At 37.4% G+C, this 288,358-nt stretch overlaps 1 protein-coding gene across 1 annotated transcript; it reads right to left on the reverse strand.

Annotated features, from left to right (window-relative positions):
- Nucleotides 1–7,802: 7,802 nt before the first annotated feature.
- Nucleotides 7,803–237,301, reverse strand: TRPS1 (transcriptional repressor GATA binding 1). The gene is made up of 6 exons (XM_080647260.1): nucleotides 236,871–237,301; nucleotides 193,402–194,330; nucleotides 178,521–179,653; nucleotides 166,815–167,418; nucleotides 13,642–13,764; nucleotides 7,803–10,633 (listed from the first exon to the last, which is right to left on the reverse strand). The coding sequence occupies exons 2-6, from the start codon at nucleotides 194,326–194,328 to the stop codon at nucleotides 9,572–9,574; spliced, it is 3,849 nt and encodes a 1,282-aa protein (XP_080503386.1). The 5' UTR covers nucleotides 194,329–194,330; nucleotides 236,871–237,301; the 3' UTR covers nucleotides 7,803–9,571.
- Nucleotides 237,302–288,358: the final 51,057 nt, after the last annotated feature.

Below are 288,358 nucleotides of genomic sequence, written 5' to 3' on the forward strand. Positions count from 1 at the left end.
CATTCCCTCCTTATGGGCTGTGGGCGCCATCATCTTTGTCGTGGAGTGATGGTCAATTTGCATATCCCATCTTTATTAGATAGGATATAGAGAGTGACCCCATTAAAGCATAAATCAAATATTTCCCCACTCCAGACAGAATAAGACAGAATCCTCAAAAGCACCTACAATGTCCTGAATGACCTGGTTTCCTCCCACCTCGATGCTTTAGTCTCTGAGTGAGTTTCTCAATACTCTTATCTTGGTTTACCATGTCCCAGCCACATTGGCCTCCTTGCTGTTTTTCAAACTTACCACTTACATTCTCTCACCTCAGGGCCTTTGTACCAGCTGTTCACTTAGCCAGTCCCTCCTTTAAAACTTGGCTCAAATGAACACTACTGTTCAGCCTATTGAATGACACCTATCCTCCCCTTAACTCTGCTTATTTTTCCCCCCAAAGCATTTTTCATCATCTAACAAGAAATGTTATTCATATATTTGTTTATTGCTTATGTATGTTTATTGTCTATCTCCCTTCTAAATAACAGGAGATTGTGTCTTTCTTTTTTTTTAAATATTTTTTATTGATTTCGGAGAGGAAGGGAGAGGGAGAAACAGAAACATCAATGATGAGAGAGAATCGTTGATTGGCTGCCGCCTGCAGGCCCCCGCTTGGGATCAAGCCCACAACCCAGGCATGTGCCCTTGACCGTAATCGAACCAGGGACCTTCAGTCTGCAGGTCGATGCTCTATCCACTAAGCCAACCCGACTAGGGTGGGTCTGCTTTCTTTCATTGAGATAGTCCTAGGGCCTGGTACTTGGTGAAAGCTCAATTAGTATTTGTGGAATAAATGCACCAAGATTGGGCTTGTACTGCGTGTCACCACTGAGAACAAAACAATGGCAAAAACAATTTCACTAGAGAAAAAAAAAAAAAATCAAGGCAACTGTAAAAAATAAAATTATAGAAACAAATCATCAAAATGATATCAAATTAAGCTTTGTCGGACACGTTTCTTGGGTAATAGTATATGCTATTTGCAAAGAAAATATGTAAGGAAATTGAAGCTTGGAAGAAAATACTATTGGTTGTACATTACACACACACACACACACACACACACAAAACTGACTAATGTGTACACATGATGAGGGCAGACATTGCTTTCATGTAAGTGGTAGTACATAGTCTAAGAAGAAGTCTGTGATGTATTAGTGGGTTTTCAGTTCCTAAATATTCCTGGAAAATTGCTTATAGTTTGGTGCTTATGCAGTTTTAAATTGGAAATTTACCTTCTATTTATGGAAATAATTAAAAAGTGTGGTTATATTTTCTAATAATTTCAGCTATCCCAGTCTCTACTGCTTATCTAAAGAAAAAAGTTAATAGTTATTCATTGTTGTTATTGAGCAGGAAGTTGAGAGAATAGGTTGTTACCTCATTTAATATATTCTATTTAAGTACTTTAATATTTATGAATGGTGACTTACAGATTACTGACACTCTGAATATCTTGAAGAGTATTATAAAGCTAGCAATACAATTTCATTATAAAAATTACTTATTTCTATTTAACATATTTTTTTTAGAAGAGAGGAAGGGAGAGGGAAAGAGAGAAACATCAAGGATAAGAGAATCATTGATCAGCTGCCTCCTGCATACCCCTCACTGGGGATCAAGCCCACAACCTGGGCATGTGCCCTGACAGGAATTGAACTGGGGACCTCTTGATTCATGGATCCACTGAGCCATACCGGCAGGGCTTAACATTTTTTGTTTGTTAAAATGATCAACTAACAGGGGTCCTCAAACTACGGCCCGCGGGCCATATGCGGCCCGCCAAGGACATTTATCTGGCCCGACAGGTGCCGATGCCTGTCCTGCTTAGCAACCGACTCGTCCCAGGCCCGGAGTGCGCATAGGAATTTGTTCATAGTTTTTTTTTTAAAAACTATAGTCTGGCCCTCCAACGGTCTGAGGGACAGTGAACTGGCCCCCTGTTTAAAAAGTTTGAGGACCCCTGAAAAAGCCCTCCCTTCCCATCCATTGTTATGCTTTTCTACTGCTGTTAGTTTCACTCTAACATATGACATGGAGTCGGATATAAGGACATCTTGGGCATGACTGAACATTAACTTTTGCAACTTTTAATAGTTTTTGAGATATTTTTTGTTCATACCAGTATGTTAAAAAAAGAAAAACTTACCCTAGCTGGTTTGGCTCAGTGGATAGAGCGCCGGCCTGTGGACCAAAGGGTCCCGGGTTCAATTCTGGTCAAAGGTACATGCCCAGGTTGTGGGATCATTCCCAGTAGGGGGAGTGCAGAATGATTCTCTCTCATCATTGATGTTTCGCTCTCTCTCTCCCCCTTTCTCTTTAAAATACAAAAAATATATATTAAGAAAAAAACTGTACTTGGGGTTACAAAGATGGAGAACAACAGTACAAAGTAATGAGCAGTATGCTATAAAAAAAAATAAAAAAAAAATCGGGCTTATTTCTCTGTGCAAATATTTTTCGTCTGAAGCAGATTTGGCTCCAAAAGAACCAGGCAGGTGCTGTGGCCACAGTGCTTTTGGACTTTCTGGCAGAGCTGGAGGCACACTGGGACCTGAGACAAAACCCAGAGGAACCACAGCTAACCTCAGCCTTTTGCCCAATTTCCTCCCTGCCAATTACCAGAGTTCACTATTGTTCAAGCTCCAGGGGTCACACTCTGCCAGTCTATGGGTGGAATTTACTCTTAACAAGTGTTTTGTTTGGCTTGCAGTATTTTTTTAAGGCAGACACTGACATTAAAAATTAGATTCCATATAAAATTCCCTTTGTCCAGTTTTTCTTGAAAACTGAAAATCTGGGAACACAAGTCAGCTTGGCAATAGCCTTGGAGCCAAGGAAAGGCTACCTTTACACAGCCCTCCAGCTCCCGAAGTCTCCACCCAGCTGGCTTCACCCACACAGGCCACATGCCTGCTCCTTTGTTCAACTGCGATTCTGAATCCTGCTCTACAAGCAGAGCTGGGAGGCTGAAAGGTGAGGGAGGGGTGACAGGGCAGACTCACCCTTCTCTCCCCTCCAACAATGGTCAATAGCCATTAGCCACAGATGTCTCCTTCAATGGGATTCTGAGAGTCCTGGGTGAGAACAAAGTTTATTCGACTTTATCTGAAGAGTGGTCCCTGCTACAAGAATTACATATTCTATATAATGGGGAAAAAATCACATTAAGTGATATTACCATACCCTTATCTCTAGAATGTTGCCTCCAGCTTTTAAACAAGCTTATTACCATTATGGAAGCCCTTCAAAGCCTCTACTCTGCTGTTTTCAAAACAAGGGAGAGGAGAAAGAGCTAGAAAAAAGAAATAACAAGATTTGTTAATTTAAGTTCACAAAAATGGGAAGTGGATATTGTGCAAGGAGGGTAGATACTAATTAATTTGAAATTTTAAAAACACATATTCTGAAGAAATGAATTATTTATATGTTATGTCCTGAACTTTTTGTTTTTCCTACTGCCTAAAAACACTTGGGTGAGTCTTCTCAGATCCTTTCCTACCTGGATTTCTTCTGCCTCTTCCCTCTTTCAAAATCACCTTTCAGGAAACCTCTGATTCATTTCATTTTAAGCAAACAAACAAGGCATGTAATATATTAATAAAAACTCCTTGAAATGACTTATTCAGGATCTTTACACTGTATTCATATGGGTATATTGAATTGAATCAAGGTTAAACTTCAATAGCTGGAGTTTTTACATATTGTAACGATCATTGCCCAATACTCAACACTCAATACTTGATACTCAATAAATGTTTTTGAAATAAGCACAAGTTTTATTGTTAATCTTCCTAAAAAAACCTAGTATGTATTTTTTTACACAAAATCTATCAATAAGAGATGATTGGTGATAGGAAAAAGCAAAGCAAAACAAAACAAGTTGAGAGAATCCAGGCTTTTTCAATCTTAGTCATATTTCTTAAGTGGTGATTTCATTTCACCATCTCAATTCATCAGGGCCTGTCTATATTTTACAGTGGTGTGTATTTCCTATTGCTACATAGATGAAAAGGAATCCACATAAACCATACCAACACCATTATGTATAACTGGTGGTAAAACTTTATTATTCAAGTTTAGATGTAACAGACATCTTTGCTGCCTGAAGATTGTTTGCATAAGAAATACACCAAGAACATGTTTGTGAGTAGAAATGAACATGCACTATGAAAACAAAATTAAATAAAACAACAAAAAAAAATTCCATGTGTTGTAAGAACAGAACTATTATAGCCAACATTCTAATATTCAAATCAGGACTACAAATTGAATTTATTCTTAGCAACATGAAATCATTCCATAAGAAAGACATTTTCTGCTGGTGAATATTGCTGTAAGTTAATTTTACATTGGCATTTTGAGATGTTTCCCATCCCATCCTCCCTCCCCCCCAACTTATCCATGTTGTCAAATTGTCCACCCGAAGGAATTTGGCATTTCTTATTGTGATATCTGCCTTGGTAGCCATTAAAAAAACTATTGTTTTATCAGCCTTGTAATAGTTTTGCCTCTTCATAGCCAACACTATAGGCTGTCTAGTTATGGTATTTACAGCTCATCTCTAACACAAATGACCCCAACCTTTCCTGGCCCTTGGGAACTGAGAGTTTAAATAAGCCCCTTGGCCATATAATAATACTTGGCATTCCCATGGTGCCTTCAACCAAGGATCTCAAAGTGCTTTACAAACAAGTACTACATTACCATTATTATTATTATTATTAATATTATTATTAATATATATATTTTTTCCATTTTACAGGTGAGGAACCTGAGGCACAAAAAGAAAAAGTGATTTGCTGCAGGTCATATAATGAAGAGAAAACCAGGGGTAAAATCAGAATACAGTTTTGGGACTTGAAGGACCGTTTTCTCTGGTGAGTAATATTTCCATGTAAAGTTACTCTTGCTCTTCTCTGGTGCAGGATGGAGTGAAGCTTACAGCTCTACCTTTCCTTTCAAGAGAACAACACATGAGCATACATTATCCAGTTTCTGTGTGTGGATCAATGTTGAATTTCACATTTTCTTCATCCCTGACTTGACACGCTTCTGCCCTAGTATCTTCTGGAGGTCCTAATTACTGCAAATAACCATGGAGACTTTCTAAACAATTGCACCGTTATCAGGAACACGTGAGTCCACTGTCTAGGAAACAGTAATTGGAAAACCAAAAGGAAGTGCTCTTCAAAGAAGCCATGCCTTCTGCCCTTGGCCAAGTCTTTCTTTGGGAAAAGAACACAGCCCTTCAAGGTCTTGATGCATGTCTTTCTATTCTCCTCTCAATGCACAGTTGCCTGCTGATAGAATTCCACCTACTTGTACCTACCTTTGGTTAGCATATTTAGTTTCATATTCGGTTTGAATTTCAGTTCCTCCGTTCTCTCCTGTGATCTAGGAGGGCAAGCATTTACCTACTTGTTCACCAAAGATGTCTTGCGTTTTCTGCCATGGCCCTCAACCTAAAGACAGGAAGCTGTGAGTTCAGGTAAACTTCAGGCAGAAGGCTGGCATGCAGCCCAGAAGCTGAAGACCAGCTTCTGGGCTCCATGCTTCCACCGATGGACGGCAGACATTCCCCCTCCAGAGCTGGGTTAATGTTCACTAACTAAACAGGCACAGGCAGTCCAGAGGTCTCAAGACACGTCACGTGGTAAAGTTTACAGCCACACAGCAAGAGGCTGATAATGATTTTAATAGCAGTATTGATACTCTTCAATTTATTAAGAAAAACCTCTATCCTCAGGCATTTAAAAATATATATACATTTACTATTTTTGGAGCTGTATTTGCATTGGATCATAATAGATTATGTGCACATGTGCAACCATAATGTGCTACCACAGGCTTCAACAAAGAGCTGTTAATGATAATCACTTTTTTCTTCTTCTCATTAATATTATCTTAGAAAAGAATCACCATGCTTGTTTTCTAAAATCTACCTTTACTAAAAGAGAACAGTTTAGAACAAAACATCACTATCTTCAAAGTTTATTTTTTTAAAAGAACATCTCAATATGTCATGTGGAAAGAAGGGCACACTCTTTCCCTTTTGAACTACAGAGTTAACGTGTGAACGTTTAGAGCTCCATCCTTTTCTCATCACTTAGAGTCATGTAGTGTCTCGCAATCCACAACCTTGTGAGGTGGGCTGGCTCTTTATGAGTTTTCAATCCCCAACAACAACATGATTATATGGGTGAAGGGTGAAGGGAGAAAGAACGAGAAAAGGGAGAATGAGAATGTATGAGCTGGCCCTGGCCTAAAGTCTAATATAGACAAGGGATTTTAAAAGACTTATGGTGTTTAAATGACATACAATTTTAGCTGGCATATAGTTTTCATAAGAGAGTTTGGGAAGCCTTTTCCAAGAGGGGAAAATTATTAAATCATCTTGAAAGTCCTCAAAAGAAATTAAATACCTAAATAGCTCATTTAAAAGTCACAACTTAAGACAAAATGACATCTTAAGACCAAATAAAGTAAAAATAACCAATCATTTTTGTAATCTATTTCGAAAGATGGACGGCTCTCATAAATCAAAAAATAAGGGGTATTTTAGTGTCATGATAGATTTTCATCTTTTTAGAAAAGCTCAATCTTCTCTCCATTAAAATATGTAACACAACAAAAACAAAAATGAAAAAATCAAGAATAAAGAAATAAGATCTAGCATGTCAATGCTATCCAAGAATATTCTACCGAAAGTGGATTGACCATAAATAGTCCAAGAAGAGCGATATGTATTTTCCAATGCTAAACATTTCTACCAACCTGTCTGAGGAAAAAGAAAATCACATGAAAATGAAAAGGCATACATGCCAAAAGTGAACAACCTATTTGTGTCTGACACTGAAGAAACTGCTGATGGAGTCGCTTTACCCCGACAGTCACACCTGTATAACTGCCCAGCTAAACCAAACTTCTGGTGTTTTGCCGATTTGAGCAGTCCACATATAATGTTGCTTGAGGTTTGCCAGAGTGCACTTGGATACCAGTCTTTTCATTAAGAAAACTAAATGCGGTGTTATTGTTTGGGAAATCTCTTTTTTAGGTCTTTGCTTGCCACCTCTCAAGTCTGCCTGTACATCTGAGATGCATTCATTAAATTCCTAAGGAAGATAAACTACATCATTTGGATGTCAGAGCTCCTCATTCCATCTCTTTATTTCAGTTTATGTGAATATTAGAGCTACGCAATAGGTGAGATCAGAATAGAGCCCTTTAAAAATGAAACTGAAGCAGAAGGCTTAGTCCTGATTTCTTTCTGTGTCTCTCTGTCTCTCTTTTTACATGAAAACGAAAATGCAAGAATGGAAATGACAACACAACATCAGAAAGACATGTTTAACTTCATTCACTACAACAGTCACGAACTGGTTGAACTCAACCTGCCACCCAACTCTAAAAACCGAAGACCTGGCATTGAGAAAAAGAAACAAAACCCAAAACAAAACAGAACAAAACAATACAAAGCAACTGCGAATTAATGTAAAAAACGGAGTGCAAATGCGACTACAAGAATGCAATAAAAACATCAGTGCTGCAGGTTCCAGCAGCACTCATCAAAATAATTTCTGAAATGTTTCATCTGAAACATAGACAAAGCAATAAAAAGAGGATATATGTTTATCATTTTAAGCATAACAATGTGAGTTAAGAGCTTAAAAATTAAAAAAAAAGTACTTGGAATGAATAGTGCTACCCTTTTTTTTTTCTAAATAGGCATAAAAATATTTTCATTTCCTTCTTGTTTTCCATACCATTATATCAAGAACTTTCATTTGTTTCATGTTACCGTTTACAATTTTAATGCGCACGCACATACACACACACACACACACAAAAAAGATATCTACCGCAATAGAAATAGTTGCTTCATTACCTTGTTTGCTACATTTGCAAATGTAAACAGCTAGGCAGAGCCAGAACTGACTCTAATGCATGATGGAATATCTTTGTTGCATACGTACACTGTAGAAAATAATTATTCAATATGTCAGGCACCATTATTGAAATGTAATACATTAATATTTACTAGAAAAATAAGTTTTTTTTCCTATTTGTTCTCCCAACTTCTTTAATGAAATAAGTTAATCTGACAGTGCATCCAGTAGCTTGTAATATCTTCTACATCTCTGTGGCAAAAAATAAACTACTGGTTGGGACAATATAATGCAAATTATTAAAGTCAGTCCTTGTACATACATCCTTGTAGCAAGCATTGAGGCTCGACTAACAGCACCTTTAACCAATTATTTAATGTTCAGTTATTTAGCCCTATTTCCCTGAGCAGTTATGCTGAGGAGCTTTCCCTTCATGGATAGTTTTACAAAGCCTTAAGTATTAAAAGAAATATGAAGACATACTTCTAAGAATCCTATTTAATGCTACTTAACTAAACCTGTATAAATCTAATGAAGGAATTGATTGGTACACACACCGTCAGTCTGTGGTAACGTAACCTTAGACGCTGCCTGACCACAAAGTTTGGAAATTATATTTAACCAAAAGAAAATAAATAAATACAGCAGGTTACCTTGTGGAGAAATACCATGTGTTCTAAACGAATTAAGCCCATGGTCTGAACTTTTGTATCCATCTAGTCTTTTGAAGTGAGGGGATCCCTTCAGTTATAATGTGCCAAGTGAGATTAGTGACCAAAAGGAGGCTTCAAAAACAAATCCACGCTGGTTCATCGCATACAAGAAAGAAATATCTGGCTACAATAAAATTACTACATAAGCACTGAGGACATTGATTTTAAAAATGCATATATATTTGGACAAAATGAACCTAAATGGCAAACAAAAGGACTACTTTCAAAAGGAGTATTCGAACATCTAAAGGACAAAAATATCAGAGAGGGTGTGCATGTGTATGTACAGGCAGGGCTGGCCAAAAGCATTGTGCCACCGGCTGTCACATTCTTGCTGATTTCTCACCAAGCCTCACCACAGCTCACATTTCTAGGTCTAATTCTGAAACATGGTCAATGAGAGGAGGCTGATCTAAGAGGGCGCCATTTTCCTTTCACAGCCCCAGAGATTAGACTTCTCCTCCTCTGCCTAGGATTTCATGATGCTTCTAAATTTAAGCAACATTTTATGGGTTTTTGAATACATGGGCTAATGGCCAGCCCAACACTGCTTTAGACTCATGGTATGTAAACCCTTTCAAATTCTAGACAACTTTGATCTCTTGCTTTACAAATCTAATAATTATAGTCTGGTGGTACTTCTTATGGATCATTGCCACAGTACACATTCACCAAGATGGTTTTGACCTACTAGGTTCTAGAACGTGACTATTTACCATCTTCCTTTTTTCTCACTGACCATTAGTCTCACTTTTTAATCTTGGTAACCTACTCATCAAAAGAAAGAATCGTAAGAGAAGGGAATTTCATATTGGATAAGGCAGGCTCTATGAAGTATTTTTTAATAGGTCTTCATAAGACATTACAAGCTATTGAATTCCCATCAAGAAAACCTATTTCTATTGAATTGTGCTAAGTGCTAAGGTTTTACTCTTTAGGTTTTCCATTTTTTTCTGCTTGTGCATTGTTCCTATGCAGGCCTCTCTGGATATGAGTTGTGAAGTCATATTTGTCCGTGCAAAGATGCTGGCATATGCTGCACTGGAAAGGTCCACTGTCACCATGGCAACTCATATGCAAAGCATACATCACGTCATCCAGAAAGACAATGCCGCAGTGCACACATTTTGTTGAAAGTTCATCTTGAGTACTTCTATCAACTTTCTCTGTTTTTACTACATTCAAGGGACCTTCATTTTTTACATTTGATGGTGCCTTCGTTTTCTCCTTGGAGGCACCGTTTGCAGTTGGCCCAGGTCTGGAATGCTTGATCGCCAAATCTAGAGGAATGTCATTGTCTGATCCAACAGTTGAAAAATGAGGAGGCAGATTGAAGGTGGGATAAGGCACATAGTTTTGGCAAGGATTTGGTAGGCCAGGCACATGACTCAAGTAGTGCGGATTCCCAGGAACGGAGAGCTTATATTTACTCCAGAACCGCAGCCAATCAGCTTCACTCTGGAAGTCATTATGTACAAAGGGGAGTCCAAAAAGGGGGTACTGGTACTTTTCGATAGGGCTGCCTGGTGGTGAGTAATTTGGGTGTTTTGCAGGTCTCATGTACTTTTCTATGGGGCTGCCTCTCTCAGAACTTCCTTTCCCTTCTGATACAGATGAACTATTTCCTGGGTCTCCAGTACTTTCCTGAGGACTTTTTATCTGAATGTGCAAAGGTTGCATCCTTTTGTGAATATCCAGAGATGGGCTGACCAGGACTGGCTGCTGAGCAGAATGGCTTTTAGTCAATGAACTCTGGGCTTCGTATTTACTCAGGCTTGGGAGTGGAATTTCTCTCTGGTGACTTTCCGTTAAATGATCTTCTGACCTCCTCTCCAAGGGGCTTCCGTTGACTTGCTCCTCACTGCCACCCCTCTGCTGTTTGTTGAGCTGCTCAGCCTGAAGTGCCTCTGGGTTAAGGCGCTTTCTTGTTCTTCTCCTAATAATCTGCTCACCGTTGTTTTGTTTAATGATGTTTAAAGGCCTGGGAGTCTGCAGAGAGCGAACACACAATACATAAAAGGAAAACATAAAAAACACACACACACATTAAAATGCATTAACAATTCCTCACAAATAGAAACCATGCTTAAGTTCAAAGCAAGGATAGGCTTTATGTTATAGATTTACTAAATCTCCTCCTTTTGCCCTAAGCAGGACCACAGGAAGAAACCAAAGTGCCTTTTTTTTTTTTTTTTAAGCCTAATTAAATCATGCCCATCTTTGCAGGGAGGAATGAAAACTTTCATCTACTTAAAAACAGCTTTCCAAACTCAATGGATTTTGGAATTGCATCATTGAGTGATAAAAGCATGTAGAAAGTTACTTGAAGAAATGTGATTTTTCTGAAATATTTCTCAACTTTTGAGTCATGCACTAAGATGTCAACATCATAACATGGGCATTAGGTTTTGATAAAAATTGTGGAAAAATTATGCATTGCCACAGTCTGAATTGTGTCCTCCCCCAGCTTCATGTGTTGACTCTCGAACCACTAAGGTGACTGTGTCTGGAAAGTGTATGGCCTTCAGGAGTTCAATACGGTTAAGTGAGGACACAGTGAGAAAGTGGCTTTCTGCAAGCCAGGAGAGGCGCTCTCACCACAACCCCCATGCAGCGCTTGGGTCTGACTCCCAACCTCCGGAACTATGGGAAAATATATTTGTTGCTTAAATCACCCCATCTGTGGTGTTTTGTTATGGCATCCAGAGCTGACTGATACATACATTCTTCTAAATAACTGCAAATGTGAATATAAAATATTAAATATCAGAACACACAAAAAATCAAACTGACAGAATCATGAGGAAGGGGACTGGGTAATCAGAGCCCTATCAGTGGGAGTTCTTTTCTTTTTTAACCTCTCACTTGTATTTCTGTTCCTTTAATAATATTTTATATTCAGTAGGGAAGATTGTACTTATTGACAGGTGAAGCATTTGTTTTATGTTGAAAATCTAAATTCATTTGTAGCCTTGGTTCAAATATCCAATCTCTCATTCTAACTCCACTACTCTGTACTTAAATCAAATGCTGAATTTTATGGAGCTTGAGTATTTTATTTGGCTTAAGCATTATATGATTGGTATTTAAGGACATGTTCAACAGGTATTTATATTTATGACTAAAATCCACAGATAAGACTATAATAACTTGTAGTAAGAGCTCTAACTTTGATTAATAAAAATCAAAAGAATAAATTTAATAAATTAATGCATATTTACAGAATAAAAATTGAGATGAACCTTTAATAGGCTAAAATCTGATTTTTCTAAAAGCTTACTAAAATCAGGAACTAATTTCCACATAAAATACAAATCTATACAATAAGTAATTTGTGAATTATTCCTAGAAAAGATGAATCTTAATGCAAGAGAATACCTTTTATACATTAAACAAAACATATATATAAATCCTTTACAGAATATTTCTAGTGTTGTGAAGGTATTTTGAAGGGAAGAAAGATAACATACTTGTTACTGACAATTCAATTACTGGTTTCAGAATGAATATGACACATCCCTTAGATAAGCCATGTTCATTTATTTTGTTCAGAATTTCATATTTGTGTTGTGAAAATATGCAGCATTTAATCTATGTTTTATAAAGAATCCTGAAATTTGCATTAATACCTTTTTTAAACTTTCATTAATGTGAGCATCACCTTTATGTATTTAAATTCATGATTTAAAAAAACTCAAAACTAAAAAATCCCATCTCTGGAGAGATGAATATTAAAATAACTGTAAAAAGAAGAATTTAGTTTATATCACAGTTGTTAAATTATCATAAGCTGGAAGGCAGTAGCTTAATTAATTCCTGGCCTATGATTGGCCAGAGTTCAATGAAAATCATTAATGTCAGTACTCATTAAATGGAAGCTTATTGCTGTGCTTAAATGGTGAAGGTTAAAAGAAAAGTAAGGTGGTGTGGGGGTGGTGGTGGGAAAAATCTTTCTCTTAGCTTAAGGTTTTTACTTACAGTTTACCACTAATTAATATTGTTGGCAGCATCCATGTTTTAAAGAGTGCTTCCAATGGTCCATTTATGAGGACGTGTTGTCTAAAACTGTATTCCCTGTTGCTGTAACCTATTCATTGGCTGTGCTAAGAGCCACGGTAAAATGCCAAACACAGAGAAATAGACTTCTGTTTATTAAATAGAGAATTCAGATTTTTAAAGGCAGCTCTTGTCAGCAGATAAACTTTCTAAACTAAACTAAAAAAATCCTTCAGGAAGTCAAATGCATATGCAGATGGGAGAATTTGTAAGTTTAAGTTTTATTATAGGATTCTAACTAAAATTTGACAAGAAATTACTGGAAGTACTCCAGTAAGCCACAGAAAGAAGCCAGTTAGAGATCTGAAAACACAAAGCACCATTTGCACTTTACTCTGATGTGTGCTCTTTGGGCCCGCAGATACCTCATCTAAATATGCATTAAGTGGACTGCAGAGATTCACCTGGCATTTTCGGGTTCTAGTTCAGAGCCGCTCTTCTCAATGTGCCCAACCCCCAGCCCCCAAAGCAGCCGAGACGACACTTGCAAATTCCAAAGGTAAGCTGGAAAAATTCTTTCCCTGCACTCTCTTTTATGCTGGCCATGGGAGCGTCCTCTTTAAAAAAGTAACTTGTCATGTATTTTTGAACTTTTAAGAAGGTTGTCTTTCTACCTAAATTAATTTCACCAAATTATGATAACCATTAGTTCAAGTATGTTAGGTGAAATTCCAAGAAATCAATCCTTTTCCTTTTTTTTATATCAAAAGAAGCATAAGGTATTACTAACATCTCAAACGTATCTCCCCATAACATCTAAGGCCATTTTACCATACATCACAAGTGCATTCCAAGAGACTATATTAAATTGCTGGGGGGCGGGGGGGAGGGGGCGTGGGGCGGAGGCGGAGGGAGGCACTGCCAGCCATAGAATGGTCCTCATCACACTACAGACCAGGCTGCTTTCTGAAGCTTTTCCTGACAGTCTACCAAGTCCTTACCGAGTGAAGCTTCTGGTAGAGGCCACACGCGTTGCATACATATCCGCCATTTGCATTCTTTCGCCAGAGAGAGGTCTTTGTGGTCAAGCAATTGGCACAAAAAACACCCGAGCCTCTACGCCTCTGAAACAGGAAAAAAAAACACACAAGGTCAGAGGTGAGTCACATGATCACTGGAGTTAGACCAAATCAACCCAGGAGTTTTGTCTTCAGACTAGCAACAATGACAGTATAAAACCACACTGCCCATAATGAGGTCAGGTTCAATTGTGTTTAATAGGCACCACTGATTTTCATTATAATTAACCCTACAATGATGGATGAGGTGTGTGCAACACCAAAGGCTTTTCACAGAAACAGCTTTAACTTTTTGAACCTTGGGTTTTGTGCCATTAATGATGGCTCCTAGAGGCTGAACCTGAAAATATACCTTTGAAAAAAGTGTCAAAACAAAGAGTCAAAAGACAGAACATGGCAAGATGTTTAATATGCTTTGGAAAAGGAGGAGCACGTGTCACCTGAGCTTTAAAATCCGGTCAAGCTTGGAATAAATGCACCATGTACACCATTTAAAAGTATACCCGGCCGGTGTCTTTCTCTGTGCCATTCATGAAACATGAGTTTAAGAGGATGTAAGACATTCATTTCAGGTCTTCAGTGTGTAATGGTAAAGCCTGAAGGAGAACACCCTCTATTTCCCAAAGCTGAGAGAACCGCTAGAAAGAAACTTCAGGCAGCTAGAAGTACAGGATTACTCATGAGAACCCTGACTGGGTACCTGTGTAAGCCAGACAACACAGTCCCATCAATGGCTATAGAATTCCTTTATTTGACCCAGACTTGGAAAGCACAAGCATTTCCGAACACAAACTGGTGTTAGTGGGCTGAAGTCTGTAATCACCAGATTCAAAAATAATCTAAGGGTACTTAAAAGTAGATAATTAGTATTGATTGTTCCATCCTTGCTATCAAGCAATGATTCCATTAAATGTCCCACTGAAACAAAAGTCGGGCTGTGTTTGTAGGCGCAAATACTAACAGGCAGGAAATGGAATTCTTTTGCTGCAAAAAAATGGACAGCCTGCCTTGCAGCTCGGCTCTCCTGTCTCCAGGAAGCAAAGCCTTTAATGATAAAATATGCACGGTAGATAAGGAGTGGAAAAAGTCTTGCTGCAACCCAATTTTCTTATAAATTTAAAATTAAGGGCAGTATAAGTCAAAATTTCAGGGATTCATAAAATTTAGGCAATTTATTTAACTTGAGTCCTTACTGTAGACGAGTGGTATCTCTGCCAAGAAAATACAATGGTTATAATTGTACTCTGATACATTTCAAATGGAAAGCTTTCTGCAGACATAATTTTGGCTTCAAGACTGGAACACTTTCTTGGCATTGAAAGGGCATTTGATTCATCGGGTGTTTCACAATGTATCACTAAAAAGACCTGGTGAGCAGCCAGTTCCCTATAGGGTAATTTTTCCATCCAGATGCAAGTGCTATCAGAGGCCCTCGTCAGCTAAACTAATTATGATCTTGCAATTGCTGATGCCTGCTCACTCTACCATTCGACATCCTCCATTAATCATCAATACAAGGAAAATGAATGAAACGTAAAGAAATGAGGGCCGGTAAGCTGCGCAGCTATAAAAATCTGAAATGAGAGCAATAATTTAACAAGATTGGGGAATGTTTTTAGTGAGCGCAAAGTCAGGCTAACAATTGCCCTTTTCAACCAAGAACACGATTTCATTAGTGTAGCAGGTTGGGCTACTTTGGGTGATGTCATAAAAGCTAGATTTTTCACCAAGATAATCTCTGCCTCCCCTTCCCCTTCCCAACCCCAAGTGGGGACCAGGAATGTATTGCAGATTTCTAAATCTCAGCAAGAGCCACAGCAAACACTAGGTGTCAGTCCGCTAGTCTCAGTAGCGACCTACTGTAAAAGTAGAGAATGCTGCTTCCTGAAAAAAAAAAAAAAAATCAATGAACTATTAGAGGTTGTATTTATTAAACACTCTGGGGCCCCCTTTATCCGAAGTAACTTGGGGAGCCTAGTTAGGTTATAATTGTGAAATTTCCCTGGGGCCAGGCTGTCTTTTTCCTAGATGTAAATACTAACATGTTTGGCAAATAAACACCAACTTGATTCACATAAAGGCGAAGTAAATGTCCATTTGGAAACTAACCCACATATGTGGCAGAGGCTCAAATTTGAATGTGTAACCAACCATTCACTCCAGCCTGCTTTTCTTTCCTTCTGCCCTGGGTGCTTGACACAGCTTGCCAAAGTGGGTGTAATCCTGGTTTCAGAGAGCGTTTCAATCCTTGCCCAATTTTGTGCTTAATTCTCTTGCAAAGAAAATGCCCTTCATTAGTTAGAGAGAAAATCCTGAAATTATAGCTCTGGTTTCCACAGGCATAGGTTGCTTTAAGCAGCACTTATGCTCCAATAAAGGCTGGTATGTTTTAGGTAAACCGTATATCTTAATGTAAATACTCCAGGGGAACTCTGGATTCATTTTCTCAGTGTCAGTGTGGCCGCGAGGTTGATCATCAGGTTTAGGAGTCAGACTACTTGTATTCAAGACATGCTTCTGCATTTTGCTGGGTGCAACTCTGGGCAAGTTACTTAATCTCTCAATGCTTAAATTCCCCCGCCCACCCCCAACCCCCCTTTAAAGTATGAACTGCTGAGAATATTAACGTGGGCTAATGGATGCAATTAAAACAGTGCCAGGGATGTAGTAAATGCTCAGTAAGTTAGCCATTCGTCAAGGGGATTCAACTGTATTTCTTTTGTGAGAAAAAAATATATTTTGTTAGTTTGGTTTTATCTCCTGAATCTACTTATTAAACATTTTATATATGCCTAATACATATAGTTGGATATTATCAAGTGTATTTCATTTGTATCAATCTTATCAAGTCTGAGAATGGAAAATTGAGTCAGAGTGAAATATCTAGGTGTTCACACCTAGAATTCGAGAGGAGCGTGCTTGTGTGGGGGTAGAGAGTGGGAGGTAGGTGAGAAATGTTTCACCCATTAAGTTACTGCCCATCGAAACAAATTTATCACTTTAGTAGGCACTGCAAGCAGCAGAGAAGCGGGGAGAAGTGAATAATGCCCTCAGCTGTGACCACAGGATCACAGAACTGTGCCACACCTCTCTAAACTGCAGCAGAGAAGAGAGTCCTGACTAGGTCGCACGGTGTATAGTGTAAGCTGGCTGCACACAGGAAGGCATTTCTTTCGAAGTTACCAACATCCTTAGCCCAGTCGAGGGCAGAGAAGCAGTCGGTTGGCAAAAAAAGGCGGAGCAGAAGTTTCCCTGCCCTGCTTCTTAAAACAAAGCCTGACCTTGTCACGGCACTAAGACCTTATTTCATTCATCGATTATCATGCATGACAGAGCTTTAAAATACTTCGTCATTCTCCTCTCCACTGTGTTTGTAAAGGACAAAAATCATGTCTCCTAACAGTCATCAAATACTCTAAATCGTTAGTACCTAGAACAGTGCTCTGTCTCATGCAGTTAAACACTAAGGAAGTTGAAGATAATCTCATCACTAGTAGATACTCCTACTTTGGAGGGGGGAGTTTAAAAAAGTAATATCCCTTTTGAATGGATCCCCTTCATATGGCTAAATTTATGTCCAGGAGGGCAGAGATGGCTAATGATGTAGGAAAAAAATATCATGAGGATCACTTTTCCAATCCTACATCCCACACTCATTTTTGAGAAACAGGTGAAGTGGGTACTTGCTAGGTCCTGAGGATACTAGGTCAGGTACAAAGAAGCTCCACCTTTCCTTTGCAAACATTCTAGCCACACATTGCTGATGGTTCTATATGTGCATGTTTAAATGCTACTACAAGTGCTTGTCCTTTTCCTACAAGCTGATCACTAATAATTTGTAAAGCTATGACCTTGTGGTGGAGGGAGGTGAATCACAGCATAGGGATAGAAACACTTCTGGGAGAGGACATGATAGGAGTAAGTAGCTGAGGCACAGCTGAGAGGCATGCTTAGCCCGGTTCTTACTCTCTTGAGTCAGAGGGACAGTGCACTTGTACAGATCCAAAGCAACACGAACTCACAGCGTCCTCTGCCTCTGGCCTTCTCTACTGTACCATGTGGGGTCCACGAGGGTGAAGGAAAGTAGGCTGAAAACCCAAATCTATATGAAAGTCCCCTCAACTGAAGATTTCTACAGAGAAAAATTCCAAAATCAACAATTCAAGAAACTTTTTTTTTTTTAATTTGAAGTTTTAATAGTGTGTCTACTAACTGTTAGGTCACATTTTTGTTGCCTCCATGTTATTTCTGTTGGCTGGTTAATTTCCCGTGTGGAAAGGAAGGACGGTGGTAGGAGCAGTTAATTGTAAGGGATTTGGAAGCCAGTCCAGTGTTTGGCCTAGCAAGTGCTTTTCAGTGATCATTACTGAGAATTCTTCAGATCACTTGTTTCCCTTCTACATTTCAAATGTATTAGGACCGCAATACTGATTTTACAACAGCAATAGGTGATGAATTTGGACAATCACCCATGCCAGGATTTGAAATAGAGAATGATGGGCACACCCATCTTTTATTATAAAAACACTTTAAATCCAACATAATTTATTTCCCTGCTGTGAGTGCACCAAGAAGTATAATGACTATAAATAACTATCTTAAAAAATCTAGTCTTCAGGTGCACAGCTAACCACTGTATGGTATCACTATTGTTAGGTTTTTTTCTCAAAGCTTCTGACTCAAGTTTTCTATTCAGGATCTCACATTACTCATTTATGTGTTACTCTGGGTTGAGCCTTGGCACATGTGCTGGTAAAGCCAGGCATGACTTCAGCAAAAAAAAAAAAAAAAAAAAAAAAAAAAAAAAATATATATATATATATATATATATATATATATATATATATATTAAAAATTAGGTTCAGCTGTTTTTATTGCTTATTTTGCTATTTGAAGATCAGTTAGAAACAAACATTTTAAGGTTTTCAAATTTCATTAAACAAAAAACTGATTTATTTGATTAATAAACAGTAAATTTGATTATTCATTCAAGTGGCTTAACATTTAGAGCCATGAATGTTCATCTCCAAAATATGAAACGTCTCCACTGGTGGAGGAATTTTGCAGAAATGATCCTTTAAAATAATTTTCTATGAGTAGGAACCATACTGAAACCATGTAATCACATAATAAGCCTTGATAGGCAGAATATTTACTCACATTTTTATGGTTTTATATCTTAGCCGTTTAAAATTTAATCAGTCTGAAATTTGACATGTATGCTGTTAATCTGGATGTACATCAAATATTTTAACTCTTTAGATAACTTCTGTGTTTATTTGATTGTATCAAGAATCCTTTGTGAACTTCATTTTACAGAAACACACATGGCCATGATAGAACCTTCAGGAATAATTTTGCAGTAATAAAATAGCAGCAGTAACTGTAACTCAGCTCAGTTCTGGGAATAGTTATTGGATGTCCACCATGTGCCTGGCACTGTGCTAGAAGCTAAGGTTACAGTGATGTACACAACAGACAAGGTCTGTTCTCAGAGTTTCCAGTAGAATCAGCTGAAAACACACTAAGTGTGAAGTTAACATGATATAAACGGAGATTGTTCGCTAAGATTGACAGTTTAATTCATGTAAATTATATGGAAACTTTTCTGAAGACACCAAAATATTTTCCATGAATAAATCTCATTTAAAGGTTGAATGTTTTATCTAATAATCGAAAGGCTCACTCTCTGTGCTCCTTTATAAATATGGGAAATAAGCGAATTATTTTGGAAACAAGTTGACTCTTGCTTAGTCCCATCAGTATTAATGTCCTGTCAATAATATTGCTTTGTTAACAATCAAAAGAGTTGATATAGTTAAACAATGTGTTCATTACTATCATGTATATAGTAACCATTCAATAACTGTTGAATACATGATGAATATTATTTTAGTCATTATCACTGTTATTCACCACTAAAAAACAGAGAAGGCTATATCCATCTCCCAGTTCTCCCAATATATAGTTAATCAGCTATTGATTACATAACAGTAGACCCTAAAGAATACATAGAAAGTAGCATTAAAAACACTTAAAAATAGATGGTGGCTTGAAATGAACACCTTTAAATTAAAAGAATTTTATCAGAAGCACAGACTGGCCAATATTTTAGCAAGATTCGGGGGAAGAACTCTGCCAGCAGGAAACAATAGTTTCCAATATCTTGGCTGGCTTTTGTTCTAAATAAAATTGTGAAGAATCCATTGAAATGGGCAAGTCTCTGCCTGCCTTAAAACAGCCCTCTTTGCCCTCAGATTTCTTGCCAGACAACTAAAGAGACTCTACAAGGTTCAGCCAAGCACCGATCTTATAATCACCTATCTCAGAGTTTGGAAACAAAACCTGTTTATCTTGATTATTAATTTCACTTCCTCAACACATCACCAATGATAATGGAGACCAGTGTAAACAAAACTGACATCCCTGGCTAGGAGCAATGGAACAACTTCTGTTTCAGGACATGAGGCAATGCACGCTCCAGTAATCATACCTTGTACCCAGGTACCAATGTGCCTAAGACTTATTCCACTGACGCATCAGCACACAAGCGTTGCCCAATATATCAGGAAATGCTAGCTGCAAAACACATTATTAGCTCCATTTCTTCTGAGATGTAATTGGTGACTCTTGGAGTGGGACACCAGAAAAATCAAGATTTCGCAGTTATCCTACACTTCAAATTATTCATATGGATTTTTCAAATCTGCAGAACTTAGAAATTTATCACAAAGATAAAGAACCCATTACAGGTCTAAGGGGTCACATATCCGTTCTTTTGATTTACCCCCATATATTTGGTAACAAGCAAACCAAACATACAATGTCATACAAAAATTCCATAACAGACAAGACTAGAAAAAAAGATCTTTGGAGTTCTAATCCAAGCTGTTTCTAAAATAATGTTCTGCCTTTACAGCGATACATATGTGGACAGCTAAAAATATGGCTCAAAATTTATGTCTGCACTGTCTTTTTTTTTCATTACACGTGAAAGTCATTATTGTCAAAAGAACTACTCAAGTCTCTTACTGAATCAGTTTCTGCCACCATGGATCCATTTTCACCTTCAGCTATAACAATGGTTGGAAAGTTGCTCTACAGGGACTTTCTTTTATGCCAGTGCCAAAATCTGACACTAAAAAGGAAAGAAAAAAGCCTTTTGGAAGCATAGTTAAATAATTTTAGTACCTCTTAAGTAAACTTCAGCATGGGAATACAATATTTGATTCTGTTCTAATAAATTTATTGCACATTTTATTTAAACAATGTATTTAGAAAACATTTATTATGGGAATTCTTCTCATTATAAGAAATAAACATCTTGGTAATAAAACAGAGAGACTTGTTCTAGAAAAAAACCTAAAGTCCAAAGGGCTTAGCTTCTAAACACTTCATTAAAAATAAATGTATTTGTCTTTTTAATTAAGGGTTGCTTTTGTAATAGATAATAATGATGATGGTTATTTTGAAAGAAACAGAAAATACCAAATAAGCAGTAATTCTTTTCATATCAGCTAACAGATAAAAACTGGTCCATGAAATGTAACCATCCTCAAGGTATTGACTAACATATACACCAATGATTTCTTTACATATACACCAATGGTTCCTAACATTCTTGGGAATCATAACATCTTTTGATAAAATTTATGACACTCTTCCAGAAAAAAAACTTTTTTCAAGTAATTTCAGGCTGTTCAAAAGAATGTCCTTCACAAATTGTATCCAAAGATTTTGCATGCTCTGAGTGCCCCTGGATCCCAAAGTTAAGAACCCCTTACATATATTATCCTACTTTAGATTCAAAGTGAATTACTAGATATTACTGGCCCACTTACGTTGATGAGGTAAAACACTGAGAATGACTCTTTGACTTACCTAGTATCAAAAAGATATCCTAGTCTCTAAGTCTAGGCAAAAACACAGGACTATATTCTAAACACCATTTATGAATCAATGGTCTGGTGTAATTTTCATGTTCGACTACTTTTTGTTTCTTTTTTAATAATTACCAACATACATCGAATATTTATCAAGTAGTTCTTATGTGTAGGAAAATATACTATAGGCTTAGTTTCATTACCTGACATCTTCAAAATGATCCTAAGAGACAGGTATTATCATTATCATTATTACCTCCACTTTACAGGTGAGAAACCTGAGGCCTAGAAACATTTTTCAATTGCTAACTAGTAGGGCTAAGATGCAAAACCCGGGCCTCTTTCTGGCAGAACCACAGTTCTTAACCACGTTTCAGGCTCTATTACTAAAGAGGCAATTGGGGAATTTTAACCAAAAATATTTCACCATTACATGGCTTTGAAGGACCCTTATCTCTTCAAGCCACCCTACAACAGCTGATCAAAATTATGCAAGTTTTGAGGTACCAGAAAGAAATGACTCATCCTTGATCAGATATGGCAATGATCTGTTATGAGGTTGACAGATACAGTCATAGCCAGAGGAACACAGCGTTTGGCTGATGGAGAGGTAGTGGTGGGGAAGGGAGTGGGTGCAGGACACATGTTTTGATCCATCCATCTCAAGAAAGAAAAAAATGTATGTGAAATAACCCTCTGCCGAAAAGCAGAAATTAGTGACGCCATTGACTTAGCCCCTACTAATGCCAGTTGCAGGGCAGCTGCGAGCTAGGGCCTCTGGCTTTTGCATTTGCCTTGGCCAGACATGGGGCAGGAAAAGGGGCGCTGGGGTTTTGACAGGTTCTATAAGCACATAGGTTCAGGTAACAATATACTAAGTTTACTTTACATATTTGTATGTTCCCTGACAGAGACCTCTTGCAGTGTGTGATATTAATATCATTCAAGGCAAAATATTGCCAATCTCAAAGATAAGGTATTTTACCCAAATCCTCAGATTGGGATATTGTGAATATCTTTTCCCTAAAACATTTCCCCGCATTATTATATATAAAAAATATATGTTACTCATCTACTTATGCTGTTGACTTGGACATTTTTCATGTGAGATATAATTTCCATTTCATTATGTAACAGCAAAGACCAAAATATTCTTCACTCTAAACACTTTTTACAAGTTGGGAGGATACAGTACAGATTGGATGAGAAAGCCCAGCATGTAGTCTGCTCAGCAGGAAGATGGCAATTGCAGCTTTTTTCCACTTAACAACAATAAAAAACATACGGAAATATAGAGTTAACTATACTGAAGTTCAAAACACTTAAGAATCATGTTAAGAGACTGAAAAGGTATCAGCAAGTGACCCTGATACCAAAGACACAGTTCACATTGAACACCTGTCAAGACTATATCGGGAACACTTCTCATAGCATATCACCTTCTATGACTATACGGGGGAGGGGGGGACACTGAGGGAAATGAACTTGAATTTCATTTAATTTTTGAATCTATAAAAAATTATTTTAAAATGTTACCTCATTTTTATTCAACTTTGTATTTCCTTTAAGACACATAAAATCGTAGGCATTTAAATATACCTTTCCAATAGTTAAAGTGCCCAGTAGTTAAGTCACTGTTTAAATGGAAGAACTGTCTTTAAATAAGAACTCAGTGTGTGCTGTAAGGTAAAAGCCAAACACGGGCAGATAATTTCATTATAGAGGTACTGTGAAGACAGGAAAATCTCAGCTGATCTTCAAAGTTTTAATAACGTTATTTCAAAAAGACAACTTGGACTTGTGAATTTCCTGAACAATAATGATGTCATTTTGTAATAACTGAAATCTTTTATGGGAACACGGCTTCTTCAATAGCTCTCACAGTCAATTACACAGGAAAGTACTGTACTCGGCTGTCCCCCTGTCGCCCAGCCCCCTTTCAAAGAGCTCACGTACACGACTTCCTTTTCCATTACCAACTTGTCTGCAGTACCATCTGTAAAAACGAACGCATACCTTGTGCGGCCAGTGTCTGCTTCTGCACATCCATTAGTGGGACTGGCTGCAGCTGCTCAAGAAGAAAGCAATGATTGTCTTTCCTTCTATATATATGCACATATTCCCCTCCAGTGCCACCATATCAGCAAGGCAATACATCGTCTGGGCAGGGAACTGCACTTAATAACCTTCCTCCAGCCCAGTGTTTTGTGTGATCTGGAGTTTGTTAATCACACGGTATCACATACCAGCACAAGAACTACCTCACCGCATCAAGCACTCCCGAGACGACCCCTCAGTCCTCCCCACCAAAAGGAACAGTTAAAATCATTTTGTTCCTTGATAATTTGTGCATTGAACAACAACAACAACAAAAATCAGGAAACCATCCCTGAGGCCTGGCAGCAAGCACATCCCGAGATACAAAACTCCTGGTGAGTGGAATTTTATTTCATGAGAAGGGCTTTGAAAACATAATGCAGCAACTAACGTTTCTCACATTTATTTCCCCCTTCCTCGTGGTTATGTTGTCTAGAGTCTAGACCAAGAGTACTAAACTGTTCACGTAAACTGTTCACAATTTCTGCAGAAGATGCAAATAGACTAAAACAAGAAGTTACCCCAAATTAATTGATTTGCCTAAAAGAAATAACATTTCTCCCTATTGTGAAGTAATATGAATTAAAAAAGCAAAACACCATCAATTACCAAGCTGTCAAAATAAAAACATTTTTTAAAAAGGTTCATAGAGAAGCAAATTTAAAATACACGAAAGAAAAAAAAAGATCTCTTAAAATGATTTCGTTATTTTCCTGTGCTATTCCACATTTACAAATTTACCCAAATACAGGGTGTCCCCAAAAATGTACCAACTGTATCAGCTGATAGCTCAATTTGAAAATGAAATGTATTTTAATAAACACTGCCTTTATAATTATTCCAAGTGTGTACTAGTATATACTTTTTTGGGGGAACACCCTGAATATCAAAACTATTCTTCACAAGAGGTACTTTCTTGTCAGTGTGCAAGCTTAGCTTTGGAACATTAGAATGCCAATTCTACCTTAGCTTTTCACTTATTATTGAATCATCCATTAGCTCTGCTTTCTCAACATTTAGGTATGGGGTGGGGGGGGGGGGCGTGCAGAGGGCTGGATTACAATTACTTACATATGCAAGTCACTCCCAGAGAATCAGAGGCTTCTGAAGGAAGGGCCGATTTTTAAAAAAATCTTTGTATCATCAGTACATTGCATATAGTAGGCATTTAATTAATGACAAGTTAACTAACTGACTGCTATCATAAGAGAGGATTCTGCTAATTTCAACAAAAAAGGCATTCTGTTAAAATGTGTGTGTGTGTGTACACATACATACATACTATGATTGAAGGATTATACTTTAAGTGCAGCTTTATTCATAAAAAATAAATGGCAGGCATTGTCACAGAGAAAAGGACTCAGATTGAAAACAGTTTCACTTTTGTGAAATGGAGAAGAAATTTAATTCTGTGCCATATTTAGACTCTATATTATATGACAGGAGAAAAAAGGAAAAAGCTTTGTTTGCTTGAGTTTCTGAGCAATTTGCAGAACTAGCAGAAGTGGCATATGTTGTGTACTTGTGAATGTATGTATATGTATACATACACAAATGAATCCATTGATATATTTCGGCACTAACAAAATGAATTCATTGAAATATTTCAACACTAATATGTTAGTGAGATTTCCCTAGTTGCTTTTATTTTCATTAAGGCAATACTATATTTTTATAAGTTGAGTGTGTGTGCTAAAATACCAACAATGTTGTTAGATTAAAGGGAAAAAAATTCCATGAGTTTCCTGGATCACTGAGTATAATCAACTACACGTACAAAAGACTGAAAAGAAACGAAGCAACAGAGAACCTAGAAGAGTATTCTATGTGGCAGCCTAATAATTATTGCTTTTAATGGGTGGGAAATAAGACATAGACATCTTGTGATTCATTTTCATTACTATGTTAGAATTCTTTCACTTTACATACACATCAATTAAATGTAAATGTAATTATGTACGGGCGACTTTTGAATGCCATGCTTGATGTGGATCAAGTATTTGATGCCGTTAAATGCTTAATTTCAGAAGATATTGAGTATCAATAGATATATTTTAGAAGATATTGAATAACTGAATAAGCATTTGACATATATATAATTCAACATCTACAGCTACATATTTATGCACATATACACACAACTTATGCAAAATACCCCATATTTATTTTTACAACATGAAAAGTATAGTGACCCTAAAACACTCACATATGTGATTGTCTTAAAGAAAGTACATCATATCATTTATGCATATAAAACTATAAATATAGCTCTCCTATCACCTCTCTCTTGACTTCTCTCTCCTTTCTTTTCTATGTTCCAAAATACCTTTGAGTATGTCATTACCTGAACCAGTTTGGCAGCAAATTATTCACATTCATAAGATTCATGAGTTTATGAAAGAAACGTAATTCTCATCCCCAAAGCAAAGTGAAAAAATTGGGGACTTAATCAGTGGCCATTAGATTTTTCCAACATAAAGGAATACTTTGCAGGTCAACTTCCCTTACACTTAATACTCATTCTAGGTGCAGGTACTTTTCTTCCATTCATATGGTGTGATCACATAGATTACATCGCTTATCATAAGCATGACAAAGGATATTTAATTAGTAGATTATACAAGACTTAGAAAGCTTTGCACAAGAATTAATTTTCAATGCTGGCTATAATTTATATCCATAAGCAATCATTTGTAACTTGACATCCTCTCTCTCTCTCTCTCTCTCTCTCTCCATATATATATTTTTATTATAAACTGGAGGACCTTGAAGCCATTTTCTTTTTTAAAAGGAGATGGGCATGTAAATGCACGCAAATGTACATTTGAAAATATGTGCGTATACATGCCCATCTCCTTTTAAAAAAGAAAATGGCTTCAAGGTCCTCCAGTTTATAAAAAAAAAAATCAAGGGTTAATAATCTTGTATTTTAACATGTCTGCTTTTAAGAAATAGAAAGTTACACATCTCCATGTTAAAGAGTTATATCTAACTAGAAGATAAAATATCTGATGAAAAGGTAGATGTAAAAAGTGTAATGACATAATAGATGGACCAAACTTAAGAAACCAGCAGGTTGCATTTCATGAAGAATAAATAATTTATGTATGATTAAAAACACATTTTCAGATATTACATGTCCTCAAAATTTGTGTACTCTGAAGGAAAAGGTAAGTGGCTTGATCTGGCTTGCCATCCTTCTTTTTCTAGCTATTTTCCAAGATTGTTTTTTTATTAACTGCGCGCGCGCACACACAAACACACACACACACACACACACACACATGCAGTTTTTCCCTTTGGCAAAATAAAAATGGAAATAGCCATCTTCCTTTAAATTCATCCCAAATGAAGGCAATAATTCAAAAATAAACAGAATGGACTGATTGGTACCAGACTAAAATTCAAAGAAATTCACATTTCCAAAAAAAAAAAAAATGTTAAAGTGTGCCCTAAACATAAAAGTCCTAACTTTAAAAAAAGAAGAAAATTGCCATTAGCAGAGATTTAGCTAATTAGTCCATCTAATTCGGGCCTTTTATGTTGTAGGTTTACAAATTTCAGAAAATGACCAAATTATTCCACTTACATCATTAAGTTGACCCCTTCCAGGATTTGACCCTCCTAATAGATTTATTTTATAAGATATGACATCTTGAACAGCTGTGCTATTCTTTCTTGAACTTGACTTTTTTTTTTAAAGCATGAAAATAGACTGATTTTACTAAGCATGGTTTTTCTTTGGTAACAGTGGGGGATGGGAGGGATCAGACATGAAAAAATAGTGTGAGTTCCTATCTGAGGGAGTCATTTTGATATGCAGAGAACACTAAAGTATTACAAACATTTGTGACCGGTTAAAGACATGATGTAGAAAGAATCTGGAAATATCACCATGCACTGAGTTCATTAATCTAAGGAGGTATTGTTATTGAAAATGGAGAAGCAATTCCTTTGAATGTTCTGATCAAATCCCCGCCACTGAGTGGACGCCACTGTATGCTCACTGCAGACTGCGGTGTGTTTAAAGTCTGGTTACTCAGGCTCCCTCCAGGTTTTCATTTTTTAAACCAAATATACATCAGGATTAAGTTAGACAATTTCAGGGAAATGTTCTTCTAAATTTCTTCCAGGGCAAAAGAAGATTTTTAGTCTATGCTAAAAATACCTCTAAATCTATTATATTTAATGTAGCAACTAAATAAGTATTAGATTTAACTGAACTACAGGTCTTACTCAGAATTATCTTCGTGATAAAAAGCAACACTAGATTTAGATGAAGTAGGAAGAGGGAATTGCAAATGTTTAACAGTCATGGCTTCTACCCCTACTCAATTCTGAATCAAGTTTAAGCTTGTAGAGATAGTTACACTAAGTGTTGTTTTTCTACGTTGGCGCTACATGGCATCTTGATTTAAAATTCAAGAAAGTACTTCAGACAAATAATAAATTGTAGCACAGTATTAAAGGCACACAAGGAAAGCTCTTCCTAATTTCAATTACACTGTTGATACATTAATTATCTGTTTATCTGATAGCTGCTTCTAATAGGTCGGCCATTGTCTAACACATCCCAAGTGCACTGTTCTTTTTTACAAGAGGTAAAGGCATTTGAGAGAAAAAAAAATCAGACAACTCTTTCCAGTGTCTCAGGGATAATTGTTACCTTTCTCCTTCTCAACTTTAAAAGAATACAGTGTCTATTTTGCTCAAGGCAGTTGTTTAAGGCTCCTGATGTCAGAATCTTTTCAACTTGCATAGATTTAAGATTATTTAAAAATGATTATTGTATAATTCTAAGCTTTCTATTGCTATTAATAATTAAGTATATATAATATCCATAAACAACCTGGTAATTAACCCAGGAGCTATGCATTCCCACTCACCTTTGTCTGTATACACACACAGATATATTTTACATAGATGATTCTAAATGGTTTATTTTAATATAAGAGAAAACTTTAGACAAATCTATGATGGGGAATATAATATTGGTATCCTGAGGTATAATAATACTATAAAATATTTGATCTTCTGTTATAATTCTAAAATTCATATTTCAAAACAAATTCTGAAAACAATATTCACTTACAAAAGAGGGACTTGTGGAAGTTGACCCATTCTTTTACTTTATTTCACTATGCAATATGCTATTATAATAAAACCCCTGATTATTAGCAGAGAGGTTTTGCTTTAATAGTCTATCAAAATCATTTACATTAAACTATTGGAACACAGATAATATCTTTATGTTTAGTTTTAAAAAATTGCCTTAATCACTTAATTAAGATCCATAGAATTTAAAGGTTTATTTTGAAAATATATTTTTCAGTTCATAGTTTACTAAATGATTGGACATGCATCTTTAAACTTATTCCAATTATTAGATGAATATATAATTTTTAACTTGGCACTATTGGTATAATTTTCCATTAGAAATCTATTAATATTCATTTTTTTGTTTGAGCCATGAACATTGGTTTCCTTTAGTGTCCTTCTAAGTTGATTTAGATTTTCCCTAGCAACCAATGCACACTGTGTTCTCCACCCTCCTTTCTTTGAATGTTTATTACCTGGTGAAATCTTCTTGGCTTAAAGACGTAGCAGACAGGAAAGGAAGAAAACTTACAACCTGAATGCCTGATATTTAATCAATAAAGGAAGGACTTTCTCCTTTGGCATTCGTGTTTGATAAACTTGGCCTCTTTTCCTCTGTTTGGATCTGAAATGAAAACTGCTTCCCACAAACTCAAAAAGCTCAAGACACCACAGCACACTGAAGAGCAAAACAAACACGCTCTTATTCACTTATTGAGTACAGATTATTCATCTATTATTTTCAATACAATTACTAATCACTTTCTACTGTACAAAGATGACAAGGTCCCTGAGTCTAAACACATACATCCACTTCCAAAGTTTCTCAGAGGTAGATATTCATAATAGTCATGATACTGGTTTTCTCAGTGACAGAAGATGTACATTTCTGGAGAGCCCATCTCATTTCTGGAAAAAAGGCATAACTTGTTCAGTCTGCAGCTGATGAATAAGGTGGCAGAACCACCTTGGTGGTACCCAAAGGTAATGTGAAAACATATAACCAACCAGGTTGGTATGGGCATTGACCAAGCAGAAGCAGAAACAGAGCTGGCTGCAGAGCAGGGGTCGAATTCAAGCGACCTTCCCCAAGGCCGCCAGGTGCTGCCCTTCACTGCGGATGGCGGGGTTCCAGGGAGTGCTCAGTGTGGACCCGGGCCACCAGGGTATCAACACCCCACAGGGAACTCAGGGCTCTGACGGGCTTGCTCCCAGTAGCGTCACTTTCAGTAAAAATCAGATGTAACTAGCAAATCACTGGTGTGATCTCATGGCTCAAAAACTGGTGATCATTATTCTAAAGATTTACAACAATGTTCTCTGCAAAGTCAGCAAAACCTGAGTAAATTGGCAGCTTCCTCAGGTGGTGGTTTTTGAAAGTCTACATTCACTTGGTATAAGTTCTGGTCTGTTTATTTATAAATGTCTTATTACTTTAAATTATCACCTCATGTAAGAAAAGTCCAGTGCCTTTGAAGTGTTTATAATTTTGAAGGGATGTAAGGTAAATATACATGAAGCAATTAAGAACAATGCAAGAAAGTAGACATGTCTCAATCCTGAGATTTTTATGATTCTTATACTTCTAAATGCTACAACAAACGAGAATCTCTCTCTCTCTCTCTCTCTCTCTCTCTCTCTCTCTCATGCACACACACACCCATGCAAATAGGTGGTAGGACTTGAATAAGCTCTTAGTCATTACTTATCATTATGTTTTGGATTCTTTGTTGCTTGTGGCAGAAAATACAGCCCAAACTAGATTAATATGAAGATAAATCTTCTGACTCATGCAACTGAAAAACCAGGAAAAACTCTGACTTTAGGCACAGTTTAATTAGAATTCAAATGATATCATGAGAGCACAGTTTCTCTCCCCGTTTTGGATATGTTTCCTCTGTGCTATCCACAGTCTTACTCACATAGACCTCCTCTTTGGATGGCAAAATGACTGTTGCAATCTAGAGCCATATGCTTGAGGGGAAATACACTTAGCCCGCTCTCCTAATAGCTCAACCCAAAGCCCTCACATAGGGCCTTGTTGGCCAAGCTTGGGTCATGTTCCTGTCCCATTATGCCCAGTGGAATAGCGGATGGAATGTGGGATTGGCTTATTAGGTCGATAGCAATTTCTCTAATGTGAATTACAAATTACCTGGTGATCTTGTCCAAATGCATATTTTTATCTAGGAAGTCTGATCTGGGACCTATTAATTCCGTATTTCGAATAAACTCCCAGTGTGAGGAACAAGGATCTCAGGCACACACTGGAGCCCTGAATCTGGGGCAAAATCAGCATCATCTGAATTAGATGAAATAAAAGTGAGGGAGGTGTGGATTCTCAAGAGAAAATTAAGGACTGTTATCAGAAGTAAGGTATTAAAACGAGATAAAAATAAAATCAACACATTTTTTCTCTAAGCACACAAACTTCTGCATGTGATCTATCCAGAAGAAAAGCCTTTCAGTAAGTAGAGCATCACATCTGAGCCGTCCATCTAGCATCTTCTTTGGTTGGAGTATCCTTGAAAGAGTTCATCATTATCTACACTTCTCATGTAACTGTTTTGACAAAATTGATCCGTGACATTTTCCTTTTTCTACAAAAGTCACACTATGAGGAAGTATAATAGTCACTATACCGCTGAAGAGTCTGTTTAGAAGAACTTGGCAAAACCTTACTGGCACAAAAAAAAAAAAAAAGGATACTTCCATGGCAGGTGCCATAGTCAACTCTTTCAGATGCAATCAATGCCTTTTCCTTAGTTCACAATGAATATACAGGATCTGTCTGGAAGGTTCACAATAAAAGCCCTGTGCCCAGCTCACATGAGAACGCTCCTGAAAGTTTATCTGTACTTGCAAGACCAACAGGGCTTTTCAGTTGTTATAATGACAACAAAGGTAGCATTAGATTTTTTTTTCTGAATGCATATATTTAACTATCCTGTGTCAAATATCAAAAAGTATTAATGGGACAATAACTGTACCCATTTGTACATATGTCAGAAAAGTAAATGTGACAAAAAGTATCATACTTATGTTCTAGAAAAGCTGAATAACTACATGAACAACAACAACAAAAAGAGATCTTTTATATGAGGAATCTAAATGGATTGGTAACATTTTAGCTCTATGTCTAGCCTGAGCTCATATTTAGGTTCTAAATATTATATTAGATACTATCAATTTCAACTTTTGGTCTCTTCCTATCCTTCAGGAGTTGGTATATACTCTTTTGTTTGAATGGGCATGTCTCTAGTTTGTCTGGGTTGTGATTCTGAGTCAGAGGACACGAGACTACTTTTTATATTCTAAGTCAAAGAAAAGCTATGGATTCCATTTCCCCCTATAAACTGAAAGCATCTTAATATTTAGCTAGTCAATTTTATGTACTTCATGAGGGTATTAAGGCAAAATTACTAAAATCTGGCATATTTTACCCACATCTAAATGAAAGCAAGCCAATATCATCCAAAAGAGGTACAAGAATCTAAAAAAAAAAAAAAAATGAAAGAGTTCAAGGATCACTTACTGCTAAAAGCATGCAAATCTAACACCAAGACATCTTACAGGCACAGGATTGCATAAGCATCAAGGCCAGGGTACACTAAATGTGACAACTGGATGATGTTTATCTGTTATTCATTTGCTCAGGCATTCATATTTAATACCATTCATTGAGTATCTGCCCTGTGCTCAGTGTCATGCTGGATGGTATAGACACATAGTCATAAAAGACATAACCAATGCTCACCAGAGATCAGGGAATCCATATAAACAAAGAACTGAGGAGTGCTCTAAGAAAACTACTTTCTAGGTTCTGCTTCAGCAAGAAAAAAAGCAAGTGGCTAATTATTTGAAGGGTCATGACTATCATGTAGGTAGACAGTCTTGCACTGTGCCAGTCACCAAATGGGTGTTCACTAAAATGAGTTTCCTCTCTCCCTCTTTATGCATTTATATTAAGGGACGGAGAGTGTAAATAACAACTGCTCTCCTTGGTCTCTTCCAGCTTTAGTATTTCCAGATTACTTCATTCTTTTTCTAGATGACCTAGACCTAGAGCAACCTCATTGACTCACCTTTCCTCTCTCCCTTCTTCCCTCCTCTCCTTCCTTATCATTTCTTTATTTTGCCCGTTTATAGTATCCAGACTACTCAAGTTCCAGGCATTATACACGGGTGGTTCCAAGAAAAACTGTTTTTGACAAAAAATAAACAACAAAACAACAACAACCACTCCAAGACCATCTCCTGCAATTATTAAAACACCATCCAAATACGTACACAATGACTGATCCAACCTAACAGGATTTGTCTTCATAAAATCGAAGGGATAAGGATGAGCTAATGTTGATTTCACTCACTTAACAGATATGTGTTGGTTAGTCAAATGCCCATCACTTTCTAGGCTTGTCGAATAGAGTGAAGACATGATCGGGTCATTAGTTTCTAATTGGCTTGTAAGTTATTTTCCATACCAACTTCTAGAACAGATTTGGTGAACTGGGTCATGTTCTAAAGGTATTAACAAACTTTGATTTTAAAGTAATTCACTGTAGCCCGGCCCGAGTGGCTCAGTTGTTGAGCACTGCGTTTCGATCCCTGGTCAGGGCACATGCCCGGGTTGTTGGCTTACACCCCCCACCCCCCGCCAGTGTGGGGCATGCAGGAGGCAACCGATCAATGATTCTCTCTCATCACCGATGGTTCTATCTCTCCCTCTCCCTCTCCCTTCCTCTCTGAAATAAAACTATATTAAAAATAAATCACTGTTAGAATTAAAATTTATTTTAATAACAAAAACGTTATATTTAAAGAGCATAGATTTTCCTCACTAGCCATAAGGGACATTTTGTACCCTGTTTACTTTATTATTAGCACTCTGTAGCTAACAAGCAAGTTTTAAACACCACTCGACAGCAGCTGTAAAACTAAACCTTCCAACCGCTGGTCTCTTCTGCTGAATGTCCAGAAATGCAATGTTATGACATGTAAGAACATCCACCCGAACTTCCTTTAAACTGAGAAAGCTCAAGACGGTAGAAAGGGAGGAATGCCGAGGAATGCCGGCCCCAACTGTATACAGTATCTCCCTCTGATTAGAGCCCGTGGCACACGCGCAGAGAGGCCAACAGCTGTTTTCCGTCTTTTCATCCCCTTCTCCCATTAATGTTAGTTCAATCGTGTTATGGGCTGCACTTTAGATCTAAAAAGAAACAGTTCGTTTTATTTGAATGTTTCAATGATTAATGACCCTCCAGCGTAGTTGTCTTCTCATAATTGCTGCAGAGTAAACTGCCCTTTATTTTCAAATCCCAGACCTCTGTGCGCCACGGAGAGCAAATGATAGCTCGGGCATTGACCACGATGTGGGAAGTCCATTTTTTAAAATGCACCCATTCCCTATGATACTATGAGGATGATGCCTTAAATGTTTATGTCAAATAAAAGGTAACAAATGTTGATTCTGGGGAAAATCAAGGTATTGCCCCACTGTTCATTGGTGCAGGGCTAATCTGTGCCTGAGAAGCAGGAGATAAAAGGAGAGAGAGGCTCAAGTCAAGAGGAAGGAATGTTCTTCAAAAGAAGGACATTCTTGCATTTCATCCCCGAGCAGAGCAGCACACAGCTGTCCACCATCGGGGAAGGAAGTAGTTATGTGCCCCTATCATGTAATCAAGAAAAGGTGCCTGAAAGTCGTAACAGGACCACGTGAGTCTCTCACTCCTCTGTTTCACACAGCTACATCCAGTGAGAGCCGGTCTACATTAAAACACGTAACTCCGAGGAATCCAGATGTTTACACTTTTATAACAGAAAAAGACATGATGCTTTCTAAGTCTTATATTAAGTTGGGATTGCTCTTCTAACTTTGTTCCTTTTTGGAAAATTAAAGAACAGATTCTAAGGCTTTGCTGCAGATCACCTTCGGCCTGACATACGAAGGTATGGGCAATAACAGAATGAAAATGGACGTTGTCAAACCACAGTGCCTGCGAGTTACCTAGAGGGTGCTGTCAGTTTGTTTTCTGGCTAAAATGTTTTCTGACTTTGTCTGGGCCAATTTTGGGCCACACTGAATGTTAAATAAACTATTATTTAATCAAACACAGGCATATTAGTCTCACTCCTGCTGACAACTTCAATTAGAATATTTTTGCTTTGTTAAAAAAAAAAACCCTCATGGTCTTTAAACTGTTAAGGCCTCTGCACAACATCTGGTAACAATTTTTGATATACCCAACCATCAAACTTCTATCTTCATGAAGTGGTTTATTCAAGATTTGTTTTAATTAGGCCGCCTCTCTAGCTTCACATGGCTTTCGAAAGGCAGCATCCCTCAGATGTTTAAGCTGTAAACTTACTGCGAAGTTCAGAGGCTGTAATTAGAGCGTCAACAAGGTGGACTATTGCTGTGAGTAGCTAGGTATCTAGGTTAACTCGGTAGCCTGTTAACAAGGACAGTAAAACTATTACTAATTTTAGCACATGGGTTTTTAATTTTATAAAAGCTCTCTAACACCTTCCCCTTCCTGCTGGTGTTCACATCAAAAGCAGTTTGGGTCCAACCTTTCCCGGGAAACCCACACCCCAAATGCCTATTTCTATACTTGGGCGGCCCAGTTCAGTTCTCAAGCCTTCCATTTAAAGATGTGCAAGTTTGAGAAACATTGTTGTGAAGACAAGATCATGTCGAGTAGATTTACTTGAATGGCAGATATTTTTAAAAAAAATCTACTTGGAGATTTGTTTGAATAAAGCCTTTTCCCCTCTGTTAACCAGAGCATTCTGTAAACTGCTGTGTTAGAAATTACACTTACCTTGGATGTTTGTTTTTAATATATTTGCCTTGAAGAAACCTTTGGGAGTATAAAAATCTCCACTCATTTATTTGCATCACAGGCACAGATTAAAGGCAAAAGTAATGTGGAAACTTAAACTATTTATTTTATGAGGTAACTATTTTAAAATCCGCTGGGAAAATAATGAAAAATGGCCTCATTATCCCTCTTCTTTGGCGAACCAGGCTTCATTCTACCCAAATAAGTCTCCCAAAAAAGTGTGTGTGTGTGTGTGTGTGTGTGTGTGTTATGTGTGTTTTGAGGATCATGGTAGCCCATGGCTTTTCTTCACAAGTTTTTGATGTTACTTCCTTTAAAGCACTAGCACAACTTTATGACTTTTTATTATTATTAAACTTCATGAATGCAGAAGTTACAAAGCCTAGGAATGGACCCACAGGATCCCTAATATTTGAACCTCTGTGGGTAACACTGAGTAAAAACAATGGCAATGAAGTTCATTATTCAGTCTGCCTGGTGCAAGGTCTGTGGCTATTTGGAAACACATGGAGGGTGGATGTCAAATGTCCTGTTTAGATTCACTGGTTCTATACAAAATCAAACCTGTGTGGGTGACAGTGGAGGCAGCAATAAACGATTTCGCCCACTGGTTTTCTGAAGTAAAAATAAATAAATAAATCTGACTTTCTATTTTTGCTTGTAAATTGTGAGAGAAAAGTTTACGTTTTTACCTGAAACTATAGTGAGATCTATATTTGAAAATTTTATAATTCTGTTCATGGCAAGAAATAGGGGGCTTCATTAATATATGTGTAATGTAGGTAAGAATCTCAAAGGTTTTATTTATGTATTATATATTTTTTATTGATTTCAGAGAGGAAGGGAGAGGAAGAGAGATATAGAAACAGCAATGATGAGAGGGAATCATTGATTGGCTGCCTCCTGCACGTTGGACCGAGCCTGCAACCCAGGCATGTGCCCTTGACTGGAATTGAACCTGGGACCCTTCGGTCCACAGGCCGACGCTCTATCCACTGAGCCAAACTTGCTAGGGCAGTGGTCGGCAAACCGTGGCTCGTGAGCCACATGCGTCTCTTTGGCCCCTTGAGTGTGGCTCTTCCACAAAATACCACAGCCTGGGCGCGTCTATGTTGAAGAAGTGGCGTTAGAAGAAGTTTAAGTTTAAAAAATTTGGCTCTCAAAAGAAATTTCAGTCGTTGTACTGTTGATATTTGGCTCTGTTGACTGATGAGTTTGCCCACCACTGGGCTAGGGCAAATCTCCAAGGTTTTTATTGAGAATCAGAATTATCTTCGCGGTGAACACAGGGCAGCAGGTGTGCGTTTTCTGTTTGTTTGTTTGCTTTGGAGGCGGGGGGAGGGGAGCGAGAGGTAAAGCACAGTGTAGGACAACAGGAAAACTTGAATTAGTTGTCAACATTTATAAATTGGTGATCACACATAAAACCCCGGCCTTTTTCTAGGTTTTAGGGGCACTTGTAAAATCCAGGATGGCCAGGTGCGTTTTCCTCGCATTGTAAGACAGCACAGGTGGTGGTGGCAGCCTCTTCCAGGTGTACTTGCCTCCCCACCCCAGGGCCTCTGAGCCGGGGCCTTTACACAATCTGCTTGGCTCCTACGAGGATGTCAATTGCCATGATAACTTTCAGGTCCTTTGATATTATTTATCCTAGTCCTTTTCTGAGTTGCTGGTCTCTGACACTAGCTCACTGGGTGACCTTGGGCAAGTTGCTTATGCTCACTTCGATACAATTGCTGAAGGAGTTAATTCAGTGCTCAGACAATGAAAGTACTCAACAAGTGTTGATTATAGTTCCAGTTTCAATCCTCAGTCCTTCCCTCATAACGAAAGTAGCGATCTCCTATCTCCTAATGGGCTGACACCAGCATTTGCATGAGTGTCTAACAGGCATCTCCATGCCTAATGTATCTACAGTGTCTTCGAGAGAGATCTAAAATACCGATCTCCCATCTCCCCGAACATTTAAAGTTCCTCATCAATTAGAGAACAGCTTGGGCTAGTGTTCTCCTTCCAACCCCATTTGGTCAGCTTATCATCCATCAACTCCCTCCACCACTACCCCTCTGCTCCACCCACATGGGGCCACATGCCATTCACTTGGCCTCTGTACATGTCAGCCTTTATTTTCCCATATGGACACTGTGCTTTCTTACCACCTTGTTCCATGTCCAACACAGTAACTGCAATGGAACAGGTGCTCAACACATTTTTGTTGAATGTATGAACGAATGAAGAATGAATTCAACTGCTTTAAATCCTTCCTACCCATCTTCTTAGGTCCAGATCAAACCAGCTGTTCTATTTGCTTTTCCAAGAACTCTCTAAAATTTGGTTTCTAACACTTCTTCTAAGGAAGCTCCATGTAACTTGCTTTATTTCTCCCGTGCTGTCAAAGCCTACCACATCAGCTAAATAAACATTTTATTCCTCTTTCTACTTTTCCTTTCTGCAACATTCCCCAAACCTCCCTTCAGTGAGTCTTATTGAACTACTTCCCTACTCTCATCACGCATCTGAAATCAGATTCCTTTTTAAGTTGGTCCAGAGGTGTTGGAACTAAATTGCACTAAAATTACTCCCTCACTTAAGGAAACAACCAAAAAAGCCTACAAGGAAATCATATAGCTTGTTTGTTACTGTATTAGACTGAATTCTAGAGGCAGGAAACTATGACTTTTAATTGGTCAGCAATAATTAGAAGAATTAGAAGAATTAGTCCAGTCAAGAATTAGAAGAATTCAATGGCTCAATTTATAAACTTAAGAAAACGAGGCCATGAATTTAACTTAATGATAGTTTTCTTTCAAAATATTGCTTGAACAAAAGGTGAAAAATCAATAACGAGAGGTGAAGTTACCCAAGAAAAATTACTAAGATAATAATACATTATTGCTACACTTCCATTACAAATATAAGAAATATATCTATGAATATTAATGCCTGATGGCTTTAATATAAAAAGCAGCCTTTTACTCTTAGATACATTTATAAAAAGATGAAAAGATATATGATGCATATGTTCAATCATGATTGTTTTCCCATTTAGTAAATACAATTATTTCCTACAGAATTATTTTTTCTTTCAAACATTCATTACTTTTAAATTCTGAGTTGGAATAAAAGTACTGTAAAATAATGATTTGGCCTGTACACATTTGGATTTTGTAATAGGTCGGGTGTAGGTATATGGGTTGCAGTTTGCTTTGATTTTGCAAAGTGTTTCTTTATAGAGTTCATACAAAATGTAAGGATGTGTGGAGTGAGAATGTTTAAAACACTCAGGCAAGTGTATGCAAGCTATTTGAGAGACATCATTTACATGAAAAGCAATGTGCCATTCATACATTACCAGTGTATGTGTATTACTCTTTGCTTCTCCCATAAGAAAAGGCTTTGTTTCCTACCAGACCAAAAAATGGCTGCTTTTCCCTAATCTCACACTTTTCACCTGTACCAGCTGCTTCCAATTACCTGCTTCCACCTGCAGGACCTGGTCCTGCTGTATTGAGATTGGTTCCTGTTTCACAAACAGGCAGGGAAGTGACCTGGGCCTGAGGCAGAAGGCTGCTTCAGTTAGGAGCAAGAGTCTTGCATCAATTTAGTTTTCCTGTTTTTCCTCCTCTGAATTTCTTGGTTCCTCACTCCTGGCGTGGTTTCTGATCACTCCTATTTTTCAGTTTCTAATGTGTGTGCTTCCTCCCAATTTCAGTCCCGGTCTGCATTCTCTATCCACGGCCATTCTAGAATCCCCAAATGCTAGAACTAATTTATAGGTGAACATGCATCTAGAAAGGTTACGGGGATTACAAAAGCTCATTCTGACAAAGACAGAATTACAGATGGGATCTTACAGGGTTGCCATTTTGTATAGTTCATTCTAATAGAATGCAGTTTCTGAGGTTACCAATTCAGGTCTCCTTTCAACTCTTACCGCTTAGCCTTGCTCTGGCATTCTGATATTTGGGACGGCAAATCTCTTGATCTAAAACAGTGCTTTTTAAAGTGTGGTCCACACATCACTGGCCTCACACTCATCACATTTAAGCAAGGAGTACTTGCTTTAAAATGTGGGGTTTCTTTTGTCCCACGTAAGACCCACTGAATCAGAACCACTAGTTGTGGGATCCACGAATCTGTACTTCTAACAAGATATCCTAGTGATTCTCAGACCAGTTCAAGCTTGAGTCTCTTGGTCTTTTAGCTCCACTTGGACTGTGACCTTCTGGTTATGCTACAAGTTCTTTACCAAACTACTTACTACACCTTTGCCCTATAGTTGCACCCAAGTATCTTAGTCCTGTGATTATCACAACATAAGACAACTTGGAGTTTCCCTTATTTGCTACTGAATTTGTGCTTTCATATGTAGAAAAATTGTTTATCAATTTAAACTGATTTTCTGCCTACATGTTGTTCTGGGTTTACTTGACCTTTTTCATTAATTCTACAAATAAAAAACAAAAACTGTGGATGCCTCCTTTATGACTTTAAGAAGCTCACAGGCTAATGAATTTTTGAATGAAAGACATAAATAAAATTATAATAAAATTGCTAAAAGTAATAAAAAATATGCTCATGTGTAATGTGAGCACAAACAATTACCAATAAAACCCAGTTTGGGTTCCTATTGGATTAAACCAACCCTTTTTAACTTTATTGTAATCTTAAATAATTCCATGTTTCTTTAGGCAGGGGTGGTGGTATTAAAATTACAATTATACTTTAGAGATAGTGTGGTGTTCTTGGAATGCCATATTTTATATTACCTCAGAAGAAATGTCACTAGCACTATTCAAAAATGATTCACCAGGTTTTTAAAAAAGTATTTTAACTGTTAACTTTTGTAATTAAATACTTAAGAACCAAAAACACTTATGTTCAATGTCACCTACTGTGAAATCACTGTGTAGAGATCTTAGTCCATTCGTTGACTTTCCTAATTGTTGTCAAAGTTAAAATGTATTAAACCTCTGAAAATATAAGCTAAAATGTCTGAACTTTCTAAATCACATAAAAGAGAATACATTTTATGCTTGCTTTGTAAGCCTCTGATGTCTTTTTCTTTCAAGTACACAAATTACTGACTAGCCATGATGATTAACATAAAAGAACCAAGCAAAATGCTATTCACTTACCAGAGAAGATATATAGGATCATCATAATAAAGCACAATTAATTTTCATTTATGTAAATGAAACAAAAACAATGCTAGTAAGAACCATCTTAGCCATGCTCCAAATCTGGATTTCAAGACTTGTCCCAATAGAAAGCAGGTTCACAGAATTTTCATTAGTATGTTTTATTCTTTCCTCCCAACCACATTGCTCATATTGCTTCAGACATTTTCATTATTCTTGTGATGTCTGAGAAATGACAAAATTAGAGAAGAGGAATCTGATAAAGATAAAGCATGGCACAAAAGCTATATGGATAATTGCCTTCACAAATCTAGCTCAGCTCTCATCTCTCCTAATTAGCCTCATTACCATACTTTAAGACAGACTAGCAGTCACTCCAGACCCTGTTCTTTTCTGTCAGAACGAGTGCTGACAGCCAAATGGACAACATATGGAGAAGTCCCCTCTTCCCGGCCCTTCTTCCATGGGCAAGGCCAGAGAAAGGTTCCTCAAATCCAGGCTCAAATAGGTGTCTCTCCATCGGGGGCAGAACAATGACCTTAAATACCTCTCCACACGCCCAACTCATCACAATTTGGAGAGTTTAGGTCCTGCACTTACTACATGAATGTTGGCCATTTTCTAAAAGAATGTAAATCGTATAAGCACATTCATTCGCTAGACAACTTCATTTTTTTGGGGACCTCTTCACCATTAAACAATTATAATGAAACTCTAACGCTTGGATACCCCATGTTAATTTGCCCCTAACATAACTGTGCTTGCTCCTAAAACTCCTTCTTAGAGACTAAATAAAAGAACTTTGTCAATCACAATTTGAAAGTACATTTTAAATAATGAAGTTTAAGATGTCAAGTAACCCTTGAAGATAACATAATGGTCAACATCAACTCATCTCCTGGCAAACAAACAAACAAAAACAATATGGAATACATTAAAAAAATAAAACATTTGATGACAGGTTGAGTTTTTTTTTCCATAAGCTTTACCATATACATTTTACTATGGTTATTTCTTATAAACTTACTTTTTATAAGATAAATTTTGATAAAATTTAAAAGGCATGTTCGTTCAACTTATAATATTGGAGAAGGCAATTATATTTGATTACATTAGTCATAATACTTAAGATATTATTAACTTCCCCCATTCTAAAGAAATGACATCAAAATGTTTCAATTAGTTCACACAGTTTAACTATTAGTACTTCTCTCTGTCCTTTCGAGGCCTATTCGTTTATACAACTCCATGTACTATTCTTTTTCCTGATCACTTTTCCAGGTCTCCAAAGGAAATCTGTGCTAGATTTCACTTTGCTTTTGCACTGCAAAACCTATGACGCAATCTCAATGGCAACAAAATGAGGAAAATGGATTTTCTGCATTTTGCAGTTTGGGGAAACCAACAGTCCATTCAGCAGGACTGAAAAATACCCTGAAGGCCAATATTTACTAAGCATGGCGCACACACTGGAGCCTTGTTAAAAATCCACAACAAATCGCTCATTGCAAACAAATCCAAAGGCTTCAGAGCTTCTGCCACTGTCTGAGTCATGTGGATTCTGACAGCAGAAAGCTGCTTTCTTACCCATCGGCAGCTAGCTAGTGGTCTCTTGGCCCCACACCAAGACTGCATGATTTCTAGTCTGTATTCTTAGCTACAGATTCCTTTGGTGACAAACTACCGGAGAGGAAGAGCATCATATTAAGGTGAGGTTTTCTCATCTGCCTACTTAATATTGGAAGGAGATTAGTGAACACCAACTAGCTGTTTAGTTTGACCATTCCAATAAAGGCATACATAATGAATGCCCGATTCCCATCAGATCGCTGGAAGAAAAATAATGGTCAAAACAGCATTCCCAAATAACAGGAAATACTTGGAGCTTCACACATAACACTTTAAAATGCATGTGGCATCAAAGATGCCAAAGCAATATGCGATTTAGAGTTACACGCACAAACACACACACACTCCTGGAGGCGGGGGAAAAAGTGAGGGAATTTCTTGTGTGAAAAAACAGAGACTAGAGCACTGTGATGAATTGGACACAGGCATGTAGTGAACAGAGCCACTAGGCTGTGTGCTAAGGAGAATTCTAAGAAGTGTGATTCCAACATTTCCTTTAAAAATCAGATTATAAATTTAGGGGATTAGTTCTAGAATCTATTTTGTGCACCCACCTATACAGTCTGAGAAACATCTGTTCTGATCAGGACGGGGAGTCTGAGACGGAATTCCAAACCCAGAGTGATCAGATGATCAGTATTCAGAACCCTTGTCCACAGGAGCTGCTCTGAAGGGCCAGGCCTCGCCGACCCTCTCAAATGTTTTGAACATGCTTTTCATTTTTCACGCTAGTTAACCTCCAAATGCCTGACATTCCATTTCCAAAAATTAGAAAATACAATGAAGCGCCACTGATTTAGCGAGGAGCCCTTCAACAAAATCACTAGCTAATGCTCTGCCTCTTTGGAACGTAACGTCTAACCAGGAACTTGAAGAAGCAGTCTGCACGCAGCTCTTTCCTACCTTCGGTTTTATAAAGTTTAGAATCTTGCAGCCCGGAGGTTCTCTGTCAGGAACTTCTTTCTTCCCTGGAATTATGAACTGTAACTCACGTGTCACCTGTGCATCCCCGAACACCCATCACACATGAAAACGCAGGGCAGTGAAAAGTGGCTGTGCACACCATGTGCCTCATTCGTGCCTCCTCCGCAATGAAAACAAATTAACAGCAGAGCCTTGGGACAGCTTTTTAGTGTTCACACCTTACAAAAATTTCATAGATCCAGAACACATCCTTTGGGGGAACGCAGCAAGTTATATATGTTCAAAACCATATGAGAGCCCACCAAAACAAGACAGCCGTCAGAATCCTCATGGCACATTCCAGACGCAGTTTTCCCTATGACCCCAAAAGTATATGAAAGGGTGGTGTGAGTCAACCATCGATGACTTATCCATCAGCACTCTCAGCATCTCGCAAATTCCTCCTGCTGCCAATTCTGTTCCACAGATTTGCTTTACGCTTTATTTACAAGGATTATATGATGCAATATAATTACCCAAGGGAGTTAAAAACGACATTGATGTGAACTGATATATTTATATGTGCAGTGCTCCAGGTGGGTGATGCTCTACAGGCAAACTTTGGTAGGCTGCTAATTCACCAAGTGACCCCAACTACCTCCGAATGGCTTAAAATCCAATTTCGGTTACGTGCGCATGTAAATGCATGCTCGTTCACTCCTCCTTTCTCATTCAGAATTCATTCTTTTTTTTCCACTGGTGCGTTCTATGTACCAGACATTGTGCTAGGTGCCCCATCTTGCAATCTAAATGATATTCTAAATGATGAAAGGGCTTAAAAGGAGGAAGAGTGGGCCAGCTCAGGCACTGATACCACACGTCAGACAAGAATGGAACTGGTGAACACATGAAAGACACAGACAGCAAAAAATGCAACCACTTTCGCCAATAAACACTAGATCGTTTAAGGGAAGTCCCTCCAGAGTTGCTGCTTCCTGATTGATGTAATCCTAACCACAGCCTGTGGTCCAAAAATTGCCAATCAATCATGTATCCATTACAGGAAAAATTGGGTTAACATGTCTTCATGCTGGTGCTTCAATGATTGTTCCTGTTCAAAGCTGGCGCGAGATACCCTGCGCAGAACACCAGCCTGCTGGTGTAGCGTTCGTTTGTTTTCACCTCACCATTTTGTTATGATGTATAGGCAACGAGCCTCATGTGGCCTTTCTAATCTGAAAATGAGCCAAGAGAAAGAACGTGCTCAGAAGTGTTGAAAGAAAGGCCCATTCTGTGCCCAGGGAACTGCATCTAATACAGGAAATGAACACAAGTTTGCTGTAAGCTGTCCAGCCTCTGAATCAGCTGTTCCCCGCTCAGCGTCCCTCTCCCTCCTCCCACTCCCAGCTCTAAAACCAAGAGCTAAAAAGCCAATATTAAAGTTTTGAAAAATGTGTTTTCTTCCTCTTCTCCCATGTTCTCTCAAAGCTGTGTAAATCTAACTTGAATGGTAAGCGGCTTTATTTTAACAAGTGTGAGTTATCAGAGTTCGCATATCAAATTAAACCCAATGAATTCTGGACTTGTTTTAAATTTCAAGCCAGAGGCCCTAACTCCCTGCATTTCACTTGGCGGCTGGCCAGACTTAGTAATAAAGTGCTAAGCAGAAGACAGGAAATACTAGAGAAGTCGAACAATGTTATGACAATGTTTATAACTTTTACAGTCAGGCCTGGCTGAACATCTGCACAACATCAGACTCTGGTCAGACCCGCAGAGAGGAAACCATTCCTTAGCTGGCAGCGTTTTGCTCCAGCCAGATGTTATCACTTTACTGGTATCTTTTCACCAAGCAAAAAAACATATATATTATATATTATATATTTACATTTCTGAGAAGGAAATGGGGGAGGGGGCTTCCTTTTTTATAGAAATGGTACCACACATTAATTTTACCCCATAATTGACTTATTCTGAGAGATCTAAGACAGTTTACAGACAATGGCATCTTTCCCTTTGATGTGATAACGTTCAAACTGCATTTTTTTTTTTTTTTTTTTTTTTTTGTAGAAAGGAAAAGGCCTTGTTTGATGCCGTGAACTAAAATACAAAGGAACTTCCCAGGACCACGGCCTTGGCATGCTCGGATGAGGCTCGGAGGCGTGTACAATTAGGCAGCCACCTGACAAGTACTTCTGTAAATGAAATGATATTAGTAGCATTTCCTTGAACACAGATGGAAGGTAAGAATTTATCCTTTTAGTTGAAACTGAGGGAATGAAGGCCTCTTATACCTAAATCATTTCAAGAGCTTGACATATAAAATGTCGTATCACCATTAATAACACTCCAGATATATCAGTGTGGAAATACATTTTTAATAAAACTAGGCTAACCTAAAAGGAAACAAAACCAAAAGAGTTCAGTGGGTGTTTGGAACATAGTATTAGCAACCATGTAACTTTCACGTCCTTCACCTACGATTCCTAACCCTAACGCTGGATGCGGTCACATCAGTTCAGTGTGAACTGGCAAAACTCAAAAACAAAATCAACCTAATAAAAAGTCCCTCCACCATTTCGGATCTGTTTCTCAGTGTTGCTAATAGAAACATCTGTATTTGTGTGTGTGTGAGTGAGTGTGTGCGTGTGTACATAGCTCAATGAACTTGTCCTATCCCTGCCTTCAGACAATTCATCATGTGACTTAGATGAAGTCGAAAGCTGGTTCAAAATGTGATACACATTGTTGGTTTGGCACCCTGGGAAAGCCACCTCAATGCTATCAACAATAACCAAGAGAGAGATTAAAATGAACATGGTTTTCAAAACACCTGCAAGAAGTCATGTACCTACTGCAGCGTCAATTACAAAAGACTGCCAATTTCTAAACAACCCGCACTATAAACAGACAATTGATTTGGATGAATTTGATTAGATAATACTCTCAATGGCTGTTTGCCCTGGGATTCATTTTCCTGTGATACATACACCTGGCCCTACCCAAGTCAAAACCTGTGCATGAGAGAATTCTTTATTTGCAAGGGAATTTATTCACTTGGCCATTCAACTTGCGTTAAACTGAACTAGGGTGTATAATCCAATCCGGTGGCTCCCAAACCCCTCTTGGTTAGTTTCACCTTGGTTACTTTCAAAAGTAAATAAATGCTGGGCTGTCATCCCCAGGTCAGGTCAGGACTTCTATGACTGTATCCTGGAATCTATCGGGTATTGGGGTCTCCTTACCTTTTAAACCCTCCACCCCCACGGTTCTGCAGTGTATGGGCACGCTGGGCTGAGATATGCCACACTGCATGTCTGTCAGGCTGATCAGTACCTGTCATGCTGCTATTCAATATTTTGGCTATCACCCATGGATACAACCATTCAAATTGGCTGGCCTAAGAAAATTCAAATGGTTTTCTAGTAATGTTTCAAATTACTCCACTTCTACTACTGTACTTCCCTGCTATAATTGTCTGTTAAGTTTTTCAAGTTTTTTTGGCTTTTATGCAAAGTAAGCTCCACTGTGCATAAGTTGTTTTGACATATTTAATTCCACAAGAGAATTATAACCACCAGTTCTTTCATCAGCATGCACACTACTGCAATGATAGAATGCTGTTACTTAATATTTTCCTCAGAGCCCAAGATACCAATGCTTGATTAATTTCAACCTGATGTAGTCAACAGTGATATTATTATCCACTGTACTTTGATGGGTTGAATTATTTGTAAATCATGTAACACTCCTCATTAGTTAACTCTATGGGTTAGAAGCTTGCTGAGTTAAATTTTGCCATTTTCATGATATTCACAGGATTAATTAAAATACAGAATATTTTCAAAGAAGAATTCTATAAAACATAATATCAGGACATTAAAAGTCTTTTCTTTCTAAAAACCGTTATAACGCATGTAATGAAATCATAATACAAACATTTCACCTGAAAGCTCTGCATACTTTAAAAAACAAATTCCCATTCCCTCAACTTTTCCTAAGAATCCATTACTAGATCGTTGGTAAAGATGTGAAGTCTCTGTAAACTTCAGGCTTCCAGCTAGTGTGTGGATTTTGTTTTTCTTTTTAAAAAAGCTTATAATCTTGATCAAATTAAACAACATCATTTGCTCCAAGTTCTTTGTGTTTTTAAAGGGCTTGAGAATTTGTTTCTAGCTTGAACGACAACAAAGGTCTGTTGGTATTTTCACATTACTTTTCTTGGACTTTAAAGCATATAATATTGTTCTCACTGCCTGGGTTCCACAAAAGCCTAATTTACTAGGCACGAGTAAGTGGCTGTAAAATCTTAGGTGGTAGCAACCAATGCCTGCATCCTGGCTTAATCTCACGAGATGGGCTCCTCTGCGAGACATTTTATTCAGGTGACCTGCAAGGTTACGATTTAGTAACAGGCCATTCATGTTTTTAACATTTAACAGATTTAGCATATACGAACCAATAATCGAAGCTTATGAGTGCATGCTCATTTCTAGCTTATATACATGCTTTCTGTGGTTATCAAGCTTTTGATATCAGCGAAACCATTTTTTTAAGCCTTGCATGGGTGTTCAATACCTATATTTAAGTATAAGAAGGTGCTGGGCGGAGCGGGGGGTGTTTGCTGGCATTCTCAGGGCTCCACCAGGCTCATGCCATTAAGACCATTTGGAGAATCCTGGCCGAACACCAAGGCTTTATTAACAAACTGAAATAGGTGATACGAAACTAGTTTTCCAGATTTTGAAACAGAGCTGAGAGAATAGAAAATACACATAGTAAGCTTCAAATCTGGGTATTTTTTTCTTTTTCCTCCAAAGCAAGAATTCTTTTTTCCTATGCCATTGGCTTCTTTTTGAAAAAGGAAAGTACTTTCAAGTTCACAATTTACAATATATGGATAATGTATTTTTCATAAGTAATTGCAATTTTTGGATTAAAATTAGGCAACCTGTGATGAACCCATCTATTTTATTCCAGATAACCTTGAATTATGGCTTAACTTCTCAGGATGCCCTTCCACTATAGAATTTTAGGCCCTTTCTTGATGATTCAGATTTGATATCACTTTGTGTTCCTAAATTCTTACTCTGATCTGAAAATTGATTGTATTCTAAATGTTTAATTAACCTACAAGGTATTGTTAACTTCTAAGATGCATTTCCTCCATAGTATTTTACAGGATTTATGTTAATGCTAGTTGGGGATTAAGAAACGGAAACAAAGTATTTTAGCAAGGAAGTGAATTTTACATCTAGTCCAAACTAATCACCTTGGCAAGGTCATTTTAAGGTTTATACGTTGGAAAATTATCTGGCATATTTCCCTTTACATTTAGGCACAAGCAAATCGTAGAGAAATAATCAGAAAATATATGGCTCCTCTACTTTATCTCCCAAGAAAAAGCAAAGGAACATGCATTGACACATTTCTTTCCTCTTTGTTTGATACAATAAAATCTTCCCCATCTTAGATCATTTGGGTTTTAATTTATTAAGAAATTTGCTAAGAGAATAACATACCAAAATCTTAATCAGAAAGTGCATGCGAATATATATTTTCAAGAAGTGTTCAATTCAAACCAGTGCAGTCAGCATCAAATAGTAATAAGCAAACTTACTTGTTCATTTAATAAGTGTTTACTGAGGGTCTATGAGCTGTCCTATAAGCTGGGAACAAAGTATGGAATAAATCAGACAAAAATTCTTGCTTTCGTTCTACTGGGGGAGAAAACAGAAAAGCATAAAACACCATTGTCCTGGTGAGCCACAAAGAGAGAAAGTCCAGTGTACACCCAAAACAATACTGATGCAAAAAAAGAGGAAGTGGTTCATTTAGACTGATTACATTACAGTAGTTTTACTTTAAAAGGCAAAGACTTTAGGTTAATAGAGATATCCTATCTAACAAAAGAGTAATATGCAAATTGACTGTGACTCCAAGACACAAGATGGCCGCCCCCATGTGGTCAAAAATGGCTGCCCCCATGTGGACACAAGATGGCCTGCAGGGGAGGGCAGTTGGGGGGGACCAGGCCTGCAGGAGAGGGCAGTTGGGGGGGGCAGGCCTGCAGGAGAGGGCAGTTGGGGGGGGCAGGCCTGCAGGAGAGGGCAGTTGGGGGGGGCAGGCCTGCAGGAGAGGGCAGTTGGGGGGGATCAGGCCTGCAGGAGAGGGCAGTTGGGGGGGGCAGGCCTGCAGGAGAGGGCAGTTGGGGGGGGGCAGGCCTGCAGGAGAGGGCAGTTGGGGACAATCGGGTCAGCTGGGGAGCAGTTAGGCGTTGATCAGGCTGGCAGGGGAGTGGTTAGGGGGTGATCAGGCTGGCAGGCAGAAGCAGTTAGGGGCAATCAGGCAGGCAGGGAGCGGTTGGGAGCCAGCAGTCCTGGATTGTGAAAGGGATGTCCAACTGCCCGTTTATTGGGCCTAAAGAGCACGGTCAGACATCCCTCGAGGGGTCCCAGATTGGAGAGGGTGCAGGCTGGGCTGAGGGCCCTCCCCAACCCTCGTGCACAAATTTTGTGCACCGGGCTTCTAGTTAAACTATAAAGGTAGCTTTCCTTTCAAATTTAAAAAGCAAAATCAAACAAAAACAACAATACCGCTAAAGCTGGCTCAGATTCAACATTTCTGAAGATGGAAATGGTTGAGTAGTGTTCTAGGTTGCCCAATAGGAGTTTAGTAATGGCCAAGGCTGGAAGACCGCACCCATAGGAGAAAGTGGGGGAAGAGTACAGAATGGCTCAGCTAGAGAGTTGGTATTAATTACTTCAATTAAGGGTTTGGGGGGGGGGGCTGGGTATAACGTAATCCTGTTTGTGGGTTAGGCATATACATTTGTAGGAAGTATAGACTATGAATTGGAGAAGTAAAAGTTGCAGTCCTTTAGGATGTCCATGAGGTCCTGATGACTAAGCAGCAACAACGAGACAACAGAAAGAAGGGGTGAAATTCAAGAAAAAAATTGGCACTACATGAGGTCACATGACTTTTCAGTTCCTTTCTAGCCCTGGTGTTCAAGGACTGGATGTGAGGAAATGGAAGGGAGGCAAAGATGAGGTTCCCCAGGGAAATGATTTGGTAGCTAACAGAATGGCTCACAGGAGGTTGTGCTCTTAGATTGTTTATAGTGCTCCAAAAATAGAAGCACTATTGAGTTGCTCAGAAAACCCTATTTTGTAAATGAAATAATATTTGGAATATTTGTATTTCCCTTTCCCTTAAACAAGTACATAGTCTAATTTAAAGGAGATGCCATCAAAATAGTATTCTTATCACTAACAATTTGAAGTGACCAGCTGAACCAAATGGGCAAAATCAAATCCAAGTGCCCAGCTGCTGTTTGTCATTGAGTGAATTTAGTGGGGCCTGCCTGTAAACAGATCGGGTTGGATACATCATATTGATGGATCCTTCATTCCCAATAGGCTATGTTTCTACTAAATAATGTTCTAATACTTCAATCAAAATTTTAACAATACACTTGTAGAAAATCAATCAGATACCACCAAGAAAACGAGTAGTTATTTACTGGCATTTACTGAGGCAGCTGGTATGATATCCAGCACCAGTGAAACAGATAAAAACTTCATTGTTAGAGGAGCTGTTTTGATATATCAAAGTATTGATTAATTATGATAGACATCTATAATTTTATGTTCAATTAAAATCATTTGTGGAGAACTAAAGACTATTTGCCATTAAAAAGTAAATAAATCCTTTCAAAACTATGTTTAAATACTATTTTAAAATACAGTAAAAGCTAAAACCATTAAATTAATGACTAAGGCCAGTTTTTTAAAAACAAAATTGTTAATGGAGGTTTGTACTTTTCCAATGTATATATTAACTTAAGTTAATTATTAAAAAATAAAACCAAATGTTGGTGTTACCCAAAGAGTAGGTAAAATTAATTTGTAATGTATAGTAAATAGACAAATAGTTACTAGGCTAAGATTCTAAAGATATTCTTAAATATGCCTTATTTTCATTTTACCTTACTTACATTTCTTTCTCCCTGGTAAAAAAAATAAAACTATAAAGCAATGTAAGGTAAAATACCAGCATATCTGACTTTTGAAAAGGGGAATAAACTTAAAACACTCTAGGAAGAGGAGTTAGATATATTCCATAAAAACCTAAAATGGAAGAACCTTAAAAGTTACTGTAAATGAAAGCAATTAATTAATTTGTTGATTTGGTCTTCCAAATGGATTTCAATTCATTATAATGCTGTTAGTCAAAATAATTACTTCCTCATTAATGGCATTGATTCACAGCTAAAAACATGAATTTTGTTCACAAGCTTTTGAAATTTAAAAATTTACCTTTTCTTTTCTAAAAAATTCATATTTGAGGACAGTTTGCAGTGTGTATTTCCCAAAATTCCAGTAGGTGATATTTCTAAGATAGCTGCCCATTTACCTAGGTTTTGAGCTACTCTTCAAATAGGATCTACACCCCCTGAATCACATCAGACTAAGAGAAGTGTGTAATTTTCTTACCCATTGTAATAGGCTTGTAGAATGAATGACAAAGTCAGATGAGAAAGCAAGTGAGATGATAAAGTTATGGTCCCCAAAGACTAGTAGACTACTGACTTAGTGATCTTTTAAGTGCAACTGTCGGCCTGAATTTCTGAAGTGTGAGCAGGTGTTCAGGTGTGCAGAGCTCTCATTGATTTTAATGGAGTTACAGTATGAAATCCCTATATACTCCTTTGTTTCCCATATGTAGAGAGTGATCAAATTCAGACCACTGAAGTTATCCACATGTCTCTGAAGCTAGGATTTTGTCAGCATATTTAGTTATACAAATGTATATCCACGTCTTTCTGCAGACTAGTTGAGTTAGTGAAAATTGTGCAAAAGGTGGTCAATCATGTATAGACTTTTTATACATGATAAATATGTAATATAGAGTTATATATGCAATACATATGTAATATCTATTTCAATAACACAATGGTCAGTTCTTGTCAAGGACAACATTAGCTACCTATTAATAACTGAATTTTAATAAATAAATAAAAAGTAACTGATTTTTAAAAATTATCAGAAAATATTGAGCAGGTCTCTTTCATTTACTGATATATCCTCAGTGCCCAAAACATGGTAGGTGTCCAATAAATATTTAATAAATGAATAAATTGCCACTAACTCATTTTAAATACAATCACTTGATCAGTTAAATTTATGACTGCAAATTTAAAAAAATAATTTACCTTTTCTGAAAAAGTACTATTTTAGTTTATCCAGCACATAAAATCAGACACACACAAACACACACACACACACCATACAGATTCAAAACAATTATTATCTCATTGAAAATGCAGTGAAAAGCCCATCATATTTGATTAAGGTTGATATTTGAATCTTAACTTCAAGTTTTCCTAGAGTTAAAACCAAAAATCAGGTATATTTTCGATATAACCCTAGGGTTTATAAAACTTTTACATTATAGGCACATACTTTTCTCTTATTTTCATATAATAAATGCATTAAAATTACATTTAATAGGGCAAGAATATTATTTTAGAGCAAAATTTTACTACTAGATTGCAGAGGCAACATGTTGGTGAGGGAATTGCAAAAGGAACCACTCATATGAGCTAGGAACTGCGGAGTTTCTTCCTTAGAGGTAAGCCAAGTGTTAACGCTCAAACCCCAAACCATGATACTCATTTTGCTCTTATTCAGAGAGAGATTTAAGAAGCACTTTGGATAACTAATCTCGCCACCTCCCTTCCGAACCCTTTGTAGGATGTATTCATTGAAACAACAACCGACCATTTATTGATCACCTCTTATACAAGGAAGTTTACAGTTGTTTGTATGGAAAATAATACAAGAATTAATAAGGAATAATACAAGAATAAACTCTGTGTTTTGCACACTCACAATTCTAAACCTACTTTTCCACATCCTGCATTCTAAGCCCTGGGCATACACATACAAGAGACAGTACCTGATTTAAATGAACATATCTTGTAGTTAAAGCCAAGTTATGTAACACACCATTAAAATATGGCCAGATAACTATAGCTATAGAAATATTTCCAGGCCCTACAATAGCATAGTGGTTAACAGTTTTGCCTAAGAGCTTCAAGGAAGATTTCACAGTCTCACAAACATCTCAGAGTGACAAGGTTGAACAATGAATTAGTCCTGAAAGATTTCTCTCTGCTTGCTATAAAATAAAATAACAATAAAAATCTGGAAATTATAGGTAGTAATAGATCATACAAATAATATTTATTAAGAACTCTTTATGTACCAAGTACTGTGCTTAATGCTTTATATGTATTGAGGATAAACAGATGACAGAGATAGATATATGATAGATAGACAGATTAGACCATCAATTAAATCTTTTGTTAAGGCAATTAATAGTTTGTATTATAATTATTTGTTTACCCAGATGCCTTGCCTCTAAAGACCATGAATCCCTTGCGGACACATTCATCTATGTGTCCCCAGCAACACTTAAGGTTCCTTCCCCAAGGTAGGCATTCCATAAAGGTTTCTTGAACTAATGAACACCTGAACCAACTATCTCTGCAGAATCTCTCAAGTCAATATTTCAATGCCTCAAATGTTTTCGATCTAGTTGGTTTATAAAGGACTTTTGAGTTAAAAATGTTAGGAGGTCTCCCCTCTCAGTTCCATGTTGAGTAACTAATTTTTGTAAACCTCAGTTATAGGGGTAAAAAATAAAATATTATTTTATTTTATGATTTCAGCCTGTGATTAAAAGCTGCCTGCACATCCTTTATTCTTGAAACCATCAGCTCTGGAGTCATAAAATATTTTTAATTACCTATAAGCCCATATCTACTTATGTTCCTTAAAATTTTTCTTTAATTAGGAATTATTTTGAGCATACAAAGAAAAAAATAAAATAATGAAAGCACTCGCCAGCAAATTCCAACCTTAAAGCAAACAAACAACTCAAGCACAAACTGACAACCAATGGAATGAAAGCCTCCTGTTTTCCTGTTTCCAACATCTTCCTTCTCTATTCTTTTTTAAAATTTATTTTAAATTTATTATTTAAAGTTTTACATATGTCTCCTTTTTCTCCGATTGACCCTCCCCCCCAGCCATTCTCACCTGGGCAAGCCCCCACCGCCCCAGTGTCTCTGTCCATTGGTTATGCTAATATGCATGCATACAAGTCCTTTGGTTGCTCTCTAACCCTCCCCCCACACCTCCCCTGCCATTTTTCTCTGGATCTATTTTTGTTCATCAAATTATGTTGATCATTTTATCCCACATATGAGTGAGATCATGTGATATTTATCTTTCTCTGACTGGCTTATTTCGCTTAGCATAATGCTCTCCAGTTCCATCCATGCTGTTGCAAATGGTAAAAGTTCCTTGTTTTTTATAGCAGCATAGTATTCCATTGTGTAGATGTACCACAGTTTTTTAATCCACTCATCTGCTGATGGGCACTTAGGCTGTTTCCAAATCTTAGCTATGGTGAATTGTGCTGCTATGAACAAAGGAGTGCATATATCCTTTCTGATTGGTGTTTCTGGTTTCTTGGGATATATTCCTAGAAGTGGGATTACTGGGTCAAATGGGAGTTCCATTTTTAACGTTTTGAGGAAACTCCATGCTGTTTTCCACAGTGGCTGCACCAGTCTGCATTCCCACCCGCAGTGCACGAGGGTTCCTTTTTCTCCACATCCTCGCCAGCACTTGTCGTTTGTTGATTTCCTTCTCTATTCTTTCCAAGAGGTAACTACTATCCTAAATTTATATTTCATTTTGAAAATATGTTTTTTATTGATTTCAGAAAGAGGAAGGGCAAGGGAGAGAGAGAGAGACAGAAACATCAATAATGAGAGAGAATCACCAATTGGCTGCCTCCTGCACTCTCCCTACTGGGCACACCCTGGCATGTGTCCTGACCAGGAATTGAACTATGGGTCGACTTGTCATTCATGGGTCGACTCTCAACCACTGAGCCACACTTGCCGGGCTACTATACTAAATTTACGTAGTGTATCTTTCCTGTATCCCAAGAGCAAAACCAAGAGCCAGAACTGAATGAAACTCATACTGAGGGTATGGTATTCTGAAGAAATATAACCTCACTCTCAAAGTCAACAATGCCCACAAATGACCCCCAAGGAACAAGACAGTTCCCTAACAAAGCCAGTGCCTACAGGGGATGGCCAAGAGATCTTTGCAGACAATCTAGGAGCTGCTGGTGCAGACGTCATTGTGAGCAGCAATGACCCCTTCATACGATGGCTTAATTTTATAGACCAAGTATTAATGGTGTAGGAAGAGGCAAAATAATGCAGTGGGCGCAAACTGGGGCTTGGCACTATTGCTGCTGTATTGTGACCTTGGGTAAACTACTTCACCTCCCCATACATCAGGCATCTCACCTATAAAGTAAATTGACAATGCTTTCTACCTCATAGAGCTGTTCAGATTAAGTGAATTAATGCACGAGTAGATAGTAAATGTTAATTTTTATTAAGTACTAAGTCCACAAACAAAATTTTTCAAAAGAAAGAGTTATTTTTATTATCTCCAGAAATCTATCGGAGGCATGCACCTTGGAAAAGAAAGCACACTTTTGGAATGTACTCATTACTACAACCCATATGTTGTAGAACTCACATGGTGTCGGCAGTGAAAACCAAAAGCCAGGCAATCCAGCTTCTCGTCTTTGTTCATTCACGCAACACCCTTCCTGGGCCAACATTGGGGATACAGCATGAGGAAGCCAGACAGGACACTGCCCAAAAGTCATACATTAAACTCACAACTGCATCAAAATTTGACTAAATGTAGGGTCCTCCATTTGCCAACACAAAATGGTTAACTTCTTTGAACCTCAACTTTCTCATCCATGAAATAAGAGAGGTAACACCTGTTCTCTTCTTCATGTTGCTGTGAGATTTCTAGAACCCAACTTGGTAAAAGCTAAACACTGTCTGAATAAAAGTGCTTAAGGTACTGACACTTGGTGCTGAGCTATGTTCACTTAGAACTGTTCCTGAGTCTATCCAGGCAGGGAATGACTCATGGGAGCCACATGACACAAAGCATAGGTAGAAATCTATGCAACAATCACAATTTCCCTCACGTGGACTGAACGTAAGCTCCTACCAACAATGGCTGGATATAAAATTAAATTTAGTAGAACCGAATTGAAAACCAAGTAAAAGAAGTGTTATTTTCTGAGAAATTTAACTACTTTATCTACAGAGGAAGAGTGAAATGAAAAGTAATGTTTTTTTTGCCACCCTCCTCATAAATTCTGACTAAATTCCTAGACACAACAATGACAGAATTCACGTAAATACTCCTAACCTTAGAAGTCATATTTGGGGACCTCATGGAGTGATGCAAGCGAGTCTGGCCAGCCGCTGACCACACTCAGTGCTTGAAATCAAATACCCATCGCTAGGCTGGCCAACCTGGAGGCTCTCACTAGACTAGAAGAACTAACTGTTTTTGCTAAAAGACCAGGCTATTTAAAGTCTTTCGTCAATTTAAGGCTATCAATTATTCAAAAACATTTAATTTTAAAGCAATTTTAAATTTTAACACACCTTAATAAAAAGAAATATTCCCCACCTCAAACATTAAATTTCAGTTTTCCTTATTTCAGAAACAGAGTTCCTTAGGTAGAAATGTAGTATTGATGATAGCTTACAAAGTACACGTTTTAGATTTTGTTCCAAAGCTAATATTTTAATAAAATATATAATAAAATATAACAATGAAATAAATTACATCCATCTTTCTATAAATTAGTTTATAGCTTGATTTTAAGTACCTCTCTCCCCAATTTGGCATCTTAAATATTGAAATTGCTTGCACATGTTCAATACTTTACCTCCTTACTTTTGTGTAGTTAGTGCCTGAGAGCTGTTTATTAGGAAAAGCAAAATAACTGAATAGATGTCCTGATATATTTTTTATACTTCAGAGTGAGTTAACTCATTAATTTTCAATTAACAAAATGGTAAAAGCCTAGTAATGGAGCATGGAATTTCCTACCTTTAAATAAACTCCTTGCTTTTTTGCACGATATCACCATTATTATATCATCCAAATGCTCCGTCCACCTTGGCAGTCAATTTAATTATAGTGATACTATTTCCTGGCTTTGGCTCTATGCAAAATGCTAGGATGTTGGGTCCAATGGCCTATAACCTGCTTGTCATTGGGTAGAGATTAGTAGGAAATTTCAAAAATTCTAATGATGGCTTTATATCAAAGCTGCAATATAATCGCACACAAACTATTAGGAACCCATTTGAACTCTGATAGAGCAGTTCATTATTTGTGCTTGTCTGACAAGAGCACAATATTTTCAGTAATATTTGATATGATATAAAAGGATAGGTTTGAGAAATTAGCATTACAAATGTCACATTTACTTCCAGCAGGAAATGTGCAACAGTATGTGACAATTCTGAATAAAATGTTGAAACATGTTTTCCTTTTGTTTTACTTTACTCATTTTTGTAATACAACACTGGTTACTGGAAAATGCCTTACAGCTTTATTCAAAACACATGTTCAAAGATTTGAATGAAAAAACTTTGACTCTCTCTGGAACATCTAACCGATATATCATTTGTGTGCTTTAAATTTTTCCTTACTGTCAAGAACACTTTTATGTCTTTAAGATTTATTTAAACTAGTTTATTATATAATGAAGCTTGTCAGATCATAAGAACAAAGTCAAACAAGATGTGCTATATCAAAGTATAACATTTAACATATAGATTTAAGTATACATATCAAGTACAATGCAATCAAGCAAAGTTTAATCTGAAGATGCAAATGTTTCAGATTATTAAAGCCACATCTGTCCTTTGAAGCACAATTTAGACTGTTTATCAAAAAGCTATGTGTAATTATTCTCTCCCACCCTAGACTTTGTAACAACAGATTTCTTTTCTTAAGAACTTTTCAATTTCACTTTAGAGTTGAGGTTTTAAAGACTAAACCACCAAAGAATATAAGATCACAAATGGAAAATTAAAATTTTTTACAATGTGTCCTATAATAATTGCACTGTTTGCTGGTAAATCGGGATAATATTTCAAAAGGCATTTTTCTCAGGGTTTAAGAAAAATGCTAAATGCTTTTGGGAATCAATTCAACATAGTACAAGCATCAAAAAATGTGTGCTTAAATACATTATTAAAATTTCAATATAAAGTTTTATAATACATTTGGCTTTCTCTGCCGTGGCCAAGAGAAACCATCAAAAGCAGTTTATTTAGTTAGTAAAGCGTGATTCTGAAGCACAAGAGCTTTGAATTTTATGTCCTTGAAGTTCTCAAATCTTAAATTTATACCAAAAATGTCTGTTGTATTTTCTTATATACATCTATTGACCTAATACATGTGTGCTTTATATATTATATATAAAATTTATATGTATAAATATATACAAATACATTTATATACATATATAAAATACTTATAAAATATGTACTTATATATACATAAGTATATATTTATACACATTTAAAAATATATATAAAAGAGGAAAGATACATAAACTATCCTCAGTAATATTATGAAGTTTGAACATCTGGGAATGAAATGAGTTGTTGCAACATTATTAGAGAGCAGACCTGATGTCTGTGCAAAGGTATGATCTTTTATTGCACACATAAGAACGGAATATGACATAGAAGCTTTGGACTCATTTATAAAATCTACTTAAACAGGACTCATTTTATTTTAAGTTATAAAGGCTCACATCTATTATAGTCATTATAAAAAAGCAATAATTTATAAAATAAATTGGAGTCTCGGATACCTATTACAGTGAAACTTGAAATTTAAGTATGTATCTTAAAAGTGAAAAAAAAACAATTGAGATGTTTACTGCAGTCAAAAGCGGAGATTCACTGGTGTGGCTCGAGGTTGTAAGGTTGCCTCTCTAAATGAAGGTCATTACCATCACACAGCACAAACGCTTGCTTATGCCTTCAAATTCAATCCCGAACTCTCAAACTGCTAGCACCACACATTTTCTATACATTATCCCCCTGACATTTTAGGTTTAATTTACAAATTACAACCTGGCTGCCATATAATCAACAGGGAACAGAGGGAAAGTGGTGGCTATAGGAACTTACGCTTGACTCCTCAAATTTTTAAAAATTGGATTTATTTATACCCCTATGACTCCAGAAGCAAAACAAAGAGCAACAGTAGGTGGTGGTGCTGCTTTTATTTGATTTTTAAAAGGAAAATGGTGTCAGTAGTTTGATTGAAAGGTTAAAGGGCAAACATAATTCTGTAATATTGCACACTGTCATAATATATTCGGAAAAGGGAACTGTTGACAAAGCCAATGCAGGCGAGTGCTTTATTTCCTTTCCCTAAATGTTTAGAGAGTTTCAGAATTTTCCTGAAACCTGAAAGTAAACTCTTCAAAGTTATGAAGGGTTCTTCTAATGAAACACAAACTAGTTTCAACATGAGAAACGATTAGTATTCCAAAGAGCTCATGTCCCAGGAAACAGTTGAAATCACAGAACCCTTTTAGACAGAGACCAGCTATGGATCTAGCATGGCTACAGACGAAGTGGTCAGGGCAAGGAGGAAGCACCATGACAGGCAGGCGGTGGGCCCTGGGCAGGGCTGAATTAACTGGCATTTGAGGAGCGACTGCTCTTTTCACGCCCCTCCCATTTCACCAATGCCCGGAGGCATTCCTGCCGCGGCACATCTTTGCAAATTCTAAAAATAAAGTCATAAAGTTTGACTCCTCAACTTTCACAATATTTTGACAGGTTTCTTCCAACTTTAATCCTTTTTGTAAGTGGTGCTATGATTTGCATTATGTTACATTGCTTCATTTCACCATAAAAAAAGTGGGTCTCTAGAGAACTGCTCTGAGATTATGCGCTCCTTTTATAGGCCTCCCCTTAGAATTGAATAAAAAATAATTCTCTCACTGTAATCTTATCCTGCAGTGGTAAAGCTCACCATATACCTGAATGGGACGCCAGTTTTGAATTTTCTTAAAGAAATTTTGAATGATATTCCCATAACAGGTTCTCATTTCTGCCCCAAATCATTTACATAAAGGAAATGACCAGAACTCATTTATTTCAAATTTGGAGGAGTTAGGGGAACAAAAATTCACATTTAATGTTTCTTGATTCCCTCATATAAAGTGGTACTATCTTCTCTTTCCCCTGTTTTTAAAAAAGCAGTTCTAGAGTGTGGCAGGCCAGTTGGCAAGTACAACCCTTATGGTGAAACGGGTCCAGTGACAAAAACTCCAGAAAAGCTGTCTTGCTAGGAAAGAAGTGATACAGAGGTGTGAATGGAGGAACCTCCAGGAAGGAAGAAATTGGCTTTTTAAAAAAATTTTCAAAATATTCAATATTCCTAATTGGTCTTTTATGCACAATTGAAGCCAGTTTGTTCTGACCTCATTTTATGATCTAACTGATATATGTGTATCTGAGAGGCAACATAGAGAGTAAGAGACATTTAAAAAAGAAAAGAAGGGATAAGTTAGGGAAGTACAGAGTTGAAAACGATGTTAACAGATAGGAAAGGAGGTAGAATGGAATGTGATAGCTGGCAAGCCTGAAGGTCACGCAGGGAAATGAGACAGACTTCAACAGGATCAGAAGCCAGCTGAAACATCAAATTTCTTATCACTACTTTTATCGCACTCTGTAAATAACGCCAGCCAGCGTTTAGCACATCCAAACCTTTCTGCTACCTAAGCAAGGGTGTCATCATTTCCCCCCAGGCTGATCAGAACTGAGGTTCTGCCTCTGATGGAGGAAACATCTCCATAACCTTCTGTGTAACCAAGATGTGATTCCAGCGTAGTCCCGCTATACGACATAAATAAGAATGAATAAGTCGTCCTCATCCGTGGCTGACAATGTCTAGAGCTTTCTTGCCTACAGAAAATTCCCCATGAAGTTTCAGCACGACTCCTTGTTTTCAAATTCACTGATGAGAAGTGACAAACGAGAGCGCTGTTTTTGTTTCTGAGTTTTAATTTCCAAAATACTAATGCCACAGTAATTTATGAAACTGTAACTCAAGATCCATCTATGTATTTTTTCAGTTCATGTTTTTAAATAGTCAACTTTCAATTATCTTCAAAGGATCCGATACCCTGCAGTTTATTTCTGACAAATCATCCGTTTTATTGTTTCTGACATTGTTACGGACTCCGCTTAATTAAACGTTTATTTACATAAACGGATATTTGCTTAATGTAATCCAGGATTTTAAGAGGGAGGAATGCTTTAGGAATAAAAGTAATTTCCCTTGCACAAATGAACAAGCAAATAGTCCTTCTGCATAAATGCTGACTCCCAGAATAAAGTGGAAGTAGCGATAAAATTGATTAAAAGGAGAGGGTGGAAAAAGTAGGCAGAGTCACCGGTCTTTCACGAGCCACAGATTAACTGTGTGGTTACTGTGTCTGAGTTATGAAGAATTTTCCTATTAGAGACACTCTCCAAAGAACAATAAAAGACCCCAGCCAAAGCTAAGTATAAATGATTTGGGGGAAAGTTTCAGACTTCTCAATAGCACAAAAACCCCTGAAGAATAGGATACAGTGGCCTCCTCGCTAGCCTTTCATTTTGAGAAGTGCTTGTATACTGATGCCACCCTCCCCAAACATACACAACACAGGGAGCAATTAGGACTTAAATGGCTCATGATACATGTTGAAAAGTGAATACAAATAGCCTATTAATGGTTTGCTTAAAAGTCATCAAATTTTAGTTCACACACACACACACACACACACACACACACACACACACACACTGAACCAAACAACACTCCCAATTGACAAGATAAAACAGTGTGACGTGGCCCGAGATGGTTATTCACAGTTGCATAACAGACTCCTTGATCTGCAATATGCTTGGCAAGCAAGTGCAAGAACAGATATTGTGCAAGTTACAATTTAACTAGAAAGTCATTAAGTGGTGCTAAGAAGACAGTGCCTGGTGTTGTCTTCAGTAAATTGGCCGACTTGAGAAAAAAAGTTTCTAGCTATGCCCATAATGTCCAAATGAGTATAAGCCACAATTATATTATCACCTCTCTTCCAAAGAACATCAATGGGTTACACTCGGGGTTTTAAAAAAATGAACCACCATACCACATCAATGCTACCCACTGGCTACAGTCCTAGTGCAGTTCCTTTGAAAGCTTCTGGAAATATACATTTCTCAATTTCACAAAAGAAATGGAAACCAGATTAGAATATTTCCATGTCCAGCCTTGTATATGCTTTGGTCTTTGATAGCTTAATTCTCTCTATGGTTAGGCGACAAGGATAGGATTTTAAAAGACAATGTTTCTCTACACTCTTTTCTTCCCTAGCCACAAAGAATACTAACTTCAAGAACTCTCTAAGGATTTCTCATTCATACGTTTTCCTTTTTCTTTTCCTAGCAGCATTATTAGGGTTTCTACTCACAGAGTGGAACGATCTATGGATCAGCAATCTCAAATCACACTTGATTTAAATTCAATGTCCTTTCCAATATTTGACTAAGATGTTGAAATGTGGAATCATGCCATGCAACAATTAAAATAATGCCATGCAAGATCTGATCACTATCCAAATTTGAAACTATGGAAGTCTGTTTACTTATTCTTATTTTGCATTTATTTAAACACTTTAATGCCTGCTTTTATATGTTAAGAATACAATTATACATGTTAGCATACAATTCCATAAAAGATTGTCTAACGATAGCCTTATCTATGAATGCTAGGTATATAACAGGGACAGAACAACAAGCACTTGTATGGTATTATAATCAGACATTAGTTTGGTTTTAAAAGAAGTAAGTGCCCTTGTTTTGGGTCAATGTAGCTTTATTAAAGGCCAGTCATTTAAAGTATTTTAACATTAGCCAGTGACATGGAAGAATCTTTCTATTAAATATAATGAGAGCATTACATATCATTTAAGGACTGTAAACAACTGTAAGCAAGTGACAATAGATAGCTGCCAAATTAAAGCTCATAGGTAACATATATCTTTGGCTCATATTTTCTATGTCAAAGATGTGAAAATGCATTACATTTTATTACTCTGCATTTTGGGAAAGTTTCTTTCATTCTGTATTTTAGATTTCACAGATATTATGCATTCTATCAGATAACTCTGTTATATAGCCAGTTCATAACTTTGCAGTTTATTTCTGGGCATAGAGTCTTTGGTTAAAAGTGGGCAGCAGTTGTCTCCATAACATAATTCTCTGCTCCTATGATTAATGCAAAAATCACATAAAGATGTGGCTGGCTTGTGCCATGGTCAGAAAGCACCAATGTATTTTTTTTGCAGAGCACAAAGCAACCTCATTGGGAGGCAGGTCAATCAAGTTTCAACCCGTATCTACTTCATCCTCAGTTCTGGAGGGCATGCACTATACATCATCTCCCTCCGAGTTCCTGAGGATCTTTCCTCAGATATTTAGAACAGAGAGGGGAAAAAGCAAAGCGTCCTTAATTAAAGCATTCAAGATAACGCCTGACCTTTCACTTGTGTTGACCAAATGGTTTATGCTTTTTTCAATCACTGCCATCTATCATTCTTAATTAGCATCTACCCTATAAAACTGCTCACTTCTGAAGTATATTAATTACTGTTTTATGACTTTGGCTCCTATTATCCTATCTGTACAGCAACAACTATAAAAAGCGTGGCATTTTCCAGCACAAAGGGGCAGTATATGTTATGTGTGATTCATGCAAGTTGCATTAATATTTTAGAGGAGTGGTCTGGAATAAGCTGTGCATTCTGACTTCATACCCTGAGGAGTTTCTTCAATGGTCAGCACTAGAAATAAGTCTTTCTGAGAGAGACAAGGAAGCAAAACTTTTTGCTATGGGAATTTCAAAATCGTTTACATCATGAGTGGTGAATCCAAGCAATAAAGGAACATGCCAGGTTTAGATGAAATATTCTGTTCTATAAATGTTGTAACCATGGTGGAAAAGGGAAGTTCCATTTCATGATATATGTGCACAAAGCATAAAACTGAGAGCTGTTACAGGGTTAGCTTCTAAATAAACAAATTTAAATTAATTTCATGATTTGGTCATGTGGAGTCATGTAAATAACAGTTTTCTGCAATATTTACTGAAAATTGTTCAGTATAGAGTGCCAAGGGTTTACTATTACAAGATCATATTAAAATTCTGGTAGCCTTGAGGAAATGAATATAACCTCCCTTCAAAAGAAAAAAAATCAGTTGGAAAACCTTAAATTACTAAATCTTCCCAGCAGTAATTCACCAACTGTCTGAAAGACAAAGATCTTTGGAGAGACTACAGTTTATTCCCATCACTGTAGAATCATATGACAGAAAGGACATCAGAGGATCTGTTTCTTGACTTGGTTCAGAACCCTAAGTAAATCCACTGAAGCATGACAAGACTCGGGGATGGATGGATGGATGGAAGAAAAAGATGAAGGGAGGGATTTCTAGAGAGGGAAGACCACAGCACTCCCCAAAGGCTCTTGCTAGTGCTTGATAACTATTACAGAACCGGCCTGGGTACTTCTCATATTGCACCTTCAATCCTTCTCTGGTTCCATGTTCAGGGAGAAGAGAGAACAGTTCCTTACTCTCTCCTCAGAGCTCTGAAAAGTATCTTTATTTAAAAGTGGTTCATGAACGAGCAGAAATGAGTAATAATCTAATGCACAATGGTACTGCAAACTAATCAGCATCTAAATTTCACTTATCAAAATATTAAGAGATTTAAAGTACTCTCTAAAGTAGTTTACTGATGGAAAGTCAGTGCAAATTTTCAATTCCAAGTAAAGGATATGTAAAGAAGTAAAAAATAAAAATGAGGGAAGGAGAGTGTAATAAAAGTTGTGCACGTGGATTTAGTCCTGCACTTAAAAGACCAGTGATAAAGATTCTGTTTGCCCACAGGCTATAAAGGTAGCAGGCCATCGTGGTGCAGGCTTTTCTGATCACTAAGAAGAAAGAAAGAAAGAAAGAAAGAAAAGAGGTAACGACTTCACATTTTCAAAAGGAAATTAAAATTAAGTGTAGAACGAACTTGCTTTCTTCCTGAACTAGACTATGGAAAGGTAAAGACAGTAACATTTTACTGAAGAATTTTTTAACCTCTAAGTGCATAAAGTAGAGGATTAAGTGAAAAATCAGGTTCATAAAGAATGCATAAATGGAATTTAAAAGAGTGCCATAACAAAAGCATTATTTTATGAGCTTTTCTTGTCATAAAACACAAACTTAGCTATATACTGGTTATAAAGTTAGCATGCATATGAATAACTTCTAGAGATGATGGCAATAAATATTATTTAATTTTTTTGGTTTCTGTTCATTATAAAGAAAATGAGTGTGTGTGTGCACGCACACACACATACACACACACACTCTCACACTCTTCCTTACTTCCTTCACATTCTCCTTCCTTGTGAAACCTGAATCACGTTCCCTTTGCAATAAGTTGGTACCAATTTGAAATTCTTCTTGGAAACCATCATAACTTTATAAGCACCTTTAATATACTGCACACAAAACAAGCTCTGATAAGGTTCGGAACATGGTAATATAGTGAAAATGTATTTTTTAAAAGCAAATATTATTCCAAGATTCTGTTGTCCCCAGTTTAAATTTTTAGCAATAGTCGTACGTTTTATCAGTGTTATCTCAAAAATTATCATTTAATATGAGGAGTATACCTTATAAACACTAGTGATACTCCATTTAATGCTTTGGGCTGTCAACCACTATTCAAAGAGTAGTCACCATTCTCATTCTTATGTGGAAGGGGTTCCACATATACCCCGTTTTTACATTTACCATCTATGATGTGCTCTAGCTCACAGTTCAATAAAGTTGAAACATGGAGAGTTAAAAAAAAAAAATCCAAAAGAATGAAATAAAACGACACAAAATTGTACATCTTTAATTATAAAGTATGCTTTACTACAAAATGATGTTCAGAAAAAATATTTTTGTTTAAGCCCAAGAAATATGCATAAACTGTTGAACCTGATTTATAAGCAACGACAAAACAATTGATGCAATACTGAACTCAAATCGGGACTAGTAATTAGCACAATAAAATTTCAGAAAAAGGATTATTTCCCTAGGAAGCATGGCAGGCTCCCACTACTGAAGTTTGGCCAACTAATCAACCTTCTATTCAACGTATGGCCTGTGGTTCCTCTTTTGCTTCAAAGCATCTATTTTTGAAGAAAATCATATTGTAACAAACAAGTAATTCTAATGACAAGTGCAAGGAAGAACAAGGCAGAAGTTTCTGCCTAACCAGCAAGCAGCCGTTCTGGGTTTATACGGACTTTGCAATTCCAGGGCTTCAATATTTGCACAAAATTATGGATTTTTTATAAATGTCTGAGCGTAAAAAGGACCAACACGACCAAGCAAAAGAGAACCATGAAAATATAGGGAGCCGCAGCTCATACAATGTGCCCTTGATTTCCATCCAAAATCTTAACAAGGAAAAAAGAACATCACTTTCTCTTTGAAAACTGCCCTCAATATAAGGTTCAAAACCGCCTGTCATAGTTATATGCTTACTTTGTCCTAGCTAATATTGCAAATACAATAGTTCCTTCACATGCCAGCATTTTTCAAAAGCAGAGCAATAATTATACCGTTATCAAAAATCGTATCTTAAAGTAACCTGACATTTTATCGTTTCTGTTATAGAAACCCAGTAATAAACAGATTCGTTAGAACAGTTTCCTCAGCATCCATATCCTATCATAAACTTAAAAAGTGAAAAAAACAATTGAATGGATCATGAGAGAAATATGACAAAGAAATAGCAGGGTGCTATTTATCCCTCCCAGATATGGAATTAGAAAAAAAAAAGTAATTAATGTGTAAGAAAGCATAACACTTAGAAGATTAACACATTTATTACAAACAACTGTTATAGAAAGTGACAAGAGCACTAAGAAATGTATTTTCTGAGCATAAAATAGAGAGTGCACCAGTGGCCACCAATATCTCATTGTAATGTTCAGATGGCCTATGCACCATTAACTGGACCAGTGGGGTTCCCCTACATCTTGAGGGGTCCACAAGTGTCTAGAACTGCTCCTGTATCCTTGGCTTCTAAGGGAAGGTTCTGGAAGCTTTTCTTAACTATTATCTCAGGACTTCTTCACCACTGATTAGAAACCCTAACAGAAGACGGATTGGGATCTCTGTTCATGGAGATGCCTTTGCAACCTCCAATATTATTCAATGTTGTAGAGACAGTCATCTTCTCCGGCTTAGACCCCCGATTTTGGAACCAAGTCACACGTATTTGAGTGTGAAATAACCACTGTCATCTCCTAAAGTTCAAAGTTATATAGTAGTAAGTTCCACTTGAACTTGGCCTCTTGTTTTCATCCCTGTATTGTATACTCAAAAGGCAGTAAGATTTTACTGTACAGTCTTTTTTCAATCCACATTTTTTCCTCATCTAAAATCCTCTCATGCCAATAAACAAAGAACCATCGCCAGTGTCTTTTTTTCATGTGTGCATAGTTATCTCTGTCATGGTATAAATGGTGTGTTTAGCAAAGTCCATGCTAGCCCATGTTTCCAACCTTCCTCCCTCCCTCCCTTTCTTTCTCCTCTCCTTCCTCTAATTCATACAATATGCAATGAGCACCCATGTGTTATTTCTTTTGACTAAATTACTAGAACAGAACCTGCTAGAATCCTAGTACAGTATGCTGATTTAAAATTCTGCTATGTATTATCAAATGGACCTCCAAAAATATAGCAATGTATATAATCAAAGTACTCATTAGCACACGCCCATGCAATACTATTTCGTTTTCATTCTAATGTATATTCCTTTTATCAATAATGAGGTTAAAACTCACTTAATATGCTCATTAGTCACCTGTATTTCTTCCTTTTTAGAATTTTATGGACTCAGTTTTAGTGCCATATGTCCATTTTTCAGGAAAAATGTTTTAAACACATTGTAAACTAAAACATAAAGACTAGAACTATTACTAGGCCTTTAACATTGTTTGCTCTCTATATCCTTGTAGATTTTCAACATGAGCACAAAGGATGTGACACAAAAGTCTACTTTCAAAATGTCACTCAGCTAACTTTCAGGAAACAGTGTTTTAACATATACCATGTTCAAGGCACCAGCGTTTGGGGGAGAAAATAATAAATCAGGCACAAGTTCCTGCCTTGAGTTTATATTTTCAAGTGACCTAGGAAGGCATTTTTTTAAAAAAATTAAGGCACTTTACATAGTTAACAGATTTACTATTTAAAATAATAAAAACTCATCAATTCAACAAATACTATTTGAGCACTTACGCTGTTGATCTTGCCCTTATGTAACTTGCAGTCTAGTGTAGAAGGCACACAGGGCAGATATAACTATAATTCAGGTGAGAAAATACTAAGTTCATTAAAGATTTCTTTGCATTAGAAAGGGGCCATAGAGGAAAAATCATGTTTGGCCTGGAGCTGACTTCTACAAGCAATATGCAGTGGTCTGCATAGGAAAAAAAAAGAAAAGAAAAGAAAATCAAGAAAGAAAAAGCCAAAAACTCCTTTTCCTGTTGAAGTGTTTATGATCTATTTAAAAGAATGGAGGTGCTCACTGTAAAACCAAAACCTAATACTCTGTCAATTTCTTAAAGAATTTGATCTTTGGTAAAATTTCATACCCAAGTATACCCTCTCTTACATGCATTTCTCTATATTTTGACATCACAAATTTATTCAATGACTTCACAAATCACTGACAACTAGGATATTCATATAAATATACAACAGAATAAATGGGTAGCAAAGAAAAGCTCTTATATTAACAAGCAATAAACTTGTCATGGATTTTGCTTTTAAAAAATAATTGAAACCAGAAAATGAACAACAGAAGCATGACATACGTTCCAAATAATATTTCTCAGAAGATTCACCCCAGAACATTTGATCACAGCATCAGCAAGCCCTTCGTGTTGCATAAAGAAAGGACTAGGTAACGCGTCAGTGCCCAGAGTGGTGGTTTTCACTCATCAGTGAAGGAGAGGTTAGAAACATGTGAGAGGTAGGAGCAGGGTTCATAAGAATCTAGTTTTATTCATGTCTATACATGCAGGTTGCATAGCATTTGCTTCAATTTGCTTCATATATATGATGCAGTTTAAGAGTGTGTAGGAGTTTTCTTTTGTTCATACTGAAGATGACCTTGGAAGTCAGATAGACCATCATAGGCACAAATCCCAACTCCATTTATTAGCCTGTGATCTTGAAAATTCACCGAGCTGCTCTGCTTCATCTATAGCTTTTAAGAGGAAGATTAAATGAAATACTATACAAAACACTTAGCAAAGTGCCTAGCATAAAGGAAGCGCTCAATAAGTGGTAGCTATTATTAAGAAGTTGAAACATTAAATAAAGAGCTCAATATTAAAAAGGCTATCAGAGTGTCTTATGTTCTTTTATAGAATTTATTTTTAAAAAGGTCAGATTATAGATTAGGCTTGAGAATGGCTAATTTCAACATAGAGGACCGATATTTCAGGCATAGGAACTTGATCTCTTCTTAGGGATGTTGAGTTTTTATCTGGAAAGAGATTGATTTTTACCCTCTTCCTTTTGTTTCATTTTCTTCCTTTATTCTACCTAATGCCATCATAGCCCAGAAATCTATCTGGAACAGGGCACCAAATTGACAAACTCAATGTGTAAACTCACATCAGAAGATGAATGTATGGAAAGGATGCATATATTATTCTTAGAAAAAAAATTTATATACATATATATCAATTAATTCCTTTCACTAACAAGTTTTTAAAATAGAAGGCCTCTTTGAAAAAATTCCTTTGTATAAGTGATAATGCTTGAGTGTGATGAACCGCTTCTGAAGTGTCAATCTAGCATAATTAGTTAACAGGACTTGCCGTTGTGCAATTTTTTCCAGCTAATGATTTCATTCCATATGAACACTGAATGAAAGTGCATGTCAGCCATTAAAAGAGGTTGACAGAATTATTAACATTGGTTAGAAAAGAGATTTACTACAGAATATTTAAAAATATTTTAGAATATTAAATGCTATGCGCACCTTTTTTAAAATTATTTTTTATTTTTTTCCCATTTTTTAATTAAGGTATATATGCACCTTTTTATTATCACCAAGAGAAAGTATTAGCTAAAATTCATCATTTGCAATATGTTATCTGCTTTTTCTTTCCTGTTAATATGCTGTTGGTATTTTTCTAAGTGACCATCCCTTTTTCCAAGTAACAGTAAACAGCTCACGGTATTGTTTACCAATCCCCCATTTTACCCCAAACGGTCCTTTGATCTTAACCAACCTCACCATTCTCTCACAGTTCCAACACTGAGTAATTACATTACTTATTTGCCCTTAAAAATCAGAGGATTTAGGATGTGCTGGAAGTAAAGTGATAATGTTTCATAATTCAAACACTAGAGAGCCTCATCTAGCTGTACCAGAGCATCAAAGAATTAGGGCATAAAAGCTATTATGAGAACTCTATTCATTTCAAAATCTGAGCAACTCTTCACTGTTTAAAGAAGCTCCTGCCGGCTCATCACAAATAAAGGGGATGACTATTTGCGGAACAGAAACTGACTATGTTTAGAACTGCTTTCAGGAACTCAGTGGAAACCTGGATACGTATATCTGCGGAGAAAAATCTTTTTTTTTTTCCCTTCTGAGTTTTTTCTAAAAATCTCAGAATAGGTCAAATATCAAACTTTTGGCTTAAGGCTTCGACTAAGAAAAAATACAGCCAAGAACCACATCAGAAAAGGTGCCGCAAAAGGCCCTGTGGTGAACACAGAGATGGAAGACAGTCCTTGGGAAACTCCAGTGGGATTAGGAAGAAAACATAATGATACAAATAAACAGAATACTGTACAGCGGGAATAGTATAGTGCTTGTCATGTGTGTCACAAAATGCTAAGGAAGAACAAAGGAGGTAAAGAGTCCTCGAGAGAAAGACTGAGTATAAATAAGGGGCTCAGTCTGGACCCCAAACTGATGTATTTCACTGGGCCATTCCCTATGTCAGCTTTGCTGTATAACAGCTTTAAAAGAAAGCTATTAAACGGGAATAAAAAAAACAATCATTTCAAATGAGGGTAAATAATGGTATGCATGTTTAGACAGTTACAGTCCTAGCTAGCCACATTTAGGTTATGCTTAAGATGAAATGTAGCCCCCATAGGCAAATCGATTCCAATGAATCATAATTGATCTTGCAGGTCAATTCTGACTTCGCAAAATCTTATGGTAATAAATAATGAATTAACTTTGCACTTTAAAAAGCAGTTTTCCTTGCTTCAATTACTATGACTATCTAAAATACTGAATGCAAAAAAACAACAACACAACAAAAAAAACAACCAACAACTATGCATTAGGTCATGAGTAATGGCTACATCTTCTCTTGCAAACATCATGTTAACAGGATAGCATACCCCCCTTGGAACTTTCAAGTCAAAACAGAATAAACATGGGCCTTTAAGTATTTTTTTAAACCCCAAGAGAGTTGGGACACACAATTTAATAGGAGGAGGAAGTCCCTAAGGCAAGGTAACTCCTTTGAATCCTTTTTGGCTCCTTTCATCAAAGATCAAATCTTGAGACACTATGAAAACAGCTTCAGTTGACCATCAACATGGTTCCAGCAGCAAGGGAAACAAAAATATCACTTCAATAGCCACAATCCATATCCCGTGGGCATTTCAGATAAAAGAACCCCACCTTAACGGCAACTGAAATGAATGAAAAGCCATGGCAAAACCCAGAAAGAAGATTAATGTAATTATTTCCATGTGATCAATGTAACTTGTTACACAACTTACTGTTTTTTTTTTTTTTGTAATAAGCAGTTGTAATATGGCATTTTTTAAAATATATATATTTTATTGATTTTTTACAGAGAGGAAGGGAGAGGGATAGAGAGTTAGAAACATCGATGAGAGAGAAACATCGATTAGCTACCTCCTGCACACCCCACACTGGGGATGTACCTGCAACCAAGGTACATGCCCTTGACTGGAATCGAACCTGGTACCCTTCAGTCCACAATCCAATGCTCTATCCACTGAGCCAAACCGGCCAGGGCTATGACATTTTTATATGTACACTGTTTAAGGTTCTTGCACTTTATATGCATACTAGAGGCCCGCTGCATGAAATTTGTCCAAGAGTAGGCCTTCCTTCCCCTGGCTGCTGGCACCGGCTTCCCTCTGGCACCCGGGACCCGGGCTTCCCTCTGGCTGCTGGCAGGCACCCAGGACCCAGGCTTCCCTCTCAGCCCCAGCTTCATCTAGAAGGTCGTCCGGAAGGATGTCCAATCTAATTAGCATATTACACTTTTATTATTATAGACTAGAAGCCCAATGCATGAAGATTTGTGCTAGAATGGGCCTTCCTTTCCCTGGCTGCTGGCACCGCCTTTCCACTCTGGCCCTGCCTTCCCACGCTGCCCAGAGGCCCTGAGAGACCGGGGTGGGGTGGAATGCCTGCATCGTCACCATGGTGACGACGCAGGCATCCACCCCGGTCGCTCAGCGCCTGTGTATGCAAATTAACCTCCATCTTTGGTGGGTTAATTTGCATACTCACTCTGATTGGATGGTGGCGTAGCGGAGGTACTGTCAATTTACATGTTTGTCTATTATTAGTTAAGATACGTTGTATTTTGTTTGAGTTGGTCCTGCCCTCTTAGGGGCAGAGGCCATGTCTTATTCATCCTTATAGTTTTAAAACCTGACACAGACCCTAGCACAGAATAAATACCCAGTAACTGTTTGCTAGTAATGAAGAGACTACTATCAACAGAGACATGGATATGATGATGACTGTAAAAAAGAGGAAGTAGGAAAGAGTAGGTATTGGTGATCAGAATGTCCTAGACATTATGTTAGGTCATTAACGCCTTTTTATTTAATTCTAAGTATCCCATAATCCTATATAATAAAAGGCTAATATGCAAATAGACCGAATGGTGGAACAACTGAACAACCAGTCGCTATGATGTGTGCTGACCACCAGGGGATGTATGTGGAACATGGTGGGCATTGGGGGGATGGTGGAGCAGACCACGGTGGGGCACGCTGGTCGCTGCCATCGGGGTTAGCCTCTGGTGGTTACTGAAAATTCTTTGCTCCCGCTTGCTGAAGTCCTGCCTGGCACTTGCACCTGCTACCAGCGCCAGCCCCATTCACAGCCGCTGCCAGCGCTGGAACAGCTGCTCACACCCACTACTGGTGCCTGAAACCAGCCCCGCCAGCGGGTGCCTGGCGCTGGTCCTGATTGCTCGGCGTCATCAGCGGTGCAAGCAGCGGCTGCCAGCCTGATCACCCCTGAGGGCTTCTCCATCTCCCCCTGCTCCTGAGGAGCGATCAGGGCTGCTGCTGAAGCTCGCACCCGCTGACGATGCTGGTTCCGCTTACACCCGCTGCTGGCGCAGGCCCCAATCACTCTGCGCCTTCAGTGGGTATGGGCAGGGCTGGCGCTGTGAGTGCATGGAAGCAGCAGCAGTGGGAGCGGAGCTGCCAGCAGACAGCAGACCAGAGGCTGCGGCGGGAGGGGCCAGGCAGGGACGTGGAGGATGGGCAGAGACCCGCCCATGTGCCCACCGCAGCCTCGCGGCCCACAGTTCCTTTTAAGGTGCACGAATTCGTGCACTGGGCCCCTAGTAAAGAAATAATTATTGCCATTTCATAGATGAGATCTAAGCTCAGAGAGGTTAAGTAACTTACCCAACCTCACACAGCAAGTAAAAAGCAGAGTCACTATTTATGTTCTGGTGTGTCTGATTCCCAAACCTTGTAGCTGCATACTGTAGGCATAAATTAAAAGGCACTACCTATCTCTTTAAAAATTTTTACGTCATCTAGAGGTACAGATAGCAGGCTGCAAATTTCATACTTATAACAACATAGCAAAGAAATTAACAGTATATTTAGCTCACAGTGATCTCTAAAATGAGTGACGATTTGAAAGGCATGTTAAGTGACATGAACTGGGTTTCCTCTAGACAGCAAACAACTGAGAACAATAATTTTGCCAGTTCCAAAAATTATTTTATGGAAAGTCTGTTTGGCTCATAGTTGCTTTGTAAAATATATCCCTCCCCCTTTAATCACTGTAGTACTATAAATCTGGAAAATAATTAACAATTTTTATTCTTGTTATAGAATGGAATAAGATCATCATAGGTCAAATATTTTAGAATTAGAGGTGTGTGTTTTTTCCCCATTAAAATATACCAACATCAATGCATCGCAAAACAAGGCAGACTATTTCCCAACTAGAAAGTCTAAACGTTCTCCTATTTTTAAAACTACTAATTATGTCATGTTATCATTGGCTTAGGACTAAAGTAAGGTTCTAGCAGACAATATAGGTGTACACAGTAATATGACTTACCCTATATTCATTTTAAATATCTAATATGCAATAGTTAAAGATTCAATAAAAGTTAGATTATTCAAAATATGGAAGCAACCCAAGTGCCCACTAGTAGTGAATAAAAATGCTGTGGTACATTTATAAATGGAATAGCACGTGGCCATGAAAAGAATGAAATTTTACCATCTGTGACCAAGAGGGTATTATGCTAAGTGAAATAAGTCAGTCAGAGATAGACCATGGAATCAAAAGAACAAAATAAATGAACAAACAAAATTGAAACAGACTCATAGATAACAGAGAATAGACTAATGGTTGACAGAGGGGAGGGGGTTTGAGGGATTGGGTGAAAAAAGTTGAAGAGATTGAGGAGGACAAATTGGTTAATACAAGATAGTCACTGGGATGTAAAGTACTTAATAGGGAATATTGTCAATAATAATATCGTAATAGCTATGTATGGTGCCAGGTATGTACTTAGAAATATCAGGGGAAACACTTTGTAAAAAGTATATGGTTGTTGACCACTATGCTATACACGTAAAACTAATACAAAATAATAAAGAATGTCAACCATAATAGAGAAATAAACATTTTTAAAAAATTAAAAAAATACATCATAGAGATTTGCAAATTTATTCTTGTGACACACACATGAAAGAAGCAATTCATAAACAATGTCCCATGATAGAACTATGTAGAGTACCAAGATGTTAAAGACAACTCAATTATTGGCCCTCAAGAAGCAAATAGCAACTAGAAGTCAGTTTTCCTAAATCTTTGTCCTGTTTCCTTTCAGTTCTTTAGTGTTGCTTCCATGTTTGAGATTTGTTATTCACTTTGTAACATATTATAAAAGTATTCTTGAGAATACTTCAACTATCTAGCTTCAACTGAAAAGCTTTACAGATGTATAGTTCTCCTGGAAATACGTTCTACAATGCCACCTTCAACATTTGGCATTTGAGGGACAATGCTGTATTAGTATTCAATTTTATCTCACGGACACAGCATGCAAAAACTCCCAGGGTAGTGTTGGTACAATCCAAGAGAACTTGGAGAAATGCTGGTTGAATGAAAAATAGACCCTCAATCTCGAAGAAGCAGTTGTCCTGTGGGAGTACCTCCAGAACTACATTTCCTTTGGAGACTATGGAACCTGTAACCTTGGAGTAGCAGAATCCTACGAAGGCCCTTCGAGATGCCTGGTCTCTGGTGTACATACACCATCTCGGGTCATTCAACAGCACTGATCTTGGGACTGCTGTGAAGGGATTTTGCAAATGTATGTGAAGTCCCAAATCAGTTGACTTTATTATGATAGGACGGTTATCTAGGTGGGCCTGACCTAATCACAGGAGTCCTACGAAAATAAAGTTTTCTATAGCTGGTCTCAGAGAGGATGTCAGAGAGATGTGCCTCACCTGGCCTAGAAGAAAGCAAACATCGATACAGGCCACTAGGCAAGGCACTGACCATACAAGCTGCATGGCTCCTGGAGACCTCAGTCCTACTGTGACAAGGAAATGAATTCAGCCAACAACCACAGCCCTGGCTGACACCTCAATTTCAGCCCAGTGAGACCCTAAGCAGAATATCCAGCCATGCTGTGCCCAGTCTCCTGACCTACAGAAACTGTGTGGGAATATATGCGTCATATCTGAAGCTGCTAAATTTGTAATCAGTTGCACAGCTATAGGAAACTAATGTCCTGCTTTAGTTTTTAAGGTGCCCCATGCTTCCTGAATCATTCCATATACAGAAATGTATTTACTACACACTGTCAACGTATATGATCAATACTATATGTAGCTACTCTTTGAGGTAATAGTAAAGAACTTTGCCACAATCCGTCCTACCATTTACCGTGGCGTTGAGGGAACAAGGCACAGACAGAGGGAACTGCTCTATGACAACCCAAGTAACAACAGAAGCCATTAGAAGTTGGAGAGCTAAATTTGGGAAGATTATCCTGGCAGAAACTGCTGGATGGACAAGAGAGAAGAGAGAGAGAGAACAGAAGGACCAGGTGCAGACTATAGGCAATAAACCAAGAAAGAAAGAAGAAAGAAAGAAAGAGGCATTTGATGAGCAGTGGCAATAGGAAAGAAGGGATTAGCCATGGCATATGTGAAGGAAGACTAGATAAAACTGTCTTCTTTGTCATACTGTTATACTAGTACTAGAGGCCCAGTGCACGAAATTCATGCACGAAGGGGCGGGGGGGATGTCCCTCAGCCCAGCCTGCACCCTCTCACAATCTAGGACCGCTGGCTCCTAACCGCTTGTCTGCCTGCCTGCCTGATCGCCCTTAACTGCCTCTGCCTGATGCCCCTAACTGCTCCCTTGCTGGCCTGATCACCCCTAACTGCCTATGCCTGCCTGCCTGATCGCCCCTAACCTCTCTGCTTGCCTGATTGCCCCTAACTGCTCTCCCCTGCCAGCCTGACCCCCTAACTGCTCTCTCCTGTCAGCCTGATCACCCCTAACGGCCTCTGCCTTGGCCCCGCCACCATGGCTTTATCCAGAAGGACGTCGTGAAGGTCACCCGGAAGATGTCCGGTCTAATTAGAATATTACCCTTTTATTAGTATAGATGCTTAGAGAGAGGTCCCTGAGAGGGAAGTGGAGTCTTTGCAATTCTCTCATGCAATGAGTGGTCACTGGCCCACCCAGGTGCTAGGCACTATTGGCAGGTGCTAGAGACAGCAGAGAGCAAAGGACATTTCAAGCCTTTAAGGAGTGTTCCTTCTGGGGAAGCGCAGAAAGTAAACAAGCAGACAAATAATGTAATTCCAGAAAGCACTCAGTTTGTATTCCTTGTCTCAAATGGAAGAACTACATCTGAGTAATAATAAAGAACAGAAGTGTGAGCAGAGAACCTAAACCCCATATAAAAGTCGAAATGCAGCCAGCAGCTCCGATCTCTCACCGCAGTCCTAGGAACAAGGCACAGAGGTGGGGGGAACTCACGCAGAGCCACTGATCCAGAGGAGTACGAAGCAGGGTTTTCTCAAAACTTTAAAAAAAATTGGTATTGTTTTTACTGCCTTTGTGTATGTGTAGGGGGAGGATCCCGGTGCTCAGTCAAAACGTTTAGTTTGAGTATCAGACAACCAACCAGTAAACTGGCCATTTTCAAAAGCTCCTCTCAAATCTTTCAGACACAACATTTTCCCTTCACATTCAAGGTGATTTTGGAGAATTCATACCCAAAGGCAGAAAATAAGATATATGATAAGGTAAACACTAATTCAGAATTAACATAATCAGGTCATAAGTAGTTGAGGCTTATAATAATGAGGATAGGTTATGCATGTTTTGGTACCTAAAAATGTTCTCAAAAAATAAACTTCATACTCTTTTTGATAGGTCACAATTGCCGCCACCTTTTAAAAAACAGTGACAACACCATGTCCCCTAAAAGGATAAATCCGATGATTTTACACTCCCACCCATCATAATGACTGACACCCTTTGTCTATTGAAAATCAATCTACAAGACTTAGTTTGGCCTTGGTATCCTCCAAATCCTGTCCTTACATTTGTCTAAACTCAGATCTGTACCTCCTCATGTAAATTACTTCCTACATGCCTTTTCACTTAGGCAGAGATGAGATATATGGAACACTAGTAAACTGTTAGCGTTTTCATCACAGCATGTAAGAACCTATTTTATTTCATTTTTGTGTGGCCACATTGCCCAATTTTATCCCATCACCCAAAAGCAAAACAGAAACTCTGGCTGAAGCCTAGTCTTAAAGAGCGACAAACCATTAAGGAAAGACAAACTAAAGCTCCCCCTCCCCACACCTTGCTTTACAGAAAGGATGCAGAATTCTCCCTGCAGCTTTCAATCTTTTCCAATTAAAAAGTTTTATAGCATACCATTGTTGGACAGAATTCAGTTCAACAATTCCATGTTTCTTGGCTTTACTAATAAAGAATTGAATTTTTAAACATTAATTAAAGAGCGTACATTTTGTTTTCATTTATTTGTTTCAAAGATCATGAATTATGATGCTCTGAGGACACATTATGTTCTAATTTCAAAGCAAAGTGTGGTTTCAGGCAGGAAGAAAAAATGTGCCTATGACATTTGAAGAGGACAGTAAATGTTATCAGAATATGCTTTATGAAAATCCCCATTAGCATAAATTCGGCTTTTCAAAAGAGCGCCTTTCAGGTTACAACTTTCTGAATCACACTCAGAATGTATTTTTAAGAACATTCAAAGAACAAGTGTATCATACTTTACCATTTTTTATATCTTTAGCAGTATTCAAATATAAGCCTCTTAATCTATGTTAAGTAATTTTTTATTGACTTCAGAGAGGAAGGGAAAGGGAGAGAGGGATAGAAACATCAATGATGAGAGAACATCTTGATCAGCTGCCTCTTGCACACCCCCCAACTGAGGATTGAGCCTGTAACCCAGGCATGTGCCCTTGACTGGAATCGAACCCCAAACCCGGGACCCTTCAGTCTGCAGGCTGACGCTCTATCCACTGAGTCAAACCAGCTAGGGCTTAAGTAATTTTTTTAAATATTCCTTTTCCTATGCCTGTTTTGTCTCCTTCCATCCTCTGTTACGGAAAATAATGTTACAGACCCTGCAATCCACCCCTCCCCCATTTTAACCTAAATATAAATATACTAGTGGCCCGGTGCATGAAATTTGTACATGGGTATGGTCCCTAGGCCTGGCTGGCGATCAGGGACGATTGGGGCCTTCCGGCTGCTGGCCAGGGCCTTCCTTCATTCTGCACCACACCCTGGTAGCGCAAGTCATAGTGAGTGATGGAACTCCCAGTCTCCCGGTCGAACTCCTGAGGGGACAATTTGCATACTAGGCTTTTATATATATAGATAAGAAAACAAGAATCAAATAATGTGAATGGATGGAATTTGGCTGATTGTTATCTCTATACTGCAGTCCATTTTATTGTACACTGTATTTTATATAGATATCAGTGCAAGGTACACACAGAAGTTCTATCAGACAAACTTTCTATCTTACCAAGACAAGGGGATTTTAGTGGGGCATGACCAAGTTTTATAGAGAATTTTAAATGTCTGAATCCTCATAAAATTCAGAAATGATAATAAGTAGTAAGTGCATAAAATGACTGCATCAAAAATTTTTCTGAAAGTGAGAATTTAAAATAGCTTTATTACAAGAGGATAAAGAGGTATAGTTACTCATGTCATTAAAAATGTTTTCATTTATAATCTGTACCTTAAAATCCATAAAAAACCTACTATGTACATAGATATGGATGCTAATACACGTTTATGCATGTAAATATCTTTTTTCCTAATCGAGCTAGTGAGTAAAAATTTGGAATTCCAGGTATAAATGTGTATTTCCACTAGAAGAGGTTATAAGTTTACTACACAGTTTTAGGCTTTTCTTTCATATCCTTCCCGAGTCCAATGACTACCTTTCTGCTGTTATTCTTTGTGTTTGCCTGTTACTACTGATGCCAATAGGCACAGGTTGATCTGCCCAAATGATTCCATTGTCCCAGATCACAGAATTAATCTCATGGAATTTGAAACTGTAATTATCTTCTTAAAAATCTTTCTTCTAAGTTAATATCAAAGACTAGAGAAAAATGTTTTTTTCCCAGAATTGCGGGGGTTGGTTCACTATTTTGTAAACTGGAAAGCAATTGTTCCTCTATGCAGATTAAACCCAGGGGAGACTGCAGCTCTTTGAAGACAAAACTGGCAGGACCCTCTGTGCTCACAATAACCCAACCCTACCACTTCCTAAACACACAGCAACAACTGCAAAATAGTCCAGGACATATACTTTACATTCTAGTTTTGCAGAAAAATTCTTCAGTATTTTACTCAGGATGTCAGTTTATGGTAACAAGTCTCTTCTCCCCTCTGAAGTGCTAACTGGGAGATCCACAGACACCCCAACTTCCTCGGTACAACAGACTTTTCCAAAGATGGTTCCAATTTCCTTCCCTCCCCACCACCTTTTTTTAAATATATATTTTTATTGATTTCAGAGAGAAAGGGAGAGGGAGAGGAGACAGCAATGATGAGAGAGAATCATCCATTGGTTGCCTCCTGCACACCCTCTACTGGGGATCGAGCCTGCAATCTGGGTGTGTGCACTGACTGGGAATAGAACCTTGATCTCCTGGTTCATAGGTTGACGTTCAACCCCTGAGCCACGCTGGCTGGACTCCAATTCCCTTTTTGTACAGCAATGGCACTCACTATCCCCTTTGATGAGACCTTTGTCTCTCAATTTTAGAATGTCACCGGTAGCTTAAGTTGTCAGAGAGTATCTCTAACTAAGGGAGTTATTTCCATTTATTTACATGTGACTTAGATTCTAAGGTATACACTGGAAAGAGAATAGGTACAGCCTAGCACGCATTCGATTATTACTCATCTTACTTTGCGGTACTATAGGCTTGCTATGGGCTTAGCTTTGGCTTCAAAAGGAAAGTCCTCACACCAAGTGCTAACAGAAAGGAATCATGGAAGGCCTGCTGATGTCACCCTCCAGGCTGACAAGAACCCAGTATCAATGAGGTCATTTGAATGGTTGCATGATGATAAATATTGGGATGACAAGTTACCCAAACCTATTACAGGTTAGCAGTTAAGAATAAAGCTGAACACAAATTTGTAGAATACATGAAATTCTTGGAAAGTGGATATCCTTGGGATATATTTTTAATGATGTTTCACTCATAAATGAAATATATCCAGAAGTGCCTCCTGATTATGAAGGGTTAAGGTCTTTTATTACAAACCTGTCCTCAACTGGCTTCCAGTATATGTATTTAAAATTTTGAAAAAAGACAACAACTACCTACTTAGATGAGAAAATATTAGGAGCAGAGTTAGATTAGTGAGGAAATACTTCAGAGATTGTGGATCTTAAAGAAAATATTGATCTTAGGCAGAAAGGAAGGGGCCAGGGTGCTCTTGGTAGGGGACTTGGCTAAGCAAAGACCCAGAGGTGAGAATGTTCAAGAAATAAATTTAGGAGATGTCTGGGACAATCACTTAATCCATTTTTCATGAGTTAATTGGAGAGGCAGATAAGTTTGCAGTAGTAGTCTGAATATCTAAACAGACTGTCAGAAACAGGAGCCACTAAAGCTTTTTGAACACATACCGATTGTACTTATTGAGTACCGAGCACTGTGCACCACTATAGTTTCCATTTTTATTTAATTCAATCCACAAAACTCTCTTGGGAGATGCTATTGTCATTCTAGTTCATAAATGAGGCAACTGAGACTTAGACAAAATAATTAATTGACCCAAAGTCACATGATAAGTGGCAGAAACATGATTTGAATCTAGGCCTCTCTGGAAAGTAAATGAACAAAACAGTATTGTAAAGGGGGGAAAAACGGAACAAAAGGTTGTTTGATGGATAGGAAGGATAAGATATTTAAAAAAGAAAGCCTGGTTAAGACTACAAGCTCTCTTTGAAGTACAGAACATTATGGTTGGCTTCTAGCCTGCACTTAAATATCTGTTGACTGGACTATTAGCAGGAGCCTGGGATTGATAACACATTGTCACTTTCCCTTTGAACCTCACAGGTTTTCACCGGCATCACCATAAAACACCACTAGTCTTTACCTTTCGCAAATCCTCTCCTGTTTTTAAAAATGAAAATCGACTGTATGTCACACCATGTCTACAGCTCACCTTTAAAACATATTGGCAGCTTTGATCTATATTCTTCTATAAAGATTTTTTAAAAAAGATACATCTGAGTGATTATACTGTTAGAAAACATACTGGTACAGATCTATCACTTTGAACATCTGAATATTTATATTTTCCTATATTTAAACAAAACATGCTATTAATGGGTATGTATAACAAAGGTAATTAAAGATTTAAATGGATGATGTATTAGTTTCCATGGAGTGGAAAACACTGACTTATAGAGGAAACTCTAGATAGTTCTGTAGCCAAAGTGTATTTCACATATCGTTCACAAGATTCTGTCACAGCTGTGAAAAAATATCTTCGATCATTTCATTAACAAAGCTTGAACTCATGCTGGGGCATCTCATTCTGAAGCACTAGATTTCACAATGGGACTGGGAACTCCAGTGTCCATGGCAACAGTAGCTAATTCTTCTTTCCAATCATGGTGGCAACTCTCTCCCATGGCTTGAATCAGTTACAAAACAAAATACTCTCAAAGACCTTTCTGAGCCAATAGCCTTGCAGCTAATCTGCTAATAGGAAATAATCTGCAGCTAATACACACATTCCAGGGCAGCAGTGTGTTTTCTTAATACTTTGTTTCATGGGCGTCTTTCCAAAGAAAGCATGATAAAGAATAAAAAAAAAAAACAGACATTCATTAAAAATAGCATTATACTACCTGGCCACTATTAATGCCTACAACTTGCAGCAACTTGCATTACTAGAGTTTGTTAAATAGCAAGCCGAGAGGAGGCAACGTAGCAACAAGAGAATGAAAGCAAATTGCTTATGCCAAGAGGGTATAAAAGCTAACTTAAGAGAAGGCATACATAAAACAACTGGTTTTTACAAACCTTTACAGTTAACATTTTTTCCCCAATAGCTACTATTTGTAGAATCTGTCAAGGGATGCACTCCAGTAACAAATATTCCAACCGCCTCGTAAAAGCTTTTTTCTTTTTTTTTTTTTTTTTTTTTTTTTTGGTCTCCACTGTGGAATCATGGAAATGGTTTAGCAATGAAATTAGTTTTTCACCTTCAGGGTCAAAGTTTAACCTCTTGAGCAACTATAATGACCTAAATCATTCTAATTACAGAGAAGAAGCAGTCTTTCCCAAAGCCTGATAAAACTTGATGAATCAGCTCCCAAAGCTCAATTTTGTTTATTTTTGTTTTTTTGTTCAGGGGAAGATTTGGATGTTTTGGCTTCAAAGAAAAGCAATGGATAATCATAAAGAAAGATGAAGTACCTTTTCAATCCACTTGAAGTGGAACTTCCTCTTGCTCCGGGTTGGGATGGCTTGACACAGCAGTGTATCTGATTCCGTGGTCCAGACCCTGAATTCTACCTGGCTCAGAGAGTGTGCTGACTTAAGCCTGTATGCTGCAACTCTTCATTTGGGAAGAAGTACGCATTCCTATTATTTCCTCTAGACATACTCCCCCTTCCACATTTTATAAAAAGGAAGCAAAATGAAATAAACAGGAGTAGAGGAGGAAGGAAATCTTTAAAGTTAAAGGAATCACAACACCAAAGGGTATCTGTTCATCCTCTTTAAATCCGTTTTATAATTCTGGTTGCTATGACAACATGATGCAACTCTGTATTACCATGACAATCTGACACAACTTTCAAAAAACAGTAAGCACTGTTTTATTCTGCTGTTCAATCGCTCCCAAGGAAACAAGCTGTTATTTATTTCTGGGATGAAACCTGTCCTATAGTCTAATACAGTGGTTCTCAACCTTCCTAATGCCGCGACCCTTTAATACAGTTCCTCATGTTGTGGTGACCCCCAACCATAAAGTTATTTTCGTTGCTACTCCATAACTGTAATTTTGCTACTGTTAATGAATCGTAATGTAAATATCTGTGTTTTCCGATGGTCTTAGGCGACCCTGCTAGTGGTTCTCAACCCACAGGTTCGCGACCCACAGGTTGAGAACCACTGCTGTAGAGTCTAACAGGGGTGGGCAAACTTTTTGACTCGAGGGCCACAATGGGTTCTTAAACTGGACCGGAGGGCCGGAACAAAAGCATGGATGGAGTGTTTGTGTGAACTAATATAAATTCAAAGTAAAGGAGCGGAGGGGAGAGCAAGAGAACCGGATAGAACAGCCAGATCCGGCCCGCAGGCCATAGTTTGCCCACGGCTAGAGACCATCGGAAAACACAGATATTTACATTACGATTCATTAACAGTAGCAAAATTACAGTTATGAAGTAGCAACGAAAATAACTTTATGGTTGGGGGTCACCACAACATGAGGAACTGTATTAAAGGGTCGCGGCATTAGGAAGGTTGAGAACCACTGGTCTAATATATCTTACGTTAGGAAAAAGAAAAGCAAATTTTGGCGGAAGCCAGAGGAGAAAAACATGTAGGTCTAAATTAACCATTTATTCAATGGGACCTTATTTCCTAATTCCTAAAGGACTTGAAATTGGGATGTTTTCCAGTTGATGAACAGAAACTACTTCTTTGTACAAGAGGAGTACAAAATAGGATTGGCTTACCTTGCCAATGTGTTTGGCCATCACCTGTGCAACAGGAAATGGAGTCTATGAAAAAGGCTATGGGAAAACCAGAGGACCCCGTTAAACCCAAGTCATGAACTATACTGAGCTAATCACACTGTTCACACAACACTCTTTAGAGTCCACAGTTTTAAATGGACTCAGCATGGCATTGCTGGTATTATTAGATATCTTCAAAAAGGGAGTATTTGGAGTCCCGTATTTCCTTTGTTATCTGATTACTTCCAATTGTTGCTTTGTTAGAAAAGTCCACGATCTGATATCTTCGAGTCCTTCCCAACACCACCACCCATCAACTCCTCCCACTGCTTCTCATGGCGCATATACGGAATGAAGAGCTATATCTGTTGGGCAACTACATGTCAAATCCTGTGTCTGAAAATCCTTATAATAATTATGCAAAAACAGGTGCTATTTTCACTAAGTGGAAAATAAAATTGCAACTTATAAGTCTAGGGAACTTTAATAAAACTCAGGTGGTAACTGGCAGAACCGTGATCTGAACCCGCCTCTTTAGTCTCCAAAGCTCGAGCTCTTTACAACCAATCGGTTGCCTTTCCAAATAAAGAGCATTTTCTAATTCTTGTTATTATGGCAATCAATAAAGTCTTTTAATAGAATATGCAGTTGTTAAATATATTAAAAAAAGTCTACCTTTTAATAAGCTTTATTTCCTTTGCAAATGGGTAACTATTTTGCTATAGCAAAATCAATATTAAAAGACAAATAAATCATTGTAAGGAAAAATGAAGTTAAGACTTCAAATGTAATGAATATCCTATAACAAGTTTGTCTACTTAAAAATATGATGCAAGCACTTTGTTTTTTTCATTCTGAAATATCATGGTGCTATCATTTACTACTATATAGGTGGGGGGATCTACTAAATTAAACTTTGCTGTCAGCCATCTTGCTGGTCATTTCAATTCTTCCGAAAAACTTAAGCTAGGGTGAAGAAGGGATAATGCCAACGTCATGACCAAAAACAGCAGCAACAACAACAATCCCACTGAATTCTGGAATGTTTAAAGTGACTTGTAGTACATACAGTGAAATCTTTTTTTTTTTTTTAAATATATTTTATTGATATTTTACAGAGAGGAAGGGAGAGGGATAGAAAGTCAGAAACATCGATGAGAGAGAAACATCGATCAGCTGCCTCCTGCACACCCCCCACTGGGGATGTGCCCACAACCAAGGTACATGCCCTTGACCGGAATCGAACCCGGGACCCTTGAGTCCGCAGGCCGACGCTCTATCCACTGAGCCAAACCGGTTTCGGCCATACAGTGAAATCTTAATAACTATTTGTTATAACAGCAGTTTCCTAAATTTGTATCTTAATTTTAGAATAAACTTTTAAATATCTATTTTGTGTGTAAAAATGTATTTTTACTGTTAAAAATGTATTTTTACCTTGCACCCTAAATTTTGCTGCTTAAAGTTCTGATGCTAAAAAATCACCAAACTTCAATCTCAAAAATACCTTTTTTTTTTGTTTCAAGTAGTGTTTTCATGGGTGTAAAACAAGGTAATAAAGCTGATGGTATCACATTAGAAAATGAAGGTGAAAATTATGGCCCTAAAGTATTGCCTTCACTTTGCTCATGGAGTTATTTCTCTGAGTGAAACCAGTCATCTAATTCAGTTCTTGTTTGTGTTGTAGCAGACGTCCATTCTCTCCCTCCCTACTTATCATATTTGTAGCTTATAGCAAGTCTAGAGATGGTGGGCTCCAGTGCCCTCAAGTTCTAATTCTTCTGAGAAACACAGAAATTACATAGAAGAAGACAGAGAAAGTGAATAAAGGGAAGGGGATAATTCTACCAGTTCTGTCCTGGGAATAACCATGTGGCCTGAGCAACAATTCTCCTATTTTATATTGTTCAGTTTTAAAGAAGGGCAGACCATCTTGCTCCACTGTTAACATTATACATAACAGAGGTTAAAATTATGTTACATGGATAAGCCTTTGTAAAGGGCATCTACTGGTATTATAAGTAGGCTTAGGTTTTGATTGTGGGCATACACCAACAGGTATGTTCTTGTGATATTAAAATAGTACTTGAATGCAAATTAAATCACTACTTTTGGAGTGTTTCTAGATGTCAGAGGCACAAAAAGAAGTAGATATTCTCAAAGCTGCCAGGGAACGAAGAGCCTGGATGAGCACAATCACTAACTGAGTGTATTCCTCATATAAAACACGATAGGAGACATGGAAATGCTTAAGAGTTGGACCCTGCTTACAAGGAATTCAGAATCTAGGAATTGGAAGATTTAGAAAATTTTATTTAAAATAAATATGAGTTTCCCTAGTCCATATTAATAAAGGATACAAAAACAAAACAAATTTTTGGTTGTTTTTGTAATGACACACAGACGTAAGACTGACCAGGGCCAACATCTTTCTTGGGTATTAATACCAGGTTCCTCTTTGTTTTTCTTTATGTACATTCTACCCTCAAGAAGACACTCACTTTAGCTGTTCAAAGCAAAATTTTCCAGTTTCTCAAAATCTAATTAAGGCATTCAAATTGAGATCTTTTGCAGATCAGGCGTTACCTCTAAACAACAACAAAGAAAAGCAACGAGAAAGTAAGAAAACCCCTAATCAAAACCATAAGTTAGGGGTGTCTCCTGAAACACACAGTCTTCTTTAGCAATGGAGTCGGTCTGTCTGTGGTGTTTCCCTACTATCCTGGGGGCAGATGAAATGCTGTGTTAGTGTACGTGTAGGTTAAAAATAATTTTAATGAGCACAGATTAAGATAAATTAACGTATTTGTTTGCTGCGTCTGAGTGATATAACTGATTAGACAGTATAAAGATATGTTCTAACCACTGGATGGAACACAGGGAGCTAGCATATAATGAGAAGTTATTTGTGATACTGGGTCATGACATGAAGTGCTCTGGGAAAATGCTGGCTTTCTTAAGTTACCTAAACAAGTTCAGTGCCATCCTTTTGTATTACAAAACAGTCAGGGCAGGACTTTGTCTAATTAGATGTGTCTCAGTTACCTACATGTCCATTATTACAAAAGCAGCTAACTAAATGCTTGGCATGTTATAATACATCCTCCCTTGAGCTCTGCAACAATTGTACCTTCAAATAATTTCTGAAGACCCAGAAACATTATTTTTTTAAACCTAGCTGCCAGTTTATCACTTGATGTGTGGAAAACACAGAGAAGAGGCTGTGAGTCATTCAGCTGAACTGAATATAACCGCATGAAGAACTTGGTTTTAATGCCAAGACAGTCCAGCCGTAGCAGGTGTTCTTGACAGGGACTGAGAATCCCAAATCTGAAGCATATGAACCAAACATACTCCCAATATATGCATAGATCTCGTTATAGGGTAAGTTCTTTCATTGTTTTTTCTCATGGAGTCAGAGGCTAAATGAGCCTTCTGACCAGGAATTCCTAATTCTGCTGTTCTCTCCTCCCCCAGGTTAGGCAACATTCACCCATATCTTCCAGTTGCCATCAAAGTTGGGAGACTATTCCTCAGAAAAAGTACTACAATCCTAAATCATATTATCCTCAAGTTCCCTTCCTTCTCACTTTATACTTTTCAGTTTACTCTTATATTTGTTTACTTATACATTTACTGAAGTGCTGAATGCCTGCCTACATTCCAAGCACTATATTAGCATCCAGGTAGAGATGCTTAAAGAAAGAGACATGATTCTGGCTTCAAAGGATATACCAACCAGGAGGACATAAACATGCAAATGAAAAATGAGACAGTATAACCTAGGTATCCACAAACTACAGTGGGAGCTTTAAACCTTCAGAAATCTCATCTATGCCCACAGTTTCAACTAATACTTAAATATCCCTAATTTCTAAATCTAACCCGAACAAAGATATCTCCTGGACCAACACTCTCACCTGGTTATCATTTTGTAATAAAATTTTATTGATTTCAGAGAGGAAGGGAGAGGGAAAGGGAAACAGAAACATCAATGATGGGAGAGAATCATTGATTGGCTGCTTCCTGCATGCCCCCTCCTACTAGGGATCGAGCCTGCCACCCGGGCGCGTGCCCTAACCTGGAATCAAACCCTGATCTCCTAGTTCATGAGCCATGCTGGCTGGCCACCTGCTTATCATTTTAAAGCAAGTGAAATTCAAAGAATTCACTAAAAACAAGCACACAATATCATTATTATCCCCAATGTGGTTTCTACCCATCCCCACAAAAGCAGTCTGATACTTCTTAGTTCTCTATCCTGGTAAATGGTACAACCTTTCCTATTGTCAGCCGGGGCCAGAAGAGGAAGTCATATTCCCCTTTTCTCAGATGGATGATGTGTCTAATCTTTACCAACTCTAGGTAACTTAACATTTTCAATTTTTCTGAATCTATTCCATTGCCTTCGTTCAGGTCTTCAGTTGGTCTCCTATCTGCACACTGCAATCCCGCTCATTCCAGTCCACCTTCCTCACTGCCAGTGGCATAAACTTCCTACAATGTGGTTCTGGTCTTGTGCTTACCCTGGTTAAATTTTCCAGTGATTCACTCTCAAGCAAAGATTTTCAAGTGTACCTTCTTGGCATTGTAGAGCCAACACTGAGAAACAAATTCTCCTGTATGGATTAAAAGTGAGCTAAGAATGGAATCAATCTGGAAGAATAAAGGCAGACCCTCAGGGTAAGATCAGTTAAGTTATGACACTCTCCTCTGAGTTATGGTTTTAGTTCTCTGATGCACAGGTGATAAAAAATGGAGAAAGTCAACAGAGAATAGAATCCAGCAGTTTAAAGGAGATGAAAACACCATGGAGGCCTGGGCACTAACAAGCTTTAACTTCAAAAACTAGAATAATAAAAGGCTTATTATCTCCAATTATCAACTCCCTTTCCCTTATCTCTTTGATATAAGATCCGGGCAAGACACAGGGCTATGAAAGGAGAAGCCACACGTACAGAAATGTGGACATTTACAGGCATTTACTTGTCAAAGCCCCCGAAGGCTCTCTGATACAATGGCTTATATGGTATCCACTGAAACACCAAAATACAGAACTGAAAAACAGTATCTGGGAACAATACACTATTTTTGCCCCATAGTAGGGGCTCAACCAGCATGTGCTGTGTGGGTTCTTTGAGTGCTAAGAAGCCAACTATAGTCACCAAGAAGCAACAGTGAGACTGTTAAAAACAGCAGGTCAAGTAATCATACTTAGAATATTTATAAACACACACAGCTGCGTATGGGCACAAATTTTAAAAACGGCATCACAGTCATTAACTATTTCATTAGTAAAACATATATTCATCATTAGTCATAGTGCATGCAGATTTTTTGATAATTTCTTTTTATAAACCTTCAGTATAAATACCCAGAAATAATCTGGCTTCCTGGATTTGTAAATTAAAATTGAAACCTACATGATGGTGTTTCTCTGTGTGTAAAATATTTTAAGAATGACACTTAAGATTCTCACAAATGCAGGTGAATTACTAGGCAAGTCAATTCAATTCAATTCAACCCCAGTTCAGTGCTATAAAAAACTGCCATCAAATTTAAAAAACAGAAAGACACAGTATAAAAAAACACACATGTCTAAATCTAATCATGGTTTAGTATAAGGCTCTCTTGATCTATTTTCTACATTTTAAGAAAAATCTCCTTACAGAAATATTTTAAAATAATTGATAAATCATAATGAAATAAATTTAAATATCTTGAAATAGGGTATCTTAGAGCATAAGCCTCCAAACTAAATATATATTGCAAAATTAAGGTGAGTGTGTGTGTTTCATTAGAAGACTGGGCTAGGTTTCTTGAAGTTCCCGTAGCTATAGAAAAAGTATAATTTGACAAAATAAAGAAGTTAAAAATAACTTGGAAAGAGGCAAGACATACTCACTTATTTAAAATGATGCAAACCTACACACAATATGCATTTTATCATCATCTTGATTGACTTTGGAAATTTTTCTGGGTTGACAGAAAAGAACTAATATTCCTTTCTTAACCTGGTAATGTTGTACTTTGTACCACAATATTATTACTGCAATGAAAACCTAAGTTTTCCCCTATTTGGTATTATCAAGATGGTGGATAAAAATTATGCACCCTTATTATTATAGATAAAAACTTACATATTTTTCCAAGGGCCTGGGTAAGATAATAGAATGTTTTATTAAATTCTCTCAGAGCTAAGTCTGCATAATCCTTGTCCAACCTGCTTCTAGTCTTGTGTTTTTACCTCACACAGGATAACTTCCTTGCATCTTTTTCATCATTTCTCAAACTTTCTTACTGACAATTACCAGATCCTGTGGATCAATTCCAATACAATGCTCCTACTCCAGAAAGTTATTAGGTCTTACCTTGACTATTTAAAAAAAAATACAGTTGATTTGTTTCTGGTCTGTCTTGTGGAAGAAGGGTTACAAGGTCTAACATATCCTAAGACAAAGGGAATGAGAGCTAAGCACTACAGATTGAGAAAGTCTGGCATGTTTAGAGGACTACTATAAGAACCATTGTCCATAATTCTTTAAATTTTTTTTTATCAGCTACTGAGTAAGACATGAGTGGAACAAGGCCATGAGTTATAACTTTACTATCTAACAAATAAAGTTCAGGTTATTTCAGAGAATTCATCCCTTCCACCATTAGAACTTAAAACAACTTTTTACCGATGTCATTCATTGATTGCTCTCCTGAACAAAACCCAATGCACCCAAGAGAGAAGTGGTCCTCTCCCCACCTTTAAATACATTTTTTTTGTTTTGTTTTTTGTTAAGTGGCAGAGTAGGCAGCTTTAATAATCTTGTTAAGGGAAATAATTTTCTTAGCATAGGTGGGTATGAGTGATACTGATAACACTGAGTCAGTTTCCATGAAGTGATTATCTGTGAGGCATATTCATTTCTGAAATCCTCCAAAGATCATTGTTTTTGAAATGCATGAACACCCATCTCAAGAATTCATTCTGTGACTAGCTAAGTTAAGATATATTAAAATTACACCATCATTAAAATGAAAATAAAGTAAAAATGAGAACTTACTCAGGTGTAAGAAAATTTCTGAATGTAAATCCCCCACAGAATAATGTTTTTTTTTTCAAAGTTACAGCTGCCGTGTGAGAGACTTTGGTTGGCATTTTTGTGTGGTACATGATATACACTGTCACATCCAGGTACAGAGCCACAGTATCTGTTATTCCGGCAAAGATATGTTTTACCATATCAAACAAGACTCTGAAAACAAAAATGGAGTAAAAGAAAATCTTCTTCAGGGTACCTATAGACTCTTCCAAAGATTACTGCCATTATCAATTAGCATTTAGGGGTGATTTCAAGGACAGAATTATACCAAACCAATGTACAAAAAAAAACACAACACAATAAAGAAGTGCCTTATGAAATATAAAGCTGTCCACGCCATGTCTGAAATATAACGAAAACCATGTTTGAGCTTGGTTGCTGTTAGCATGGTTTCACTTATAGTGCAGACAGGATGGTAAATTATCACACATTCCTGTACAGGACTTGGCCTCACTTTGAAATCACGGTGGTAACATTTTTAATATGCAAGAATTCTTACCTGAGGCTAGTCATAAGAGACAGGAAAAGGCACATGTGTGCTGAAATTGCTTTAATGTGTGAAACAACCACACACTTAGCCATTTCTCAAATGTCAATTGCATGTGATATCTTGATAGTGTACCTTCTATAATAAGTGTTATATGTGATTGCTTTATTTAATGGTCTGAATTTATAAAGCCCACTGGCCCGCCCATTCTACTCATATATATAGGCATTTTCTCTTACAACTTTCTCCTAATCCTTTTACGTTTTTACAAATCACAAATAATCTAACTACTTACCACAGGTATGCATTTGGATCCAATGTCTTTGGACATTATTCCTGAAAAGTGATCTTGAAAAGCATTTGGCATAAACTTAGGCACTTTGTTTACCAAAGTTTGTCCTAAACCCTATGGGGGTAATTTGAAAGATTTTGAAAAACTGGGACTTTTAGACTGAATGCTTGTTTAGACTTAAAAGCTTCCTGATTAACGACAACAACAAAAAAGTGTGTTTAAGTGTTTGAAAATACTTTCCTCCCCAAATTAAACTCCTTAATTTGGAAACTTATATGTAGGTAGAAGGGAGTAAATGACAAGTTATTGGTAAATTATTCAAAAGGAAATACAAAGAAAAAAGTGCCATAAATGATGTTAATGTTCTAAGTGACCAAAAGGTAAAATCAGAAGTCTCTGAAAAAATTTCCCTAGCATACACAGTTTTCATTAAAATTTACAAATTTGTATGGAAAAAAAAAAAAAAAGAAAGGCGATGACTTTCCATACACTGGTTATCAAGAGGCCCAGCAAATTAAGTTCTGAGATGACAAAAGAGAATATAGTAATTCATTGTCAGTTATAATTAAGAATTGAGAATTACCCCTGGAACTGATTTCATAAATCAAATTTCTCTATCTTAAGTAGAAATCAAATAGTCTTAATGGGGTTCATATATTACAGCTTTATAAAAAGACATATTTATGGAACTGTCTTGTTACTGTTAGTATTACATCTTCTAGTCCATTATATCGAAAGCATTTAGAGAGCCTTTATTCAAATAACTTTTATTTCATTGGAGGAAAAATTAAATACTGGTTTAGGTACTTACTTAAATAAGATTACCTAAATTCAAAATAAATGAGTCTATATATTTAAAACAATTGGGCAGCAATATTCAATTTTTAAAATTACATTTTGACCATTATAGCTATATTCTTCAAATATTTACTATGAGTACAGTACAGGAGTTTCATTTTTAACCAGAAATTAAGGAGGAACACATATTTGTAAAGTGTTTACAATCAACACCTGTCCTGTTTTAAATCTCACAGATTTTTTTTCCTCACGATTACACAAAGGACAAAAATGAAATGGTATTTGGTCATTCTCCGGGTTTGATCTCTCCTCTAATAATTGTAAAGTGTGAGGAGAAAGCAGAAAGGTCCATAGTTTAATCCAGTTTGTAAAAACGTTAAATTTTTTTTAAAAAAATGAATGATTTAGGTTAAAAATAAAGATGGTTTAGTTTTATCTCTCTTACAGTAAGTAGCAGAAACATGAGCTGAAAACCCATAGACGCTGTGCTCATTTCTATTCACACACACAAAAAAACGGTTCTACTGTCTGTCTGCAAATAAATCTCCTCGGTAAATAGCTCCGAGGTTGAGCTAAAGAATATTGTATGGATCAAAGAATTCATGTCTTCCTGTGTAAAGTGAACAGGCCGCAAGCTCACTTGTTTGTCTAAAACAATTAGAGCTAGTATGAAAAGGAGGGGGTCGGGACAAATAAGTTACAGCTGATTTTACTCTGCGAAATATTTCAGGGGGGTTTCAAATTAATAACCACCCAGGCCCCCAAACAGCCTAATCTTTGTCAATTGGTGCCAAATTATGCAAGGTGCTGCCAATTCTGGTTGTCTAACAAATCAAGACCAGTGTATGTTACTCCTCAGCTAAAGTCTGATTGATTCTGGTCATTATATGGGCTGATCTCATTTTCACACATGGAATCAATATGGAAGCCAGATGTTCATTTACAGAGAAGCATTGAAAGGACTCATCTACACGCAACTTTATCCCGGACCACAGAGCCCACAGACCCATCGCCTCGCCTCACCAAGACAAGGCTTCACACAGTACAAAACCTATAAAACATTCTGCTAATATTACTGTCAGCTGAATGACTTTTACAGTACTATATAAAGTTGACAGATAATACATGCCAGTCCTAATTTGAGATAGACCTTTTCTTTGGGGACTTCAACCACTGAACAAGCAAACAGATTGAGAAGTAACATTTATTACAACACATAAATCATTTTCTTACAAGTCCTATAGGTCTGGCCCGAGGGTGAAGGCTCTGCATAGGCCGCGGATCCTAATGCACTGCTTCAGTTACTAAATTGTACTGTCACTCCACTCTTGGGGCGGAGAAAAGGGCTTGCCTAGCTTTTCAGAAGCAACTTTTTATCACAGTCCTTTTTGTACCTTGTTTCTTGGGTGGGGTGGGGGAAGCTAATAATTGCCTTCTTGGAATAAAAAAAGCAAACATTAATTTCTCTTGAATAGTAATGCCATTTAACATACTTATTTAAATTAAACAGATATGCCCATTATTTAATTTGATGCAGAAATTTCTGCATGGTTCAGTATCAGAGAAACCTGAGTTTAATACAAAGATCTACAAAGAATTTGTCATTTCAAAGACAAAAAAAATCATGTATCACAAGTATAAGGGGATAAACATAGATGGCACAACCTTTATTAATAGATTAACATGGCAAAATATTAATAGATTATTTTAATGATTACACACAGCTTAAAGGATCCCTCCATTCTTTGTGGAGCTGACAAATCAAAGTTCTCTATATCTGCTGACCCAATACCACCCTCAGCTGATTAGTTTAATGTGTTCTTCACGATGCAGTAAATTTCTCTACTACTTTTCCTATAATACTATTTTGAAAATGCATGGGTTTCCTAACATGGTGAGACCATATTTTGTATCCAGTTGTTTTTCTGTGATTTTTCAACCACCTTGGCCTCAGTGGAGACTTCTAATTGCATTTAGTCCTGCTCAGTACTGCTTTGGATAATCCAAAGGATGTCTGTTTTTCATCAGGTAACGACCATTAAATTTGGCTGCATTTCCTTCTAAATCTTGTTGAATGGCACAAGACACAGAAGCTAGAAAACCCTTTCTTGTAACTCTGCGATGGTTTCTGAACCTAGACCTTTCTAGAAGTTTAGCTTGATGCTGCAGAACTCTGAGATCAGAGCCATTTGGAGCGAGTCCCAGTGCTCTCCAACTTCTGGGCTACTTCCCTGGGAGTGTTTATGACCCATGCATCTTTCGGCATATCTTGGAAAAATTGGTCACTGTTCATTTATAAAAAAAACAAAACAAAACAAAACACAAACACTTTTGAATTGTGAACTTATGTCTGTTCAGCATTTGGGGCTTTGCTAGTCTTTCTCTTGAACTAAACAAAAATATAGGATGATCAACTATTTTCCTTCACATCACAAAATTCACTCAAAGACTCTTCATACAGAGTAAAAATCCTGTGTGTGAAGTAATAGGCATACATGTTTCAGGGTAATTTTTATCCTCAATGATGACATCCAACCAAATTGATGATGTTTTCCCTAAAGCCAAACTCTCATCATCTCTTTAAAGAGATAAAGGAGTTTTTAACAGAACAGGGCTCACTCCAACGAGAAGGCCTATGACAAACCAATCAACGCCGGAAAACATCAGGCTTCCATTTATTCATTTAATTACCATTTACAGAGCACCTGTTAGGTGTCTGTCGGGCATGAGGTTCAGGCTGAGGACACAGAGGCAGATAAGACAGAAATCTCTGCAATCAAGAAATTTGTTGCCTCGTGTGGGGAGAGACTCGCAAAATACCCCAGGGCCTTGAAATAGTCATGGCTCACAGCAAGAGAAGCATATTCTTTTAGGCAAAATATTAAACCTAATCTCCCCAGTTCTATTTTTGTTAGTATTATCAATTTTCTATCATCTGCAATGTTGTATATTATTCCTTCAAGGCTAATTAAAGTTCTTATCAATTTACAAAGGAAAAAAAACTCCACAATAACAGAACTTTCACTATGGAAGTTTAAAAGAAGTTGATCGTTTTCCAAAAGAAATGAGTTATAGAAAACAAATAAGGAACCAGTTTTATGTCCCAGTGGGTCATACTCAACCGAAGGATTTTTTTTATTTTTTTATTCCTGGCATCCTTTCTCACTCAATTTACAGTACCTCATGGAGCCTGAGATTCTCCATTCACCTGTGTTGCATCCTGGCCTTTCTCTCCAATGCCACGGCCAACCCTCTATGCCATGCCTGTGCTATTTGCTATGTGCTATTCCAGCAGGTTTCCAGGGTCTTGCTCCCTCCTTCTCAAATACTGGGGCAGTGTTACTCTGCATGAAACATTTGCAAACATCTCAGCTCACACTGACTAAGCAGTTTAATACATTTAGCCTGATGTGCAAGGTTTCTACCTCTGTAACTTCAACTCTATTTCCTTGAGGAAATGATCTAGATCTAAACTGGACTCTGCATCCTCCTCCAAACCCACTCTGTACCCAATCATCCCACTTACCTTCATCTTGCCCATCCTTCAAAGCTCAATTCAGTCACGTTCTTTCATACATATCTAGAATCAAGCCTCACTGTGCCATACCTCCTGCTCTTTCTTTATATAGATGGGACCTATATGCCATGTAAATACATACACCAAACTTAACTTGTGATAGATCTTTCCTTTATGATGCATTTTTCAGTGGCTCGAGAGGAACCTCTTAAGGATTCTTAAAACTGTGCAGTTGTAAACACTGAGCTGAATGATCACTCATGCCGGAGCTCAGGTCATCCCTTCATAATTCAGGCTTTCCTCCACAACTATTAATCTGTTCTTCCTCAGCCATAAATTTTAAACCAGCTATTAATACAACTCAGTTCTCTAGGCTCTAAAAAGAATGTTAAACTTCTGACAATGACACGATGCCTCAACTGTCAATTTCTTATTGAAAGACATTTTCATTAAGATAGAAAAAAATTTGAGTCCTGCTTTAGCTTTGACCTTGGCTGTTCCCAAATGCATTAAACATCTTGCAAATAAGTTCCTTCTTTTACTTCTTACACAACTCAACAAGTCGATTCAGAATTCAACACAGATGTCACGTTGCTTTATTTATCAATATTAGATAATTCCTCTTGCCATACTGAAGCATTTTGAGGAAAGCTATCTATCCTTTATCTCCATTCTGAATGTCAAGGTTATCGGAATTAGTTCCAGATACAGATGTCAGAAAGCCTCATTCAATTGAAAAAATAAATGTAAAGGATTTTAAGGATGCAATCAAGCAATATTCCATCACTAATTCATGCACTTGTCTCAGGGACTAAATATGAATCTTAACATAGTTTGTTTTACATTTTTATTTCTTTTCCTTTAAAGTTGTCCCTCATCAAACAGTTTGGTATTCCTTTTAGGGTACTCGTGCCAAACAAAATGCATGTTAAGAATTTAAGAAGCATACCTCCTGCCAAATATGAAATGATAGTCTTTCTGATGGAGGAGAGAAGCCATAAACATGTATCAGGAAAAGCAAGAACTTTGTCTCTTTCCATGTGATTTATCTGCTAGAATAAAATTTATTAGAGGTCTATAAATATTCTGCAGTACTAAAATTCTGTTCTGTTCTATTATCCTATATAATAAAAGGCTAATATGCAAATTGACCAAGCAGCAGAACGACAGGTCTATGACACACACTGACCACCAGGGGGCAGATGCTCAATGCAGGAGCTGCCCCCTGGTGGTCAGTGCACTCCCACCACAGGGGGAGCACCGCTGAGCCAGAAGCCCGGCTCATGGCAGCCCTACGGATGTCCAACTGCTGGCTTAGGCCGGCTCCCCAGGCCTAAGCTGTCAGTCAGACATCCCCCAAAGGCTCCCAGACTGCAAGAGGGTGGGCACAGGCCAGGCTGAGGGAACCCGCCCCCCCCCCCCCGCCAGTGCACGAATTTCATGCACCGGGCCTCTAGTGTTATAGATACAGTGCTGCTTAGAAATCTTTTCCTCAGGAGATAACCAACATAATATGCATGCATGTGATTGGCCTTTGTTTGGGAGTATGTCTTCAATTTTGTTTAGGTCCAGGCAAAAATGACCAGCGCTTCTGCTAGGTATCTATTTCATTGTTCTCTTTCTAGCATTGCAGTTCATCTGTGCCCAAGGCTTCAATCATTTGCTCTTTTCCCGTTCTGTTCTCCCATCTAAAATTGGCTCCTGGTTGCAGTAAAGTATATGTTACCATTCTGGAACTGAGACTTCTGGTTTCAATGGACTGAAATCATCACAACAGAGTTGGGACCCCAAAACTGGACATATCTTCAGTTTCCCTAAAGATCAACTGACTGTTTGGTTTACATGATAAAAGTGAGAAAACAAAGTCTTTTATTTTTAATAGTTCCAAAGATATTACTCACTTTATGAATTCTACTACAACAAATCTAACTTCCAGAGTAAATCTAAACCACATTTAGCAGTTAAATCACAATGTATATTTAATTCACAAGTAAAATTATATGTGACATCAAAAAGATGGATAAGACAAACACTTCTACATACAAACAACACTTGGCGAGGGACAAATGAATTTTACATTTTTTATGTTTTATCATATATGAAATTTGACATGCCAAACAGCTAAAATTTTTTTGTGTCCTTAGGAAAACTATGACATCATGTCATTGCTGCCATCTCTAAATAATGAAAAATTACCTTCATTCTCAAAAGGTGGCAAGATTTGTGGCACTTACGGTATGTAAGGATTTCTACTTAAATTTCTATTTTTAGGGGTTTATAAAAGCTATAAAAATTCTAAGCTAAAACTTGTCAAACAAGAATTCAGCATGACATTTTTTTTAAAGCCTAAATTTAAAAACAGTATGTTCATGTACTCTTTCAAGCATAAGAAGACAAAAAAGAGAATTTTTGAGGTTTTAGTTGCCTTTAAAAAAATCTGCATTCCTCAGGAACTAGTCTGTTTTTAAAAATGGAAATTTAAATTTGGGCCATGTTTCTTCGTGAATTCAATATAAATTAAAATAATCTAAAATGGATCCTATCATGAAGGGAAGAAAGTTATTGTTCTCAGAAGACTGTTTCCAGAAATAACGATATCATCCTTCCCTCCCCTATGGATATGAAAGATAGATGTATCACTTTTTTTTCTTTCTGAGCTAAAAATAGCTATTTTCATGAGTGAAAAAGTTCAATGACTCACCATCTTATTTTTGGTCAGGGAATACTATATTTTCTATCTGCGACCACCAAAAACATATATATGAAAATTTTATTTATTTGCCCTTACTCACCATAGCTTTAGATTTTGTAAAAAATTAATTCCCTTGAATTTTGTGTGCATATGTTTAATTCCACACACACATGCATAGTAAAAGTAGGGTTACTGTATACATGCCTACAAAAATATCTTAAATAAATGTCATAATAAGATTGGTCTAACATTATATCAAAACTGTCTCAATATATATGAGCATTTTAATTATTGTTTCATTTAACAAAAATATACTTAACTACTCCGTGCCAAATATTGTTATGGGAAATGGGAATGGCACACAAAGAATAAAGCATGGTTCCTGTTTTTAAGATGCCCATAATAGTTGTAAATCTAATGTAAACACTGTATCCACATCCTCTTATAGGAATGCCCTATGATTTTTAAATTTTATTTATTTTTCTTTTTCAGAAAAGGTGGTCCTCATGGGCCTTTTCTCTTACATACTTGAGTTTTAGGACATTTATATAATTATGCAACTTATCACCACAATCTGGTTTCAGAACACTTTCAGCACCCCAAACCTTTCCCTCACGCCCACTGTAATCCCGTTAGTGAAACAACTCAATCCTGCTAATACAGGAGCCCTGCCTTGCTCTTCCTAGCATGCACCCCCTTCCCTTTGTCACTCCAAAACCTAAATCCCATGTCTGATTTCTCCAATCATTCCTCTTTTAGTGGATCTGTCATGTACCATTCCACAGCTTGATACCAGACTCTGCAATGTGAACCAGAGAGGGCCTGCCTTCAGGTCCCCTGCTAGTCTGGGTGTTACCTTGGTCTGCCTCCAGTTATCCAAGCCCCAAAGTGTCCCTAAGTGCAGTGTCATTTAGATCACAACCGCCACTTATCTCCTACTTATACTAGAAACTGGTAGGAAATCAATGCTATGAAGAATTAAACTGGACAGACAGGTCAATGTCTGAAGAACTGCGAAACAAGAAAAGGTGCTGAACATGTTAAATCAAAAGCAAAATATTATTTTTTAAAATATATTTTTATTGATTTCAGAGAGGAAGGGAGAGGGAGAGAGAGATAGAAACATCAGTGATGAGAGGGAATCATTGATTGGCTGCCTCCTGCATGCCCCCCACTGGGGGATGGAGCCTGCAACCCAGGCATGTGCCCTTGACCGGAATCGAACCCGGGACCTTCAGTCCACAGGCCGACACTGTATCCACTAAACCAAACCAGCTAGGGCCAAAATATTATTTTGATGTAAAAGTCAAACTCAAAATCGGAGAGAAAATGTTATCATTACTACTTCAAGAATCTTCACTGAAAATACAGGAGTAGGCACAATACGTATTTACAATTTGTTTTTATTAGATAAGAGGATAGATGTAAAGTGAAATTCCTGCTCCCTTCTCTCTTATCCCATGGTCTATTCCCAAGCTGTTAACATTTTAAATAATTTCTTCTCCATAATTACTTATTTTAAAATTTTGTGTAAGTTATTACACTATCATGATTATATACAACTCTTTGAATTCACCACACTGATGTAATCTTTTTTCATAAAAAAATATAGTTTAATTTTGCAGGTAAATATTATATACCACAATTCCAAATACATTCCACGTGAGCCTTGCAAATAATGCAAGCCATACAAAAAGGAGTTCAATAGGCAAAATTACTTCTTAAGATAGGATAGGAAATAACTGTGGTCCCATTAATATCTTCCTGTTCAAATGCATGACTTCTACCATCACAAGATCTTTAGTGTTATGTGCCAACTCCAATATAAGACAAACAGGACATATTTTGATGATGTTTTTTTAATGTGTTTCCTGTAGGGCAAAGGCTATTAAAGTAAGACTAGGAGGAACCTCCAGAGGTGATCAAGTACATACTTGAGATAATAAAGGTGGTACATAAAGAAAATCTATTGGGGAGTCAGAGAAGTAACTTTCAGGGCAATAAAATACATTGGAGAAAATCACAGCTACAATACAAAGACATATCTTCATTGTCTAAACTCCTTCTATTATTGTGTTGTCTAAATATCACTAAGATCTTGATGTTGTTACCCCTGTGATAGACAGCTTATAGAAGCTAAAATGTGATTTTCTCAGGACAAAACTCCTCTTTGAGTTTATTCAAATAGATTTAGAAACCTGATGCAGTGTATTAACAAGCATAGTTAAAAAGTCAGAATTAGCCTGGCCTGTGTGGCTCAGTGGTTGAACGTTGACCCATGAACCAGGAGGTCAGGGTTCAATCCCCAGGCAGGGCATATGCCTGGGTTGCAGGCTTGATCCCCAGTGGGGGGGCATTCAGGAGGCAGCCAATGGATGATTCTCATCATTGATGTTTATATTTCTCTCCCTCTCTGAAATCAATAAAAACATATTTTTTATAAAATAGAATTGGCTCACCATTTCAAGTGAAAATAATTTAATAACCTGCAGATTATACTAGTTTATGCATTTAGCCATGAAGTATAAATGAAATCAATGACAAAGAATTTATTTTTCTTATGATTTTAAATGTAACCAGTTTGTCATGTAGCATTAGTACTTTGGCATGTAGTCTTAGTAAAAATAGACAAATCAGTATCTTTTTAATGTAACTGGTCTAAATCAAGATACAGTGAATCTTTTAATAAGCTTTAAGTATTTCATATTTACAGCATATAGAATCACATGTTATATAATTATAAGATTCTAAATTCTTCCTTGAATAAAGAACTAGTTTTGATTAATAAATAAATGTCAAAGAGGACTGTTCTTGTTCTTTCACATGAACATTAATGAGGCAATGTCTATTTTGTAATATCGAAGACACAAGATCAGGGCAAACTACTAATTGTTGAACATGTACTCTTTTTATCATCCTGCAAGACCATCCCCCCGTCTGAATCCTCTAGGCACCTTACCACATCCTAAGCTCATAATGTCACATATCTCTAAAAACTCTTATCAATGGAGAAGTCAAAGATTTAAATCTGCATAACAACCTTACTCTTGTCTTACTATGGTTTTCCTAGTAACACCCCATAACTAAAGCCTCACCCTACCAATACCCTCTTTTGTCTTTAGATTATAGTGGTATGTAAGGTGGTGGTTTGGGCCACTCCCATGTAAACAGGAGGTATACATGTCATTAAACAGAAGGTATGCACGTCATTAAACTTCTGTTTGTTTTTCTGCTGTTAATCTGTTTCTATTACATTGAGGGAGGGGCTCAGCCAAGAACCTGAAAGGATAGAGGAGAAATTATTTTTTCTTCCTTACAACTTCTACCCTGAAATTATTTCATAACCGCATTTCCATTTTTTATTCACCTGTTAAGAATTAGAAATAAAAAATTGGAAAACACACATTAAAAGGATTGGTGTTGGAAAAAAGAGAAGACTACAATAAGTAGACTTGACTCAGGTTCTGTATGTTTCAGTTGCATAAAATGCTTAAGGGATTCACTTTTTAAATAGTTGCCTGGTGTAACCTTTTTTCCCCCCTCTTTTGATTGCCTGTTCAATAACCAATTGATCTAAAATCTTCCACTTTATAGTAATCTGAAAACTGAGTAGAAGTTATCCTTTTGTAAGGAACGTTTACATTTATAAGGGAAACCTCCATTTGTAAGGGTGTTTCCCTCTCTACCAGGAGGGGGAGGGAAGGTGCTACTGGCCTCTAGTGGATAGAAGCCAGGGATGCTGCAAAACATTCTCCAGTGCCAAGGATAACATCCAACTACAACGAATTATTTGGTCCAAATGTCAGTAGTGCTGCTGTTGAGAACTTTGTATAATCTAACAATACAGGACATTGGTAAGAAAACATATATGTAAAAACAGGGTTTAAAAGGTTAATCATTACTTAATGTCTTGCTAATGTCTCAAAATAACAATAGTAATTGCAGAGATGCAATGCCCTTGTCCTTGCTCGTCATTTTCACACACATTCTATCATTTGATCCTCACAACAAATGTAAGAGTTAGGCAAAGCATTTATAATTTATCCCATTTTCGAGTGCAGGACATTGAGGTTCATCAAAGTTAGAGAGTATGAACAAGGTCATTTGAGGCTCAGGCTAAAACAGTAATTCTTAATCCCAGTCCAGTGTTTTTTACTATATGAAACTACACCACTGAATAAAAAACAAAACAAAACAAAAAACCTAGTCTCTCTCTAGAAAATATTACAAAATTTTTGCCATGTGATGAGGTGTTCAAAGAGCATATAGACAAAAATGTGAGAGAAAGGGATCATAGAGGTGGTCGGGAAGGTATTAAACACATATATCATGTTATTTTTCTAGATGTTCATGATAGTTATGGTATCTGTCAACTTTTAAAATTGTCTAATGTGCTGTAATTTCTTTTTTCATTCTAAACATTCATTTTAGCCTAATTGTGTATCCATGATTATGAATTATTTTTCTTAAAGGAGGCCCTCCAAACTGTATAAGCTTTGAGGCCCCCAGAAAACCTAAATCCACCCTGGTAGGTGCTAATCTAAGTGGAGAAGATTGTTAGGGAAATGGGCTTTACTTGTCATTAAAGTTAAAGGCACTCAATATGGAATAGGTCTGACTATCTGAAAAAGTGAAAAATTAAAGAGATTAGAAGAGTGATATTTTCCATGTTGTATTTGCTGCCAACTTCAAAGTCACATAGAAATTTGAACTTATTTTCAGATAACATCAACAGATACAAATCAAATAGCTGTTCATATACAAGAGTATTGTGTAAAGATAGGACAGTCATCGACACTACTGGCCTTCTGTAAGTCAAGATCATGTATCTTGTGTGTCATTGTGTAATATTTTCCTGAAGGGCAGGGACCACTTCAATGTATGTGCTTATATGTGTCCACCATATGGTGAAAATGCCACCAAAATTTCTTTTGATGCATATTTTAAAGTAATAATTTTCAACTTGTTCTTTCTCTTGCTTTTTTATTTTGTTTTTGATTATTGTTAGCTTAAAAGTGGAATTTTCATGGGCAGTGAACTTGACAAAGAAAAACCAAAAAAAGTAATGTGTCATCAAAACTAAACCAAATTTCAGTCATAAAGGCACATATTGTGTAAAACTATGCAGAAACACATCTTTCACATGAATATATTTCTTAACAATATTCCTAGGGAGGATTTACCCTCATAAATGCTCATTAGAGTAATCCTTTGAACTTAAATTTTTAATTAACTTTGAAATCCACAATGTAAATTTGAAATATGTTGCCTTTAGACATCATGTTCCAATTAAGGGCTTGAAATAAAGTAAAATCTAATAAAAAGATTCTCTTTCAAGATAATTTACTTAGTGAGTCCAAGTTCATTCCAATAGATGATCATTAGTTCAAAAAGAAAATGAAGAGTCACAATTAAAAAACATGTGTATTTTGTTATTTCCAATGTATTTAAATACACAATAGATATGAAGCCAACAAAAAACACTAAATATTTTGGTTATGAAGTCTAGTATACATAAAAACGTTTTCTATATTATAACTTTAAACTTAAAAGGTTTTACTCTACATTGTACAGACAGCATTTATGATAATATACAGAGAATTAAAAACTAAACAAAACAGATACTAGTATGTGTGTTATTAGAATTCTCTATTTAAAAAAAATATAGATTAAGGAGTGAGGTTCAAAAGAAAAGAAGATCAATTATAATGGATGTAATGTTTTCCCAAAACTTTGAAATATTAAAAACAATAACCAGAATGTGCTTTTCAAGAAATACTTTTTGTAAAATTCCTAACTGTATTTTGGCAGCAATTCATGACATTTCTAGTTCCCATTTGATTCCATCTAAAATACTCAATTCAGCAAAAGGGGAAACACACATCTAGATTGATACTGATTCATATACATATCTCTTCACTGTCTATATATACAAAAGCCTAAGCAACCAAATGACTGAACGACTGGTTGACTGGTCACTACGATGCACACTGACCACCAGGGGACAGACGCTCAATGCAGGAGCTGCCCCCTGGTGGCCAGTGCGCTCCCACAGCAGGAGCACCGCTCAGCTAACTGATTGGCACCAGACACAGGGCTCACGGCTGGCCACCGCAGCCTGGAGACCGCAGTGAGCCTCCTGAGTGGTGGCGAGAGGTGCAGGAGGACCCGTATGAGCAGGAGCGGCTGGCAGGAGCACCAGGTAGTGTTGGACTGCTGGGTTTGGCCGGATCCCCACAGACTACGTGAAGGGAACCCACCAGTGCATGAATCTATGCACAGGGCCTCTAGTATAATTATGATGGTGTTGCTAATTCATCAACAGAGAAACAGAAACACTTTAAAAATTCAGCATTGGTGTATGTCCTCACTGTGATGGACAGTGTTAATTCTATGGGGTTCTCTATCCTGTCAGCAGTTTCAAGACTATCTTCCTGAAGTTTAAATTCCAGGAATGCTCTGTACATATGCATACACACACACACACAGTTTGAGTGCTAGGAGACCTGGAGAAATTGACAAAGGAGCAGGAGAAGTATAGAGAAAAAGAATACAGGACTGGGCATTATCCCAGCTCATCTCAGATCATCTGTCTTCTAGCTCTTCTTTGTATAACCAGCTGTATAGATTTTTGATTCTGTTTGAGCCTTTTAACATGTGGCACAGATGAATGAGGTTAAGTATAGTGTCAGTATAGTCAGTAGTCAAACATTATTTATATGGGCCTTAAAAAACCGAAAACCCAATTTTAACGTGTTTTTGAAGCTGACATCTAAAATTTGTCTGCATTAGAACTGTTATGAAAAAAATATTCAAAACTTTGGAATAGGGTAGTAAAATGAAAAGTAGGTAGAATGTTATTTTAATTACATATTAGGGGATTATTTAAAGGTTCACAAAAGGATTTTTTTGATTATCTAGGGAATGAACCTTAATTTGACTTTACTATTTATTAGTAATTAAAAGCTCAGATTCTGTGAAGTTACATGTTAATTTCAGATCAAAAGAAATGATAAACCCAAAGGTTAAGGTTCCATGGTCCCACTGGATAGTATTAACTGGTTTTTGTCTCTAAGTCAGAATGTCATTCTGGAGGACCATATAACTCACGTTCCTCCAATTTTCCTTTAAAGCAGCTTTGCCATTTTATTGGCTCTTTTATTAATGAGTTAGAAATACTCTTTAAGATGTTTTTATTCTGTATTTGTCCATGCATGCTTTTACCACATTTTAAAAATTATTCTTTGATAGTTATGAAGGTTCCATGAGATACTCAAGCAGACTCACTCTTTCAGAAGGAATTAAGTTAATTATAATCTTTAGATAAGTGGTAAATTTCTAAGTAATATAGGGTATTAAACTGATCACCAATCTGGCAAAATTACAGTGATTAAGGCTCGCAGTGTTTGGTCCCCACACTGGTGTAAAGATTATGCTCAGAAGCCAGCCCATGTAAGCAAGAGTAGAAGATATTTCCTCTTTTAAAAATGGTGGTCTGGTGGTGGGACGGGTAACAGAAAAAAGCAACAGGAATACTTTTTTGGGAGTTAATAGGTACAATGGTAATAACCATTAATCTGAATATGTGTTGAATTCTTAAAAACTATAACTTTTATTTTTGTTGACCCTTCATAGTGTGAAAGAGTGGGTAGAATCAAAGCTTCTGAATGTAAAAAAAAGTCCTAATAGTACCAACTATTCCTTTTATGTTGTCTTCACACTTATTTTCAAACTCTAATGCAGAATACACGTGCTGTGATTTATGTGTAGTGTACCTATTACGTTATATGTTAATATTGCATTGCTCAAGAATAAAATAATTTAATTAATGTGATTTAAAAAAATCAACGATTTACTATTTCTATGGATATACACAAGGGAGACTGTGGGAGTTGACCATTATAAACAGTGACTTACTTCATTTGAATTTCATAAATTAATACCAAGAGTAACTTCTGTAAAAGTCATTCATCTATTCACAAATATGGGACAACCACCATTTACCACGTTTTACCTATAGTTTTTACCTATAATTTTACACAGTTTATTACAATATAATAGTTCATTTTTCAAGTTTATTATAGTTCAACTTTATGAATAGAAATTATGTTCTTTTTGTATGAAAAATAAAATTCAGAAAAGTTATGCTATCTCTGCAGTTGACTTTAAGGCCCTGTCTTTTTTATTACGCTGGGTTAGCGAATCCTAGGAGTCGGGGGATAACAACTGTATATTCATTCACAAAATAAACTGAACTCTTGTAATGACCCAGGCATTATATTAGGGTCATAACACAGGCGACACAGTCTCTGACCTCATGGAGCTTGCAGTCTACTTTGAATAACATGTTCCTATTAAGGTAATGATAGCAGCCAAGAGGTTTCATGCAGGTTAAGTGAGTGGTAAACCAAGTTCCACTATGAAAGTGAAGGCACAACAGAGGTAGACAATTGATAAAGCAAGATCTCCGAAAAAGGTCAAATGATTGAATGAAAAGAAAGAACTTTTAATTTCTGATCTACATCATGATACAAATATCACAGGTATAACCAGGTCATTAGGCAGCATCAGTGCTTTGTTTCTCAAAGATGATTAAAAGATGTGAAATGTGTACTAGTTTGAGACTAATTGAGAGTAGAACTTATAAACCTACCATACTATTTCAATTTGAGCTCAAAGTACTTGATTAATTCAATAGCACTAGCACATAATAGAAACAGGGGTAATAAAGATTAATTTTCTAGAGCTGTGCTCTCCAGTATGGTAGCTGCTGGTCATTTGTGGCTATTCAAATTTAAAAGAATTAAAAACAAATATAATTAAAAATTATGTTCTTCAATAGCACTAGCCACATTTCAAGTGCATGATGGCCACAAGTGACTAGTGGCTTACCATATTAGGACAGCACCGATTATAGAAAATGTCCAACATCACAGAAAGTTCTACTGGAGAGTACAGATAAAAGAAGGTTTTCAATGGACACAGACACTGGGGCACTGGGGGTTTGCCCGGGGTGGGAATGGCTGTGGGGGGTGGTGTCAATCAGGGAAAAAGGAGACATATGTAAAACTTTAGACAATAAATAAATTTTTTAAAAAAAGGAAAAAAAAAGAATCTAAAGGTTCTGAAGTTTAGAGGGGTTCATAGCAGTGGAAATCTACGAAGGACTTCTTGTTGGGTATGGCTAACAGATAAAACTTAAAAAACAACAGCGTGACTATCTGTTAAGCAACTCTTTCATCTAAAGTGGCAATGGTGGCACTTGCAGAGAGCACACTGAGAAATGACGCAGAGCAGGAAAGTATCTGCGAAGACTTACACTCAGGATGGAAAACACTATCAGGTTAAACCAGGCTCCAATGGAAACATGGAAAACACTAAATGTCCGGGCCATTTGGTTTGCATGGATGATACTATAACTAGATCCTATTTGGGTCTATTTTTCCATAACCTGAGGATGTTTGAACACGTACGTAAAAGGAAAAAAAATAGCCATGTTATCTTTGAACATCCTAAATCTGTTTTCTCTTTGTCCTATTTCCCAACAATCCACTATTTCTATAATTTGGACCAAGACAAAAAAGTTAGAAATTGGTTAATGGAGTTAATTTTGAGAGAGCAAAAGAGAGCGGAGAAAGGAATGAGAACATGCCTAAGTACTAGAAATTAAAAAATAATAAAATCACCATTAAAATCACCAATTCATGCCTCACTTAGGAGAGGGCAATAAACTATGTGCTAAAGACAAAACATTAGTTCTAGTACATTAGAAAAGGAATCCCCAGATTGCCCGGCCTTAAATTATGTGGCAAAGAACCAGACTATTTGCTTCTTGTAGCAATAAATTAACTAGTCACATAAGGATTAATTGCAAAATTGACCCTTGAAACACTGCCCAGTAGCCCGATTTTGAACAATAACTCAAATTTGGGCTTCTCCCAAGGAATTTTCAGTGAAGAGAATCTGAATGGTCTAATTAATAGGAGAGATACTGGTGTGAGGCCTCCTTATAAAGCTGTTTCCTGCTACCCTACCTATGCCTCAAAGGGTATATTTTCCGTGTTTCTCCCAAGGGCCCCTCGCCCTTTGGGAACATAAGAAGACTGTGCATTTTGCCTTTCAAGTATCCCAGGGGACATTTTGTTTCATAATCAACTGGACCTTTCATTGCTTGTGGGCTCAAGAGTATGATGAGAAAGTGTCCATTATTAAGTGATATAAACAGAGATTCCAACCTTTCATGCTTCTTGCTAATTTTTAGCAGCCATTTAGGTCATTTGCTATTTTTTTTTAATCTTCACCCAAGGATATGTTTAGAAAGAGGGAGGGGAGGAAGGGAAGGAGAGGACACTCTAACCAACTGAACCACACTGGTCAGGGCAGCCACTTAAATTTGTATTCTCTAGTCCCCAATCTCCAAGGAAATGTGTGCTCCGCATCAGATTGACATCACTAGGTAAGTACATCACCATCTACTTTTCAGATATGCAATATTATACTTAGTGGAGAAGGTGAAATAATTTAACTCCAGGTGTGTGAGGCTTTGTTCACTGTTGAATCAGAAAAAAATGGATGTTTAAGGATCACCCATTTTCTGACAACCTAACCAATAATGCATCCAATCGCCCCACAACTTTGGTTCTGATATAAAAAAATAAAAAAGAAAGAAAAATTCAGTGGCAGGCTTGGAACAAAGAGAATAAAAGAAGTTATAATTCCACTCACTCCTTCATTTCTAATGCACGAATGGGTGATTTATAATAAAAAGGAAACTGTGAGGTAAAAGTCCTTTTACTAGCTAATTATACCTTCCCTTGAAAATGTTCCTGAGGAGGAAAGTCACTTTAAGAGCGGAAAAAAAAAAACACCCACAGTTAATAGATAAGGAGTTATTTTCCTCCCCAAACACTCAGGGTAATTGAGCATTAATAAAAAGAAGCCATTCTGTATTTTATTTCAGCTGACATTACCTTCTTCAAGCTAACAGAATTGAGATAAGCTGCTCCCTCTATATAAAAACCAAGTGGGCTCTGTTATCCTTTCCCCCGAGTGTCAGAATCTGACCAAGGCACCCAAAGTTAGAGCTTTCTGATTCCTTTACCAGGAAATGAAGACAATTTTGTGTTGAGCCATCTGAGATTTCAATTGCTGGGTGAAAGTGGAAAATATCAAAGCCTAATGAATTACTTGTTGGTGTACCCCAAACCAATCGTTTTACATATGCCTGTTCTCCTCCTTAGTCATTTCCGTTCTGCTTTTAACATCCAGAAGTAATCGTTGCAGAAAAAAAAAGTAAATAAATAACCCAAATAGGCAACATAAAAGATAGATATGCTCTTTTCTGGGAAAGTACCAGTAAAACTCAAAGCTAACTATTCAGGTTTATAATACCTTGTAAGCTGAGAAATTCAGGTGACAAAAAGTGTTATACTAATCTTTTTACATGACTGTAAGCCTCCATGGAGTATCTCCTTAGAATAGGAACTTGAGTACAACAATAACTCATAGTACTGAGCACTTAGCCTCATCAGACACTGCATTAAATGTGTACCCCAGTCATGGGAATGAGAGTGGAGAATTATCCACCAAGTGTTCCCACAGCATAAAGTCTGTATAACATTACAGAAAGTCTTTTGTGTATTTATTTATGTTTTTGTGAACAATATCCATGATGTTCATTAGGACAATAGAAAATAAGAGGTTAAGACCAGGTAGTTACTTGATAACTAGTTTTTAGCATCTGATAAACCAGAATTTAGAAAGCATAGTTCCTCAATAACGCACAGGATACAAAGCACACAAAAACAGACATCTAACAGAAACTGACAGGCAAATATAAAGACTTTGAATATATGAGATCTTTGAAAATTAAATCAGTATAGGTAAACTAAATGAACATTTAAATCTAAGAGGGGAAGAGATAAAGAGAATAACAAGAAGTTGAAATTGCTTACATGATTCCTATATTTTCCTCCTAATCTGGAAACTATTTTTTAAAAATATTTTTTACTGATTTCAGAGAGAGAGAGAGAGAGAGAGAGAGAGAGAGAGAGAGAAAGAGAGAGAGAGAAACATCTATGATGAGAGAAAATAAGAGGTATTGCATGTTTGGGAAAAGCACAAGAAAAAGAATATCAAGGTTATTGACACTGAAGAGGTTTAAGAAATTCTGAGGGAAATATTGGACAAGTCACCAAGTATATAACATAATCCATAGGTTAGATATTCAGGCCCTGGATAATATATGTCTGCACCATGATTTTTTTTTTTCCTTAAATAGCTACAATTGGCCCAGTATTTCTAAAACAAATCTGTATGGCCTAGGGGATTTGAAGTTGGAGTGTAATTTATAATACATAACAACAATACATTGAATATTTTGACTTATGAAAACTAACAGAGAACAGATGAAGAGTCTATAACATGAAGACAGGATTTTCAAAATGATTTCAGTACAGTTTGGTTCCATAAATATTGCTTGAGAGACTACTTGAATCAGGAATGCATGGATAGGACACAGTCTTTGCCTTGGAAGCACAGAAACTAGAAGGGTGATGGACCTGTAAGCAACTTATTATTATACTAGAGGCACGGTGCATGGATTTGTGCACTGGTGGGGTCCCTTGGCCTGGCCTGTGCCCTCTCGCAATCCAGGACCTCTTGGGGGGTGTCAGATTGACATTTTCAGCCCGATCCCCGCAGGCCAGACCGAGGGACCCCACTGGTGCATGAATCTGTGCACTGGGCCGGTTTTGGCCTGATCCCCAAAGGCCAGGCGGAGGGACCCCACCAGTGCATGAATCTGTGCACCAGGCCTCTAGTATGCGTATAAGATCTTTGGTTAATCTCTTCCTGTCCCCCACCCCTTCTGAGATTATCAGTCTGTTCCATGTTTCCATGCCTGTGTGTTGAGCGTCTGCCCCCTGTGGTCAGTGCGTGTCATAGCTACCAGTCAGACGGTCACTTAGGCTTTTATGTATATAGATGGTACAATTTTAGAACTACTAGTAAGATCCATAGGCAGGGCTATTATATACAGTAAGACCAACTGGAAAAGGCTTCCACTTGGACATGACCAGTTGGGCTGAGTTCTGAAACATGAATATGATTCATATTGAGAATGGAGACCACTCATAACACAGGCATGGTTTGTTAATGGTCTCGGCACCCCTAGCCACCCAAAAGTACTTCAACTTTTTTTATTAGTAAATGAATTCCTCTTTCTGTGCTGCAAAACATGAGAGGGGAATGAGAGGAGAGCTGCATGAGAAGAGTGGCCAACCCATAAAGGGGTTTGTGTGCCATGTTGATGATAAGAAGGCAGTAACGGGTTTTAAGTGAGACCGGAACAGGATCATGATCAGATTTCATAAAGGTTACTCTGTTGGCAAAGTAGAGGGTGGGTTAGAGACAGCAAACCCAAAGGCAAGAAGGGAAGTTCAGTGCCTATTGCAGAAGTTTAGAAAAGAGAACAAACATAGTCTGAAACCAAAAAAGTATAAGAGAAGACATATTTGATTGATCAGGTGGGGGTTGTGATTAAATGAGAAAGAAATGGAGACGAAGTGCTCAGATTTTTTGCACATCAATTTCTGGATGATCCAAACATTTCTATTGGAGCAACACTGGTGAATGCTGGGATATAAGAGTAAGTTCTACCTTGATAAGCTTTGAGCAGCTTTTTAATGACTCAAAAATAGAAGATTCATAGTCTTAAACTGTGAGGTTGTCTGCTAGGTTGTCTACTAAGCTCTATTATTACGCCCCCACATACCTTCCCACATGCTCCCTTGTAAATAGAGGTCAGTGGAGAATGAGCCCCAGTACTTGCAATGTTGTCAATTATTAATCCATCTATAATGTCAATATAGATGCTCTGGTTCTGAATAGGACCAAATTTTAAGAGTCTATTTCCTAATCTAACTTTTATTTTTTCTTGAAAACGTGTTTCCAAGTGACCATAAATGAGTTAGAATTAAATATTTTAAGTGTTCAAACTGTCAAAAGGGTATGATGCTTACACAATTAGGAAAAAAGAACACCTAAGGGTTTCCCTACACATTATGCATCTATTCTGTTCTTCAATATGAAAGTGGTTACATTTTTTCTTGTCAATTTAAAAGACATTTTAATTTTAAATTTCCCCCAAATATATCTTAGTCTGCTCAGGCTGCCATAAAAATTGTCATAGGCTTAAATAACAGAAATTTATTTTTTTCACAGTTCTGGAGGCTGGAAAATCCAAAATCAAAGTTCCAGCAGAGTTCAGTTTCTGGTGAGGGCTCTCTTCCTGGCTTGTAGGCAGCTGCCTTCTTGCTATGTGTTCACATAACCTCTCCTTTGTATGCATGTGCATAGAGAGAGAGCAAGCACTCTGATGTTTCTTCTGAAAAGGGTATCAATCCCAGTAGACCAGGACCTCCCCATCATGACCATATCTAACCCTGATTAGTTCCCAAATGCCCATCTCCAAATACCATCTTTTTGGGGGTTAGAGCTTTAAGATATGAATTTTGGAAGGACACATTTAGTCCATTAACATGTAGAAATGACTTCTGAAGATGAAAACATTTTCCATACATGCTTTGCATCATGTAAAGGCAAAAAAGACAATGCCTCAAAACTCAATCCACTTCTTGCCTTTTTTCCCCTTTTTGAACATCAAAGTTTGTTAAGCAAATCAACAACAGTGATTTCAGAAAGCATTAAAGATATATGATGCTAACCGACTTAAGACTGAGTCTGAAGGAGAAAAACATGGAGAAATAACTGTATTATACATTCATGTCTTTCTCAATTACCAGTTATAATAATTACTTAGGTAAAATATAAATATTCTTCTTAAAGTTAGAAATTAACTAGGAACTTTCCCTACTGCCTCTCATAAAATGAATGTTTTAGGTTTCAAAAAATGAAGAAAATGTTTAAAAAAATAATATCTAGAATAAAAAGTTCACACATGAGAATTAAGACTTTTGATTCACCTGCTTTGGATATCAGATAATGTTAGTGCTTCAGTTCACCTTAAATATTAATTGTTATTAGAAATTGCAGAGTATTACAATCTGAATAATATTTCAAACCCCAAAGTCTCACATTTCATTTTATGAGTGATGATTACATTGCCCACTATTACATAAATGTGGTCAAGAGTTCTACCATTTCACATCATAACATAATTTCCTAAAATTGAATGCTAAACGAATAAAATTAGATGGTTCTTACTCAAAACATGAAATTATTGAAACAACCAAGGTAAAGCACTGAGGTATCTGTTACTGAAATCTCTCAAATGCATATAGGGACTTAACACAGAAAAAGATCTCTCTCTCCATATATATATATATATATATATATATATATATATACACACATATATATATATATATACATATATATATACATATATATATACATATATATATACATATATATATATACATATATATATACATATACATATATATATATACACACACACACACACACACACACATATACACACACACACATACATATACACACACACACACACACACACACATATATATATATTTATATATTGCAATTTAACCCTAAACTTTTAAGGCATATTTTTAAAAATTATCCTAGGTTACCATAAAAATAGCATTTCACAGTATTATAAAATGTCTCATATACTTTTAAATAACTCTAGTTTTACCAGTATATTTTTGTGTGTTCATATTTTATTTCCTTATTTTAATTATATAATAACATATATTCAATTGGCTTTCTTGCCAATCAGATTGCTCCTATAATAGTTCACACAACTAGACCACACATTCTATTGTGAAGGTTTGGGAGTTAAGTGAGTGCTTCCTAAATAGAGCTGATGTTTCTTCCCCTCTCATTGGTGACAAATGGTGTTTTTTAATGTTTTCATCACTTTTAAAATATTAACACAAATTTGAAGGTCAGAATTTTACAGTGAGAGATTGTTTCCTTTATACTCTATTAAAATAAAGTTATAAATTGTCTTTGGAAAAAAGTCAATTTGTTTGGACACATTAGCAAAAGTCTCCCCATCACATCATACATCATGAATAAAATGCTATTACAGAGCAAGAGAGGGAGCCCACACATATTCTATTCTCTCCCTTCCTCCTGCCTCTCATTAGATATAGGTTGCTTTAAATTTTCTGTTAGATGACTCCTTTAACATACTATTTTCAAACAAAGAGAAAAACCAGATATAATTTTAAATCAACACGGAAGTTAATTTGAAGTATCTATGTTCTTCCACTCAAAGTCTTTTACATGGAGTTTTTCTTTTTATATAACTTATCCAAGAAAAAGTATTCATACTTACGATTCATTTTGTCTACTACATTGTATTAAGTAAAATGTGTTCTCAAAAGTATATATGTAAATGTTTGAGAATGGGAATCAAATCTTGTTAAACACAAGCAGTTGAGATATCAGTCAACTCTTGCTTAGAGAGAGAAAGCTATAAAGAAAAACCATGAACAGTCAGAAAACCTCAATAAAGCTAACTCAATTATAAATAAAAACAACTTCCACCACAAAGCCCTCAACTGAGTCGAAGTAGGTTAACAATGTAAAATGTATTTAAAACCTGTACTTATTTATTATAAAAATTTAGCCTCTGATCTCCACGTTTGAAACTGTAACTTAAGTCTCATATTAAGTAGACTCACCCTAAGACTTCAAGATGATTTTTTTAACATAGGAGAAAATGTGTATGAAAGATATTTAATATATAATCCAGAAATTGTCATTGTTTTAAACTTTTATTTATTATTTGTTTAAACAAAAGGTCAAGATTTGTTGAAACCTGAAGGAAGAGGTGACTGAGCCGGATGGGCTTAGAGGATCTAAAAAACTGGACAGACGATCATCCTTGCTTCTAATTTGTTCCTGGTTTAGTCTTAGTCACATTTTGCCAAGCTAACACTTACCCTCCAGTGTTCTACTAATTGCTTGGTGCTACGTTGACTCCTGGGAATGAACCACAAGATACATCACTGTAAACGGCGGGGAGTTGCTTCAGTGATCAGGAGGTTAAAAACTCCCATCAGCAGACAGGGAGAATTCTTTACTTAACTCAGTGGTACAAATTATTTCCAGGTGGTGATAATTATCACTTGTGGTGTTTGATATTCCGGACTTTGCATCTAAATTTATACTTGACAAGCTAAACTTTTCATCGTGTGCATTTTCCCGTAATCTCTCAAAGGCCAAAGACAAGGATAGACGGATTAGTGATGGGTGAAACCAATTCCACCCAAAATGGCAACACTTAATTACAAGCCTTGTTGTTTATAATTAACTGTGTAAATCACTAACTTGAAAGTTTCTTTTCAAAGTATTTAAAACCAACTCTTTTCCCAGGAGGATTTAATACTGTATATTATTATATAGTTAAGTATTATTTTGTTTGTTCTCTGAACAAGATATGCTACTGACACATTTTAAAGACTGTATTTTGCCAGCAAATTTGGGAAATTTCATGAATTGCATCAGTTTGCTGTTTTTTACTTCTTAGTATTTTAGGTCATTTTTTCGCCACGTATATACTGGTGGGTGGGTGTGTGTGTGTGTGTGTGTGTGGGTGGGTGTGTGTGTGTGTGTGATAGGAAGATAATGCCATAACCTAAGAAAGTGATGTTTGAATGGAGAGTGAGTGTCAAATTCTCCACAATTTCAGAAAATAAAAAAGTGAGCTTTCAATATTTCTTCTCAGGTGCATTCACTATTCTGTGAGCAATATTTAGAATCAGAAAACATTTACTGAGAACCTACTATGTGCCATATGCTCTGTTATATTCTAATTTAATAATTTCTACTTGTAAATATTTAAAAAATACTGAAAAGTGGGAATAATAGCTCCTATTTTACAGGTCATTAATTTGAGGTTTAGAAAATATATGTAACCTGTTCACGGCTATAAGAGGTAATTGATCCATAGTTTGAATTCAGTTCTTCTATATTTAAGCTTTTGGTTTTTTCAACCAAACTTGCAACACAACATCACAAAAAGCAAATTATTTACTTACCATAAATATCTGCATCAAAAGAAACCACAAGGAAAAGAAAATACAAATGTATATGCATTCAATTCTAGTTGCCTAAGAATACTGCTTCATTTTAAACCGAGTCAACCCAAAAGTAAGCTCCTCTGGTTCCTGATTTATTACGGCATTAAACTAATATCTACTGAGGGCCTATACTGTCTCAGATATTAGAAATACAAGGAAAAAGAAACAAAGAACCCTCCCCCCACTCCAGGGCAGGAGATCCATCAGCAAAGAGATGTCTGTAACACAGCATGATAGGTTCACTGGTAAAGTATCAACAAGGGTTACAAGGAAAGTTTTGGGATCAATCTCATTCTAACTTCCAAGTTAAAGATTAAAAAAAAATCTGGACTCTAATTCAATCATTTTAGCTTAAATTATCAATTTTTGCCACCAGTTCTAAATCTTCATGTTCAAGTTCATCCTCTCTCAGTTTCTCATGTTATTGGGTAACTCATGCCATTTCAACAATCCATCATCTAGTATCCAAAAGCCTGTTCCTAAGACTGACGCTTCTCAAATTCTTCAAAATCAGTATGGATTATTTTTCTGTTGAATGACAGTTGGGTACAGTTTGGCAAGAAATCTTTAAACCCTACATACCATCTCTTAACTGCCATGTTTCTGTTCTATTCCTCAGGCAGCCAATTGCCCTTCATCCCTCAGAACTTAGAATGTATAATCTCATTGTATTTCTCTCAGGTTATAAACCTCATCATGGAAGAAATACTAATATCTTTAAGTTTCTGTATCAAATAGCAAACAACATATGGAAAACTCTTATTTAGAATGTTCATATTCTAAAGTACGCAAATGTGATAAAGTAGAATATTATTGGAAAAGTATATAATTAGTATGAAAATGCAGCAAAACATTGGTAAATATTAAGGGATATAAAAAATCAGGAAGGGTATTTGACTTTGGGTGGTAAACACACAATGCAATATACAGATGATATATTATAAAATGGTACACTTGAAACCTATATAATTTTATTAACCAATATCACCCCAATAAATGTAATAATGTTTTTAAAATAAAAAACCAAATAATCAACAATATTATAAAGCTAAGTGAACTCAAAACAACCAATTGATGACTGGTGGTCTTATGTGCATGGAGTGAAAAAAAATAAAGCCCTGTGAGTAGTATTTCTTGATCTTCTAGCTCCTCTAAAAGCCACCTTACCAGTGGACTGACAAGTTTTCAGTTACTTGAAAAGTCAGTTGAAATGGGGAATCATTAAAAAATGCCATATATAATATTTTTAAAAAAATCCTCACCCGAGGATGTGCTTATTGATTTTAGGAGGAGGGGAGGGAAAGAGAGAGAAACACTTATCAGCTACCGTCCTGTATGCACCCAACCTAGGCACATGCCCTGACCTGGAATCGAACCCTCAACCTTTTGATGCAGGAGATGGCACCTCAACCAACTAAGCCACACCGGCCAGGGCTGTATCATTTTTAATTTTAATCAGTTATTATTCAGTATAATCATTTATCATATAAAACCCCTAAAATATATTTTTTTGCCAATCTTCCATTTGTAATTTGTCACATCTCAGCACAATAAGAGGCCTGCAATTAGATACCAAGTTGTCATTCTTCCATGAACCTACTGGATCCTCTGAAATTTCCACATCCTTATAATCTTTTTCCCAGTGTTCTAAAATTGTCTCATCCATATTTAATTTGATACTTCAAGTAATATATTTTTATTACATCTTTCTTAAGCATTTATTTTCACATTCATAGAACTTACCTTTTATTCTTAGATACCATAAATGTATGTAATATTTAAATTATTTTTGTAAATACATATACTGTAATCATATATGCTAGTAATATAATAATAAATTCAAATGCCATAATGGGTTTGGAATCCCGACTGACTCTTGGTACACACACAAGCCAACTAGCAGTAGCAGAAGTGTATTCAGGTTACGTTAGAGAATATACTCAACGATCTGAGGCACTGAGCATGCTCTGGACATCAGGCAGCAGGAGGTTCAGAGAACACAGATGGGTTAAGAGGGTTTTGTACTGTGCTTTCTTACTCTGCACCCTGCTTCATCACCATAGTGCAAAATGTTCAACATCACCTTCCAGGCAATGAAGTAGTAATGCTTCACTATGAACGATAAGAAACAAAAAGCTGTAACTAATCTTTATTCTAGTGTAGTCAATTTTTATTGGTTATGTCAAGGCGGTACATTACCCATATGAAAAATTAACCTCTATATGTACACTCACTTACAAAATTATATGCAGAATTTGTGTTTTTTTTTAATGACTCAACAATTAAAAAAATTTAAATCAGTACAAAGGTCAAGCATTCCACTTGAAAACACTATATTCTTTAGCTCTGACAATTGCATAGGCTGCCTCATATTCAACGACCAATGTTTATTAACAGCATTCAATTTTCAGGTTCCTCAACTGGAAAATGACAGACTGGATTAAGAATCCAGTCAACCTTGATACATTTTTTTATTCTGATATGGATTTTCTTTTGAAAACCATAGTCCCTTTTAACATCTACATGACACATTTTAGCCCAAATTCTGGACTGTAACCCAATATTTATTAAGTGAGCTGTCAGGCATTAATTATGCCAGAACCCCTTATAGCCACACGCAGCAGGACCCAAAATGAGTAGCACAGTACGGAATGACACCAATATAAAAAGTCAGAGGTCAGCGAAGCCATACAGAGCCCTGCAAATGCCAACAGTGCAACTCAATGTCCTTTCCATGTCCAGGGCAATTCTCCACGCAGCTCCCGCAGAAGAGATTAATGGGGATGGTAGCAGCAAGTAAGAGACATGCAAGATATGGAAGCCCAGCCAATATCCCATTTGTAATTTGTCACATCTCAGCACAATAAGACACCTGCAATTTACAATTTACAATGTTGGCAATTTACAATTCAAATGAGTGCCTTGATTTTTCAAAGAATGGACTATGTACACATCCGTCAGTATGACATACAAATGCCCGGTCAGGTTCATTTTAAATACATGTTTTATTTGGTACTGTTAACTAATCACTATCATTACTTTTACTGTTTACGAATGCAATATTTATTAGGCAGAATGTAATTTGGAATCCTTTCTTGCACCCAAACCTAATTCATTTCCTGACTTTCCGAAATATTTATATCCTGATTAGACATATTAGGTCTTTAAAGCTGTTATACTAAAATGATTTATTTTTTTCTGGGGCAGTGTTAAAAAAACTACTTTCTAAAAGGAGACTGAAAAGGAAAAGACCACACAAAGTCCCTTCCAGGACTTGAGAGAGAGAGAGAGAGAGAGAGAGAGAGAGAGAGAGAGAGAGAGAGAGAGAGAGAGAGAGAGATGAGAAGATGGGGAGGAAGAGGGAGGAGACCTCATTTAGGACTAAGAAAGAGGACTTAGGTGCCAGCCACTCCCCTGTTTGCATCCTGGTTTCAGACTCTGACTTCCCTCTGTGGCCTATGGCAATTTCTTAGCTTGTTTGCATCAATTTCCACATCTGTAAAATGGGATGATGATACTTACCCACCTTACAGGCATGTTGTGAGAATTAATTAGTGCTTGTGAAATGCTTTGAAGATGAAATGAAACAGGCTATATAAACGCTAACTATTATTATTCCAAGGGAACTGTCCAATGCTATAATTAAACAAATTTAAGTCCCACAATATGACCTACTCTAAAATGACCAGGGTTCCATGAGGAAAAGCCCAGCACTAGCTTTCTCCTTTCAATTTACTGAAAACAAAAAAAAAAACAAAAAAAACAACAACAACCAAACAAACACACACAAAACAACAAAACAAAAAAAAAACACAAAACAAAGTGGGATCCAAACCCAGCATTGATTTCACACCGGCAGAAAGCAGAGGCTGCACACTCTCCTCGTCCTTGACACAAACAATCCCATGGAGTCACTGTGAGGCGGTTTTGAAGCAACGTGGTGTCCTACGGGATGTGAAAGCCCAAAGGAGAAAGGGCAGGGGAAAAAGACAGGGTATTTTCAAACCACTTGAAGCCAGGTGCATTACTGTTACCTCCATTATCACTCTAACATGGAACCAGCATGGTCTTACAGAAAACATACAGCTTCAAAGATCTTAGCGGGCCACACTCAGGTGATAGGGATTAAAGCAGGGGTCCTCAAACTTTTTAAACAGGGGGCCAGTTCACTGTCCCTCAGACTGTTGGAGGGCCGGACTATAGTTTAAAAAAAAAACTATGAACAAATTCCTATGCGCACTGCTGGCCCGGGATGAGTCGGCTGCTAAGCGGGACAGGCAGCGGCACCCGGCGGGCCGGATAAATGTCCTTGGCGGGCCGCATGTGGCCCGCGGGCCGTAGTTTGAGGACCCCTGGATTAAAGTAAGTTTTGGTTTATGCGGGTTCTGTTACCTTGGTTGTTGGGTTATGTACAACCACCTCTAAAATCAAGTTTTCATATATTCTGTTTCTTTCAAGATTAGAAATGACTTAAAAATTGCCAAGTCATTAGCTTTATAGAGACCACTTAATTTTTTTTTAATTTTTTTTTAGCCATCTGTAATTTTTCTTCTGAAAGAACAAAGTGTTTATTTTGTGCAAACAACTATATCTTTGATTTTAGTCTATGCAAGTGAATACAAGAAAAGATTTTACGAAATTAAAGATTTAATAAATTGAGCCTAATTTTTTACCAAATTGAAAAATGATGCCGTTTTTCTCTTCATTCAAGATTCACTCTAGTGACTTATTTAAAGCCAAAAGTCTCTTCGCTTTTTATGCACCAAGGTCAAACTAGAACCAAAAATGAAACACGACTTCACGTAAAAATAATTAATAGTCTAATTTAATTTAGTCTGGATTTTAAAATGGCCCTCTCATCAGTTTGTAGATCATTTAGTCATTTTATAAAATCCTAAGGTTTTGCTCTGACAACACAGTTTAAGGAATAAGTTACCTGAAACTGCTCTAACTACATGTTCTAGGTGCTCGTGCTGGCTTCACATACTCCTGACAATGCTCTTATTAATCCTATATAATAAAAGCCTAATATGCTAAGTGTCTGGTCATCCAGTCGGCCATTCAACTAATCAAAGTGTAATAGGCTAATGATATGCTAAAGCCGCTCAACCACTCGCTATCATGTGCACTGACCACCAGAGGGCAGACAGTCAACCAGTCGACCAGTAGCTATGACGTGCACTGACCACCAGGGGGCAGACGCTCCAACCGGTAGGTTAGATTGCTGCTGTGGTCTGGCTGATTCGGGACTGAGCGAGATAGGCTGGACACACCCTGGAGCCCTCCTGCGGTCCCTCCCTGGCTGGCCAACCACCGGGTCCCGCCCTGGCCCTGATAGTGCACCAGTGGGGGTCCCTCAGACTGGCCTGCGCCCTCTCGCAATCCGGGACCCCTCGGGGGATGTTGGAGAGCCAGTTTTGGGCCGACAGCAGAACGACCAGTTGCTATGATGCACACTGACCACCAGGGGGCAGACACTCAATGCAGGAGCTACCCCCTACTGGTCAGTGCGCTCCTACAGAGGGAGTGCTGCTCAGCCGGAAGCTGGGCTCACTGCTGGCAAGCAGCGACGATACGATGGCGGGAGCATGCCTAAGCTGGCAGTCAGACTTCTCCTGAGGACTCCTAGACTGCGAGAGGGTGCAGGCCGTGCTGAGGGACCCCCCTCCCCCCCACCGAGTGCACAAATTTCATGCATTGGGCCTCTAGTAAAACATAAAAGTGCAAACATCCTAAACAGTAAGACATGTTTTTTTAAATCATTACTTACAACTGAATGAGGCAAAATGAACAAAAATGTCTCTGAAACATGAAGTAAAATCCTCCTAAGATATCAAGGGATTTAAAAGAAATTTTAGGCCAAGAGGGAAATAATGCCAAATCCCCAAAGTGTCACTGGCTGGACATAACAAAGGGAAGGAAGCAGAAGAGACTCGATCTTAATAGGAAGGGTCTGGTCCCAGATCTCAAATTCAAGTTCCAGCCCATTGCCAAGCAGCCCTTGCCTTCTTCAGACCTCATGTTCTCCACCACTAAAATGGTGGTAATAACATCTGTCTCATGGGATTGCTGTGAGAATTTAATGAACTAACATGTAAAATATTTCCCACCTGGACCTCAGGAACACGCCATCATGACCTATCTGCTGCTGGATCATATGCTGGTTGAAGTGTCAGGAAGGCTCTGGACTCTAATTCCTGTGTCTCCCCAACATCAGCTGAGACGTCAGCGGTGTTTTAGTTAACATCCCCGTGTGGAAGCAAATTTCTCCTAATAATAGCTGGAAATAGTAACTAAAAGTTGTGTTTGCCATTTTGCTCAATAAAATTAGTAGGCATCCGGCAATCTAAGAAAGTCCATTTAATGGACAATAGTTATACAGACATGAAGTTATTTATACCAACAGGATCATAAGCACAGCCATTTTTCCTGAGAGAGAGGCACTGAAGTCCACCAATGCTTCACATCTGTATCAGTTAAAACGCAAGACTTTATACATGTAATTACTTCATTCTCTGGGAAAGTGGAACTTCGGTGGGGTTTTTAGATTTTCCTTTTGTGAACAACTGCAGTGAATGGACTTCAGAATTTACAAGCAACTGAACCTAACTGGAGGAGGAGAAGTGGGTAGAGAGGAAGATGGAGGGGGAAAAAAAGGATAACTTTTGTTTCCATCTTTTCATATACAGTTTTAAAGTTCCTATTATTAAATACAGCCATTTAAAATGCAGATAACAGTACATGGCATATAAAGGGCTTGAGATAAAGTAAAAAAAGTTGTGTGTGTTTTTAAGAATTGTATTTTGAGAATCTTAAAAACAAAATCCTCTTTATCAATCTCATTATCATTGGCAGCTCTTGGGTTCGGTTTCTGAGCTGGGCACAGTTGCATGGTTTGAGAGGATACTTCCTTACAATGCTTTTTCTCTGTGTCTTTCACTCTGTCAGAAATGACTCCTACTATATACAGCCAAGCATAAGGAGAAATACCACCTTGAGGGTCAAATATGCTGAAGTGAAAAAACAAGATACTGCTGTGGATCCACATTGGAGTTTCTTCTACTGATGTCCGTGTGGTAACTGGTGTAATTAAACCACATGAATTAGACCTTTCCTTCCTCTGATTCAATAGTGCTTTGACGAAATGGTCAATGAGCTCAAATTCAATAGTTAACACTGCGCTTTCTTAAATGTCTCCAATTTCCATCTAGATAATTCATATCCCTCATTATCCTACCTAAGAGACTCGGCCATTACTGGTAGCCACTATTTAATAATCTTAAAGATAGTCATTAAACTATCACAAATATTCAACGATTTCAATTGTTTAACTCTTTTTACTCTTGAAACTATTTGAAACTAAAGCTAAAATAAAAACGAAACAGATCTATACAATATTCTATAGTTGCTAAAATTATTATATTAAAACTGGGTAGTCATTTCATTACACATATTTTAGATGAGGCTTCAGTTTAGATGGATGGAAACAATCCAACACACCTAATCATTTCTCATCAGCCAATCTCGTAGCATATTTTAATTATACTTTATACATCCATTCATCAAAGTTTTAGGACAAATGGTCCCGCTGTTCCATTTCAAGAATAGATTCAATGATGTGGAAATGAATAAAAAGTTATGAGTGAAATGTATGTATTATAATTAATTTCACAAATTTTGATCCTTTTATCTCCAGATACCACAGAATACAATAAAATCTGTAGACAAAATAAGATAGCTTATAATCTGAAAAAAATACAATAGCATGCCTTTTATTTATTATCATCCCTCCCTTAATGAAAAACAAAAGTATTTTCAAAGTGTCCAAATTGTAAACTGGACTGGCATTATTTATATATCAGAACCTATATAGAAAATATTAAGAGTAGGCACAAATCAACTTTCAAAAGAAATATAATGCCATAAATTGAAATATACATATAATTAAATCATTTCATTAGAAATGTCTATATATACATACATGCATTTATACATATATCTTTAAAATTCATTTGCAATATGTCTTTAATGTCACAGCTAGCTACAAAAATGAAAAAACAAACCCCCTCCCCCCAGAAAATCCTTGTACCAAGAGGTGACTTTCTCTAACAATCAAATCAGTATTCCAATACATTTAAGTAACACTTTGGATGCTATTTGATTTGATTTCAAAAATATAATAGCTCTTACATAATAGTATTGGCTTTATAAGTCACTCTGAATTTGACATGTTTTACCCTTACTGTTTTCTAAAAATCACTATCTGCCCAATGGACAAAGGAGAGAAAAATATAAATGCAATGCTCTTGGCAAGTAAAAATGTAACTCACACATATATGCACGCAGTTTTCAATGTTTAAGTTGAACTTCAAATTTCCATAAAGAACTTTAAAAATATTTTTACATTATTCAATACAAACAGACATCGTAAACTTGGGCAAAGCAGTTTGTCTACATAAGTATTCAATACTGTGAGCTGAATGAACAACTGCTACTCTCATTGAAACTCACTAACTTTTCAACACAGAGCAGAGATTCATTCTAGATCCAGGTTGGTGAAAAGAAGGACAGATGTCTGCAAGTACAGAAAAGAGCAGTTATAAATAATTCTGAGGGAAAAAAATCTGAATCCCATGTTAACTTTCCCCACAAAGGCCCAGTTCAAATGTTGAAATAATAAAACTGCCAGTACAACTGTCAACTACATTTGAAGTTTATCAGTGACTTAGTAATTTCCTAGAAATTAGGTTTTTAATCTAGCATCCAAATTAGGGGAAGTTTACTTAATTTTACTTTTTAATCATATTAAGAAATATATCAAATAGTATAATTCTTGTCTGATAAAATCATTAAAATGCCATATCAAACAGCAAAAACTTAAAAGATGTTTTTATTACCCATACTTTGTTAAAATGACTTTCTAAGCATCAGATTGTTTTGGTTTTTAAGTCAGGGACGGAAAAGGACAATGTGTGATTCCATTCTTTTCTCCCTTTCTTTTTATCTGGGTTAAACGAAAACCATCCAGTCTCCCCAGCTATAGCCGGGCCAGTGAAGCTATGGGGTTCAAGTGCATGGGCTGTGCTATAGAGCGAATGGGTGTGAATTCCTGTCCCTAGCTCTGGCATCTTAAGCAAGTGACTTGGTCCTCTGGTCATTAAAAGCATCACACATTGTTAAGTGGTCCAGAGAGGAAGCAATGATGATATTCAGCTTCAGGAGAATCTGCACATCTTTCTCGGGCCTCTCTTCTCTCCTGCTTCTCCTCTAAAGGGATCCTGTGTATCCGGATCGACTCTCCTTCAGCAAAGGCTGCACCCCTGCAGACCAGTAGCCTTTATGTGAACATCTCCTCACCACTCTCTGTATACTGCACGTACCTGAATTTGCCTTTTGGGTCCTGTTCTCTGCTTTGAAAAGCTATAATGACCTGAACACAAACCCTGGCTGGGGTGTAAATACTAGAAATAAATTAACATGTGGCTACTCTAAGGTCACCTCTACTTTAACAGAAAACACTCATAATAATCCTAAACCTAAAGAAGTCTTCAAGGGGCCCTTTTAGAAAGCAATAACATTAATTTGGAGGACTGAGGAAGCGGAAAAGATATTTCAGAAACATGCAAACCAAGACATAGAGGAAAAGAGGCCAGTGGAACATTTGAAAACCCTTACCTCTTTAAAAAAAATAGTTTTATTTATTTCAGAGAGGAAGGGAGAGGGAGAGAGATTTAGAAACATCAATGATAAGAAAGAATCACTGATCAGCTGCTTCCTGCACATGCCCTACTGGGGATGAAGCCCACAACAGAGGCATGTACCCTGACCAGGAATCCAACCATGACCTGTTGGTTCATCGGTGGACGCTTAACCATTGAACCACACTGGCCAGGCTAACCCTTAATTCTTAACATTAAACTCTTAACTTCCTAACAGACATCTTACTTTCCAGTAAGTCTATAGTTAAAGTTTCAGGTATTGGTAAATAAGGCTATATTTGGATTCATAAAAGAATTAGTAAGAGATGAAAAACATTCTCAGCATAATCTCTGCTGTCCTGTTTAGAATGCCAGTCTTAATCACATAGGCTTCTGATTGCTAACAATTAAAATCACGGGCTACTTCTTCCCCTCACAGAAGAAAGCCTTTGTGAAGAAGGTATCAAATTTGCCCTGTCAGATTACTGACAAGTGGCACTGAGCTGGTAAAGTAGTGTATTAATACTGATTACCCTGATTAATAGTACCGTAAAAATTGGTTCAATGGAGCTTTCACATATCTTAAAGGAATAGTTCAGAGAAATACTGGGCAGGATATATAATTGGTTTATCTCATTCTATCACAAAGAGAAATTGTTGAATTTATGAGTTAATTTGGAAGCTGAGCTTGTTCCATTTGTAATCAATACATTCACTTAAATATGAAAGTATCTAATTAAATATACACCCCCCCATCCCCTTTGTGTCAATCAGGAACCTTTAAGAAAAAAAATGCTCAAGGCTTAGGACAGACCCTCTTAATTTCAAACACAGTCAATCTTCTTCATGCACATGAGTATGTATTCAGTGTTATATCATTGTCAGGAGAGTCAATATTGATTATGTTTGCAACATGACACGTCTTAGGAAAATATATTGTGTCAGGTGATAGCATCAATATCACAATCTCTTCTAAGGAAGAGTGAAAAGTTTCAACACATAAATTGGTAAAGAGAATGTTCTCATCTATAGCTCATTTTACCCCAATATCAACCCTAGAAGACCAGTAGCAAAGGGATTCCCCATCCTCACCCCACCCCAATTTTTATACCTAAAGGACTCTTCTCCTGAAGTTGTGTGGCTCATCCAAATTTTCCAGCTAGTTAACACAAACTGAGGTATCTCAGTCAGCCTAGCCTGTCTACTAGAATACCTTATTAAAAATGGCCCTTCAGAATAAGATTTAAGATACACGAAGTACTGAATGCAAATTCAAGCTTTACCAGGTACACTCAAGGAAGCCACTTGTTTCTGGCACTGCTTTTCATGTCACTATTATGAAGCAACAATCTGATGGGCAATGTTGACCTTGGAAGCCTGGATGGATCACAAATATTGCAAAAGTCTCTCCTTGCGCGTTCTCTCTCTCTCTCTCTCTCTCTCTCTCTCTCTCTCTCTCTCTCTATGTATGTATGTATAATGATTTCTCTTCATTATCATGTTTGAAAGATTCTCAAAATACATTATATATACTACTATAATGATTTCTCATAGAAACAAATGAGTTGTGGAGAGTTTTAAAAACTTCTAACAGTGGGCTTTTGGAAAGGAAAGTAATCAAAAATAGCTTTGGAATAATAAAAAATGAGGCAGCTGTGGGCATAGCAGCCAAGCATTCCAGCTCTTGAGTTAGACACACATGGATTCCCATGCCAGCTCAACCACTAATGCATTAGCTGTGGGGCTTTGGGTAAGTCACTCACCCTCTCTGAAGTTCAGCATCTTTATCTCTAAAATGGAGGTAATAATAATTAGTATCTCAATCACTAGATGAAAATTCATGTAAAGTACAGCCCTTTAAACTGCTGATTATTTGTTATCATAAATTGGAGCAGTTTAGAAAGAGCTGTTTTGCAAAGTAGTGATCTCTCTGATACAAGAAATCTTCTACCAACCCTGGAGAGCTGTTAAAAACGTCATGAGAGGAATTCTTGGCACTGGGCAGGAGGTTGTTCTAGTTGATTTCTAAAGCCTTGGTATTCTTGGAAATCTATAACTATCCCCAAAGGTCTCTTCTGCCCCTTGGCTAAGTTAAGTTTAACCAACCTTTGCTGAGTTCCAAACACTGGGAATGAAAACATTAACAAGAATCAGTCCTTGCCCTTGAGGGACTCAGATCAATCGGGAAGAGAGAAACACATAATTTCAAGCTCACGTGGTGTATGAGTGACACGCGCTCTATGAACTTCGGGTTCAGGAAGAGCCCTCTTCAAGGCTGAATTCTGATACGTACCCAGAGGACCTCTGTGCCCAGCTAAAGACTCCATCCTTAACTCTGAAATCTTGTAAAAGACACACACATCCCCCCAGCTCAGTGGTCAGCAAACTCATTAGTCAACAGAGCTGCAGTGTGCCGACCACTGCCCCAGCTGAAGTATGAAGGATGGGTTTCATGGTCACACCACTGGAAGCAAAAAGGCCAGTTCACCACTACAAAACACTTTCAAAACCAGATAATAGAGAATATATATATATATATATATATATATATATATATATATATACACACACACACACACACACATATACATATATATTTCTGATAGCTCAATTGATGTTTCTTTTCAGATTTAACCCATTGGAATGAATAATTATTCAGTGTGCATACATTTTTGGAACATCCTATGTATGTGTGTTTGATAAATTATTTTGTCTTAATTTTCCCAAAAATTAAAAATATTTGAAGAGGATAATTCCATGATGAGTTTTTAAAATTGAACCCACCTAAGACAAATTTGAAAAGAAAAGAAATAAAAACTTCTCATGGCTTTATGATTCAAGTTCCCATACCATTCCAATGCTAAAAAGTATTGGTTGCTTAAAAAAAATAGGCTACAGCTTGCTCAGGTTGTGATAAATTTAAATTCTACACTTACTATGTATTCTTTTCTTCTAGGCTTCTCTCGAACCAGTACTTGCGTACTATATGTACTTTTGTTCACATTAAATATACATTAAATTTTTCCATTTACATTTTGGCAAAGTAAATGTGGCAAATGTATGTTTCTCAAGCCTTTATCATCAAACCTAGATAATTCCCATGTGTTACGTGCAGGGTATTGAGAGTTCAAAGAAGCAAGCAGATTTGGAATATTATGATGCTTCCAGTAAAATGAATGAAACAATTACTAGTATAACATTTTTTCAAAGTGCTTCTGAATAGACTTGCCTCTGTTTTCTGAAACATCTCCTATAGCATTAAAAACATAATTGAGCAGAATATGATTACATGGAATGAAATTACATTCAAAGGCAGAAGTGAAATGCATTTTAAAATCTAAGTTGAGGAGAATACATTTGCAACACTTAATTTAGTGCATCCCTTTCATGGCGGCATTGCTTATGCAGCAGAAAAGCAAGCCAGTCCATCGGTGCTCACCTCCATGCAGTGCCTGCCTTTTGCAGGTGTGCCTCAAGGACTTCTCCCTCTTACTCTTTGAATCATCTCGCAGACACTAATGAGCATCGCTCTTCACCTTTAATTATTGGCCCCTGACAAGTCAACATAATAGGAATCAGCTTAACCAAGCATAGTCCCCAGTGACATGTTCAATTACTCAGGTTGTACTTCTCCCGGAGAGGTCTGAGGGGTTGCTAATTTAACACTGTCAAAAAAATAAACACAGGTATCACTTACAGTTTATCTTTTGACCTTTATGTCACCAAATCTAACAGGATGTGCTTCTCCTCCCCACCCCACCCCCGGCCTCCCAGAAAGGATTTGTAGATTAAGTGCGCTACAAGGCCTTTCCAAAAAGTTAAAGAATCTGTCTGACATCCACACTGGTGTATGAAGTTACATAATGTACTTTATAATCTGAAAATTCTGGAATCTCTGGAGGGAGTTACTTAATCTCTCTTTAAAAAAAACGAAGATATTATCTGATCTGCTGTCTGCTCCTACCATTTTATCTGTTCACATCAGAAGAAAATAATCTTGCTACCTTTCACAAAGACGCTTTCTCATGAGTGTAAAACAGATGAATGTTAAACTAAGAATTTTAAACAAATTTTTCAGCAGCAGGTGACACAGGTTCACTGTACGACTCCCCTTTCTCAGGGTGTGGAAATCAATTGGGATTTTAAATTCACAACTGCAGTACAGTACCTTTTGTAGTAAGTTGGATCAAGATAACCAACAAACCATACTGTAACTGAGCTATACCATTAACACTCTTTGTTTGATTTTTGTAAAAGTTTGTTTTTTACCATAATTGATCCCATTGGTTCTTATAAAGTTTGAATTCTACCTTTTACACAATCAACTGAAGGTACACGATGTGTCAGCATTCTTTGTTTTCTTCAAAGCACTCCCACCTTCAAACTTTAATCCTGGCAATATACAGAGTGGAATGTCCACCCGAGAAATGACTAATTAAACTTGTCCTCGTACAAGGGTCACAGACTACATCATCTTGAGAATGCTGAAACGTAAAAATGCATCACCACCTCACAGGGAAATAAGTTGTCCTAGAGAATAAGAAGTTTTACAATTGTGTCACGTCTACTGCAGAAGGAGGTCAAAGCATGTGTCCTGATGCTAGTGGGGCAATTATAACTCTACATTAAAACTTATTTTTAAATAATGCCAAAATTATACACTGAGTGGCCCGATTATTATGATCTCTGAATGCATAATAACCTGGCCACTCAGTGTATTTGTATCTCAAATGGGTACCAAAAGTATTCTAGACTTTTGCTGGAGATCAACCACCTATTTGCCTTGAGCTTGCTATCAGCCAGTGCAAAGGGGAAAACTGATCAGGTGCACAATTTATAGTATCTTTGATATCAAATAAATGAAGTACTCAAGAGAAGTACACTGAGTGGCCAGATTATTATGCGTTCAGAGATCATAATAATCTGGCCACTCAGTGTATATTCTCTATTATGTCATTATAGTTAAGTAAATAGTCTTTCCAAAAATACGTGTCTTTTAAAGAGATATTAGGAGCAGAGACTTTGAATATTTCATTTTTTAAAATTTATCTTTATTGTTAAAGTATTACAGATGTCCCATTTTATTCCCCATTGACGCCTGGGACTTTGTATATTTGTAATCGCAATGCCCAGATCTGTGCCTGGCTCATGTAGGGTAAATGCTTTGAAAAAGTTTGTTGAAATAATAAAGGAATGAATAAACAAATGGCATCCATATTCCTAATGTTTAACTCACTATAAATAGATGTGTGTGTCAATTCTTCAAAAAGTAGTTCATATTTCTTCCTTTATTACTTATACTAACACATAACATGAAATTTAGGCTGGTATGCTGCTAAAAACTTTTCTAGAATAGAAAACCATGTTTGCTGCTTATAGTTTGTGATAGTACATGTTGTTTTGCAATATTCTACTTTCCTCTTTAATATGAAGGTGACTTTTATAGTAAATAGCAATAAATAAGTAAACAGACAAACTGTTGATTTAGGAGAGTGTAAATATCACTACACCTATTAACTAGCTTAATTTTCCACTCCTTTTTTTTTTTTTTTTTTTTGGTTAAAATACTACGATGATAGGTGTTTCTGATATTCAGAAACTGCCTGTGTGTCCTCATTTTCACAGCAGCATACGTGTAAGTAAATTTATGCTAGAATTATTGAATCCTTCAACAAATAAGAGCTGAAATTTGGAAGACAGTAATCTATTATTCAGTATAGATTGTAAATGGGAAATAGTTTAGGTTCATGATTTTCCCATACAATTTACTCCTTTAATAAAATTAGTATCAATTTCTAAAGTTATAGGTTTATTAATCTCTTAGTGCTATTCCTACAATCCTCAATTTATTTGCATAGTACATTTAGAGAAACATTTTTAACTTAACAAAAACAATTCTAATACTGTGGAATGTTTAACAGGATGGGATATTAGCAAATATTTCCATGAGTGTTTTTGTATGCTATTTCTCATTCACTAAACTAATTCCTTAAAAGCATTCTTAAAGTTAATGCAAAGCAAACAAATGAAGGAAAATCTGTAAAACTTGCTCAGCATTCCTAGTCATTAATAAATAATAGGAGACAATTTTGTTCTTCCTCTTAAGCCCTCGGAACAGACTTCAAGGCGGAGCCTCACCGGTCTTGAAGGGGAGCTTTTTAAAATGACAGAACAGCCAGATGTCCCAGCCCCACCTGGACCTCCCTTCAAACCCAATTTACCTAAATAGGAGGGTATTTCACAGCCCTGAATCCAATGACCACTCCTTCCCTAGAACCAATCATACTCTAAAAATATGACAGAACAATGAGCAAAATAAAAGGACTGATTTAAGGGGACAAAACTGAGCTGTGCTTCATTTTCAAATTTTATCCTGCGATGCTTTACAAGGTCTCTGTGCAGGAGAAGCCACTCATCCTGACAAATGAGGGCTGTCGTGCTGTCTCCAGTGAAAGATCCCCATCAGTTTAACAGCACATCCCTCACGGTCTGGTTCAACGGGAGATTTGTCAATGTAATAATAGAAGCAGAAATAAATGAACAGAGCGGAGGCCAAAAAGAAGAGATAAGTCTTCCAAAGAGATTAGCAAAGGAGGCAAGTCAGCGGAGCTCTGCGATAAGGGGCCGGTGCTCCAGATGGCACAGGTTCAGAGAAGGCCCTTTGAGAGGTGTGACAGTGTGAAGAGAGACACGGAGGCCCAGGAGGCGGTGAGGAGAGGGACAAAGGAAGGAACAGGGAGCCCGAGACCAGTTGGATAATGAGCATGAATGAAACGGGGCAAAGGGGTGAAAATAAATGGTGCTGCCTCAAACACTGAGGTATTCTTCTTCCACTTTGTGGTTACGGATACCTTCCTATCTCTTTCCGAATTATCTTTGGGAGTCTAATTCCCTGAACACCCAAACCCTAGAAGCTATTAACTGTCAGAGGCAAACACAATATAACAGGCACCTAACAATCACTGAGTTTTCATAGGTAAGCCTCTACCGAATGGATGATGCCCAACAATTTAGTTAAAAATTACACTTAGTTTTTGGGTTTCTGGCCCCCTCTCTGCTAACTTCGTTGCTGTAACTTTCAGTAAAATACCTAGTAGAATTTCAATTAGTCTTCATTACCAGGCTACATATGCCAAATGTAGGAGTAGATGGGGTGAATGAAACATTATTTTGACATTTATGCCCCTCACCTCAAGCTGATACATTCTCTCCAGATATGTGGAGACAGGATAGGGCACATAATTACATAAATCAGCATACAGTCAGGTGGGCTTAAACCAGCCGTGGGCAAACTACGGCCCGCGGGCCGGATCTGGCTGTTCTATCCGGTTCTCTTGCTCTCCCCTCCGCTCCTTTACTTTGAATTTATATTAGTTCACACAAACACTCCATCCATGCTTTTGTTCCGGCCCTCCGGTCCAGTTTAAGAACCCATTGTGGCCCTCGAGTCAAAAAGTTTGCCCACCCCAGGCTTAAACCAATCACTTTCCACATATGCTAACCACTAGCCAGCACACCTACTGATAGATAACACCTGTGCTAAACATGATGCTGAACCTATCACAGAATGAACCTATCACAGAACTTTAAAAGAGTGTGATTTCAATATATTCCAGCTACTCTACTAGTGCTGACCTCAATAGAGATGGTAAAAGTTTAACCATTCCAAGACAAAACACCCAGTATACTGGCAACCTCTAGGTATCAAGGTTCATGGTGGAACTATCCCTTCCTTAAAAAGATTTTGAATTTGTCTTTTGGATAATGAGGCCTTTGAAAAAACTACACATGGACAAAATATTCTAACAAAAACTGACTGCAGGGTATATTTTTTTCTGAATGATTGTTTTGAAAAGCATGATCTTCTAAATTCCCTACTTTTTTTTTTTTTACTGACATAAATAGCTTCTTTAAATTGATTATTACCACTCCTACAATGCCTCCATATCCAGCTGGTAGGGTTGACCCTCGCTACAAATCCTGGAGTGACCTGTACAGTTCTCAAAAATCAAGATCCTTTCGTTGAAAATCAATCTCCTTTACTTATTCTGCATCCTTTTGATATTCAGATGGTGCACTGTGACCATATCTGTCTAAGAGGATGGCAACTGTCACTCCTATGCCAATCCATGGGCCTGTGTTCTTTCCAAAAACAGACTGTGTGTTTCTCAAGCCAAGAAGCACATCCCATTGTTATATATTCCTAACATTTTTTGGTCCCTTATACACAAACATCTATTCAGAAAATTGGGTAATCTCATTAGTTTGGGAAATTTCTCTAGGATCTCTGGAAATTCAATCATGTTTATTAGCATTTCCTAATTTTTACAATGCTCAGTATGCCTACCTGCCATATCTCTAAGCTGCCTATGTTTGTCCTGACATCTCTGATTCCAGCAAATCAAATATCAACCCATGCAAAGGGCAGGTTCAGTGCTAGAGATTATTGGCCACTTAAGACCCTACTTCCCATCCTCCTGTGTTCCAAACTCACAGGATGATGACGAATGACCATGCTGAAACTTTCTCCCTCCCACCAAAAAAGGTAAATGCCTACACCACATCCAAGAAGATGCGCAAACATGACCCTTGAAGAGCAAATGCTGTTACTATTCCCCAACCCTATTGTCTGCCTTTCAGCAAAGAGCTGGGAAGAATAATATGTTTCTAAGGATGTTTTTGTCAGTGACACTAAGACTCCTAAAAGCATTACTTCTAAATCCTAGTGTAACAGTAATTATGCTGCAGTTAAGAAGTGATGTTTTCTTAAGAAAAATCTAACACTGGGATCAAGTAACCATATTCCTGAAATGAGGGCAGACCTAAACTCAATTCACAAAACAGATAGAAAGAAATAGGTTTGCCCTTCTTAGTGATGCAAATAAAAGGTTGTGTTTTATGCTTAAACTTACTGAGATACAGCCTATGACCAGAAATAAATGGACACCTGATGGTAAACAACATTAGAGTAAAGCTGTTCAGTATTAATAAAGATAGTTGTCACTTACTGCTAACATTGGGAAAGGTTGATGAAATAAAGACATCTCCTACTGACATTCAATGAGAATTCTTGAATTTTTAGATTATTATAAATAAATTAGAGGCCCAATGCATGAAATTTGTGCACTCAGGGGGGGAGGGGAGTCCCTCAGCCCAGCCTGCACCCTCTCACAGTCCGGGAGCCCTTGGGGGATGTCCGACTGATGGCTTAGGTCCGCTCCCCGCAACCGCCACTGCACTCACCAGCCATGAACTGGCTTCTGGCTAAGTGGCGCTCCCCCTGTGGGAGTGCACTGACCACCAGGGGGCAGCTCCTGCATTGAGCATCTGCCCCCTGGTGGTCAGTGCCCGTCACAGTGACCAGTCGTCCTGCTGTTCGGTCGATTTGCATATTAGCCTTTTATTATATAGGATAGAAATCAGAAAACAAATGAGGGAAACAGTGGCAGGTCCATGTTTATTTCACCTCTCCCACAGAAAGAGAAAACTAGACCGAAGACCAGAGCCTGAGCCACTCAGGCCCCCTGGCACCAGTCTTACATGGAATCCAAGGTGAAATTTGGGCAGAAGGAACTGTGTTTCCCAGTGCTCCTCAATATTGCTTAGTGCCTCAAAGCATTTTAGCAATTAAGTATGAGAAAAGACATTCCTGGCAGCATAAGATTCACTTTGTGGATTTATATTCTCCTCTTATTGGCCTGCACTTAATCACTGCCTTTTTTCATCATCTCCTCAGTGGGGTTCTGTACAATTATGATTTTTCAAATCCGCAATTACAATTATATTTCTGTAACATAGCTTTGTGATGAATTGCATGTGCTTTTAGGGTTATCAAATTAGCTAGAATCAAACCTGCTAGATATATGAAAGCACTGTGCTAATGATAAGACAATTGCTATAACTAGAAATGATAAAAAATCTTTGGGATGCTAACGTGGTATATATTTTTAAGACAAAGGATTGGAGGTAAAATTTAAAACCAATTACTTTTACAAAGACTACATAAAGATTTCATTTGTAAGGATAACATTCCTGCCAGAATATGTGTGGTCTTCAGTTGCCCTTAAAGGGACTTGAGCATTATTTAAAATATACCCAAGTTTTAAAATCTACTAAACACTAAAAAAAAAAAGACCTTCAAGATAAAGCCTGCTGGTGTACTCCTTAATGTTAATGCTTCAGTATTACAAAATATATCAATATTTATGTATGACAAAATCCATCTGAAAATCATATGAAGATGTTTTCATCATTTATTCTACCCAGTATATTAATATGGATAAAAACGCCTATTTATTATCATCCATGGCTGCTGTCAGCATATCAATATGCTACTGAGCAGCACTTGAAATACTGATACAAAAGCGAGAGTGTGTTATTCATTGGCCTTCTAAAACAAGCTTTTAACATTTTAAATCTAGGTATTCGTCTTCGTATGGCATTATTACTTAGATAACACTAAATTCATAAAGTGTCAATTTCAGGGCTAAAATAAGAACTAAGTAGGTGTGAGCTCATTCTGATTTATTCCTAGGTCTCACATACCACATATATTTTATGCTTATTAGCCTTGAATGTTCACATACACAAAAACGAAGTAACTAGCAATAGAGCAGGGATATCTCCATCTATTTTACTACTGAATGCCCAATACCCAGTTTTAGGCCTTGCTCTTAGTTTAACAGGCACTAATATGTGTATATGGAGTGTGTGAATGAACACAGCTTCAACATCTTTGAGGCCATATGTGGGTATTATTTTTAGGGTGATGCAGAGTTTACAAATAAAATTTGGCACCAAATTTCCAAACACTTAAAAGAAAAATTCAAAACTCCTGTAAAAATCTTAGAGTTGCATTTTAAATGCATTTTCCCCATATGCGTGTCTTTAGTATGAAAATGAATCCCCAAATTGTTGATTTTAATAATGGCCAGTGATGAGTGAGTTGTCTTTTAATCTTTCCCCATAATCCCTTCAGTGACATAAACGTGTGAATGTTGAGCCTTCATCTTGACTGTCTGGGAGGCACCAGGAAACTGGGACATCCAAAGCACAAAAATGAGTCACTGGCATTTTAAGAGAATTTAAAGACAGCTCTCTGCTCCATCGGTCTACTTTCATGTTGCTGTCTATTAATCTTTTTTTTTTTTAGACTAGAATAAAAGTAATGTCAACATTAAGGATCAAATAATTTCCTAAAGATAGAAAAAGGGTTATTACGGGCATTCGAAATCTAAAATGGCTCCTTCCCCAAACTATAAAAATGGGTCAGGAAAATACAAGCCCTCAAATCAGCGATCAACGTAAAGCCTGACCAAGAAGCAATCCACGGAGAAAAATTTTACTTAAAGAGTCCTCACAACGTTAATGAGGCAGAGGAACCTTTGCTGACTAAAGCCAGAAGTTAGCCGAGAAAAGAAACAAAGACTGTTTTCATAAAATCATAACAACCACGTTGCTAAGGTGGAAAGGGGCCGTTTAAAGATCTAGGTTACTTTGTGCTTTGAACTATTTTGAACATTCCAGGGAATTGGTGCTAAATCCATTTTAGGGAAGTCCCCAATACAAAATTACAGGCACTGTGAGAAAAGCGAGAAGAAACGGTGACAACTGCTGAGGTGGGTAAAAGAACTCGGACACTGGTGTGAACTGCCGTTAGGTTTTAAAGTTTACTTTTTCCAGCTCTAGGAAGACTCAGAGGCCTTTCAGAAACTAGACGGGACCCGTGCCTCCTGGGCTCTGCATACTTATGCTTCCACAATGCTACCGGGCAGGCGGCATGGGGAGGACACAGATAAGGACTGTCCCTCCCTTTCTGACTGCTGAGGTAGGAAGAACCATCACTTTGGCACAAAAAAAGTCTCTGTTGAATTGGTAACACCAAGGGGCAAAAAAAAAAAAAAAAAAAAAAAACACAGGAAAGAAAAAGACAGCTTAAATACAGAAAGCTCTCTTCCGGAGGTAAAGAAAAAGGGATCCAACCCTCCTTACCATTTTAACATTCACATTCTCTCCCCTCCTTACCTCTAACACACTTACTAAAACTCAAGATACAAAAGTCACAGCCTTTTTTTCATAAAGACAGAAGTAACATTAACAGGAATCATGGATTAGTGCCACGATTACTTTGAACTAACACAACCCTTTCTGTCTGAACGTTTCAAAACATTTCGTAATCAAAACCTGTGTGGTGCAAAGTGGGGTAAGTGTGAATGCTACACCTATTTCTGAAAGGCCTTCTCCTTGCTTTTGACACTTACCAAATATGGACCCATATTCTGATCACTTGGATGCATGGCTTATTTTCCCCAACAGGCTATCTCCCTCTCAGAAGAAAAGTGGTATGTTGCTTTCTCAATTTCCTTAATCTTGTTCTTATTTCCCCCCTCAATTGCTGTGGAACTCCAGCAGGAAAAATAAAAAGTGCAATTTGGGGGGCCTATTACAAAAACAAATACGAATTAAGTAATGGGAATATAATTTTACCCCTGGTGACCTTTAGAATAGAATGCATTAAATAAAACCTGCTAAACAGAGGACGATGTCATGAATAACTTCTAAAGATCCTTTCATACACAATACGTACCTTTAAGCTACTGGCTCAAATCACCCACAGCTACGAACGCAAGCAAGAAAACAATAAAAAGTACCTAACCTGTTTGATCACCAGGAACAATACTGCCAAGCACGAACCAAAGCACTGAAAAATGTACAACCGCATCTAAAATGCAAGTCTTCCAGTGCCAGGAAATCAAACACCTGGGAATAATGGACCTACCCCAAGTGGGAAAGGGAAGAAAGGTGCCTGAATCCCGGGGAGCTCTGAACCAACAAATCCGAAAATAGTTTTCAAAACTTAATTACAAAAGAGCTTTCAATTTCCCTGGTGCTTGAATAAATGTTCTCTGAGTAACAAGCTCTGGCAATACAAGAAGACTGTATAGGGCAGATCATAAATAAACAAACAAACAAACAAACAAAGCGCTCCCAGAAGGTAAGTATGAGAAGGCATTTTTTTTTCCAGGCAGGTATAATTCGTGCTCTTAACATGACTGTTTTAAAAAGTAACTCAATGATATTAAAAATAAAAAATCCAAATTCAATAGAACCATTTCATAGTATTTACATAAACCAGGGATACCACTCCTATATTTCCAACCTCTCAACATTCCCTTTATTCTGATTCTTCTGACGGATAAAAAGCAAAACAGCTGTTTACTTTTGTCATTTCAAAATATTTTTTATCACTGTTAAAAAAAGTTTCTCACTACAAAGCAACACCCCTTTTTCGTTTTGGTGCTTAATACAAATCTGTAACTAGTCTTTATATCAAGCTTTATTCCCTCTTCCCTTTCTCTAAAAAGAACTGAAACTCAACTCCGTCAGTCAGTGTGACTGTCAAAAAATGCTTAACCAATGCTAAACTGCAGTTTTTATAAGGAAAAAAAAAATCGGGGGGTGGGGTGGGATTTTAGGAACATGATTTACTTAAAACAACTTTCTGTATTCAGGACTAACAAATATTTTCAATTTTATTTCAAGCTTCAAGTACAAGGCAGAACACCGATAAGAAAATACAGTTCTTCAATTCCCAAACTCTAGAATGTACTCGCTTAAAAAAAAAAAAAAAGGGGTAGTGTTTCAAAGGTGGGGAGGAGATATATAATTTATCTACCCCCCAGGACAGTACAGGCATAAACAGTAAAGGAATTCCTACAGTTCCTGTGGGTGTGTGCGCACACATGTGTGCACGTGTGGGTGCGTGTACTTTCTCTCTCTTTTCATTAGTTTTATTAGATTGGTTAGGATTTACATTAAAGGTTGCTGATCACCTAAGGCAAAGAGCATGATCAAATAGATTCAATGAAAAACGACCAGCCTCAACAAGACCGCACAAAATGTGGATTATGTGAGCGATACTCCTGTCTAATGTCCGCTCAGACTGTATCCATTAGCAGTGACTTGGATAATTCCTAGAAAAATAAAAATAAAAATAGCAACTATAACCCACCCAACAGATACTTATCACTAAACAGAACTGGGAGTCCTGTGAAGGCAGACAGGGAGCCTTCCGGAAGCGGGAAGTGGAGGGTGAGGATGGGCGGTGGAAGATTCCCGCCTGGGTTCTGTTGTGGGACTTTCTTATCCAGCGCAGGAAAGGCAACTTGACACTGGTTTCTGTAACCAACCTGGTCCAGCAGGATTGCTCTCGCACGCCCTGCACAAAAGACTAACCCCTTACAAAGTACTTATTTCAGATTTACGTCAAGGTTGAGTGAATTGCGGCCAGGGAACTGTGCTGAAAACATAATATAAAGTCTCCTCTGCTAATCACTAAACCGGTGTTTTAGTGAGAAGGGAGGGGGGCATTAAAACCTTGGACTGTTTCCTTTCCTCTTATGGAAGGAAGGAAGGAAGGAAGGAAGGAAACTCAAAAAGAAATTTAAAAAGAAGGATACACCCTTTGTTCTTTAATTTACATGGAAAATCTACGACTTCAAACTGGCTTGTACCTGTTGATTTTACCAACTTAAATCTCTGGGAGCTGACCGCATTATTTTTCACTTGTATTCACAGGCCCTCCTGTCTTTGGCGCACGCACTTTAAGTCCCCTAACTGTCCGAAGGCTTAAACTCCAGCTGAGGTATTAGGTGTTATGATAACCCATGCAATGATAATGGGTATTTCTGGAATATATGTCTCCTAGGGGAAACCCATGCAATCTTGGGTCTATTTAGCATTGCCCGAGGTAAAACATACTTGAGAACCAGCGAAACAGTTACCAAGAAATCTCCTGCTTTTACCACCACTGGGCAAAAAACACCCACCTGCACTTTCCTATTCAGTTGCACTCCCCTAATGCTCCACAGAACTCCCGAGAGAATTGGAAGCGCCCTAAGCATCGTTCAGTTTTTGCAGAAAACTCACTCCTGTCACCACCGTTTATGAACTGGGCCTGCCAGTATTGCCAAGAGGCCCAGGAATTTATGTAAAATTACACTTTATACTGTGATGAATAAGAGAGAAAAATATCAGTGATTAAATAAGATATTATGAGATATATTACTTGAATTTACCATAAAGACGCACTGTGCTTTTCTTGACTTAACTACAGTAAAGCTTCACTTAACATTTTCTGTAGGTTCTGTGACTTTCAGCAAAAGGACATTCAGCAAAACCTGTTTTACCACAAACAGATAAACAAGAGTGGAGTTCCTACAGCATCTCATCAATGCTAAAAGGAAACAACATTGAACGAAATGACATTATTCGAGCACCTACTGTGTGCACATTGAAAAGATGATATGCTAGTTTTCACCAGGTATATTTTAAACCCTACAATTAAATGTCTTTAACACTTTATTTTTTATGATTTGGTCATTTGGCTGCACCTGTGTTTTTTTCCTTTGTCAAATATGCAAAAATTGTACAATACATTGCTGATAGGGGAAAACATTAAAAACAAACAAACAATAGATCCTGATGACACAAGTCTATTTACACAAAAGTTTGAAGCAAAACTCCATCAGTTTTGGGTGCCAAAAGACTCTATCAGTTTATAGAGTGAGAACTGACAATTTATTTCATGTGACTGGACAATACGGTGACAGATGGCTTTGGAAAGCTTGAAAATAACTAGTGTATGTTTAAACAGCTGATCATGCCCATTACACATACCGTATGGTCCATCAATTATTCCTTTCCAGTTCTGGGTGCCAACATGCTGGGTTTGAGCACCCCCTCACCATGTTCATACCCTAAGATTCCTATCTATCTCTGTCCGTTCCTGAAGCAAACTTGGATGAGAGGTGCTTGTTTAGCCACAGCAAAGGGTCACAATACATGACTGATTTGATAGTTTTGTGCTTTCGAGAAAGGCTATTTCTCTGTCCACACACCCATGGCCCACTTGTGAAGGTTCGCTTCACTGATGTTGTTGTTATAGGTTTCTAAATAATGGCACATAACCTTGAATGTTGAGAGGAGGGTCATATAAAAGACAAACATTTCTTTACACTCTAACTCTATACTATATAAACAGGGGTTTCTAATAAACATCCAGGTTTCCAGAAGACAGCTCAATGAAAGGGGAGTATGAAGGGAAAAATAATTTTTAACACGTGAATAGAAGAGGCTTCTAAGCACACATGGAAGTCCTAAATGGGCTTGGCATTTTTCAAAAATCCTGATCTTCATTCACTGTTAAAATGCAAGTTAGAGACTTTGGGCTTTCATTCTACTTCTGATGTGACAACCCTCAGGTGTGAAACGGACTCTGGCTTAAAGAGAAAGTAGCTGCATGATGCTTGACAATGTGCACTCTTTGCTGGGAGCAGCGCCGACAGCCACAGGTGCTTGTCTTTTTCAAGTTCAGAAAGCTCTCACAAGGGGTTCTCTAACACCCCCTTTTTTGCAGGCTGGCCTACAAGAAGCCTCAAAGGCTATTTTCAAAATCCCAACTATGCACTCTGCTGGTAAAGACCGACGGCCTGCACACCTGTCAAAAGAAGTGGATGCAGATGAAGGATGGCTCATGTTGCAGAGACACTAATTAGATAAATGTAATCGTAGTAGTCTCTTTTTTAATTGCATTGGAAAAAATGACAGTGCTTTTTTTTTGTTTTCTTCATTACAAAACATACTGGAGTTTCCTGTTTTGATTTTATTTTCCATTTCATAAGCCTGTGCTTTCATACATATGTTAGTGAGCCCGCCAAAGTACTACACAACGCGACCAAATTTTAAATCAAAACGAAAAGAAAAAAAAAATCCCACCCAATTATCTCGGCTTCTGTAATTTGGTAGAAATTGTAGAAGCTGCCTTTCCAAGGTGCGCTAGCTGAGAAAATGATCCTCTGAGCAAAAAGCAATATAATTTAATCATAGCTTTGCTGACTTCCCTGACAATTGAAGTGATTCACAATGCCATCTAAAATATATATTTGGTGCAGTAAAAATAATAGCACCAAGAAATGAGAAGCATTGTGCTCCATAATTCTGATCTCACCAAAGGGCAACATTTTTTATCAGACCAAATTAAAAGAACCAAAGACATTTACTTGAACTTCAGGAGAAAGGCATTTCTAAGTTCACATATGAACAATACCATCTACCTCATCTTGGAAATGTTGTCTTCATGTCAATTCTACCGATGTATACTATGAAACATATGTTGGCAAGAACATGGCCAAATGCTATTTTAAAATTAACTACACATACTGGATTGTGGGCAGACCATCACTGGGCACACATGTGTATGTGTACATGTGTGGGTGTGCATGTCTTTCTGTCTTAGTGGGTGATCAGAAAAGCTGCATGAAACCAATCTACAGACAGGCTGGCTTTGTTTAAACACCACACACACACACACACACACACACACACACACACCCATAAAGTCATCAGCAAGATTGCCCAAAAGCAGGGTGGTCAGAATTATGGAAAGCAGCTGTACTCCAGCTCTTCCAAGCCTGGAGCAAAGAGAAGAGTTGATCTTCTACTGCTCAAGGCCAGTTGGCAGAATAGAAACTGATGATGATGCAGGTCTCCAGGGTATCAAACAGCAGGGAGAACCTGGCCAAGGAGCTCCGGGCTATATAGCTCGGAGGGAGGAGCTGTGCCCAGGTTCCCTAAGTCAGGATTTCTGAGTGGTTTTTTGTTGTTGTTGTTTTTTTGCTTTTCTTTCTTTCTTCTTCTTTTTTTAACTAGCCAGCTGGCAGTCATAAGGCCAGAGGAAATGTGGTGGAGAATGGCAGTACTCCAGAAATCAGAAAACAGTGAGAAGAAACAGAATGTCATCACTTTTGCCACTCCTTCTTCAAACTACTTGGTGACTCTTCACTAAGTAACAGCAACGTGATCCTCTCTCTGTAAAAATGTAAGATGGCTTGGAAGTTATAATAAAATCTGAGCTAAGCATACACTTTTAGTTTGCCCAGGCTCAGTTAGAAATAACTATTTAAAAATAAATAAAGTAATTAAAATGGATTAGCACCTCTAACTTCATCAAATTGTTCTATGAAAGGAAAGAATAAGATGGAAAATGGAGGGAGGAATTGAGTAACTAAGACAATTTCCCTGCTTTAATATCTGATGAGGTACATGTAAGAATCAGCCCATTCACATAGTATGTATGTTTGCTGTATCAATGTCTCTGACCGTTAACCTAAGTCACCCTGCATATCTTACTCATCTGGGAAATTTTTTCCTCTTGAATATTTCTTAACAACAGCAGCAGTTTGCACCTTTGAAAGCCTGGTTGACATCATCAAGATGTACGGATCAGGCATCTCCAAGAAATATTTGTTCCAAAGACAGAGAGATAGAAGGATAAAAGATTCACCATGTGATGAAAGTAAGTGGCTCCAGTAAATGCCATCAAGGGAATAACACGTCAACACGACAGAGGAAAACTCAGTACAAGCTCCCTTCATTACAGACATATTTTTTCCACATGTTGATTCTTCATGTCTACCTTCATTGCCATTCTGATGTCACAAAATTCTAAACAGACACAATTATTTCTCAAACCATCGCTGATATTGGAAATAGGAGAGTAATCCAGCACATTACCTGCACACATTTTCAGGTGCATATCCTTTGACACAGAAATTCCACTTCTAGGAATCTAGCCCAGAAGGAGTTGCAAGCAAGCTGTCTTTGACAACACTACCTGAAGCAGTGGCAGAATGGAAGCAAGTTGCTTAGTTGAGAATATCACAAAAAACACACACCACACTTTATAGCTCCTCTCCACAGCAAGACCAAATCTTCCTATTTGTTCAGAAATATATTCAAGGCAAATACACTAAATAGAATTTGGAATAAACACTGGTACTGTGTCTTTAAAAATTCTCAATTGGCTTATCACAAAGTCTTCCAAATACCTGAAGCACATAGCCTAGCGAGGAAAGGTCACACGTGCACGTCATAGGCAGAAGAGGAGAGTCCCTGCCAGGCATCTCTTACTACTAATGTGGACTCCTCATGTCATCTGAGGTTTGTCTCTGTCCTCACTGTATCAGGCCCTGTACTTCCTGCTGCTCTTTCAGATAGGCTGCGGAGAAGAGTCGAATCACTCTTTCATCATTCATGATGTATTAAGGATTAAAAAGTTGGGTACCAAGAACTTCTAGTTCTACGAGGCTACGATTTACTCTCTCGCAAATGCAGGGTTTCAAATCATTCCCTTTGCAAAGGGAGCTTCTGGGTAGGGATAGTTACAGAATCTCTCAATGTAATAGTGAAAGTTACAGGGAGTAAAAGGAAGAATGGGGATGGGAAAGAAACAGGGAAGAATGGGAAAGGCATTTATTGATATTGTGCCATGTGCCATCACCAACATTAAAATATTCACAGCAACCTGGCTTTTTCTCACTTAAGGAGGCAAAAGAGTGCTGAATCTGACATACTAAAAGGACATGCCTACCTCATCAGTCATTCCGGGGTGGTTTGTAATATATCAATGACAGCAGTGTGCTGCTATATCTAACTGTTGTCTTTCTAAGCATGAACATTACAAAAATAAATATAATACCTGCTTTTGGGAAAAACTTTCTGTGTCTCAGGCACAGTCCTGGTTGTAGAACCCAGCAGGTCAGCTGAATGGCGTTCATTCAGCCCCAAGTTGCATCATCTGATCTAAGAGAAGGCCAGCCCCTCAATAGGATCTAAAGTGCTGACCTGTGTTTTGCCAACACAATGCAGGATTCTGGGGTTGTTCTAAATTTCTCAGTTAGATCATCATGAGCTCCTTAGCAAAGAAAACTGACAATAGTGCATTTCAATAATGATCGGGGGCGGGGGGGTAGGGATGCCAAAAAAAGTATTATAAGCACTGTAACAAAATTTTAAGGTTCCACATTTGAAATATCACACGTGTGCAAAAAAAAATGATTTGGAAAACATCTAAATTCAAAACAAGCAATATTTCAGACTAGGAAAAGGGTAGTCTTAAATATCTTAAAAATAGTAAACCTACCTGAAAGAAATTGAATGCAAAATTTCCAAATTAAAGAAGAAAAAAAAACTAGGTCTAACAAATGATGGACTGTGTATATGATTTCAAGGCCTCTCTCACATTTTCCTATGGAAATAAATGGATGAAGTGCCAGCTAGTTCTTTAATAAGGCTAATGCACCAAAAATCTGTCATTCCAATAACTCCAATGAGCCAACAAAACCATATGAACATACGCAATGTATGCAGAAATTCTAAAGTTTCCAGAACACCAAACCATCTCTTGTTAAATCAGTGAGTTAAATTCACTGAATCTAAGTAAAATTGTTAAGTACAATTGATGTACCCCAATATATAAAAAATGCTGGGATTTCAAAATGTAATAATCATAAACATGTTAAGTTGATCGTTTAGCATTACTTTTTTCTTACGGAGTAGGAAACCCAAGTGTGTACCTTATACCTACAGCACATTTCAACTCAGACTAGCAGCATTTCGAGTGTTCAATAACCACAGGTGGCTAGTTACTTCTGGACTGCACAGAACCGCTCTTGATACACTACTTGTACACTGGTTGAAGACTCCAGTATTTTGCTCATGCTGTGTGATTTATTGGCCTGGAACTGCCACTCCATCTTTATTCATCAAACCAAAACACATCGTAGGCATCACCTCCTCCAGTAAGTCTCTGGGGACTTCCCAGGCCAAGTGAGCTGTCTGCACTCAGCACCACTTCTCTGCTGCTGCACTGTCTGCTTTGCATTAGAAATCATCCCGTTAGGTTTCTGTCACCGCACAGACTTGTTCAAGGGCAAGGACTTTGCCATATTCACCCTGTACTGCTTAGTGCTTAGCAGCGAGTCCGCTGCACAATGGGCACTTGCTATGTAATCTTTAAACTTAATTACACTTTTATGTTATTTGGGGGCAAATTACTCAACTTCTCTCTACCTTAGTGCCTTCCCTAAAATGGAGTTACAGGTGTTCAGCATCATAGTGTTGTTCAGAAGACTGACTGAGATGATGCTTGTGAAGGTACTTGGTGTAATTCTGGACACCTACACATACCCTTTAGTTACTTCCTCCCAGGAGGCAGAAACCATATGTCACCGACACCTGTATTATTACCCCACCCAAAAGTGATGTGCCAGACACATGTTTTATGAAAGAGTGACCATTAATTTGAAAAAACAAAATAAACCTGGTGTAAACATTCATTACCCAAAGATATGTTAATTGATTTTAGAGAGGGGAAGGGAGAAAAAACATCCATGAAACATCGATGTGAGAGAAACATCGATCAGTTATTTCCCTACACACCCCGACCACGAACAACCTGCCACATAGGTATGCACCCTGACCAGGAACCGAACCTACAACCCTTCTGGATTACAGGATGACATTCCAACCAACTGACCCACCCAGCCAGGGCAAAAAATAAATTGTCTTTTAATTTCTAGGTTATTCTTCTGAGAAAGTAATGCTTTATATTCTGATTTCTGATATGAAACATAAAATGTACCATTGCTCTAAAAAATGTATCAGATAGGTTTTACCACAAATGAGCATTCTAGGGGTAAAAAAGGTCTATAATTAATGGAATCAAAATTTCACATATCCTCAACCCACATCTCTAAACCGACATATAAATTTAATGATTATGTAATTTGAACTATACCAACAAATACACTTCTTTTTACTAACACATATCAATATAAACTGAATTAAAAATAGTCTGTAAGATTGCCTACACTATTTCAGATCGAAATAGCTTCTACTGAAATAGACTTTCCTGCCACTCTGATTTAGCATCTCACTTTCCCTTATCAGCAGATGGTAAGCCAAGTAACTATTTAAATCCATATGACTTCCATAGGCATAGTTCAATTACTGGATAAGAAGATGAACACATATTTCAGAACTAATCAGATTAGCCTTTAAATGAAAAAAAGGTAACAGAGTGAAGTTTCACTTCCTGAAAATTATTTCAGTACATCATATTTAGATGATTGAAGGACTTACATTTTTGTAAACCGCCTATACAAAAATAACTGACTGTATAAAACAAGACTACAGCAAGACTTTCCCGACTTTGAATATTTCTTCACGAATCCCTGCTCTCTGTATAGATTCCAGTCTTGAAAGGCAATGAATCTGGTACCAGAGGGACACCGTAGAGCATAGGCACAATTCAAAATCAAGACTTAGAAGAAGGGAATAACTCACCAGCTTCCTCCCTCCACTATTTTCCTAAAGGGTCAAGAAAACAAACATGAACTCCATTTGAAGAACAAAGCTCCCTGCCTTTATAGATTTCAATTCCACAGATGCAACCCTTACTTTTACTCATCTCTTCCAGGCAAGGAGATTAAGATGATGAGGTTGGGTTTGCAGAACAAACATTGTGTACATTCCTGAGTTCATAGAAGCTTTCAAACTCTCCTTTCGGGTTTGTCTGTAGTAAGTCAGATGCTGAAGCTCAAGGAGTAATGTCTACGAATATCTTTCTCTTCTTCATATCATACTTTCTAGGATATAAGCCTTGGATTCTCTGACCTGGTCATAAAGTTATTAGAATAAACAGTTCCATTGCCCATTTCCTCTTATCTTATCTTGAGTCCAGGATCCAATATTCTAAAAGGCTTCCCTTTAGAAGGGAGCAGTACAGAAGTATAATGAAACATTCCTCCCATATTTTAGATGTGACACTGTTCAGCATCAGCTCTATAAACTATGAACTTAGCTGTGCAGAGGGCTGATTATTTGAACCAAAATAAAACCTAGAGTTCAATACTTTTATAAAAGAATTTACATCAAGAAAATGAATTTAGGATTCATGATTTTTAAAAATAAGGTAAACATTTTAGGTTTTACTGGACCCTTTTAAAGCCTAGAAACACACTGGCAGACCACTTCTCCAGACATCTGTATAAAAAATGTTGTCAACCTGAGAAACCTCTGCTTCACCAGAGAACTAAGACAAAAAATTCATAGTTAAAAATGATCCATTAAATCTTAAATATGTTTTTTTTTCTGTGAACCCAAAACTGGAATAATTGATTTTTTTCCAGAGTAAGAAACTCACCAAATAATATCATACTCTAATGGTTATTGAAACAATTGCAGGTAAGGATAACTTACCTAATCTTTCAGTCCTAAAAAAGTATCAAATATTAATCCATTTATAATTATAAAGTTAATTAATAAAAAAATTAAATAAGCAGTATTTTAAGCCTCATGTGGAAATTAAAATGTAATTTTCAAGTTTTTCAAAAAGGGCATATATCTTAAAGGATTCGATTCAATGAAACATATATTAATTCTAGATCTCCTAAGAGATAACAGTATGGCAGGACTGATGAAAATTAGAAATATAAAAATGGCACAGTTCTTCTCTCTCAGGAACTCACAATCTACTAAGAGAGACAAATGCACAAATGGATAAATTATAAGATCTGGTAGTTGCTGTTTCTCTTATATCTTTGCTCTATTGTGTTCCAAGCTTGTACAAGTACTCCTTGCTTTCAGAGAAAAAAACACCCCTCTCTCTCTCCCTCTCTCTCTCTCTCCTCTCTCTCTCTCTCTCTCTCTCTCTCTCTCTCTCTCTCTCTCTCTCTCTCTCTCACACACACACACACACACACACACACACACACACACACAGATACTTCAATGAATCTCAAATTCAGGCCCAATCATAAAAATCACAAATATCCCAACTTTGCAGTGAAATTCATACATTATAGTCATCAGGACTGAAAACGACAGGGATGCCAACCCAATCCCATGCAAACCACACCACCATGTTTGAAACGTATCTGGTTAGTTAAAAACAGAACCAAGACTTTTGACTGAACCTGACCATTGTGCAGTCACTGTGTCTAGTCTTAGAAAGATAAGGCTAGTTTGGGCTGGTCACAAAGATGGATAATTAATGAATTTACACTTGTAAGTCAACATGTACATCTCAACTGTATTATGACTTTTACCGATTTCAGAGCTTTTATCCACCTATGGCTTGGTTAGCTATTATGAAATCAAGTGATATTGATTACATCACGATTAAAGGTAAAGGTCTTGCAAGTCTGGAAAGAACCACTTAAAATCAGTCTAGATCTAAAACTTAAAAGACTTATTTCAAATAATGGAAATCAGTACATGGAAAACAGCTCCACTACTTTTAAATGATTATGCTGTGTCTACACAGAATTTTTTAAAGAACTGCCATAAATTCTGTGATCATGACACAATGATCTGAGGTTGATTTTTTTAAAAGCATTTTAAGTTGTACTTATTACAATAAAACCAAAGAAGAAATTTATGCTTTTTTTCTTAACATTGTATCAGTAAATAGACTAGTAAAAAGATATAAGCCTATCTCTCAGATCCAAATTGTTTACAAGAACTGAAAGCCTTGAAGCTTGGAAGATTTTAATCAAGACTTCCATTAACCCCCTACCAATATCCCAGGGACTCTAGGAATTCTAAACAAAAGGGAAAGCATGCTTTTTAAAAAACTTAGTATAATACAGTATTAGGATATGTAAGTTTTATCCATTAAACAACAGGTGACATATCACAGGCAAGGATGTCTCTTTCTTCTCGCTGGCAAAATAGAACATTAAACTGGACATGAAAATGAGCCAACAGATTTATTAACTAAGAGACGTTAGTTAATAAATCACAACACTGATACATAAAACTAAAATACAATAGTTCTTACCTAACCTATAATGAATCAATCAAATCAGTATAGTACATATGGCATACATTTTAAAATGGATACTCAAGAACATTTTTAATTTATATTTCATTTGATCATATTATGCAATGGTCCTACATAGAATTATTTTTAAGTTACATTTGAATAAAAGAGTAATTTACATACATACTACACATATATTTATATAAAGCATATATATGCTAAAAACAACTTTCTAGTGCTTATTTAACAATTAAAGAAATTATTAAATTCTTACTTCAGACTTTGATTTAAATAACCAACTCTGCTCTAAAACCTATTCTTTCCTTTGGGTTCAGCATGTAAATAATAAGACCCTTCAGGCATGCATATTTCTGAGAATTTCTGAATCCTATCAATTAAAAGATTTTGCCATATAGAGAGGATCTTAAAATTTGATCTCATAAATGTCAAAATAGCAAGTTTCCCTCTAGAGGGGCGCTCACCCACCACACTATCTTTTTTTTAAAGCTGGAGTAATAAAGTTCACCTTCTACTTGGAATCTCTTTAGAGGTGTGTGCTTTGATTGTTCCTCCTGCTTTCCAAACACCAAAGTTCTTTTTTGTTTGTTCTCAAACCTCAGTAATTTCTTGCCCAATCCATCCCCATTTATCAAACCCTGACTGCCCATTTTCAAGAACCAGCTGATAAGTAATTTCTTTCAAGAAGTCTTCCTTGATGGCTAAATTAAAAAGAGGTCATTTCCTCCTCCAAAAATAATTAAATAAATAAAATACTACACTTTGTTTATTTCACTCCATGGCACTTGGCATTCCTTATCTCATACTACAGTCATTTTTCTTAACACTATTCTCCCTACTGGTTCGAAAATGACTTAAAGAATCAGCATCTATACCTTGTCCATATTGATATTGCTCTTAGAATATTCAGGGGTCCTCAAACTTTTTAAACAGGGGGCCAGTTCACTGTCCCTCAGACCGTTGGAGGGCCAGACTATAGTTTAAAAAAAAAACAAAAAACTATGAACAAATTCCTATGTGCACTGCGGGCCCGGGCCGAGTCGGCTGCTAAGCAGGACAGGCAGCGGCACCCGGCGGGCCGGATAAATGTCCTCGGCGGGCCGCATGTGGCCCGCGGGCCGTAATTTGAGGACCCCTGGAATATGTCATGTAAACTAGAATTTCAAATATAGGTCAATTAGTAAATAAATGTCAATTAATTTAGAAGTCATTGCAATGCCTCTCTTCCCTATGAGAGATGCCATTTGCCACTATCAGTGAGATATCTTCATGTGCATGCCCTGTAAACTGTGTAGGTCTAAGGCTAACTCCTTTATTTTATACTCACAAAACAGTTCACTATAGTCCTGCTAGTGGCCCTACCACTTATCAAAAAGTAGTATAGTAAAGAATGTGGACTTTGAAGCAAGATTATATGCATCTATCTTGACATAGTCACTTACCAGCTAGAAGAACTTTGGACAAGTGACTTATCTCTGAGCCTCTACTTCCTCTGTAAGATGGGGTTAAAGATAGCATCTATGTCATGAGGTTATTGCAAAGATTAAATCAGTTACTACAAATAAGGAGCAGAGCCTGGCCCACAGTTAGTGATTATCAAATGTTAGCTGTTATTAGTCTCCTCTTCCAGTCATCCAAACTCAAAGCCTCATTCATCATAACCTGCCTCCTCGTGGTCACCCACACATGGAAACTTTGCTAACTCCTGAAGATTCTACATCTAGCTTATCTACAGAAATCATTTCTCATTTTCACTATCCTGGTACATACTTTACCACTCATAGGGTAAGGGATTCACCTATTAATTAACCCCCTGTCATCCCAACTTTGTCCACCTACCCACCCCCTTCCAAGCCATCCTATATAAAAATGCTACATTAACCTTATAAAAGGTTTGATCAACTTATCCTTGGCTCTCAATCTGTGATGGTTCCCTATATCCTTTTGAAACAAACATTTTCACATATGCACTGAAGGAAATTCTCAACCTTTATGTCAAATCTTAGCTTACTAATTACACTGCACACACCTTCCAATCAAGCCTTTCTATTATCTATATCCTAATAATGCCAGAAGTTAACCTCACATTGTTCTCTCTACATAGCTTATTCACCAGCTGAAAACCCAGCCTCTTTTCAAAAACCAACCCAAAAACCCCTTTATGACAACTATCTTTACTTACTCAACTAAATGTTATCTGTTCCTCTTTAAACACCCAAAGACCTCTGCTCTCCTTTCTCCTTGTCCCTTTTATGGAAGTCTTTTTTGTATTACAGCTGCCCATATATCTGGCTTATCACTTACATGTGACTGTATATTACTCGAGAATAAGAACCTTGATTTATTCGTATCCATACCCTTTATAGGGTCTTTTATGGTTCCTGAAACAAATTTGGTGATACATTATTATTTATTGGACAACAAGAAAAGTTAGAGACTAGTATACCAGAGAATGATCCTATAAAGTTATATTTTACTTTGAATTCCTATTTTTTTATGTCTGAGTCTAGGTTAGTTTGGTCTAGTGCATTTTGGTTCTTTGAAAATAAATCCTGAACCCAGATGAGTATTAATGTATTTAAATTTAGACACAACCAGATATACGTTCAAACCCACCAAACAAAAGGATGGTTGAAATTTCATGAACTATATAAATACAATTAGTCTCTAGTCCTATGAAAGGACTTTGCATATAGAGGTAAGATGCTTAAAAAAAAATAAAAATGGGATATAGAATGGTTTTCTACACTTTCTTTTAACACCTGATTTCATTCTTGCCTTGTAATAATTTATGCAAATAACCTTGAGCAAATTAAAATAAATTCAACTATTTAAAATGGAGCATGTGCCAAATACTTCATTCTCTGTGTAGCTGTTGTCATCACCTATATGTGATTACCAAAACATTAACTTTAAGAATATTTTTGGAGTCAACTAAACCTCTTTACATATTAAATTTATAATTACATTGCAAGGTTCATTTCAGTACATTATACACCTTGAAAGAATCATTTCAGTACATTATACTATTTGAATACTCAATGTCACTTTTATGGTTAACAGATTCCTTAGTTGCCTTGACATTCAAAGTAAAAAAGATACCCGACTGTATCTTCTTTGTTGGTGCTTCAGAAATGTACCTTATTCAAACCATCATATTACCTTTACCCCTCTATAATAATGTTTAAAGAAAATGTTAGGGTTTCCATATCTTTACTACCACTGCCAGGCAATTCTAACTACTGGAAGTCCAGAAAAGACTGTTTTTCCTGTTTTGCAAGAGTATATACACATAGTCTGGGAAAGTGGCCTATACTTGCCAATAAACTCCACTTCTGCATCTTCCCATGGAGAAACCTGATTATAGAGAAATCAATTCACACTATTTAAAACTGTGAGCAAGATACAATTACTTAGCTACAAGGACATTCAACATGGCCCTGTTTGTAACAGCAAAAACTGGAAGTAACTTAAATGTTCAACAAGGAATGGATAACCATCTTTTCGAATACAACTAGTACAACATACTATGAAAAACTATGAAGCCAAAAATGTGATACAGCAGAATCTACGCCACTGAGAAAATGTTTATAATTTGTTATAAAGTGAAATTGAAGGCTGTTTAATAATAATTTGTTTAACAGTTATTATTAAACAGCCTTCAATCTATGTTTGCATGTGCGTATCTAAGTATGTTAGTATGTATGTAGGTGTCTAGGAAGGGATGCATTAAAGTGTTGAGTAGTCATTTTCTTCTTTTTCTTGCTTATTTAAATTTTCTAAAATGTCCAAAATAAACATAAATGTTAATGGGACAGAAAATGACAAGAAACTTGACATCCTTTTCTTTCTCCATTTCATCCCCAGCCTCACCTAGAGGCCACCTTCTCTCCTGAAATCCACAGGAAATGGGTGGAAACATGATCATTTTCATCATGAACAATCACACTTCAAATAATTCATATGTAAACAATGAGATATGAACTCTGAAGGAGCATAAAGAATCTAAGATAGGTTTATAGTTTTAAGATGCAGTGGGACGAAAGTGAATTATTCACATCCATTAAATAGAGTTGGAATGATTCACAGCCAATTTTATTTTTATAATTGTAATGAAACAGCTGGGATTAGAGTCTATTCATGGACTCATAAGAAATTTGCACCCCACCTACTAAAATTAGTTTCTGCATCCAAAATTCTGATTTGAACATCTGACAGTGAACAAAACAGGCATTATCGCTCAATGCCAAGAAACGGAGGAAATAGGCTTTAAGCATGTCATATTCTCACCAGCATTATTTTATTTCTCATTGTGTATACTTCCCTTTATTGTTATTCACAGCATGATTCTTTCAAACAACGTTATTTTCAAAGAATGAACTTTCTTGTATAAGATAATCTCAAAGAACATAATTATTTAAGATTTAAAGATTTCAGACTGCATTGTGACAGTTGTTTATAATTACTGGATTCTAAGCCAGGAGAGTGAAATCTGATTTAAGAACTTGTGTACCAAGTATGTGATATCTCTTTGGACACTGACCACTGAGTCTAAAATGTAAGATTTTTGTTTTCAACTTGCCTCCGGTATCAATTTACAGATCTAAATGTTTAAGGTGTTATAGAATATTTACTTGGTTCTAGGATTTGCAATTTTAAAGAGATGTGAGCAGTTGTATACTTCTCTCTCTATAATTTTCCAAAGAAGGAAATAGTGTATAAGGATTGAGTGACTCACCCAGCGTCACAAGGCTAGTTAGTCACAAAATGAGTCTAGAACACAAAGACTCCTTTCCTCCAATCCAATACCTCTTTCCACTACATCACAAGGGAAGAGTAGAAGAAAACATGAAATATATTTTTACTGGAAAATAAAATCCAGTCAAGCCTGAATCAGAGACAGCATACTAAAGGTGGAACACACCCACCTCCAACCCAACAGTAAATAACCTCAAAAGGCTGGGCATACTACCCAAGAATAATTAGGATATGTTTTGGAGTCTTCAGAAATTTTTAAATCATATGTGAATTTGAGGCAAGCTCTGAATTGTTATTTTAAAAATCATCCTATATTTTATATTCTTATACGTAAAAACACCATAAAGTTTTGAGAGGCATTTTGACTGGATAATTTGTAAACCATAAACTGCTCATCCAAACAATCCACATTTTAAAAACTTCCAACTTCCTCTGAAGTAGTTTATCTAATTCAGACAACGTGGGTGGATTTTCCTGAACTATCAAGAAAATTTTAGGATGTAAATTCCTGACAGACAGTAAGAAGAATTAATAATTAAATAAACCAAACATGTGTATCTCCTAAAATATGGCTAGCATTGCTTTACTTGTACCACGCTTTGCAAAACACATATGCTTCTAAAAAGTTACAAGTAAAAGCATTTTTAATTTTTAATATATAAACTTGAGAAGAAATTTTTAAAGTTCCATACTGACTTATTTTTTTCTTTTAAAGAAATAATTATTTTTAAATAAAATGAATAGCTCTCTCAAATGTAATATTTGGAAATTTCTAGATTCCCACCTAAACATGGCTGACTTAAAACTTGCATTTATAAAACTTTTTATCATAAAAAGTTTTCATAAATGTTATCAACTGGTTAAGAATGGCCTGAGACTCTATTGCTAGCTAATAACAAGCACAGGGATTCCATGTAAATTGAGACCGTATCCCTTCCAGTCCTATTAATAATAAAGAATATTCGGACACTCCGAAAATCCTTTCAAAGAAAAATACTTTTTAATGGAATCAATATGAATACCTCAGCAACAAATAAAAGTAAAGGTCCTTAAATTTCATATGTATTTTTAAAAAGTCATTTTCTCTTACACTTCCACAAAGTCCACACCATTTCCCACCAGACCCAACACACATCCAAGAAAGGTAGAAACTTTAAAAAAGGTTTGAGAATTTGTGAAGGTTAGCAAGAACATCGCCCATGGAGGCAAAATAAAAAAGCAAAAAAAAGAAATGTCTCCCCTAAAAAAAGGCAAGAATAGCTGAGCTGATTGCTTTCACATATGACACATGACTCAACTCTGCCTAGAAAAATGGGACCATCCTGAAAATAAACTTCTCTGCAAAATAAACTATGCTGTGCACACAATATAAGATAAGCATCACCATATGCCTGGCTATTGGGCATTTGTTACATTCCATATACATGATTGAAAAAATAGCTCTTAATAATTACCATTTGCTTTTTCTTTCACTACCTGCAATCCTCATTAAATAAGTCAATTTATAGTTTACCAATTAATCCTTAATTAAATATTCTAAAATTTTATTCTTTCAGCATGTTATAAGCTAATTTATTTATGTCTTAAAATGACCCTTTTAGGTGACAGTGACTTGGACACGGAACGCCATTTGTTATATCAGTCATGAATGTTCTCATTTAAATAACTGAGATGATAAGAAATTATCCTAAGAAAATGATAAAAATTAAAATAATACAATGAGATTCACCCAGGTTTTCTTTATAACTAGAAACTGCAAGTTGCCTAAGTGCTCATCAATAGTGCATTTATTGGCCATATCATGATATAGCTTTTCATGATATAACGTGCAGGCACTAAAACAAATACTGGCGGGTTATACTGGCTGATGGGAAAATACATCCACAATATATTGTAAATAAAAAAGATTATAAAGGAGTGAGGCACATGATGCTATACTTAGATAAAATACATATTTGCATACATATATAGAATAAGTTACACACTAAAACATGAATAGGAAAGTATTTGTGAGTTAGAATTTATGAGTGGTCTTCATTTTCTTTTCAGTGTTCTGTATCATCTACCTCTTTTTCAATAAGTATGTGCCACTTTCATAATTTTCAAAAAGCTATTTTTCTGATTTGTACATAAAACACAAAAAGTATGTGTTTAGATACAATAAATTATTCTGAAGTTGCAGAAAGCTGTCCAAACGAATTTTAACAAATGAGAGAGAGTCATAGGAGGCCATGCAATGTTAATGGTTAAGAGCATAAACTCCAGAGCCAAATTGCCAGTGTCAGAATTGCATCGTTACCATCATAAGCACTGTGGCCTTGGGTAAATTTCCTCATCTCTCTGCCTCAGTTTCCTCATCAAAATAAAAGAGATAATAATAGCTTCAATCTCAAAGGGTTTTGGTGAGGATGAAAGAAGTTAAGCCAATAATAAGTTAATGAAAAGGCAGTAAACTTTTAATCCTAGAAACTGAAATGCTATGTTACTTGGCAACCAATTATAAATAAATAACCATCTATTTTAACCAAATACTTTATTTTTGAATGCTTTCAAAAGTAGTTTAATCGAGAATTAAATGGGACAGCTAAATGTGCTGTTCAGTACATTAGCAGGTAAACTCAGAAAGTTCATTTCCTGAGAACAGATTACTTTATGGGACATGAGTCTACCGAGATGTTTTTTCATTATTTAGTATGTCTTTAATACCAAATTGTAAACAAAATGTAACACTACAGGCAAATGCAATTCAATAAATCACAGTCATGGATCTCATCACTTTCTTCAAACTATTGTTATAAAAAATATATTTAAAAAATATTTGTATTTATAGCCAAATTCTCATAAAAGTTTGACTGACAATCACTACTTATCTTTTTAAAAAAATAATAAAATTGTAAGTGTATTTTGCCTTTTACAGATATATCTATATATTCTTAGCTTTTCCTGGTTAATAATGATACAGATAGGTAAATTTCCAAGGTATGAAATGTCTCATCCCTTTCATAATTAATATGCTCAAATTAAATCTCCTAAATTGAGAAACCATCTTTTATAAGAGGTAAGTTAACATGTAAAATTATGTGTGAGAGCTATTTGATCAATCTGACATGAGCAATATACCAAATACTCAATTTATCACATCACAAATGTCCGGTACTTACACAAAGGAAAGATTCCTTTGTCTTACTCTTAATCACTGATAATGATAACAAAAGAACTATGCCAGAAGATAAAGTATTATGGATTTTTTTCCGAAATAAAGTCATATTCCAGGTTCTAATTTGTAAATTAGAGCTAATTGTAAACACATAAAATGAGAATGTTGCTTTGTTGAAATGAACCAAGTTCTTGAAACTTCACTGAAACTCTTCCCATCTCCTCGAACTAATAACCCAACTAGATATAGTAGTATCCTGTTTGCCAAGCTTCCCTGAGTTAAAAATGTCCTCAGGGAATGTCTAGTCATCAATGTCCTTTTCTGCAAATACTTAATGAAAGTTCTCCAACAGAGTCAAACAAAGGGAAGTGAGAATAAAAGAATCTGACAATGGAAACAGTATTTACTTTTTTGGTGGCAGCAAATAACAAAATACACACAAAAAAAATCCAAGATAAAAAAATTTCCTGGTATTTTAGGTGATCAACAGTTCTATGAAATCCGTCCATCAGACTGGACTTTGCCAGAAAATACTAGATTTACATCAAGGTTATGTAGCTCATGGCTGACACACTTTTAAATTAATCTGTATCTATGCTTCTGAAACTTGGACCACCTTCTATGTAACTCTTTACTTCCAACATCTAAAAACACTCAACAATGGGTTCCTTTTGGGGCCCTGATATCTCCTGACTCATACAGTCTGTGAAAAAAGGAAGTCAAGCAAAAGATAGTTATACAGGAAATAATTAACAGATACTGTGCTGAAGGATACCATTTCACAGTGACTACAAGCTTACAGCCCAATTCACTGCAAGATACATCTGTTTCCCCTGCCTTAGAAACCTGGGCCAGGAGAACCATGCCAGACTTCACAAAAAGCCTGGTTACAAAAAGGGAGGGGGGGAGTGCTTTAAAAAAATATTGGGCCAATGGATCTGACTTATGAAAAAGAAATTAGAATAATGGGAAATCCTATTGGCCAAATCAATAAAACCAAACATGTATGTGTCAAATTGGTTTGGACAGATCTACTATCAAAAGTGGCCTGCCAATATAAAAAAAATGAATAACCAATAAAGAAAAAGAAAACAAGCTACCTAGATTTTATTCAGTAAACAATTAAAAGGATCACGTTCATTATTACACGTAACTCATTCAATGAATGGACTGTATTTTTAAAGTAAATCAGTAATATATTCGAAATTCAATCACACCCTTTTCTAACATGACAACAGAAATACATCTCTAGAGGACAGAATCACAGAGATGTACAAAGATTATTAAGCTCTGATTTTATAAATGGCGTTTAACACTTTATTCTTGGGCAATTTAAATGTCAATGGCTACCTAATGAGAAACTTTATCAATATGGCCTAAAAACTACTGTTTCATAAGCAATGAATAGGGAAATGTATATTTCCTTTTTCCTGATATAGGCTGTTCCCTTTGGTATACCTATGTAAAAAATTCAAATAGGGTCGGGAAAATGGTTATGTACATCAAGAAGATAATAAGCCAATAATACCTATATGATAACTGAAAGACTGTTTTCAATTTCACTAAACATGAAGCAAAACAAAAAAATATCAGACTTTTCACTTGAGACCATCTTTGGTTAAAAAAAGTTCCTGCAATCTCCCATCAGTGGTTGTAAAGGCATTCAACACTGTCGCTTGTTTGAATGTCTGTTTGGCTGCCAATGGACTGTCCCCAAAAGAACATTTTTGCATCTCAATAGACTGTCCGGTATCAACAATCTTTAAACTATAAATTTAACACTGTGAAGAACAGGGGAAATAACATCTGCTTTGTACTGTGTAGATATCACATTTACCAAATGAACAAATAATCATACTACTTTGCACTTATCTAGAACCCTGCATCTGACGATCTCAAATGGCCTGACAAACGTTAATTAACTAAGCTGCACAGCACTCCTGTGAGCGCCGCAGGCACCCGATCCTCTCGGAGAAAGATGAACGGAGATTCGTGGAGGCCCTTCCTTTACAGTCAGAGGCTCAACTTGGAACTCAAATCCCAGAACTTGGAACTCAATGCCCACAGCCCCTGGCTGAACATCTCTGCCAGAACCAAGCAGCGAAAAACATGCATCTTAAAACGGACAAACTTTCCTAAATAAGTTCACATAGGAAACTGAAATCAGTTCAGAGACTTATTTTCCCCCTCCACACATTAAGAAAGTGGGCCAATAACTATGGTGTTTGGCAGAATCAGAGTCTATGAATTATCTCTGACATTCTGTTCTGTTCGGACAAACGACATGCAGAAGTTTAGCTGAATGTTAATTTGCCATTAACCACATAAACAACGTATTTACCAACCAATCTTAATAATACCTTTTTGTTTCACTAACAAATTAAAAATGCATTTGATACTAACAAGATCTTTGTTTAACATGAGGTTTTGTTCCTATTAATGTGGTTATCAGTTAAAAGATAAAGTTATCTATTTTTTAAAATCCAATCTAAAAGGTCAATTACAAGAATAAAACCTAGAATTTCTTATGCAGGAAATAATAAAAATGAATACAGTTGTATATGAATAAGAGTCTATCCACTAAACAAAATAAATACATAAATAAGTTAAATAAATAAATACCTTTGTGTAAATATACAAAATAGAAGAAACTGGTCAGTAAAGGGCACATAACTACATTGAATTCTGCTTACACTACACTGTTTAGCTTAAAATGAGAAAGAAACACCTATTTGAATATATAAAACCAATTAACTTTTGCTTTTAGCACAGGCAATATTAAATAGGTTAACCTCTTCACAGAGACAAATTATAAGTTTAAATGAAAACACTGCACTTTTAAAACACTTCCAGGAGCTTTCATGTTTTATAAGGTATTTTCTAGAAGTTTTAAGAGTACCAATTAAAGTTTTCATTGAAACATGTACTATTTCTAGCAAAAGTCTAAAGGCTTTAATACTTTTTTCTACTCACAAAAACATATCACATGATTTTGTAGAGATATTGTCTAATTGATACACAACAAAAACCTAATTTCTTTTTTTTTAATAATATGTTTTTATTGATTTTAGAGAGAGAGGAAGGGAGAGGGATAGAGGGTGAGAGAGAAACATCACCGATCAGCTGCCTCCTGCAAGCCCCCTACTAGGGATCGAGCCTGCAACCCAGGCATGTGCCCTGACCGGGAATCGAACCATGACCTCCTGGTTCATAGGTTGACACTCAACCACTGAGCCACCTGGGCCGGACAATAGTTACATTCTTTAAGCAAGCTGAGGATGATAATACTTTAAAAAAATGGTTTTTCTCAATTCCTCCACTTCCTTAATCCCCTGACTTCAAGTTAGTGTTGCATCATTTCAACTGTTCGTTGTTTTTTTCCAGTTCCTCCACATTAGCTGCTGAGCAGCAAATCTTCAGCGAGACACTTAACCATGTTCTGCAGTGAGTGACCAAATTCCTTATCATATGATGTATAATCCTTAGAGGCTGTCATCTAATTCTGAGTGCTGACAAAATTAAATACATGTATGATAAAATATATATATTTTAAACAGTGTTGGATCACTTTTCTGTGATTTTAATCAAATTTGAATTTTTAAAATTTTCATTTTATTTATCTTTTAATAGTGCCTTTGGAAAGCACCAGTTTTATTGGATATCTGGAGTAGGAAGAATAGCTAATTTAATTTATTGTGAAATATTTACTGTATTAATCAAATTAACAACTTTAATGCACACATGTCTTAACTGATAAACTCTAAAGACACCGAAGAGAATTTAAGCAGTGCCCACTCGGACTGTGAATTTGACAAGATTTTTACTCTGGTGGTAGAAATTGGCACTGATAAGTTATCATAGCAAATACAAACTTCTCAGCTCACTTCTCTGCCATCAGTTGGGGAAAACCCAGCAGAATATCACCATCAGATTTACTAAAAGTAAAAACGATGTATTTCAATTTTGTAATTGTAGAAGACCAGTGAGTAGTGAGAGTACCTTATAAAAATTTATAAATACACAATTGAACTATGCAAAAATAATCTGCACATTTTGAATGAAAATACAGTGGTCTGTGTAAATATAGACTTATAGAATGTAATATTCATCTTTGAGTTTAAATGGTAGAATTTAATTTGATATTACCTCACTGATTGGCATGGTATTTAGAAAGCAATTTAAGAAATGGAAAATAGGTTTTAAAAGTGATTTTCTATCTAAATAGTGCATACAATATAGCATTATTAGAACAAATATATTTGTAAATACATTTGTACATATAGTTTCTAATACTAAAAGTAAAAACTTGAATATGGAAAATTTATCTAGCAGAAAATATTAATGTAAAATATTTCAACACTGGTAAATATTGGAAACATTTTTAAAGAGTAGGCTGAATGGAGTTAGGGTCATGCTATAAAGCAGATAATTTTGTTGTTTTTAGAATATTAGTCTTTCTAATACATGTTTTTAACTGGTTTTAGTTATGAAATTCTGCTGTACTCAAAGTGAGGAAGGAAATATAAGAATCACAGACAAGAATTAAAATTTCAAAATATTCTGTTGTGTGTTTTTTTACTTCTAGTTTTAGTTTTGTGTCCAATATGCATGTATATTTTTAGATAGTGAATGTCTTTATAGTTTTTTTTTTGTAAATAGTATGGAATTGATCTTGTTATAAAATTTTTTAAATTGCATATGTGACCTGTGTTGATTACTGCACTTTGAGTGGCAAGGGCACCTTAACATAAGCTTTATCTTGTGAAGTACTTTATGAAAACTGGGTTTGCCTGGCCGGTGTTGCTCATTAATGTTTCTATCTCTCTCTCCCACTCCTTTCCTTTCTGAAATCAATAAAAATATATTAAAAAAAAAGAATGTAACTATCATGCTCAGGTTTTAGACTTCACTGCTTAATTAATTATTCCTCATTACAGATTTTTAATGTATACAAATGGTGGCAGGAAAGATAATATTCCAGACACAGTCTAACAATTCGGTATCCAATGACGTTGTCATAGGTGAAAACAATTTTAAGTGGAAGAAACAAGGATGGAGAGAGCTGGTGATAGAGAGGCGAGGCCCATTTACACCATGCTCTCAAGGTGCAGCATGAAATTTAAAAACCGAAGACGTATCGTTCCTGCCTTAAAACCAGAAACTGTAAGAGCACTGGAGACCAGAAAAGCCCTGACATGCTGGAAAATAACTAGCATTTACACTTATATAAATGCAGCTCCCTATATATTTATCTAAAAGAAGCTCCCTGAATTGAACACCCTCTAGACGGGTATAGGAACCACTTTCCTCCTTTTCAAAGTTCCTTATAATGAACTGGCTTTTCCCCTGTAGGATTCTTTGTTACTCAGTGTTCGGGGCATCACCTCTTCTGCATTCAAGCCCTCCTCTTAGCTCCAGGGCATGACTGCAAACAGGAAAAGTAACAGCTTTTATAATTAACTGTGCACCTCGAAGGAGTGTTTCCCAACTCCACTGAGAACACCTGAGAAGCACAGATAGGCTTCAGAGAATGGGCAGGAAATGAGAGCCGAGTAGCCAAGCAGACATTGGAAAGAGCAATTTTTCTCCCCAGAATACATGGAGAGAGAACCAGTGGTCTCTAACCTGCAGGTCTAACTGGGCCAGCTGAACTCCATTTCTTCACTGGCTTTTTTTGTTATGGTTAGCTGGTCTCTGATCCTACCTTAGGCACATGAACAAAGTTTCAAAATTATCCAGAAGCTCAAAATTTTCTCAGAGTCAAGGTGAAATGATTAAGCGGTGATACCTTTAGGCAAAAGGCAAGCATCACTTATTGGGAACTCATGAATGTTCCAAATCTAAAGTATTTTTAGAAGAGAGCAATCAAGGATCTTATCCTATGCAGAGGTTTTGTTTTGCTTTCCCACATGGGACTATGTCTTTTTCCCTAACGACAAGCCCGATAATATAAAATGCACGGTTCTCGGTTCTCTTCTTTGAATGTTCTCCACGCCATTCACACTTAGATCTATCTCGCTGTTTCCCTCTTCTTGGCAACTAAACAACGAGCATTGTCACTAGTACATAATTATACAGTGATTTTTTTTTTAAAAAAAAAACAACCACGTTTCCCTATTAACGTCTCATTCGCATTCTTAGTGACTTAATCTCTGCTAACTTCTCTATTCACCATATACCGTCGCCCCCCCTTAGAATGTAAAAGTCAGTTCCCTATTTTAATGTAACAGGTGTGCATCCTTCTGGGATTATGAACCTCCCTTCTCCGAATGCCGCCTCGTTGTTTCACGTAATTCCCAGGAATGATTAACCAGCATTCCATCTGAGCCCAGGGCAGTGACAAACAGTGACTGCCCACCCTGTGCCAAGTATGTGCACAGGACACGCACTCACGTGAGCTACTTTCTGCCACTCCGTCCTGATACGTATGAATCCCCCGACTGACACAAATCATTGCCTTTCCTTTGTGAGACATGGTAATCTACAGGATGTGTGTCCTCCCTCCCTGTCCCCCCCCCCCCCTTTTCCCTTCAAGATATAGGAATTATTTAAAAATGAAACCTTCCTACCCGTAACAGGGACTGGGATTCATCCTTGGACTTGTTTTCTGCAGATGCAGGATACTGCTGGTTGATGGCCCCGGACTTCTCTCCGCCTGCCGGCACCCCCTGCAGGAACGCCTTGGTCTCCACAGCCAAGCCATAAATAGGGCGGGCCAGGTGGGCAGCTTCGACATTGGGGCTGTCCCTTAGAGTCTTGGTCTGCTCTTGGCTGCCGGACACCGGTGTCAGAAGCCCCAGGCTTGTTTGAGTAAAGGATGGACTGCCCCGGAGGATGTCTGCCCCTCTCCAAGTCATGTTGCGAAGGTCATCGCTGGGACTCTCGGTCCAAACTTTTTCTTTGAGCCCATCCTTGTCTTCTAGCTTCTCCCTCTTCACCACACTCTCGGGAACCGGCTCTCCCATTTTAGAGTCCGGATTGAGCAGACTGTAGACCTTGAGGTCAATTTTGGGCTCCTCCTTGATGGTGGAGATGGCCTGCCCATCCTCCTCGCCGTTGGCTGTAGTGCTGTCCTGTTCCTGGCAGTGAACAGTGTTGAAGTGGTCCAGTAGTGACTGCGTGTCGGCAGCGGTGAAGCTGCACTGGCGGCATTTGTAGCAGCTGTGTGCTCTCCTGGGGAGGAGAAAACAGGCATGGGATATGGAGCACGCCAAGGGCTTCTTAAAAGAATTTGCCTTAAACACCTGAATTTTATCTCATGTGATGCAACAGGTAGAAAACAACACAATATTCTCAATTTCCAGAAATTGGAAGGCAATAAACTGGCATTTTCAGTTCTACATAAAGAATGTGGCATTCCCTGTTGTCCTATTAGCAATAGTAGGTATACACACCTATTTATGTGCACACACTCCAGTCAATTCACCTTTCAAGCTGGTTGGTTTACTTTATTATGGATTGGCCTGCTCTGTTCATTTCACCCTGGCTCAATAACCATTGATTCTATATTATTTAAGCAGATAGTCATACATTATTTTACAGCTGTTTTAATCAATGGTCTTTTCACTTTATTTAAACTACATTGAGATTTTTTTCCCACTATACACATACACACATTTCGGATGCTGAAGGGCTCTGTACAGCTTTTATATGTAAAATAAATTCTACCGAACTATAATGTTCTTTTCTATCATAAAATTCGAATCGATTTAGTCAATAAAATATGGTTGACTGATCGACATAATCTAGAAAATAAGATGTATTAGAAACTCAAGATTTTACTAAACAAATTGGGTGTCTGTAGGGTGTCAAGAAGCATAATACAAATAAATTCATTAAAAGAGTATGTGTGAATCTGTATTTATGTGTGGGACTTCTTTTAAAAGGCATAGAACAAGATCTTATTTGATAACTTTTATAGCATCTTCTTCTGTTAAAGACAAAAAAGTAACTGTTAAAATAAGACAAATGTTTGATAAACAAGAAAGAACATTCTAAAAAGCATGCTGGAAAGGTACACAAGGGTTTGGAATTAGGCATATTTTCTTTAACTGGAAGCCTCGTGTAGCTCTCTAAAAACATGTGAAACACCTGCCACTCCACTGATATAATGTGTTAGGAGTTACCAACTTAAAGTAACAAAATATTACTTAAAGCCACTGCAAAATATGTACTCATATATGTAATTGTAGTTAATCATCACAGTATTACTTTGCCAGGTACTGGGTATGTATTGGTGAATAAAAGATACATAGTCCTTGGCCTGAAAGTCTGAACAGTTTAGCAGTTTACTGCTTAATTGTCAAGCTTTCCTCTCTTTCCATTAATAGTAGTCACACCAAGAATCTTTAGATTCTAAATAACAAAGATAGAAAGGGCATTACTTGTTTTATTAAAGTCTGGGGAGGCCGGGATGTCTTCTGAGTGTGTCCATTAGAGTGGTTTAGAGCCCTTATATCTAGTAATATATCTAATAATTAGGATGATGTGCCTTCAATATCTAGTTATTGTGCAATCTAGAAAGATCCTGAGCCATCCCATCCCTTCACGAAATAATAAAAAATAAACACACCCAACCTTTACCCATTATTCTATTGGTTCTTCCTCCTAAATATGCTAGGTCCGGAGCCCCTGCCCAGACAATGGATTTATTTCAAAGTATCACACTGAGACATGGTGTCTGGGCCTTCTAGGTTTTCTAGTTTCAAGTTCCTGTCCCAATGAACAACTCCGACTCCTGACAGGTCTCAACAAGAGCTGCTCTGATCTGCCCCACAGAGGAGCGCTGGATCCAACCAGCCCAGAAAACCTTCCATGAGACGGAAGCTGGAGAACTGTCCCATGCAGAGAACTTGGGGGTTGGGTATAAAGCACAAAAGAAACACAAACTACAGAGATAAGTCTTCAGTAATAACCAGGTTTTACATTGAAAAGGAAAACACGGTTTTAACAGGAAGGATATTAAAACAAGATGGTAATAACAAACTCAACTCACACACCTTTTCTTTTGAAGAGTTCAAAACACTCACATTCTACTTAAGTATAAAGCCCATTTTACAGATAGTAAAATGGAGAAACTGTGACTTACCCTTTGAGTCTACATCAAGTCAAGAATACAGGGCTTCTACCTCCCAGATCAATGTTCTCTTTTTCTACCCCCTGCTGCCTCAATGTTTAAGTTTATACAAAAATAAAATGACTGATAATATGGAAAACCAAGACATGAAACATGAAGAATGAAAAATGAAAACATGAGGGAATGGTAAAGGTCTTCTAACGGATACAAAAGAAACGGACTACAGCAACGATGTGCAAATCAGGCTATGTGCAACACTGCAACTTAAGGAGTTTCTTGGTAATACATATTCCAAGGCACCTATGTTGCTTTACCGAATCAGAATTTCCTGGGTATAATCAGAGAATCTGAACTTTTAACAAGCTCCTCAGGTGACACTAATGCAGGGATCAGAATCAACCCTAATAGAAGGATCATGGTTCCAACAACTCAATAAACACTCATAAGACATCCCCCAACTTCCATGACTTTAATAAAGGCAGGAAATACCCTTACTATCTTTCTTATTCAGAATCTTAAGAATCTGAGTAAACCTTGACAATTAAGCAATAAACTGTGCTCAATATTAAGTTCTTTGAAGCCCACTAGATGAAGCAGAAAAGGCAATTTCCAACTTAGTACTCTAAAGACCTGAGTAATTCTTTCTCCCTATGATACCAGCCTTAATTAAATGACAGAAACTATATTTCAAAGACAACGTTACTTTAAACGCTTGGAGCAATACAAACTTTTCAATAACCTATGCTAACATCTAGAACAGTATTCTCAAATTCTAACATACATAGGTAACACCTGGTAATCTTGCTAAAATTCAGATTCTGATTCTGGAAGTCTGGGTTGGGACCCAAAATTCTGTATTTCTTATAAGCTCCCAGACGATGCTAATGCTGTGGGTCCCCAGACTACACCTTAAGTAGCAAGGATCATGAAGCCACGGTCAGAAATAACTTCAATACGGGTGTTAGTTAGTTTGGAATGAACTCTTCCATTCCCATATGAATTCTTTATCATGGGCAACATCCTTTTCTCTGAAAACACATACAACATTACCCACCTCGGAGAGTCAACACTAATAGCTTTGTAAGTTAAAATTACAAACATGATATTGTCAAGCATAATCCCCAAACAGTAATTCATCTATTTATTTCATTGTTTGGGGGCCTTTCAATATTCTTTAGTGCCAGGTCATTTATATATATCCCACAACAATCACACTAAGTACATATTTTTGTCCCTAATTCACAGAACAAGAACCTGAAGCACAGACAAGTCAATTTACATATGGCAGGCACGACACAGTATCTTAACTCTTGTCCATGATTACTCTTTCATGTATGCTGTTTGGTACTTGATGCAATATATCTAGCTTATTCAGGAATTAATTAAGATTTGGGCATATTCTAGGATGAGTGTCATCCCCTCAATAATAACTGAGAAGACCTTCAACATAATGCCATGTCCCCAAAGAATAAAAATAGATGATTTTGATACCTAGTCTAAGAAATATCACTGAAGAATAAAAGTTTAGTCATTGGGAGATTTTATTAGTTTGGACCCTCCTCTAACCTATTAAACACATTTCATTTTATTAGCATTATATGAGAACCTCAGAAAGGTGCAGGGAATTTTCCCTCTATTTCTTAAGACCCACATTAACCACTTTCTCATCCACAGACTTTTCAAATGACTCAACCCAAGAGTAAACTTAGCAATCCTCTGAAACTGTCTTCCTCTGAGGATTTTTTCCACGTTGCCTTTTATTAAAGTCCTGTGTATATCTTACTTTGCAGTTATATTATCATTGCCTTAAGATCAAGATCAAAGCTCACACCCAACCCCACCCAGAACATCTAGTCAGTCAGTAAATATCTGCTTCATAGCCAAAGGAGTAGACCGTGTGGGGGAGGAGAAAAACTTTTCTCTACCCTCTGGGTTCTTTTGACTGGTCTAATAATAGAACAGTCATGAGGAAGATTAGGAAGAGAAAATAACCAAATTTAACACATACACATGTATGGGAACCCCACATACATGAGAGAGTCAGAAACTCCATATGTATAAGAGTATCAGAAGCCAAAAGGGAACATGGGTGCTTAAGACATCCTGAGCTAGAGTGGATGAGGTAAGTGCCTTGGGGGCTTCAAAGGGTCAATGCAAAATGATGAGGAGAGCAGATGTTTAGTAATACGATAGATCAAAGATGGTCTGTCTAATAATCTCCCATTATGGGCAAGGCCCCTAGTTCAAGTTCTTCCAGGTAGTCAAGGGAGGGACAGAAGTTTCTCCTGAGCCGGCAGCTAACATCCCCCTTAGCTCAAAACAATCCACATACCAAAGAAGCATATTTTGGGGTGACTCGCTCTGAACCCCACAAACCACCATAGCTTTGAGGGAGTTCAGGATTTAATGTTGGGTTGAATGTGTGGAGCCATAAAGTGGCAGAGAAAACTAAGTGGTACATATTTTGCAGATGGTATATTTTGAGTGGTCCTCTGCATAAACTCTTCATTATTTACAAACTCCTTGAACTTCTGGATCCATTAAGCCAAACTAATTTAAAAGACACTACAAATAAATGCTTTGCGTTAACTTAAATTGCATACTCTCCTGCCAACTCAAGAGCAAACACTTTCCTCTATCCAAGAAAAAAAAAAGTCATTTTATAGGTCTCCCTAGCATAGAGCTGCCAGATAAAATACAGGATACCCAGTTAAATCTGAATTTCAGATAATAAATAAAAATATTTTAGTGCAAGTATGTTCCATGCAATATTTGGAACATACTTATATAAAATCTCACTATGTCCATGCAATACTTTAGACAATGAGGACATGAATCAAAGAAACTTTGATAAAAGAGCCAAATCATCCTATGAATCCAGAAAAACTACATCAAGCTGCCTAAAAAAGGCCAAATTGTACTTAATTCAAGTGACAAAATTTCTATGAGAAGAGATGTTTTATTCCTTATCCTACTGGACAGAATTTTCATGTGCTGTAAAAAGCATTTATTTGAGATCCATTCACATTTCAATGCACGGTGGGCTTTTATCCTGGTAGTAGCATTTCATTCATTAGTAGAGATTAAAAGTATTTTTATAATTCATAAAGGGCTAAGGTTTTTTAGATTCCAAAAAAAGTCAGCTACAATATGCTACTTTTTTATTCTATTTCTTTATTTCTATTTTCCTAGTAAACCAGCTCATAGTACATGTGAAGTTAGCTCTGAGCAATGCTCTCTTTTTTTCCGTTAAATGTTAACTTCCAGAGATTTATGCCATCGCTTGAAAAGCTCTCCTTTACCAAATAATTGTATTTAACTTCCAATAGTTTTAACCACAGTTTTTCTTCTTCAATGACTAAATGAACATCAAAATAACTGAATAAATCATAAGTACCAATCAATTAGACAATAAAGTTATTTTTTTTTGGTAATTATGGAATACGACAATAGATAAATTGTCACAGAAGAGGAGTAAATGGAAGTGATTTAATTTATATAGTTCAGTAGATCTGATATCTAATAAAGTCAATCATTTCTGTAACATGTATTTGTTGTTATAAAGGTCTAAATGTGTGGCAGTTGAGATGACTGACACTGTAGAAGAATTGAATAAAAATCAGGTGAAGAGGAAAATCTCAGGGACAAAATATGAAGTTATAGGTGAATAAGCAGATGAATCAACTCTTAGAAGTTGGAGACATAATACTCAGCCTTAGTGAAGTACAGAGGATCAGTCTACAAACTGAAATCTAGGAAAAACTGAAATTCTGAATTAAATAAAATTCCATTCAGTCCACTTATCACCTATTTTTTAAACTGAAATAATCTAGTAAGTACTCATTTGGGGTAACTGGTTTTTTAAGTGGGTTGTGGGCTGATTTCATCTTCAAGTAGTAGAAAATGCACAACTTATGTCATATCTGAAAAATGTCAACTGATGATTCACTTTTAAGAAGATATCCCCTATGAAATATTCAAAAGAGAAAGATAAGCTTTCCTGTAAAATAGAAAGTAAATAAGAAATTGGGACATAATATGTATAAACTAATATGAAATGAAAATCATGGCTAAAATTTCTCTTATTCCAAGATTTGTGACTGTTCTTATACAGTCTTCAGTACCATTAAGTCTAAATTTCTAATAAATAATGTCGTGTTACTGTGAGTTATTTTGTTGATAGACTTTAATATCCTGGGTAACATTTTTATCTCATAGTGGACATTTTCAACTTGTACTATTATGTCCATTTCCAGGCATCACAGGCACTGGTTTATTAGATATTGTTTAAAAGGACATGTCCCATAACATACACAAATCCAAATGTAGCCATCATGGCCCTCACCCTCTTAGAAACTCTGTACTAATGCACCGTGTAGTTGCTCTCAACCGTTTGCTAAGCTGTTATTTAACTTATCCATATGTTTTAAGTTTCAATAATTATATTTTAAATTTAAAAATATTAGTTGCTTCTTTTTGAATATTCATTTATAGCCTCATACAGCTTGATTAATTTATAAGTCTAATTTTCATTTTTAAAGAATTGATTATAATTTTATAATTAAAAACTATATATCTGAAGTTGCTAGGTATCCTAAGGTACTATTTGCATTTTTTACTGATTTTGGATATAGTGGTTTCTATCCCTGTCCATATGGAGAATTTTTATAATAGTGAGCTCATTCAAAGTTTATCTTAGGCAAGGCCATGGAAGTGAAAATGACACTATAGACACATTTGTGTTTACTTCTGACAGGGGTCAAAGGAAGGCACTAATATGGAATCACTACAGACCCCTTCAAGGTGTCAGCTTAGAGTAAAATTCACATTCTGTACAATCTCTCTGCCGGTGTCTCCAGGCTTAGACTCCTGATCAAATGCAGCATCAATATTGACATCTACCCTCAGTGAGACCTCACATTCCATGTTTGCCTCATTCTCTCCAGCCTGGGTTTAGTTCACTCGTGGCAAACAGAGAAGAAAAACGCTTCAGAAAGTTTCCTTACTTCATGGAAGTCTAGCAAGGCATTAAAAAGTCTATTTTATATAGTATAGTCGTTTTGTAAGGAAGTAGTCATCTTACTCCAGAAATGTAAGTTTATAACACTGAAAAATTTGATGAGGAGAATAGTAGCCAATTAGAGAAGGGGTACACTGTTTAATTAAATACTAAAAGAAATGGAGTGTGAGATACAAACTCATGAGTGGATATAATAACTCAGTCATGCTGTGAGCTGGGGCATCAAAAGTAAATATGAAACATTAAGAAAACTGACCAAGTTCCAGTTACTGACTGGATAATGTCTGCAGTTCAACCCAGGTTGGATGTGGTTCTTTGGGGAAATGCCCATGCAATCCACACTGAGGTTTTTCCACTCACAGCTCTAAATCAGCTCGCCTGCTTTTTAGCTGTAGTTATTTTATAGCTACATGATTTCACATATTGTACAGTTCTCAGCTTATACTACCTTTTTACTACGCTGTAAGTCTTGTATATAAAACACTCAAAACCCTAGACTATTGCACAGTAAAACAGAATTATGGTGTAAGTTTCCTGACATAAATAATATGAATAAATTTAACTATAAAGGTATTATTGTGATGTGGTAATCTTGTCCCTTTATGCTATCTTCAAACTGTGGCATTTGGGGAAAATGCTTTGATAGCAGGTCAAAGTTTTCGACTTTCATGTGACTACTCTCTTTCACATCCCTGCAGCCTCCGTTGGCTGGGGCTCCTGAAATGGTAATTGTCTGAGTTTCAAGTATTTCTATAAGAACTCATAAAACGATTAGAGGTAAAGTGCTCAGCAACTTAGAGAGTCTAGGATCACACAAATTCCATCAGGTTTTAAGAATAAGGGCAAGATCATTTTAATGCCCTAGGACAAGTGTTGCTTGATTTTTTTTTAAATCTAATAAACTACTGAGAGGTGGACCTAAATTTAATAAACTGATGAACAAAATAAATCCAGAGACATGGAAGCATGGAACATGACAAATCTCAGAGGGAATGGGGGGAAAGGAGGGGGCAGGGTAGAGGGGTCCTATCAGGCGGGGGATAGGGGGACATCTGTAATACTTTCAACAATAAAGATAAACTTTCCAAAAATAAAGTGCAAAGAAAAATGTCAGTTTGTGTAAAATCTAGGTCCTCAGAAGGATCCAAGACCATATAATAGTCAAAGATTAAACTCTAACTTACTGTGGAGCTCTCAGCATATTCAAACTATGGTGAAGTCAAAATCTCACAGGGATTTCATTTACTTAAAGATATTCGCTGAGCACCTACTAGCCATCCTGACACAGAGCTAAATCATGCAGACACAGCAGTAACAAGACAAGACTAGTCTCTTCCCTCTGGAGCTTACTTTCCCTAAAAAATATTAAGTACGCTTTGAGATTATTCAGTCATATTTGCTATTCATACTTTTATTTCTTAGGATCTCTTTTGTTTCACCAGAGCATATAGGAACTATTTTTTTCAGACAGGTTTTCAAGCAATGGCCTCCGCTTCCTTGAGATAAACCACTCATCTGAATGATGTGGTATCTAGATGGATCTTAGTGTGTGCGTGTGTGCCTGTGTGTGCGTGTGTGCCTGTGTGTGCGTGTGTGCCTGCGTGTGCGTGTGTGCCTGTGTGTGCGTGTGTGCCTGCATGTGCGTGTGTGCCTTTTGTGTGTGCGTGTTGTGGCCGATTCCCTCATGATGGAAGAAAGTCTCCTCCTTCCAAACAAGAGTGGATTACCTAATTTTTACATCACCTGACAGATGTGCATGCACAGTAGGCACCCTGGTAAAGCTCGGAAGAAAGTGAAGGTCTGCTAGGTCCTAGGTCCTAATTAACATGCAGCTAACATCAGAGGAGCCAGAAACACTGCAAGTGTGAACATATTTGACTAGAGGCCCGGTGCATGAAATTCATGCACGGGTAGGGTCCCTAGGCCTGGCCGGCGATCAGGACCGATCTATGGGGCGACTGGTGGCAGGGCAATCAGGGGTCCCTGCTAGCACCTGCCTTGCCTGGCCTGGGGCCTGTGGGCTAGGGGCAGCTCCTGCACTGGGCGTCTGCCACCTGGTGGCCAGTGCGCATCATAGTGACCAGTCATTCCACCGGTCATTCTGCCATTCGGTTGATTTGCATATTAGGCTTTTATTATATAGGATACACTAGTGACCCGGTGCATGAAATTCGTGCACATTAAAAGGGGATTAATTAGAGGGAATAATTTAATATTGCTATTTGCCCTTTCTCTATAATAGAAGTGTCAGAGATGAAAGAAAATTAGTAAAATGTATATGAAAATCTTCCTCCTGTCAAGAGTCTGGGGTGCACCATGGGACCCAGAGTCAAATCCCCACCCATCCACATGCACCTCAAAATCGTGTGAGACCCAGACCTGGCCGGCATCCCCCCCCACCCCCCGCATTGGGCTAGATCCAGACCTAGCCAGTCCCACCCTTGTCAAGCCTAGCCAGGCAGGGTGGTGCAGTCTCAGGTCCCCTGACCCGGTGCTAGGGCAGGGGGCGTGGCCTGAGGTCCCCTGTCAAGCCCTGCTGGGTGGGGGGCCTGGCCTAAGGTCCCCTGTCAAACCCTGCCAGGTGGGGCATGCAGCCTGAGGTCCCCTGTCAAGCCCCATGGGGGTGGGGAAGGGCATAGCCTCAGGTCCCTGCTGATTGCTCATTAAGGCTCCTTTATGGGAACTTGGCCTCAGCTGTGGGTGCAGCCATCTTTGTGATGGAGTGATGGTCAATTAGCATATTCCCTCTTTATTAGATAGGATTGCAGGGCTGTATCTCTCCTACAGCTGACCTTATAAATTAAACAGTGCAAATCTTAAGGAAGTGTTTTCTGAACATTTACATGCACTGTGAACATTAGGATGCCTTTCAAATTAACATCTAACATTATCAGCCTACTGTTGTTGGACTTGAAGTGCTTCACTACTGGCGACTGAGAAAACACACACACTCGAGCACAAACCAGCAACTTTTAAAAAGAATGGGAGGACCTGTTTAAGATCTTGAGAAGCGAAAATTTGTAAATTAGGAAATCAAGTCTACATATGGAAAAGCACTTAAAAATCGTCAATAAAACTCTTCACTTTGATGCTTAAAGGCATAATAACAGAAAAGCATCCAATAAGCACTAAGTTATATCTGAACACGCTGTACCACCAGGATTTTGCTACACTAATTCCTACTTATAACTAAGTCTCAGTTTAAATGCTCCTTCCTCAAGGAGGCATTTCCTAATCTACCATATTGGGCTATGCTGTCATTGTATTCAAACATAGTGGTTTCTACTTCATCTTTAAGATACCCATCACTCTGAAGCTCTGTTAAGCTTTCCTACTAAACTACGTTCCATGAGGGCACTGGCTATGTTTGTATTGTTTTCTCCTTTACCGGTACCTGGCATAGTGTGTATTTCTGGAATTAATTAGTTAAGGAATGAATACATAAATGAAATAAAGATACGTATCCTAAACTCATCTCTAGAAAATACAAAAATTAACTGGGAAAATTAACGTTTACAAAAAGAATAGAGTGAAAGGAGCAGGAAACACTGACATACTCTGTTTACAAATCTGAAATAACTTCAGCAGCATCACCTGTTCAGAGGAGTGAGTACTGAAATCCTAGTCACTCATATGAAAGAATTCTCACCTTCAGATTACTGTTTGTATGCAAAAAAAAGGTTGTTGCTCAATTTTTTAAAGCACACAAAATACCCAATCTCATTTTAAAAGAAAAATGAGCAACATGTTCTCAAACAGACTGTCTCCAGGTTGAAATAAAGAACAGAACAAATTATAGTGGTACCTTGTATTTGGGAGCGGCTCCATAAAAAAAAAATTATGGACTACGGAGCCATACTTAGCAAGGACAAATAAATGAACTGTGGTCAATTAGTAAACTCATTGGCGTTATCAGCATCACTGTGGATTTTAAAATGCACTCAGTAAATGGTAAAAAACAGGTAGGGAACATAGAATAAATGGTCTGAAATGAGAGATTCAATTAGAATCTGTGGTTGCCTATAAATATATAACCTGCAGTTTGATGAATGATCTTTTAGGTGATCTTGCCCAGCAACTTCCCCTGGTCACCACAATCATTCCCAACCATTTTTGGATCAGCCCCCTGAATTCTTCCTATCAGTTTCTTAATGGCCCAGTCCCCACCCCATGGCTTACCTGTAGTGTCGGGAAATCTCTTCTTCTACCTGGGTAATGAAATCACATTTGGTACATGAGTGTTCCTTGCTTTCCTTGACAGCCGGCTGCCCGTCCGATGCTCCTTGCAGATGGTTGGCTTCCTGTTTGACATCGGATGCCTGAGGCTCATGAACGCTCTCGTAATGAAAGAGGAGCACATCTACATCGGGGGTGGAGAACGAGCACTGGTGGCACTGGTGTTTGACTCTCGAGCTTCCGGCTGCCCCCGGAGACAAGTGCAAAAGCAAGAGCGCACAGTGGGAACAACTACTTTTCCTACACGCGAACGGGTAAGTGATTTCTCCAAGGTGCTTTTCCGGGCTGCAGAGGCCTCTGGGACAGAATGGACAGTGCTTAATGGTACACTTATGAATGTTATGGAGCTGCTGATAATGACGGAGAAGTGGCCCCACAACAATGACATCGGGGCCATGGCTTTTGGAATATCTGAAGTCGCAAAACTGACAATTGTAGCTTGTTACCACGTTATCCTCTGCCCCCTTGCTGGAGAAGTCCTTCTTTTTAGTCCCACTGGAGCCCTTCTCTGCCTTGGTCATGGGCTCCCCTTCTGCACTTTTGGCTAAATCATTCTGATTAATGACAGAGCCCCTGGAAAGCTTATCATTCAATTCTGGATTAAGGCCGCCTGACGGCGCTCCTCCGTGCTGCTTGCCATAATGTTCTAGCAGCTTCAGTGAGCTAGATGACTCGCAGCTGAAACTACAAAATTTACACCAGTAGTAACTGGTGGCCTCTGTACCATTTTGTCTCGAGGAATCAAGGGGCTTGATGGGCACTGAGTAGCCCACAGGAGTGTCATCGCCCGCCTTGACCGTGATCTTGTCCTGCCACTTTCCCAAGTCTCCAGAATCACTGGATCGAAGCGCAGGGGTGGATTTGTTAGAGTTTTTCTCTGAAGGTTTGGCACCCTCAGAGGAGGGGAGAGGAGCTTTTATTTTGTTCGGGTGAGTCTGAAGAAAATGTTGTTCTAGTTCAGTTGATGAGTTGCCCATATAAGTGAAATTGCAGAATTTACAGCGGAAGTACTTGGTGTTGCCTTGGCAATCTGGTGTTTTCCGTCCAATGCCAATGAATGTTCCACCTGAAGTGACCTGGTATAGAAGAGATGGATGTTACTTTACAGGTGTCATTAATTCCATGCTCTCCGTAGGAGGGAGGAGAGGACACGGGCAAGTGTTCCACATAAAAAAAAAAATACAGTAGTACTTCTGCTTATTAGGAAATCACTTGAATAATCAGAGCCAAATAAATCCACTCTCCATTATTCAATAGCTACTCTAGGAGAGGCTCATTATGCTAAACATTTTGGGCCAAAGTATCAAAGAAGGTAAGTAGTAAAAGGACTAGAACTAATTCAAAGGATTTAATAAGATATACTTTTCAGAAAAAAAGGCAAAGAAAACAATTTTCTACAAAGTAGATTTTACTACTGCCTCCCTCAAATCCACTTCCTACAAAAGCATCCAAACCATGTGCGGATTTCTCCTGACAAAACCAAGTGTCGCTGTCAAAACCAGAGGCAGTTGCTCAGAGATTACTCAATGCAGAGGTTCTCCAAGGGAATCCTCTGTTCAGCTTCTACAGCGATGAGACTGCAGGCCACGATGATGTTTATTTTTGGGGGTAAAACAATGATGCTGACATGACCACTCAAAATGGCTTATAATTATAAAGGCTGACCATGCATTCTAAAGCTAAAAATGAAATGAATGCAGTGGGCTTGAAGTCTTGGCGAGGAGCACCAATGTAAAGGTTTAAAATGTTTCCCAGTGTAGGACAAATGAAAAAAAGAAAACAGAACAGGGATGCCTTAGATTAAAGTTCTATCTCCTAGCAAAGGCCTAGCCCCTCCTAAAAGGATTGTTCAAAGGCCAAAATGCAAAAATTCTACCATAAAAATCACCACCACTGTGCATTTTATTTATAAATGTGTATAGTATCTAGGCAATGAAGGCCTTCAAAGGGCACTTTATATAAAATCCTCACTCCCTCCTCGGTGTGCACGTCAACGGGTAGTTTACTAAGGGCCACCACCGAGCAGCCAAAAGTCCTGGTTTAATATAGAGTCTTTGACTGAAATGCTCCAAGGAGGGAGAGAGGTTTTCTTCCAACTATCAGAGAATTTTTTAACGTTTCCAGTACCAGATGTCATACAGTAAGCACATGGCATAATCATGTTCTGCCTTCTTCAACAGCTGCTCAAAAATGACATGTGTGATCACTGCTCACATCCAAATCACACCAGGAGAAAAGTCTCAAGCTTCTCAAAATCATGTAAAAGATTCCAGTTAATATGCAAACAGTATTCCTTCAGCACACTGAGAGGGATGTCTATACCTCGATTGCACAGGACTAAGACTGAAGTCCATTCTTCCACTTGGAGACAGTAGTGACCGTGATCAAATGACTTAACCTCTCTGAGCAGTAGATTCCTGTTGGGGAACCTCTACATTTATTTCCAATATTACAGTTGTAGGAAATGCACATGAACAGGTAAAACAGCTCAGCATGTACTGAACATCAAGACAACCATTTATGAAGTTCTCCCAGAGCCTTCAAAGGAAGGACAACGTTTCATTTTTGACGTCTATACCCACCATGGCAAGCACACAGATTCAGCCTATCACCAGCAGAGCATCAGGTAACTAGAAGGGGAAGAATGGGCCCCCCTCATAGGCAGCACCTACCAATCAGTGGTGTGAGAGATGTCAGAGCCAGACCACATGAGGACACAGTCTAGTCATCACCCTAACCTAGCACTGCAGTGACTAAAGCAACTAAAGTCTGCCCCAAAACGGAATGCATACTACATTGCAAAATTCCTCTAGCTATTTCCCAATTCACTGGAGGTGGGGAGAAACCTCATTTTCAAAACATAAAACATTTAAATGAGATGCCATCAACTCAGTTACTTTGTTCCTGGACTTCAACTTAAATCAAAAGGGGGAAATTCAGAAGTATCCCATTCTCTTCTAATGTAAGCATAGAAAGCCAGTGTGCAAAATCTAGATATGAGATGTGCTCATTTTAGCTACCACATTGCTTCAGAACGGCTGAGCTTCCTAAAATGACATATTTCTGACTTTTGCTGTAGAACAGGGATTTCTGAGAAACCACGACACATCATCATTTCTTCAATTTTGCCATTTTCAAGCCTCGTGTTCCTGTCCACACAGAAAGGGATGCACAGATAGCACACACAGTCTTAAGAAATGCCACATATATGATTTTGAAGTGAAATTTCAATTATTACTAAGCCTCACAACATACTTTGCCCTATTTTTTGGGCAACGTTAAGAATCAGAAAAATCCAGGCTAAGAAGGACTATCAGGTGAAGAGTCCATAAAAGAAAGGCCATTCCAAAACGAACAAGTGCGTGCCGTTCAGGCATTGTGGTTTAGGGAAACTAAGCTGCTGTGAGAACTCATTAAGTCTTTTAAGCTGGGGGTGCTTATGTGGCTAACAGTTGTGTTTTTCACCCCGCAGTAATCAGCCAATTCCATTATTTAGGATGTTTTTACTGGTTATATATTTTATGCTGAAGAGTGCCTTCATACTACTACAGACTGCTCTTTCAAAACCACCCAAGCAAACAAACAAAAACACAAGGACCTTATTTGATGGCAAGAACAACAATACTGCCACTTCTACAGGTTACTGATTTGCCTTCTTCATAAATAGCAGTAAATCATACCAGTATTTATCTTATTAAAAGCTAATATAATATTAGAATTACATACTTTATATATTATAAAGCCAACTTTGGAAAACATAATTACTCAGTGTTATATTACTTTCTCTTTCAAAAAAGATTAAAAAAAATCTATACTCTGGACATGGTGAAATATAACTGGTGTATATCATTTAAATGCCCTTCTAAAATAAAATGTAGTTTATTAATTTAGGGGACCATGCCTAAGACAATTGACTACATTCATTTTATTTTCATGACTCACAAATATTAATTTTCTAGGTTAAACATAAATGCACAGCAAGAACAGCTATGCAAGATAATTGTGTGCAGTAAGTGTTTATTGGACATTATTGCCAGGAAATAGAGCTACCCATTCAAAGAATTATCTCAAACTTTTCAAATGGTTAAATATAGCAAGGAATAGAAAAAAAAAAATCCCCTAGCTATGATTGTACTAGACAAGAAATCAGAAGTAGAATAAAGATGATAAGTTTCAGCCGAAACCGGTTTGGCTCAGTGGATAGAGCGTCGGCCTGCGGACTGAAGGGTCCCGGGTTCGATTCCGGTCAAGGGCATGTACCTTGGCTGCGGGCACATCCCCAGTAGGGGGTGTGCAGGAGGCAGCTGATCGATGTTTCTCTCTCATCGATGTTTCTAGCTCTCTATCCCTCTCCCTTCCTCTCTGTAAAATATCAATATAATATATTAAAAAAAAAAGATGATAAGTTTCAATTTTTCTTCTTTTGCTAACCAGAACTTTAATTGTAACCCATTAATTCAGTAGTCCTTTTGATAAGGATATCCACACTTTACAATTTCTATTAAACTTTAAATTTTGTTTGGACCAACTATTGATTCACCCAATCAGTAGTTAAGTAGCTATTGAGAGTTTAACTGTGCCCTCTCTGTGATAAATACCAGTTTACAACAGTAAACAAGCTAGACCACCTCTCTGCCTTTAAATTACTCATAGTTAAAGATCAAAATTTGTAGCTAAAATCCTTTAGTCATCTGTATTTACCTTTACTTGCATTTGTTTGTTCCTGAGGAAAATTCTACAAGTCAAATTCTGTGGAAAGACACATTATGTAATCTCCTGGCACCTCCATATCTTCATCTTCACGGATATAATCAATATTGTACACCTTGCCATTTTACAGGATTATTGTGAGGGTCAAGGAAGTACATGGAGCTGAGAGTGATTTGCAAAATCTAGGTCAGTGCAGTCCAAGAGAACCTTCTGAGATGAAGGAAATGTCCTGCAGTTTACTATGCCCATGGTGGCCACTAGCACATATGGCTATTGAGCATATGAAATAGGGCCAGTGCAGCTGAGGAACTGCTTTTTTAATGTAAGTAGTTTTTATACATTTTTCATTCATTTAGTTTTAATTAACTGAAATTTAAAGAGCCCCATGTGACTAGTGAATACCACAGTAGACAGTACGCTCTACAGTACCAGTCATATAAACAGAATTATTCTTGAATGAAATGAACTATCCGGTTGAATTTATCCTGCCAGTGGGATGAAAAGACTGAATAGATGGGCACACAGAGAAATATCTCACTAAGGCCCCTGAGTTACTTGGAATACGCAAGCGATAGTAATTGATGGCCCCATTATTATGGACTCAACATAACACATATAGCCTTCTTCAAAAAACAGAACAAAATCCATCTTTTGCCCCAAAACAAATTACTATGAAGCCACTGCTGGTGAATTAGAGTTATATAAAGAAAAACCCATGTTAATGTATGAACAAGAACATATTTTAAATTAATTTTCACTGATTGAGAACATAATGGCTTTTTCTTCTATTTTGACCTTAGGTTTTAAAAACTGTTCCTTCTATGTGGTATATTCCATGGCTTTCATTTATAACTCATATACATAGGTCTTTTCATAAAAATGTTTTAGTGTATAACTTAAAAATATAAGTGGTTGGCTTTTCTCAAGGTCTTTAACATCAATTTATTTCTCTCTTCCTAATAATATGGAACAACCTATAAGAATAATTTAAATTAATATGTCACGGGAAAATATTTTTTAAAGCCTCAGAACTCTTAAAATGACACTTTAGCACATGTACTTCTGTTCAATGGAACAAAAAAAGTTGTTTAACTAAACACAAACTCTTCCTTAGATGTGGTCCATTTTCAAGGACTATAATTGACAGTAACAGAGGGACAATTAGGAGGGTACTCATTTAAGATGGCATGAGGTTATGGGCTGATGGTTAAAAAAAAAGTAAAATCTTAACAATAAAAAGTTAAAGTGTTAAAAAAATCAGTTCAAATACTGAAGTTACAAAAAACGTGAAGTAATCTGTAAGGGCCAATCTTGACTGAAAATAACTATAGTCAGAATTAATGTGCTAATCTACAGAGGGGATGTTTCTGCATAGTACTATGCTTTAAAAAACACTGGAGCATATAATATGCCTTAATGATGTATCGTGATGTGACTTTAAAAAAAGTTCAATAACAAGTCTAATTAGATGCCAATCATCTCAGGCTCATGCCATCACAGCCACTTCCTTATGTCACTGGAATAAACACCCTTCCCATTTGGATTTAGATGCACAAACAAATATTTTCTGGAGGGGGAACCAAAACTTAAATTTGTATAAGGGGCAAATTTCTTTTTATTATGTTTATTGATTTGAGAGAGAGAGCAAGGAAGAGGGAAAGAGAGAAACATCTATGCGAGAGAGAAACATCCACTGCCTCCTGCACCTCCCCTACTGGGGATCGAGCATGCAACCCAAGCATGTGCCCTGCCTGGAAATCAAACCAGCAACGTTTGGGTCCATGGGACAACACTCATCCAACTGAGCCACATGAGCCGGGGCATAATGGGGCAAATTTGAGGGTAAAATACTGCATTTTCTTAATTACACACATTTTTATCATCAGCTTTTTTAATTACAGTAATACATAATTAAGCCCCAACCTGGTTTCTCATTTTACTCAGTGTAATACTGAACTAATTCTCTATGGTTATTTGGTATTTGGGCTGATAGAATAGCAATAAATCTCAAAGCCAGTCTCAATAATTTGGAAGACAATCTTTGGGGGAGAGGGGACGGAATACAAAACAAAATAGAAAATGCAGCCCAAGTGGATTACAAAACTGTATTTTCCATGTACTGACTCACCATCGCCACAGGCTCATAATGGAGATAAATAAAAATTGCATGTGTTCTCTGAAGAGTGTCTTAATGGGAAAAACAGAGAGTCAAATCACTGTGGAGCATCCTTCCTCCAGGAAAGGGTGCTTTGTGGCATGCCTACTGTGCCAAACACTAGGAATACACACAGAATCAACACAGTCCAAAACCCCAGCCAGATGTCTGTAGTTTAGTACCGACAGCTCACAAGTCAATCGATGACAACAACAGCGGAATATGTGCTTCTGCTGAGAGATGTATCGAGTTCCATGACAACACAGAGGAAGAGACCTAACCTACACGGACAGGCCAGCAAAGGCTTCCGGAAGGAGGTGACAGCCCAGCTGTGGACAGATGAATTAGCATTTGAGATGAATCTCAAAGGCAGTGGTCATGGAAAGGTTTTTCAGGTGCAGGAAACAAAATGAGTAAAGCAGAAATAAGGGTGAAACAAGGGAAGTAGTTCTCAGGAAATGTGGAGGGATACTGGGGGCAGGGTGAGAAAGAATTTGGAAAAGGAATGTCTTATTGGAAAGTCTATATTTAATTATACAGGTTTACATAAAATGATAAGGTTTTTATACAAAGTAGACCTACACTTCCTACAAAATGTAGGAAAATTGATCTATAAAGAAAAATTTTAAAAATTAAAGAAAGGGAAAGAGGAAAGAGGGAAGGAAGAAAGAATAGAGAAGGATAGAGAAAAAGAAAAGGGAAAGGAAGAGAAGGGAAGGGAAGGGAATCGAGACAAGAACAGAAGAGAAGGGAAAAGAAAGGAGGACAGAAAGAAAAAGAAAATAAGTAAAGAAAGCACTAAGAATTTACTAAGTAAGCCTGAAGGGTGTTGGCAGTTAAAGAATAAAGAAGAGGAAACAAACCAATCAACTGCTTGGGAAAAGATACCTATCAGAAAGAAATCCCGGGTAACTGACATTTCCAGTGGGACTGACTAGAAAATGGGAGAAGAGAACAAAGGATGGTTTAAAAAAAATGTTGCATAAGAGAAGGAGCTAACAACTTTAGTTTTACACAAGTTGACTTTGAGATGCCAGTGGAATATCAAGGTGTAGCTACCCATCAGCTGGAAAAACAGGTCTTAGAACAAACCATTGTTTATTATAAAACTAGAGGCCTGGTGCATGAAAATTCATGCACTGGAGGGGGGGGACTCCCAGCCCGGCCTGCTCCCTCTCACAGTCTGGGTGCCCTCAGGGGCAGGAGGCGACCCAGCGATCAGGGGAAGGGGCCCCCATCACACCTCTGCTGCTGCCACTGACGGCAGCGCAAGCCTTGACTGGCCCTGGTTACCTGCGCCTCGGGCCAGCCCTGGGCAGCTGGGCAGCCACCATCCAAGGCTTTCCTGCGCCTCGGGCCGGCCCTGGGCAGCTGGGGGCCTGAGGGGACTGGGGGACTCTGGAGGCAGGCGCGCAGCGGGGTTGAGGGGACTGGGCGCCGCCATCTTGTGGCTGTGGGCACAGCCATCTTTGAGGGCATGGCAATCAATTAGCATATTACCTCCTTATTGGCTGTGGGCGCCACCATCTTTGTGAGGGTGTGATGGTCAATTAGCATATTCCATCTTTATTAGATAGGATTCCCAAATATGTTACTGGGCCCATGAAAGAATTCTGGTGTCCTTAACTCCTACATTAGCAAATAATCTAATACTCAAGGAGAACAGCAGGTAGACAAGTAAACCATTTCTGCATTCTCAAGCTCCTCACTGTAGCCCACTCTTCCTTCACACTCGGAATCCAGGGAAATCCCCCAGCCCCACGCATGGGTGGGGTATGTGATGCACTCAAATTCCACACTCTAAAATATGCTGACATTTCCGCTGCCTACACTTCCTACAAAATGTAGGAAAATTGATCTATAAATAAATTTTTTAATTAAAAATTCCTGTACTCACTCCTAAGCAAAAGTTAAATTTTCATTACACAGCCTTGGACACCACTAATGGGAGCTGGGGCATCTCCTTACCATTTAATCTTCATGGACAAACCAACCTAGATTGTGCCTAGTAACCTGAAGAGGAGAATACAACTCTCAGACCACATGTAAAATCCTAAATTCCTAAAACGAAGTTCTCCAAATGAGGGGAATATAAATAAATCAAATGCTTGGATGACATGCTGCTGAATTTGGAGACCAGACATTGCATCACCCTTGACTGATCAGGTCAAAATGTGGCCCTTGTTCACTCTATCTGAACTAGTTTCTGTAGCAGAAGTACCAATGAAAATGAATCACAGTAATTTATAAAAAGGCAAATCAGCAAAATTAATTTTCTTTTCAGTGATTTCAACTATAAGCCTAGCAACTTCTAATAAGGCAGCATTACACAACACAGATAAAATAACCTCAAAGAAATCACGTATGTCCCCAAGTTCACTGTGATTCATACGTTTTATACATCACAACCCTTGTGTGGCAGCGCACATCTCCTCCTTTACTTGCAGGTGGCCTATGTTCCATTGCTATTCTAGTTGTAATAAACTCAATCTTATATTTAGAAAGGCACTACACCACAGCGGTTAAAGACAGGCTTCCTTAGCCTATCTCCTCTGGTGTACGTCCCATTTACTCCACTTTCACAACAATGTGATCTTGGGCAAGTTACTTTGATTCCTCTATGCCTGTTTCCTCATTTTTTAAAATAAACATAATGGTAGTGTCAACTTCAAGGCTTTTTATGAAGATGAGTTAATTAGTACATTAGCAAAGAGCTTAGAGCTACACATGCACATATGAAACCTTTAATAAATGTTAGTTATTATTAGAAGCGAATCCAAAATTAAAGGGGAAAAACAGAAGATATGTGCAATTTTGATTATGTAAGCTAACAGATGAAAGAAGAATAGATCAAATGAAAGGTAATGCAAAAATTAATTTTACATTTGACTTTCAATTAAAATTAAACAAAGGTCTTTTCTGATACTCTGAAAATGCACAACACTTACTTCATACTTTAAAATCCTAGGATGAAGAATTCAAGAGGTTCACGGCCTAATGAGTCTCAGAAATAGACTCCAGGAAGGAAACTGAAAAGTGAGAGGGAATTACCCTTTCTCCAAACTTTCCTAGGGTTGGCACACTACTTATGTTCCCCTGTTTCCAAAAGCTGCATGTAGAGTGTAATTACAATGGCCCAAGAAACAAAAGGCACTAAATAATCAGTTGACTTGATATGGTTAGAAGAGCAAGCCATTAGAGGATAGAATTTTTATTAAGAGTTAAATAACATTAAATCCGATTGGATGCACTGATAACTGTTTCTTCTTCTAAACATTCTGCCCAGAGAGAAATACTGACATTCAAGAAAGTGATACATGTTCTTTAAACAATAGCACATAAACCAAAAATCAAAGAGGAATTGACATTTATCCTACTGACCCTCATGTAACACAGCCAAATGGAGATTTAACCATCGTGCAGGTAAAGGGATTAGTGAAGATGGTCCAACTACTCTACTCCACCTGGGTGGCTGCATTATCCCGCTCAGCCGTCTCCAGGATGAAAATAACCTGGTAAATGCCAGAACTTTGCTTTTGTTTTATGGCCTTAGGGTGAGCATATGTTTTATTTTGCACACTTTATTACTTGTTAAAGAGACACAGTCCTGAATATAAGTATGGGTTATATGCCAAACATTCAGTACTCTATAGACAGTCTGAAGTGATTAAAGTCACATTCACCAGTTGTTCTGAAGGGCAATTGTCCTCAACTCAGAAAAACAAAGAAACAGAACCTGCTAAGATCTACAACTTCCCTCCAGATCAAAGGAAACTGCAAGGCAAAAAATAAATATTTGGAAATAAAATTCAAGAAAAGTCAAAATAGACCCAAATGAGATTAATGTTCTCTGATTTTTTTTTCCAAGACCAAACTGTAACCCCCTGTTCAAATGAATGTACTGGCATATGTTAAGGATCTTTAAAGCTCAGAGTTAAATATGTTGAAAATATGAATACAAAGGATGACTTCCTATCTCTAAAATCTGTTCTTCCTGCTTCTAAACATGACATATTGTGCAACTCTGATAAAAATATTTACACAACAGAAATGTAGTGCTCTTAGATCCAACACAAGACAGTCACTGGTAAGTTAATAGTGTCATTCTTCAGTGAACTTTAGAATTTCATTAAGAGCCAAAATGAATTTAATAGCTGGAATCTGATAGCTACCTTCTTGGAGTCCTAAATAATTCGGAATCGTAGAAAAAGGCTTAGTCATCTGAAAAGGCAACATACACATCATGAGTACTTATAAACTCGGGATAACTAAACACTTTCCCGTGGGAAGCACAACTTGACAGGACTCCAACTTTTATAACCTGGTCTAAGGCCTAAGAGTCCCCCATAAAGATGACACAAACGTCCTGATGCACAGCACATTAAGCCCTAATGAAACAGCACAGTCCGTGTTTAACAACTCAGGTCTCCATTCGGCGATGGTTTAAATATAAGCATAATAAAGCAGATTAAAAAGAAAGAAGCTGTAATTACGTTCTGAAGAACTCAATCTCTTGTCCTATTATTGGTCTCTCTGTGAGCCTCAAAGGCTGAATATAGGCAGTAAAAATTACATGAAGGGCTTACCAATCATGCCACATCCATTATTTTTAAAGATTTAAGCACAATAATTGATAAAAACAGGCAGGGAACATTTAAAACTTGAGGAACTAATATCCAGGTCAAGTCACTTAGCTCTGAGCTAGTGAACATATTTGCATTATATCTTTTCGCTGATGTATCTTTTCTAGTTTTTCTTGGTACAGAATCCACAGCTCTTCTGATTTCAGGGCTGTGCAGATGCCTGAAGGTGGTGTGGGCATTTGATTTCCACAAACTCAGAAAAGGCTATCCCCGTTTTATGATGGCCCTTTAAAGTGACTTCCATTATCCAGCTGAGGCTCTATCTACCATTCAGGACAAAGTGGCATTGTTATTTGACATTATTTTTACAAATGTGTAATTCTTTGACTTCATTACTTCCAATAAAATTGTCACAGAAGTGGATATTGTCAGAACAAATGTGTCTAAACTTCAATTAGTCCCCCAAATATATGTTAAGTTATCTGAACTTGGAACTGGAAATCTTAAAATTCGTTTAAATGATTTCTTCTTCCCAACTGTATATCTCATGTTTGCACGCAAGTCAAATTATTTAAAACCAACCATGTCAAACCAAAATACAGATCAAAGCCACAGAGTTCTTAAGTCCTGTACTCTGTCTCCTGTTCCTTTTTTCTTGGACTAAAATGTCATAAATCTATCATTAACCACCAACTGTCCTGACTGTTAAAAAACAAAAACAAAACAAAAGCCAATTTAATTGAAAAAGATTAATGAATTCCTCATCTATTACTTCAATTAGCTGAAATTACAGCTTGATCTAAGTAATTCCTAGAATTGAATGATTACTGTCAGCAATCGTCTTACTTACCAACATCTTTTTTTATCAGAACACACATGCTATTAATATACCCTAAATTTCTGATGAAAATGCACTAAAGAAATTCTACAGTCAGCAGTTTATCACCCACAGATTTTAGTCTCCACACAATTCAAGTGACAAGTGAGAAGCCCTCCAACAGCATTTCAGCAACACAGACGTGTGGAAAAGGGGGGATTTCAGATGTGCTTTTATTCGATTTACGCATCCAGGGAAGCTGTTCAATATTTATCTCAGCATAAAAACATTAATAAGTTACTTATCTTCAGACATGTTTTTGCATCAACATCTGGTATATGTGCAAAGTATTCAGGATTAGCATTTGGCCTACAAGTATATTTGATGTTCTCTTCCCAAATTGAAGAAAGTTAACTCTCTTTAGACCTGTTTCTAAATCCAGTTGTGTTTCTGAAATAATTGCCCACTTTTCCCACAAATTGCTTTTTTTCTATGTTTAGTCATATTATTTCTCTTTGAGGCAAAAAAATAGATCTTAACAAGATTATCTTCCTGTATGTTCTTTCCTGCCACTTTCTGTCTTCTTTACTCTGGGCTTCTGCAAGGCTTTAGTAGACAAGCACAGTGGAGGATCAGCTGTTTTATTTCCAGTTCTATTAGTTCAAACTCAGATAGCTCACACATCTGTTTTATTTCTAAGATCACTGCCCAGGAAAAGTGTCCAGCTCATTCTACCCAAACATAAACTTTACTATAAATAACTGAGAACCTAACAAATAACTGTTTGGGGGAAATGGAAGTGTGTTTAAAAATCTGAATTCTTCCAAACTATAGGCCTTAGTAATCTTCCTTTTAGAGCCTTCCTGACAGCCCAGATCAGCTTCCCTCAGAAGTCGTCCCCAGAGTGAACAAACTGAAACTCCAGCCGGAAATCCAGGTATTAACATCATATTACTTGCTAATTATAAAACGCCATTTCACATACTGACATTATTCACTTCTAACCCTTTTATCTAAAACACATTTTACAATCAGAGTTTGACAGCAGAGTGTACCTGACATAAGACAGTGGAATGATCTTTAATGAGACAGCAGTTCAAAGCATGTAGCTTTCATGCATAATAGCTATGTTGACTTAATTTGCTGCTCCACGGAAATAATTCTATTTGTGGAAATTCACAAAGTAAGATGGAATTTTTAAGAGAGCTTACAAGATGAAATTGGCTTTTTAAGAGTTTTTTATATCTCCCTTAAAATGGTAAGATTGCCATTCTGACCTTTTCAAAGGACTTGGAAATTTCTCTTCCGATTCTTCTTCTAAGGATTACAAATATGTTCACTACCTCTTATTTATAACCCCCTTGCCTGCCTTGCTTGATTGACACTAGGTCAATAGACAGGTCTGGATCAAATGCACTGTAGCTATTGAGTTGATAAAAATGTTTGATAATTTCAAAAATTTAGGAAGCCAATTAAGTGTGATCTTATTTCCTTAGTTCTCTGATACTTCTTCTAAGCACTCCTAAAGAAGGTTAATATTAAACCTAATATGCTTTGAAATCTGGCTTACTAACACAATAAAAATCTACACACTATAATAGAAACTAATTCACTTTTCTCAAGTTGACCATGAGTCTTGACTATGCTTAAAATAAAATAAAATAAGTATATTTCTTTAGAGTCTGTTCTGCAGTTCATTCTACTTGAAATGGCATTTTTTTTTCATTTTACATATGCCATAACCTAAAGACAGAAGAGTAGATCAAAAAGGTATGCCACGTTTACTAAAAGTAAATATCTAAATTACTACTAAATGCTTTCATAAATTATTATTTTCCTTAACTGCAGAAAGGAATGCCTTACTGGCCCATATCAATGTCATTCCAGTGTCCCTAAGTACTTACAATCACCTTGACTTCTTTTTCATCAATGTAATTTTATTTCCAAATTTTCACTTGCAATTATGTTGCTTTTTCAGTAATTTATCTCTGTATCTGTCAATATGACCTACATCTAGTCCAATTTGATGTTGGGCTGACTATAAAATCAAATTCTAATCCAAGACACAGGAAAAACCCCACTGAAGTAAAGACCATACAAAGACTATAGCAAAAGACAATCAATCTAAAACTTGACCAAAGTATGAGTCACTATCATGCAGACCCGTAAAGATTAGTGCCATTTTTAGAAGACTGAAAAAAAAATCAAATTACCATGAAATATAACAGGTTAGATCAAATGCACTGTAGCCATTGAGTTGATAAAAATGACTGATATTTTAAAAATGTAGGAGGTCAAATCCAAAGCCTAGCTATTCCATGAAAAGACTTTTCCCAACATCATAGAAATATTGGGATTAATTTCCATGAAGAGAGGCTAAAGATAACCCTGACTACACATTTGGATGAAAGAGCCAGTGAAGTATGCTCATCTTTTCTGCTGGATCTAGCAAGCTACCCCTTCGGTATTGGGAGCTTAACTTTAACGTGCATGTAAGAATTCACATTTCATTAATAATAACTTTTTGTGTACAAAGAGATCACAATACAAAGCACAAACCTGTACATCATAGGTCCCATTTAGTAAAACAGGCCTCGAAGAATTGATGTCCTGCAGCACACCAGAAAGCACGGAACGGTTGACCTTCTGGAAGTCTTTGGAATGGCTGAACTGCACCATGTTATGAAGGGCTAAGATTTTGCTGTCCAGCTCAGCATCCTGCCTGGTGCGGTTATGCAGTCCTAAGTGATACTTTCGGAAGTGCTTAATCAGATCTGTGGGGTCGTTGCCATAGTAACCATATCCACAGATATTGCATTTAAAGTCCTGAAGCTCTGGAGACAGAGGTGCCGGGTCTGGGTTGTCATTTACCAATAAATCAGTTTTGGATTTATTCAGTCTCACACCCCCATCTGAAGGCACTTGTGGGTTTTTTGAGGCCACTGAAACTGGGCTCGAGCCTTGACAATTGGCTTGACCACTCTGCGCTTGCCCTGTTTCCTCCGTAGCCTTTGGTGACATCTTAGGGTCTTCCTTTGTCTCCAATGAGTCCCCTGATGGGGTGCAGGCCATATCTTGTGGGTCATCTGCCTCTGCTCTTTGAGGAGACTTCAAGGGCTCACAGACTCCCCCAGCAGCTGGAGATGAGAAAGCCAACATATTTCTATCTGTCACCTCATCATGTGGGTAGGAGGGAAGGTTTCCTCCCTTACTGGGGCTTTCATAACTGAAGCCAGGCTTCTCACTCAGGACTGAGCTTGTTACGTCCTTCTTACTGCTGGAAGGTGGATCTTGAACATGCAAGCTCTGTTCCTCCTTATTATTTAGTTCTGCAGCATCACTCTGCTCCGTATTTTCTGACATCTGATCTGCAGAAAATTCTTTGTTCTTTGCTGATACCTTGCTTTCTGTACCTATAGGCTCCAGGGTCTGGCCCTCGCCTTCACTAGCAACGTTTCTCAGAGGGGGGTTCTTTTTCCGGACCATATCTGTAAAAATATAAGGAAAAAGAAGATACAGGGTTATTTGAAGGTGGCAGACATGCAATCTAATCTAGAACATTTTATTTATTCTATTCAAGGCTTGTTAAGGTGCATAATAAAAACTTCCTCAAGGGGGAAAAAGCAATCCTCTGTTTTAAAAATAGCAAAAAATTGAGACTAAAGCCAACAATTAACATTTAGAATTTTTTTTGTAGAGTAGCTCATTTATTTTTAAATGGTTTTATGAATACTAAAGGATTAATTATTACTAGCTCTATCCTTCCTATTAGTTATCATTTCCTGCCAATTACAATTTTGCTCAATTTCTTTCTTCAGTTATACTCGGTGATATATACATATGCTTGCATACTTATACATGTTATATATTATGTAGAATGTGTATACATATTAGGTTTATAGACTATACATGCATGTTTATGTTTATAGAATATATATTACATGTTTATATATGTATGTGTATATAAACAACATAAATTAGAACTCAATATTGTTACACACTGTGCAACTGAGATATATAGTTTCCACCAAAATATCATCATAGTCAAAATATAGAAATAGCATGCTATAAACAAAGTGAAAACTTCCCCAGTACTTTCAGCAATGAAGGATGAGAAATGTTTCGCCTCTGCCCTGCTGTTCAATTTCTTTAAACCCCATTCGGGGGACGGGGGGGCATTGCCTGAAGTTAGGAAGAGGACATGGTATGCATCAGAGTGGCCAGGTTGGGTTTTACTAGAACTCTCTCCAGAATGATGGGGAAGCTAACTAAGCCCCAGGTTTCCATGCACAGACTGATGGAAATAGTACCATTCCACCATCAGGAACACATTGGAAGTTGACTAAAGTAAAATCTTAAATTAAACCATATGACCTTGCCATTTTATAGCTCAAAATGGCAAAATAATAGCAATTCCCTACGGTTCACCTTCACATGCTAGTTCAGCTGTGCCTTTCAAGCTGGTGGCAACAGTGAGCAGGGTCAAAATAAGAACACTGTGACAAATTCCTCTACTGGAGTCTAATGAATCAGAACTCTAAGGGTAGAAGGAGTAAGAAACAATTTGTGTTGTGTCAATAAAAGAATGCAGCAGCAAAGGCTAGTTGAGGACTGAGGTTCCTGGCCTGTGTTCCTTAACCTCCCCTCCCCCGGCTGAAAACCAGTGAGTACTGGGTGAGGTTGCAACCCCAAATGTCCCGTGGAAAAACCCACCTGTGGCAGACTGATAAAATAAGGCTTCTGGGCTAGCCGACTCTGCCACAAGGACATATTTAACAGTTAGTTACACCATGATTATCCAAAATGTCCTGAGCAAAACCAAATTCATAACATGTCTTAGTCATTTTCATCTATAATGTGTCACAAGTGCTGAGGGAACCACGCTGGCTTGGTATATGGGTGTGCCTTTGCTTCTGAAAAGCTGCTCGAGCAAAATTTTTATCATAGGAATCACTAAGCCAAGATAATGTACTAGTTAGGGTATAAGAAGTCATTTATAAGATCAATATTTACTCTATTGAATAATGTCAAAAGTAGTGTAACTGGCCCAGCTGGCGAGGCTCAGTGGCTGGGCATCAATGTATGAACCAGGAAGTCACGGTTCGATGCCAGGTCAGGGCACATGCCCAGATTTTGGGCTCGATCCCCAGTAGGAGGCAGCCGATCTATGATTCTCTCTAATTACTGATGTTTCTATCTCTCTCTTCCTCTCCTTTCCTCTCTCTGAAATAAATAAAAATATATTTTAAAAAATAGTGAAACTGTACTTAAGAAGTACATTGCTCTTCTTATACACAAATAGTGCTAGTCACCAAGTATCCACCGAACTTCGTTCTTAGAACAACAGCAGCAACAACAACAAGCATTTATAGGAGGAAGGGCTGGAGTCGGCAGTCAAGGGCAAGAGGCAATGTACACCTGCCAGGCCTCTGAGTGGCGGGGCAGGGGCGGGAATGTGGTCTTCACCTTGGGTGGCATCACTGCTGGGCCCTACACTGGAACACTGCTTCACTAATTTGCTTTTTAAGGGTTGCATGTTAGTGTCTTATTTGTGGATGTCGAGTTTTAGGAGACATGTAGTTTTCTGTGGGAAGTGGTAGAAGTTGGGAACTTGTACCAACACATGGAAGACTTGAGGGCCATTTTACTGGTAGTAAAGAAAAGAAAAACTAAAGAATAAGAGGGACGCTTAAAAAATCAGTAATCATTTAAAACACAAGAGTTTGATTAGAAAAATACACTTTTTTAACTTAGTTTACACAATAAACCATTCTAATTTATGGAGCACCAGCCATCCCTACATATAACAATGTGGTGATGTGGCACAGTCATCATCTGCCTTTCCCTCCAGAACTTCCTGGGTGTTTTTTTATTGCACATAATGCCTTTAGTAATACTGCAATTTAATCTTTGCTTGGACAAGTACTGAAAAGCCACATCGTTTAAATTTTAATATTTCTCCCTTAATATAAATAAAATCTAGCAAGGATGCACCAAAATGAAATTAATAAGGTTACACAAAAAAGATAAAAATCTAAGTGAAAGGCAGGATTCATGAAGAAATGAGAATGAAATATTCCAATTCATTAAGATTCTCCTTCTGCTAGATTGAGAAAATTAAGAAAATATAGTAATGCCAAGGTAATTTGAAAAGGCAGCAGCATTTTACATAGCAAGGGAAAGATAACGTACTTAAAAGTGAATAGATATAAATATGTTAATATTGAACAAAGTAACTTAATTTTCAGAACAACAAAAACAGTGGATCGTGCTCATTTATTGTGATTGTGGAGAAAAGTAAGGGTCATAGTTTAAATACTTCTCAACCAGCATCTATAGTGACTGAGGGAAAATGTGATTTAATTAAATTATCATTCTTTCAAATTTCAGTTCCTTCCTCTACCCAAAAACAGACCTTTAGAACCCATATGACTCACTGATTCCTTATGTTGAATAGAGCTCTTAATAATATATATCACAAAGAATGTTAACTGCTAAAACTTCAAAGAAGTATCAGAAAGGTCATTTTGGTTTTATTTTTTGTAGTGGGGGGAAGGGGCCTGATCTTTCTAGTTGGGTTTAAAAGAAAATATCATGGTTAATTTAGTTGACTACACTTTGAAGTAGCTATAGAAAAAAATCATAATTTTCTACTGGAATTATATCACCATAATTTTTCAGAATGACATATTATGTAAATATAAGCACATTTGCAATACTTCTAAGTGGAAGAAACTCCCCTAACAAATCATAAGTTAGATGCCGAAGGACTATAGCCACCCTCAAGTTATTATCTTTAAGACAAATAACAGATTGCACGATGTTTTACTGTGTGCCAAGAACTTTTCCAGTTAACATTTTCACTTGAAAAAATAGATCACATACTTGTAAAATCATACCCAGCATTGACTTCATAAGGCATGTGGCTTTAGAATGCTTTTTACAAGTATTAATCCTATTAGTCAACTAGCAGGAGGCTAATGCAATTGTCTTAGAAGACGCTCGGAAGACACAGAAGACATTTTGAGAGCTGATCTGTACATCTGCAAAACAAAGCAAAACAAAAATATTTTCCTTCCTAAGTGATGTAAACACACTTTAATGTATCACACTGAAAATACATTGCCATGCCAGCACCGCAGGCTGCTTGAAAGACACCTGATAAAAAGCATGAGCAAATCTTGAGCAAGATTGTCTCCAGCCCCATGGGCTTCCATCAAGCGGCAGGAGAAGCAGGAACACGACATAAAAGAGAATGGAAGTCATTTTCACAGCAGCCTGGGATGCTGGTGAAATGATTAAACCTCTAAAACCCTCTGAACTCTAAGCGTCATAATACTTACCTACATTGGGGCAGGAATAAAAGACCTTAATTAGTACACATGGAGGGGCATGCTTCTAGAAGAGATACCAAGTGCACTTGCTGGGACTGCACAGGGACGCCTGAGGACAAGTGGCATCCGTGGCCAGGCCCTTGCAGACTCACCGTACCGGAATATATGCCATGCGGCTGAGAAAAGAACAAGTGCAATGCCATCGGCAATTCTGCATCAGATCCACGTAAGCCTTACCAGGAGTTACAGAGACACTGAGCACTGGGACCTGTGTTACCTTCCTAGCTATCTGCAGCAGTCTTCTATTCCACGCTGGCTAAAGTAAGCTTATCAAGTCGTGATTGAACCAGCTTGAAAACCCCATTACCATCATTTTTTATCCGAATAAAATTATTGAGGCAGATATTACATTAATGACCCTCATATAAATTAATCAGTTGTACCATAAATATAAATATATACACTTATGTTAAGTAAATATATACATATATATACATATATATATAAAATCACATCAAATTTGGTAACCCCATTTTAAATGTTTTTTTATTCTGCCGAAACCAGTTTGGCTCAGTGGATAGAGCGTCAGCCTGCGGACTGAAGGGTCCCGGGTTCGATTCCGGTCAAGGGCATGTACCTTGGTTGTGGGCACATCCCCAGTGGGAGGTGTGCAGGAGGCAGCTGATCGATGTTTCTCTCTCATCGATGTTTCTAGCTCTCTATCCCTCTCCCTTCCTCTCTGTAAAATATCAATAAAAAATATATTTAAAAAAAATTAAAAAAAATAAATAAATGTTTTTTTATTCTACTAAACTGGCTATAAAAAGAAATTAAAAATACCAGTTACAGTAGGCCCTCTATAAACGACCGTTTAGATAATGGGGCTAAAAGTGACTTGGATAAAGAGGAGTTGAAGAATGTAATGAGAGCTACAAGGGTCAAAATTGCTAATTTCAGAGCTTACTTTTGTTTCACACACACACACACACACACACACATTTGTGAACACTTGCTCCAAAAAATCTTGCAATAGATAATCAAATGAATTATTTAACCAAAGAAATCAACTTTCACAGAAATTAAAACAAAAAAAGAACTGAGCTCATACATACATCCAATGCAGGTGAGAACTAGAATGTATTTCCATTAGATGAGAAACTCCTTGAAGGTAAAAACTATAAATTCTATCTTCTTAGTAGCATCTTGGTCCTAACCAAAGTACTAAAGAATCAAATCTAAGGAGGAAGAATGGTACAGCAGTTATGCGTCCAGTCTCTGAATCTGATTCAAATCACTATTGCTGTGACCAAGTCTCTTCCCTTTGGTTGAGCCTCTATTTTTAACCCTATAAAAAGGGAATTACAATAAATTATTTCTAAACTGCACCCTGCCTCTAAGACTCCATAATGGTTCTGATTAATGGCTTAGGCACTTTAGAAACCTTTCTAATATTTTCCCTTGGAAAACTTTTATCTAATATCCTTAAAAGAATTAAATATTAAACCATCAACAAGTAAGGGCAGCAGAAATCCCACTGATGTCTTCCATTCACTCAGTTATATATTGCCTCTAACATTCATTCATTCAAATAAATGTATATCTAGCATTAGGTATGTGCCAAATACATTCAGAGAGAGGACTTTAATTGTATTAGTCATCATTAATTTGAGACAAATATTTTTAAGAAGCAAAGAAAATGACTATAAGAAACCCCTCTTTCTCAAAGAAGATTCAAACTTTTGAGTACCTTTCCAAATATCATTTCATATACATATATCCTGAACAAGGCTAAAAAGTGAGGGGAGCAAGCCAGGGTGTAAGGTGACCTCAGTCTCAAATCCTGCTGAGTATGATTTGTATTACAAGTAGCAGTTCTTATCATCATAGTATATAATACCACATGACATTTTCCTATTGTTTTTCCATACAATAAAACTATCAACTGTTTGAAATCAAAGCTTAACACAAAGGAGACATGATAGTCTTCTCCTTAATATATCTCTCTTCCATGCCTGTTTATATCAACCGCCTAGGAGTTCTGAGTTATTAGATACACATATCATGAAGCTTTTATTTTAAAATTAAAAGAAGGGTGTGTGTGGGGGGGGGGCAAAGAACAGCAAATTGTTTCTTTTGATCAAAAGTCTCCCACAAAGAATTTAAAGAATTAAACAAGTGATAGCAAAATAAAAGGAAGGTCAAGTATGGGGCCTATAGCAAACTAGATAGTTTCCATATGAACAACATATAAAGTTCAGTTTTTCAAGAACATATGTGTTTGCTCATTGGTTTAGGAAAAAAAATTTGAATGCTGTCTACTCCATATATACAGATCAAAATCAGATTGCTTAAGTGAACTATAAAATGCAAGAGAACATTGTTTATCCAATTCACAAACCCAAGAATTGCTGAGGGAGTTTAAATGTTTTCCATTTCTTCAGATTCTAGGGCAATACTTCAATGGTAGATGGCTTTTCATGTAAACGGCTTCAAACTTCATACACCCAATGTCTGATCCTGTTCCTTGCTATCCATGTCTATTTCATTTGCCCTCTGAATTGATTGATCCTGAATCTTTAAAGGTATTTTTGGACATTTTAAATCCTGTTGAGATTTAAATGTCATCACCTTCAAACAACTCCCATCAAATAAATCTCTTATTAATTCACATCAAATTAATCCAAAATGATCCCTTCTATTAACATATGCTCCAGAGCACAAAGCCTATTAATAGTCATCTGGACACTAGAACTAACCCAAGTCTCTCCGAGATAAAATGCACACTATTTAGATATCCTATTTCAAAGAGTTTCAATGCTGGCCCAAACATATTTTATTAGGCTCTTATTTCATCATGCTATGTTCTCTATATTTTAAATATCTCATTTCAAATGCACTAGTCTAGGTTTAAGATGATAGCCTGGTAATAATGTCAGATTTGCCAAAATCAGTCTCCAGATATCCATAAACATCTTAGAGAAAGAATTTCACTAACCATTTTACTTATATATGAAAATTACAAAACCTTTTTTTTTTTTGGCCTTTATACTAGAAGTCCAAATAAATATATCAGAAAAAAAAGCATGGGCCAATTTCAGTAAACAGGATAACTAAAATAAACCAAGTATAGTTCGAGGATTACCAAAAAGAAAGGGGAATTATTTTCCCTTTGGTAACAGGTGAGAGGCAAATGTATTAAAAGCTCTAATTTGAATAAGATCACAATTTCACTAAGCAAATTAAGAAACGCTGTCATTCATTTCCCCACATACATGTTGGTTTTTCGTTTGCTTTCCTCTCAAAAAAAGAAAAGAATGAAAATAATCTAAAATGACAACTGTCTACTCAAACAGATCAATCTGGCTCTGCGTGTGCACATGGGCCAGGCTCAGCGTTATTCTTCTTCTCCGTTAAACGTAAGAGTATGTCAGCTTATCCATGAGCCAAGAGCCAACATAAAACTTAAGTTCAAAAACATGGAAAAGTATAAATGCACTTACTATACTGATGTTAGGATGTGATTGACATTTTATTTATAAGTAAATTCAATTTCCACTGATAACAAAACGAATGAGCACGGTGCTTTGTAGGAATATCTTTTGACTTTCTAGCATTTGCCGAAAAAACATTAAAAGATGGTTTAATTTTAATATATTGATATTATCTTGTCTTTTTCCCAATCTGTTGTTCAATAGGAGAGAAAAATCTCAATTATTACCTCAATCCAGCAATAAAAGTGGCTAACAGCTTTCTCAGTTCTCCCATAAAAAAAATAAATCTGTGTCAATCACTGCAAATCTATTTGACAAATTAATGCACATATGCAGCACAGTGAATACCATGAAGATTCAATAAGAGTGCTCACTGTCTTCACAGCACTGGCCAGCCAATTGTATTGGGCAGGAGTTTTGCTCGTTTTCTTCAGAGTGCAACTAGATACAAGATTAAAACAAATGCTGTGAAAGCATATTGAGTGCTTATACTAATAATATGTATATTTAATGTAAACTCACACATGTATGTGTTAAATATAATGTAATATTTGACATGATGTGATATTTAACATAATATCTAACATGGTATATATAACATTTATGTGTGTTAAGTATACTCATATATATGCTTCATAGCCAAAGGGAAGGGAAGAAAGTCTGTGACATATGCCACAGTTTTTGCTCATGAAATTGTGAAGTAACTCACAAACCACTGTGATGATCCCTAAGGTACCAAAAGCAGCAGCTTGAAAGGCCTCACCCATCTGAGGATCAATAAATAGTCCAATGATGGAACCACAGGAGTGTCCAACGGGTAAGGTACAAGTTTCATGAGGAATCACCAAATGCAGACAGGCAGTAAAAGGGAAGACACACACTCAGAATGTTGCTAAGTTCCAGGAGGCCAGGGCTGTCTGTTCTGTCTTTTTAAAAGTCCATTTAAATTAATAAACAGTACTGATGGATAGCTTTCACACTGTGTAATGAATACACACTAATGACATGAAATCTGGTTTAGATATCACCCTAGTTAGTGCTAAATGCTTAATGTGACCAACTTAGCATCATTTTCCCTTCTGATAAAATCAAATTATACACACACAGGTTGGAAGCATTTTTTTTCTTTTGTTAAGTACATTGAAATTTTCCAAGGAAAACAGGTCATTTTCTAAATGGAAAGCATTTTAAAATGGGAAAGCAAGTTCTGGGAGTAGAATAGGTTAAACCACTTTTTCCTGACTCCTAGGATGAGAAAATTGTATATACATATACAAAAAAAGGAAGAAAAAAGTACACAGCTGTAAGAAGTTTTTTTGAATGAACTATTATTTCAGGACATTCAGCCGCTGCCCAGGTTTAGCCAGGCTCCGTTGTAGATTACTCCGTTGTGCTAACTACTTAAGCACACATGACAAGAAATTCAAAAATCTTCTCTACATTCTTCCTATGATATTAGCTTCAAACAATGAAATGTAAGGCAGTTCTTTGGCCATACTGAGTTTAATAGACACTGTACACTTTGAATCCCTTTTCAGAGATCCACAATGTATGTTAGCGACTATCGCTCTGCAAAGTCCTAGGGTTCATAGAGGGGGGAGCCTGCTCGATTTGATCCAGATTTCCTAATATCAACCAGCTTCTTGATGTCACTGACCTGTTGAGCAGGAGATGCTGCTCTAAGCAGGCATTTTCAAGGAATAAAATTACTGATTTTAAAGCATATGTAATATTTTTATTTTTCTATTTATTTATTTTTTAATATATTTTATTGATTTTTTACAGAGAGGAAGAGAGAGGGAGAGTTAGAAACATCGATGAGAGAGAAACATCAATCAGCTGCCTCCTGCACACTCCCTACTGGGGATGTGCCTGCAACCAAGGTACATGCCCTTGACCAGAATCGAACCTGGGACCCTTCAGTCCGCAAGCCGACACTCTGTCCTCTCAGCCAAATCAGTCAGGGCGATATGTAATATTTTTAAAATGAAGTAGTATTTCTTCATTAACTTGGCAAGAAAGCTGAAATGTTTTGATCTGCAGTGGACCATTTTAAAGGATCTGTTTTGCATGTGTGTGTGTTATCCCCAGCATGGTTCTCAACATTAAAAGTTCAGGATCCATTATCAGGAAAGATTTAGAGTCAGCATTTTAAAAGAATGTGCAATGGCAGAGGATTGTAGCTGTAATAGAAAAGTATAAACATCTCTGTACAATATGATCGCAGAGGTCCAAATTATACATGCAGAAACATGTATGGGTATAAGCCAGGGGTGGGCAAACTTTTTGACTCAAGGGCCACAATGGGTTCTTAAAATGGACCGGAGGGCCGGAACAAAAGCATGGATGGAGTGTTTGTGTGAACTAATATAAATTCAAAGTAAAGGAGCGGAGGGGAGAGCAAGAGAACCAGATAGAACAGCCGGATCCGGCCCGCGGGCCGTAGTTTGCCCAAGGCTGGTATAAACTCAATGTTATCAAATCTCAGAGGATTACCACATATCCAGGTTACCCCTAAGCCCCCACAGCTCCTACTTCATTCATTCACCTAGAGTAGCAATTTTCAATCTTATCTCATGGCACAGATAAACTAATTACTAAAATTCTGCAGCACACCAAAGACATATATTTTTTGCCAAGATGACAAAAATATTGGTCTAATATTTTGATTAATTCACAATGGACGGCTATTGTTGTGTTGGCTGTTGTCATTCTTTTATTTGACAACCTAAGGGAAGAGAGGTCAGTGCCCTGACTAAACAGTCAGGTATTGCATGTTTTAAAAATTCTGGTGGCACACCAGTGTGCGGCGGCACACCAGTTGAAAATTGCTGACCTAAAGAGAATGAATAGCAATTTGATACATATGTGTAGGGCTGTGTAATTAAGTTAAAAATTAGCTCATTCATTAAGTATTTGTTATAGGTAATTTAATCAGTCTTTACATTTGAATCGAATATAATAATCTATCTAAACACATACACACACACACACACACACACACACCTTTAAAAAGATTTTCACTGCCTGCACCCCAATTAGTAATTCCTTTTCTCCATCAATCTTATGGTAGACACCTGTCATAGCAGACCAAAAGAAAAATATATATATATATGTATATTCCAGATATAGGTGTTTGACAAATATATAAAAATAAATAAAACCTTGTCTTTTTTGTTGATGTCAGTCCTCACCTGAGGTTATTTTTTCCATTTATTTTTAAAGTGAGTGGAAGGGAGGGAGGAAGCGGGGTCGGGGGGAGAGAGAGATGTGAAAGAGACACATCGACTGGCTGCCTCCCACAGGAGCCCTTACTAGGGCAGGATCGAACCTGCAACCCAGGTACTTGCCCTTGACCAGGAATCGAACTTGCAATCCTTCGGTGCAAGGGCTGGTGCTCTAACCACTGAGCAAGCTAACTAGGGCAATAAAACTTTGTATTTTAAAGAAATAGACTGGGATATAAAAGATTATAGGAAAATCTCAAATATCAGGATCAGACTCCTACAACTTAAGAAAACTAGAATGACATAAAACCAGAAATTTAATTCATTTTTTTATTGGTTGATTTGAGCAGGGGTGGGGCGGGGGGGAGGAGAGAGAAAGAGAGAGAGAAATAGAGAAAGGGAGAAGGAGAAATATTGATTTGTTGTTCCACTTATTCATGCATTCATTGCTTCTTGTATGTGCCCTGACCGGAGATCAAACCATAGCCTTAGGGCTTGGGAACAACGGTGACATTCTAACCAACTGAGCTACCCGGCCAGGGCCCCAGAAGTTCAATTTAAAAGTGCAGGCACACACACATATTCACAAGAATGCTCATAGCATCATTTTTTGAATTGGCAAAACTGGAAACAAACTAAACGTAGATCAGTAGTAGAACAGAGTAGATACTCACAAAAGTCCTTACCGGATAAATATGTTATTAGCATATTTCAAAATTTCTGCATATTGCTTAAACTATGATTTAAAATATTAAAAAATTGTGGTATGTTATTGTGCAATAGAATGCACAGTCATACAGCTGAATATTATAGTGCAAACCAAATACAAATACATGAATGAATTTCACAAATGGGATGTTGAGTGTGAGACATCAGACAGAAAGAATGCATTTTTAAGTACATGTGAATGCTGTATTTTAATTCACATAATGTTCAAAACAAGCAAAACTAACCTAAAGTGTGAGCAATCAGGAGAGTGATGAATTCCTGAGGGAGAGAAGGGAACACAGAACAGGAAGGGACCCTAAAAGGTGTCCCTTTGTTGGCATGAGAGATAGTTACACAGAGTATTTATTTTGTAATAAACTCACTGAGCTACAGACTTAAGTTATGACCTGCGCATTTTTCAGCTAAAAAGTTAGAAAAAGAGTGAGAGGGTGCATGTGTGTGCATTGTGTGTATGTGTGTGTGTGTGTTTCTGTTGCTTTTCAGGAACCAGGGAGTAATAAATGGAGAAGGAATCTCTTAGCTGCCATTTTTTGATGGGCAAACCAAGCACCCAATGGAATGGAGTGCTGTCATTCGCTACTTGGGCCACACAGAGAGTGGATGTGCCAAAGGAGGCAACAAGGTGGTAGAAGAAAGAAGAGAAATGAGAGAAAAAATGAAGAGTTCTGGAGAAAAGACATTTGAAAGGATAAAGGGATTCAAAAGAGATTGGAGGCAAAAATAAGAACTAGAGGGAAGGTAGGGGAGGGTGGGGGTAAGGGGGCGAGATCAACCAAAGGACTTGTATGCATGCATATAAGCCTAACCAATGGACACAGGCACCAGTGGGAGGGCATAAGTGGGGGGGTTGGGGGAGGGCAATGGGGGGATAAGGACATATAGGTAATACCTTAATCAATAAATTTAAAAAAAGAACAAAAAGCAAGAGACACCCTCTGAAGGGAAAGACAGTAGAGACAAGGAAACGAGAGGAGAGCTCTGTCTTTGATTCTGCTGCTGGCAGGGGTGGTGTTGAAGGCGGCAAAGCACACACACATATCTGTAGTTATTAAAAGTCTCACCAGGATACACTACACCAGTCAGACCACAGACAAAGAAAGTCAAGAGAACTAACAAGTTGTTGTTGGTACCTATTAGGCACCAGCCATGTGCTTCGTGGCTCACATAATTCTCTCATTTAGTCCTCACTAAGGCCTGCGAGGAATCTATGAGCCCTATTTTTACAAATGAGAAAACTGGAACTAGAAAGGATATAAAGTAACCTGTTTGCCTTAGAAAACTGGATGGAAAAGATGAAAAACAGCCACAACACACACACAAAAAGCATAATACTGTACTTCTCTCAGACAACTCACATATCTAAATTTTGAATATTCTTATAAGGCCGAATAAATGCTGGTTTAAATGAAGTGTGGCAGAGTCTACCTTCATCAAAAGTAGTTGTTCTCAATCTATGTAAAAAGGTATGCCATCTTACAATTCGAATAGTGATAGCTGTTTCTCATCTTGCATAAAAAATGTAAGTTAATAGGTAAAATTCTATCTATGTTAAACGTTCCACCTGGTTAATATTTCTGAAGACTTTGGCTTCTATTATCACATGCCTGCTAAAAAAATAAGTGAACAAGGAGCACACAAACGTTAACAGAGAAACTTGAAATATTATTTCTTAAATATATGTGGCATTTAATATTTGTTTTGAAGGTACAAGCAGACATAAAATACAATCACATTTTATCCTACAGAAATGTGACTTTCACACAGTTTTTCTTATTGCCTGATATGATAGTGCCAATAGTCCTGTAGTTTATCATAAGCAATATTAAATATAATCATTATATTCTAAATTTGTATTCATTTATATATTAATATATTAATGCATATGTGCATATATATATTTATTTAAAATCAATCTCTTCCCAAAAGCTTCATATTCTGATACATTTAATTCTCAATTAGGTTATTGTTTATTATGCCATGAATGCTGAGGATTAATGACTTAAAAATTTTCCACTCTTGTTCATTAGGTTGGAAAATAAAGTACCAAAGCAACATCGGATATCACATATACATACTGCATACGGGCATAGGCACTTCGTACTAAAATTTCTAATCAATTAATTCATTCCTACAATATATGTTACGTTTATTGAGCACGTAATATGTTTAAAACAATGTTGCTGAAGACCAAAAGGAGAAGAAATTTTAAGAGAAATTATTGCTTTCTAAGAAACTACTTCCCTCTATCAAAGCAATAAGGATTACAGTCAATATCTCAGTAGCAACACAGGATGAGATAAAATTTCACACCAAAAATCATCCGTGTGAACAATAAGTGTCTTTGAAGGCAAACAGTAAGTCTTAAATGTCTGCTGTTATTTTTAACAAGTATTATTATTTCCACCATTTCTTTAACTCATAATAGAATAATGTGATCAACAGCATTGGATCACTTAGGGAGCTGATAGTGGAGATGATCCTGAGGGAGAAATTAGAAATGAGAAGGAAAAAAAAAAGAATAAAACCTGCGTTGAAGTAAACAGGAGTAAGAGAAACAAAGGGTTGCTCTCCAATATAAACATATGTCAAGGGACAATGACAAATCTGAGGGAGGGGGAAGATCAAATAAATGCTAATGAAAGGAAACTAGACCTTTGGTGGTTGAGCATGCAATAGAGCGTACGAATACTGAGTTATAAGGTTGCACACCTGAAATGTATAGAATGGTTTAACTAATAATACCTACACACATGCATCGATATCTGGGTTATTCACATATGTGGTTATAAAGTTTAATAAGTTAGAATCTTGAATCCCAGTTGATGAAGCTGGAGCACTTGTAGAAACAGGAACCCACTTGAAGTTTCTAATAGAAAGAATTAGCAAACTAAACTAAACCAGAGGTGATGTGAAGTGGACATGGAGGAAAGGTGAAAAACGAAGGATGCCATGTAGCTCAAAAAAAGCAACTGCTTCAACTCTGATCATAAATGAAAGAAGAATTGTTTTTAAAATTCAGGAATATCTTACAAGTTCAGATGAAAAGATAGGGTTATGGAGATACATTTATGAGACATTAATGATACTGGATTATTTAGGCATTTATGTGTGACTGTATCTTTGGTGGTTTAAATTGGAGTTACATTTAGTAATGTTCTATATCTCCTTCAATATTTGTGTTCCTGCCTGAATAGTGTCCCCTCCGCCCACCCGTGGTCATTCATATTGATATTCTCAAGTGAAGCACCTATAAATAAGTAGGTGCTGTTTAGTAAATATTTATGGAGTGAACTTATTGAAGTTTAGCAAATATGATTAGTGAAGCTTACGGAGAAGACAAAAAGAGGAAATCAACTGACTTAGCTATCTGACACCCATGTGTTTGTTTCTGAAGTGCCTGTTCATACTTGCTGATTTATCTTAGCCCTGTCGATCCTAATCCATTCCCACTTTCATGTTCTTAGACCTACAGCATTTTAAGGAGTTTTCCAGAGTAACTTAAAAGCAAGCCTTCCAAAATGATCCCAGATCTTTCTAGTCCCATCGGGAGCTCACTCAGAACTTGGTGGAAAACGCATTGAAAATCCAACTAGTACATTTGGATCCATGTAAGTCAGTAGTTAAAATAATGGCCAGGAAAGGTGAGGGATTAAGAAGTACAAATTGTTACAGAATAGTCACAGGGATGTAAATTACAGCACAAGTAATATAGTCTATAATATCCTAATAACTATGTATGGGGCCAGGTGGGCACTTGAAATATCGGGGGATCGTTTTGTACAGTATGTTTGTACAACCACTATACTATAGACCTCAACCTAATACAGAGTAATATTGAATGTAAACTGTAATTAAGAACTTTTTTACAAAATCACAATGAAAAAAAGAATATAGCTCACTTTGATTTAAAAAAAAATACCATTCAACTGATGGAATTTAAGACTAATTATATCTATCTGTCTACCTACCTATCTATATATATTAGAATCAAGACCCATGTTATTAAATTTTCTCAAATATTAAAAAAATAAATAAACTAAGAAGACCTCAACACAACACTCTTCTTTATTTCCAGCCAGATCTATACAGAGAAAAACTTGGCAGACCTCATATTTCGGTACTAAATGTTCATCTAAGATTCCATTTTAAAGTACTACTTCCTGGAAACTATTCAAGTCTCCCAGTTCCTCCCCATCCTGATGGTATTTGCTTTTAGAGTAGAACTCCAAAATCAGGTCATTTTTTAGGCAAAAGTTCGTCTCCTTTGTGCCCATTCAAAACAATTACTCTAAGGCTCTGTAGCGGAGAACCTAAGACATGAGCACAAAGACTAGAATGGGCTGACCTGAGGACTTGTGGTAAGGCCATGAAGGCACCTTTAGGCACAAGCCAACAACATTTTTAGCCAAAAAACCTGGCACCGCTCTCAAGTTTGAGATAATAGTCCTTGCCAAAAGTTGTGGGCAGAGTTCTCCTTGTACTTCCAAAAGCAACACCTGGCAAAACGGCCTCTTTTTTATTCTAGGTTAGACAGAATAAATAAGAGAAATGCACACACTTAACACAGACACGCACAGTTACACACACACTGAAAGGACTATAGAGGCGTATAAATAAATAAAAAAAGAATGGTGGTGGCCGGGTTTTTATCCTCTTTGAAATTACCTGTATTGTCTTAATTATTATAAAAATAAGTATAACTTGCCCACTTTACAAAGTTATTTTCTAGAAGGAATGAAAAGAGAAGAGGATACAAATTAAATGCATAAGACAACAGACACTGACTGGACTCGACTGTAAAAGGCAGTGTCTGTAATGGTCGGTATACTCCCCGCCCTTCCCCAATAGACTATGAGTTCGCAGCAGCCACACGCAGAGTGAGTACTCTGTACGTGTCGAATGAACAAGGACATCCAGCTACCAGGATTATTGGAAGCAATAGGTACTTCGTGAACAGGTAAATTCAAAATCGCTATAAGGCAGACAAACATGGCTGCATAGAGAAAAAGAAGTGAACTGGACCATACTTCATTTTTTGAAAGAGTCACTGAATTTTCTGTTTAAATCAATGTTTCTCTTAAATAGTTTTTATACTTTAAAGTACAGTGTAAATCATTGAGTGGCAGCAGAGTCTCTGATGTCTATGTCACTTCATGACAAAAGCATTAGATACAAAACCATTGTGTCTTTTAACAAACTATAAGCCCTTAACCTCTGAGTTCCACAGTCTGTTACCAGAGAATGTTATAAGTATTGGTAAGATTGGGAAATGTGATTTAAATATAATCATATTTGCATCTCATTTAATTATAGACTTTATAATTGCTTTCAGAAAAAAATAGCCTTTATAAAAGGCATTTTGTAAAAATTCATGATGAATTTTTAATTTTATGTGCATTCGTCTCCTAATTTTCAACTATACATGTTAAATGAAAAAAGAGACAGCTTCATTAGTGAAACAATAAAACAATATTATCTGAATTTGAAATAGGTTCTCTTTTTTCATGATGGAGAATATACAGACCATCAAACCTCAGAGGGAAGGTAGGGGAGGGTGGGGGTAAAGCAGAGAGATCAACCAAAGGACTTGTATGCATGCATATAAGCCTAACCAATGAACACAGACACCCGGGGGGTGAGGGCATGAGTGGGGGGTTGTAATAGGGGGATAAAGACACATATGTAATACCTTAATCAATAAAGAAAGAAAGAATATACACGTTTTTCTAAATCACTGAAGAAAATAAACTCTCTCTCCACTCCCCAGCTCCTCCCCTCCCCTGCCTTTCAAATTCTTTGCAACAGCAAAATGATGAGCATCAATTTCTAAGCTTTAAGGGGATATAGTCAAGCCTATCATTCATAATGAAATACACCAGTTTATTAGAGTTCATAGCAGCAAGGAAATCATAGTGCCAATATGAATTTTCATAAGAGACCAAGTTTCTGGGAAGGCCATGGAAATGAATTGTTGATAACGAATCTATCGTATCGAAGACTATCCACAGTACATGTTCCAAAGGTTTGAAAGCGATATAACTTCACTTCACCTTCCTGACTTCCTGGGTGCCCATAAATGTTAAAGGATGTAGTCTATGTTCAAATTGGGAGTGGCTCTCCAGGAGAGGTAAACTGCTGTACTGGATACTTAAGGTTCAAGAGGTAACTCTTTTGTTCATACCCACTCTCCCTTCTTTAGGAGGTAAGTGGCTGAGGTTCAGAGTCGGACAATGAGACTTATTGATTTATCCAGGTACTTAAGCTCAGGCAGTGTTGGGCAATTTAACTAAACTCAATATTACTGCTTAACTTGGGGGGTGGGGTGCAGTGGGAACAGTCTGGATTCGTTTGCAGCAAGTTTTCTGTATAACTTAAAATATTTCTGAAGAAATATGGTAAAGTGATTCTCCTCCTGGAACTAGATCCAATGACACTGTCACATTAACTCACAGCTTGTTAAATACTGTGCAATCTTTCTATAACATTCTTTGTTATGAGACTAGAATCAGCATATGGGAATTGCTCTTTTCCTGCTAAACTGAAGTCATTACTAACTACTCATCTGTGACATGTACTCGTTCTTGTAACCAGGGATTTTAGCTTCACAAAATTTAGAAACTGCCACATTGTTTCTTGGCATCGCTTTCAAATGTGACATCATTTAAATGTTGGAAAACTCTGCTATAGCAAATACACTCGTGGGTTCTGGATTAAAGATTGCCCAGAAGGGGCAGCAGGGTCTCTGTAGGGACCAACCACAGTTCATTCTTTCAATCTATACCTTCACATGCCTTTCATTAGAGGCACATGGAATTACAATGAGCTCACAAATGCATTTCAAAATGGGTTATCAAATTACCAGAATATAGAAATGACTTCCAGTTACTGAAAATCTGTATTGAAACACAACTGTGATGTGGAGAAGTAAAGCTCCATTTTCAGTTTACTTAATTTCCAAAGTCTAAGGAATAGGAGTATTTTTAAGTATGCATACTTATTATCAAATACTATATGTATGTATACCATAAATGCAATATAAATACAAATACAGATATAAACCTACTGACTCATTACTGACAAAGTAAACAAGAACTGTGTCTAAATGATAAAGAAGTTTTCAGAGAATCAGTATCACTCAGACCCTCTGAAAGTCTCATTTTGGAAATTCTTGAGCGATTTCTGGAAATTCCTCCATTATTTGAAAACTTGCCTAAAAAGAGAAATTCTAGTCTTCTCATCAATGCACTGCAAGCCCTTAGTTATGGAGCTTGTGAATTTTGTTTCCAAGTAGAATTCCATAGCAGCATTTGCAAGCAAAAATTTAGTCTTAGTACTCTCAATAGTGACTTCTTTTCTATCAAATCAACAGTAATTCCAACGGTCCACTGTAATTTCCCCTAGAAAATATGAATGACATCTTGTGTCACTGTTAGGAAAATAGTTTGAGCTTCTAACCTTAAAAAAAAACAACACCTTACTAATTTTAATCATTTTGTTATTTCTTTAACAGACATATTTTGTAAATAAATATTTTATCTCTGATGTTAAAAGGCCTGCTTACTTCTGGCAAAGGGAAAAAAATACACACACACACACACACACACACACACACACACACTTAACTTGAAAATCTAGGACATGTGGTTGCAAGTGACGCCTCGGAATCACTGTACCATACAGCACAATCTACAGAGGCTATGAAATCACATGACTATTTATTATTCTCCTGCGGAAAAACTGAGTGACCTCAGTGGTAACAAATCATTTTTATTCACAGAGTGCTTATAATCATGTGGCACATATCCCATATATGAAAAAAAAAAGATACATTCTGAAATGTCCAGAGAGAATAACTCAGTATTATCTATGAGATACTACTCAGGAAAGGGTCTGATGCATTCTGACAAAGTTACCATAACCTATTGACAAATAATGCAATGATGAATTCTGAAGGGAAATTCTGTAAGACTCCTATGGGAGAAGAAAAAGAAATTTTATGAGATTAATACAAAAAGTAAGCTATGATGGGAAATCTCTGGCTTTCTGAAAGTTACATTTTAAAAGACGTCATGTATTAAAATGAAGTACTAATACAAATACAATTTAAAATAAAAATGAAGGTATGGGTCATTAATAACCCAAAAAATAAATGATACAAAAAAAAAAACCCCAAAAACATGTCTTTTAGTAACTTTAACAATTCAGAGCAGCCCTGTACAACAAAATTTGTACAACAGAAATCCAAACATCAGAAATGATGGATTAAGGCATGTATTCTTCCAAGGAAACGATGCCAGCTGGTCTTTTGGAATAATTGATGCCACTCTTCTCTATAATTCCACTCTGTATATGTCCTAACTATAATATTTTAAATTTCAAAATAAAAGAAGGCCTAAGAAACACCATTTTGAACAGTCTAAATGAGTACTCTCATAGTTAGTGATATATGAAAATTAAAAAGATTAAAAACAAGACAATTATTATAATTATTATAGTCAGAAAGAGCCCTGGCTGGTATAGCCCAGTGGTAGAGCCTTGGTCTAGCCTGTGCACCAACGGTCACAGGTTCGATTCCCAGTCAAAGGCATGTACCTGGGATGTGAGTTTACTCCCCCCGCCCCCAGGAGGCAACCAGTCTACATTTCTCTCTCACATCAACGTTCTCTCTCTTCCTTCCCTCCCTCCCTCTCTTCCACTCTCTCTGAAGAGCAATGGAAAAAATATCCTCAGGTAAGGATTAGCAAAAAAAGAAAATTCTCACAGCCCTCTGGCATTCACCAAACCTGTTTTACATATATAATTTAAATTGATTCTCCTCCCACAGCCTGTTCCCAGGTAGTATTACTCACAGTCTAGCTGGGGACGCTGTAAACTAGAGAAAGTAGAGACTTACTCTAATTCTGATTTTATTCTAACAAAGCCACACCACAGATAGCCACCACCTATTGATCTTCTAAAGACAACAGGACAGTAGCCTATTTCATACAATCACATGTCCCAGAAGGCAATGGGATGGCTGGAACTCCTTTATTTTATTTTGTACTACACATATTTGGAAAACAAATAAGCTTGGAAAGAGGTCAAAGTGTGCAAGTGATTGAAAATGCAAAAACAAAAAGGTTAAAAGATATTATGATGTGCATTGATGACTACTGAAGTACTAAGAAGCCCCTGAACTCCCGGAATGCTGCTCTAATAATAAACATATATGGTGGCTTCGGTCTTCATTTGTATGTTACAACCAGTGTTCCTGGGACTGGGACTTGAGTATCTTTGTTTTCATAGGGTGATCATCTAAGTTAAGAAGTTTGAGGACAGAACAGTGCTTACTAATTGGTTTAGTACTGTTTTTGTTTTTAATCATAACATTCTTTTCTTTTCAGCATATTACTTTAAAAAGATTTACTTATTAAAACATTTGATATATTTAACTTTTTTCAATAAAACATCTCCAATCCTATAGTCTTATGAAATCAATTTAACAAAGCCTCAGCCACTCCAAAAAGGCTTTCTAAATTCTCCCTACATATAGCAATACTAGAAGTTAATGTTATGAAGTAAAAAAGGATAGAAATGTTCCTCTTCTTTTTTAATTTTAAAATTAACTAAGGCATCAATATATAAACCCTGTCATCCATAAGTTAAAATGGCCCCTTGCATTCAGCTCTATATCAACTATTTTCTTTACGTCAGGCATACTGAATTTTTCAAGGTAAAAATGAAACACCTGGGTATAAATTATATGACTCAATAAAGTTCATTTCCTTGCTAAATATCTCTGATAGTAAGGAATTTAAAAGCAGCTCTACTAAAAATACTGATGTATCAAGATATGGCCTTAATAATATGAACTTCCAGAAAAAGAAATGAATACAAAGGGAGTAAAAAGCCTTGGCCTTAAATATAATTAATTTAAAAATAAACTCAATAAGGTAGAGGGATAAAATTTGATAAGGATCCATGAAGAGCAACTGTCTTAAAATTTAAGAAAAATATAAAGGCCTCAATTCCTAGATCACCAAAATATAACAGAAGCTTCAGCCACTCCAAAAAGGCTTCCTGTACTGATAAGAGACTACTAAATTATTATATAAATTGTGATTTAGTGCATATGTCTTTCTTGTGTTTATTTTATTCAGAGCTTTCTGATTGAGAATGCAGGAGACACAACAGGCCCATCTATGTTTGCATGAATAAATGCACTTCAGAATATCAGAAATGCCGGTTTAAACAGCCCTATGAAAACTCTCAAAAGGAATGTGACTGACTGAAAGACTAATACATTTTTAATTACCATAATGAAAAACTAGAACTTCAAGGATCTCCCCTGACGACTGGGTCTACAAGTTGCACACAGCGGTCACAGGTGACTACTGAGATCTGAAGAGGAGCGAGTGTTGATAAACCCATGTTGGGATCAGCAGGGGGAAATGAAATTTGAGCATCAAATCAAAGAAAGACAGCAGAGAAAGAGGAAGCAAGGGAGAAGACAAGACAAGAGGACGGAGAGTTGAGGAGGGCACAGGAATGAAGTGGGGAGAAGGGCTGGGAGGCAGGGGATGCAGGTGGAGGAGGGCAAGGCGAGCGCACCAGGCCTGCTGGAAGCAGCTGACCCCGCGGGAAGGCGCAGGGAGAGAGCCCGGGAGGCGAGCGGGGCTGGGAGCCGGGCGCGCACCAGCCCGCCCGCCCTCGGGGTGCAGGGGGAGCCAGCGTGCACCACTGCTTCCGCAGGACTTCCTGCGACAACACGCCCACAGCCGGGTGTGCAGCGCGCGTGGTGGCTGCTGCAGGCCCCGATTCCTGCGCAAGCGAACACCCCAGACACACACAAAGCTCTGCCGCCTGCAGCTGCAAAGGCCCGGCCAGCCAGCAGCCTTCTTCCAGGGCAACCAGCTCCTCGCTCCGCGGCTTCTGGGGAAGCAGTGAAAATGAAATGGAATCCTATGTCTGCTACTCATCTGCGGTCCTGATTTTTTATTTCTCCTTAAAAAAATCAAAGGAAACAAAAAAAAAAGCTCTTTTATTCTTGGCTTTTAGTTCTGGGATGATACTAACCACCAAAACACGCTGGGTCTTTATAGTTTATTCATAAAATATAAATTACTTTTTTTTTTAATTAACCCAACAGAGACAAAAAGGCAGATGACAAAGGGTGTTGCTGTTTTTTTTGGTTGGTTGGTTCTTTTTTATGTCTGACCCAAACCAACCTTTCCAAGATAAAAAGTTTGTGTTACACACAGAAGCCACACTTGTCAAGGCCCTGTTGGCGCAGGAGTTACCCAGGAGGGCAAACAACTGAAGAAACACAAAGTCCTGAGGATTAAAGGGACAGTACCACGTCTCCTTGTCATTCAACAACGTCCCCTTCCAGGAGTTTGCTGATTGCAGCCTTTTTACTGTAACGGAGCCAAGAGGAGGCAGTTACTTAGACTAATACGATTTTTTAAACCAGGAGATTGCAGCCATCTCTATGGAAAAAAACACAAGTGGAATGTGAATTATTACTAAAGCCAGATTTTAAAATGCCCCATATATAAAGGGGATGGTTTTATCTCTGACAATGAAGGCAGATGAGGGCCAAAGGAGAAAGCCTGGAACATGCTAATATGAAAGTCACCTCTTTTTGAAACTCCTGGTATACGCAGCAGCTTGATACCTGCTCACACCTGATGAGAAATAAAGGCGAAGCGCTGACCAAGCCTTAGCACTCCAGACAGACTGCCTGGGTTCAAACCCTGATTCCACTATTGCTACCTGCCGTAGTAGCCCAGGCCACGCATTAAAACGTCCCTGAGAAATGAGGATGACTGCGTCCTGTTCAAGTGGAGAAAATATACTTAGCAGAGTGCTCAAAAAATGGGAGCCACGATCATCATTTGAAGGTGGCCCCACGTAGAGGGCTGGCCTCTTGAGAAGCAAGCAGCCTTTCCCCTGTCAGCCTGGTTCACCCATGGCCTGAGGTTGCTCTCGCTTTTACTCAGGGATCAGTGCTAGGTAGGCATGGACCAAATCAGTGTGTTGTCGCTACACGCCGCTCGCTCATTTCTATGCAAACTGTGTCCAGCCTCTGGGCAAAGTTTGCATGCCCTCTGCTCCCTGATTTTCACAAGTGCAAACACGACGACCGACACATTAATAAATGTGCTCCTTCCCATCATTAAAGGGCACCTCGCAGCTTCAGTAGACAGGAAACCAGCCCCGTGCACAATGCTGTCCAGCTGGGAAACAGAGGCGTCTTCCATAGCATCCACTCCTCCTACGTACAGTCTGATAAGGAACGTTTTCATGAAGCCAAAACATACATTTCCTTCCTCTATTTCTGCATTTAGCAGACATGAGAGCTGGAGAGTCATGTCAGGGATTATGAAACTGCAATGAAGAGATTTCTAAGCCACCAAGACGACCAGAACAGCAGGACTAAATTTCACTTACTCACTTTCAACCAGAAGTATGCACCCCTTCCTTCAGTTGTGGAAAAGTACAGAGGATTTAAAAACCCCCTGCTAATTAACTAGACTGTTCTCTTCCATGAAACTCTGTCTACTGTCAATTAAATAGTTTGTAAAATTCAGGCAGATATTACTTTTAAACATCCAACGGTCTCCTTGAAAGGATTTTTAAAGTTGGTGATAGACATAAGGCGAATCAGAAAAGTATGTTTATCAATAAAATTAGCTAAGGCTTCTAGAAAGCTTTGGAATGTTTTATTATTAAGGGAGAAATAGAAAAATGTGAGTCTTATAAGGAACGAACTGTCCTAGAAGTAAAGAAATTCATTAAATAAATCTTCTTTATTTATTCTTCACAGTTCTGTGTCCATACAGATTTGGAAATGCACAATAATTCTTCAGAGCTGTTTAAAATAATAAGTAAGCGCTTAACTGATTCATATATTAAATAAAGGGACTTCCCAATTCTCAGATTAAGGGAATATTTTTAGTTAAAAAAAAAAACAACTACAGAGAGAAGACCAAGGATATGGTCTTTAAAAACAAACTTCAAAATTGTTCCTTCACTTTTAAGATGAAATTAAATGTGTTTGTTAAAACATTCAAATAAGTCTCAGGCGTTCCTGTTCCAACATGAGAAATGTCTCAGCAGCTATTATTCAGTTATCACTTTACTGACCATCTTGCCTGGAGCCATGGGTATTAAATAGAGTGAAGGGGATGCCATAAGCCTGGGCATCCCAAAGCAGCATACTTTCTTATAGTTCTGCTCAGCTCCTGACAAACCCTATTCATCAATATCCTTGTTCAAACTTCTGAAGGTCTAACTTAACCTTGTTCCCTCAGCGTCCACGCATTGGATCGCTTACAGGTAACTTTCATTGGGAAGCCAATACATAAGCCACTGTCTCAAACATCACAACACAACAACATTTGGGCTGACAAATAACCAACACATAGCAGTTAAAACTACACATTTCTGACTCATGACCTTGGAGCCTAACACTGTCATCCTTCGTGTTTTAAGGCTACATCATTTATCACTTGGCATCTTTGGTCACTTTGTAGTACCTCAGATGCAGTATCAGTAAAGCACACCAAGGCACTCTGGGTTTCCACTTTTCCGTAGTTTGCAAACGTATTCGGGCCTCCCTCTGCCTCAGTTTCACTGACAGGGCCACACTTGGTTCAGTGATATTAATCAATAAAAGACAGAATTTGAAAGCACATTTTCAAAATGCACTGTGTTAAGTCACAGCCAGCAGTATTATACTTCAGGAAAAATACATTAGGGCAAATAGGCAACATCAGATAATAACCCTTCTCATCTCTGAAACCTGACAATACAATTGCACAATTTTCTCAGCACCTAAAAGTCTTATACGCTTCTGGACAAAGCATTCTTTCCCCATGTGCCAATTTAATGCAATGCTTTTGAGAAACCACCAAATCCAAGGCATTGTAAAGAGAACAAAATTGAGTGGAGTATGTTCTTCCTCTCCTCAAAGTTACAAGGGGAGACCAAGGCAGGGGTGTTTATAACTAAAGGCAATGGAAAGGCTTTCAAAAGAAGAAATACATGGCTCAGTTGGTTGAAGCGTCACCCCATGCGACAGAAGGTTGAGGGTTCAATTTCTGGTCAGGGCACATACCTAGGTTGTGGGTGCGGGTTTGATCCCTCGTTGGGGCGTATAGGAGAGGCAACCAACCCAGAGATGTTTTCTCCCCTTGCCCCCCTTCCTTTCTCTCTAAAATCAATAAACACATCCTCGGGTGAGGATAAAAAAAGAAGAAATATGAAAGCCAACATCTGAGGAATAGATAGAATTGGTATAGTTAAGGTTGGATGAAAGGTATTTCTTAAAGGGAAAAACATGAACACACGGTGGTTTGGGAATATTCTGAGACTAAGTACTACTTTGAGGATAGAACACATGGTGTTGTACAGACGGAACTGATAAATTGGGAGCAGAGCTAATGATGATAAACAAATTTATAAACAAACCGAAGGCCCAGTGCATGAAATCCGTGCACTCGGGGCAGGGGGGCGTCCCTCAGCCCAGCCTGCACCCTCTCGCAGTCCAGGAGCCCTCGGGGGATGTCCGACTGCTGGCTTAGGCCCACTCCCCGTCACCAGGCTTCTGGCTGAGCGCACTGACCACCGGGGGGCAGCTCCTGAGTTGAGCGTCTGCCCCCTGGTGGTCAGTGTGCATCATAGCGATCGGTCATTCCACCGTTCGGTTGATTTGCATATTAGCCTTTTATTATATAGGATACCTATGGCATTTGAAGACCACTGACATTGGAACTCAGAATGCAAGTTAGGTTTAGAGATGAATGTGCTGGGGTTCTTTCATTCAGATCAAAAGCTGAAAGCATATAATCCTCAATGAAAAGTATAGAGATGAAGAGGGAAGTTAAGGGCAGATCAGAACACGTATGGCAGGAACCCAGTGCCCCAGAAGCCCAGCCGGGAGAGATACCCAAGAAAATGGCTGGCAGCATCCAATACATTTAAGAAATGCAGTCAGATGGAAAGACAATTGGGCTTGGCTACCATAGGCCTCCGGTATCCTCAGTACAGTGTCAATAAATGGAGGGGCCTTGGCAGAGTCCACGTAGCTGAAAAATGAAGATGTACGTGAAAAGAAACCCAGATTCGAGCTTTCAATATTTTCCCCACTCTGGGTTTATTTTTATATCTGAGTAGGTTTATCTTTTATCTGAAAAAAAAAAATAGACCACATTCCATATCTGGCTTAGGAACACTCTAATTAATAAATCTCAAAGAGCAACGTTTTGACTTTGTGCCATGCCAAGTACAAGATGAAATCCATCTGGAAATAAATAAAAAGTAGCCTTTTGTTTTGTTTTACCTTGTGTTTTTCTAAAATGTCAAAGGAGATATATTCAATATTTGTCAATCGTTTCCTAAAATCACTCCAGTGCTTAAACCCTAACCTATCAATCAGTTTCAGTAGCCATATATTAGCTACAGAATCGCAACTGGATTATTCCTAGATTCCAAGAACGCTCCATAAGCAACTACAATTGGATGACAATCCAAATGGGCAGAAGATAAATGCCATTTAACTACCCTCTATAAAACATCCAGGATAGTCTTTGCTCACAAAGATGTGCCATGAGAACAAGCATAAAACGGGATATAAAATATAAAAAAGAATATGTGAGAAGAGGTTTACCAAAAGTAAGGGAATATATCAGCAGAGTTGTGATAAAGAGGGAGCAAAAGAAAATTAAATGCACACTACTAGTAATTTCTCACAAACGCAAGTCCCTTAATAAATGGCAAGAAAAAATGAAATACAAAAAATCTTATTTCAACCTTTTCTGGATTTGACCTATAAGTCAACAACGATAACAAAAAGTATATTCTGATCAACAAAGCCCAGAGTGAGAGCCACTTTAAACTTATTTTGGTCTTCAATGACAAAAGTACATGGTTAGGTTCTCCTAAAGTAAAAGAAGAAAAAAAAATTGTCTGTATATTGGGGGAGACACCAATAATTTATTTCGGAAAATAAATTAAGAAAAATTAGGGCAAATTAGACATTCATAGCATTTCCTAGGGTTCTACCAGGTATACATTGGATGGAAAATTATAATCACAGTCAGGATTTAAAAAAAATCAACTATATAAAGAAATAAAAGCCAAAGGAAAAGATGGAAAAAATTCCTAGATAGTTATGTAATAAGAATAATTGGAGGTTTTAGCCTTTCTCTGTACAATATGCTTACTACACACCGAAAGCGATTTTATGTGAGATGACCAGCATAATAGTTAAAATGGCTTCTTAACCCATGTTAGAAGAATTGCTTTTAAATGTTAATAATCACTCCATTATTCTCTGATCTCATTGATTATTTCTAAGTGGCTGAATATGATTATTTTCCCCAAGCAAACTGTTTCATTTTGAAGGAATAACTATTCGCAGCCACTGTACCAGGTTTTCACCTAAAGAAACATTAATAAACCAAATTAAAAACAAGCCTGTCGTCCAGTTAAAATACAAACAGTGGCAAACCCAGACACATAAAAGGCAACCTTTGCAACTCAACATGAAGTGGGTTCAAATCAAACCCTGGACCAAACCAGCCCATTTCCAGGGTCTGACACACGGCCTCCACTTCTGCAGCTGACTTGAAAGAGTGTGGGAAGTGTCTTGGGTCCCACATCTTTCTGCATGGAACCTACCACAATTCTTTAAAGCAAAAAGGAAATGACAGTAGCATCCAGGGTTGTAAACTGTAAATTTCACTGATGCAGGGAGTTGCCTTAACCCTCTACATTATACAATATAACTATTAACACTGGAAAAATGACAGAAAAACAAACACAAGAAACAGGTAAAATACCTCAGATACCTAAGAAGAAAATTTTTTCCTGTTTTTCCAATGCAACAAAGTAAATGATTTAAATTAGCTTAACTGTAACCAATAAAGAAAAGTTAACTGCATCCATCATGTATAGTGAGGTCACAGATAAAATATGGAACGTTGCAGAAATTCTTTAAAAAACGGCATTAAATTTCTATTTTAAAATATTTCATTTTCACTATATTTAGGCTGAAATGTATCACTCAAAAGACAGGATTAAGAAGAAAGGCGTTTAAAATAAATGAGGTTCCTTTATTATTCTTCTGTTAATTTTTATAAATGCTGAGGAGTTTATGTAAAATGCCACAAATAATTTTTCAACCACATTTTAATAATTAATTGCACATTCAGGCCTAATCTCACAGATGCTGTCTATAGTTTTCAACCAACCAAGGGACTTATGGCTGTTATAAATAAATAAAAAGTCCAGTTTCTTGGAAGATAAAATATCCTTAATTCAAATGGACCACTATCTCAAAATAGATAAATGTTGGAGGTATTTTAAGCTAAAGGGAGAAGAATAATGCAAACTAACTTCTTATTAATAACAATTTTATAAACAATTCTTCAGTACCAACTGGGTTTTATTAAGATATTCCAAAGAAGCTTCTATCATTCAAGTGTTTGAAAGAAACAGTAAGCCAAGATTTTCTGCAGTAACTTTTAACCTTCCAGAATAATGTCTAAACATTTGATTCCCCTTTCTTCATAAGGTATTGATAGAGAAATATTATGAATATACCAACTGCTTTACTATACGATCAATTCCCTGCTGCATACTACATTCTAAGTCTATTCTCATATCTATCTACAAAAGGAAAAAGGAAAATTAATGAATCACAAACGTTAGGCAGATTTCCTCAACAAACATCAAAGCTGTCTAGTGTTTTATGTACAAATGAGGATGGTGACCAGACACAGGTTCAAGTTCAGTCCTTGATCTAAGTAGCTATATGATCATGGGAAATTCACTTAATCTTCAGTTTTCTTCTTTGTAAAACAAGATGATTCTACTAGAATGGATAGTAGTTCATGTCCCTTCTATCATTCAAAAGAAAGCATGATCCTTATGGCCGCTCTGAATAATACCCGAATTAAAGAGACACAAAACTTAAACTTGAATAGCAGATTTTCAACAGACCATTCAAAGCAAGTTTGGCCACTGAGAAAATAAGTGTTTTATTGGCCAGGGTCTATATTTCCACAACAACAACAATATATATATATATATACACACACACACACACACACACACACACCACACACACATATGTATGTATTATATATATTTAAAAGATTCGAAAGTCTAGATCCATTATTCCCTCATGTATGTGGGAAGCAGGGCATTATACATTCACACACATATGATGAACTATATTATACATTGACACACATATGATGAACTATGTGCCCATCAGCAAAACAGATGGGGGCCAGGTTTCAGAGCACAGGCACAGAACTAAGAATATTCTCTCACACTCTCAATCTGAGCTCAAATAGGTGCTTAAATTTTTATCCATCTCCACGGTTTTATTGACGTAACTTAATGAAATAAAGAACACATATTATTGGGCTCAGAAAGTTTGCTCATATTTTTACATAATCATCTTTTGTCAAATTATTTCTACAATGCTGTTTGTGCAAATAAACCCTAATTACGAAAAGAAGAAACAATCTGGGAAATTTTTTTATTCGTTATCTGTATCTAGAGGCTTTGAATTAAACCTAAAAACGCTGTCCCAGCTCTTCCATTAGATTTTAAATAGGTAAATTTTCTAAAATTATCCTTTCGAAATAGCACATTTAACATGATTTGGAGTCACCACATTAGCCTAATTGTGCAACGTGGTTTTGATTACACTGGACCCAACTTTTGGCAAAATGTTATCCTGACATCATAAGGACCCAATGAGGGCGTGTTTGGTTGAAATGTCCACATTTCTACCAGTGGAGACACCAAAATACTGTTAAATACACTCCACCAGGAGGGCAAATTGGGCACTCTCTCCGAGTCAATTCCACCTTCAGTGAATAGCCTGGGTGATGTGTTAGGGATATTAAGTTTGCAATTTTGTATCTATTTCTCTAGGGCCTGATGCATTTATTCCGAACAAAAATATTTGTAAACAGGCTTTAAGACCAGTGTGCAGAGCTGTTGCTTCTTCATAGTAGCAGCCTTAATTGTTTTACACATAACTATAATTTAAGGATGCCAATCATTTTAAGCAGTCGTTTGCACAAAATAAAATACAGGCAAAACCAGAGAAAATCTTTATACTAAAAACACCTTTACACTAAAATATGTCAGATTAAAGTCTTCATTGTATATACAGATTTACTTTTAACCCTGTGCATTCCCGGTATTTAATTTTTTCTTTTTACTTTTGGAAAATTCCACAGGAATATCTTAAGTTGATTTCAAAGGTGGTTACAATATTTTTTTCTTTTTCCTTCAATCACATTTTTAGATACAAATTGCCTAAGATGCAAATGAGAAATAACTAAATGTCATGTTATTTTACACCATTCAGAATTTTTGCAATTACCTAAAAGAATAACTATATGATTTTCAAACACCAATTTTTGAAGTAAAAATAAAAGTATGCAATTAACATAAAAAAGGATTTCTCCATAGTGAATCCTTAAAAATGACCAAAATATCTTATCATAGGAAGCTCTGGAAGGTGAAATGAAATCACTGACCTCTCAATTTGATAGTTCAAATGAGTTTCTAAGAAGATAATGCAAAAGTAAAAATACAAAATTAATGCAAAATTAATTTGCATCTTATGGGAAATAACAAGGATTCTGTAATAAGAAAACCCTAAAAAGATGAAGTTTTTCCTCTCCTTTCTGAAAAGCTTAAAAAAACAAAACTAAATTATTTCAAAATCAATGGACTTCAAGCAATCCAAGAGAATTTGGAAAACATTTCTCTAAAAACCAATCCAGAATGCAGGATGTCAATTTGGGAATAATGGAAGCATATTTCGTTTTCAAAATTGAAAACTTTTAAAGACAAAAATTCCAGTTAACATCCCAGTGATTAACTCAGGGACTGTTTAGCCAAGAACAACTTTCGGCACTTAAAACGTAAAACTGTCAGTTTCCTCTGCTTGGAGACAAAACATACAAAACGCAAACATTCACTGCTCTATTTTCCTAGATGTGAAAGACAGAACTTTTATAAAAGGTGATTGCTCTGAATATTTCTACCTGTTCTTACATTTATGCCGTAGCTCCCCAAAATCAGCTACAAATTCCAAACTTCAGAATCATCCTTAGCAGATGGCTACTACTCTAGTTCATTACTCCCTAAATCTTGGTGGAAATACAAGCACTTATTGAACTTTGCTAAGGCTCAACGTACAACTATGTTAAGCTGCCAGTGCTTGATGTTATTGGATATAAGCTACCATAAACAATAAAACTCTTTACTGAAGACCCCTAAGGGCTGATAACAGGATAGTTGGCATTCTATTTCTTGCAAATCCAAATAAAGCATACTGACGGTGAGAATAATGTAAGCACTCTTTTCCCTGAACCAGGACACATTCATTTCAAGCATCAGCCGTGATCAACTTGTCAGATACATATTTATAAACTTGGACTACAGAGTTTGGTAGCAGCACTGAGTAACTAAAATTGTCTTAATCTTTTTGCCAGAAATCTGTCAGTTGGTGCTTACAATTGTTTCAAAATTATATCACAACTTTAATTTCATTCAATGCATTTCCTCAGACAAATAGGATGGTAAAGGCCTGCTCGCAACAATTCAATAAGTGAAATTATTTTACAGTGTATGCCTTTCCTCTTCTTATACCGTCCCCCCCAAAATAAATATTATAAAGAAACGTAGGCAAAAAAAAACACCCACAGCTAGCACATTTTTCCACTAAAAGAAGAAATACTTATTTCTCCAAAAACTGAAATATTAGATTCCCAAAGAGGAAAAAAAAAAAGGAAAGAAAAAAATGGTAATAAAGCATGGCAGAATAATCCAAAGGAAGCAGGCTTGGGCTCGGCATTATTTCCCTTAGCATCCTGAAATGAACAACATCACGCTGCCCGTGATCTCTGCTTACTCTGAAAACCAGCCAGAGGATTTTCAAAAAGGAAAAATTCGAGTTGTGCTTTCAAGTGCCAAATTAACTCACGGGACTTCCACTCCTGAAGGAGAACAGCAAAGTAGCGCACCAGAAGCTAGAGAATGCTTTTTGTCACGCAAAGCCAGAACTGATGAGTGTGACCCCAATGGGGTTTATCTAAAGTCCCCACGTACCTCAGGCAAAGAGGTCAAAAGTTTTCTATGTCAAAAATATACACATAAATGAAGCTAGATAGAGCAATAGTTCCTTACATCATAATGGAGTGTACAGTATTCAAGTCCCCCTTTTCTTCAGCTCTCTCTCTTTTTATATAGGAACCAAAAAAATGGGAAAAACGAAGATGATGAAAACCTGTTTACACTCATATCTAACCTCCTAGTCTCCGTTTGTAATCTTTATTGGTCTCATTTTAAAATTTTTATTATTATCACTGATACATTGAAGTATTCAGGAAGTGTCAATAGCATGTAGACATAATTACATGTGAATAATGATATGCTGAACTATTCTTGGAGGAAAAAGTACAGGACAGGTGTGTACAAAAGTGTAACACCAAAGAGTTAAATGTTTGACAAAGTGAACATACAAGATCATGAACACATATTTACACATAAAATGTGTACATTATGATTGGCCTAAAATTTTACAAGTGGCAGCTTTCTTACTGAAAGCTTATCAAATACAAAGAAAAAGTAAAAAGTAAATAACTAGGGCACTCTTTCAACAACATAAATTATCTTAAGAATGGGACATTTAAAGGTAAAATAAACAGTGATGAGATAGAGAGTAAAATAAACTGTCCATTGTAATTTAGGTTAAGATGACAGTGACTTTTTTTACAGTAATTGACCACATTTTATATCCAATGAGTGTAATGCAAATTCGCTCTAAAAATAAAGGAGAAACATATTTTACTCTTTGCTTATACATTTACAGGAAATACTGCTTTATGTTACTTACTACTTGGATATGTGATTGCTTTGGTCACTTGTACCTAAGTTGTTTTCTAAAACTTACCTAAGTTTGCATAATTGAAGAGCAACACTTGCAATCATTTTTTAAAAGAGTAATTTAAAGACAGTATTAAACATAATCATTTCTGTTTTCTCAATTTATAATTTGAATTTATTTATTAACATAAAAAATTCAGCCATCAAATACAGAAACACATGATTTTAAAAGATCTCAAAGGTATATCTAAAAATAATGAATAAAGAATTATTCATCATTTAACAATTACACTAATATTTGAGGAAATTTATAACATGGGCCTTGATTCCAATTAATATATATGTGATCATTCTTAACTACCATCAGTGGAATGGCATTTTTAAAAGTTAAAGTCAGCTAGATTCTCTTTCAAAAATATTTAATGGCATCAAAAAGTAAAGCAGAACCAAACTCTCTTTTAGGAACTTGCATATAGTGGGGATTACTTCATAGTACTGAGAGAAAAACAGGCTGCTGTATTTATTTCTACATCTTTCAGAGCTAAGAATGCTGTGTGGATAATGACATCACAGAGAAGTCACAAGTAGAAGTTGGTTTTTAATGTGTTTTGCCAATCTTGCTGTCATTTCAGAACCAAAATTATAATTAAATTAACCTCTAAATCAGCGTTGGGATGCATTAAGTAATTAAAATGTGTATTACAAAGACTAAAGTCATTTCAAATAATAGGTAATATGTTAAAATTCCATTCAGTGCCTGTAATGCAAAAACATTCTATATGAGTGAGACTACAGATATGTGCACGTTCATGTACACAGTAAATTAATATGAAGCCACAAATTCATATGCTGCACTTGTGCATAGCTCAGAGAAAAATAAAGCTAAAACTAGATTAGTAATGCTTGATGCCTCTGCACATGAAGTATATCATGTAATAGAGAAATTTAGATTCCACAAACAAATTTCTACCGCATATATTCACACTATTTATAGATGTATCTGATCTCAGACATAATAGATAATTCTATAAGGAGAAATCAAAATAGTGATTCACAAGAATTCACTGAAAGCTATGTTGTAGAATCTAATAAAGAAGCACATTATATTATAAATGTTTCTTGATTTGTAAGTTTCATAAATTCTGTTCAGATATAACAAATAAAAAGCTCTAAAGCAAAATCTCTTATCTCTTCTTTTTTCAACAGCTAAAATATATTTAATGTCTAAATAGCAATTGTGTTGTATCTATCATCCTACACTGGGTTCCTTTCTGCTTATTATAATGCTCAATTTAATAAAATAATGTTAATGCTTTTTTAAGGCTTGAGACATAAACATTCGATAATATGAATATGCTTATTATTCTTTACAATACTAAGCTACTCACTGCCATGAATGCAAAGTAATTAACAGATGAAACAATTATAAATGCAAATAAATGAACCATGCTCCCTTCAAATAAAAGAAAAAAGAAACAAAATAAACTATGGATACTTGAATATTTCCTTCTAACACTACTATAGGAGGCTTAAAGAGCTGACAATGAGTCATTTGTTTATTCAAGTGTTAAATAAATTGAATATATAAGTTAACTTCTGACATACTTAAAAGTATTTGGAACATTTTCCAGAGCCTATTTTGACTGTGTCAATCACCTAGATACCAAAGTTGTTGTACAGTGTTGCCTGATGAAATAGGACATATAGCAACCCTCAAAACCAGTATTACAAGCCCGGCAAACAAGCATCACAATTGGGTGACGCACAGAATCCATCACCCTAGGGGAAAATGGTATGGTCATAGTATGGAGTCTTTACATGTTCTATATTATTTCTACATAACGTTTTGAGATGACAGAATTGTAGACTGTAAAGTGCTATCCCATAAAAGGATATATTCAGAAATGGCACCATCACTTAACTGCTACTCTGGACAAAAATGAGGCTTTGAAAACATTATCTTAAAAGATGCTGAATGGTAGCATTTTGATTTATAGTTTTCTGTCATTTCTTAAATTTCTTAGTAAATTCAGAGGTGATATTAGTATTGTGATAGTAATGGCTTTCATTACTGTTAAACTCCATACTCATTTCAAACTTCTAGAATTTATAAAGTAGGTCATGTATCTTCTTAAAAGATTTGAGTTTAAAGAGTAGAGTTAATGGCTCAGCATATTAAGACTCCACCATCAAAGTGTACCTACGGATTATCAGTCCATATACATTACATGCATAACACACACATACAATAGCATGCACACAGAGCAGCAATAATTTAAATACAGAATAGCTATTGTGAATACTTCAAGCACTTGCAGGCATTCACACTGCTCAATTTCTCTCATATTGTAGATATCCTATCACCCCAAAATTGCACAAATCAAAATGTTACCTTTGTTCAAACAATACTGAAGTTCATTATATAACAGAAAGTGTCATCCTTAATGGCTCAGGATCCAAGATAGTGGTGGATTCTTGGAGCAGAAGTGGTGCCGAGTGGTTTGAGGCAAAACTGAAACATATTGTTTAAGTAAACCTTAAGGGGAGGGGATCATATGCGCAATTGATGGATTTTTTTTTATGTCATCTTCCACAAAGCCTCTCCAACCCCTCCCCGCCTCGGAACAGTAAACAAACTGCTGATATTAAAGGATGGCAGCTCTGAACACCTCCTCCTCCCTTTTTTTTCCCTTCTTGCAAACCTTTATTACTGTTCCCTCAGTTTTGAATAAGCCAACATTCATTAAATAAAAACGCATTAACAGAGAAACCCGTAACTTCAAATTTAGGATTGAAAACTTGGGGGGGGGGAATAAAATAAAGCAAGACTTACTTGAAGACACTCTGATGCAAACCAGTTATAGCTTTAAGTTTCTAAAGATTTTCCTGACAACTCCTTAAGGAAAAAAGTAATTAGCAAAGAAAGAATGCCTCTGATTTGAAATCACATCTAGAGTCCTCACAAGAAAAAGTGAGGAACACATAAAGGTAAATCAGAACTGTCAAATTTCTATGAGAGAACACCTCACCTTCCCTAAATATGTGGAGGGTTTTTTACGACCATTATAAATGTCTTAAAAGGCGTTTTAAGCTATCAACGTGAGGCCTAATTTTCAGTATGTATTATTTCTAAAATATACTCTGAAAAAAAAATCTCAGAACAAATTTGGGGTTAAAAGCCAAGTCCCAGACAAGTAACCATAAGATTTCAACCTTAGGAACAATTCCCATCAGCAATGTTGCTCAGTTCTGGCCCATCAAGTGGGGCGAGGGCCCCATCTCTGGGTGGGGTGTCTTTCCCCAAGGAAGGAAACACTGGCACAAATCTCTTTGCCCTCCTGAAAGATTGTCCGACTTGCCAGCTTCTGAAGTTGCCCTGATGTCAACCAACATCACCAAGATGTCTCCTAACTGGAGAAAATTCTGTTCGCCTGCGCAAGATCAGGAAAAGAGAAAATGACTATGGGGGGAAAAAATGGAAACTTAAAAACACTGTGTAATTAATAGGGTTAAAGAATGATCAACTAAAATTGGGAGAAAGGGGGAAAAAAACAAAAACGCCAGCAGAAACAAACTGACCCTTAAAATGAACGTTTTCCCTCTCAAAATATATTTTGGTAAAGTTTCATCTATTTTCCTTCCTCTGCACATAAAAATGATTAATGTCACAATTAAACTTCCACAGTTCAGGCTCTTGCTAACAGGTGTAGCGTTCTTTATATAAACATATTCACTGACCTGTCGCCATTGATAATCTTAATTAATTCATCTCCATTGAAACAAAAACAAATGTTCTTTTCCAAATAAGAAAGAAATAACGCAACATAAATACCCATTTCTCCCCAAAACCCCAAAACTGTTTAAGTTACGGTAACCTGAAATGCACCAGCCATCACAGAGAGCGATTGGAGAAATCCGGCAGTGTTCAGCAGGAAAGATTTTTAATAACAGATTGAAAAACAAGAATAAAAATAACTACATCAACAGAGCCTTTCTTCCTCAGGCCACAAGCCCGTTCTTACTTGAACTTTTTTTTTAAATGGCATTTTGGCCACTAAAACCAATCCAGAACATTATTAAAAGTTAAAAGCTACCAATTACTTCTGTCTGTTCTTTTAAAGCAAAGTTTGGCATTACGTCAGTTGGTTTAAAGAAAACAAGAAAGAGAGAAAGAGTAGGAGAGAAAGTTTCCTGCTTGTATAAACTAAACCACCAGGGAAGGTGTCTAGCCACTTGTAAAGTATTTACTGCAGGTTTTTAAAGAGGTAGAAATATTTAAAAATTAAAAGTTTTTTCTAATTTTTAATGAAACATACTTAGGAACGAAAAAGCGTAGCCTTCGTGTCTTCTTTGAAGTGTCTAGATGTTATTGGTATTTCAATCATAGCTCTCAATCATAAAATGATCTCCAATGATGCTTCAAATTGAAAATACAGATAATTTCATCTTTGTTTTGCTACTTGTATTTGTGCTCTTGAGAAAAAAAAAAAAAGTGGGATGACAAAAAGTAGGCATTGCTAAGTGACCAGATTTCTTCATCTAACTCTTAACAATTTAAATTATTTTTATCACAGATTCTTCTTCAAATTCAGTGAGGTTTCCTTAACTCTAAAAGTTCTCTTTCTAACCTCAATCGAGTTCTACATTATTATACCCATCAGAGAACCAAACCAAAGACCAGCGAACTCCATTCTCAGGGATCAGAGAAGCACGGGGTGACAGGACAAGCCTCAAGATGACCATAAGCCCAACACTGAAGACCTTAGAAGGGCCCCATATAATTAATCAGATATCCTACACAAATAAACCAACGGCTTAAGACCCACTTCTACTCCAGGACACATCTTTTAAAGTGGCTATTCCCTCAGCAGCCCTGGTTGCTACTGAACAGTAGTATAAAACAACACTTGGCATTTTAGCATATTTACTTTAACCCACTGGTTAAAGTTTTTAGGAGATACATAATTTTGATAATTACCAAAACTCGGCTCCATTTTTTTTTTTCAACGTAAATGATTACAAAGCGCATTAGACTCCTCTAGACATAAGAATTACAAGTACCCTTAGAAAAGCAGATTAAATTTCTACTTGGCAAAGGCTTCAAGAGTTCCTTCATATTTTATCTAAGGGGGACCCTACAATTCCATAAATCATGACTATTATAGAAACAAAAAAATTCACTTCTTTCAGTAGGATATTAAAAGAGGAATGTAGTTATCGCAAGGTAAAACCAAGTCTGGATATGCTGCCATTAATTTCTCCAAATTTCAATTAAAAAAAAAATACGAGAGAGTAGTAAACAAGACTCAGAATTAGTTATCAGTGATATTAGTAGTTACAACCAGCAAAAGGGAGAGAGAAAGAAACCTCAGTTACCTGAAAGCTTCACCCAGGATGAACAACAGAAAGCAAGTCCATAAAACTTGGCTGCTTTTATCAAATTGATTGTAACTTGTGAGCTGCACTGTTTGGGACAGAACCGTCTGAGTTTATAGTTTTCTTTGCCTGCCAAAAACAGATGCAGACTACCACACTAGCTGTCCTGCGGAAACTAAATTAAGCAAAGGCAAATACCAAGTGGAAAGTTGTCAGTCTGTTGAATGAATGGCTTCATTTTACACACCAGAGAATATCTTAATAAGAATATGTTTTAATGTGCACGTCATTTTAAGTGCATCACTTATTTCAAAAATAATAATTTTCCCTTGAAATTGATGACAAACACCTGCGCCAAACTTTTTAAAAAGTCTGTTTTGCTTTACACACAATAGCATAGTATTGTTATAGTATTGTTGGCTATTGAAGGAATATTAAAGTAACAAAAAATAAATTTTATGTATTTGTATTACGGAAAGCATTTAAAGGCCAGTTACCAATATTTGTGCTCATTTTTAATTCAAAAGAAAGCTCTAGCTCAAAAACAATATGCTACAAGTTCTTTTAAAACTTTCGGTAATGTTTATTTACTTCAATAAAGAAGGTAAGACAGCAGTTTATTAAAACTTAACACCTTTTGGCATTCTTCATAGAAATATGCAGATCCTTAAATACAAATTGTGGTATTTCCCTCTCTGCCTCTTTCTCTCTCTCTCTACACACACACACACACACACACACACACACAAAATAATAATAATCGCAATAATAATAATGATAATATAATAGAAACATCATTGAGATACTAGGATCTTAAAAGCAGCTTTTCCACAGCTGTATTCATTTCCCTGTTTTGAAGGTTTTCCTGATGAATGAAGATTTCCTTATGTGAATTTGAGAGACCTACACTGCGGAAATCAGAGTCAACTTAGAAGCAATATGACTTAAAAGAAAAGTAAAAATAATACTGAAAACATGGTAGGGGGCATATGGCCCACACTTATGATTAGCACACTGGTAGAGAGTCTAACCTGTTTTTAAGCAAAATTTTTGTAAAATCACTTAAAATATTATCGTCAACATGCTGAGGTCTAAAATCAACTCAGACTTCTCAGCTCCTAGGACACTTTTCTCCTTACACTTAATGTTACCTTGAAGACACAAAGGACAGCATCGAAACAGCAGCAGAGACCCTCACAGCGTCTAGAATTCAAAGGGGTGACAAACTTTTTTTGTAAAGAACTTGTCATGTTCCACTATTTACTGGGAGAGTGTCAGATTTAGTTATTATTATGTGCGGGAAAGTATTCTACACACATAAATCCTAACAACAGATATATCGGTAAGCCGCAAACATCAGCTCACGGATGGGAAAGAATACTTTGCCAACAGAGTGTTACTGAAGCTTCGAGAAGCCTCACCTTTAGAGAAATCAAGTCAGAATGTTGGCAATTCCATTATATTTCCCCTCAGAAGCTTCCTTTTCACATTATTAATATCCAGAAATAATCGTCAAACTTCAGCACGTTAGTGGCCCTGCATATTAAACTGAACCTTGAGATGGTTCATCCCAGGGCATAACCTTAAAGGGAAGTTTAACTATCGGAGGAGGGAGAAGCTCTAAGAACGATATTTTTGACTTCTTAAGATTAAGCATGCGATTAATAAACTTTCACTTAAAGGTAAAAAAAAAAAAATCCTCAAAATGTTGGTATCATTTCCAGACTGTCCTGTCAGCATCACAACTTACAGGAAATGCTTCATCTTCCCATACAAACCCTGTATTTATTCACAACCCTGGCATACTTGGGGGAAGAAAAAAAAAAGCCCACTCCATTTTAGAGCTGGCTGGCTGTTTCACACTAACTGGTGGAATATCTGAGAAAGTGTTCTAAGCAAATGAGCAGCCTGTAAGAAATCTGACAACAGTGAGTTCAGAAACTTTCATTCTCATTTTGTCCACGTCAAGAACTGGCTGCGCGCATTACTTTCCTTCGCTGCCCCTTGCATTTTTAACTCTGGCAGCCTTTTCGAAATGATCAACTTTTCCTAAAACCGGCAGGAAAGTAACTTGATGCCAGCCAAGATCCATAGGTTTTTAACTTAAAGAGCTGAAAGACTTTGAAGACTGGCTGGAAGGTTCCTATTTTATTTTTGCCTTGAGCAATCAAATGTTAGCCAACAACCAGGCCTAGAGTTATCATTTCTGTGTAATTTTAGTCTCGGGCCCTTAGCTGGGTTTTCCCTCTGCACTTAGTAACCCTCCCAGACCCTTTTCCTGTTCACCTGGTGCGTTTACGAAAGTTCAAGGACTCTACAAAAGTGCAATGCATCAGGGATCGGCCTAACCTCTCTGCGATTTAACTTCTCCTCTCAGCTTCTCAACTTCACTTACCTCACTGAAAAGTCTAGCCGTGATTGTCCAAAATAGGGCAAGGATGAATATCCTATCATACTTTTGGTTCATCATTAAGATCCATCGCTCTGACTCAAAAACTTTCCTAGATACCAATTATGAGGCCTAAAAAAAGATAGGAGGAAGTAAAGCAAGACCTAAAATGGAATAAGCCCCAGATTCCCCCTGCAACCCACCAGTCCTTCTCGCCCTCTAACTTCAATTGCTTTAGAGTCTTAGGGCCATAAAACTGCGACCACTTCCCAGGGGGGGTGGGGAGGGGGGGACACCACCATCGCACACAGGTACTAACAAAACAAAACCAGAAAAAAAAAAAGCTTCCCCAGCCACAAAAACAGCTTTGCACTTCAAACAACTCCCACCTCCGCCTCACCCTCAAATTATTCATGGGGTCCTGTAATCCTGGAGTTATTGGAGGGGGCAGTGGTGTTTGCCTTGGCCTTTCCACGATGCGTTTCTCTAGAACCCAAACAGGAACTAGACAGAAGGCGAAGCGCCCGTCCGCCGGGATGTCCCACCGCTGTCAGGCGTGTAATCACCGGCCAGTGTCCGCTGACCCGAGACACATGGCGCATCATCCGCACCGCAGAGGAAGCCTGCCCCTTCCTCAGCCCCTACGGAAGCGCCCCGGCTGCAAGGCCCTGCCACATGGCACGGCGGGGCATGGACCCCCTCGGTCTAGCCGCCCTGAGCCGCGCACAGGCGGGGTGCATCAGGGGATGCGACCAGCCTCCTTCTCCAGCCCAGCTGGGCCTTGAAGGGAAAAAAGTTTGAAGCCTGGCTTTGCAAACTCTTCCAAGCCAACGCCAGTCCTGTGCTGTTTGCCTACTTTGGGGACCACACGAAGGCCCCTCCCGACCCTCCCAAGTTCGCCCAACTTACTACTCTGCATGCTGGTGCCTAGTCTGCTCCCCGCTTGTCAGGAGCCCCAGAAAACTTGCAGCGGCGGCGGTGGCGGCGGCGGCGGCCCCTTGGGTCCAACCACCTCCAGCTCCTCCGCTGCGCCCGGTAGGAGAGAATTAAAATCAGCCAGAGAGAGACAGCGAGGGGGAGTGGGGCTGCGAGGGGGAGGGGGCACCGGCCTGAAACTTCTTTTTTTGGCAAATGGGGATTTGTTTTTCCTCCTCCCCGGCGGCTGAACTTGACCCTCCTGACTCCAGGGGCTACTGCAGTTTGAAGTCGCTCGTTTCGAAGGCTCAGATGCCTTAGACCCACCGAAAGGAGGAGAGGAAGGGAGGGACAAGAGAGCAGAAGAGAAGAAAGAAAGAAATCACACGCGCAAAAAAGGAAGAAAGAAAATGCATGTGAAACCCGAGAAGCCTGCGCTTGGCTTTCTGCACACTCTCCCTCCGCTTTTTTTTTTTTTTTTTTTTTCAAAGAAAGTCACTTTTAATTCCCAGGGCTCCCCGCTCGCGATCGCCCACATTTTGCGCACACACGCGCGGGCGCAGCACTCGCAGCGCGGTGCCCGGCCGGGCCGAGCGGCTCCCGCTCCCCCCCGCGCCCCCCGCGCCCCGGCCCCGCGGCCGCCCGGGCCTCCCCTCCTTACCTGTTGATTAATCGTCAAGAACACCCTCCGCAGCCCGAAAGATGGTGGCGCGGCGGCCAGAGCCATGAACCGTCTTCTGTTGTTTGCAGAGTTGATCTTGGATTATTTGGGGGGGGGGGGGAGAGAAAGGTCTTTCCTGCCTCCCCCCCTTTTCCTTCCCTCCCCCCTTTTATAAAAAAAAGAGAGAGAGAGAGAGCAAGAGAAAGAGAAAGGAAATAGAGCAAGGATGTGCCCGGTGCCGGGTGGGAGAGGGGAGGGGGGTGTTGTTTTTTGTTAAAAAAAAAAAATAATGGGAAGGCGAGAGAGCGATCGAGAGGACGCGGGGTCTGGAGAAACGAGCAGCACCTAAAAAGAGGACGCTTGAGATTGCAGTGAGATCGGGTCTTTATCAGAAATGTTATCGCTTGTCAGGACCTCAGTCTCCGCGCATTACGTCAGTTTCAAGACACCAACACTATTAATATCAAAGGAGCCTTCGCGGAGGAAAGCGCCACCCCAGACCGAGCTCCCTTAAAGAGACAGCGCGCGTCCCCGCGCTGCCGCCGCCGCCGCCGCCGCCCCGCCCGGCTCCGAGCACCCGCCGCCGCCGCCGCCCGCCGGGACCGGCCCCGGCCGCGGCCAGCCGGCTGCGCGAGAACTTCGCCCGAGTCTGAGCGCCGCAAATGAGAGCGGCGCGGTGCAGGGACCCGGCTACCTTCCCGCCCCGCCTCTCCCCCCTCCTCCTCCCCCACCCCCATGTGTGAACGTGCGGGCTGGAAACCCAGGAAAAATCCGAAAGCTTTAGGAATAACGTGGTAAAGATAAGGACTTACCTTGGGAGGGGGTGGGGGGCAGGTGGGGGCCAGTGCGTGGCGGCCAGATCGTGGGTCCCAAACACTCGGAGATGCTCTCAGGAACAGTCAAAAGAACTCTTAAAAGTGCTTTTACCTTTTGGGGTGTTACTTTGCCTTCTCCCTCCCAATTAAACGACGCAGGATTTGTGTGTGTGTGTGTGTGTGTGTGTGTGTGTGTGTGTGCACGCGTGTGTGTGTGCGCGCGCGCGCGGCCCCTCCCCCGCCCTTTTTCTAGGGCATGAAGAAGTCTTAGGGCACCTAGTCGGTGGTCTGTGTTTCCCATGCATTTGATGGCAAGTGAGAATGAGAACTTGAACTCTATCCTGAGTTGGAGAAGTGCAGACTCAGGTTGCTATGGTTTTGTGGGCTAGGGGGAAACTAGCAAGCTTTGTGGGTGCTTAAATGGGGTACCACAAAATAGATAAAATGGGAACATTATTCAAGTACTGCAAGATTAGTACCTGCAGCTCTTTGGAGTTATAGAAGCAGATAGGGAACACTGAATTAAGCATGGCATTCTTTTTACTACTTCACATCTCCAAATATTCTCATTGTTAAGTGAAATTCTCTCAAAATAAGTTACTGAATTGAGCCAGGTAGGTGTTTGTTGTTTTTTTTTTTCCCTTTCCTTTTTTTTTTTTTTTTAATTTCTAAAAACTAACAATGCATAGGAGTACCATGACAGGATCCAAAGTATAGTAGATGTTAAAAACTAAGTAAATATCTCTTGGGAGGTTGGACTTCATTTTCTTCAGTTGGGTGACTTTAAGTGGCATGTTTTTCCTCTAGTGAAAATCAGTTTAAACTAATTTTGTGCAAAAAGAAGAAACATCCTTCCTTCTCCAAACTGCAAAATGATTAAAATTAGAATTTTAGAGAGGTACGTACAATCATGAATCCTTAAGCCAAAGATGAAGTAATTTCCTCCAAAATATTTTTTCACTAAATGATTATTGCATCTTTTAAAAGGAAAAAAAGCTAAGTGTATATTTTGAAACATACTATTATCAGAAGTGAAAAAGCCAACCTTACTGCTTTTTTTTTTTTTTAAGATCTTTATTCCTAGTCAGGCAGATCTGTGATTCCTTTTTCTAGCATTTTTATTCCAGAATTTTGGTATCCTGTCCCAGACACTATGAATAGAAAAGCAATAATTCTTTTGCAATAGGTAAACTAGTCCGGTAAAACAGTAATCAAAATACAGTTTCACAATGAGGCAAACAATATATTCCCTAAAGGAGAAGACAATGAACCTTATATGCATGGAGTTATTCATATGTGACCATCAATTTAAATTAATTTGGGAACAGAGTAAGATTTATATACGTATAGTCCTGCTTGCAGGGAGAATTAATATCAAAATCTTCAGTAAATCTCATAGTCAGCTACTAAGGACCACCTGCATATTTTCACACTAGAGTCATTTAATACTGTCCACTGCCAATTTCCACTGTAAAAAGTATTCATATATTAAATATAGAGCTTTATTTTCTTTTTTAAGCCATAAATTAGCTTACCGACATTTATGGAAATATGCACGGTGCAGTGAGAAGCATTTTTATTCAGGAGAAATAAAGGATCTGAGTGAAACATTCTTGAGCCATGACTAACTAAAAATATTAGATCAAATAAATTTTGAAATATGAATCTGAAGAGTAAAACAGTTTGTATTTAAAGGGTTAATACCACCTAAAACTGCTGAAGCTTGTATCTAACTGATAAAATCTCAGGCTATAGCATCTTAGCAGCAAAGTTAAATAGTACAATATATCACAAGGATTAGTCCCCTAATCTATTTCTGCTCCCCAAGACTTAAACTGACATTTTAAAAGGGGAAATGATCTTCCTTTTCGTCACTCTCACATGTAAGCCAATCATCAAGAGTGTAAATTTACTCACGTGAAACAAGCATTGATTAAATTGGTTCAAAAAAATGAAATTACATGCTCTTGCAAGCACAAAACCCTTGAGATGGCTGGTGTTTTTCCACCTGTAATAATACAAAATTTGACCATTAAGTGTACCCAAAATTATACATTATATAAAATGTTAAAGCCAAAGGTCTGAGAGTGAATTATGTCCTTCAGTTGAAAGGATAAAGTTACACTTCAGGTACTGAAGCCAACAAATTCATGTTCACTTAAAAATTTAATGAATGAAGTTTCATGGACCCAATTTTGCTGAAGTTTGCCTGAGAGATGAAGACTCTCTTCATGTTCCTTTTTGTATTTTGAGTTCAGCAGAGCAAAATGCTGTCTGTATCAATCCATTTACATGAACCACAAAAGATCTGTAGAGCAGTTAGTAAAAGCACAAATATTTTTGTAAACTTTTTCAAGCAAATTATTTATTTATGAAATAATTTATGAAGAAAATTTTTACCTCATGCTTTAGATATATTACATATGCTCTTGATTGACACAATATGTATAAGCTCAAAGGCCCTCGGAGCATTTTTTAATTCTAGTAGGAATTTTTCAAAACAACCAACTAATACATGAGGTCATAATTGTTTGACAGTTGTTTTTAATATATAAAATAAGTTATGTATATTGTTTTCTTTCAAATGTTTGTTGATTTGTGTTTATAGTCCTGACATGTGCATGGCACAAACTAAATTAGGGGAAATAGTAAAGATTTATTTACATTTATTGTCTTCTACTGTCAAACATATGCAAAGCTCTTAAAGCCATTCTCTTCCTTTGCTTTTATTTGCAAAGTGTTTCTGAACAATAGAGCCTCCATGTCAAAGTGACAACCTGTGCTTGTATCAGCTATATCAGAAAATAAAGGGCCAGTGAAGAGAAATTTTTAAAAAGCAAATAAAAGTAATACCTTCCAATGAAAAGAACTTCTTTATAATCTTTTGTAATTCTTTGAATTCTGGAATATTCTTTCACGGCTGGACCTCTGATGAAACAGTTCCTTGAGCTGTATAATGCTTATTATTTACTAAAATTACGTAGTGCATTTTTTTGTTTTATTATTTAAACATTCCCCCCCCCCCTTTTTTCTTGTACTTTATTCAGCAGAGATACAAAGAGGGATTAGTAGTTAAGCAAAGCATACTTGTTTTACATTTTCAACCTTTTACCACATAACTTACTTACAGTTCCAGTGCCTGTAATCACAATGATTTTACCTGATGGAACACGTATTTCAGAAATGTGATCCAACTGTTTACCCTAACACGTCATAAATTGCAATTCCTTTCAGAAACCTCAAAGATTGACAACCCTTGGTCCTAAATGCCAACTGCTTTAACACATACCAGCAAGAAAACATTTATGCATTATTTGCTCTCAAGTTAGTACTATATCATATGAAATGGAAGACCATTTTGCCTTCCAGCATATTAAAAGCAATTATTGAAGGAGTCTGCCTCCTACATGGTGAGACCTAGAGAAACAGAGCATTATCAAACACGAACTTCCCTGATTCTATTTCTTCTCACAATCACATGCCGCTCAACCTTAAAAAAAAAAAAAAAAAAAAAAAAGACTGCACACCAATTATGACCATTTTCCAACCTACCTATTGCTGAACACCTCTGGGTGAATTTATTAAAGATAAATTCAGCTTTAAATAGCCTGTATCTGGTATTCAAATTCACATTTACACTTGCCAATCCTCCCCCCTGCAATATCAGGCAACTGCCTACTTAAACAGATGGGCCTTGCAGCCCACCCCAAAAGCCAGCATACATGGGCTTTATTTAATTAAAAGAGGAAACAAATTTCTGAGGTGTAGGCACACACACACACACACACACACACACACACACACACACACATCCCTGCCTAGGGAGACCCAGAATAATAATGATTCTTGCATTTTTATAAATGTCCAACCATATACTATCATTGGGTTGAAAGCAGAATTAAATAGTATTGCTCAGTGCTATGTATTCAAACCAAACTACTATGGGAAATAACTGGATTCACTTCCCTTCTCTTACTAAGAAAGAACATTTGCATCTGAATTAACCCAGACCCACTATCTGCCCTTGAAAAGTAGGTGTTTTCCAAAGTTCTCCTTATTTTTACCCTTATTTCATCCCATCCACTTTCTAAACTTTATTCAGTTAATTCTCAGTTGTATATAACCAAGTTGTATATAACCATCTGATTTTGCCAAAATTTCAGACTGAAATATTACATTAGAAATCGAACTTGTGAATTTGAATGACATATGTCTAATATCATAATTTAAGAAGAGGAGGCTATAAAGAGACAACATGGAGGAGGAAGGAAACAGACCAACCCTCTCTCTCTTGAAGGCGTGAGTCATCCAGACCAGAAACCTCAGACATTTGACATCTTTGGCAATACCTTCTCCCACACGCCCCACATTCAATCAGTTACCTAGTCTTGCCCTTGTTTTCTTTTCTAAAAGATTTTGTACCTTTTACTGCCTTTCTTCCATCCACACAGAACCTTCCCAAATTAAAAAGTTATTATCTCTCCCAAGACATCCCATTGAGCGTTATTGCTCTACTCTCTCTCCCTCTGTTCATTATTATACTGAGCTATCTGATCAGATCATTTCCATTTTGCATATTCTACTTCTGATGACTAAAATCCTTGACTTCCAACTACCAAAAGAGTAACACCAAAGTGCTTAGGGCATTCAAATTCTCCCATAACATGGTCCAAAACACTTTTCTGGCCTAATTCTTCACTCCAGGCTTCCACACAGGCCACTCTCCTGACCCACCGATTGAGTCATTCGCCAGACCCATCTGACACTTTAGAATGTCTTGTTTTATATTTACTGCTACCTTTTACTTGAAAGTCAACTCTCCATGCTAAGTAACATCTCTTCTTCTAAAGTCAAACTCAGATTCTGCCTTTTGCATGAAGCCTTCCCCCAAAAGGCAGGAAGTAAGCTTCTAAGGGCCTTGCTTCTTCCTCTCGGTAGCAATGGATCACAGTGACTTGTATAGTGTTATGTTGTTGACTTACCCCTCCTCCCCCATGCTAGACGGAAAGATTCTTGAGGGCAGAAGATGATCAAATCATAGGTACTAAATAACATCTGTTAAATTGAATTTGGAGATTGGAACAACCCCTGTACATTTTACTCAGAAACACACTATTGAGCCCAGTTTCAAATGCTCCATGTGGCCTTTTCGTCTTTTCTTTCTGTTCTTTTTTTCGTTAATACATATGGGCTGATACATCATGTGCCAGTTGAAGCTTGTGGGTGGTCTTCATCTCAGCAGCATATTTTTGGCAATATATCAGAGGAGACGTTTGTCCTTCTCTGAAATATTGTCCTCATTATCTTAAGTTTGGGTTCATAATTCCATGTTGCTCTAAAAATACTGAAGTAAATGATTGTTAACTAAATACTAGGCATTATGGAGTTTAAAAAAAAAATGAAGCAGAAAGCTGAGAATTTTCAGATGGAAAGGGATTATTTGTAGTTTTAGAAGCCAGAAGTGTGAGTTAGGAAAGTCATAAAAGTGAAATAGAGATAAATAATTATCTCTTTAAACATTAATGGTAGTTTTTTCCTCTGTATTCTTTAACATTAAAATAGTGAATCATGGTAGTATAAGTCAATCTGCCAATAGCCATTAATTTTTGAAGACATTAAATTATCAAACACTTATTTGATATTTAATTGATGGTACAGATCGAACTATCCAAGTTCTCACAGTGGCCACACTTCATAATATCATATGAACCCCATTGAAATGAGTGTGTGAGGGTGTGTGTGTGTGTGTGTACATGTGCATGTGTTTATGAGTGTGTGATCATCTGGGAAATGAAAGATTCCATTTAATGAACATTTCATCTTGGTCTTCACACAATTGATTCATCCTTCGTGCAGCTAGACAACTGGAGTGGTGTATACCAGTAGACATGGCCAAATGATCCAGTGATAAGTATTAGTTACTATCTTGACTCTAAACTTTGTTCATCAGGAACTGGACACTGATTAGAAGACGGCAGGCTGCCAGCTTCTGGAAAGAAACTATTCTCTTTCTGCTCTGTGCCATGAGAGGGGGTTCACTACATTACCTGGGCTTTCCTGCCATCTGGTTTCTGAAGGGTTTGACTAATGACACCACCAGCTCAGAGAATGGGAGGAGAGACAGTCAGGGTATTTATTCTCCTCTCTCTGCTATGGGTACACTCTCACCAGGTTCTAGTAACAAGGCCCCCATCCCACCACTTCCCCCTTGAGATGTTAGCCCTAGGGGCAGCTGCTTCTGGCTGTTGCTAGGCCCTGGATGTTTCACCATGTCTTGTTGCCTCCCTAAACCCTTCCTGTGACTTGTCAATGATCCTTTATTAAACTCTCTTTAAATTCTTCTTTGAGTATTCCTTGAGTTACCTACCTGGACTCTGATGAATACAAAATGGCTTGTTATAAAATCATCCTTGCACTCTAGGGTCCTACATAGACCTTATAATATAATTCAATAGTTAAACAAATATATGTTAAGTAACTATCATGTACCAGACACTGTGTGAAGTGTTGGGGAACCAAGTAGTAAATGAGTGGCATGTCCCCCACCTTGAGGATTTTATGATCTGATTAAGAATTCGGTGCTTCTGAAACTAGTGTGGGTGCTTTTTAAAAGTATAAATGTAGCCGAAACCGGTTTGGCTCAGTGGATAGAGCGTCGGTCTGCGGACTGAAGGGTCCCGGGTTCGATTCCGGTCAAGGGCATGTACCTTGGTTGTGGGCACATCCCCAGTGGGAGGTGTGCAGGAGGCAGCTGATCGATGTTTCTCTCTCATCGATGTTTCTAGCTCTCTATCCTTCTCCCTTCCTCTCTGTAAAATATCAATAAAATATATTTTTTAAAAAAGTATAAATGTATGGGTCTCATCTAATGAATGTGCATCTCTGGAGGTGGGGCCTGAGAATGCAAGCTAAGTAAGCACACCATGTGATTCTTATATTCACTAATGTATGAGAGACAGCGATCCTTTGACTATGACAAATACTAAATAATCTACTACAAATATAAAGATACAAAGGCAGACCTTGATAAATGTGAGTTGGGTGAAAGCACGAACTAATGTTGAGAATAAGGTAATTCAGATATAGAGGGCAAGGTCATGTACAATGGTTTGCAGTGTCAGCAGCACTGGGGTCGCTGACTTTTCATGGGGTGGGCAAAAGGTGGTGGTAGAGGATGCTCTGCAGACTGTGCTAATTGTGTTTGATCATTGTGCTCTATTGTATTACTCTCAACCCCTCCTCCTTCCTCCCTAGCCAGCATCACACGTCCACTGTAGCAGCCCCAGCTGGCTGGGTTTCCCCAGCAGAGCAGGGCCCTGGGCAATTGTTCCAATTTGCTTCAGTCTAGAATCTAGAGCTAGCTCTGTCTGGGAAGAAAGGCATGGACACTCTAGTTCAAAGCTAATTAAGTCAGTAAGATAAACAAGGTAAGACTCCTGGGGATAAGGGGAATTTCTTGGGCCCCAAGACATCCACGAGTTAGAGGTTGAAAATATTGGCAATATCTGAGACTGCTAACCATATTATTCAGTCTTCCCAAGGACATCTGAGGTTTTTAGATTAGGCACATGCCTGTGACTACAGATGACCACTACATGATCACTGCGATTACTTGTTATTAAATGAGAATTTAATTACCCTTTCCCCTATTCACAGAACTGAAGACAGTGCTACCTAAGCTGTTCTCAATATTTTTAACTTATTTTTTTTGTAAAGTCCCAGGCAAAATCCTTAAACTAATATCCAACTATGTATATATCATAATACAATACATATATATCCACACACAGATATTCAGATGTATATTGAGGCCCTTTAAACAAGGAAACATAATTAAAGCATAGCCCCTATTATCTCTCCCAAACACAAAGACACTTGAAGAATGCAACTACTGCTTTAATTATGCCAGAAGTTTCCAATTGCTAGAGGTTAAAATCTAACAGGGTCCCAGCACAGTTCTTATTTTATTTAAAGAGATGCTACGTCATACCTTGATCTCATATTAGGTGAGCAAAGCCAATTCTATCTTTAGGCCACAAACGTGAAAATCAACATAAAGTGGCCTTCTAGAAATAACCCATTCTGTGGGGAACATCTGAACAATTTGTATAGATTAACACTAGTATATGAAATATGTTCTAAAAATGGTCCAACTATTAATCACACTTGATAACTCTATGATCTATCCTACTATGCAGTATGCACTGCTCAGTGAGAAACTATGCTGTGAGTTATGTCATTAGACAAAATTTGAAATTTTGTTGAATGATTTATCCAATATCCAGCATGATATTCTGTTGACAGAGCAGAGGTAAGAGTGAAGGCTCATTCTGCTTTATTGAGATTTTGTATAACGATGAGGTATTCTAACAAGTACATATTTCTTAGCTATATTTCTATTTGTTTCCTCATGGTAAAAAATTTAATTTTTTATTGATTGATTGATTTGAGAGAGGGAGAGAGAGGGAGAAAGAGAGAGAGATTTGTTGTTCCACTTATTTTTGCATTCATTGGTTGATTCTTGTAGGAGCCCTGACCAGGGATCGAACCTGCAACCTTGGTATATCGGGACAACATTCTAACCAATTGAGCTACCTAGCCAGGGGTTAAAGTCAGGGTAAAATTTAACCTCTGCGATGGATTTCAGGTCTCCTGCTTCAAAGACTCCTTAGGAAAAACTAGTTGAGGATAAGAATCATCCACATGCTTACGAAAGCATAGAATTATGGTACATTGACTTTCTATTAGAATGTAGACCCCTTCTCTAATTTTACAAATGAAGAAATTGAAGCAGTGCTCAAGGCCATACCTAAGTAATAGTAATGACTAACACTATCCAAGGCTTCCTATGTGCTAGGCTCTGTTCTAACGACTTCACATATATGTGAATTCATTTAATCTGAACAAACACTCTGTGAGGTAGGTGTCACTGTTCTCCCCATTTCATAGATAAGGAACTGAGGCATATGCAATGCCATAACCAAAGTCAAACATGTTGTCAGGAGTAGAACTTGCTATATCAAAGGTCCAATGTCCCACTGTACTGCAATTTCATTTTGGTGGGAGAACTGGGACTCGATCCCATGGTTTTGACTTGACACTAAGCCTGGCAATTAGGGTGTGTGTGAACGTGTGTCTGCGTGCGTGTGTCTAGTTGTGGTGAATACTTGCTATTATTTAGCTATACCAACATCCACTCTCTCTTCCCTAGCAATAGCCCATTGATTTTCCTCTGTAGGAAGAGAAAGTACTGTTCTTAGTCTAGAAAAATGACTCACTGCAAGAAGAGCAAGCATTTGACTCCAGCCTTGCTTATCAGAGCATCACATTCAGGAACCTGACAGAGTCAGAGCCAAGAAAACCTTGGGGGACAACTGGGGAGATAATCTGGACTTTTTATTCTATGGCACTTGGTCCAGAAAAGATGAGAGGCTGGAGCTCTTGCAGCTGTCTCACCACCACAGAAAGTTTGAGTGAATGCGGAGAAAACAGAGCTTAGACATGGAGAGAGAGGTCCTAGGTTCTGCATCTGGGATCCCTGAATAACACTGCACCCCAAGTCAGCTGTAACCCCTGCATTCTCCAGTTTGCTTTCTGGCTTAAACCAATGCCAACTGGTGTCAAAGCATTTACTATTATGGAACTTCAAAAAAATTATAACTGCATTTCTAGCCAAATAGATTTTCATGCTTTTCACCCAAAATGGTATTGCACAGATTGATGATGCATCTTACTTGCCAGACTTGGGTCTGTGTAATTTTTGACAATAGTTGGCACTGAATTCATCCTCAGATGGCAAAGACATGAAGATATTAGAAATTATTTGGAAATTCAGTGAATGCATCCAAAAGACAAATTCCAATAATTTTGGGGATACCTTGTGCCTTCTCAAGCTCTAGAATATTTGTTTACTTGCTTAAATCAGTAGTTTTATTTGATAACCTTAAATTACATATGTCCTTGACCTCATAAATTACTATTATTATATTAATAGAAGGCTGAAGATTTTTTTACAACACCCTTCAAAACTTACTAAAAGAAGTAAAAGACCAACTAGGCAAAATACTTATCACAACGTGTCAGTAATCCTTTATTTGAAAGCCCCCATATAAAGATTACCAAGGAATTCAAATCCACAGAGGGGAATCTGGATTTCATAGAAAGTCACTGGTGGTCATAAAATGATGAGGGGCCAGTACAAAAGGTTTACGTTTAGTGTACAAGTGACATTTCAAGCCATGAAAAAATAGGTCACACTATTTCTGGGAAAATTATGGGAAAGACAAGCACCTGAGACTGAGACTAGAGAGGTCAATTAAAGGCAAACTAACAAAGGAGTCTAGGAAGAAACAGCCTCTCTGAATGAGAGAAAACCAAGGCAGGGATTAAACAATCCAAGAGGAAGGAAACTATTTCAAGAAAGAGGGAAGACTACGAGGTTGAGTTACATAAGTTAGATTGCATGGCATTCAGTTGCTGGAGACCATGGCACAATGTGTCCCAGTGGAAGGATGAGAACTGAAACCATAAGGGAAAGATATGGAGAATGAGTCAAAGGTGAGGAAGTGGAAGCAATGTGCACAGACAACCCTTTTAGGATGTCTGGCAATTAAAGTGCCAGAGACTCAGTTACTTGAAAGTATGGGTGAGGGCAAGACATCTTTAAAGATGAAAGGTGCATGACCTTGTCTGAATGTGGAAGGGAAAGAGCCCGTGAAAAGTAAGAGATTGATTAAGCAGATAGGAGCGGGCATAATTCGAGAAGCCAAGTCTTTAAGATGGTGACCCGTCAGATCTATAGCACTTTCTTCTCCTTGAATAGAGGAGGCCACCCATCCTCCAAGGTGTCTGAGAAAAGGCAAAGATGCAGGCAGGAGTGTACATTTGGTGATGGGAAGTAGAGAAACATGAGTGTTTTGGGAATAGTACTCAGGTATAAGCTGACTGGATAACTCAGAAGAAAATAAATTTATGACGAATATTCCCAGTAGCTCAAACAATCATTGGGGGATCTGGAAAGCCAACACAAATCTTCACTTCCAGAAATAACACTCCAAAGGATCCTTAGAACTAGACTGATTAAAGAAAGTACTTACTGCTGCCACCACTGAGCTCAAGATGCAACATCTGTACAATGGGCACTTTAGCTCCCTAAAACTCACCCATGTAGCCATCATCACTGTTTCTGCCCAGCTGTTAAAGTCTGATGCAGGAGTTTCTGATGGTGGAGGCTGTGCCTTAGCTCAGAGGATGCTGGGAAAGAAACTATCTCACATGATTAGCTTTTATAAGGCAAGTGTTTTTTTTATTTTTCTTATTTTCTACAGAGATTCATAAAGTGAAGAGTAAGTTCAAATGTTGAACAGGCAAAAAAAAAGACAAAATATACTAGCTTTTAAAATCTTAACAAAATCTGTTCAAAGCTAACAGTATTAACATGTAGTATATTAACATCTTATATAATAAAAGGCTAATATGCAAATCGACTGAGTGGCAGAACGAACGGTCGCTATGACCTGCACTGACCGCCAGGGGGCCGATGCTCAATGCAGGAGCTGCCCCCTAGTGATCAGTGTGCTCCCACAGGGTGAGTGCCGCTCAGCCAGAAGCCAGGCTCATGGCTGGTGAGTGTAGCGGTGGTGGCAGTCGGACATCCCGAGGGCTCCCGGACTGCGAGTCAGTAGTTTTATTTGATAACCCCCCACCCCCCTCCCAAGTGCATGAATTGTGTGCACCGGGCCTCTAGTATGGTATAATACATGTTATTTAAATTCAGGATTTTAAGCTAGAAATAAAGGGAAATCCTTCAGTTACGATAATATAACAAACACTTCAATACAGTTTTAGACATTGTAATTCCTGATACCAAAGATATTTCTTAAAAAAGAGTCACTCCAAATTTTAATATTTCACAACTTAGCCATGATCTGGCATAGTTACCCAGGTGATATTCTATATTCACTTGTAGATGATCAGGAGCCAAAATTATTCTTTATTCATTTTACTGTTTTTGAAATATTGATATATATTGATTCTAAAAAATTCTAGTGGTACATAAAAGACCCAATAAAGAATTAAAAACCACCTACCAATGCATTTACATGCATATGTGCACACACACACAATTTCACAAATTTTTATGTGTTATATTAGGCATACTGGTCTTTAATTTCCTTCTTACAATTAATAAGATGCTGTCCACATTTTTTCCATTGCCCTTACATCATTATTTTTAATGGCTGCTTAGAGTATTCATTTCGTATAGATTGTTCCCTATTTTTCACATTGTGAACCACACTGTCACGGACAGTCTTAGTGTGGAGCTCTTCACACTTGTGTGGTTATCACCGTAGGTCAAATTTCTTACAATGGAGGTTGCTGGGATACAGTAATCTGATTTGTATACATTCTCATATGTATTGCCCGAATCATCTCCAGAAATAAAGCAAGCACTGATTATATCTTTACCAGCAAGGCATGGAAGTGCCCATGGGAACCAAGACTTTTTTGAAGACGCTTAGAGGAAATGGGTAGGGCTCTATAATTTCATGCCTTCAGTGAACCTTGATCCTCCAGAGTTGCCAGGGCTCTATAATCAAGGTGACATTTACTATTCCTCTCAGACGTTTTCCCTAAGTATTAGTCAGTGGAAGAATGTAAGGTAGCAGCACGAAGAAAGCAGTCAGCCAGTAGTTCCAGACTTTCTTGTGTCGATATTTTCAAAATCAATATTCATGGTTTACTCGTCAGCCTACTTGGTCACCTACACAGATTCCACATGATGAAACCTCATAAAATTTAGTTCTCTGAGAGAGCATCTAGTCTAATCTCTTCACTTCACAGCTAAGGAAATGAAAACCCAGAGAAACTTAGTGACTTTCTCCAGTTCACACAGCTTCTTAGTTTATATAAAATAAAAAAAGTAACAGAACCAAATTTAGTTTCTGTGCTATGATATTTTCTCCATCCATTTCTAGGTTACATTATGTCATTTGAGTTCAAGCCGTTCTTAGATATGTTAAGCATTTGGAGAAGTAGGTTATCTCTTTTAGGATTTGACTTTTAAGCTAGATATCAGGTAACATAGCTCTACCCCCACCATTCAGCAGATACCTTTAAAAATTTATCAGATTAAAACAAAAATGTGAATTAACAAAAGTAGATCTCCTCACAACTGCTCCTAAAACAAATTCTTACAAATGAAATAAATTTTAACATACCATGGAAACATATGACCAAGGCTTTGATAAATATTTCTAAGGGAAAACAATATTATATGACTAGTAATTTTGACCTTTAGTACCCTAAAGGTTCTTGAAATAATGCTGCATATAAGGTACAGCCAATAATCAATTCTGAGGAAGGGGGGTTATTTTTACTTTTCTTCTTGGTCAATGTGTTTTTGGCCTATTCCTCATTGATAGTCTCCCCAAGTGTTATATTTTGCTGCCTAACTTAGCTTAAGTACTATCAAAAGTGTCACACCCTAGTAAGAAAACTTACTGATTTAAAAGACTATATTTTTAAGAACTATGTCATCTGATAATGAAAGATCTTCATTTTCACATACCACATCAGACAACTTCTGGACAAAAATCAAATCAATACTTTCCTTTTCAGTGAAAACATTAAATTGGAGATCTGTACAAAGCTTTCACTTCTATATTATTTGTTATCTAAAGTATATATATTGTCTCTGCCTCTAGGGACTTACATATTCAACCTTTTGTAACACATTTGGTCCAGAAAGAACAATGCTTTCACTCTTTATCTATGCAATATAAATTACTGAAAATACATTTCTCATTTTTTAAAAATCACCAGTCAAATATTGTCAACAATTACAATGAATCACTTAATGATATCTTGGATATGGTTTGCTTTTCTTCAAGTCTTTGAATTCCAAATGTTCCTCATAATCTTCCTACTCCATTTTGGATTATTATTCATTCAGGATGGACTATCATTTGCGCAATAACCCAGATTCCACAGATCCAGATTGTGTGAGAAAGATAAACGTATTCAATGAAGAAGTATATATTTAAGTCATGAGATAAAACCTCTCCATCACTCAAGCTCAAAACTGTGTTTTCATCTTTGATTCATTTTCTTCTATATTCCATATGTACAACCAGCCTTCAAATCTTACTGATTTTTCTCCTTTGTCATGTCACTTATTTCCATCATCTATTCCTTCCTTACAGCTACTTTCCCCTTATTAAGATTTCTGTTTCATGCTTGATTGTTTTGGTCTATTGTCTTCCTTCTCAAATCACCTTATGTGCATTTAGTAAGTGTTTTATACCCCTTAGTCCAGTTATTCTTCTGTATCAAAATCATTAGTTACTCCATATCGATTAACTCACAGACACTAAATATCTATAGCATGGGTTCTGCATCCATATTACCATTACATTCATGTCCACAATCATAGCACTCTTTCCAGCTGAACCTTAAAAATCCTCCCCAGAGCTAGTTTCTAATCTTTGTTAACACAAATTTTAGGACATTGTCTATAAACCAATCTATCTGCAAATCAATCAACAAATCAGATGTGACACATGATATTTACTATCCTAGGCTTTCAAAATGAAGTTTCATCTACTTAATTTAGATTCCACCACTGCCTGAATCTTTCCCCAGCAAAATTCCCAAACCCTTTCCTAGAAATTGCCCATTGAGTCTTTATTCCCACCATACCATTCCAGAAAAAAAAAACACCATATTTTCCTTTCCACCTCTGAGACATTTCTCACAGCATTCCTCCTGTCTGAAATATCATCCCTGCTCCTCTCTGCCTATCAATATGACTTTGGAAAAGTCTCATTTCCTTGTTACAACCTTAATAGTCCAGCTAACACATTGTGACAGATTCCATGCCTAAGTCTGCAGTCCTTTGGTAACTAACTACATGATACCCTTGATATTTCTTGTTAATTAGTCTTATATAATTATTTAACTTTTCATTTCTTTGCATCCTGAAACATTCGATGGGTTATAGGTTTATGATTCATATTTTACAGTAGCATGGGAGTTCATAAATACAAGTCAATATTCTAATTTTTTCTTCATGTCCATGTGAGGAGGAAAATGGTAAAGAAAAATATCAATAACACAAGGAACATAAAGTAGAGTGAAATACAAAGAAAATAAGAAAGCTATAAATATAGATAACCAATGTTAAAAATATATATATATATATAATAGTAACATGTAAGCTTACATGTTGTGAACAGAGAGTGAGGTCACCAGGCTAAAGATAATCTGACCTTTGAGAAACAGAAATCCTATCTGGAGTTTATAACCAAGAGCAAGACATATACTACAGCAAAGAGATGAATTACACGAACTCTTCTTTTCCTTGGAGATATATTATCCAATTAACTGCCTGTGCTCTGTTTAGTTTTATAAACCCAAATGAGATCATCCATATTCAGGCTTGTTCAACTCTACTCTCTCAAGTAGCAATCAAACAGCTGTCTTCAGTCGCAACTTTGTGACTCACAATGCATTCATCCCAAAATGCCCTTGTACATCTTGTAGACCATATCATCATCATCATAATAATAGTAACACTTAAGCATTGTGTAGTCTTTTTCATCTTCAAAGCTTGCTTAAATTCTATAATGCAGTGAAAACGTGACAAGTTGAAAAGGTATGGAAGGTTTCTATTGTTCTAGCAGTGCAGTCCTGATTACAGCGTGCAAAGTCCTGAGAGGGTCTGTAAGTTGGCAGTGTGCACATAAAATGAAACTTCGGAGCTGAAAATTATCAGGTTGAAATTATCTCCCCTGTTAGTGTAAATAAAACAGAAATCTCAGCTATGAGAGAAGTATCAACTGATTATGTCTGTGTGTTTTTTTTTGTTTTGTTTTGTTTTTCACTGAAAGTCTAGCTGTCCAAGCTCATTAAACTTTGAAGGAATGGATGCCTTGGCCATCATTAAAAACAAAAACAGAAAACCTGTATGCAAGATAAGACAAACATGCTCATCTTTTGGAAATAGCTCTCTATATATTCAAGCTACATCTTTAGTTTTAGTCACGATGTTATTCTTACCGGTTACCTGAATTGCCCGCCACACTTACTTGTTTGCAGGCTCTTCTTTTTGCAGCTTAAATGACACATTTCTTTTTTCTCCTCCAATGTATCCTTGGAGCTTCTTCATTATTTTAGTTGTTCTTGGCACACATTCAGAAAAAAACAAAATTGTCTCAAATTTCCTTATTTGGTTCCCCCGGTGGAGGGGAGAAGGGGGGAGAAAATGCTGCTTCCTTTTTGGATCTCAGTGTTTTTTCATTGAGAACCAGCTATTTAACCATCAATTTCTATCATCGATTTCCCTGCTTCTCAGTTTTCTCTCAAGGAAGCTATAAACTGGTCATTATTATGGTTTTACTGGCCAGACTAAAAAAGTTACTAAAAGAGTTCCACCCATTTGCATTAGCGAAATGAATATATAACAAGTACTGTTGCAGTTAAACATTTCATGGGTCACTGGCTCACCTGAACCCAAGGTAGCCAGTGTGGATTGCAGGTGACAGCCAGCTCTATTTAGGAAGGGATTTATGCCACATTGATCTGTAAATGCCAGTTACCAGATCCATTGCTGTGGCCCAGAGAAAGACTCCTCAGCACCCTGTATTTCCTCTCGACTATTCCCTTTGCACTGGGGCAGGGGTGAGCCAAAATATGCTACTTTCCCCTGTGCCATTCTGTGTTTATCTAGAAAGGCAAGGAACACATTTCCCTCCTGAGAATCTTTCCTGACTCGTCTGTAGACCCTCAGCAACCTTAATCTGGGTCACGGCCCAAGGAAGGGAAGCAATGTTCTATGACAATTCTTAAGTATCTTTCAGGTTCACCACAGAACAGTATATTTTCAATTATTTTCCATAGCTACTTTGCTTCATACTTCTTTAATTTATATCATTTCTGTAACCATTTCCAGTTCTTTAGCAGTACTCAAATTTTAACATATTTCTTAGTGTTGACAATTTAATATAATGGTGGCATCCATCAGCAAACTCCATTAATATAGGTGCCCTGCTCCAACCTTTAAGAAGCTAAGAGAAAAATACACTTGTAATCTTCTCTATATAACAAAATATACAGTCACTGAGAATGGTCTTTGTATTTTGCCTATTTTTCTTCCATATAATTTTTCTTGATGTTTAATTCAGCAAGTGTTATTTGGGAAGGAAAATGAATGCTTTACTAAAGTATGAATGTATTGTTTTATGTTTTATCTCATTTAGCATTCTTTTGAGCAATGCTATGTTTTCTAAAACTAATTCACTTTTATGTTGTTATGTTGTTTCCTGTCTTTAGACCTTAAGATTTTTTGTTCATTTGTTTAATTATAGCATTGTATCTTCAGTAACTCTTCTCATTTTTGAAACACATGAAATCCTTTTTAATGTCGGATATAGGATTCAAGAGTAATATCTAAAACAAGAGCTAAAGAGAAATACCTAGTTCTTACGGACTGGGCGGGGATGGAGTGGGGAGGGAGGTAAGGGGTTGGAATGGGTGGGTAGGTCATGATTTGCCCTTTGGTATACCTGAATCCTAGTTATAATGAGATGTATTGCATACAAGGTACATTGTACTACCTTATTTTTTTTTAATTTGACTACATATAACAACTTTTGCCTATAGTGAAACCTCCTGTAAGCATGCCATTATGATAATTAAATTTCATCTCCACAACTTTAGCAAGCATTGAAATTTATCTAATGAATATGCAAAGTCATGTTAGCTAATTCACTTATACTTTGCATATGTTCAAAAATATTCCTGATGTTATCAATGAAAAGTCAAGTTTATTAAATACTTATGGGAAATCTCACATGGAAGTGGGGAGGGGGCATCAGGAATAGATTAACCAAAGAACTTGTATGCATATATTCATTGCCCAAGAACACAGACAATAGGGCGGTAAAGGCCTGGGGGCAGGGTGGGGAGGGGAGTCAGATGGTGGTGGGCAAGGGGGAAAAATGGGGGACATCTATAATACTCTTAACAATAAAGATAAAAAAATACTTATGGTGGAGTCAGCAAGATCTGCAATACACAATAGAATTGCCCTTCTCTTTAATTTTGAAGGAAAATATTCACATCATTCTGTTGAATTAATTTTTCTCCATATCTTGAAAGTCCCCATTTCCATGCACTGAGGTACTGGCACTTTTCAAGGAGTGCTTTATTTTAAAGGTTGTTTTTATTATTTTGCACATGGTTCATTGATTTGAATATATATCGCAAAGATTTCTTCTTAACTGACATGCAAATTTCCAGACATAGGAGTCCAAAAATTTGATAGGTATGCCAACTGTGAAGACATACTTTTCTATATAGGCTGAATTTGAGTAGCTCATGGAAACAGTAAATTGGTTGGTTGTTTTTTTGTTTTTTGTTTTTTGTTTTTTTTTCACATTATCAAATTATTTCCATTCTGCCAGGAGCAGTGGATAATAATCTCCTTTGGTTGGAAATCTTTACTTTCTTGACAAACGGCTCTGAGAATCATCAACCAATTGCTCACTTCTGAGTCTTGCAATCTATATTTAACTAAATCAGTAAAGAGAAAATGATGCTAAGCTTGTGTAAGTATACAATTTAAACATGTTTCTTTTATAAAAACAAATCAGATAAAGTGACAAAATATATATATTCATCATTAAGATGACATAAATGTTGTACCTATGCCAAAGAAGAAAGCTCAAATAAAGCATTTGTTTCTGGAATATATTGTATGATGACATCTGAATGCATTTATTCACAGCAATGAAAACTACTATATTCAATAACTTTTTCTAAATACTTTAAAATTACTCAAGGTATTTTATCTTTCTTTACCCTATTTTTTTGTATCCAAAAAAAATAGTAAGTGGTAGATAGAAATACTTAGAAATAAATAATCATAGACTTGAAAAGAATCTAAAAGCCAGACCAATTGCCCAAAGCAATGTAAAAATCCCTTTGTTCAATTCAGTCCCTCCCTAAATACTTGGAGAGACAGTAAATTATTGCTTCACAAGATAGGCAGACTCATTTTTTTTGGGGGGGGGGCGGGTATTTCTAATTGAAAGAAACCTCTTCCCTGGTTTTCTGCAACATCCACCAATTGTTCCTGGCTACAGATTCTGGATCTGCTCAAAACAACGTATTCTCTACTGTGTACCTCTCCTTACATCATTGAAAGGACTCCTTTAATCCTTTTAAGTATCTCAGTGGCTCACCACTGATTGAAATACCCTTCATTAACCTGGTCACTCTTGTTTGTTTAGGCTTTAATTTCATAATATCCTCCGAATGTTTGGTGCCCCAACATTGGAAACAAAAATTGTCAAGATGAGTTGTAGGTGCCATGGTAATATTCTTTTTCTCAAACGAAATTAATAGACCTCACAATGTTGTCACCATTTAGTGTGGGTGTCACACAAGTGGCTAACAAATGAGGTTAGTTTGTCCACATTATTTTTGGGTTACCCATGAAGACTTCTATTAATTACTGCATCCCCTCCTCCCCATTTACATATAAGCCATTTATAGGATAACTTAATCTTGAATTTGACTGGGGGCTGAAAAGTTTGCTAGCATATAGTTGATGCAATCTGCTTTCATGTCTATTAGAGAATTGGTAAATTCACATCTCCACATCTCCAGTCTGTTGGCACCTCTCCTGTGGTCCATGATTTTTTAAAGATTACTAAAACTGGTTTCGTCACCACATCTGCAAGTTCTTTCAGCATCATGGGATGTTTTTCATACAAAGACTTGAACTTATTTGAAGTGCTAGTTACTTTCTATTCTCATCTATTCTGGTATTCAATGCCCTCTTAATGATGTATATTCTAACTTTTCCAATTTAAAGATCATGCCCCTTGATAGGAAAGTGGGAAAAAGTTTAATACTTCTGCTTATTTTTGCTGCCTACCAACATTACAACATCTTTCCTGAGGAATGAATATAATGTTTCCTTGTTCATGTTTTAAAACCATAAAATATTAATGTTAACAAGAACAACAAAATCCTATTTTTATTTTTAGCACTCTGATCATTAATAGTTGAAAGCCTTAATAATATTAATTAGTGTATAGAGAATTTTTCATGCTCTGGCAATCGGGAACTCTCTAAAGCAGGAATCATTGAAAACACTAGCAGATGGGCCATATCCATGATGAAACCTGAATTCTACCTTGTTCCTTCGAATTGACAAGATAGCTAAAGATGGTTTTCTTCTGTTTTACTTCTAAAGTTGAATACATTGTTGTAAAATCAGAAGACACATTTGTTTTCAAATCGAAGAATAAAACTTAATTGAAAATTTTCAAACTTTATTAGCAAATATATTCATTTTTGTCATTTACACTATATATGTTTTAAAAATTCAATTAGAACTACCAAAAAATCCTTTCAGAAATTTCTGTAAGCCAGGAAAAAAATTGTATTTCTAAACATTTTATAGATTGTATAATGGCTTAGTGGAAGTCCTATGAAAACATTATGGATACATGATCTTGAAATAGATGGGAATCCATCTGACCCTCAAGTTTAAAGATCCCAGAATAAGGAATCAGTGTTTTAATGTCCGCAACATACTTTGTAAGCAGGTTACAGGGCACTATAGGTTTTCCTTTTATGAGACATATTGTCTCCTGAATACTTTTCCTTTCAGTATGTAGGAGACGATATGTATTGATTGCTTAACATATGGTTGAATAGATTTATTTACATAGGTTTGCCTATAGCAAATACATGTCAATATGTACAATTTATGTATTACTCTCAGTCTAAGGAAACACTAATTAGCAGCTGTGTATACAAATAGGTACTTTCACTCCATCACTTTTTAACCATACATATAAAAACATTTTGAGTTACACTATAAAAGTGCTAATGTTTTACAGAAATGTGACTTTATTTTTGTATATAAACATCTGTTAAAACAGCGTATTTTCATACTAAATAATTGAAAAACTTATCAAAACATAAATTAAAAATACATACATGTTAGTATATCAAAAGTAAGAAGATATCATTACTAACCTCTCAGATTAAAGATTTTTTTGTTAATATATTTTAAGGAAAATTCTATACAAGTTAAGTAAAATGTACTTAATAATTATTATTCACAAAATGGAAAATACATAGAAATGGGGAAATTACACAAAAGTTTTAAAGAAGACTTTTAATATCATCACAGTATGACAAAATTAAATAAATAGTAACTCAACCAGTAGGAATTAGTTATGATGTGGTATTTCTAAACATATAATGAAATATTGTCTATAAAATAAAGGGGATTGCTGATAAATTATGGAAAGACATACACATAGTGATGAATATCTTCCTGGGATGTATGTGAGGGCTTATCACTAGACACTGGGAAATACAACTAAACATTCACCAACAGGCCATGGGATTTAAACCCGATGCCTTCGTAGACTTTCTTCTGCATCAGGCTCAGTCCAAGTAGGCTGTCAAAGTGACTTATGTCACCCCTGCTCTTTCATCGCCCTTATGATTCTACCTCTGTGTGGTTTTATTTACTTCTCTTTGTCCTTCTCTGCTAGCCTGCATACTTTCTCCCTACTTGGTCAGGTTGCTGATGCTGCAATGGCAGACCTTAATCTATTCTGTTTATCTCAGACAACTGCAGTTGTTAGGAAGATACTCTAGTATTATTTTCACCTTTTCAAACCACTGTCTTTCAGTAACATCCAGTGAAATGGGATTAACTCTGGTGTGGATAAGTTTAATTCATTCTCTAGCATGGTGACAAGCTGCAGGTTAACTCCCTGCCAGCCACCTCACATTTAACAGCACTAGGTACAGGGGAACGGAAGAGATGAATTATATTTCCTGTGAGGGCAAAGCCTATGTCGACTTTGTTTACCACGTCTCAGTGCTTAGCACATAGTAGGTGCACAAAATATTTGTTGAATGTTCAGTGGGTAATTTATCAGTAAAAATTTATCACTAAGTGGACTATTAATGGCTGTCCCACCAACCTAATAAAAATTATAGAACTACATGGACAATTTAATTTTGTCCTACTCTAATTTATATACACAGTTTTCTCTCTCTTTTATTCTGTCCATGACTATAAAATTACAGAATCTTAGAGCAGAAAAGGACCCTAGATGCCATTTTATAGATGAAAAAAAAAACGAGATCTACAATGATTAAGATTTATAACTAAAACATAATACTCTTTATGGCCCAGGTAAATATATATATTTGAGTGTTCTTACTACATGCTAAAGTATAGCAATAAATTAAACCAGAAAAAATCCCTTTCTCCATGTAATTTACATTTTGTCTTCCTACCAACGAACTTGATCTACAATGTGTGTGCTACACATATGTGAGACAAATGACTACTGTTCAACAATTTAGTTATGAAACTGATTTCCATCCAGGTTTCCAAATTCCTAATACTTGTTATTTTTCTGAAGTACTATGTGGCCTCCTGATAATCACCCAAACTAGAATTTCTAAATAATTTCAAGGTAAGATAAGTAACTTTTTAATTATATATACTTTTCCATAATAGTAATAAGTGTGACCCTACAGAAGTGGGAAGGTGTGGATTATTGACTCTGCCATATTTTGGGATGTATCCTCTCTCTCTCTCTCTCGCTCATATGTGTGTATGTGTGTGTGTGTGTGTATGATCTTATTTAAATAATTCAATGACTCCACAGTCATATTTAGACCCATTTTACAGATGAGCAGAATGAGAGTGAGAAAAAATAACAGCACAGCTAGTAATTGACATTAATGGGTTTTGACAACAGAGTTGCCTGACTGTAAATCCCGTACTTGGGATCACACTACCTACAACAAATGCTGCAGTGCCAGCTGATCTGCCAGGAAATTAATCTTTAGAGTGTGACTTACTCTCCAAGAGATTTTAGAGCTTCTGTGCTAACATTGCATGTGGATTCTTCAGGGGCTCATCTCAGGGCCTCCCACTGAACCCCGATATGATTTTCAATGCCAGAGAGAAAATTAAATAATAAATGAAACCACCAATAGAGACTGCATATTTGACTCAGACTCAGCCATGATTTCTGTTTCATGTAGAAAAGTAACATGAGCTAGCTAGAAGAAGACTGAATTTGAGTCTCCTTGAGAAATTAATATTCCAGCTTTCGAACCAAAACAGTTGCCAAATCCAGTGGACATAAATCTTCTGGAACCCTGCTGCATTGGAATTTGTTGAGCACGCCCTCCTGAAACACTCCCTCCCCTTGGCTCCTGGATGTCCTCCGGTACCTTTGACTGCTCTTTCTTGGTTTCTTTCTCTCAGTCAGTGTTGTTCTCGGGAATTCTGCATCCCTTTGCTCCTCAAAGTCAACCTATTCTCCCCATGTGCTCATGTCCTCCTATCGTGATTTTAACAACCAAAAATAGATGGATTACTTCCACATCTTTATCTCTACCCTGACCTTTTTCAGCTCTGCAGATATATAAATCCAAACTCCTAATGGACATTTCTCTTCAAATGTCCCAGTTATCTAACATTTTTACTTGGTGTAAAATTAAAAATATAATCTCCTACATTTTTCTTCGTCACATGTTTTACTCTGTTTTTGCTTTATAGTAATGTGTTGGAGTAGTCTTTGAAAACAAATAATATCATTTCCATTAATGTCTATGGTTCATTAGTATGTTAGCCTCTAATGGAAGAACTGCAAGACCCCAGCAATGCCTCTCAACTCTTCAGGCGTAGGATTCTCCTTCTCGATAGCCCTCAAAATCTAACCTATTGCCTAGTCCCATTCAGTCTAGATCGGTGCTTCTTAAACTTTAATGGGCACATGAATAACTAGGGATCTTGATAAAAAACAGATTATGATTAGGCAGACTGTAGGTAGAGCCCGAGATTTTGCCCATTGTTTTGTCCTCAGACCATATTTTGGAATCATCTCCTCACTCATCTTGCTGCCTCCATATTTGTCCTCTAGAGAGTCAACTCCAGAATGAGCTGAGAAACTAGCCATGTCTGCTGCTTAAAGTCTTTCTCTCAAGCACTGGAGAAACCCCATGCTTCTTTATATGGTATAGTAGATCCTCTAAAGACCTAGCACCCATCAACTTCCCCAGACCCATCTCCCAGATTTAAATACATGCACCAATAATACAAGACTAACCTTAGGTGCCCCTTCTTCCAGGAAGGCTTCTCAGATCTGCAGCATCTTCACTCTTTCCTCTGATATTCCCCAGATGTTTCTGGATATTTCTTTCCATGTGTTTATTTCCTGTTTCTATATCATAAGCTCTTTAAGGTGAAGGACCATGTCTTGGTCACCTTTGGGATCCACTGTGTCGAGGACAGTGCCCGCGTATAATAGATGCTCAGTAATTGTTTCCTCATTTAAACTAAACACATTTAAAATGTCCACTTTCCATATTTAAAAGTGCATCAGCCTCTTACAGGCAAAATATAAATATGTCATCAGATTTTTAGTGGAAAACTACAGCATAAGCTTGAAGCATTGGACCACTTTCAGAAACAGTGGCAGAGAATGATTCAAGAAATTAATTAGAAACTGGTTGCTTTTAAGTCTTGTTTTCTTTGTAGCACATTTTACGCATGAGGACCTTAAATAAATATCCTAACTTCTTATCATCTGAAAATATGGAAATGCATATCACATTATCTGCCAGTGATACTGCTTTGATGAACTAATTTATAATTATGAATGACAAATAGTGTGACAAGAGAAGACAGAAACACATGGAAAGTACGCTAGTTAAAGCCATAGAATTATTTCAATGGAACTGAGAAGTAAAAAAGGAAGAATAAAAAATACAACTTAGAGCCATTTCCAGAACATAAATTAATTTTGTTAATTTATTAATATATTAATGCTATTAATTTTAAACTAAGTCATCTCACTTTTAATATGCAGGAGTCCTATTTGAAATACATAATCCATTCAGCCCAAACCCTCTGATGTTAGTTACAATCACAGATGAGGTAAACACACAAAGTTTGTGTTTCCTTCTGGCTGTGTTTAGATGACTTATTAAAATGTGCAGGTACAGAAACCCTCCTATCGGTAGATCCACAGCTGCACATTTCACTCGCTGCTTCGGCAAAATACCAGGGAAAATCCATGATTGATGACCTGTGGAAAGCTCAGAAGGAAAGAAATACGCTACACTTGTTTCTCTACGAGCACACCGAATTTCCCTGTTCCAAAAAGGACTCGTTGATTCTCAAAGCTGTTTGCATGTAGGCAAATTCAGCTGGTTTCAAAATTTTCTCTCTGAGACAACATAAAGGTAAACAACTTAGTTTGTGGAAAATGACCTGTGTTAAGTAACGATGAAGTCCAATTTTCCCTCTAAGTCAATGCATTTCTGGGCTTTTTTGAGTTGTTTGAACCAATAGGTGATCCTCCTAGCAGAATTATTACGTGTGGCACCAACCTAAGTGAACCAGCTTCTATTGAGCAGTGGCATACACTCCTTTCTGGCTTCCAGGTGCTACCTTTTTGATGGAAAAATACATTATATAATTTGCTCCTACAATTTAAGGACACAGTTCCTCTAATTTTCCAGGTGAAACTGCCTTTAATTCTCCACACCCACATTCTTTTGAGTGGGTAAGGACTGCTCCCCAAAGAGCTTCTCTATCTTAAAGCAACAGCTTTTCTTTTCCTTCTCCTTTTCTGCTGTCGATGGCATGTTTCCTTTGAAAGTTTCTCACTGCTTTGTAGAATTCAAATAAGCACGATCGATCCACTTTTAACTTTCACAAAAGAAAAACATCTTGTTGACAGACTCTGCAGGCTGTTCAGGTGGAGTTCAGATTCTGACACAGGACAGGATTAGAATGTTGCTGAAGGACACTTAGCTGAGTTACAGTCACAACCCCCGCCCACCCCCCATCCCCACCCCGTTCTTGCAATACTACTTTCTCTGCAAAGGACGCTAAACTCAAGTTTTATATTGAAAGGCCACTGGCAAAGCTGGACTTTTTGGAAAGCATTTTCTGTGGAGTGTTGACATGGAAAATGCATGAGAGAGACCAGAGTGTTTGCATGCACTCAGACCACAAACAACTTCTAGAAATGATCCTCTTCCGTGACACGTGAAATAATTCTTGTTCACCCACCTCACTTTGCTTGCGGTGAGTTTAATTAAAGCATATTTGCATCTGCATGGCACTTTCCCCCCAAGAATATGTATGAAGTATCAGGATTAGACAAAACAGTCCATAAGAATGAAACAGGGAAGAAGGAAAAGGGATTCTTAGAAAATTATTTGTACTGAGATTTATATCAGGAAATTTTCATAACAGAAAATCTATCCACAGTAACCAAATTTTATCTGTAAGTTACCACCTTTTAATGACCTGTCTAAGAAATATTAAATCAACATTTTTTAAAAGTTCAGTTGGAGGGATTACACAGCTCTATTTTTTGCAGAAGGATTAAATTAGTCTCACTCAACTAAAAATTATTTCATCTGTGAAAGAACATTAAAAAACCCAATTCCTAGAAGTATGGAATAGTATCAAATGACATGACAGATAAAATGAAATTTGAATGTTTTTCAGGTGCTGCCTTTCTCTTAAAGTAACACAACAGGACCAAATGGAAAGGCACACAGTTTAAAGAAAAGATTGCTGCCATAGGCTTACTTACCTTCTAAAGAAATAACTTTTAGTTGGGAAGAAAATGCATGGCAATTCTAAAACAGGCTTCTGGACACTGACTTTTGTGTATGTTTAAATTAATGCCAGTAGTACAATTGTTGAATATTCCTTTAAAATAACACTCAGAGTAAATTTCATTCCAGTACATGGAAGAAGAAAGCTATACTGAAAATAAACACCATACTTGAAAACAATACTATTCCCTCCATTCTAAATAGAGACCATTCTTCCACCTTCTCCAAATGCAGTTATCTTCACTCTCCTGCCTCCTTCTCCCCTCCCCCATCCACTATTTCACTATTTCTTTTTCTACTGGACACTAGAAAGAACAAGGAAAACATATGAAGATATTTTCTCCATTGATTTAAATAGCAACATGAAACTTGTTGACCAATGTTGTTAGGTGAAATCCTCCCACCAAGAGCCACTTGCATGTTAAGGCATTTCTGATCAGGTGCTGATCATATGACATTTTCTTGGAAATAAGGGCTAGATAGAGAAATGAAATCATGCACATAAAGCACTTCACACAGGGCATCCCATGAAGCAAGTACTTGGAAAATGTTAGTTATGTTGGTGGTAGTCATGGCAATAATATGATGATAGTAATGAGAACAAACACACATGGAACATGTAGTAACTATTGTAAGTGTAGCTTAATTGCAAGCAATATTTACTTACATTTTAATGCATGGAAAATATTACAAATTTACACTCCAGGATCTAATGTCAGGGACTAATAAAAAGATGTAGTAGTAAGTATTTTCGATACCATTAGGTAGGTTATACTTTGAAATTAAATATACAGAAATTGGTTTTTCTTTTTTCAAGTGGATAGTTGAGTATTTAGTTTTGAATTTTAAGGAAAGTGAACAACATAAATCCACTATTAGTGAGCAGCAATGCCCGGACAATTTATTGGAGCAAAAACTTCAAAATTGTGTCAAGGAAAAGTATGATAAACACTGGAGGGGGACTTGAGCGATTTGTTTACTGGGAAGTTTATATCCGAAATGTGGATCTGATATATTGCTAGTTATACACAATACATTTTAAAACCCTCAAACACAATCTGGCAGGTTAAAACCACTGTTGCCATCCACAGGAAATCACAACTGTGAAAGCATTTGTGTGCTAGAGGGATGGCTGTTTTCAGTGACATTTTCTTCAGAAGTTCTCTTGGAATCAAGTTTCCAAATCTTTCCTGAGCGTGTTGTTTATGAGGAAAAAAACAAAACTGTAAAACGGTAAGAAGTAAATGTTTGGAAATTGCTCAGATATAAAACCTCGCAGAACACCCTTAGCTCAATAATTTTTCAATACTTGTGAATTCTGAGGCCTGGCAGAGCGCACTGCTCTTGCTTCCTATGATGCTTCTCAAACACAGAAAGGAGACATCCCCGGTTCTGTGACATGTCTAATATTTGTTGCATTTATTTTGTTGACCTGAAATTTAATAAGCAAATAATACCCTTTCCTAGCTCTGTGAACAAGTAGGATTGTAGTCAACTGGCTCATAGAAAATTCTGTGTATTCTGCCTACACTTCAATGATGCTAAAATCAGGTCAAAATAATTCTTCAGTCACAATTTTTTTTTCCAGTTTTATTTACCTCTCGCAATTATTTCTTAAAAAAAAAAAAAAACAGAAGAAGAACAATATAAATAAACAAGGAGAAATGGACCCTATTTGTCTTCTTTAGAGGAGTGAAAGATATTTGGCAGTCCTATTAGTTGACTTTTATATTTCAGAGTAAGAAAATATGACGCTGTCTTTTTAAAAGAAAGACAACTTTTTTTTAATCAGAGAAAACTCCTTTTGCTTAAAGGTATAAATTGTTTGTTTTCTTTGCCAATACTTTGCACACGTCCATAAATAAATAATCTTTTTTCATCTTTAATAAAATCCACACACCTGGTCTCAAATTACTAAATCAGACTGGTCAGTATGTTTTGGATAAAGTTACTAAGCCAACTCAGAGAACTGCTTCTTGAGAAACACCAGGCTGACATGGTCTTTTGGTAGAAAATAACTCAAGGTCCTCTAACAACACAGTATTCTAGAAAAAGTTGGTCATAGCATTGATCTTTGATTAACTCTTAGATTGCGTTAGGTTTCTTGCCGAAATGACAATCCACAAAATCATTTCCTTCACTCTTCCAAAAGTGCCCATCTCTTTAAAGACTTGCCACTGCAATGTGACTGCTTTTTAAATGTTGTCAGCTACTCAGAATGATGGGGCACTCTGTTTGTCAGTTCATTAATTTACTTAAGATGTGTGTATGGTCAGATTCATGAAGGTAATAAATCTCTTTTGTAGAGACAGATAATTACTTTAACATGGCAAGACACAATAACACAGAACTTAATACAAAGCAAGCTTAGCATATGCATGATAGGAAACAATAGAATGTAAGTATTAATAGAAAATAAAAAACAGTTTTCAATTACATAAGCATTGAAGAGAACACATTTAGAAGTTGAACATTTGATATTTTTCTCCCTCTAACAAGCTTGCCTTATTGCTAGATACTTTCCCACATTAAAATTCCACTAATGCCACTGTATTTAGATCCCCAGGGAGCCCTTTATCTTCTTGAAAATATTTTGGGGTTTCACAAAAATCGTTTGCCTGTCTCATTGGATTGAACCTCAAAGACTTCTTTGACGCAAGTGTTATTTTGACCACGTGAGCATGGTTTCCATTTTTTAACTAGATTAAAACATGCATGAACAAACTGCTCATTGAACTTTAATGTTGCTTTGTTGCTTTGATGGCTTACAGATTTCTGTTTCATCGATGGTTGTCCCCCATACATTCTAAAAGTGAAATGATACATTGTAATTTGAATGATAATTTTGTTTTGATGATTTAATTGATAGCAGACAGAGGCAGAGGATCCCTGCTTTTCCATTTATGTGTTTCCCCCTGCTGAACAGATGAGACAACGAGGAGTTTCATAAACATCTGTAAATAATTAAGGGATGTTACACTAAACTGTACTTCCTTTACCTTCACCCTGGCGTCTCTGGAGGAACTACATGGTAATCCTGGTTCAAAAAAGAAGGAGTACCTTCTTCTTGTCACTCAGAAATCCTTGCCCTTTCTTTTTTGCCAGTTTAGGTGACGACTAAAGGCAACTTGCCCACATTAATTTTCATGACGCCAGGGAAAGCCTTCCCACACCCTTTATTGTTATCATTTCCACAGTCTTCGCGTCCACGAACTCTACATTTAGTATCCGAGTGCTGTCTGTTTTTATTTTAGCTACGATTTCCAATCCTGTCCCTGTGTTTTCACAAACCTATCTTCCAAAAATATCGTGTGCAAACGCTAGGGGAAAAAGGCAGAACGTGGTTTCTGATCTGCTTGCTTGATTCTCAGGCAACACCGTATTTCAGAAGAGCTGGTTCTCTTTGCAGGAACATGTAAAACGAGGCGAGTGCCAGCTGTCCAAACCTGCTCCACCTCTGTGGCAACCAAGGAGCTATTCATTTCCGTTTATCAGCTATTAAAAAGATTAGATTACATCCCAAATGGACTCTGACTTTCAGTGAGAAGCATCCTTTGTGGATGAAAAAAAAAAATTAATTCAGCTACCAAAATGTCTCTGTTGGCTTCAGTTATAACAGGACTTTAGAGCCTCGTAGGAAGAAAAATCCTATCGGCAAAATGAAAAACAAATCAACACACTTTCATTGAGTGCTGTTTGGTTATCCTAACACATACAAGGTCAAAGTTTGAGAAGCAACTATATATTTATTTTGACCTGCTGCCTTGAGTTGTTCAATGTTGTTTTTTATTTATAGAAAGCCTTAGCCTCTGGAAGTCTTATGGCATTCCCTAGATAAACTGTTTTTCTCTCAATCCACCTTCAAAATTCTCCCTCCACTCCTATCCCCCCCGACAGGAGCAAAGTTTGTGCTATGGTAGCTGGTGAGATTTTTCCACTGGAAAGCTCAGGAAACTTGGAAGGATATATTTTTTCTTAATTGCTAAGATTTATTGGAGGTAGACACAGAGTTGGGGTGGAACCTGAATAAATGTTTTAAAGCCTTTTGAGAAGTCTGATTTTGAATTTTTACACTTTGATGGGAATGTAATTCCCATATAAACTACTGCATATAAGTAAGTCAGCTGGAAGGAGTTTCAGTCACTGAACCAAGTCTGAATCCAGGAGGCTGGGCAGGAAACAGTACAATTCCAACAACTGAGAAGTACCTCTCGTGCTAGCCCCTTCTCCCCACCAACGGCAGCAATGATCCTGAATTTCACTTCACTTTTTAACGTAACGTAGTGAATCACTGTAAAGTGAACACCTACTTTATGCCCGCCGACCGGGCCAAGACACCGAACTTTGCCGGCCACCCAAAAGCCTCTGCATGTGCCCATCCTACCTGCGGACATCTCCGCCTTTCAGATGGGACCACCTTCCCGATTTTTATAGTAATCATTTCCTTGCTTTGATTTTTATGGTTTCGTCACCCAAGCATGAATCCCTAGTCATAATCCTCTAAACTGTATTTAGGTTTGATAGCCCTGAAAGCTTTCAGAGCATTTTCAAACAAATATAGACAATATTGATTTGCATTGATTAGCTATCGCCACCCCAGAACGTGTACACTGCATGCTGAAAGCCGTGGTATGATGAGGCTTGCCAGCGGGGCACGTGAGACCGTGTTCGTCAGTGGTCTGGGGAAAGAAACACATCAGTAACTAGCATTCTAGCTCCCCTTCTGAAGAGGCCCAGGAATGAAGCAGCAGGGAGGGAAAATTAACTACCTTCACTTAACTGGGTTCTCCCCCAGGCCAAATCCGTGATCACTGACAGACAGATTTGCATTTGGCCTGTTTGGACGTTACCTAGTGTATGAATGAACAGAGGGCTCCAGTCTCTCACCCCGACAGTCCCCTTTTCCTTGTAAATCACATTTATTCATCACCTCGTTAAAGGGAAGAAAATGAACAAAATATAAACAAGCTAGATGGGAGGACAGCAGGGGTGGTCTTCTATTAAATTCTGAGCTAGAAGAAAAGATTGCTCCAGGAAAGGAGAGAGGGTAAGTCTTCGTGGCTAGCGCAAGCCTTTCTTTTCTTTATCGTTAGCAAGTCATTCAGATAGGGGTCCAAGACACAGGGGCCGGGTGTGTAAGGGGAAACTGAGGAGAAACGAAAAGTCTCTCTCTCTCTCCTACTCTCTTTCTGTGTTCCTCCCTCCTCCCCCTACCCTCACACACAGGCACACGCATACGCACACGCGCACACAAACACGCCTGGAGAAAAAACAACCCTCCCCTCCAAGAGTGCTTGTTGCACACAGTATTTCTTTTGGCAAAGTTTAGACATGTCTTTCTAGTTAACAAATGTATTCTGCTGTCAGCTCCTTTTAAGAATTATGCTCCATGCTTCATGCCAAATAACCTCTTTAAATATTAATAAATAACTCAAGGTATCTTAGAGAGTCTGTGCTTGAGGAATTATGTTAATGCTTTGAATAGAAATGACAGAGGGAATCCCCTCTTAGATATCTGCTCCCAGAAGCAGGATTCCCCAAATTCCCCCTCCAAACGGGTGTGTTCACACAAAAGGAAGAAATATGAAAGAAGTCAATTTATTTTATTCCTATGAGCTAGATTGTGCACAAACCACTGCGAAGGTTCCTCTTAAAATGCGTGATTTCATTGTCAAGATTCCTTGTTGTGAATCAAAAACAGGCCACCCTGATCCTTGCTGTAATACCCACCATCCCAATGTTTGCAGCACAGATAAACAAGAGGGAGAGTCCTAACTAGATAGTGAGAAGAACTTATTGAAATCCCCTTCTGTTTCTTGTGCCCATGTGCTGGGACCTTGAAGGAATCCTTTGATTAATCTTGCTACCATGGGGCATGTCTTGGGTTTTATGTGTGTATGTGTGTGTTTTCTCAACTTTATGCCAGTCATCTGATTTAACTTTTTAGTATATCTCTCTGAGGCCTTTAATATGCATACACTGAGAAAAACATGATTTTTCTCTTGGTTATCTTAAAATATTCCAAATTATCCCTCCCATAAATCACCCTTCCACCATGGACTTTGTCCAAGAGATACAAACAATTAGGTAGTTGAGATAGGCATCAACTCAGCTTTGTGACGTCAGTAAAGGTTGAGATAATTCGTAGAAGAGTGTGAGGATGAAAAGAATGATCTTATGAGGTGACCTGTGTCTCAGCTTCCTTCACAGAGGGAGGTTATGAGAGTGTTGACTCCAGCCCTAGGCTTCCTCCCAACACAATATCAAGCACAACATCCAGCTCTCCTTACCCCATTCATCTGAAGTAAATTAAAATCTAAATTAACTGCTATTTAGTTGATTATTACTTCATTATGATATTACTATGTTATTGAAACAAAGAAGATCCCATATTTGTGTTTCCAATCTCGTTTTGTTCTGAATTGGGGGAATATAGCATATCCTATCTAATAAAAGAGTAATATGCAAATTGACCGTACCGCTGCTAAACCCACAAGCCACGCCCACCAGCCAATCAGGAGAGAGTATGCAAATTAACCCAACCAAGATGGCTATGTCCACAGAGTGAGCAGGAGGCTTGGGTTTCCCCAACAATGGAGGAAGCCAAGCTTTCCACACACCCTGGCCGGCCCTGAACTCCACTCAAGGCTACAAAGTTTCAATTATAGAAGATAAATAAATCCCAGATACCAGGGCCTCCACTTGGGTTTCCGGGGGTGTGGCTGGCCTGCAAACCACCATAGGCCCCCCCACCTAGGCTGCCCCACCACCCAAGGGAACCCCCACCCTGATCCAGAACACCCTTCAGGGCAAACCAGCTGGCTCCCACCCATGCACCAGGCCTCTATCCTATCTAATAAAAGAGTAATATGCAAATCGACCATCACTCCAACACACAAGATTGCTGCCCCCATGTGGTCAAAGATGGCTGCCCCCATGTGGACACAAGATGGCCACCACAAGATGGCCAACAGAGGAGGGCAGTTGGGAGGGACCAGGTCTGCAAGGGAGGGCAGTTGTGGGCAATCAGGCCAGCAGGGAGGGCAGTTGGGAGAGACCAGGCCTGCAAGGGAGGGCAGTTGTGGGCGATCAGGCCAGCAGGGAAGGGCAGTTGGGAGGGACCAGGCCTGCAAGGGAGGGCAGTTGGGGGCGATCAAGTCTGCAGGGGAGGGCAATTAGGGGTGACTCCAGGGGAGGGCAGTTAGGGACAAAAAGGCTGGCAGGGGAGGGCAGTTAGGCATCAATCAGGCTGGCAGGGGAGTGGTTAGGGGGTGATCAGGCTGGTAGGCAGAAGCAGTTAGGGGCAATCAGGAAGGCAGGCAGGCGAGCATTTGGGAGCCAGCAGTCCTGGATCGTGAGAGGGATGTCCAACTGCCCGTTTTGGCCCGATCCTACCTGGATTGGGCCTATTCGGGCAGTCGGACATCCCTCGAGGGGTCCCAGATTGGAGTGGGTGCAGGCTGGGCTGAGGGACACACACCCCCGTGCACGAATTTTGTGCACCTGGCCTCTAGTATCTATAATAATAAAAGTATAATATGCTAATTAGACCAGACAGTGGAATGACCTTCTGGATGACCTTCCAGCTAAAACTGGGGCTGTGAGGGCTGAGCCTCTTGCATGAATTTCCTTCATCGGGCCTCTAGTAATATTATAAAAAGATGATTAGGATATTACTATCTTATAATGCAATATACATATATATATATAATTATTATTTGGGTATCGTATGTCTTTGTATATACACATGAGCATACACACACATATGAATGTATGTGTATATATTCAGTCATTATTTGAGCTACTTCTGTTCTATACAATTGCTGTTGACACTGAATTAGCAAATACTGAAGCCTTGTTCCTACGGGAAATACAGGGTTAGATTCCTATGGGCCTCTGGTCACATTTTCATCAATCTATCCATATGCCACCTCATTTTATGTGTGTTTCTGCTTAAAGACTCCTTGTTTAATATATATTGTTGACTCATTAATATTGAACTCACAGTCACTTAATTCATGCCTGAACAAATCTTATCTAACACATGTATTTTCTCTGCTATTGGGGGCCATTTTAAACAGCAAAAATCACTAACAAACAGCACAGAAATGTGAAAAAATATGGTTTTAAGTACAAAGGATACTTGCTTATTGTCTGAGAACTGAAATGAGAAGGCAGAACACCACCTTGCTTAACCTCTGAGAATGAGCGTCTCTTGGTGACTCAAAATGTTTACTGCTCTCTACATGTCTGGGGTGATTGTGAAGTACATAGGTCCTGGTTTTGGGTTACAAATAATTGTTAGTGAGTAGGCCAATGTGAAAACATGGAATCCATGAATAATTAGGATTGACACTATAATGTAGCAATTATATATCACAGTCTACCCATCTATCTATCTATCTACCCATCTATCTATATCTCACATTCATATTGAAACACAGTAGTTGGCTGAATTGTTCTTCTGATGTTGAGCATTTAGTTTAATTATAAAATTGGGTGTTATAAATAAAACTTCAATGAATAACCTTGTGCATAAGTCTATGCCTACATTTCAAAGTATTTCCTTTAATGGAATTTCACAGAAGTGTCACAGATATGAAATCAAAGGTATAAAAATTTGAAAACATTTGTAATATATTGTTTGAAGGCTTGGCTAAATTTATACTCCCATGGTATATATAGGTCATTTTCCCCAAAAGGTGAGGGGCTCTTCATAATCTGCCCCTCATTATTTCTCTAGAACTCACCTCTCACACCACCACTAGAATAAGTCTATGAGGAAGGTGTAGCAAACCACTCATGGGCCTGACAGTGTCCCACAAGCTCTTGGCCTCCACATCCATCTCATTTGTGCTTTTCCCTAGCACCTCCTTATCTTCCCCATTTCACACTGGAAGCTGCTCCTTCAGCATGCTTTCTGTGATCCTCCCCAAGACTGATGATGGGCTTCCCTATTTATTCTTAGAGACCCTCTCCTTCCCAGCTACCATAGCATTAACTTCAAAGGCATGCACCAGCTTGCTTATTTGAATGCCTCTTCATCTAAATTTTAAGCTCTTTGAAAGCAAAGATTCTGTATTATTCATCTTGTATCTAAACTCCTAGCCCTGTGCTCGACATAATCAAGATTTGTTGAAGGAATGAAACAATGAATAATGTATGAATGAATTGCAGTTTCACACCAAATCTCCACTGTGAAAATAAGTGAACAGGATGGAATGACACTGGTCAGTGCTGAGAGTCAAGGATGACAATTTGCATCTCTCTTGCTCACTTCTTTCTCCCTGGGTGTCAGTACAGGGCAGAGTTCAAGATCACCGACTTTGGAGTCAAGACCAGAGTGGAAATCCTAGCCCTGCCAGTGATTGACTCAGTAGCTTTGTATAAGTCATTTTACTTTTCTGAGCTTCAGTTTTCTCATATTTAAAATAGGAATTATAACACCTACCTCTAAGTAGTTGTAAGGATTAAAGGAAAGAATATACAATAAAATGTTTTACATTCTTATAAAGTCCTCAGTATGTACCTGGGCATTTAAAATCACCTCAATTTATTCTGAACTCCACTGTCACGTTGAACTTTCAATACCTGTTTCTGGATATTTCATCCCTATGTTCAAAATGCCTTTTCATCTTCACCTGGTCATTCTGCATCCTCTTCAACATGTCATTATTTTTAGGACAGCTGAGTTACATCTCTCTCATGCAACACCCATCAAACTGAATGAGTGCCTTGTATTAGCCTCTCTCTGGTCTTACTCCCTAATGATAACGCATGTGTGATTTGTTCACCATCATATTCTCAGCTCCTTGCACAATGCCTGACAGTATGCTCACAATGAATTTAAAATAAGTGCATGAACGAATTCTTCCTTTATTTCTCCTTATCACAACCCTCTGAGGACCATGACAAGTGCTACCATGATAACCCTATCCAGCAGCCAAACCAAATATCCACATTAATATTTTACACTCTCTATGCCTTCCTATAAAGTTTTTGGATTTTGACTAAATCGAATTTGATTCCTCCCACTTTGAATCCTATGGCACTTTAATTTTATTCCCATTATGCTCTTACCTTTTATGACATTTTATTTATATATCTATATCATCTACTTTTCAGAATGTATGTTTTTCCAGGAATTACATCTTATTTGTTCAGTGGTTTCTGTAGCTGCCAAGTTCAATGTCTTGTACATAGTCACTGATCTTTGTGGGGTTGAAACTATTGAAACTGTAATAAGACTAAGTCCTTTAATAACACAGAGCAGTACCCACACGACATCCTGTAGTTAGATATTAACTCTGTTTTATAAACTAAGAGACAGAGAAAGAAATAATGTAACATGAAACTTTTGTGATAAACTAAAGAAAACTTGTCTCTGCAATTTACACAGCTAACATGGAATATACATGGATTTGTTTAGTGTGCAATTCAATGTCTCATACCAACATGCACATGTGCTCATATTTACATATTTCATATTTCTCTCCAACCTTCCTGTTACTTTGTTGTTCAGACAAGTGTGACTGTCTATCTTTCCTAAAAAAAACCCTTAATTTCCAAAAATTCTCAATGCTTTCTCTTCTATGGTCTGAAATAAAGACAGCCAAAGGGTAACCCATGGTCCTTAACAGCCTCCCTGATCCTACTAAAACTGATATTAAAAGTCATAGTAATACCTTTTCCATGAACACTATTTTATAGTGTACTTTTATCCTATAATTTGATCCTCACGATAATACAGGAAGGCATTAAAGGCAAGTACTATTCTTTCTGCTTTGCAGATGAGGAAGCTGAGACAATTACATGACAGGTTAATTGATACTCAAGGTCATTCGCTTGGTAAGTGGTAGAGACATGACTAAGGCCTAAGCTGTCTAACCTGATTTTCTTTCCATTCCATCCAAGTGCTTCCCTACGAATGCTCAACAACAGTGAGATGAGAAAGGTGACAAGGAGGGGAAACACAGGAAGAGTATTATCAGAGTAATGGGAATTAATTAGGAATACTGCAATTTAAAGATGTCCTAAGATGTTGTGTGTGGAAAGGAAAGTACAGTTTCGAAGATGGTGTTCTGCACATGCAATGAATGTTGCAAAAATTTCATTCAGCTTTTTGGAGGAGAGAATGCATTCTCAAATTAGAAATCTGCAAATGAAAATCTGCAAAATCAATACGCAGTCTTATTTAAAGACTCAGACATGCAATAGAACTCAGGTTTACATCAGTCATTTTTAAAGATTAAAAACATAAGAACAAAAGAGTGCATCTTGCTTCTTGCTCATATTTGTCTTTTACAATGAAATCTTCAAGTTTGATATAGAATGGAATTCCCTTCTCCTCCCAAAACAGCCTAGTATATCATTTCCCCCCAAAATGAAAATAATATTTTTAACTGATTATATTTTTGTGAAAATAATTCAAGCACTATGTAAAATATAGAGAAGGTTGAAAAAAATTACCAACAATCTCACATGCATGTTTAAACACATAAAAATATCTTTAAAAGAAATGGATCATTTGTGTGTGTGTGTTGCTTCCCCCTCCCCCTGGCTCTCTCTTAAATGAAGCTTAAGTCTGGCACCTGTGTTCCTTCAGCTCTTTATATATATTGAGTCAAAAACAGTGGAGCCAAAAGAAAATCACATGTGTTGAATCTCTGACATGTGAATTTAACCCAACGTGGGCTGTTATGAATATGGCCATTTTCTGATGACAAAATTGCGTGGGATTAAATTTAAAAGCACTAAGCAAGCTGATAAATATAAACTCTCAAGATATATACTCTGAAATGTCAATAAAAAATTCCCCAGAGAAACAAAAAGGATACTCTCCTAGAATATATTAGGAAGAAAATAAATTGTAATTCCTGGTGTGTTCATGTCAAAGAATCTTAATTAAATGTCACCTAACATATAAACTTTCAATGAAATATACAAAACTACAACTTGATTTAGTACATCATCTATAAATATAAAGGCTTTCAATTGGTTTGAAATTTGTACAGTTTATGTGAAGTAATTCACTATGACCAAAAAGACCAGTATTTTTATTTTTTCTTCTAATATTTTAATATTTTATAATAATAATAATAATTCTTGAGTTGAACATGCTTAAGAAGGTAAAAAGTGAAACAATAAACTGGGAGAGAATCTTACTGCTAGCAGGGTTGCCAAAAGGTGCTTTGGCTACCATCCCCATTGTAAGATAAAATTAAACTGTGTCTCAAAGTCTCTCAAGGTATTAAAATTAATTTGAGAATTTTAATTGTGTTTGTAAAGCTTCATCAATATATCATAAAATAAAGAGAAATTCTGGTTAATTAGTGACTATTCTAAATTAAATCATTTTAATGAAATGTAATTATTGCTTTTAAGTATGTGACATTTTCTAGTATATTGAAAGGTATTAAAAAGAAAATTATAAAAACATCTCATTCACTTAGCAAAGGTATTCCTAAAACAACATAAAAACAAATAAACAAACAAAAATGCTTAATTATCAGAAATTTTGCTAAAACAAATGTGAAAACAGAAAAAGTTACATCTATGAGAGAAATTGTTATTTAGAGAAAATCACTACTATGATACTTTACTAAAAAGAACTTTTTGATTTCTTTCTCTTAGAAAATGTAAATGTTGAATTTTAAGATTATATTGATTTAAGAAATATACATATAAAAAGTGTAAATATTTGGAAACAACTTTAAATTAATTAATTGTAATTGAAGTAATAGCTGAATTATGGTGTGTCTAAATTATCTTCAGTTTTGAAATACTAAGTGTCTATGACATTTGTCCCAGCTATTACTGAGCATTTCAACAGATGGGCCATTTTGTCACCCTGAAGAGGAAAGAACAATATCTTCCTTTGCCTCAAGGTCCAATCTTCTTTAAGGCCAAATTCCTGGATCTCTGTGAAGTGGCCAGCAATGGGGCAAAGCCAACTCCAGAAGAAACAGATCTTGAAACTCTTCCCTGAATAAGCTAATATGCAGCTGAGTTACTGGGCCAGGGTAAAAACTCTCAGATTCCTGAACAGAAAAAATACTTCTTCTTCTTCCTTGTCATACATGGTTGCTCTGTACTAGCCAAACAACACATAAATAAAGGAGAACATTGTTTTTCTTAATGCCATTGTTAAAGTCAATACCTTAAAATTGCACTCAAACATGAATTTTGTCTAAAACTTTCAGAGCCAGTTTTACACAATCATTTAGACAATCACATACAATTTTCCTTATTCTTCAAGTGTCTGCAGTTAACCTATCAAGTGCTTATTGATTCTGCTCTCTTTGGAAGTTAATTGTATGTCCATTTCCTCTACTGGTTTGTTAGCTCTTTGGGGGTAAGGTCCCTTCTTGCCATCTCCGTGATCCTCAGAGTACTCAGCCCAATTTCTTTTATACAGCACATACCTGAATTGACCTCTCCACAGAATTCAACACTTTGGATCAATTTTCTCCTCCAAGCTCTCTTTTCTGTGGGGTCCTCTCTTGGTTTTCATTACATGACTCAGCCTACTCTTCTTGCGCCTCTCCATCCTCTGACCCTTAAGTAGTAGAGTGTCTCAGAGCTCTGTCCTATAACTTCCTTTCTGCTCACTCTATACACCTTCTCTTCAGGCAACCTCATATACTCACATGGCTTCAATTACCATCCTTGAAAGCAAATCTGAAATTTATATCTCCAGCTCAGACCTCTTTTCTGAGCCCCAGATCATGTTTTCAAATACTTACTTGTCATCAACAATTGAGTGTCTCACAGGCACCTTAAAAGCAGCATGCTCAAAGTGAGTTCATCTGGCTTTCCCCGAATTTGTCTTCCTGGTCCAGCTTCCTCAAAAATCCACCATCTACCAGTTGTCTAAGCCAGAAATCTAGGAGCCTATTTCTATCTCCAGTTCTAAGCTAACAGGCATGTCCTACTATGCCTCTGTTCTAGTTATCTAGAATCTTTCCACATCTTTCAATCTTCACAGCCTTCTCCCTAGTCCAAGCTATTGCTTAGATGACTGACTACAATAACCTCATAACAGTCTGTGTTTACTCTTGCTTCCCTTTAAATTGTTCTCCACACTCCATCCTGAGATTGATTTTCTCAGAAACTCCTATTTAACGCCTTTCTTTGGCTTCACATTGTACTTGGAATAAAATACAGTGTTCATAATCCTATATAATAAAAGGCTAATATGCAAATAGACTGAACAGTGGAACAATGGAACAGCTGGTTGCTATGATGTGTGCTAACCACCAGGGGGCGTGTGGGGAACATGGTGGGTGTTGGCTGTGGCAGGATGGTAGAGCAGGTGAGTGGGGGCGCCAGACGAAGGCAGGGCGCCGGTTGCTGTCATTGGGGCGAGCCTCTAGTGGTTACTGAAAATTCTTTACTCCCACACGCCGCAGTCCCGCCCAGAGCTCGCACCTGCTGCTAGCATCAGCCCTGCTCACACCTGCAGCAGGCAACAGAGCAGCCTCTTGCACCTGCTTGCACCTGCTGCCAGTGCTCAGCGCCGGTCCTGATCACTTGGTGCCATCATCAGGTGCGAGCGGTGGCTGTCGGCCCGATCGCCCCTGAGGGCTTCTCTGCCTCCCTCTGCTCCTGAGGAACGATTGGGGCAGCAGCCACAGCTCGCACCTGCTGATGGCACCAGCCTCACTTGCACCTGCTGCTGGCGCCGGCCCCAATTGCTCCGCAAAGTCAGCGGGTGTGAGCAGGGCCGGTGCTGTCAGCATGTGGGAGTGGCAGCAGCGAGAGCAGAGCTGCTGGCAGACAGGGGACAGGGGGCCACAGCAGAAGGGGCCGGGCGGGGTGCAGAGGATGGGCTGAGACCTGCCCCTGTGTCTACTGCAGCCTCATGGCCCACAGTTCCTTTCAAGGTGCACGAATTTGTGCACTGGGCCCCTAGTATGGCCCATAAATGATGGGTCTTATGCCAACTCTCACTCTGCTCTTCCCATTCCTCAAATGGTCCACTATCTCTCAGAATTCAGGACCCTCAATACATTATTGGTTCTTGTCTAAAAGGCTCCATTGTGTCGTGGCTAGGTGGCTCAGCTAATTGGAGCATTGTTCTGTACACCAAAAGGTTCTAGGTTCAATTGCCAGTCAGGGCATGTACCTAGGTTGCAGTTCAATCCCTGGTCAGGAGGCAACTGATCTGTTTCTTTCTCACATCGTTTTTTTTTTTTTTCTCTCTCTCTTCCTTCATCTCTTTTTAAAAAAGCAATTAAGAAAAACAAATACCCTCCAGTGAGGATTTAAAAAATAAAATACATAAATAAATAACTCTATCTCTTCCCTCTTTATCTCTTCTAAACTAACATTAACTCTTACTCATTCTTTACTTTTTAGCTTGCATGTCACTTCCTCATGAGAATCTTTTGATAGACCTGTTAGAAACTCTTGTCTTAATTTTCCCTTCTCTTTTATTACCTTCCCCGTATTCCCTCAGCTTTTATAACATTCACCACATGCACATTTGTCTAATAGATGTGACTCTTCCCATGTTAGACCATAAGCTTGCTGCAGGCCAAGGCCATCCAGGACTTCCTTACTAATACATTCTGCGTGTGTCCAACACAATGACAGATACCTTTATAGTAGGTACTCAAAATATATTTGCAGGACAAATAAAGGAACACAGGCATGAACAGGAGCTGCTCAAGCAATGATTTAATGTGACTACAGGAATATTACTTGCAGATTTAATAACAACTGATATGCTTAAGAGAAAGTGGAATTTTTAAATAAATGCTAAGATACTCTTACTTGTTCATTACTGGTGGACAGATAGAAAGAAGAGATTTATTATTGCAAAAATGACTTAATTATCTTCAACTGTGCAGATGGGAAAAACTCATCTATTCAGAGCTAAAAAGGCACATTTGAAATATACATTTAGTTCTAATCTAAATATATTAAGAAAAATTGCTTTATGTAACTAAAAAAAATCTGGTTTGCTTCCTTGCTTTTACTGAAACACTAAGTATTAGAGTTCTAGAAAATAGTATATTTTCTATAGTATGTATCCATATATGCACAAATGTAATCTATTACATTTATCAGACAGAAATTTAGTCTGGCAGAGAAAAATGATTATTATATGAACCGACGGTCATGTATTTTCTTCATCTTTATTTTAAATGGTTAGAATTTAGGTATTTTCCTCAGATAATAAGCATGCATGTAATTCCCAAGTAACAAAATTCTTATTCAAAAGGAAAAGCAGGCTAGCTCATTTATTTTTCCTCTAAAAAGAGAAAAGAGGTAATGTGATCAGTGTGTTTTTTTAGTAAATAACATTTCTCATTTATCACACAGAACTTTCACACTTTCTGAAATCATGGAAACTTTTTATTTAAAAATTATTGAATCTGAGTCATTTAAGGTCAAAATATATATAGAAGGTAAATAAAAATCAAGCTAAATTTATTGCTTTAGTAGCTAAAGGTCTATATTGGGAAGTGTGCTTTATAACAGGTAAACATCAGCATAGGAAGGTTGGAGTTGAGAGAGTTTTATTGAAAAAAAATCTCACTTTTCATATTTATATTTTCCATTTATATATTTTCCACAGAAGTTTGAAGCACTTAGAATTTGGGGGTATGGCCCTTGATTATATTTAGAAACAATCATGCTTTTTTGTTTGTTTGTTTTTCTGAAATGAAGATTAAGGTATACCTTGAAAGAAACTGGAGTGATAAATCATATCCACACATAAACTTTTAATACAGAAGCAGTATATCCATAGCACTCACACACTGTAAAGCCAATTTTGCTTGTGAAAATTGGCCACTAGCACATATTCAAAACAATGAAGAACAAAAGATCAATTCTAAAGCGTTGGCATGTGAAACTGATAGTTGGTAGAAGTACAAAGTGACAGTAAGTGCAAGGCAGCAGAATGCATGCTTAAAGCCGTGCAAATTTCTATGAAGACTTCATACTTAAGTCATGAACTTGAGTAAAGTACCAATACTATTGTACATTGGATGGTTTTGAGTTTTATTTTTATACTGTATATTCAAATATATACTATTATATCTTGAACTCACGTCCTCTTCCTTGCAACCCTAGGTAGTAAGTCAAGAGAAGTATTTCAGTTTACCTATTGGAAACCATTTTAACTCCTACTCACAGACTGGAACAGGTTAAACAGGTATGTATTTTATAGAATTATTAAAGTGAAAAAGCCAAATATCAATCAGTCTCACTGCCAAAACCATAATATATCTTCACATAAGGATTGGGGGGAGGTGTATTAGTCAGGAGATGTGGCAGTGCTGTGGGCATGACTCAGAAGGTATTACGTGCCTACATCACCATGTACATACAGGTTGTATTTCTGAAGCAAATCTTTCCTTTGATGATCACTTATTTATGTAGCACATTTCCTTTCATAGGCTTTCAAGGAGGAGTTTCTGAAACAGGGATCACATAATTTGCCTCTGGTGGAAATACACATTAGCTCTGTGTCAGGAGCCACTACTTTCAGTATCTTGTCACTGCCCTACTAAGAGATCCCAGCTGAGTCATGAGAGTAGAGAATTTCTCAGATAAAATGGTGACCTGGTCCAAATCCCTCATTTTACACATAAATATGTGAGGAGCAGAAAGGCTCAGTGAGTGGATTCAGGCCACTTAACACATTTGTTAGTAAAAACAGGACTTGAATGCTGGACTCCTGATTCCCAAAATAGGTCTCTGTCATTGAATGGTTGTCTCTAGACTTGTTTTTATGATTTGCATGTTTCAAAGAAACATTTAAAATTCAGAATCCATATACATTCGCCAGGGGAGCCATTAAAAACACATCCATCAACTACTTACCATAACTATTACTTAATAGAAGTAATGACATTTAGACACACAATAGAGGAAGAGCATACAATAAAAAGAAAAAGGGAGTGTTCTAAATTAAATAAATGTGACTTTATGGAAATCTCACTATATCGCCTCTGGCTCATTTTGTTGTAGGGCAGTAAACACTTCATTAGAGATCAGTATTTATTCATGCTATAATGTCCTCATTTGCAACCACTTTGTCTCCGTTTCACACAAGGAGAGAATTCCTTCATGAGAATAAACTTAAACACTGAGTTAGCATGATTGTAAAATTGAACTTTCTTCACCTCTTCTTTATTCAACTTGATGGGCTTATCCCAGTGATAAGCTCATTCTCATCTCTGAGTGAAAACACCATTCCTGGTTTAAACAGTTTTGTGACATTTAGGGTACACTAGGGTACCCCCTAGCCACATGTACTTATTGCAATTCATATGTGGCCAGTCCACACTGAAATGTGCTGATGCTGTAAAATGGATAAGAGATTTTGTACAAAATAGAAAAACAGACATAAATCACATCTATATTGATTACTTGTTGAAATGATAATTCAAATATATTAGATTACATCAACTGTGTTATTAAAATATTTTGGCCTGTTTATGCTTACTTTTTAAAATGTAGGTACAAGAAAATATAAAATTTCACTGTGCAGTTCACAGTTTGGCTCACCTTGTGCCTCTGTTGGACAGTGCTCACCTTATTAAACAAACACTGTGGCTAAAGAAACCAGGTTCCTCACTCCCTCCCCCAGTTCTTTTATTGCTCTCCTCAGAGATCACACACGCCTTAGTCTCCTTTCTCACGGAAGGACCACAGCCTAACAGCAGAGTGCAATTCCATTTTTGGTGAGATGATGGGTCAACCCTCCATAAACTATGGCCATCGCTCCTGGAACGGATCTTGGTCCTCAGTGACTTATTTTAGGCAAGTGTACATTCTACCGCTCCTATAAGATCTAAACGAATAAAGCAGAGAGAAGCACTGGGCTCTCTGAAATGCCAGGGGCATCTAAATAAATTCAGGTGCTTATCCATGTAGGCTTCTAAAGTAGAGTCTGTCTATCTTGTAGAATACAAATAGGAAGCTGTACCTCTCTCCTGGAAGCTTTTATTACACTGTCCACATTAGTAAGCAGAGCACTCAGGCAGAAACATTCTGGAAAAGCAAATAGAAAAAGAATGTAAATCCAAAAAACATTTGGAGTGCTTAACAACATTAACATTTTTTTCTTCCATTTTCCTAAATGAAAGACATAATCCATGACAGCAAATTGAGGGATTTTCCCTGTAATTTGAGAGTGACCACAGAAACTGTTGTTTTCTCTAAATCTTGATAAACTCAACCTTTTTCCAATTAGTGAAACCTACTGACGTTAATGTATAACAGTAGATTACTTTTTTCTCAACATATAATTCCATGTGCTGGGTGGGTCATAGGCTGGAGTTTTATGGGTTGAATGTCTGGCCTATGGCATCATAGAATTATTCAGCACAGTTTTTGATGATAACCTTACCCTACCTACCAGGTATATTACACCTGAGTACAAAGTGAGACTGTCTGGATGCCTTGTTTAAAATGTGTCCAGTGACTCACTGGCCCAGGGCCTCTGTCCAGTTAAACGGGTAATCGCCAAGTTGACAAGGCCATGTTTTTGTATTATTTTCTGAAAGCCTGCATAGACATGGCTGTTGCCAGGAGTTTCACTTCAGGGAGAAAAAACGTCCAGGCCACCATCACTCAGCACCTGGATTACTGTAACAGCCTATTAGTTGGCTTCTCTTCTGTCCCTTTGCAAACTTAACCCATCCGGTATATGGCTGCCAGATGAGTCTTGTGATATTTATCTTTTTCATCATATCTAAATCTACAGCATATCACAATCTACAAGGATGAGCACATCTGGTATAATCTCTAGTTGACATCAGAGTCTTTCATATATAAACTCTTTGCCCATATCCACTCTTATTTCCTATAACTGGAATTTCTCCCTTGTCTTAGTCTTTCTTGATGATCCTGAGCATTCTACCTCCATGTGTCTGTTCTTGCCCTTCCCCACTACCAGACTTGCCACACCCCCACTCATTGACTATCATTTTCTAGGCAGCTTTCAAGGTCCTTCTTTCATGCGTTTCCAGTCTTCCAAAGATCTCTTTATTCTCTAAATGACTTTACCACTAAATTATCCACACCCTTGACTTCTTCTTGCTTTGTTCCCCATCTGTTACTCTTTCCTTCCCGGTTCCACTGTAAATTCCTTAATATTGCACATCAAACTCAGCACAGTTTTAGACCCATATATTATGTCATGGGATACGTGTTTCCACAGACCTGCTTCTGAAATTCTAGCTCTAAAACTTCCCTTACCTCTGAAAGCCATAGTTCGGGTGTCTGTAAAAATCCTGATAATAGGACCTGGCGTACGGTTGCTGCTGGGTTAAATAAGATGTCCATGACAGGTTTCCTAATTTCTCTGAAAGAAGTTTTTGATAGAGGAGGATTAAGAGGAGTGTGTGAGGATACTGGGAAAACAATGGATTGAAATACATATACTATAGAAGGCGGGGGGGAATGGATACAGAAACAAAAGTGATGGGTGTGGATAACAAATGGGGGATAAAATATTTATTTTGCATAAGGATAGCTTTCATTATACCTATTACATTATATTTCTTTTAGTGTAGGTCATTAGCATTTAGCTAATTTATGTAGCTTTAAAAAAAACCCTAATATTATCATTTTGTCTATTGAAAACCCTTGGATGGTTTCCTATTGCCTACAAGATAAAATCTAAATTCATTAGCTCTACATGATCTGATGCTAACATCATTCTCTAGCTTTACATTCCATTTCACATCTATGCTATACTTTGTGCTCCAGCTGAATAAAACTATCTTTGCCTGAAAATACTATATTTTTGAGCCTGCATTCTTCTTCTGCATCAATACTCTTATTTCTTCTCTTTCCCTCATTCTGTCCTTCAGAAAATCCAACTAATCCTTCAAGCTCTGACTTGATCTCATTTTCTCCACAGATAAAAATTCCTTAACTTTCTCAGCATGATTATATATGACTGAGTATAAAATAAGCTTCTCTCTCAAAATCATCTTGCAAAAAATAATGAAGTGGCACCTTAATTCTTTTCTTATATTATGGGAATTCTTTCCATTTCTCTTTTGAATAACAATTTGTTTGGGAGAAGTCATATTATGCAGAAATGACTGCTAATGGCGCTCAAAGATATCCCTAATGAATACGGTTAATAGAAGCTGGTAAATACATTTACATTAGATTTTTAAATTATTTTTCCAGTATGATATCATACCAGAAACAAGCATTATTGAGGATAAGTCTTCTTTAATGATCACTTAAAAATATAATCAGAAAATGGTTATAATATGATTACAAATATATTTGTAAAGGATAAATTCTAAAAAATATCATTCCCATGTTTATTTACATTGGCACTTGAACTTTTGGATAAAATTTTCAATGACAATACCTAGATTAAACAAGTGCTGTGCCTTGAACAATTTAGACATTATTCAAAGATGGCATGCTCCAAAAAAGCAGTTTGACACGTCAAGCAACTCTAGTGAAGAGGAAGACACTGATGTCAAAGTGCTAGGAAGAGTTTGAAATAAAAAATTGCTTCATGGATGTGAATGATGGGAAAACAGTATAGCTAAATTAATATCTTATTATATATAGCTTTTATAAGCTGGCCAACAAATTAAGTAGTGGGGATCCTTCTTAACTAGTTGATCAACATCCTAAAATTGTATTAATTCGAGTTGGTAAAAAAACATTGCTTTGTAGTTTTCATTGTTTATTTTTTATCTTCCTATTGTGAAAATGGAAGATAAAGTTTTGGTCACCATATATTGGGACATGATGGTACTTGCTCCCTTCTCTGTGTTATGTTGACAGTGAGTTGATTCCATTGTATCCTAATTACTGGTTTTCTTGTCTGCCTTCCTCCCAGACTGCAAATGCCTTCAGCACAAGGTCACTTCCTTTAACTCTGTCTGTCCTGAACATCTAAGCCAAAGCCTAGACCAGATAATTTGTCATAGAAGGAGAAAATAAGGGAAATCGTTAAAAAATGCTTCATTAAGACTTAGTTCCATATTAAACTTTTGGCTTTTATTTTAATATTTTGTTAAACTGGGCAATCTAAAAGAAAGTAAATCTCACATATTTTTAAATTTAAAGTACTTTTCAGTCCTACGAATTTGTAGCACAGCTAGTTTAGTTTTTGTTGAAAGGCTCTTCTGTATGTCTTTTAAAAATTTGTTTTAAAGAATAGTTTATTGAGTTTTAGAAAGAGCAAGGGAGAGGGAAGAGAGAGGGACAGAGAGAAATATTGAAGTGAGAGTGCAACATCAATTGATTGGCTGCCTCCTGCATGCCTCCTACCAGGGATGGAGCCTGCAACTGGGCCATGTGCCCTTTACTGGAAATCGAATGGGCAACCTCCCCGCAGGGGTCCTCAAACTATGGCCCGCGGGCCACATGCGGCCCGCCGAGGACATTTATCCGGCCTGCCGGGTGCCGCTGCCTGTCCTGCTTAGCAGCTGACTCGTCCCGGGCCCGCAGTGCGCATAGGAATTTGTTCATAGTTTTTTTTAAAACTATAGTCCGGCCCTCCAACGGTCTGAGAGACAGTGAACTGGTCCCCTGTTTAAAAAGTTTGAGGACCCCTAGTGCATGGGGTGATGCCCAACCAACTGAGCCATACCAGCCAGGGCAACCTAACTTTTATTATGACCATTTGCAGTAAGTGCTCAGGAAAAGTTTGCTGAATTAATGAATGTGTGAGTCATATTTTTCTAAATAACATGATAGATCTTTCATTATAAAACATACTTTTTCATATTTTAACATTTCAGAAACCAGGGTGTAGCTACATAATAAGATAGCACTGCCTCATAATTTGAGTGGCAATCCCTTTTGTTTTCTCTTTATGGCACACACAAAAGGTTATTTCTTACAAGAGATGAACTGCCTACAGAGAGCAAAAGCTGACTTATTCATTACTTCTATGTGTGAGGCACAACAGTCTTTCTCGGTGCATAATATGATCACTATTTTATAGATGAGCTCCCGAGGTGCAGAGAGAATAAGAAACTTGACTTAAGATCACAAGTGGCACCACATGTTCTGCCTTTTGGAGAAAAAATTGACTCTTGAAAGGGTGGGAGATACTGGGAGAATTTTGACTTTAATTCTATAGGTTTATTCTATGATTGTCATGTACTTGTAAATCACAATAACTGGATTTGTTATAACAATTCAGCTACATTAATAATTGTAGTTAAATAACTTTTACAAGTAAGATACTCAAGCTATTTGTGTCATGTATTAAAAACATGCACTCCTATATTTTCATTAGGAAAGTAAAATAAGAGATTTTCTTGCTAGATACTGGATATACCAAATCAGACATTGCTTGGCTCCCTGATTTAACTTGGTCTTCAAAACAACTCCATTGTGATGAATTTCGACATTAAAGTCAGTACATCCTTCCTCACCCATGCTATTGCCTGTAAACGCCTCCATCAGATGTCCTTTTTCCCGTAGAAAACAAACAACAGTAATAAATATTAAGTGTAAATTTTTAGGAATCTTACTTTGTTTGAAGGTGACACTAGAATATTCTGTGATAATATAATCTCTTGAATACTTTATGTAGGTGGATATATATATGTATATGTGAGTGTTTACATACACATACGCGCACACACACTTTTTTTCATCCCATAAATATTCATTGAGCACTACTACTACAAGGCAGGCACTATGTAGGTCTACACACATTCAGTATGGAATAAAATATGCAGAATACTTGCTTTCAGAGAGCTCTTTGTCTATTATGAAAAACAGAATAGTACATTAACAAATATAATTATAAATTATAGAAAAAAGATACAAAAAATGGGATGCTAAATATGAGATATGAGAAATATGACTTCTCATATAAGAAGTTGAACATCTTTTACCTTTGAATTCAATGAAATCCATGTACAATGACTGTGATTGTGCTCAGTAGACGCAAACCAAGGTAAACCCAGTAGGGGTGTCTTCAGGTGTAAGTAAATATGTTGGAGACATTTAATGCTT

Source organism: Plecotus auritus, assembly GCF_963455305.1.
Source record: "Plecotus auritus genome assembly, chromosome: 11".
NCBI classification, from domain to species: domain Eukaryota; kingdom Metazoa; phylum Chordata; class Mammalia; order Chiroptera; family Vespertilionidae; genus Plecotus; species Plecotus auritus.

What these genes read in the sequence shown, in the direction of transcription:
- TRPS1 (XM_080647260.1), bottom strand. Translation starts at nt 194,328, where the DNA reads ATGGTCCGGAAAAAGAACCCCCCTCTGAGAAACGTTGCTAGTGAAGGC. An exon ending in ATGGGACCTATGATGTACAG is followed by an intron (nt 179,654 to 193,401) that starts GTTTGTGCTTTG and finishes CTTCTATACCAG; the next exon opens with GTCACTTCAGGTGGAACATT. An exon ending in TCTACCAGAAGCTTCACTCG is followed by an intron (nt 10,634 to 13,641) that starts GTAAGGACTTGG and finishes CGCTCTCTGCAG; the next exon opens with ACTCCCAGGCCTTTAAACAT.